The sequence below is a fragment of the Eubalaena glacialis genome, chromosome 8 (genome assembly GCF_028564815.1).
Source record: "Eubalaena glacialis isolate mEubGla1 chromosome 8, mEubGla1.1.hap2.+ XY, whole genome shotgun sequence".
Lineage (NCBI taxonomy): Eukaryota > Metazoa > Chordata > Mammalia > Artiodactyla > Balaenidae > Eubalaena > Eubalaena glacialis.
Window position 1 is genome coordinate 49937334 of NC_083723.1, and position 288358 is coordinate 50225691.

Sequence of the window (288358 nt, forward strand, 5' to 3'; positions counted from 1 at the left end):
TACTCTTGGGAGTGGGAGTTGAAAACAACATGATATTAACTGAGAGAATGATAAAATAAGGCATATAGGAAAGTACATCAGAAATAGGCAGTGGCAAGGACTTCCCTGGTGGTCCAGTGGTTAAGACTTCACCTTCCAATGCAGGGGACGTGGTTTCGATCCCTGGTCGGGAGCTAAGAGCCCACATGTCTTGGGGCCAAAAAACCAAAACATAAAACAGAAGCAAAATTGTAACAAATTCAATAAAGAGTTTAAAAATGGTCCACGTCAAAAAAAAATCTAAAAAAAAAAAAAATAGGCAGTGGTGAAAAGAGAAGATAATCCCCTGATCTCTTGGTGGAATGCCATATACTGGAAGAATATAATGGTAATACAACTGTCTTCTTCTCTTCATCATTTTTTGGGGATATGGAATAAGGAATATGCTTCCATGGAAAGGGATGTGGTAAGATATGGTATTATGTTAATTTCATTAAAAAGTTATGAGGACATAACAAGAGATGAAATGGGGAGGAGAATTATTTTCAGTATTCCACTCTAAGCACAAAGAAATATGGTGAGGGTGAGGGGCACAGTCACTAAATTGATGCCATTAAGTCTGGATGGAACATCACATCACATTCAAAGCTCCTTTTTATTTTGCACTCACATCTCAATTATCTGTAGAAGAACATGGAAAATTTAAAATTTTCCAACTGCCTATCTTTGGTCACTCATTTGCTTCTTTGAGTTGCCTGATAGTGTTTACTTGATGAAAGGTGAACTAAGCTGAGTTATGAATTTTAAGGACATTTACCATGCCATAAAAAAAAAAAAAATCATGGGAAAATTGTGAACAAATAGATTGGCTTCAAGAAATGGGTAACAAAAAGTAGTTCAGATATTAGGTGCTATTGTAATTAAAGGGAGAGAGAAATAGCATTCTGGGTTGTATGCCTTGACAGTCTTCGCCAAAACAGAGGAACTTTGAATTATTGTAAAGCAGACCTGAACAATTATATCTAGTTTCTGTTCTAGGTAGAAACTATTTCATAGAATTCCTTCTAGGGGCAGATCTTTACCTGGCCATAATTATCCCAGACCTCAAGTAAAGACAGATGTATGTATTCATATGGCAGGAAGAGAGAAGAGGAAAGAATGGAAAGGTGAAATCCTGTATGAAATTTTGTTTTGATTCAGTTTCAGTTTCTTTGCTCTAAAGGCCTTCTATTACTTGACATATTAAAAAAAATCTTTTAAAGTTCAAAGTGAGTTCCAATTTCTTCAGTGTGACTGTTTCTTCTAAGAGTGAAGAAATAATAGAATGCCAGCAATTTAGATTTTTCATCACAAATCCATTGTTTTTACTGGGAAGGTTTAAATCTCTCTCCAAGTAACTTGGCCTTTTGAATAAAAGTATTTTTAATCAAGTATTTTAAGAATCTGGTTGATAGATTATGAAGAGTTTTTTAAAACAGCTAAATGCTATTTTACATTTTTTGTGTTTATTCTTATTCTAAATTATGCATTATCTTAGCTGCTTCTGATGTTCCAGATTTTTCTACCAATACTGTCATCCTTGCTTTTTATCATATACTTCAAATTCAGCAAAAACACAAAAAGCAAGCTACGCAAATTATTATCTCAATTTTAAAGGATTTCCAACCCTTTATTTATGTATAGACTACCGTGGGAAAAATAGAGTGTCATGTACGACAGCATACAAAAAAGTGAATTGGAATGAATCCTTTAGCTGGTTCCTTGTTTAAACCTATTTTGTTATTTTTTTGTTTTTGTTTTTTCGGTTTAGCTGACACATACGAGTAGATAGGATCTAATATATTCATATATCTCATAAACCCACTTCATCAAAGGAGTGACTCCCTCTTCCAAAAAACTCTTGTCTCCTACCTGACTTTCCTTCCCAGAAATACTGTAGCTCAGTTGACAACTACAAACTTCAAATTGGGTCTCATCCAGGTCTTCACTCTTGTCCTTCAGGTAATAAGAACATAGGAAGATAAGACCATTAGCCAATAGAATGTCTAGGCATTTTCTTTTTGTTATGTATATCTTCCATACCTAGGGGAAAAAAAGATAAAATGGAGAAGTACTTGAACCTTGAAAATGAAAACAATTCTGTAGTACCCAAGAGGCTCATAGCTATTATCTGATGTAACTGTTTAAAAAAACTTTCACCTTATTATTTCTTGCAAATTGAATATTGCTATCATATAAACTGAGAAAAGTAAAAAATATTGCTAATTACAATTAAATTTCCACATGGAAAGTTTTTACATAAAATTCTGTGAATTCCTATCTTAATAATGTTAAAAACTACATATATTAACTTCATTTTACTGAACATTAGCAATAATTTGTACTTGATAAAATTTGTTATTGATAAAAATATAACAGGAGGACTAAATCATTGTAAACTGTCTTCAAATTTAAACAAGCAGAATGCACTTAGTAGAAATGATAGCCAGAAAATAAGATTGCAAATGACAGATGCTGTTAGTGGTAAAAGTTGATACATATTAAAAAATCAAATGCATCTAGTCTTCATTGTGAAATTTATGAAGGAAAAATTCAAATAAAATTCAAAATTCAAAGCAGAGAATGTAAATGATTTATCTTCACATTATGGAAGCTGATCAAAAATGATTTGAGTTAACTTCAAAAACTGTATCTCTAAATTGAATATTATGATTAAATTATTTGCATTCATCAACGTGAATTTTAAAATTTTAATCTGCAAGATTAAAAGGTCACTGTAAAACCTTATGACGAGTTGAAATGATGGGTTCAAAACAGTAGAATCAAAATATGTTATACTTCACTATCCATTCACAAATACTGAAGAATTCTGATTTGCCCAAAATTCTTCACACCCATCAAAAATTTAAACTCTCCTGATTGTTGTAATTGATAGAGGAAGTATATTTCCACATAGCTTTATTTATAGATGGCTATACAATTTCCTAGTTTTGAAATACTGTTGATAACTAAAGTGTTGTAATTCACTTAATTGAGGAAAAAGAGAAAGGAAACACTTTTTTACTTGTTTTTTTAATTTACTTATTTATTTATCTAATAATACTGTGTTGTACAAAAGGCTCAGGGTGGTCAAAATACAAAGACACTGAAATCGGGATCAAGAGGTGGAAAAAGGCAAATGTTGTAAGCTCTTCCACCAGTGGGCGGGGCATGTGACAAAAGGAGGAAGTGAGTCAGGTGGGCCTGAAGAGGCCACACTCTCCCTGGGAGACGTCTGCTTCAGGCAGCTGCCTGGAAGGAGTGCATGGCCCATGGTTGCGGGATCTGAGTCCCTCAAAGAGTGACAGAAATGCAGATTTCCTGACTCATAAATATCCGAAACAGAATTTTTTAGAAACTTCACGTTTGAATCTCTGAGGTTAGAAGTCAGGTGGTGGTTTTTCTTGGAGGGCTGAGGGAGTCCAGGAGGGGACACCATGGGGATTGCCAGGAACGCTCTGGATCTGGATCTGGGCTGGGGACGTGGGTGTGTGCAGTTTGTGAACATTTCATGGAGCCACATGCTTACAATCTGTGTCTCCTCTCAGATAAAAAGGTAAAAAGAGAAATAAACAGAAGCATTCTAAGATATGAACAAAGCAAACATAAAATTTCAAAGTGTTTTGAAATTATTGAGTCATTGCTAGTTTTATTGAAATATTAGACATTTGAATGTTTTATACTATAATTATACACAGGCCTGCAGGTCATGTTTATTAATGACTCTCATTTGAATGAGAGAAGAATCAAAGTAACTGAACAACATCCTGAACAACCACAGAAAACAACAATCTTAGTGCTGGATCCTTTTTTTGCTGATCTTAGTGTTTATCACTTCTTGTTGCTGTTCCCTGTGGTTCTTATGGATCATCTGCTAACAATTTAGCCTCACATGTTGACTGGCAACTCCTGACTATCCCTTTGTTGCTACTTAAACCTTATGGACTTTCAAATGAATTTGTCTTCTATGTCATCTTTATTGTCATTTTAATTTCTGTCAATGGATCCATTTCTGCCTTTACCTTCACATTTCACTTGATATTTACTTTCCTGGTTTCCTATCATATTTTAGGATATAGCAACCTTAGCAAAGCTTTATCATGGATACTCTGGACAATGTCCAAATTAAGTGTAGATTCTTGGCACCTCTATAAAATGACACATGATGGAAGATGTGACTGACAGTTTGTCCACCCCAATCATTGAGAACACTGACAATTTTCACATTTCATCAGGAGGCTGGAAAAAATATGGATAACATGAATGTTTTTATGGCATGCAGTTTGAAAAGGAATAAAGAGCATGTAAATAAATGAACAGCAACAACAAAGATAGAAACTTGAGCAATCTCTCTCTTTTGGTAATCTAAAAATTTTCTTTTTGATCAAAGGAGCCAAAGTAGAATCTAGCCAGGAAGGCAAATGCACACTTAACCTTGACAAAACCTGAGAGAAGCCTGGATAGAATTGAACATGGATGAATGCACACATGCGTGCGCGTGCGCACACACACACACACACACACAAAAATATCCAGAGTTAAGAGTGAACTTATTCATGCATTCATTCAACAGATATTTATTGAATGCCCAAAATGTGTCATCTGCCCTACTAGGCATGAAAAATTTGAAAAAGAAATATGAATAAAATAGATCCTAGAAAAAAGGGAATTCAGTGTCTAGAAATAAACACACCTCTCAACAAGCAATGTATGATGTACAGTAATAGAAAAATGTGTGTATTAACATGGGAACACTGTGGAGAGGCATGTAATTTAGCTTGACGGTACTAGAGGAGAAGCAGGGAAGTCCTCCTGTAAGAGTAGGCAAAAAAGCTAAACGTTAAACAATTCTTTCATTTATTCATTCACTTCTTCAGAAAATATTTTTTTGAGAACCTGCTATATGCCAGACACTGTTGTTGGTAATATGGCAATGAACTGAACATTCTACGGAATGACTTATATTTACAGTTTACATTCTATTGGATGAGAATCTAATGAGGCAAATAACAGGAGGTGAGTGCTAGGAGAAATCACCAGGTGATTTAATCTGGAGCTTAAAACGCAAGAAAGGAGCAATGAGAAATTAAGCCAGAGGGCGGGGAAGGATCATAACATGGAAAGCCTGTAGCTCATGTGACTGTTTGGTACTGCTAGGAAGTCAATTCACATATGGTTATGCATAGATCATAGTAAGATATTGATTAGCAAGTGTCATAGTCATAGTATTTTTTTGATTGGTCCCTTAGCAATTATATGGAGTATGACAGGAGTTATGGAAGAAGTGTATATAGAAGCCATATAACTTAGTATATTTCTGTATCTCCATATTGAATCTTCACAGGATGGCATCAAGTCATTTGTCTTTTAAACAATCTCTACAAATGAGGCAAAGTGTGAGAATCTCTGGTTGAGAAGACTAGAACTACATGTAACCATATTACATGGTGTTCTCCCCGGGTATCGTAGTACTTTAGCATGGCAGGATTGCGGAAATCCGATGTAGAGGCCTTTTACAGAATATGAAAAATGAGAGGGTCTTGTAGCACCCAGATTTTACTAAACAGTATGGTTTTCTTTCTGTGGCACCGTATTATTTTGTAACAATTATGTAGAAAAAGGGGACTTCCCTGGTGGCGCAGTGGTTAAGAATCTGCCTGCCAATGCAGGGGACACAGTTTCGCTCCCTGGTCAGGGAAGATCCCACATGCCACGGAGCAACTAAGCCCGGGTACCACAACTACTGAGCCTGCGCTCTAGAGCGTGCAAGCCACAACCACTGAGCCCACATGCCACAACTACTGAATCCCGCGTGCTCTAGGGCCCGTGCTCTGCAACAAGAGAAGCCACCACAATGAGAAGCCCATGCACCACAACGAAGAGTAGTCCCTGCTCACCACAACTAGAGAAAGCCCACGTGCAGAAATGAAGACCAAACGTAGCAAAAAAAAAAAAGAAAAGAAAATGTAGAAAGAGGAATAATGTAAATATTTAGATGCTGATCACTAGGCTAGATCCAAATATATTCTGATGTAGTGCTTATAATGCACTTGTCTTTCTAAAAGCTCTGAAGTGTTTTGGTGCAGGAGCACATCCTCTAATCTTGTCCCTGGATCAATTCCATCATAGTATGTTTAAAAGAGTTCAGGCCAGACAACATCTTTTCTAGAAACCCAATGATTTCCAGGGAATTATATTCAGACTTGTTTGAAGTGTATCACTTAATATAATACAGAAGACATCCTCCTAGAATGCTACTGGGAGAGGGCAATCATGACTAAGAAACTTGCCACAATGAGTTTAAATTTTGTCCAATAACTTTTTAAGTACAAAGAGTCTAACGATGAAGTGTCTAATACACAACAGTACTTCAAAGAGTTAGCACTCAATAAATATTGAACTATAAGAGTCCACAGTAAAATGGTTTGTAAAAAATAGAGAATCAACTTCACTGTCACCAAGATCTACTTCTTGAGGATCAAAGGTGCATTTAGTGCCACATACAAATATACATGAAGAGATATATTGCCAGATTCTATGATTTTAAGAAAAAAGGCATAAATATTGAAACAAAACAGAAAAATAAAGCAAATAATTATAAAACTAGGGATTGAATAACTGACTTCTCACCTAGTTAGTGGTTCTTGAGTTTTCCCATGGAATATGACCCTTTATTGGTGATATTGGTGTTCCGGATATTTCACAGATCAGGATCTATTTCACAGATCTTTAGATGATTGATAGGCTCTGGCATAGATAAGATAAATTGCAGATAATTCATACCTATATCTATCTATCTATCTATCTAATCTTCTCGATACCACTCTTAGTTCCCTGCTATCAAGAGCAAGATATTTGAGAAACACTGACAAATCTCCAATGGGAAAGTGATTATAATTTTCACTATTTAATTTTTACCAAGTATCACACATATAAACACAGGTTCTTTTACAGGTACAATCCATATGTATCACAGTTCTAAATATCAAGCTGTATCATAGTTAGTTCTAAATATCAACTTGAGGAAATGCCACAGTTTTTACTTGGTTAAAGGTCATCTGGAAGAAAATCAGGAAACTTGTAGAAGCTTATTTTATTAATGAATGTATTTTATACTCTGTCTTATGAAGTTTCAACACAAAGTTTATTCTTATTGTAATAGCTCAAAATTTCAACACTAAAATAGTCTAGCTATTCATTACCCTCTTTTATTGTGAAGCTTTGTAAATGCTTGTGAAATATCAGATAGATTTTACTGACTTGTCTGTCATTCTTTTGCTCAGTTTTTTCCATCTTCTTAAAAATTAAAAAAAACCAGTTATTAGCGTGTCTTTTAAGTTCCTACATACATAACCATCTATCTTTGCACATTGTTTTTCATTTAAATTCTAAACTTTTATAAATCAATTTATTGACATGAACTATTCACCTACTTCTCAGCATAATCACCATTAACAATCCCCATAACCTTGTTAAAATACTCACTATTTGAAATGCTATTTCATATAACTCATAATTTTCAAAGTTACAGTCTAGTTCATAGTGCCAGGGTCTGATTTTTTTCGGCCTTTCCCTGGGCTCTTCACAGATGGAAACATTAATACTCATAGTTCTTCTTATTTCCCATCTGTGCCCAGTTCTCAAAGTTGGTCTCGTTGGTTCAGAAGCAGTTCTTACTGATGCTGGAAGCCATTACGTTGCTCTAACCAAAATCCTGTGTTATCTAGATAGTTTCTCACCAAGACCTGGGAGCCTCAGGGATGATCAAACTGCTTAGATATTTGCTACCAACAAGAGTCATGCCCCAGGTCTCTGGTAATGGGGCTCTCAGGTGTGTCAAAGCTTTTTCTACCTCCAAAAATTTCAAGTAAAGTAGTCTGCTTTTGTACCTCAGAACCATCCTAGAACTAGAGACATATCTTGAAAACTTGTCCTTTGTTTTAGGGTGATCAGTTTCCTTGCCTATTGTCATTTCCTCTTATGAGAATATAGCACTGTTTTTCACTTCCAAACTCTTTAACGATTCAATTCCAGATACTTTATTTTCTCAGATTAGAAAAGTGAGTCAAATGACACTTTGGACATATTTCAAAGAGATGAGACTTTAAATAGAGGTTTGTAAATCAGATTTATATCCTATAGATTACTTGGTTCAGAGAGACTTATGGTAGTTCTGAATATAAAGGGTCCAGCTTTCATTGAAATAATATTCATAAATTTTGAGGGAAAAGGAAGAGTCAGATAATAAGAAGTAAAAGGATAGGTGTATGAGAAGAAGGAGAGGGGGAAAGGGGAGAAGGAAAAGAAGGAAAAAGAGGGAAATTAATACTCTTTAGTTCACTCTAAGAGTTTTTTTTATACTTAAGCTTTATATATTGTGTAATTAATATTAATATCCCTGAGACATTAGCTACTGTCTCTACTACTTTAAGGAAAAATAAAGTTTGGAGTTAGGATGCTGATTGACACTACTAATTTGTAGTGTCTATTTCACAGCTGATTTTGAGTATTAGACGGAGGGGCAAAAGTTCAGAACTTCATAGTCTATCACTTACTACATGTGTAAGCAGCTGGGAGCTGTTCACCATGAATGTGACTGAAAATAGAGGCAATTTAATACTTCCTTAAAGATTGCAATTTGTATTTTATGATTTTAAACCTATGGACTTTTGAAAAATATGCCACCTTTCTTTTATTTTATATAAATTTGTCTTTAATTATCTTGTAGTTTATGTTCTGATATATCATTTCTGTGAAATGCCACTTCTGATCTTGTTCTCAGACTGAAATGTCTTCATCTATCCAGTCATTTCTTATTTCATTTATTTTCCTGGGATGGTAGAAATGACAAGTCCTAGCCAACTTCTGTAGATTGATGGATAAGAAAATCAAGATGATTTGAGCCAGCACTAAAAATAACTCACTAAATCTCCAAAGTGTCAAAACACTATAGTAATTTCCTCTGGAAATTTGTTTACTTTAAGGCATACGTGTTTAACTTGGTGTTTTTTAAGAGAGTAGAGCCGCATTTAGAAGAACTGGCATAAAGGTTTATAGCTTCATTTATGCATTTAAATAAGCATCATTTAGGGTGAATGTAGTAACCTAAAAATTAATAATATAATTCAGCCACAGATATTTAGCCAATAAGTAATAGCACACATGTGAGGTTTGTTGAGTAGATCCAACCCAGTTCAGGTTGTTGGGGTTTTTTTTCCCTCTTTAATTTACTTTATTTTACATATATTTTTGTGGCTACAAACAGCAATTGTATTCTCAATGAGCACAGTGTGAAAAAATACCCAGAGTCCTCCACAGGATGTGAAATGCTTTGATTGCTGTGAATGTCTCTTCTCAATCGCTTTCAGACTTCTAGTATGAATGTCCCCCAAAGTTTCAGCTTCCCAAGTATATCAGTTAAGTTTTGTTCAGTAAGGTATCACTCCAACACTTGTGGCTTAAATCAACAAATCATTTTTTTTTGGTCTAATTCTATGAGTTCACTGGGAAGTTCTAATTCAGGCAGCTCAGCTGATCATTGGTTAGCAGCAGGTTGGCTGGGTCTATGATGCCTCAAACCATGTCTGGCAGCAAATTCAATAACAGCTGAGAGATGAGAATGACTTGGGTAGTGTTTCTCATCATCCAGAGGCTGCTTGCCTCATTCACAGAGGAGGTGGTTGTGGAGTTCCCAGGAGCAGCAAGATCAGGCATGCTACAACATATAAGCAGTTTTTCCTTCTTTGTGTCACATTTACATTAATCTAATCAAGTCACAAGGCTAGAGCTACAAGTCAATATGGGAGCGGAATATGCAAGGGCAAAATGAAGGGATGGATTATTGTCATTTTTGCACATTCATTTTTACACTCATTGGGAGATAAGAATGCTAGAGATATGGTCTATTTATGTATTTAATAATTTATTAAAATTAAAATATTCCTAACATATGCTAGGTTCCAGAGATACATTGGTAAATATAGAAGATATGTAGCATATAGCCTAGGGGGTATAGGTTTTATTATCTTCAATACCTTTGAGAAAAATACATCTTACATGCCAAATGACACTGTTATTCTCATCATTATTGCTAAACTCTTTATGCTAAAATGTCACTAACTAAAATGTCCACAGGAGCAAGATAGCATGAATTTATAAATCAAACAAGGTATATGACAAAGGGGATAAGGTGAAGATATTCTGAACTACTGGGTATGGGTTCTGCGTAAAGTGTTTCAAAAGCAAATTTTTAAAATATTGAGACTTCTGAGAAAAATGTGATGACCGAATAAGATTCACATGCCACTGCTTGTGACCTTTACTATATGGCTCCCTACATCCTCAAACCATCAGTTTTTTTGGCTTTAATGTAAACTAGCATTTTATATATGCCAGGTATCATGCTTGGCCTTGAGAAGGTGATATTAAGCTAGATAAAAGCTGTTTCTCAGGAACCTCAGGTTGACTTTGACTTCTGGTTTTGATACCATGGTCACTTCACCACTTTTTTCACTATTAGTCTTATTCCTTTGCCCCATGCTTTTTGTTATATCTTTCTCATTAATCCCTCATCCTAGGCATGGTTTTTCCCGTTCCAAAGTCCAACCTGACCAGCCTGTATGAATAAAGGCATAAAAACCAAGCCAACTGTTTCCCCTACAAATGAAGACTGTTTAATATGATCTTAACATCCAGTGGTTCCCTACTGATTATTCCTTATCACATTCCACACAATGACTTTTACAAATCAATCCATCAATATCATCATTACATCATCTACGTTACTGAAACATGTGAGAGATTAACCTGAATATGTCTCACTAGCTTGGTAGCTCAATTTTTTTTCTGTATTTTTACTCATTCTTTCTGTTTCTATCCTAGCTTTTAAAAAGATCATTTTTACTGGTAAAATTATCCCATTTGTGCAAATACCTTACCCCAAACTCTGCTGTTTTCTTGAGGACTCCAGTCCATCAAGAAGTGTGACATTCTTGCAGCCCTTCACTTTTTCCCAGTGCTTTATGTTTTTATCACCCTCCCTGAAGTGGTGCTCAAGTGAATACCCTCTACCAGCATGGCTAACCTCCAAATGATCTCTCTCATCTCTCTCTCCCTTATCCACAGCACTTTCCTTAGGCATCTGTTTAGCTCTATTTTTCATTATAACCTATATTTAATTCCATATATATTAGTTTCTGCTAAAACTTTTTCTTGAAATATTTTCTGGAATGTCAATGATACAGTAACTTCTTTTTTAAAATTGGAGTATAGTTGATTTACAATGTTGTGTTAGTTTCACGTGTAAAGCAAAGTGATTCAGATATATATACATACATTCATATATATACGTATATATATATTCTTTTTCAGATCTTTTCCCTTATAGGTTATTACAAAATATCGAATATAGTTCCTTGTGCTATACAGAAGGTCCTCATTGGTTATCTATTTTATGTATAGCAGTGTTTATCTGTTAATCTCAACTTCCTAATTCATCCCTCCCTGCACCCCCTTTTCTCCTTTGGTAACTATAAGTTTGTTTTCTATGTCTGTGGGTCTATTTCTGTTTTGTAAATCAGTTCATTTGTATCATTTTTTTTAGATTCCACATATAAGCAATATCATGATATGTGTCTTTCTCTGTCTGGCTTACTTCACATAATATAATAATCTCTAGGTCCATCCATGTTGCTGCAAAAGGCATGATTTCATTTTTTCCTATGGCTGAGTAATGTTCCATTGTGTGTGTGTGTGTGTGTGTGTGTGTATCACATCTTCTTTATCCATTCATCTCTTGATGGACACTTGGGTTGCTTCCATGTCTTCGCTACTGTAAATAGTGCTGCTATGAACATTGGGGTGCATGCATCTTTTTGAATTAGAATTTTCTCATTATATGTGTATGCCCAGGAGTGAGGCTGCAGGATCATATGGTAAGCCTATTTTTAGTTTTTTAAGGAACCTCCATACTTTTCTCCATAGTGGCTGTACCAATTTATATTCCAACTAACAGTGCAAGAGGGTTCCTTTTACTTCACACCGTCTCCACCATTTGATATTTGTGGACTTTTTGATGATGGCCATTCTGACCCATGTGAGGTGATATCTCATTGTAGTTTTGATTTGCATTTCTCTAATAATTAGTGATGTTGAGCATTTGTTCATGTGTCTGTTGGCCATCTGTATGTCTTCTTTGGAGAAAAGTCTGTTTAGAATGCTATAATAACTTCTAAGTACAAAAAGAGTTTCATAGAGTATATGATGAGATAATTGCAGAAATTATAAGCTCTCAAAAAGAAGTAGCCAGGTAGTTTAGGAGCATTTACAACTAGATAAACCATTGTTTAAAAGCACAAATATATTTCTTAGTTTTATTTCAGGAATGAAAGGGAAGTGAGAAATCCGAAGGTCCAAAAACTTCATTAGATATATGAGGAAATGAGGTTCTTTAAGAATTTTAATATTTGTATTGGCTGATATCCTTACCCTTCCCCCAACAAATACACCCCATAAAAATAAAGCTGAAATATATATGTGTATATATGCATACATATATATTTTTCTCTTTTAGGTTAATTTATGAAAATCATGTATTTAAGATTTATCTATTTATTTTTAATATACCTTATCTTAGAAAAAATGTAGATGCCACAGGCATATTGGATATGCCAAGATAGTAGAGTATTTATGGAATGTTGTTCTACACATTTTTTGTGCTCTAGTTTGTCATATACGAGATAAGAATTTTCTATTCTGTGTGTATTAGTGAGGATTCTTATATTTGGACAGAACATCAACTCAAATTGGCTTAAAAAAATAATTTATTGGTTTATTTAATTAGAAATTCAGAGAACAGTCTGGCTTTAACGATGTCTGTCTGGATCCAGATCCTGGAATAGAAGAAGCATCAATTCCTCAATTCCAGGACTTGCTTTCTTTTCCTGTGGCTTCCTTTCAGGCATGATCCCATTCTATTTATGTTGGCATAAATAGGCACAAGAAGCTCCAGGCTTATCTTTAACAATGTACCAAACTCAGGGAAAGAAAGAAGCAAAATTTTGGAGATCGACTCTGATTTGGTTTAGACTGGATTACACAGTTCCGTCTGACTTAATCACCAGGGCCAGAATAATGAAATATGCTGGTTAGCCACATGGTATGTTGCTCACGTTTGGAGATGAGGAGTGTTTCAAGCACCATTCAATCCAATGGAAGTGAAAATGAGAAAGAGAACCAGAGCCTTGTTACCAGAAAGGCCACAGAAATTGGTCAGGCAAACACACCAGGCTTCGTAAGAAATATTAAAAACATGATATATATTCAAAGTCACGGTTTACATTTATCTTGGTTTTAAATGCCATAAAAGAAAAATAAACATTAGAAGAATGAAATAAAGTATCACTGATAGTGCATTTCCTCTAATATGAGTAAAAATTATGTATGATGGGATTTGTATAGGTCTATGTTAAAAAAATAAATTCCAGTGAAATACAACTGTACACTTACTAATACTAGGTATTATTCAATCACTATATTTTTCTACTTTGTTACTTCCATTTTAATAGGCTAGTCACCATAATATTACTTAAGGGCATTGTATGATACTTAATAGGTTCTAAACAATATTTCCTATTTAATTACATGAATACTGTAATTCCCATCCTAACAATATATTTTCATTTAAGAAGCTGACAACTCTTTCATTAGGAAACAAAATTAATTAAATGAACCCTGATCTAATTATGTAAGTGTTCCTTTTGACACGAAAATTAAAGCTTCTATTTCAGAATATAGCTGAGTAATAAGACTCAAGAGGTCAAATATTAAAAATTTTGACATCTTACATATATTGTCTAATTATTTAACATCATTTAATATTGTGCATTCTGGAGTACGCAATCATTAAGTCTTTTGTGTTGGTATACTAAAACTAAAACAAGGTGAAATAATCTAGTGAGTTTTATTGTACTTAATAATTTCAGTAATTTTTAGTCCTAATAAAAATGTCTATGACTGCCATCCTCCTGCTGCCAGAAAATTCTCAGCCAGTCTTAATGTTAAGTAATAAGTAATTACCACCATTTTTTTTTTTTTTTTGGGTCGATTTTGTCGGCAGATGTCTTGCATTCAGTTAAAATATGTGATATTTAGAGAAATGTTCTCTTTCATTTTCTTCTACTTAAAGAAAAATTAGAATGTCTTCTTAAAACAGATCACATTGTGAATTTCATGATACTGAGAAACCATAGTTGTTTCTCTACTGAGGGCAGTAAAACCCTTTATTTTCACTACCTTCATATTTGTTCTGTATTTATTTTAAAACATTAGGTAGCACCCACACGATTTGAGTACTCAGCTACTCAAAATTTGTTAATGTCTCCAGCATTCTGTTATTGCTTTTGGTATTTGTATTATTTAAAAAAGAAGAAAGAGCATATAATGCTTGCATTCATCTAGCAAAGGTGAATCATGTTTATATATCAAAGAGAACAAATAAATCATATGCCAAAAGAACTACTTTGGAAATATGCACTGAAGAGTAGAATCTTTTTTAATGATCTCATGATATCCCTTCTAAAAAAAGCAATCTGATATGACTTTCATTATTCCTTCTGTCACGAAAGTAATAGGACACATGAGTATTTAGAATACTTGAGTGTTTAAACTACCACATGCAAACTATTTGTTTCTCCTTTAGAAATATGATATTATCTTTCCACATTATGAAAATGATGAATGCTATCTCTTCTCTTATGTGTATGTCTTAAATGCATATGTCTCCTCTGATACAGGTGTTCTTAAATCTCTTTTTTTCCCTGTAACAGATAAAATGAATTTGTTGACATAAATACTATATAAACTGTATTGAAAAACTATTTCTCCCAGGTATGATGTCAAGAACTTTACATAATTCTTGATTTCTGTTACAAAACTTCAAGATATGAATTACAATTTGTTTTACATATGAGGAAACCAAGCTTCACAGATGCCAAGCAACTTGTCTAAGTTAGTTGAATTACTAAATCCTGGAATTAGGTGATAAGCCAAGTTTCACTGGCTAAAATCTACTTTCTTTCATGTGCCATCTTTCCTTCTCTATAAAATAGATGCCTGTATTAAAAAAGAAGAAAGATGTCAAGTCAATAAAGTAAAAAAAGATCAAACTAAACTTAAAGCAAGCAGAAGTAAGGAAATAATAAAAATGATTAGAATGGGAATTAATGAAATAGAAATAGGGAAATATTGTAAATCAACAAAACCAAAGATTGATTTTTGAAAAGATTAATAAAACTGATAAACTTTTAGCTAGTCTTACCAAGCAAAGAGAGCAAGAGAGCAATACAGTGAGGGAGAGAAGACCCAAATTACTAAAATTAGGAATGTAAGAGGGAAACTCATTACTAATATTACAGAAACAAAGAGGAATGCTATGAAAATAAGGTAATATTATTAAAAGTGTACCAACAAATTAGATAACAGATGAAATGGATAAATTCTTAGTAAGTCACAAACTGTAAAAACTGACTTAATAAGAAAGGTAATCTAAGTAGATTTAACAAGTAAAGAAATTGAAGTGATAATTACAAAACTTCCAACAAAGAAAAGGTCAGGCATTGATAGCTTCATTAGTGAAATCTACCAAACATTTATAGAAGAATTAATAACAATCCTTCTCAGACTTTTCCAAAAAGTAGAGGAGGAGGGGACACTTCCCCATAGATTCTATGAGATCAATGTGTACTCTAATACCAAAACCAGACAAAACATCATAAGGAAAAACAAAACCAGAAACTACAGTCAGTACTTTTCAGACACAAAAATTCTCAACACAATACTAGCAAACCAAATCTAGCAACATATAAAAAGGATTATACAACATGACGAAGTGAAATTTCTCCCAGAAATGCAAAGTTGGATTAACATTTGAAAATCAATCAGTGTAATGCACCATATTAATAAGGGACAAAATTTTGCATAATTATCTAAATAGATTCAGAAACAAATTTTGACAAAATCTACACCTTTAAATGAAAAAAATAAAGAAAGCATTCAACAAAATAGGAATAGAAGTGAACTTCATTCTGATAAAAGAATGTATGAAAAATCCACAGCTAGCTATGGGGGAATGACTGAATATATTACCTCTAAGATCAGGAATGGGATAAAAATGTGCTCTCTCGTCACTTCAATACACAACTGGATTTTCTAGGCAGGGCAATTAGACAAGAAAAATTAAAATTAAAATGGTCCAGATTGGAAAGGAAGAAGCAAAACTGTTATAGAAATGCAATGAGATCTAGATATGATCTCATATATAGAAACTCCTTAAAAATCCATAAATATCTATTAGAAGTTACATATGAGTTCAGCAAAGTTGCAGGATAAATATCAATGTATTAAAAAACCAATTGTTTCTCTATATACTAGCATAAATAAAATTATGAAAACCATTTTATCTGCAAAAATGCCTAAGTGCAACTGCTAGGTAGCATGATAAGCAACTGTTTGGTTTTGTAAGAAACTACCTTACTCTTTCCAGTTGCATACAATTTTAGCAGATTTATTTTTTGAATATCTATTACAGGCTAGGCTTATTTCAGGCTACACTTCTAGGAGCTTGAAGAAAGGAAATGCACAAAACACACAACATTCCTTTCCTCATATAGTACTCATTCTCGTTGGAGGAGATAAACAATTAACAAAATAAACAAGTGAATAAAATATATCAGATCTTAAAAAATGCAATGCAGAAAAAAAGACAAGTGAGGAGGATAAGGGAGGCTGGAATTTGGGACCCTTTTTATAGTGAGGACAAGGAAGACCGTTGGGAGAAGACACCGGTGGAAACTCATCTCATGTATTATAAAGTTTTAAAGCTTCATATTTCCTGATGCTTCAATATGCCAATGAACATTCTGTGAGCACCCTGCCCAGGTAACCAGGTGCAGCACTGTGATAAGGCTGGTCCTGCCACAAGTTCCCCTTCTCACCCTCCCTGACTGTGACTTCATGATATTCACAGGCACCCATGAAATCCCCTCAAGCCTTTTCCTTGTATTAATATATTCCACCCTGCCCCCCAATAAAGGCACTTGCCCACAGGTCCTCATTCTCTCTTGGCTCCTTGGAACTCCCGCCATATGGCACCCTGCATGTGCCTCCCCTTCCAGGACCTGTGGGTATAAAAAATCTCTTTCACTCACATGGTGTTATTCCATGATCCTACCTGACAGATCTTCCTAAAATCCCATTTAAGTTATAAAAGTATTCCTTACAACACACCTGGGCTAGTTGAAGAAATCACATTCCAGATATTCCTTAACAAGTATGAAGTTAATTCCTCAGAAAGCATAGGAGCAGGGCCCTCCTGGCCACTAGGCACCGTAGGTAGAGTGTGGAGAGCCCACGATATTTTTTAAGGACCCATAAAATTTTTACTATTTAATTTCTTCTAAAATCAGAAAAAGTGAATGTATTGATAAAGAACATATAAGAATAGGAGAGGGGGGTGGGAGAGGGTTGGATTGGGAGTTTGGGATTAGCAGATGCAAACCAGTATATGAAGAACGGATAAACAACAAGGTCCTACTGTTTAGCACAGGGAACTATAGTCAATATCCTCTGATAAACCACAATGGAAAAGAATATGAAAAAGAATGTATATATATGTATAACTGAGTCACTTTGCTGTACAGCGGTAATTAACACAACATTGTAATTCAGCTATACTTCAATAAAAAATAAATTAAAAAAAGAACATATAACAATAAATCCAGCCTGGATTATATTCCTCTTTTTAAAGTCATATAATATAATTTTTAATTTTTTTTATGTAGGAAGGGGCCCATGAAAACAAATGTCCCTATGCCCAGAACCGGTAGGATGCATCCTGGAAAGAAGCTGAGTGCACGAGGTGAGTGAGGTAGAGAGAAATTCAAACAGTTGGGAGATTACTGGGAAAGAGCACAGAAGTCCTTAAGGCCATATTTACACTTGAGCTTTTACCCTGAGAGAGATGAGAAACAATTAGAGAATTCTGAACATAAATTAACATTTTAAAAGGATCGTTATTGCTGTGCTGTAGAGAGTAGATGGTAAAGGCAAGTGGATTATTGAAGATACTGGCAAAATCAAAGTGAAATCATTCTCTGGCAGAGGTGACATGAAGTAGTCAATTATTGAATGCATTTATTAGTGTCCAACATCCAGAAATAGCAAGACTAAAACCACCAGATCACTAAAATAGTAATTAGCAAGAGTTTATTGTGCACATATAACAGTTTGTGAACTGGGAGCTCTCAAACCAACGTGGGAATGAGGCTCAGAGGTATTGCTATAGGAGAGCTTATACAGTGAAAAAGTAGAGGCTGCTTATTCTGTACAATGATGGGTTATAGCATTAGAGCTTCCCTAGTGATAGTGGATTGTTTAAAAGTGGACACCACTTGCCAATTTGGGGGAACAGCTTAAGTTCCATTTATGATTTTCTGAGGCATTTGCAAGAAGTCACCAAAGTTTTGTTTGTTTTGTAAAATAAGCTAAATTAAGTTTTGCTTATGTGGCCTAATTGATTTTGTCTGTTTAGGGAATTTTCAAGTCTGGTCTCTATTTCGTACTTAACTTTAACTTAAGTTAGAATTAAAAGGATTTGCTAATTGTTTGAGACTGGGGGCCTAAGAGAATGAGCCTGCAAACGGATGTACTTAATTCTCCCCACCAAAAGGAAACTGGAGTCAACTACTGTCTGCCTGCTTTTAACTTCTCCAGTAAAAGGCCATAGCTTGCTCCAAAGATTTTTATTGTTAGCATCAGCTGCTTCTTCTATATTCAGACAAGTAAATGCAGAAATATAAACAAAAAGTGTGATAATGACTGAATAGTGACAATGACGGCAGAGTAGAAATTTTGGTGTTTTCTTTTCTCTAATCAGGAGACCTTTTGTATGTTAGGATCATTTACTCTTTAGTTACCCATGACGGTGTTAGAAGCAATTGCAGTGAATATCGGATGTTGTCAACATTAATGTCTATGCCAATGATTTTCAAACAGATAAACAGTGCCGTCACTGCAGAGGCAATGAGATTGCTGAGATGAGAAGTGCATGATGGGCATATCCCAGAGGGAGTAGCTAGGAGACAAGGTGGTGAGGGGGGAAAGGAGGGGGGTGCCATGTGGAACAGACCAGTAGAATGCCTGGTAGTATCTGAACATTTTACTGAGGATGGGTTGGCTCCATTATAAGTAATGGCCCACTATCAGCATTTTTAATTAGGTTTTACAGTGATTCTTTGCTCTGTTTCATTCTCTTGCCCTCTTGTAGGGGAAAAAAAAAGTATATGGTATTCAAGTCAGATTTCCAAGGGGAAGAAAAAGAAAAGCAAACTCTCTAAAATGGAGATTGAAGTCATAACTATGGCTTCATTAACAGAATACTCAACGAACTGAACCACAAACAATATTCGGTTTTCTGTAGATTAGAACACAAACTTCTGAAACTTAAAGTTTGCTTGAGAGTTGTGTGAGAGTTGTGGAAATGGGAATTTTTGCCAAGAGATTATGAATTTACATTGTTTTCTGGTTAATAATGGAAAGCCAAGTGGAAAAAAAATCCTCCAAGGGCTGACACTCTTAAGCCTAACCCAGTCAGCAGGTCAAGAAACTTCTATCATCTTCTTGTAAATTGATCTGTTCTAATTATAGCTCAAAGGAATTATCAGGGAAACTCCTGGAAACAGTAATTAGTCAAAAAAGATTGAGATGCCCCATCAAACATTTTAGTTTTAAGAAGATATGTTTCATATTTGCAGCCTCCTTTGAACAAGGAGCCCCAGGTGCCAGTGATATAATGAGGGCACTTTATAATACTGGGGCATGTGGTCTCCAAATGAGACAGACTCTAGCCTCTTCTGCCTTTTATACACATCATTTTGCCAGTTGCTGGAGTTTGCTTTAGTTTCTGGCTTCTCTGTTGACCTGATTAGCTTAACTGAGCATTTAAATTTTATTTATGCATTACTTGCTTCTGCCAATTTCCCAAAAGGATTTCAGGTGAGCTTAACTGGAAGGTCCTTCACAGAACCCTCGGCGTTGTTCCTGTTTGTAATTCACAAATCATTAACACCTCTGTATAGGATGGCCTTGTCAGGCCTCTCGAGTTTTGCAGTTTATACATGGTATTTGTATTATTTATCCTGGGATGTTCTCTCTGCATATCTATTTGCAGTTTTGATGTTTCATTTGGATTCTTGGATTTACATGTTCCGCATATCGACATTTATTTGTTTGAATGCTCTCACTTATCTGCTACCAGTGGGCGTGGCGCGGGGGGGAGGCGGAGTCAGCGGAGGCGGAGTCAGCAGAGGCGGAGTCAGCGGAGGCGGTGGAGCTGGGAGGCTGGGAGACTGGGGGTGGGAGGGGGGAAAGCACGAGAGTGAGTGAGTGTGTGGCTGTGTTTACCCGCACGAGGCAGCGAGACGCCGGGGCCTTCCTCAGAGGAGCAGGGTCTCGGCGCCCGCCAGCAGCTTCTCCCGGTCTTCGGACCCAGCGACGGCTCGGTTGTGAGGATGCGGGGAAGCGAGTGTCCGGCCCCACACTTGGAGGACACGGACCTGGACCCCGAGCTGATGCAGAAGTTCACCTGCCTGGCACCACTGACGAGGACGTGCTCATCTCCGGGTTCCACCAGTTGCTTGGCTTCCAGCTCAACCCGGCCGGCTATGCCTTTTCCTGCCCATGACCAGCTGGAACCTACAAGCAGCAATTGGCGACTATTATGACTTCGAGAGGCCAAACATCAGTGTGCCCTCTATGTCCTTTGTTGAAGATGTCACCATAGGAGAAGGGGAGTCGATACCTTCTGATACTCAGTTTATAAAAACATGGCGGATGCAGAATTCTGGGGCAGAGGCCTGGCCTCCAGGGGTTTGTTTTAAATACGTCAGAGTAGACCAATTTGGACTTGTGCACGTGGTGATGGTGAGACCGCTAGAGCCCCAAGAGATTGAAGATGTCAGCGTCCAGGTGTGCAGCCCGGGCAGAGCAGGAATGTATCAGGACAGTGGCGGATATGCGCGGCCACAGGACTCTACCATGGAGATGTCGTCGGGGTCCTTCTCGGTGTGGAGGTGGGTGGACTTTTAGGAGTAACGCAGCTGCTATCATCTTTTGAAACGGAGTCGACACACAGCCACATCGCAAGGCAGAAGGAAACTTCAATCCCTTTGCCTCTCCCCAAAAGAACCGACAATCAGGTGAAACAATTTAAAAGACCCTGGGGATTCCGGTTCGACTCCATCAGCAAAAACGCATGGGCTCCTGTTCCTGACCGCACCAAGCAAGATGGGAGTAGACCCTCGCAGAACTCTGTGAATCTGTCCCCCAGCCGTCACGCAAACAGCTTGTCCGTAAGGTAGGTGCCCTCGGAGAAGAGGAGAAAGGGCAGGTGGTGGGCCTTGGGATTTGTGATACCCCTTCATGGCAAACCTAGAAGCCTAGAATGTTCTTTAGGACTGCTTAGCTCTCCTGCCAATGCAACAGCACAAATACCTACCCCCGCACGTCCATGTCCTGTGGATATTGTTCCATACACGTTTGTAATTTACTACTGTCTCTCTGCTCTGGTTTGGGTGTTGAAAGAACCAACTTCTCTACCTTTAGCATTAACAACAACAAAAAAAGTCAAAATATCACCATTCTTCCAGTGTAAATGCATACTAAGTGTAGAGCAGCAACACAGCTTTGGAATTCGTTCCTACTGTGTTTTTTTTGGTTTTGGGTGGGGTGTTTTTCCTGAGGAAAAAGACAAGCTCAATTATTTATCCTAAATGTTGTTGAGCTTCCAGTTTATTTACCTTGTTTGTGTGAGTTTCCAGTTTATTTACCTTGTTTGTGTGTCTTGTTGATATTTTTCCAGTCTCTTATGGCCCATCAACCTCACTCACAACCCGGAGTGGCCCAAGTGATATTTTGACTTTTCATGTGTGAGGAATAAGTGAGAGAATTGTTGAGTTAATCATCATTTTAAATATTCTGATTGTTCCAAGACAGACTTCTAGGTGTTTGATTTCTTGATCTGTTTCTTTCCATGCTTGCTAATTAAACAGAGCCTTTCATGCTCTGCTAAGGTGATGATGGTTCCTGGTTGTTGGTTTTGGTTGGTTGAATAAAGCCCTGATGCTGAGAGCTAAAAAAAAAAAAAAAACAAAAGTTCTGAAAATGTATAATCTCTCTGGCCAAAATTATTTAGTACTTGAAATACCAATTTATCTTATTTGATTGGAAATGCTTTTGGAGAAAGCAGAAAGAAAAAGAGAAGTTTAGACCTTAGCACTCAAGGTAGCATCTGACAAAAGTTACCAACTCTACTGAGCTTTCCTTCTGTGAATTTAGACAGGTAAAAGCTGCTGAAACTCTATTTGTATTCTGTAGTGTAGATAGTCATTCTCAAACTTTAATGTAGTTTAGAATTTCTTGCACTGCTTGTTAAAACACAGATTGCTGGTCTCTACACCCGGTGTTTTTGATTCAGTATCAGGTTTGGGTTTGGGAATTTGTTTTTCTAACAAGTTCCCAGGTGAAGGTGATGTTGCTGGCTTGAGAACTGCTGATGTTGTAGGTTACGCCAAAGTTTAAGACAATAATTTTGCTCTTAGAAATTGTCTCTTTGTTGGAAAAAAAGGCATGAAGCCTAAATTTTGATCTCAGTATATTACTCCATGCAAGCTCTTTCCAAGGTACGTCTATTATTGGTGGCTGAAATTGTTTAACATTTAAATTCTAAATACAAAGCTGTTTACTTCTAAGACATGTATTGATCCTATGTACAGAGAGAAAAAAGGCTTATTAGGACAGAATTCTGTTTATTTCATTGTGCCTGCTGTAAGAAATAGAATCATTGATTTACTGACTTTTTTTTTTTTTTTTTTTTTTATGGCTGTGTTGGGTCTTCATTTCTGTGCGAGGGCTTTCTCTAGTTGTGGCAAGCGGGGGCCACTCTTCATCGCGGTGCGCAGGCCTCTCACCATCGTGGCCTCTCTTGTTGCGGAGCACAGGCTCCAGACGCGCAGGCTCAGTAATTGTGGCTCACGGGCCCAGACGCTCTGCGGCATGTGGGATCCTCCCACACCAGGCCTCGAACCCGTGTCTCCTGCATTAGCAAGCAGACTCTCAACCACTGCGCCACCAGGGAAGCCCTGATTTACTGACTTTTTATGAATAAGCAGTACCGGTTCAGAGTAGGTAAATTTAAAATATGGTGTAAAAAATAATATAAAACCAAATGTTTTAACTCCACACACCCGGAGGTAATAATTTTACATTTTAGCATTTAATATTGCAGATTGTGTATGTGTATATTTTATATATATTTATATATAATACTATATATAACATTTACATATTATTTTAATTCTGATTTATTTTACTTAATATTACATAGTAATTACATTTTCTTACCAAAATATTCTTAAATAATTTTTAAATAGTTACAGAGTAATCAATCATAATATATCAAAATCCCATCTCTAAACATTAGAGTTCGGCTCTTAATATTTACCTTGTAATGAGAATTTTATCACTCTTAATTACATACTTGTTGCCTACACCTGTGAAAATATCCACCTAATGCCTCATCTCTGTCTAACCAAAACCATTTAATCCAGATCCGTCCACAGCCTGTAAAACTCTCTGTGACTTAAAACATGTTTTTTCTGGTATGATCCTCTTATCACATGTGAGGTTTTAAATTCTTTCACTAGTTAGAGTCTCTCCTACTTAAAGTAAGATCTCTATGCACACAGAGCCATGGCAGTCCTTGAGTAAGTTTGTCATATTCCCACCTGTCCATAAGCATTCAGCACATTTCTGCTAACTTGCTCTATGACAACCTGGATATCATGTGTCTTTGGGAAAACATAGTCCCACTTAAATTTCTTCCTTCTAAATCTCCTGTTTAAGGACAGCTATGGTACCTACTACCGTAAGGCCAGGGATTTTTGACAACAGATCATGGCAGAGTCTTGTCAGAAACAACTCATTTAGCAAAACTTCTGGCATGTGGCATTTATTCAGCCAGATGATTTTATACTCATGAGAAATGAGAACTTTTCTGTACTTACAATTTGATTTTTTTTTTGCTTCATCTCATTTAACTCTTGGTAAAATCCTTGTGTGTCTCATCTGTACAAACAAAACATTATTTATAGCAAATCTCTTCCAGCTCAAAACTCAACATTACCACCAGCTCCCTCTTTTAATATCCACCAAATTAGACGATGATATTCTCTATTATCTGGCCCAGTCTCACTATAACAGCGACATTTCTTCTGGTGATTCTTGTCCTTAAGGACTTGAAATTGCCTTAAAAACTAACCTGAGAGCATCAGGATTTATCTCCCACCTTGATTCCCATCTAAGGTCTATGAAAAACAGTCCCTGAACGGTGCTTGACACATAGTAGAACAACCAATATTTGTTGAATGAGTAATTCGTTAACACTATTAAAATTTAGCAGATGTTTTACTTTTTTTTTTTTTTTACAGAAATTAACTTTCAGTTAACAGGGGGTCTGCTTGGTTTTCAGGCTGTTGTTTACTTATATTGATGTATTAATTTACAAATCATTTCCTTCCAAAAAGAATTTGAAGTACAGTATATAAAATATCTGTATAAGTCCATTAAACAATAAAAGTATAATGGATGATTAAAGAGTATATTATGTCCCTCTCAAATTTATTTAAAATCAAAAATAAGCTTAATTTGTCTTCCACATGCAAAATCCATAATGAATGGTGGGTGTCGGTGGTTAGAAAAAGGAGATTGACTTTAAATAAAAAATACCACTTAGTCATGATGATTATAACACATTTTAAATATGAGTCACTGTGTGCTTATGTTTAATATTTTAATAGCATTTATAGAATAAAAATTATGAAAAATTTAGATATATTGACATTTCTGGGTTTAGAATAGTAACAATTCTTATGTCATTAAATATGTACTGTTCTTGGCAATGGGCATGAAAATATTGCCTAGGCACATGAAGTTATACCATTTGGAGAGTATAATATTCATTTCAGCATGACAGTCTTAAATGCAGGGATTAAAATAATTTTTCTTTTTCAGAGTAATAAATTTATGATTCAACTGGCTTGCATCCACTTATTTTCCCCAGTACATGCAAAAGTGTTCAAATATTAGATCTGAAATAACTTGACTTTCTATTTAAATTTTCGTGAGTTAATGACAGCAGGAGATTAAAAAGGAGCAAATACCTTGGGCAAGTGCCACTGCTCTGTTGGAGTTTTGTTTTAATGGAAGTTCATTTTTTTCTACTGGAAGACTGTGTGAGATTTAGAGTTTAAATACGAACCGTATAATTCATGAGTTAGCTCATGAAGTAATTTGCTTTAACTGTGAGTCTCAGTTGTGTATTTCTTTTTTTTTTCTTTTTTTAATGACATTTATTCTTCTCTTTCTAACTTTGCAAGTAATATATGTTCATTGCAGACAATTAGAAATACATAAAAACATGAAGTAAAATTAATAATCACCCATAATCCCCATCCCCCAGAGATAACCATCATTAGCATTTTAATGTATTTCTTCCCAGTATCTACATATTTTTTTTTATACTGTATATCTTAATTTTATTTTTTTTAACATCTTTATTGGAGTATAATTGCTTTACAATGGTGTGTTAGTTTCTGCTTTATAACAAAGTGAATCAGCTATACACAGACATATATCCCCATATCCCCTCCCTCTTGTGTCTCCCTCCCACCCTCCTTATCCCACCCCTCTAGGTGGGCACAAAGCACTGAGCTGATCTCCCTGTGCTATGCGGCTGCTTCCCACTAGCTATCTATTTTACATTTGGTAGTGTATATATGTCCATGACACTCTTTCACTTCGTCCCAGCTTACCCTTCCCCCTCCCCGTGTCCTCAAGTCCATTCTCTATGTTTGCATCTTTATTCCTGTCCTGCCCCTAGGTTCTTCAGAACAATTTTTTTTTCTTTTCTTGGATTCCATATATATGTGTTAGCATACAGTATTTGTGACTTACTTCACTCTGTATGACACTCTCTTAAGTCCATCCACCTCACTACAAATAACTCAATTTCGTTTCTTTTTATGGCTAATTGATATATGATTGACATACAACACTTTGTTAGTTCCAGGTACGCAGCAGCATGATTCAGTATTTCTATACACTATAAAATGATCACCATGATATGCCTAGTTATCATCTGTCACCATACAAAGATACTACAGTTGTATATTTCTAAATCTGCAGAACATAAATGCCTACTTCATGGACTGGTGTAAAGATTAAATAAAATGTTACATGAAATGATTTTTCTAAATGCATAAAAGATTGTCGTAGTACTTTCCCCAAATTTTATTTGTCATCTTGTCTAGTATTCCCAAGGATGGGAATGGTACTAAAACTATTCCTAAAAAATTCAAAATATTTACAAACAAGCAGAGAAAATTAATGCAGAAATCTTGAAGAGGCAAAACAGCATGGAATTTTTGAGGAACACCTGTAAATTGGTAAAGCTAGAGGGAAGAGACAATGAAAAGAAGTAGTCTGAATGCAACTAGAAAGTTAGATACCTTCCACTCATACCCACTGATGACTAAATGTTTCCTACCCAGACACTGCTTTTACTGACCCCAGAAACTATGCTAATTTTCCCCCTACTCCTGGACTGCCATTGGGCCATCTCTCTGCTTGTGAACATGGTATTGGCTGCACCAGAATCCGTTCATTACCTAACTTTTCATTGAATCTCCACAGACAGAATTAACCTCTCCTAATCAACACATTCTGTATGTTTTATTTTTAGAGACCCATATCTATGGTCACCTTTTAGATGTAAACTTGTCTAGTACAAGAACTTAATTCCTAATCATCCTAATATTTTCAAAGCATCGATCAGATTGCAAGTAGCAGATACAAGAGATATTTATTAAGCTGACTCCTAAATTTTGTAAAGTACGTTTATTTAGCAAATTTTATTACTTTATATTTATCATATTTATTATGTTATTTAGCAAATTTTATTATTGCTGTATCATCCAGAGGCACATACAATTACTACTGTCATTTAAAATCAGTGGGAGTGGAGGGGGATTTTGCAAGGTATATTTGCTAATGTTCAGTACATACAGGAGTTTCACAAACTAAATTCACATTATGAATATTCACATTAGGTACAGAGCATAAGATCTAACTTGTGGACTGGGGTTACAATATTGTGGAGGAGCATTAGTAAGCTTACTTGCTTGCAGAAAAATATCACCTCCTTAACCTAACTTTTATCAGAAATAATGCTGACATTTTTGTCTTGATACTTTTGACTTCTCTCTTTCAGTGGGTTTTGAACTCAGAGAATGGATACTGCATTGTATATAATGACTCCCTTGAACTATAGCAAGGATAACTTCAGTCAATATAGTGGCAAGAAAAGAACAATTTATTATGTTTTTTTGCTTTAGATTTATACGTTTGCCTTTTAAAAAATTTTTGTTTTGTACTGGAGTATAGTAGAGTGTATTTTTTTTAATTAGAAGGATATTTATTTTTTCTTTTCCATTATAGTTTATTACAAGATATTTAATATAGTTCCCTGTGCTATACAGTAGGACCTTGTTGTTTATTTTATTTATTTAAAAAAATTTTTTTATATTGGAGTAGAGTTGATTAACAGTGTGTTAGTTTCAGGTGTACAGCAAAGTGATTCAGTTATACACATACATGTATCTATTGTTTTTCAAATTATTTTCACATTTAGGTTATTACAGAGTATTAAGCAGAGTTCCCTATGCTCTACAGTAGGTCCTTGTTGGTTATCTATTTTAAATAGAGCAGTGTGTACATGTCAATCCCAAACTCCCAGTCTCTCTCTCCTCCACCACCCTTCCCTGGTACTAGCCATAAGTTCTCTAAGTTTGTGAGTCTGTTTCTGTTTTGTAGACAAGTTCGTCTGTATCTTTTTTTTTTAGATTCCACATATAAGTGATATCATATGATATTTGTCTTTCTCTTTCTGACTTGCTTCACTTAGAATGATAATCTCCAGGCCCATTCATGTTGTTGCACATGGAATTATTTCATTTTTTTATGGCTGAGTAATATTCCATTGTATATGTGTACCACATCTTCTTAATCTGTCCTCCGTTGATGGACATTTAGGTTGCTTCCATGTCTTGGCTATTGTAAACAGCGCTGCAATGAACATTGGGGTGCATGTATCTTTTTGAACAATGGTTTTCTCCGGATATATGCCCAGGAGTGGGATTGCTGGATCATATGGTAGCTCTCTTTTTAGTTTCTTAAGGAACCTCCATACTGTTCGCCATAGTGGCTGTATCAATTTACATTCCCACCAACAGTGCAAGAGGGTTCCCTCTTCTCCACACCCTCTCCAGCATTTATTGTTCATAGACTTTTTGGTGATGGTCATTCTGACTGGTGTGAGGTGATATCTCATTGTAGTTTTGATTTTCATTTCTCCAGTAATTAGTGATGTTGAACATCTTTTCTTGTGCCTCTTGGCCATCTGTATATCTTCTTTAGAGAAATGTCTATTTAGATCTTCTGCTCATTTCTTGATTGGGTTGTTTGTTTTTTTGATATTGAGCTGCATAAGCTATTTGTATATTTTGGATATTAATCCCTTGTCGGTCTCATCGTTTGCAAATATTTTCTCCCATTCTGTGGGTTGTCTTTTCGTTTTGTTAATGGTTACCTTTGCTTTGCAAAAGCTTTTAAGTTTAATTAGGTCCCATTCATTACTCTAGGAGGTGAATCCAAAAAGATATTGCTGCGATTTATGTCAAAGAGTGTTCTGCCTATGTTTTCCTCTAAGAGTTTTATAGTATCCAGTCTTACATTTAGGTTTTAATCCATGTTGCATTTATTTTTGTGTATGGTGTTAGAGAATGTTCTAATTTCATTCTTTTACATGTAGCTGTCCAGTTTTCCCAGTACCAGCTATCAAAGAGACTGTCTTGTCTCCATTGTATATTCTTGCCTCCTTTGTTGTAGATTAATTGACCATAGGTGCGTGGGTTTATTTCTGGGCTTTCTATCCTGTTCCATTGATCTGTAGTGACTTGGACTCTAAATCCACAACAAGGGGCAGAGAAAACAGTACTCAAAATTGGATATTTTTAGAAGTATGGGGATCCTTTATATATGTCATCTGATGATATATTTACTAGTGGAACTAAGGGCTTCTTATTAGGGTATATTTGAACTTGTAGAGAGATGTTAAAGCTGCATGTTTATTAGCACCTATTAATATTTGTTATTGCTAATATATTAATAGAAGAGAGAAAGATTTTTTTTTAGTGAGCATATTTTCTATGACCGTACTGAATCCATTCTCTGACTTTTACTTTTTAATGCTGGGAGAAAAATTAGATACTTATATTTATAAGAAGTATACTGAGTCCTAATAGATTTGAGTTCACAATCCAGTTTAGCCATTGACTATCTAAAAATGGGCAAAGTAAGACAATATCTCAATTTTCTCATATGTTTATCTCAAATTCATTGTGTCTATCTCATAAAAAATAAAATATAATTTATGGAAGGCATATAAAGGCATTGTCTGTCACAGAAATGCTTCCTAAAATATTATTACTATGCTTGGAGTTGTGGAAATTACAAAGGATATGAATATTGGAATAATAAAGTTAAGTAGAGAAAAGAAATAAGTAACAGAGGATCGCATATGGCATGTTACCAATGTCCAAAACAAAGAATGCTAAGCAAGATGTTATGTAGACAATAAAGAATCTGATTCAACTATAAAAATTAAGGCAAGTGAATAAAGAACATAGTCAATTTGAAATTGTATTTATGTGTGGAGAGATGGCGGACAGAGTAGGATAGGAGCACATAGACTAAGTAAATCATTGCCAATGTGTTAGTCCTCAGAGGAGAGGGCTAAACTAGTGCCAATCTTTGTGATTCATTCTGTCTGTTTACCTGAGTTCCATGAAAACTACAAAAGAAATATGATTAAATTGCTGTGAGAGAAAAGGATATGAAAAGTGATTGGAAGGGGAATATATAAACATATTTTTGAAAATCTATTATTTCATAAAAGGATGAATTCAATATTATATCTAAGTTATTGGCCTTGAAAAACTCTTTTCAAAAGTCTATAACAAGAGAATTGCAGTTGATTGTACATGAATGAAAAATCTATAGGCCAGTTACCTAGATGTTCAGGATCTGACCTGCTTCAGGTTAATGATATTTTTGGAATTTGAATGCCTAGGTCTAAAAAGTTTGAAAAGGGCACAGTGTTCAGCTAAAGATACATTCTGATAAAATGAATATATTTGAACAATTGTAATTCATTGCTTTAAAACGGTTCTTATCTAACAAATCATATGAATGACTCTGACCTAAAATAGAATTCCTGCCAAGAACATGATTTTATTGAACTTCTCTATTACAACGTGTACTATTTTTTCCAAAGTATTTGACTTAGAACATTATAACATTATAGACAGATACTTTTTAGCTCAGTGAATTCTTCTTTGATTATTAAATAGTAAATATAATATATTTTAAAAATGGATGATCACTAAAATTATTTTGGAAGGTTTTCATTTTTTAGATGCCTACTGTCCAGGGTTTTTCATCCGTGGCACTGTTGACATTTGGGCCAGAAATTCTTTGTTGTGGAAGGCTATTTCACTTACTGAAAGATGTCTAGCTGCACCCCTGTCCTCAAACCACTAAATGACAGTAGCACATACCAGATGTGACAGCCAAAAATGTCTCCAGATACTGCCCAGTGTTCCCTTAAGGGCAAAATTGCTTCTGTCCCTGTTGAACACCACTGCTATAGTGATTAGACTCTCAGGTAAACATTTTCAACTGTATGGGAGAAGAAAGGCCAAATACAGATGGGATTTCAAATTTCAGAAAACAGGTAGTATAGAGTTGAAAGAACAATGTGATTGATGTTTTCTTAATTTCTGTAAACTAAGCTGCTTATGTGACCAATTTTAGGCCAGTCATGGCCTTAAAATGGGGAACGAGGGAGAAAAGGGTTGAAGTGGCATCTGATTTTAGAAATATAATCTGTGAATTATAAGGCATTAATTTGAATCATTCACCTCTCATTCTGGGTGACATACTCACCTTGAAGGAGGAACTGCTAAAACCTGAGATGAGACGGTCCCCTGGGAAGAAAAGATGTCCTTTGACTCTCACTACTGGCTGCTGTGGGGTCCTCCTCCTTTGCCCCAGCCAGAGAAAAATTCAGCAAAATTAATAACTTTTTTGAGTTGTTATGGCAGAGTTTTTTAGAAGTAATAAGTAAAGCTCAGATGAAAAAATTACTTCAGAAAAAGAAAAACAAACCTTGTAAGAATTTTAAAAATATCAGATGTAGGAGAAACTCAACTTTCAGAACATTTATTTCTTACAAAGATAAATATTGAGCACCTACAGTATGCCAGGAACTGAAAAATGTGGAATGCAGCAAAGAATAAATAAGAAAAACAATCTATTTGTAATGCATACATTTTCAATAGAGACATACCAAAAAATAACTAAATTGTATACAGTCAGCCTTCTGTAACCTCAGGTTCCTCAACCACAGATTCAACCAACCGGATTTTGCACTAAATTTGTGATTGGTGGTTTTGAGGAATCTGTGGACTTCCTGAGTATATGGTGGGACAACTATGGGACTTGAGCATCTGCAGATTTTGGAATTCCTGGTGGGTCCTGGAAGTGATACCCCACTGATACCTAGGGATAACTGTGGTACCTCAGAAGATGATACTTGCTATGTAGAGAAGTAAAAATAAGGAGTGATAGGGTAAGGGTTGACAGAGCTTTAATAAAATCACTCACTGAAGAGGTGGTCTCTACACAGACACTAAAAGGAAGTGAAGGACAACATCGGGCACCAGTTTGAGGAAACAGCAGGGGCAGAAGCTCCAAGTGGGAGTGTGCCTGGGACTATCCAGAGAACCACAAGGAAGGCAGAATTGCTGGAGTGGACAGTCTGTGAGTGAGGATAGTAGATGATTAGGTCAGAGAGGTAACCCTCTGGTGCTGTGAAGGTCATTGTAAGGATAGTGGGCTTTACTCTGAGTGAGGTGGGGAGAAATAGAAGATTCTGAACAGAGCTTAGGCATGATCTAATTTATATCTTGTAGGTTCATCCTGGCTTTTACCCTGTCGATTACAAATGGAAGATGTATCAAGGTTAGAAACAGGACAGCTCCTGATACTTAAGAGGTACAGCAATAAACAGGTGAAGCATTAAGGAGGCTTAAACCTGAGTTGTAGCAGTGGAGGTGACGAGAAATTTATGAATTCTGGCTATATTCTGAAAGCAAAATCATTTTATTTGCTGATAGATTGGATGGAGGAATGAGAGAAAGGACACTCCAAAGTTTTTGGCTTTAGTAACTAGTAGGTGGAGTTGACATTGTGGCATTAGGGAAGATTGCAGATGGGGCATATTGTAGGAGGGAGAGGTGGTGTCCACCTTTGAATCGTATTAGAGATGCTTACTAAACTTCCAAATGGGGTTTTCAAGGAGATTGTTCAAATGAGTCTGGATGTCAACATATAAACATTTAAGCCAGGGTCTGGATGGTATAGACATAAGAAAGCATGTATAGATGGAGGAGATTTTCGAGTATGGAGCCCTAGGACCCTCCACCATCAAAGGGAAGACAGTAAGGAGGACAGCCAGAGCATGTGGTCTCTTAGAAATCAAGTGAAGGCAGTGCCTCAATGTCATAGGAGTGGTACACTGTTTCAAATACAGGTAATAGTTCAAATAAGATAAAGAATGAGAATTCATCTTTAGATTTAGCATTTAGAAGTCTTTGGTGAGGACACATTAACAGAATCTATGTTTTGATGCCAGCAAAAGCCTGATAAAAGTAGGTTTATAAGAGAATCAGAAGAATTTGAATACAGTGAGCACATGTAATTAACTTGAGGATTTTGCTGTTAAGGAGAACAGAGGAATGGAGTAGTTACTGAAGGAGACATGAACTAATGGGAGTGCTTTGTCAAGACAGAAAAAAAGAGTGTGTTTCAATACTGATGGAAAAAACCTAGTGGACAGAGAAAAATTGATTATGTAGGAGAATTGTGGAATTTTGTTTGTAAGTAAATGTGGTGTGAAAGAGTGTGGACGTTCTCTTCTCATTGTTTCTATTTTACTGGTAAAAATAAAAATAATAATAATAATAATAAAGCAACTTTCTTAGTGCAGAATAAAATGTTGAATGCCCGAGGAGAGAGGAGGTAAGAATTAGTCATCTAGAAAAGGAGGAAAGTGACTGACCAGAGAAACGTAATATTACCAGCAGCATTAATAGTCGCATGAATATAATGTCACAATTCTGTATTATTCTCCAGCTACATTCAGTTTCAGGGAAACAGGCTTGGAGTAAGTGACACTTTGCATTAAAGCAAAACAAAAGGAATGGCATGGTTTTCTTGACAAAGCCAGGAAGGGCAAGGAAGTTAAGGGAATGTGCAAGGGAGGATTACAATAATTGACTATGAATTTTAAAATGAGGAAAGAAAGAAGTGAGAATATGTGGCTGTCTCTTGTCTACTGAGTTCAACTTTGGGGTCATATGTTCATTTTCTATTGACTACTTATATTTAATTGACTATGGATCAAATTTTCTTTCTTTGTATATGTATTTATTTTTATTGAACACTGGCCGTGACTGTGGACTCTGTTTTCTTCTTTTAGCATCTTGATTCTTATTCAGATGGCTGGCTAAACACTTTGAATTTGTGTAGCCGTAGATTTATACTTTTAATGTGAATCTGTGTAAAGCTTAAGGTATTCCCCGAGCTGCTCAGGACTCATTCATCAGAGTCTATCTTCCATAATACCTGATTAAATCTTTATTTTAAGCTTTGCTAAAATCTAGTAGAGTGCATTCTAGGAAATGCTTACTTCCATAGTAAGGATTTTCTCTTGTCTTAATTGGTTTTCAGAGGAGTTAAGGAGGTTATAATGAGGTTTCTCCAACCTGGCAGGACCAGAATTCATGTCCCCAAGACTGCTCTTTTCTCTAGTATCTCTGTTCTGTCCTTAACCCAGAGCAGCTACTATCAGGAAAGCCTTACAAAGTTTCCCCCTGTGCATTTAGAGCCCAGCCCTGAGCCACAGCTGTGGCCCCATTACAAATATTAATTATTAGAATCTAATTCTTGTTACTTGAGTGGGAGTAAGATTGTATTTTGTTGTGGTTTTTTATAAAAAATTCATTGATTAATCTGTTTTTATTTGGGTTTTTTCTTCTTTCTTACTGATTTTTGGTCCATAAATATTTTGCATTTCATGATAATTGTCGAAACGTGAATTAATTTTTTTCATTGTCTACTTGTATTCAAATATATGAGTTAGAGTACATGTTAGAATTAATGTTCATGGGTAAAGAAGAGAAATACTTTTATAAAAATAATTCTAGTCAATTAATAACCATCTGCTTTTATTTAGCTTCCTTTTAAGTAAACATACTCTTTTTATTAAAATATTTATCTACATTTAGAGTTTAACCCTTGTGTGTTAGTTCTAGTTACTTCCAAAAACTTTTATCATTAAGTCAGGGGAACAATAAAAATAAATGGTCTAAAAAGGCATTCACAGATTTTAAAGATTTATATTTAAATACTATAAAAATGCCAGTTAAAACCAACTCACCCATTATATAATTTTAGCCCTTGAAAAAATATGGATGGGCTATGTTTGAAGAGTGTATTTTTTTAAAACATGGCCTCAATCAAAAATTTATCTGCCTTTATAAAAAAAAATTTATCTCCCTTTATAATATATTAGTCTCTCTATGTCAAATAAAAAATAAGTATTGTCCTAAAACAAATCCTAATAAATCTGAATGATTGTTTTGTTTCCTTCACCAGATGATTGCACAATAACTCTTCTCATTATATTATATTGAAAGATGCAAGCTTAAAATGTAGTTTATTGTGAGCATGCACATTGATATCATCAATAATAAGCAGATAGTTCTGTAACACAGTGACTTGTGACTAATTTCCTATGCAATCAATCACGAACGTTTGAAATATAATCTCTAGACTTAGAAAAATAAAGAAAACATAATTTCTACTGATTTTCTTTCTCTCTGACTGTAACTTGTATTCATCCATCAAGTTTTTAGGTATCACAAAGCAGCTTCTGGCTAAGTTCGTGATTCCCACATCACTGCATTATGAATGTCTTCAGGCTTCCTCATCCATTCTGTACTGTTAGAATTAAGTTTTCATAACCCTCACTTTTATGACTAATTAAAGATTTATCTAGCAAATCAGGAACAAGATGGCATTTGTCTCTCTCCCTTTCTTTCTCTCACTTTTCCCCTTTTTCCCCTCTTCTTTCCTTTCTTATTATCCAATCTCCCACAAGGAAGTTGATTTTCCCTTTGTAGGAAGGTTAAGCTTTCCTGGATTCGTTAGTGTTCTTTAAAAAGCCCAAGCTTCGCAAGACTCTTGATATTCCAGGAGAATTAGATCTCTAGTCATCTGTCTAGCTAATTAATCTGAGAGAATAATAGAATAATATTAACCTGTAATAAGTGCTCTAAAGAAAAAAAAGAAAGAAGGAATGATAGAATTTATCTGTTCACAAGAAGGTCAAATGGTTACAGCCTGGGAATAAGCTCCTTCCTTAAGCCTCCAAGGTTCCAGGAAGACTGGAGGGGCCTAACCTTGCAGGTGTTTACATTTCAAGGTTCTTGGAAACCTCACTATGTCCTAAAAGACCAGACACTTGGGGCTATCTGTTTTTAAAGCAATTTTGATTGTACACTAAAAGTCTGGATTAAGGAGGATGTATTTTCAGTAACTGGCGGGCATGGCTGCCCCTTGATAAGCAGAAAAAATCGTATTTTCCTCATCTCTCACCTAACATGGTGTCCAACTACTCAGGTGAGACGATTAGCTTGGCTCCAGATTCTGTAGATTAATGTGGTTTCCCATTTCGTGGTGGTGAAAGCCAAAGTATCAACCATAAATCTTTTCCACTAAAATTAGAGATACATTGGAAAGTTACCAAGATTTTAGGGTAGCCAGATGCAATCCACAGTTAACTGTAGACAGAACAATCTCTGCTTCTGTCATCTTAGCTATAGAACCACTGCACTCTTCTTTTTTTTTTTTCTGTCAATGCTGAGAAGATTTTAGATTTGGGTAGAGAAGAGAATCAGGGACTATGCTCTACTTTCATTTAAGAAGCAGATGTGGCTCCCAAGCCTTGTTATTCGAATAGCTTTGCTTTAGTTCGGCTGTAAAGATACTGGAAGCCTAAAGGGCTGCAAATAAAAATGCCCATCAACCTGAAATCAATCATTAAGAGATCATCCTATGCAATTCATTTGTTCCTCCCATCACTAGTAAATGGAAATTGGGATATTAAAGTCACCCATTGGTAGAACTTTAAACTGTAAAAGGAAACTGCTACCAACTGTGGCAACATCAAACTATGTATGGGGTTAATAATGTATGTCAAAATAAAAGTTATGACAACAATCCCATAACAGATGGGGCAGTCAAGGGATGAGTTTGATAGCGTCAAGTGTGAGCTATCAAGTTGAAAGTATAAAGAGGTAGTGTCTTAAATGTAATTAGAATCTGATAAGAGAAGGATGCACATTGTTAGCTCAAGATTAGTCACTAAAAATACTTTTTCAAATCATAGTCAGGAATATAAGAGAGGAAATAAACGTGGTGCTCTAAAAGCTAATAATTCACTCTTTACATAGCAGGTTAGTCAGGACACACAAACATTAAGACCCCTATGCAAGATCAGACCCTGCTTCTTTTAAATGGGAGATTTTAGTTAAGTCAAATCACATTCTGTGTCTCACTTTAATAATCTGTAAAAGGATACATTAGGACTTTTCCCTTACAAACCTAACTTGGAGATGACCTTGAAGATGAATGAGAGAATGTGAGTGAAAGTTTTTCATGTGTGAAATACCAGTTGAGCTATTTTGGTGTTATATTTTTTATTACTTATGTTAATATTATTACTGCTAGTGTACTGTATAATTCTTTATTGACACATTATCCTCTAAAGTATGATGAGTTAGGAAGATTCTGTTCCCCTTTAATTAAGAATTTACTAGACTCCTTTTCAGTAGAAAAGAGAGGAAAATTAATCATGAAATATTCAATTAAGCCATCAGAGAGACTTTGGCCTGCAACCAAAAATATTGATATTTGGGCAATTGCTGCCATTGAAAGCAGAAAAAAAGAAGAGGAGAAGAAGGAGAAGAAATTTATCCACAAATAGTCATCAGGCTAAGATCGAACTCTGTAATTGAATGGAAGGTACTACAGGCCTGAGCCCTATGATAAACTTGCAGTTGAGCTTAAGGTATGGCATATAAATAATTATCTTCAAACTTATAAGAAAACTGTATTTTCAAATGGAAAAAATGAATTGATTGAATCAGCCTCAGTTGTAGAACATATTAAAATGTATTATAGTCTTTCATACTTACAGGATACATTCATGAAAATCTTGAAGCAAATTAACATTTTAAGAATGGAAACATGATATGACTTTTTAAAGCTCACCTTTGCAAAGTGAAGCACAGAGTTCCAGATGGTGAGCCGTGGTCCAACAAAAGACCACAAGCGAAACTGAAATAGAGAAGTTTTATTACTCACAGGTCCTGGAGGAAGTACATAGTACACCTCAGGGGGTCACACAGCGAGGTCAAGGCAGGGAAGAGAGTGGGCAGAGAGAGACAGGACCTGGGGCACATTCCTTTATTAGGTTCACAAGTGAAGTGCATTGGGGTTCCTGGGCTAAGGCTGCGTCGGTCAATTCAAACCTTTAAAAGAATGTGGTTTTGGTAATCTCGTGAGGGTCTTATCTAAGTGGTATATAAGGAGAAGACCCTGGGAAGTGGGGAAGGCTGTTTATTACAAGCGCTATTGGGAAAGTCATTTAAGAAACGTACATTTCTTGTGCCTCTGTGGGCTGTTTCCTAGGGTTTGGGCTTGCATGAGGGGGCTTGTGTCAGTTTAAGGTCCTCACAGTCTGCTTGATCAAACAAAATGGATGCCAAAGCAGCAGTACCATGGAGTAATTTAGCTGAACTCGAGCCAAAACAAAACCCAGGTTCAAACTTGATGACATGAGCAATTCTGGCTAATGGATTAGCAAAGATTTCATAAAGCAAAAGGATTTCTACAATAATTGATGTTAAAGTCAAATATGCTTTCTGATGAAGGAAATTTAAAACTTGCTATGTAACTTGCTAACAGTCAGGAATTTAACAATAGTGTTGGAGACTTCTCCAGTGAGGTAGGATAACAATGGTGAGGCAGGATAGCTTTTGGGAAACACTGTGAGACAAAAATACAACTGGCATGTTTTTTTGTGAGACACCGCTTAGCCTTCCAAGAGAGCATGTTAACACAAAATGCTGAAGACATATTTATGATCCAAGCTAACACTGAAACCAGAGAGCAATCTGGTAATTTTTTGACTCCTGGTTACCTACAAAGTCCTTCCAGAAAGCACTGAGTGTCTATGGTCTTGGTTGGCAAGTACGTGAACCAAAATGCTGTACTGTTCCACCAGGACCTGCCATTAACAATTGAAGTTACAGTGCAGAAGCAAAAGTATGTAAATCATTAACAGTGATAATCAAACAGATTATCCAGATGGATATTAAGGCAAGTACAATGATGTGTGCTGCAAGGGGTATATGTAAGTAATATCTCTACTCCTCCCTCAGTGTTGCTATAAACAACTTCTGTAAAAAATAAAGTCTAAATTTTAAAAATACATATTGAGTTGTTTCTCACTGGAATTGATTCAGTGATCCAGTGTAGAATATTTGTGATGCAAGATGAGCCCAAGGCACTTCAGACAATGTTTCCCTAAATATGATTTATTTCAACTGATTTTGTTATAAATATTATTTTGTCAGTATTTACATGTGTCCTTTTCTAACAAATATTTAGAGAGCTGGTTAAATATAAACTGTATGACTAAGCAACTGCTTTGACACCAACATTCTGGCATACACTGCAGATGGTGTCCAGACTAAACCAATATTTTAATAACTTATAATAAGTAAATTGCCTGAAACGCATGTACAAACAGAAGTGTCACATTACTGAGATCCAAAAATTAAGACTTAGTGCTCATTAAACTATTTACTGAAACTCTTTAATATTTATATCCATATTGTTAAAGCTCCAGGTCCAGAACAATTGTTGGAAAACCAAAGAGGTTTCATAATATGATTTGGCAACAGAGGGAAGCCTCTTGCACTGTTGATGGGAATGTAAACTGATACAGCCACTATGGAGAACAGTATGGAGGTTCCTTAAAAAACTAAAAATAGAACTGCCATATGACCCAGCAATCCCACTACTGGGCATATACCCAGAGAAAACCATAATTCAAAAAGACACATGCACCCCAATGTTCATTGCAACACTATTTACGATAGCCAGGTCATGGAAGCCACCTAAATGCCCATCGACAGACGAATGGATAAAGAAGATGTGGTACATATATACAATGGAATATTACTCAGCCATAAAAAGGAATGAAATTGGGTCATTTGTTGAGATGTGGATGGACCTAGAGACTGTCATACAGAGTGAAGTAAGTCAGAAAGAGAAAAATATCGTATATTAACGCATATATGTGGAATCTAGAAAAAAGTTACAGATGAACCTGTTTGCAAGGCAGAAATAGAGACAAAGATGTAGGCAACAAACATGTGGACACCAAGGTGGGAAAGCAGGGGGGGGCAGTGGTGGGATGAATTGGAAGATTGGGATTGACATGTATACACTGTTGTGTATAAAATGGATGACTAATAGCCTGCTGTATAAAAAAAATAAAATCCAAAAAAAATAATTTGGCAATGGCCGTAATTAATAGGCAAGCTGCTTCTTTATTGTCTACTCCTTAAAAAATATCAGTTTTTATAGAATGTAATCAATGGGAATACAAAGGTCATCCCAACAGCATCTTGAATAATGAGAAGGTCAAAGAAGCACAATCCTCAATCTTTAATATTTCAAATATAAAGCATTTAGGGAATTTGAACATTTGACTTCAGATGTTCTCTGTTCACGACAACATTATAAGTGAGGGGGGAAAGTGGAAGCACAGTAATGTGTTATCCTGACAAAGATTGTAACTACAGTGGAAAAGGGAACATTTTCTATGCCAGTTTATTCTGGATCTTTTAAAAATGTTCAGAAATAGAGCACAAATGAAAATTAGAACCCCAAATATTTTATTCAAAGTAAATTGTAATTAATATGTCAGACAAAAACAAATACCTTCGTATGCATTGACAGCAACTTTCAACTTTTTATTTTGAACTAATTTTAGATTTATAGAAGAGTCACAAAAATGTAGAGCTTTCCTGTATATCCATCATCCAGCTTCTCCTTATGGCAGCTTTTTACATAAAATAGAATCTTTATCATAACTGAAAAATTAATTTTGGTACAATAATATTAAAGTGTAGAAGTTTTTGGATATTACCAGCTTGTCCACATTACAGTTTGTTGTAATTTCCTCCTAGCTAACATTTTTTTTTTCAACATCTTTATTGGAGTATAATTGCTTTACAATGGTGTGTTAGTTTCTGCCTTATTACAAAGTGAATCAGCTATACATATACATATATCCCCGTATCTCTGCCCTCTTGCGTCTCCCTCCCACCCTCCCTATCCTACCCCTCAAGGTGGTCACAAAGCACCGAGCTGATCTCCCTGTGCTATGAGGGATGCTTCCCACTAGCTATCTATTTTACATTTGATAGTATATATGTGCATACCACTCCATATATATGTGTTAGCATACAGTATTTGTTTTTCTTTTTCTGACTTACTACACACTGTATGACAGACTCTAGGTCCATCCACCTCACTAAAAGTAACTCAGTTTTGTCTCATAATATTCCATTGTATATATGTGCCACATCTTCTTTATCCATTCATCTGTCAGTGGACACTTAGGTTGCTTCCCTGTCCTGGCTATTGTAAATAGAGCTGCAAAGAACATTGTGGTACATGACTCTTTTTGAATTATGGTTTTCTCAGGGTATATGACCAGTAGTGGGATTGCTGGGTCGTATGGTAGTTCTATTTTTAGTTTTTTAAGGAACCTCCATATTGTTCTCCATAGTGGCTGTATCAGTTTACATTCCCACCAACAGTGCAAGAGGGTTCCTTTTTCTCCACACCCTCTCTAGCATTTATTGTTTGTAGATTTTTTGATGATGGCTATTCTGACCAGTGTGAGGTGATACCTCATTGTAGTTTTGATTTGCATTTCTCTAATGATTAATGATGTTGAGCATTCTTTCATGTATTTGTTGGCAATCAGAATATCTTCTTTGGAGAAATGTCTATTTAGGTCTTCTGCCCATTTTTGGATTGGGTTGTTTGTTTTTTGATATTGAGCTGCATGAGCTGCTTGTAAATTTTGGAGATTAATCCTTTGTCAGTTGCTTCATTTGCAAATATTTTCTCCCATTCTGAGGGTTGTCTTTTCATCTTGTTTATGTTTTCCTTTGCTGTGCAAAAGCTTTTAAGTTTCATTGGGTCCCATTTGTTTATTTCTATTTTTATTTCCTTTTCTCTAGGAGGTGGGTCAGGAAGGATCTTGCTGTGATTTATGTCATAGAGTGTTCTGCCTATATTTTCCTCTAAGAGTTTTATAGTGTCTGGCCTTACATTTAGATCTTTAATCCATTTTTAGTTTATTTCTGTGTATGGTGTTAGGGAGTGTTCTAACGTCATTCTTTTACATGTAGCTGTCCAGTTTTCCCAGCACCACTTATTGAAGAGGCTGTCTTTTCTCCATTGTATATTCTTGCCTCCTTTATCAAAAATAAGGTGACCATATGTGCGTGGGTTTATCTCTGGGCTTTCTATCCTGTTCCATTGATCTGTATTTCTGTTTTTGTGCCAGTACCATACTGTGTTGATTACTTAGCCTTGTAGTATAGTCTGAAGTCAGGGAGTCTGTTTCCTGCAGCTCCGTTTTCCTTCCTCAAGATTTTTTTGGCTGTTTGGGGTCTTTTGTGTTTCCATAAAAATTGTGAACTTTTTTGTCTAGTTCTGTGAAAAATGCCGTTGTTAGTTTGGTAGGGATTGCATTGAATCTGTAGATTGCTTTGGGTAGTAGAGTCATTTTCACAATGTTGATTCTTCCAGTCCAAGAATATGGTATATCTCTCCATCTGTTTGTATCATCTTTACTTTCTTTCATCAGTGTCTTATAGTTTTCTGCATACAGGTCTTTTGTCTCCTTAGGTAGGTTTATTCCTAGGTATTTTATTCTTTCTGTTGCAGTGGTAAATGGGAGTGTTTCCTTAATTTCTCTTTCAGATTTTTCATCATTAGTGTATAGGAATGTAAGAGATTTCTGTGCATTAATTTTGTATCCTGCTACTTTACCAAATTCATTGATTAGCTCTAGTAGTTTTCTGGTAGCCTTTCTAGGATTCTCGATGTACAGTATCATGTCATCTGCAAACAGAGACAGCTTTACTTCTTCTTTTCTGATTTGTATTCCTTTTATTTCTTTTCCTTCTCTGATTGCTGTGGCTAAAACTTCCAAAATTATGTTGAATAATAGTGGTGAGAGTGGACAACCTTGTCTTGTTCCTGATCTTAGTGGAAATGGTTTCAGTTTTTCACCATTGAGAATGATGTTTGCTGTGGGTTTGTCATATACGGCCTTTATTATGTTGAGGTAAGTTCCCTCTATGCCTACTTTCTGGAGGGTTTTTATCATAAATGGGTGTTGAATTTTGTTGAAAGCTTTTTCTGCATCTGTTGAGACGACCATATGGTTTTTTCCTTCAATTTCTTAATATGGTTTATCACAGTGATTGATTTGCGTATATTGAAGAATCCTTGCATCCCTGGGATAAACCCCACTTGATCATGATGTATGATCCTTTTAATGTGCTGTTGGACTCTGTTTGCTAGTATTTTGTTGAGGATTTTTGCATCTATGTTCATCAGTGATATTGGTCTGTAGTTTTCTTTTTTGTGGCATCTTTGTCTGGTTTGGTATCAGGGTGATGGTGGCCTCGTAGGATGAGTTTGGGAGTGTTCCTCCCTCTGGTATATTTTGGAAGAGTTTGAGAAGGATAGGTGTTAGCTCTTCTCTAAATGTTTGATAGAATTTGCCTGGGAAGCCATCTGGTCCTGGGCTTTTGTGTGTTGGAAGATTTTTAATCACAGTTTCAATTTCAGTGCTTGTGATTGGTCTGTTCATATTTTCTATTTCTTCCTGGTTCAGTCTTGGAAGGTTGTGCTTTTCTAAGGATTTGTCCATTTCTTTCAGGTTGTCCATTTTATTGGCATATAGTTGCTTGTATTAATGTCTCATGATCCTTTGTATTTCTGCAGTGTCAGTTGTTACTTCTCCTTTTTCATTTCTAATACTATTGATTTGAGTCTTCTCCCTGTTTTTCTTGATGAGTCTGGCTAATGGTGTATCAATTTTGTTTATCTTCTCAAAGAACCAGCTTTATTTTTATTGATCTTTGCTATTGTTTCCTTCATTTCTCTTTCTTTTATTTCTGATCTGATTTTTATGATTTCTTTCCTTCTGCTAACTTTGGGATTTTTTGTTCTTCTTTCTCTAATTGCTTTAGGTATAAGGTTATGTTGTTTATTTGAGGTGTTTCTTGTTTCTTGAGGTAAGATTGTATTCCTATAGCCTTCCCTCTTAGAACTGCTGTTGCTGCATCCCATAGGTTTTGGGTCATCGTGTTTTCATTGTCATTTGTTTCTAGGTATTTTTTGATTTCCTTTGATTTCTTCAGTGATCTCTTGCTTATTTAGTAGTGTGTTGTTTAGCCTCCATGTGTTTGTATTTTTTACAGATTTTTTTGCAGTAATTGATATCTAGTCTCATAGCATTGTGGTAGGAAAAGATACTTGATATGATTTCAGTTTTCTTAAATTTACCAAGGCTTGATTTGTGACCCAAGATGTGATCTATCTTGGAGAATATTCCATGAGCACTTGAGAAGAAAGTGTATTCTGTTGTTTTTGGATGGAATGTCCTATAAATATGAATTAAGTCCATCTAGTTTAATGTATCATTTAAAGCTTGTGTTTCCTTATTTATTTTCCTTTTGGATGATCTGTCCATTGGTGAAAGTGGGGTGTTAAAGTCCATTTCTATGATTGTGTTACTGTCGATTTCCCCTTTTATGGCTGTTAGCATTTGCCTTATGTATTGAGGTGCTCCTATGTTGGGTGCATAAATATTTACAATTGTTATATCTTTTTCTTGGATTGCTCCCTTGATCATTATTTAGTGTCCTTCTTTGTCTCTTGTAATAGTCTTTATTTTAAAGTCTATTTTGTCTGATATGAGAATTGCTACTCCAGCTTTCTTTTGATTTCCATTTGCATGGAATATCTTTTTCTATACTCTCACTTTCAGTCTGTATGTGTCCCTAGGTCTGAAGTGGGTCTCTTTTGGACAGCATATATATGGGTCTTGTTTTTGTATCCATTCAGCCAGTTTTTGTCTTTTGGTTGGAACATTTAATCCATTTACATTTAAGGTTATTATCGATATGTATGTTCCTATTATCATTTTCTTATTTGTTTTGGGTTTGTTATTGTAAGTCTTTTCCTTCTCTTGTGTTTCCTGCCTTGAGAAGTTCCTTTGGCGTTCGTTGTAAAGCTAGTTTGGTGGTGCTGAATTCTCTTAGCTTTTGCTTGTCTGTAAAGTTTTTAATTTCTCCATTGAATCTGAATGAGATCCTTGCTGGGTAGAGTAATCTTGGTTGTAGGTTTTTCACTTTCATCACTTGAGTCCTGCCACTCCCTTCTAGCTTGCAGAGTTTCTGCTGAAAGATCAGCTGTTAACCTTATGGGGATTCCCTTGTGTGTTATTTGTTGCTTTTCCCTTGCTGCTTTTAATATTTTTTCTTTGTATTTAATGTGTGATAGTTTGAATAATATTTGTCTTGGCATGTTTCTCCTTGGATTTATCCTGTATGGGACTGTCTGCACTTCCTGGACTTGATTGACTATTTCCTTTTCCATATTAGGGAAGTTTTCAACTATAATCTCTTCAAATATTTTCTCAGTCCCTTTCTTTTTCTCTTCTTCTTCTGGGATCCCTATAATTCGAATGTTGGTGCATTTAACGTTGTCCCAGAGGTCTCTAAGACTGTCCTCAATTCTTTTCATTCTTTTTTCTTTATTCTGCTCTGCAGTAGTTATTCCCACTATTTTATCTTCCAGGTCACTTATCCGTTCTTCTGCCTCAGTTATTCTGCTATTGATTTCTTCTAGAGAATTTTTAATTTCATTTATTGTGTGTACATCATTGTTTGCTCTTTAGTTCTTCTAGGTCCTAGTTAAACGTTTCTTTTATTTTCTCCATTCTGTTTCCAAGATTTTGGATCATCTTTAGTATCATTACTCTGAATTCTTTTTCAGGTAGACTGTCTATTTCCTCTTCATTTGTTTGGTTTGGTATGTTTTTACCTTGCTCCTTCATCTGCTGTGTGTTTCTCTGTCTTCTCATTTTGCTTAACTTACTGTGTTTGGGGTCTCCTTTTCACAGGTTGCAGGTTTTTAGTTCCTGTTGTTTTTGGTGTCTGCGCCCAGTGGCTAATGTTGGTTCAGTGGGTTGTGTAGGCTTCCTGGTGGAGGGGACTAGTGCCTGTGTTCTGGTGGATGAGACTCTACCTTGTCTTTCTGGCGAGGAGGACCATGTCTGGTGGTGTGTTTTGGGGTGTCTGTGACCTTATTATGGTTTTAGGCAGTGTCTCTGGTAATGGGTGGGGTTGTGTTCCTGTCTTGCTAGTTGTTTGGCATAGGGTGTCCAACACTGTAGCTTGCTGGTCGTTGAGTGGAGCTGGGTCTTAACGTTGAGATGGAGATCTCTGGGAGAGATTTCGCTGCTTGATATTACGTGGAGCCGGGAGGTCTCTGGTCTACCAATGTCCTGAACTTGGCTCTCCCACCTCAGAGGCACAGACCTGACACCCAGCTGGTGCACCAAGACCTGTCAGCCAAATGGCTCAGAACAAAAGGGAGAAAAAAAGACAGAAAAAAAAATAAAGTTATTAAAACAAAAAATATTAACAATAAAAAATTAAAAAGTAATTAAAAAAAAAAAAGAAAGAATAGAGCAACCAAACCAAAAAACAAATCCACCAATGATAACAATTGCTAAAAACTATACTTAAAAAAAAAAAAAAAAAAAAAGGACAGACAGAACCCTAGGACAAATGGTAAAAGCAAAGCTAGACAGAGAATATCACACAAAGAAGCATACTCATACACACTCAGAAAAAGAGAAAAAGGAAAAAAATATATGTACACCTTAAAAAAAAAAGGAAGAGAGCAACCAAATCAATAAACACATCTACCAGTGATAGTAAACTGTAAATACTAAACTAAGGTAAACATAAAACCAGAAACAAATTAGAGACCAACAGCAAACCCCAAGTCTACAGTTGCTCCCAAAGTCCACCACCTCAATTTTGGGACGATTCATTCTCTATTCAGGTATTCCACAGATGCAGGGTACATCAAGTTGACTGTGGAGATTTAATCCACTGCTCCTGAGGCTGCTGGGAGAGATTTCCCTTTCTCTTCTCTGTTCACACAGCTCCTGGGGTTCAGCTTTGGATTTGGCCCCACCTCTGCGTGTAGGTCGTCTGAGGGCCTCTTTTGGGAGGTCTGAGGTCTTCTGCCAGTGTTCAGTAGGTGTTCTGTAGGAATTGTTCCACATGTAGATGTATTTCTGATGTATTTGTGGGGAGGAAGGTGATCTCCACATCTTACTCCTCTGCCATCTTGAAGGTCTCCTGCAATTCTTCCTCTCTTGTCCAGGCACCACAGATAGATATCTAGGAGAGCCGACTTTAGTAAGAATTCTCACCCTTTACTGTTTTCCTGGGATGCTGTCTAGGGATCCAGAGTGAGTGGGGTGTCCCAACGAGTCGTATCCTGGGTGCTTGTTGCTCCTGGGGGCTTTTGGTGCCCTCCTTCGGTTCCCTCTTCTGACACCAGGACTGTTAAAAGATAAACTGCCCCTCCTAGCTAACTCTTAATTTATAACTCTTTATTTGTTTTTTTTTTATTATTTTGACTCTTGAAGATAACTGGTGAGATGTTTTGTAGAATGTATCTCAACTTGTGTTTGAATTTTTCATGATTAAAATTACGGTTATGCATTATTGGGAAGGATACCAGAGAGGTGATATACTCTTCTCATTGTTTTAAATTAAGGGATATAATGATGTCAACATTCATTACTGGTAATATTAACCATGACTACTTGGATCTTCCAGCATTCTCTGATTGTCAAGTTACTATTTTTCCCTTTGTAATTACTAAATGTTTTGAGGGAGATCGTTTGAGATTATGCCAATATCCTGTTTCTGCTCAAAATCTCACCCACTAATCTAGTATTCATAGTACTGTTCTAATGTAATGTTCTGTATCCCTCATTCCTTCTACGTTTAATCATTGGAATCCGTCTATAAGGAAAAGTTATTACTTATCCCCCAGTTATTTTTCTTCAGCATTAATTTAAATTGGTATAGATTTATGGATATTTATTTTATTTTTAGATTATCCAGTACTGTTGTTACTTATTTTGTGGCTCAAGCCATTCCAACTTTGGGCATTGGGAACTATTCTTTTTCTTTTTCTCCAGTTTTATTGAGATGTAATTAACATCTGATATCTGTGCCCTTTCAATATACCTTTACCAACCCACTCACCACACACCCCAACACAAACTTATTTATTTTATAGCACTTTCTATCAGTACAAGAGGCTCCAGGCTCATCTTGTACTTCCCTTGCTCTAGTTCTGGATCTTTTTTTTTTTAATTGCAGTGTGATATTTAGAAACTGAGGTTTGGGAGCTAGTGTGCTCGTTGCTACTGCAGTGTCACTGCTTCTTACCTTTCTTGTGAATAGAGCTAGGAAATTCATGTATATGTACTAACTCACACATACATGCACACACACACACCTCTGTTTATTTGTTTGTACGTATATTTTAGTAATATATTCAGGAGTCTCTATTGACACCTCTACCTCAAATTCAACATCCCAGTGTTCATTCTACTTTTTGCCCTTTTCCTTATTTGTAACTTCTTTTTCCTACAGCGAGAAATCTGTTAGATTTCTTATAGAAATCGTACCTATACTGTATTTACTTATATTTTCCAACCTATTTTAAAAATAAAGTAGTTTCAAAATTTCCTCAACCATACCTGTTTGAAACAAATTTGCCAACTAGAATACAGAGTTTCTGTGCAGTTCATTTTGTCTTTGTCTTTACAATATCCAATCGAAACATTATTTTCCCATTATAGAGGTTAGCTTCTTTCTTTCCCATACTCTTCAGTTTAGTTTTTGACTTATTGGAAAACAGTTTGAATCATTTGTCACAGTTAATGTTCCATTTTCTCCCCCACATCCTATTGATATTTCAAAATTTAAAATAGAGTAAATCTCATTTTTTGTGGTGCATTTTTCTGTCAGTTTTGACAAATACAGAGAGTCGTGTAGTCATGAGCACAGTTTTGTGCGGAGGGGTGTATTGACTCTCAAGTCCCCTGTGCTACCTTTCTATGCATGACTCCTATCCTCCCAGTTCTTGGCAATCACTAATTTGTTCATTTCCTGAGCTCTGCCCTTTCTAGAGTGTCTTAGAAATGGAATCACATGACATGAATCTTTAGATAGCCTTTCAGTTAGAGAAATGCATTGAGGATTCATGTGCATGTCATTGCATGTCTCAACTGCTGGTCCCTTTTTGTTGTTCAAGTATCATTTCCTTGTATAACATGCCATGGTTTGTATACCAGTTGAGGGACATTTGAGTTGTTCCCAGTTTGGGGAAATTATGAATAAAGTTGCTGTTCGATTTAGTCATATTTGAATCTTTACACTCTTTAAATATTTATTTGTGTTGTGATGGTAAAACTGCATTCTAAAAGTCTTTTTATTTAAATGAAAGAGAACATTTCTAAGGAGGTTCTTTCACTTATTTTATTAATATATGGTTGTGAATTGGCTTCAGAGCTACTCTAATCAAAGATTTTAGACAAACTTTCTGTGTCACTTTAACATCTTTTATGTCAAGATAATTTAAGAAGCAAGTAAGGTTTGACCTTCTGTGGTTGTAAATATTTTAATTTTCTCAAGAAATATTGACCATGTTTTAAAAGATTATTGAAAATAATATTTATAATGATTTTATTATCTCTAACACTAAAGTTAGTTTTTAATTATGTAGCTACTGCATAAAAGTCCAAATTCTTTATACAGTTCCGTATTCGTATTTAAAGTAGTTCAGATTCCTTGTGTATATTTTGAATTAAATATTTCTGAAAGTTAAATTACTTTATAAAACCTATTTCATTCCAATTCCCCAAACTATTTTGGGAACAGGAGAGATGAGCTTTGTCTTCAAAAACTTAGTCACTGTCTATCCTTTTCCTCCTAAAATGCATTTGAGAAAATAAAAAAGATTTTTAAAAAGCTGGTTACTGTTTCACAATGGAGCTGTCTAATAACTTTAAAAATTATACTGATTGAATGGTTACAAGACCAAGAACTAAGGAAAGATAATTTTAATAATCCTTCCTTTATGTAGATACACTGGTGCTTTTTATTCCATAAATGAAATTTTTCATTCATTAACATTGTCATAAGTAAAATAAATGCCTTTGTGGAAACTAACATTTCTCAGCTTCAGTTAAACTTCAGCATTACTTGTGTGTTAAGGACATTCACAGAAAAGATAAATCAATCGTGTGTGTGTGTATACAGACACACGCACACATGTATATTTTTTACCGACTTCATAGTTCTTCGTATTGCTCTCATTCATTTTTATGTGGTAAAAATTGTATTAAATTTATGTGTTTTTTGGCATTTTCACTTTTAAAATGGGTAAATCTATTATAAGTTTTGGTTCTAGTTAATGTTATTTAAAAATCATTAATTATAGTGTGTTTATTTGTTAGATATAAACAAAAATAAGTAAAAGTTTTCAGATGATACCAAATGACCCATAGATTCTTTTAATTTTGTATGAAGTGAAATAATAGCACATTATCTAATGGAGACTTACTGAACACTGGAGAATATCTAATTTATGTCATTTTCAAAATTAAGCAAATTATTTAAAGATCTATTACTATTGAATTGTCTTTGAGTGTTGGGGGTAATATTACATGAATTCTATAAGTGTCCCAAAGATTTATAATACAATCATCTAAATTCTTATAAATGATAAAGTTAGATGTATTAAGCACAGTTTAGCCTAGGAATTTCCCCTTAAATATATGTATTTACATATACATATATGTATTGGCTTGGCCAAAAAGTTCGTTCGGGTTTTTCCATAAAGTGTTATGGAAAAACCCAAACGAACTTTTTGGCCAACTCAATATATAAATATTTCAGTTCAGCTAAAATTAAACAATGCTCAAAACCCCTATAATCTAAGAAATACAGTATATGTCTGTTTTTGAATAACTGACAACAAATAATGGGGATAAAGATAATTGCCCACTGACAAGAGATTAGAATAATCCATTTACTCTAAAACACTATTAAATCATGAGTTCATTTCATAATTATGAGTTCAATCATAATGGAAAGCTCACTTTACATTCAGCCAAGCTATCTCTCAGTGTTTTTTTTTTTCTTTTTAAATATATTATTGTCAATATTTAAACCAAACACTAATATTATTGGCATTCTTAAGATATTTAGTCTGTAATAATCTCCCCATGTAATTTATTATTGTGAATAATGAGTTCCAGAAATTATAATCAGCAGTCACATGCTGACATACCTGGATGGTGTGCTTAATTAATTTCATTGGATGCTCCGTGTGAATAACAAAAGTAACTCTACTTGATTGGAAACGCTATCAAATTTTGTAGTGTTCCCATTACTCCTTTCTTTATCTAATAATAGAGAAAAATGAAGATAGAAGATTAATTCTGCCACCTAAAACTAGTATTTTTATGTTAAATGGCTCTAAATATTATAAGATAAGGTAATAGAAATGATTTCCCCAATTTTTATAAACTCACTTGATGTTCTTCTAAAAATGGCATATATTGAGAATAAGTACTGTAAAGAAAATGCATAACAATTTCATTTACACTCTAGTCTCAGGGTTTTGTTTTTTTGCTATTCTTTTCTGCCTCTTTAATTGCACTGGTAGGTGGTCTCTGTCATTTCAATTGTTTTCATATAAAAAATACCAAATTACAGTTGTCAAATTGTTATAATTATAGAGTATTTGTGAAAGACCCTTGTCGGCAGCATCTTGGATCTTCTGTTCTTAGCCCAAATGATTTACAACTCAGAATGTCTCATTTTCGTCATCTTAAAAACTTTTTGCCAAATTTCTTAATAACTGACTGAAATGGTCTCAAATTTATGTGTTCTTTCTCTGCTGAGCTCTTTCAGCTTCATTATTAATTTAAAAACTATCTTTTCTTATTTCTAAGAACATTAAAAACATCTTGAGAATGCTAAAAAATCTGATTGTAGATTCTTATAATAGGTAAGAAAAACATACATTTTGGAACGAAGATTATAGTCTTAAGGTTTTTTTTTTAATTTCCTGAGTTTCACAGAATGAGCAAAGATGACTTTTATTTTTTTTACACTATCATATATTCCTCAAATTCAGTGATTATATGTTCCTATATTGGAAATTTTTACTGTATGGCTAGTGTCTTTCCTAAATAAGGACATAACATGGCATCCGTAACCTTTAAAAATCAACAAAAAACCTTACTCCTCAGTTCACTCAATCATTTGCTTTCATTACTGATTTACAAGTCTTTGTCATTTGGTTTTCAGTTGTAGGTTTATGATATTTTGATGCAATTCCAGTGTTCGTGACTTTTCTGTAACTTCTATTGCCAACACACTAAAATCCATGACCGTCCCCCTGCCCCCTTGGAGCGGTAGAGAAAGGTACTTACTGTCCTTGCCTAAGAAGTCGCTCTTCAGTAGAGAGGCAGCCATAGTGGCAGCCTCTGAGCAGTCATGCAGAATACGTAAAGATTTCCTTTAGGACCAGAATAAAACTTAGGATATGAATGATATTCATTTCAATATCTGAAATTACATAATGTTACTCTCCTTTTAATTAAAAAAAAAAAATCCTCATTTTTAAAATTAAAAAAAATTTTTTACATTGAAGGAGGAAACTTATTGGCACAGCTATTTTTTTTTTCTGGTTAAATTAACAGGATGAAGCAGTGATTTTTAAACAGTAGAAGCTTGTTTCTCCCAAACTAGTTTCACTGTAGGATTAGAGGTATGTGGCATCACGTTAGAGAGGTTTTGGGGGACAAAGGAGGATGGGCAGGTAGTACTGAGTAAAAGCCTATTGCTGGCTTGGAATATGAATATTTTTTTGTGGCTGACAAAATATACACCTTTTACTAGTTCACTTTGATTCTACCTTAAATCCTGCAAGCTCACTTCAGTCCCAGTGTCTGTTGAACAAGCAGTAACTATGTCAGAGTTTCAAGGCATGTCCCAAAGCTGGAAACTTGCTGAATTTCAAAACGAACTCATCATCTAGATCTGCCGAATTCCTCCAACTTGGTCTATTTTTCTTTATCCTTTTGCTTTATTTTCTCTCATCTCTTCTTCACTGAGTTTCTTGGGGGCAAGTATGAATTCCATCTATAATATACATCTTCTAAAGAGCTGAAAAGCACAACTCTCAGTGATGCATGTGTGCATGTATGGATAGTTTTCCAATTTGGAAGGTGATGTATGATATTCATAACTATAGGCTGTATTAATAAATTGTACAAGAATGTAACTTTCTTATTTTAAAAAATGAGTCTTTAGCCCACAAAAGTAGCAAAGACTTAGTATCAGTCAACTAAGTGACTAGATCCTTTTTCCTGAGATTACATCTATATTTTCAGATTAAAAAAATAAAGACATTAGGGGAAGGGACACTAAGACCAGGACCTGGCATCTGCTGAGACTTATGTAGTTTCATCCCCCCTTTGACCTGGGTCCAGTCAGGTTATTGTTGTCTTCCCTCCAGATACAAAGTCTTCTTTACCTCCCTTGTCTTCCTCTTTTCTCTTTTACTTTTTGTCTGTCTCTCCTTCTCCCTCTTCCCCGTTTTGTGTGCCACATACCACTTAAGTTCATAGGAATGAAAATGATTGAAGCAGAACTACCTTAAACAACATGAATGTACTTCACAAACATAATAGTGAACAAAGGAAGCCAGACACAAAAGACTGTATACTGTATGATTCCAATTATACACTTTTCCAAAATAGGCAAAAGTAACTTATGGTGTCGGAAGTCAAAATGGCGGTTAACTTGAGGAGAGGTTATTAACAGAAGAGAAAATGAGGGGTGCTTCTGAGATAATGGTCCCTGCTTGATTTGGATTCTGGTCACCTTGGTTTGTTTATTTTTTGAAATTCATTTAAATATACAGATGCATATTGACAATTCATACATACACATATATATACACAAGTCAAACTATCAAAATTATTTGTATCTTCTAACTAGCAGGTGGTGATTTTAATCAGAGGACTAAGTCCTCAACATTTTCTACAAAGCATTTAAATCCACAGGGAAGGAGTGGGGAGGCAGGCGTCTTACCCCATATTCCAGTCAGCAATCCAGGGCTTGTTTGCTACATAAGCAATGCACTCTTGCTACATTTAGATAGATTTACTAATACGTGAAACCTTGTATTCGATGCTCTTACCGTCTCTAATCTTTACCTCTAATATCTGTTTTTCTTAATATTCTCTTATCTAGTGTTGCTTAATAGTAGACACATGAGTTGAGAATGAACAAATTTCATCACATGCTGCTATGAATCTGCCTTTTTACATTCTCCATTCCACATCCTTTTCCTTTTTTGTTTCAGTGTTCCAAGTGAAAGTATATAGTCAAAATATAGATCCTTACAAGATTCCAAATTTAAAACATATCCAGCAACAGTAGTGTACCTAATCTGGCATTCATTATATTTCCTGATATCTGACAAGTCTTCTCAATTATTTTTAGTTTTTGGTGGTAATGATGGAAGGAAACTTGTCAGTAACAACCCAATAAAAAATAGAATAATTAATTCTCAATTTAATTTATGAGCAATCAGGACCACATTTGGGCTATATATTATTCGCTGGGGAAATTGAAGAAGACATTGTCTCAAAGGGCATTGTTAACAAGGCTATCCGATTCTTAACTCTTTAATTAAGAAATCAGAATGGTCTTTTCATATTGGCTTCCTTATAAAAGGAGTTGAAAGCCCTCGTTTTAATTATCAGGGAATTATGTGGCAAATCTCTTTCTCAGTAAGTTTTGGAAGAATTCACCGGAGGCTCAGGTTTTCTTTGGCAGAAGATTTAATAATGAATTCAATTTCTTCAAGAGATATCAGACTAGACAAATTTTTGATTCCTTCTTCTGGTCAGCTCAGTAAGGTGTATTTGTCATCCAAATGTTCAAATTTATCAGCAAACATTTTGCCAGCATTTTCTTATATCTCCTGCCACTGGACTCACTCTTCTGAGGAATCACCCCATCTCCACACTACTTTCTGTAGGACTCTCTATACTTAGCTGCTTTGGGCAACTGTTTTTGTATTATTATTACTTTTTTAATATGTGAGTTTTATCTTCTCTGAGATTAACTGAAAATGGGTTTGCCATTTGTCATTTCACTTTTGCACAACATGCAAGATAAGAAGGATAGTTCTGTCTGTAACCACTCTGTTCATGACAAAGGTTTTCCCTGTTTGTTTTGGGAATAAAATTAAGGAAAAAATGTTTCTTTACCCAAATCTCTTCAGTGTTTTTTCTCTAAAATAGTGCCCACACTTACTACAAATTCAGGTTATTTGTGAAAGTACCATTTCCCAGATTCAAGAATTTGCCTTGAACAAAGAAGTGAATATGTGTGAGGGATAGTATTAAATTTGGGGGAAACAAGAATGAGAGTAGGAAATAGCAGTAATAAAACAACAAACCTGAGAGTATTGAAAGTATGAGCTGGAGTATATTTTGAAATGGGAGGAAGAAAAGGAAAGTTAATGTGGCAAAGTTTTTGCTCAGAATGGCTGTGGCAGTGGATTTAATGCTTCATAAGATGCTTCTTCAGTCAACTCAGGAATTTAAGATGACTGTAGACCAGTTTCCCAAGAATACTAAATCCCTTTACAAGAAAATTTCTATTCTTTTAAAATAGACTGTTTATCCTAGATATAATAATATCTGATTACTTGGAGCTAGTATTCCTTCAGCTCTTTTTCCCTGTCTTTCTGTGCCATTTTGATGATTCTCCCTTTGTTTCCTTATCACCTCTGTTTCTTCCCAATTTCCAGGACAGAAGCTCTCATTTATTTTATTTTACTTTTTTTTTAAATTGAAGCGTAGTTAATTTATAATGTTGTGTTAGTTTCTGGTGTACAGCAAAGTGATTCAGATTATATGTATATATATTCATATTGTTTTCCATTATAGTTTATTACAAGGTATTGAATGTAGTTCCCTGTGCTATGCAGTAGGACCTGGTAGTTTATCTTTTTTATATATAGTAGTTTGTAGCTGCTAATCCCAAACTCCTAATTTATCCCTCCCCCTCTTTTCCCTTTGGTAACCGTAAGTTTGTTTTCTGTGTCTGTGCGTCTGTTTCTGTTTTGTAAATAAAAAATTCTCATTTATACTTCAGAGTTCATTTAAAATTATGTTACGTGTCATTGTACTATTCATATTTTTGCTATATTTCTAAGAAAAAATCATGAAAAGCTTAGTGTCCTGTGAATAAATCACAAGTATCACTGACAGGCGAGTGATTTATTTTGGGCTTTGAGCCCTGTTTTGCTATTTAGAATATAATACCAAGAAGACTGTCATTTATGTGAATGCTGGCACTGCTTTTACCTACGAGGTAGAGTGCTCATCAAGTAGAACTGATTCTTTTGGGGCGGCAAAAATACGCCTCTGAAAAGGTATATCAGCAAAGTACAGTTACAGTGCCAGCAGTTTTCATGCTCTGTACTAAGTACTGGATTGCTTTTTTATGCTGTATTTCCCTCCTGATGGTGTGGACGTTGATGGGATAAAGCTTGTTGTTTTAAAACACTACCAACATAAATTTTGTAAATTTTTCTAAAATGAGGTTTAACATGAAATCTACTACACTCTTTAGCACGATTACTATATTTACCAAATATAGTAATATGGTAAGATATTACTTATAATATGGTAAGATTTACCAAATGTACTGATTCATCAACAAAAGAGAAATATTGACTTCATTTCAAACAGAAAGGTTTATGTTTTATTTATTCAATTAAACTCTCATTATCTTTTTCTTTTCTCTGGAAAAAGAACAAGCCTAGAGGCATAAAAGAGGAAGCTAAGATTATAAATCCCAAAATATTAATCAAAGTACAAATTCTCAATACCATATTCACATCAGAAAATATGATTTCCCTGAAGTGTGCTGTCAAAATGCAAACATCAGAAGCTAGGTATTCCTTATATCTGCTTTGGATGTTATTTCAGGACATTCAGAGTAATCCCTTCTTATCTTTGGAACTCAAATAGAAACTCTTACATTTTTCCTTATCTATGCAAAGAAATGTTAAGGAAAGGTTATATTTTGAACATGTTTTAAATAAAAATATTTTTAAAAGAAAACCTAATGAAATTCAACCATTTATGTATTTATAACTGTCATCACAATGAAAAGACGGTAGTTAATTTTATCCTTGTGCATCTATGAATATATATTCTGATATAAATCCTTTTTTGAAGAAAATAGGCATGGATGGGGCCCATATTGGACTTTTATAATTATTTCTACCTACACATAATTAGGCAGATTATTTAAGATTCCTCATGGTTCCAAAAAGGAGTTGCACATAAAAGTTACTACTGGTGATTAACTTGATGTCTGGCAAAATCTCACATTATTGCCATCTCATCTATTTCCTATAATACTCTGACAAAGGACAATGTGAAAACCTAAAATAGCATTATAAACTAGGACTTAAAGGAAATGATACAATAGTACTAGAAGAGTTTTCCTAGTTTCAATGCCATCAATTGTGTTAAATAAATAAATGGAAGAGCCCTTTATCTCTGTGAAAATTGAGGTTTATACTAAGCAGAAAACTTGTCTCGTTTCCTCTGCCTTGTGTGTACTTAAATGACTGATTGTTCTTTTATGCAGCAAATTAGTTTTCCTTCCCATTAGAAACTCTCATGCTCCATATTTTTTTATAAGACATTTTTTAAAAAGAAGTTTTAGGTTTACAACAAAAAAAAAGTACAGAGATTTCCATATCCTCCCTGCCACCACACACGCATAGCCTCCCCCATTATCAACATTAGTCACTCACATGTTATTTTATGATATTTTATTTACCAAGGATAAACCTACATTGACATATCATGATCACCCAAAGTTCGTAGTTTACCTTATGGTTCACTCTTGGTGTTGTACATTCCATGCATTTGTACAAATATATTATCACGTATATACGTCATTATGATATACAGATTATTTTCACTGCTCTAAAAATCCTCTGTGCTTTGCCTATTCATCTTCCCTTCCCCCTTTCCCTCACAACCACTGATCTTTCCATTGTTGCCATAGTTTTGCCTTTTACAGAATGTCATGTGGTTGAAGTCATAAGGTATTTAGCCTTTTCAGATTAGCTTCTTGCATCTAGTAATATGCATTTAAGCTTTTTCTATGTCTTCTCATGGCTTAATAGCTTGTTTCTTTTCAGGGCTAAATAATATTCCATTGTCTGGATGTAACACAGTCCATCCATTTACCCATTGAAGCACATCCTTTTTTTTTTTTATTATCATTATTAAAGTATAGCATATGTATAATACAACCCCCCCACCCCTCCAAAAAATACAGCTCCAAGAATTTTTACAAAATGGGCTTATCCACGTAACCAAAACACAGATAAAAAATTGTAACATTAGGAAAACTGACTGTTCCCTTGTGAGAATACCTTCTGGTGACCGTTCTGATCATCACCCTCCCTCAAAAGTAAACCACTGTTCTGATTTCTACCGATATAAATCAGTTTCCTCTATTTTTTTTAACTTTATAGAAATGGAATCATACAGTATATATTAATTTGTACATACTTCTTTCACTCAACAAGGTATTTGTGAGATTTACCATTGTTATTGCATATAATTGTAGTTTGTTCATTCTCAGTGTTGGATATAGTATTCCATTATGAATCTATCACAATTTGTCCATTCTGCCATTGACAGAGATTTGGGTTGTTTCCAGTTTTGGCTATTATCTTCAGGTCCGTATATTTCAGAGATCACAACTAAAAGTTCTGTTGAGTAGATACTGCAGAGTAAAAGTGCTGGGTTACAGGGAATGTATATGTTCAATTTCGTAGATAGTGTGTACTTCCATAGTAATTGTACCAGTTTACGCTTCCAGTGACAGTGTATGAAAGTTCCAGTAGTGCACATTATTAATATTTTATTTTATTTTTTTATTGAAGTATAGTTAATTTACAATGTTGTGTTAATTTCTGCTGTACAGCAAAGTGATCCAGTTATAATATATATATATATATATTCTTTTAAAAATTATTTTCCTTTATGGTTTATCACCGGATATTGAATATAGTTCCCTGTGCTGTTCAGTGGGACCTTGTTGTTTATCCATTCTATATATAATGGTTTACATATGTTAACTCCAAACTCCCAGTCCATCCCTCTCCCACACCCCCCTTCCTCTATGGCAACCACAAGTCTTCTTTTTATCTGTGAGTCTGTTTCTGTTTCATAGATAGGTTCATTTGTATCATAGTTTAGATTCCACATGTACGTGTTATCATATCGTATTTATCTTTCTCTTTCTGACTTACTTCACTTATGATAATCTTTAGGTTCATCCATGTTGCTGCAAATGGCATTATTTTGTTCTTTTTTGTGGCTGAGTAGTAGTATTCCATTGTATATAGGTACCACGTCTTCTTTGTCCATTCATCTCTTACTTGACATTTAGGTTGTTTCCATGTCTTGGCTATTGTGAATAGTGCTGCTATGAGCATAGGGGTGCCTGTATCTGTTTTAGTTGTAGTTTTGTCCGAATATATGCCCAAGAGTGGGCTTACTAGATTATATGGCAACTCAATTTTTAGTTTTATTGAGGAACCTCCATACTGTTTTCCATGATACCCACTGAAGCACATCTTGATTGCTTCCAAGTTTTGGCAATTATGAACAAAGCCACTATAAACATCCATGTGCAGGTTTTTGTGTGGACACACGTTTTCAGTTCTTTTGGTTATATACCAAGGAGCATGATTGCTGGATCATATGGTAAGATTATGTTTAGTTTCGTAAGAAACCACTAAACTGTCTTCCAAAGTGGCTGTACCATTTAGCACTAGCAGTGAATGAGAGTTCCTAGTACCCCACATCTTTGCCATCATTTGGTGTTGTCAGTGTTGCAGATTTTGGCCATTCTAATAGGTGTGTAGTGGTATTTCATTGTTGTCTCCATTTATTCAAAGACTAAAATTCTTATAAAATAACAGGGTAGAGATTAGATGTTTGGGCTGATAGTGATGCATTTTTGAATCTTGACAGGTGAAATGCTCACTAAGAAGTAATACCAGAGGGAGTGGAATGATGGAGAGACCTGGTAGTTGAGCAATTTGGGGACAACAGTTAACACATTTAGTGCACTGCAAATGAATAGCACAATATTTAAGAATATTTGTTTATTTAGAAATCAAAAAAGCCTGAACTATAGTTGATTTTCTTTTACTTTTTAATTATATTGAAGTATAGTTGATTTACAATGCTGTGTTAATTACTGCTGTACAACAAAGTGATTCAGTTATACATATATACACATTCTTTTACATATTCTTTTCCATTATGGTTTATCACAGGATATTGAGTATAATTCCCTGAGGTGTACAGTAGGACCTTGTTATTTATTCATTCTATATATAATAGTTTGCATCTACTGATCCCAACCTCCCAATCCTTCCCTCCCCCGCTCCCTCTTTCCCTTGGCCACCATAAGTCTTCTCTATGTCTGTGAGTCTGTTTCTGTTTTGTAGGTGGGTTTGTTTGTGTTGTATTTTGGATTCCACATATAAGTGATATCATATGGTTATTTGTCTTTCTGGCTTACTTCTCTTAGTATGATAATCTCTAGGTTAACAATTTTCAAATTGTTGTGTATTTGGTCAAGTTATTTAATCTTTATATGCCTCACCTTCCTTATTTTTAAATCACAGTAATTAAATTCTTTCTCATGTGGTTGTTGCTTAGAAGAGGTACACAAAACATTTAGTCCAGTGTCATGTACGTGCTGAACATTCACTACATTGTGGCTTTTTTATTTACTTTTTTATTCTGTTTCAATCCAAGTACTTTAAATGTTACTAGTCACTGACATGTGGGCTATGAGCTGGGCATATTCATGTTCAGTTATGAGCTGAACAATCCAAGAAAGGAGTTCTACCAGGACCCATGTGGATATAAATAGACTTGAAGGATATGCAAGTTTGTGCTATACAAAATCCTGAATGTGGGGAGATACCCCCTATTTTGAGGAAACACTTTTCTAATGGAACCTATAGAAATACTACCAAAAAAGGTACAGGAAAATTCACACAGGATGTGTACATCTCTGATAATGTATTGAAAGAACAAGGGAAAAAGAACAAGGATGGCAGTATTCTCAAGGATGTAGGGATACATTGCCTCTCAAAATCTCAGCCCAAATCCATCAGAACAGAACAGGAAGAAAATAAATATTAAAAAAATTACAAAAAAGAAAAACGGAGTGAGATGAAAAGCTTCAGTGAGAGATAAGGAAATATAAAAATAAAATAGCAAAATATAAATCCACAAAATAATGTTGATACTAAGGACAATTAAAACTGTGAGGTGAAAGAAAAACCATAGAAATTCCTCTGAAAGCAAAATCATGAAAAGATAAAAGTCATAAGGGAGGAGATGACAAATTCTATTAATTCGTGCTTTCTTTAAACATATATTGAGTGTCTATTTCAGGAATAAAAGCACATCCATAAACAAATTTGTCACAAATGACTTTCATCCTGAAGTACTTTTATTAAAGTGGGAGAAACAGATAATAAACTATCCATAATAAATACCTCATATAGAATATAAAAAGAGCTTAGAAAGTAACATTTGAGCAAATTCCATTAAATCTAAAAAGAGAGGTAGCATATGACTATCTAAGCAAAGAACTTTCAAACATAGGATATAACAAAAAGACCTTGAGTTGGGAATATTTCTGATATGTTTAAAGAAAAGCACGATGCTTGTATCTAGCTTGAGAGGAGGAGGGAAAGAGTAAAAGAGCTGTGGTTGTTTTAAGACCTTGAAGGCCATTGCAAGGACTTTAACTTTCACCCTGTGTGACTGGAGTTTATGTGAAAGTTTAAAAAGGAGGAATGAAATGAAAGACATCTGGCTGTTGTGGCAAAAATAGGTTAGCGAGGTAAGATGACAAAAGGTAAGGGTGGAAGCAGTATTATAGGAAAGAGATGCTGATGGTTGGACCAGTGCAGTAGCTTTGGGAGAATGTAAGTGGTCAGAATCCAGAAATCGTTTTAAGTAAAACCAATACAATTACTTGACAAAATGTGCATGAAAAGTGAGAGGGAGAGAAATAGGAGTCAAACCACTGTCAACTGACATGGAGAAGATACTGTGTGGAGCAATTGGAAGGGGAGGATTGGTTCAGTTTTGGCCTTATTGATTTGTGGAAACTTGAAGACATCCTAGTAGAGGTATGGAGTTGGATATACAAGGTTGTAGCTCATATTTGGCTGTAGACGTATATTTGTACATCAAGAGTAAATAGGTGATATTATAAGCCATGAGGCTAGATGACCTCATCTAGGAGTGAGTATAGATAGAAAATGAAGGTCCATAAAAGGAAGTCGGATAGCAAAGGTGACTGGCAAAAAGTGATGAATTAGGGGTTGACAGTGTTATTTTTTTCCAGCATTTAAAAAATATTGTTCTAGCTTCTAGCTTCCATTGTGTCTAGTGAGATGTCAGTAGTAATTTGGGTCATTTGAATCATTGTTCACTGCATGTGATGTGTTATTTTTCTCTCATTTTCAATATTTTCAATTCATTTTGGTTTTCAGTGGTTGACTGTCATGTGCTTAGGTTTGGTTCCTTTTTATTCTCTTTGGTATTCACTGAGGTTTTGAACTTATAATTTTATGTCTCTCACTAAATTTTGGAATCTTTTGAGTGTGCTTTTCATTTAAAAAATTATTATTTGGTTCTTTTTAAAGAGTTTATATTTCTCTGCTGAAATTTTCTCTTTTTAAAATTTAAGCATATTTTTCTTAATGTCCTTGAGCATAGTTATAATAGTTCTTATCTAGTAATTTTTTTTATATGTTAAATCATTTTGGAAGGTATTCCCAGACATTTCAAAAGATATGCTATATAAAGTCTGGATTCTAAAAATTATCTTTTTTAATTGGTATGCAGCTAATCTGGCTAAAATCAAACTGTTAAAGCTCTGTTTTCAGTGTCTGGTAAGGCAAATTTCAAATCGGTGTTTTTTATCTTAGCCAGGGTAGTTGGAGTCTGCCCTGTTCACCCCTGGTTCAGAGGTTAGTTAAACATTTGGATAGAGTTCCTGTCCGGAAATTTTCACCTTATTCTCCAGTGTATGTGTTTGGCCCTGTTTTTTCAAGTACAAGACTTTAGGGTTTAACTATGTTATGTGGCCACACTAGAGTCTGCCCTTATGATAAAGTCTATAGAAACAGGAAACTCATAATGCCATTCACAGCCCCAGGTGTTGACTCCTTTCCAGTATCTGTTTGCTTTGTTCATTCTCCATGGACTCCATGGACTCCATTGCCTTTTGCTCTTATTTTTTAGCATGTAGATTTGTCATATGTTAGAAGTTTGGATTGATCAGAATTATTTGGCCACACTGAAAGTAAATGTTTAATTATTTTCCTTTCAAATCTTGTTTTTAACTGTGAAATGAAAGCCTTATGCCCCTAATGAGGGCATTAAGGCCTAATCAGAAATCTTGTCAATGACACAGTATACACTGCAGTTTTTATTAATAACACTTGGTGATAAAAGAGAGAAAAAAAGATTTGGCCTTCCAATGCAACATACCCCTCATTATCCATTTCGTCATCCACTTATTCATTCAACATATTTACATTTATAAGCCACACATTTATCTATGTACTTAGGATAGAACTGTTAAAAAATATAACATCTGTCCTTATGGAGTTTATGTTGTAGGAGAATGACAGAAAGATAAAACAGTAGGCAATCAGTAAGAAAATTGTCTAGCATGGTAGAAGGTGAAAAATGCCATGTAAAATAGGGGGGCCTAGAAACAAAAATATGAGGAATAGTGGTACTTCAGAGTTTGTAGTTGTAAATAAGGTGCTACTTCATTGAGAAGTGGGGTTTTGAGCACAATCATAAAGGAGACAAGTGAATTGCTACCCAAGTGGATATCTGGCTTCCAAGAAGGGGCCATGCTCTTTGTAAGAGAGGCCTCTAGAACCTGCAAGGAGCTCAGTGTATCTGGAACAGGAGGTGAGTAACAGGAATTGAAGACAAAGACATAACAGGGTGAGAAATTACGTAGGGCCTGTTTGCACACTGTATGGAAATTAGTTTTCAGAGTGAATGAAAAGAGGAGCCATTAGAAGGGTTCAAGCCTTGGGCTGACATTATCTTAGACAAATGATCAGACTGGCTGCTATATTAAAAATAGACTGTCGAAAGAAACTTAGTGTGAGGTTATCAAAGTAATCCAAGTTGTCCACATTGGGGATTCATACCAGGCCACTACACGGTAGAAGTGGGAAGAAAGTCCAAACTATGGATATATTTTAAAAGTAGACACGAAAGGATTTCATGATGGATCAATATGTGTGGGGTGTAAGAAAAATAGAGGGGTCAAGATGACTCCAAAATTATTGGCCTGAGCAGCTAAGATTATTAAAATAAGGAAGCTTATTAAGGGATGTGACGATGGAGTAGGTGTGAGGGGGGATGATCAAGAGTTCAGTTTTGACCAGGCTGAGTTTGAGAGGTCTTATTCGGCATCAAAGTGGAGAGGCTGAATAGCAGTAGATATGTGAATCTGGACTACAAATCTAGATATATGAATCATACAATGGTGTGAACTAGAGATATCAATTTGAGAGGTATGTACAAATATACAGTATTCCAAGCCATGAGAGTGGATGTCAAGGGAGTGAGAGTAGTCACAGTCTAGAGGAGACCCCCTGTGCTCTGGAGCTCTCCAACATTAACTCATGGCATCTTCAAGTTTTCTCTGCATAAATCTGTGACTCTATCAGACAAAACATGAAAAATCACTGATTTGCGTAAGATCCTCATTTTACTTATGAACAAACTGAAAGACAGAAGGGTAAGTTTATCAAATGATTTATCCAGTGTCAAAACTAATTGGTGATAGAGCCAAGACTAAAGGCCCCAGTTATCTGACTAATAATTAACAGACTACTTGTAAAACAAGAGGGAATAAGGCAGCAAGTGTTTCTTCAAAGACCCAAAGAATAGATGTCTCTGCTTATTAAATAATTAATTATAGAGTCCTGTGCTTAAATTAATTAAGCACAGACTTTGAAAGCCTTGCTAAAAGACACTTACATATAACTCAGTCTTAAGAAAATTCAAAACTATCCAATTGAGGGAGTGTGGAGTGTCTTGTGTGTATTCAATGTCTTTCATCACACTTCCTTTACCATTTCTTATCAGTAACAGAATAAAAGAGAAAATAAAATTATATTGTAATTTCAGAGAAAATAATATACACAAAGGAATAGTCAGTGATGGTCTATTTGAATTTTATAGGAATATTTGCTGAATTTCTGGTAGACTCTCATGCTTGAAGTCCTGAATTCTCCTTTTATATATTAGATGAAAACATTCTGCTATAAAATACTTTATTTTTGAATACAAAGGTAAAACTATCCAGATAAAATAGTATTTTACAATTATATGGAAACTTTTATATTAAAGAATATTTTCTTAACTTTGTAAATAACATGATTTCACATACTGCTGGATTTCAGCTGCTATTAGGACACTTGGCATTACCACCAGGCAATAATTCTCAGACTGTAAAAAAAAGGTAATACCACATCCTATTTAGTGAACTGGGATCCTAAATCCATGGAGCATATTTACTTTTAATCCTCAAGCAGTATGCACCCAATAAAATGTAAGCAATAATGTTATTTTCAGGAGTAGATATCTGTCTCTAGAAGAGTGAGTTTGAAAGTAGAAATGGACATTTTTCATTCTCAATTGGATGACTGTGTCATACTTTCTAAGTGCAAGACAGGTTTTCTCTGCCCTCCTTATTCATGCAATGTGCTTCAATTTATAGAGTTTCAAGATCAACATTAACCTACTAAGGAAATAATGCAGCAATGGATGACCAAATAGCCATGGTGAATGGTTGAATGGAATCATCCCCACTCATTTCACTAAGATTCTACTGGGAATTGTTATGACATCTCTGATCTACCAATATTTTCCATAATTTCAGCAATGAATTCTTCAGTATTGCTTGATTTTATTAGTGTTCCTGCATTGGATATATCAATTGGTGGGAACAAAGACAAGTTTAAGTGATATAGCCAAGGTAGAAAAGGAGAACTTTTACTTACTGTCTCCAATCTGCCTTCTTGAAGCTTACAGATTCCTCTACCCAGGGTCCATACCTGTGGTTGGAAATACAAGGTCACTGCATTTATTCTCTCCCCCACTAATCAACCTGAGTATTAAGTTATTGTATCTTTACTTAAGTTTGATCTATAATATATTTATCCTTCATGAGAACCCATTCTTTCAACATGTTCTCATTGTTTCACTCCACCTTTCCTAAGGTACCATTTCTATTCTGATTTTTAATATGGTTCATTACTTATGTATCCAAGTTTTTATGCAGCTGGCCCCTTTTTGGTTATCAGGTTTCACACTAAATTGCAAACAAAGGGATTGGAGAAAAACAGGGATTGTTTGTTAACACTTGTGTTCTGGGGGGGTCTCTATAGCATTAGGTAATTTTTAACAATTTAGTCATTTTTTGTTTTACATAGCACTTGATCAGTGCCCAATTTTAAAAAGTCAAGAATAATGTTTCTTCTACACTTCCAAGTGTGATTTGTAGACAGTAGGTGCTGTCAACCAAAGTGGGATTGAAGTACATGACATGACTAAGCTTCTTCCTTGAATACTTCTCATACAGTCCTTCTAGGATGAAAATATTATTTTCCAGATAAAATAAGTGAGGATAATAAAATATAAATAATTTGCTTTCCTTTTAAAAAGTATATAGCATAGGTAATATAAAGAAACAATGGAGTCTGGGTCTTTAACTCATATTTTGCCCTTTGCCCTTATTCCTTTTTTTTTTAAATGGTGTTGCCACTTGATTTTTTCGCCATAGATTATTCTGAATGTTTTCATTTAATCCTATCATTTATATTGTGAACATGTTTTTGAAACTTAGCATCGTGTGTGTGTGTGTACGTGTGTGTGTGAGAGACAGACAGACAATAGATTGGTCTCATGTACCTTTAATTTTTGTTAGTTTCTTTAATATTAATAAAAATTTAGATATCTCTTGGTTAAAAATCCTCATAATTGGTTAAGTGGGTGAAATTGCTTGTCCAGGGTAATTTTACTAAGATATTTACTGGCATATACAAAAGTTTCCTTTTTGTATTCTACTGTATGTTTCTTTATGTTTCCCTATGATGAGTTCATTTTTGAATATTAGAGTGATAAACTTAAATTACTCTGTGTTTGAAATCTAAAAGAAGAATGTGAATGAAAACCAATTTATTTTCTGTTCCAAAAAATAAGAGCAAATTCAGAATGGGAAAAGAAAATGTGGGAGAGAGCTAAAATATAAGAAAAATCAGCAGATCATAGTCATCTGAATGACAGAAAAACATGTTAAAAATATAAAGTAGATAAAGCTTTTACATTTACTGTTAGAGAAACTTTTAGTTTGTTACTTCTAACTTCTCTGAATTTCTCTGGGATTTTATTTCGCCACTATCATAACATTCATATATTTTAAATGTAGAGTTATATATATTTATTAAATTCCCTTAGCTGACCAAATTGCCTTCAAGTCAACTTGTATATCAAGTGGCTCACCACGTTATACAGGTGTTCTTTGTATAAAGTAGGAATTCCATATTGCCTGACATTGTTGTTAATAAATATTTTAGAAAATGAATGAGTGAATAAGTGAGTGAATTTATCCGTAGGCTAATAGTTCCTGCCAAGTGTCGTTAGAGGTAAGTGGTTAATACTGCTGATGGAGGCCATTACTGATTTATGATTGCCAACCTCAGCTGGGGCCCCAGAGACACTGGATGATTCTGTGTAAATTTCTACCACTCCCTTCAAATTCACTATCCAATTTACCAACCCTGTGTTACGTAGTGAATATTAAATTCAGTAAACCGGAACTTCCTTAACTTTCTTACTGTCCCATCACAGTCACAGTTCCAAGGTACTGTATTTCATTGTGTGTGTGCATATACTTCAATTTAGTTATGGTGTTGTTAATAGACAATTGCCCATTGTCCTTATGTTCATATCTCTCATAGGTATAACACAGTTGTAGTATGGACATTCTTGTATCTTCCCCAGTGTTCTTGGGCAAGAGTTTAACTAGGTCATACACCTAGCAGTTGGATTTCTGGGTCAGAGGATAGGCACAACTTCAACTTTATGAAATAATGCCAAATTGTTTTCCAAAATAGTTGAAACAATTTGCATTCCCGCCAATGGAATGTGAATGATCAAATTACTGTTTGTCTTTGCCAATACTTGATGGTGTCTGTAATAATTTGTGAATTTTACCAATCTGGTGGTGTGGAAATTACCTTATCTGCTTTAAGTATACAGTCCCCTGATTGCTAATGAAGGGCGACATTTTAAAAAAATCCTACCTATTGAGAATTCTGATTTCATCCTTTGTGGAGAGACTGTCCATAATTTTCTTGTGTCTTTTATTACTATGCAGACGTTCTTTATATAATCTTGATACTTAGCCTCTGTCAGTTTTAAATGTTGTAAATATATTTTTCCAATTTGTCTTTTGTGTATTCATTTACTTTAGGGTGCTTTTGATGAATAACATTCTTTATTTTAATGTAGTTCAGTGTTTAGTAATTATTCTCCATTATCAAATTATCTATAACTTGTCAAATGATGCCCTGCATTAATTTCTGCAGCTATAAATTACTCTTGATATTGGATAAGGCAATTAATTCCCACTTTTACACTTAATGACACTTCATGTAAGTTAGTGGCAGTTATTAATTCCACTTTGTCCATTTAATGATCACAAAATTTTCTTCTTATTCTGAATTAAAATTATTCCTTTTCCACTTGGATTTCTATTATTAATCCCCTTTAAGTTCCTTAGATTCCTAAAATTAAACTACCATAAACATGACATATCTTTCCATATTTTGTTTGCTGATATTTTGTTCCAGAGTTTTTCATCTATTGTGCCAGTGAGATTGAGCACCAGGTTTTGTCAAGGTTATGCTGGCTTCATAAAATGGGTTTCTTTCTCTCTCTCCCTTTCTCTCTCTCTCGCTCTCTCTTTCCTGTTATCTGAAAAAAAAAGAGGTTAGTTTATTTCTTAAATAGGTAGAAGAATTCAACAGGGAAATATCTGAGGCAAGTGTTTTCTTGGTAGGAAAGTCTCGGTTTTTAAAATAATTTATAGGTTTAGGTTTCTTTATAATTATCTTTTTGATCTTTTTCATTTATTCTATGTAAGTTTGAATGCATTTTATTTTACTAGAGATTTATCTATACGTTCAAATTAGATGACATAGTTATTTAAAATGGACTCATAAAATTTTTAATGTCTAGAGTCAAAAACAATATCTGTTATTTTATTCCTTATGTGGTTTATTCTTTCCTTTTCATTGTTCAGGCCTAATAACAGCTTATGAATTTTATTAATTTATTCAAAGAATCATCTTACAGCTCTGTTGATCCTATTTGTTGTGTATTTGTTTTCTATTTCCTGAATTTCTACTCTTATCTGTATTGTTTCTTTACTTCCACCTTCTTTAGCTTTAATTTGTTATTTTTTCCTAATTTCATGAGGTTGCTTAACCAATTTATTATTAACCTTTCTTCTTTTATAATATGTAGATTTTAAGCAGCAAGACCTGAAGCACATGTTTTCTTTGCAAGAAAATTGGCTTTTGTTTTTGTTTTTCAACCATAGGTTTTAGTTTCTTTATAGTACAACATCTTTTAGGCTATGTATTCCCATCTATGTATACTTTGGCTATATCCATCATATTTTGAGATATCTTACTTTTTTATTGAATGAAAGTTTCTTTGAATTTTATAGTGCTTTACAGTTTTCAAAAGTTTCACACACATGATTTCATATAATTCCATAAATCCCTTTTTTTCCCTACCCCTATGTTGTCCCTCCCCCCATTTCCTCTCTCCATTGGTAACCACTAGCTTGTTCTCTATATCTGTGAGTCTGTTTCTTTTTTGTTTTATTCACTAGTTTGTTGTATTTTTTAGATTCCACATATAAGTGATAGCATACAGTATTTGTCTTTCTCTGTATGACGTATTTCACTTAGCATAATGCCCTTCAAGTCCATCCATGTTGCTGCAAATGACAGATTTCATTCTTTTTCATGGCTGAGTAGTATTCCATTGTGTGTGTGTGTGTGTACACCACTTCCTTATCCATTCATCTGTTGATGGACACTTAGGTTACTTCCATACCTTGGGGCAATTGTAAATAATGCTTCTATGAACATTGGGGTGCAGGTATCTTTTTGCGTTAGTGTTTTTTAATTTTTTTTTTTTTTGAATATATACCCAGGAGTGGAATTGCTGGGTCACATGTTAGTTCTGTTTTTAGTATTTTGAGAAACCTCCATACTGTTCCATAGTGGCTGCACCAATTTACATTCCTACCAACAGTGTACGAGGGTTCCCTTTTCTCCACATCCTTGCCAACATTTGTATTTGTGTTCTTTTTGACGGTAGCCATTCTGACCGGTATGAGGTGATATTTCATTGTGGTTTTGATATGCATTTCCCTGATGATTAGTGATGTTGAGCATCTTTTCATGTGCCTGTTGACCGTCTGCTTTTCCTCTTTAGAAAAATGTATATTCAGTTCTTCTGTCCATTTTTTAAAATATCTTTTTCATCATTTTAAATTTCAAATTATTTTTTAAGTTCCAATGTGATTTCTCTCTGATATATAGGTTGTTTAGAAGGTTAATACTTACTTTCCCCGAATTTGGAGATTTTATAATTATCTTCTGGTTGCTGATTTCTAGGATACTTATAAAATGTATAGAGGATATACTATGTATTACATTTACAATTTGGTGAGATTTATTTTATCTCACAGCATGTTCTATTATAGTAAATTGTCCAGTATCACGTGAACAAGAAGTGTACTCTGCTGTTAGATGTGGTATTTTCTATATGGTTATTATGTCAAATTATTTTTCAAGTCTTCTATAAACTTGTTGATTGTTGTTGACTTATTTTCTTAGTTACTAAGTTCTATAAAAAAAAAACTTCTCCTATGATAGTGGAATTTTAAATTTCTCCTGTTATATCAATTTTTGCTTTCTTTATTATTAAGTGTAAAATCTAGTATTATTTTAGTCCCTTAATAGTGTAACATTTAGTTATTGTTAAATATTCCACATTGTCTCGGTAGTACTTCTTAAAGTCTACTTTGCTTGACATCTGTATAGCTAAAACAACTTTGTTTTTGAGAGTGTTTAGTTATATATCATTTTTCTTTCAAACATTTCGGGTCATTATATTTATGATGTGTCTTTTGTAAGCAGTGTATTTTTAAAACCAATCTGGTAGTTGACATATATGTTAAGTAATAAATCATATATCTGAATTAAATCTACCATTTTACTCTTTTTTTTCTAATTTTATAACCTATTCTATGTTCCCTTTCTCCATCTTCTTATCCTTTACTAGATTAATATTTTTTATTTTTACTTTTTCATTTTCCCATTTAACTCATTCATTATACATCCTTTTACTCTGGTTTTTTACTCTGGTGGTTACCCTAGAGATTACTGCATTTACTCTTGATTTATTAGATTATGAAATAAATTAACTCTCTTAACTTTTCACAGTGTAGGGATTTTTCACAGTATTTCAACTTCAATTAACCTCTCCCACCATATTTTTAATTGATGTTATATGTCTAATATTAGGTATATTTTAAAGTCCATGAGATATTTTTATTGTTTTACAAAGTCAATATTCACATACCCACATATTTATACTTTTTGTTGATAATCATTTCTTACTGCATATCTTTGGTTTTGCCTAAAGAATACTTTCTAGGATTATCTGTAAGGTATGCCTACTACTCATGACAATGTAATTTTGTCTTTATCTAAAAATGTCTTTATTTTGCATGGATTTAGGAAGGATATTTTTAGCAACAATATAATTTTAGGTATGGTATTTCATTTCAAACAATATTTTTTGTCTTCTCCACGGTTTCTTTTGAGAAGACAAATATTAGTCTTATTGCTGTTCCTTTAAGGGAGTTGCATTGTACAGCTGACCCTTGAACAACATGAGTTTGAATTGTATGAGTCCACTTAAACATGGATGTTTTTCGACAAGAACATACTATAGTAATACATGATTCATGGTTGGTTGAATTTGAGATGCAGAACTGTTAATAGGAAGCCCAACTGTAAATTATCTGTGGATTTTTGACTGCACAGTGGGTCAGTACCTCTAACCCTCATATTGTTCAAAGGTCAACTATATTTCTATTTTGTTTTCCTCATTGTTTCTCATATTTCCTTCTTGGATCTTCAGCAGATTTATTATGATGTATTAAATATGGTATTATTTATATTTATCCTGTTTGGCCTTCCCAGTCCTTCTTATATATTTAGCTTGATGGAAAAGTCAATCAAGTCAATCCACTTTTATCAATTTGGAAAAGTCTAGCCTATTATCTCTTCAAATATTTATTTTGTTCATTCCCTCTCTATCTTTCTTCAAGACCTCTTCTTACACATATGGTACCATTATCACTCCAATATATTTGTTATTTTTATCTTTTTTTTTCTCTCTATGTTTCAGTGTAGGTATTTTCTTAAATCTTGCTATGGACTAAATGTTTGTGTTCCCCAAAATTTACATGTTGAAGCCCCACTCTCCACTGTGATGATACTTGGAAGGTGGAGGCTTTGGGAAATAATGAGGACATGAGGGTGGAGCCCTCATAAGTGGGATGATCTCTCTCTCTCTGTCATGCGAGGATACAGCAGGAGGGTGGTCATCTGCAAACCAAGAAGAGGTCTCCCACCAGGAACTGAATCTGTCACTATCTTGATCTTGGAATTCTTAGCCTCCAGAACTGTGAGAAGTAAGGTTTGTTGTTTAAGTCACCCAGTATATGATATTTTTGTTATAGCAGACCAAACTCACTAATATAGGACTAATTTTCCAGTTTATTAATTTTTTCTTCAATCATGTCTGGTCAGCTATTAACCAAATCTACTGAATTTTCCCTTTTATTATTGCATAGGAAAATCATACAGTAATTATCTGTTTTTTTCCCTTCCTCCCTTCCTCCCTTCCTTCCTTTCTATTTTTTTTTAACATTTAACAGTTAGCTACTAATATTCTTACCACGTAGTTTATTTCATGAAAACTAGTCATAGTTATTTTAAAGTGTTTATTTGATCATTCTAAAATATTTTTCTCTTGTTAATCTGTTTCTTTTATCTCTTTTCTCTTGGTTATTCCTCATCTAAAATAAAATTTTAAAACAATTTAAGGTATTCATAGAGAATTCACTCTTAGTTTTGGATAACAGTTGATATAGGAGTATACCTTCTCCTCTAAGTGGAACCAGGGGTTGAGATGATTTGAAGTTCAGCTTGAATCTTTGTCTATTTTCAGTCTATCCTTACTCTTATGGTGAGAACTGTCTGGTATTCCAACCTGGGAATTTTTCCAGGGACTATCTTCCTTGGGTAATTGAAGTCCGATATTTGTTCTACATTTCTTAATGAGATTTCTGTTCTCAATCCACCATCAACCTTGTTGGAATTGGCAAATACCTCAAGAGAAAAAGCTGTGCTAGATGTTGGGATCACCTCTTTATAATTCCCTGCTCTTCAAGTCTTTGCTGTCCTGAAAGCTACATAAGGCTTCAACTAATCAAGTTTATCTATTGCTTAAATATTTTAGCCAGCTTTTAAACATTACTCTTTGTTTTTTGGGAGAATACTTCTGCAACAAGAAAGACATCCATATTTATCCTGGGTGTCTCCAGTGTTATTCCCTACCTTCTGCTAAATCTGAGCTTTGTCTCCTGGTACCCACTCTCCACCAGTGCATGGCAATTAATATTGCTTTTACCTGTTACTGCAAATGCTATCAAGCTGAAAGACACTTTAAGTAACAATTTATTTTTCACATTTTTGCTTAATTTTTGGCTTAAAAATGTTTCATATATCTTGGTTCATTGATGAATTTAACATTTTGCATTATATATTTTTTTCTAGTCTTTTTGTTCCCTGCGCCCCACTCAAAGGATCGTCAAGTTATACTTGGCATACAGCTGCAAACAGTGGAGATTTTAAGTATGGTAATTATTTTATAAATAGTATATTTTAAAAATAAATGATTACTTTGAAATATTAAAATAATAGCTACAATAGAGAAAAAATTGAGCTATATTATTCAAAGAATTTCTACTCATGGGAGATATTTCTGGGCTTAGATCAGGAAGTGACTTGTATAGAACCATGGAATTATAAAAGTGGTAAAGTGATCTGCCAATTCCGGACTTATATGCCCAATCCACTAGTATGAAGTTTTAATTTTAATAATTCACTTTCTTAATGTTATATTTGGTTTTGTTTCAAGTATGTGGTCATCTTTTTAGTATTGCTACCTATCAGTGTTTTCTTTTTTATGTTTTATTTCTTTAAGTATTTATTTTTATTCTGCCTCTAAAGATTCCAATATGTGAAGGTTGTATGGATCTAATTCTTCTCTTTTTATTTCTCCTGGGTTTCATTCTTGCTAAAGTATTTTTCTTTGATTTTACACTATTCAGTTGTGCTCTCAATCATTTGATTTTTTGGTCAATTGTAGTATTTTATGGTCTAGTTTGATTTTTCTTCCTCCACTGAGGATCTGAATTTGCTTCAGGCAGATAACTCATGCCACTAACATCCAAGAACCCTTTAAATTAAATTTTAGCCCCACTTGTTTTCATAGTACCCACTGAATATCGGAAGCTGAGCCTTTTGCAGGCAGGCCTTTAATCATGAATTCTCAAGTGAGATTTCTACACCCTTTCATAAGTATAAGGAAAAAGAGAAAAATGGATTTGTTATTTTTCATTGAAAATTTTCTGATATAAGGTAATAAAGTGACTTTTATGACATACTGGAATTGTAAAAGAGCGAGATAGGCAAAATTGTGTGAAACAAAGTTAAATGTCTTAAAGACCATATACTGATTATATACTAGGACTTTTCTACTTTTAGTATCTTGCTGTGAAAATGCTTATATGTACATGAGAAACACTTCATTGTTTATGGAACCAATAAAAATTCAGATTTCAGATACATGTTATACTTTGCTCTATAGTGTCCATTCCTATCAGAGATTCACGATACCGGGAAATAGACACCTCTGTTCAAACTTACTGTTTTTTGAAATTCTTTAAACATAAACATAGAGAGAGGGGTGTACCTAAGTGTAAATTTGTATGTATGAAACATACAGAAATATGGATAAATTTGTTGGAGGAAAGAGAACATACTTGAGGAGGAGATGAAGAAGTATTAAATTGATTTTAAATGTGAAAATTTATAAATGCAACAAAAATTGACGAACATTTAATTGAGAAATCTTTCAAATTTAGAATGTCATTTTGGTTAGTTTTCATTGATGTTTGCATTATCGAGGCTGTAATGTCCTTAAATTTAATTATGTCAAATGTGATGAAGTGCCTCCATATATAGGAAAAACAAATTTTATAATAATAGCAAACTCATTTAATATTCATCAAATTCACTGAAGAAGTATTATTTTTATTTTTCTAACAGCTTTTTGCCCTTAACTAGCAAGATATAATCATTCAGTAATTTAGAAATCTGTCAAGAAACCCAACAGGTTGCTTCAAAGTAAAAATCCTGGACGGCAAAGATAGAATCGGGGTCAGCATAAACTCACTGAAAATAGTTTTCTGTAACAAGGATTTTAATTCCCAGGCAGTTGTTACATAAGCTTTGGCCATTCACCCACTGGCTGCAGGTTTCCCCTTCCTTGTTTAGTAAAAACAGACATCAGTAGAGACTTGAAGAATGTCACTGAATAGCAAAATGCTACTATTTCTTGCTTGTAAGAAGTGTTGTACTGCAAATAGATAACTTCTTACAATTGCATGCCTGATAAGTTGAAAAAAAAAAAAGAAAACACACAGATGTAGAGAATGGACTTGAGGACAGGAAGGGAGAAGGGTAAGCTGGGAGGAAGTGAGAAAGTAGCATTGACATATATACACTACCAAATGTAAAATAGATAGCTAAGGGGAAGCAGCCGCATAGCACAGGGAGATCATCTCAGTGCTTTGTGACCACCTAGAGGGGTGAGATAGGGAGGGTGGGAGGGAGATGCAAGAGGGAGGAGATATGGGGATATATGTATACATATAGCTGATTCACGTTGTTTTACAGCAGAAACTAACACAACAATGTAAAGCAATTATACTCCAATAAAGATGTTAAAAAAAAAAAAAGAAAAAGAAAACTAACAAATTTATTTACTTCAGCAACTGCTTGAGAAAGGCTAGGATAAATTAAAATATTTAGGGTATAAACTTTTTTTTCACTTTCACTAAGTGTTAAAGTGAAAGATTCAAGGAAATATATAGACTCTTACCTACTCTGAGTAATCAGATTATAGATAGCTATAGATATTTATTACTTTCTGCCAGGAAAGTTATACTATTTTCATGATAAAAATCAAAGAAAATATATTTTTTTCTTATCTGAGTTAAGGATGAATTTTAAATGTGAAAACTTGGTTCAGCTCTTTAAAGGTAAACTAGCTGCTAAAAATATGCTTCTTTCCATGCATACTATGTAAGAAGGTAGAGAGAGCTTAAAGAATAAAAATAGAAACTGAATTTTCAACATGTTTTTATGCTAAATGTTTCCCAAAAATTTGTGAGAAAGAGCAGATGATAGTTATATTTACTTAAAGCACTACTAGAATTTTGTCTCTTATTGGAATACTTCTGGTTTTTTGAGAATTTAATTATATATTAAAATATGTATACTTCACATCAATTATTTTTAGGGAATATTAAAGGTAGAGTAAAATTAGAGCTTATTTTTATTTGCCAACATAGAAAAGTATTTTACTTATTGGTGTTTTAAAAACCCCAAAGTGTTATGTATGATTTTACTCTCTACAGAAGTAAAATTCCATTTTAAAAATTAATGATCATTATTTATGACATAATTATGTTGTTGCAGAACACACTGGGCAATATCAGTTTTATCTTAAAGTTGTACAGGAACATTGTTAATAAATACCCACTAATAATACTTGATGCAGAAAGAATTGTTAGGATAGGTAGTTGTAACACTCTGTAAACACAGAGAGTATGATTTACATGAATGAGCAATATCATAAATTAGCAGCAAATGTCATTAACATTTAATTTTTTAGGTAGTGACAATAAATGGCAACTGTAGTAGAATGTATATGAAGTTGTAATTTCAAATGAATATAAAGAGCAATGTTTAGTTATATAAACTACTATAAGAAAAAACAGATGTTGAAATTTAAAACGTATTAGCAATTAAATCACCCCCATTGAAGGAAATCACCAAAAAAAAAAAAAACTATAACATGTAACAAATTGAATTAAATACCTCAGAAAACATTTGGGGATATGGAAACACTTCAAGAAACTCAAATACTAACAGTAAATGTAGATTTTAAAAAGTAAGAATAAAATGTAACAAGATTGATCAAATTTAGGAAAGAAAGAGAAAGATAAGCTATCTTGGAAAATAAGACTAAGAGGTAAATTAAAGGAGAATAAAATTGATAATAATGCAGGAAAATAACCAAGAGAATGAATAAAAAATAAAGAAGTAATGATATTTGTCTTTCTCTGGCTGAATTACTTCACTTAGTATAATAAGCGCCAGGTCCATCCATGTTGCTGCAAATGGCATTATTTCATTTTTTTAATGGCTGAGTAATATTCCATTGTATATATGTACCACGTCTTCTTTATTCCTCTTCGATGGGCATTTATGTTGCTTCCATGTCTTGACTATTGTAAACAGCAGTGCAACGAACACTGGGGTGCATATATCCTTTCAAACCATGTTTTTCTTCAGATATATGCCCAAGCGTGGGATTGCTGGGTCATATGGTAGCTCTGTTTTTAGTTATTTAAGAAACCTCCATACTGTTCTCCATAGTGGCTGCACCAATTTACATCCCCACCAAAAGTGTGGGAGGGTTCCCTTTTCTGCACACCTCTCCAGCATTTATTGTTTGAAGACTTTCTGATGATGGCCATTCTGACTGGTGTGAGGTGATATCTCATTGTAGTTTTGATTTTCATTTTTCTAATAATTAGTGATGTTGAAAATCTTTTCATGTGCCTCTTGACCATCTGTATGGCCAAGGTATAAGTGAGTAATAACAAAGACCTGTGTAATTTGGCAGGGCAGAGCAAATTAAAAATAGCAGGGATTATGTTTCTGCCTTGGATAGATGTCACACAAAACCAAGCATCTTCACCAGTAAATAATAGGACCACTATAATGGTGCACTGCTTTAAGCATTGTATAATTAATGTATTTCTTAGCTGGAGACTATTGGGATATTTATTCATATCATACTCAATTTACATTATAACTTGTTTAGAGGTAAGATTTTTAAAAATATCTTCCCATCTAAAAACAATGCATATTTTTCTACTTTGCTGACTCTCTGTAGTATGTATGATTTATTTACTTAATATACAAAGATATGCACATATTTAATGTGTAAAATTTGATGAGTCTGGGTATATGCAAACACTTATGATTCTATCAGTACTGTCAAGGTAATAGGCATATCTAATACCTCCCAAAGTTTTTTCATGTCCCTTTGTTTTTTGTTCTGTTTTCCTTTCTGTTTTTTGTTTATATGTTAGAAGACTTTAATATTGTTAAACAGTCCATATTCCCCAAAGCAATCTAAAGTTTCAATACTATTTCCATCAAGATCCCATTGACATATTTTATAGAAATATCAAAAACTATCCTAAAATTTATGTGGAACCACAAAAGACCCAGGATAGCCATAGATCTTGAGAAAGAAGATCAAAGATGGAGGCATTACATGTCCTGATTTCAAAACATGTTATAAAGTTATAGTAACTAAAACAGCATTGTACTGTCATGACGACAGATATACACACCAAGGGAACAGAATAGGGAGTCCAGAAATAAACCTACACATATATAATCAAGTGATCTTTGATAAGGGTACCAAGAATATACAATGGGGAAAGAATAGTCTCTTCAACAAATGGTGTTGGGAAAACTGGACATCCACATGCAAAAAGAAAAAGAAAGAAATTGGATCCTTACCTTACATCATACACAAATATCAACTCAAAATGGGTTAAAAACTTATGTGTAAGACCTGAAACTATAAAACCCCTAGAAGAAAAATAGGAGGAAAGCTTCTTGATAATGATTTCTTAGATATGACACCAAAAGCACAGGCAACAGAAGCAAAAATAGAGAAGTGGGACTCCATCAAACTAAAAAGCTTCTGCACAGTAAAGGAAACAATTAACAAATGACCTACGGAATGGGAGAAAATATTTGCAAACTATTTATTTATCTGATAAGGGGTTAATATCCAAAATATATTTTAAAAAACTCCTACAACTCAGTAGCAAAGAATAAAACAAGTAACCAAATTAAAACAAAGGATTTGAACAGACAGTCCTCAAAAAAAGAGTTATTTAGTGGTATAAAGTTTCAGTTATGCTAGATTAATAAATTCTGGAGACATGTTGTACAACTTATTGCCTATAGCTAACAGTAAGGTACTGTGCACTTCAAAAAATTTTAAGGGAATAGATCTTATGTTAAGTGTTCTTACCACAACAAGAAAAGAAACAAGATACGAGGAAACTTTGGAAGGTTTTGGAACTCTGTAGTGTTTAGAATTTTTGTTATATGATATTCTTGTCTTGACCTTGGTTTATTAGAAATGCTTCTGGTGTTTCTTCACAAAAAAAGATATTGGCCTTTGGGCTAAGTATTTACAAATACTTTATTTTATTTTTATTTTTGTAAATATTTGTTTTTTTGGCTACGGTGGGTCTTAATTGAGGCTCGCAGGATCTTCTTCCTTGTGGTATGCGGGATCTTTTAGTTGCGGCATGTGGGATCCAGTTCCCTTACCAAGGATCGAACCTGGGCCCCCTGCAGTGGGAGCATGACATCTTAACCACTGGACCACCAGGGAAGTCCCTGTATTGTATTTTTTTTTTTAACATCTTTATTGGAGTATAATTGCTCTACAATGGTGTGTTAGTTTCTGCTTTATAACAAAGAGAATCAGCCATACATATATATATATCCCCATATCTCCTCCTTCTTGTGTCTCCCTCCCACCCTCCCTATCCCATCCCTCTAGGGGGTCACAAAGCACCAAGCTGATCTCCCTGTGCTATGCAGCTGCTTCCCACTAGCTATCTGTTTTACATTTGGTAGTATATATAAATCCATGCCACTCTCTAACTTCGTCCCAGCTTACCCTTCCGCCTCCCCGTGTCCTCAAGCCCATTCTCTACGTCTGCGTCTTTATACCTGCCCCTAGGTTCTTCAGAACCATTTTTTGTTTTTTGTTTTTTGTTTTTTTTAGATTCCATATATATGTGTTAGCATACAGTATTTGTTTTTCTGACTTACTTCACTCTGTATGAAAAACTCTGGGTCCATCCACCTCACTACAAATAACTCAATTTTGTCTCATTTTATGGCTGAGTAATATTCCATTGTATATATGGGCCACATCTTCTTTATCCATTCATCTGTCAATGGACACTTAGGGTGATTCCATGTCCTGGCTATTGTAAATAGAGCTGCAATGAACATTGTGGTACATGACTCTTTTTGAATTATGATTTTCTCAGGGTATATGCCCAGTAGTGGGATTGCTAGGTCGTATGGTAGTTCTATTATTAGTTTTTTGAGGAACCTCCATACTGTTCTCCTTAGTGGCTGTATCAATTTACATTCCCACCAACATTGCAAGAGGGTTCCCTTTTCGCCACACCCTCTCCAGCATTTATTGTTTGTAGATTTTTTGATGATGGCCATTCTGACTGGTGTGAGGTGATACCTCATTGTAGTTTTGATTTACATTTCTTAAATGATTAGTGATGTTGAGCATTCTTTCATGTGTTTGTTGGCAATCTGTATATCTTCTTTAGAGAAATGTCTATTACGGTCTTCTGCCCATTTTTGGATTGGGTTGTTTGTTTTGTTGATATTGAGCTGCATGAGCTGCTTGTAAATTTTGGAGATTAATCCTTTGTTAGTTGCTTCGTTTGCAAATATTTTCTCCCATTCTGAGGGTTGTCTTTTCGTCTTGTTTATGTTTTCGTTTGCTGTGCAAAAGCTTTTAAGTTTCATTAGGTCCCATTTGTTTATTTTTGTTTTTACTTCCATTTCTCTAGGAGGTGGGTCAAAAAGGACCTTGCTGTGATTTATGTCATAAAGTGTTCTGCCTATGTTTTCCTCTAAGAGTTTTATAGTGTCTTGCTTTACATTTAGGTCTTTAATCCATTTTGAGATTATATTTGTGTATGGTCTTAGCGAGTGTTCTAACTTCATTCTTTTACATGTAGCTGTCCAGTTTTCCCAGCACCACTTATTGAAGAGGCTGTCTTTTTCCATTGTATATTCTTGGCTCCTTTATTAAAAATAAGGTGGTCATATGTGCATGGGTTTATCTCTGGGCTTTCTATCCTGTTCCATTGATCTATATTTCTGTTTTATGCCAGTGCCATACTGTCTTGATTACTGTAGCTTTGTAGTATAGCCTGAAGTCAGGGAGCCTGATTCCTCCAGCTCTGTTTTTCTTTCTCAAGATTGCTTGGCTGTTCGGGGTCTTTTTTGTTTCCATAAAAATTGTGAAATTTTTTGTTCTAGTTCTGTGAAAAATGCCATTGGTAGTTTGATAGGGATTGCATTGAATCTGTAGATTGCTTTGGGTAGTATAGTCATTTTCACAATGTTGATTCTTCCAATCCAAGAAGGTGGTATATCTCTCCATCTGTTGGTATCATCTTTAATTTCTTTCAACAGGTCTTTTGTCTCCTTAGGTAGGTTTATACCTAGGTATTTTATTCTTTTTGTTGCAGTGTTAAATGGGAGTGTTTCCTTAATTTCTCTTTCAGATTTTTCATCATTAGTGTATAGGAATGCAAGAGATTTCTGTGCATTCATTTTGTATCCTGCTACTTTACCAAATTCATTGATTAGCTCTAGTAGTTTTCTGGTAGCATCTTTAGGATTCTCTATGTATAGTATCATGTCATCTGCAAACAGTGGCAGCTTTACTTCTTCTTTTCCAATTTGGATTCTTTATTTCTTTTTCTTCTCTGTTGGCTGTGGCTAAAACTTCCAAAACTCTGTTGAATAATAGTGGTGAGAGTGGGCAACCTTGTGTTGTTCTTGATCTTACAGGAAATGGTTTCAGTTTTTCACCATTGAGAAGGATGTTAGCTGTGGGTTTGTCTTATATGGCCTTTATTATGTTGAGGTGGGTTCCCTCTATGCCTACTTTCTGGAGGGTTTTTATCATAAATGGGTGTTGAATTTTGTTGAAAGCTTTTTCTGCATCTATTGAGATGATCATATGGGTTTTCTCCTTCAGTTTGTTAATATCGCTTATCACATTGATTGATTTGTGTACATTGAAGAATCCTTGCATTCCTGGGATAAACCCCACTTAATCATGGTGTATGATCCTTTTAATGTGCTGTTCGATTCTCTTTGCTAGTATTTTGTTGAGGATTTTTGCATCTATGTTCATCAGTGATATTGCCCTGAAGTTTTGGTTTTTTTGTGGCATCTTTGTCTGGTTTTGGTATCAGGGTGATGGTGGCCTTGTAGAATGAGTTTGGGAGTGTCCCTCCCTCTGCTATATTTTGGAAGATTTTGAGAAGGATAGGTGTTAGCTCTTCTCTAAATGTTTGATAGAATTCACCTGTGAAGCCATCTGGTCCTGGGCTTTTGTTTGTTGGAAGATTTTTAATCACAGTCTCAATATCAGTGCTTGTGATTGGTCTCTTTATATTTTCTGTTTCTTCCTGGTTCAGTCTTGGAAGGTTGTGCTTTTCTAAGAATTTGTCCATTTCTTCCAGGTTGTCCATTTTATTGGCATAGAGTTGCTTGTAGTAATCTCTCATGATCCTTTGTATTTCTGCAGTGTCAGTTGTTACTTCTCCTTTTTCCTTTCTAATTCTATTGACTTGAGTCTTCTCCCTTTTTTTCTTGATGAGTCTGCCTAATGGTTTATCAATTTTGTTTATCTTCTCAAAGAACCAGCTTTTAGTTTTACTGATCTTTGCCATTTTTACCTTCATTTCTTTTTCTTTATTTCTGATCTGATCTTTATGATTTCTTTCCTTCTGCTAACTTTGGGAGGTTTTTATTCTCCTTTCTCTAATTGCTTTAAGTGTAACGCTAGGTTGTTTATTTGAGGTGTTTCTTGTTTCTTGAGGTAGGATTGTATTGCTATAAACTTCCCTCTTAGAACTGCTTTTGCTGCATCCCATAGGTTTTGGGTCGTCGTGTTTTCATTGTCATTTGTTTCTAGGTATTTTTTGATTTCCTCTTTGATTTCTTCAGTGATCTCTTGCTTATTTAGTTGTTTAGTATACATGTGTTTGTGTTTTTTACACATGTTTTTCCTGTAGTTGCTATCTAGTCTCATAGTGTTGTGGTTGGAAAAGATACTTGATACGATTTCAATTTTGTTAAATTTACCGAGACTTGATTTGTGACCCAAGATATGATCTATCCTGGAGAATGTTCCATGAGCACTTGAGAAGAAAGTGTATTCTGTTGTTTTTTGATGGAATGTCCTATAAATATGAATTAAGTCCATCTTGTTTAATGTATCATTTAAAGTTTGTGTTTCCTTATTTATTTTCATTTTGGATGATCTGTCCATTGGTGAAAGTGGGGTGTTAAAGTCCCCTACTATGATTGTGTTACTGTCGATTTCCCCTTTTATGGCTGCTAGCATTTGCCTTATGTATTGAGGTGCTCCTATGTTGGGTGCATACATATTTAAAATTGTTATATCTTTTTCTTGGAATGATCCCTTGATCATTACTTAGTGTCCTTCTTTGTCTCTTGTAATAGTCTTTATTTTAAAGTCTATTTTGTCTGATATGAGAATTCCTACTCCAGCTTTCTTTTGATTTCCATTTGCATGGAATATCTTTTTCTGTCCTCTCAGTTTCAGTCTGTATGTGTCCCTAGGTCTGAAGTGGGTCTCTTGTAGACAGCATATATATGGGTCTTGTTTTTGTATTCATTCAGCCAGTCTTTGTCTTTTGGTTGGAGCATTTAATCCATTTACATTTAAGGTAATTATCGATATGTATGTTCCTATTATCATTTTCTTAATTGTTTTGGGTTTGTTATTGTAAGTCTTTTCCTTCTCTTGTGTTTCCTGCCTTGAGAAGTTCCTTTAGCATTTGTTGTAAATCTGGTTTGGTTGTGCTGAATTCTCTTAGCTTTTGCTTGTCTGTAAAGGGTTTAATTTCTCCATTGAATCTGAATGAGGTCCTTGCTGGGTAGACTAATCTTAGTTTTAGGTTTTTCCCTTTCATCACTTTAAATATGTCCTGTCACTCCCTTCTGGCTTGCAGAGTTTCTGCTGGAAGATCAGCTCTTAACCTTATGGGGATTCCCTTGTATGTTAATTGCTGGTTTTCTCTTGCTGCTTTTAATATTTTTTCTTTGTATTTAATTTTTGTTAGTGTTGTTAGTATGTGTCTTGGTGTGTTTCTCCTTGATTTATCCTGTATGGGACTCTCTGTGCTTCCTGGACTTGATTAAGTATTTCTTTTCCCATATTAGGGAAGTTTTCAACTATAATCTGTTCAAATATTTTCTCAATCCCTTTCTTTTTCTCTTCTTCTGGGACCCCTTTAATTCGAATGTTGGTGTGTTTAATGTTGTCCCAGCGGTCTCTGAGAGTGTCCTCAATTCTTTTCATTCTTTTTTCTTTATTCTGCTCTGCAGTATTTATTTCCACTATTTTATCTTCCAGGTCACTTATCCGTTCTTCTGCCTCAGTTATTCTGCTATTGATTTCTTCTAGAGAATTTTCAATTTCATTTTTTGTGTTGTTCATCATTGTTTGTTTGCTCTTTACTTCTTGTAGGTCCTTGTTAAATGTTTCTTGTATTTTCTCCATTCTATTTCCAAGTTTTTGGATCATCTTTACTGTCATTACTCTGAATTCTTTTTCAGGTAGACTGTGTATTTCCTCTTCAATTGTTTGGTCTGGTGGGGTTTTGCCTTGCTCCTTCATCTGCTGTGTGTTTCTCTGTCTTCTCATTTTGCTTCACTTACTGTATTTGGGGTCTCCTTTTCGCAGGCTGCACGTTCATAGTTTCCATTGTTTTTGGTGTCTGCCCCCATTGGCTAAGGTTGATTCAGTGGATTGTGTAGGCTTCCTGGTAGAGGGGACTGGTGACTCTGTTCTGGTGGATAAGGCTGGAACTTGTCTTTCTGGTGGGCAGGACCGTGTCTGGTGTTGTGTTTTGGGGTGTCTGTGACCTTATTATGACTTTAGGCAGCCTCTCTGCTAATGGGTGCGGTTGTGTTCCTGTCTTGCTAGTTGTGTGGCATGTGGTGTCCAACACTGTAGCTTGCTGGTCATTGAGTGGAGCTGAGTCTTAGCGTTGAGATAGAGATCTCTGGGACTCCTTTCACCGTTTGATATTACATGGAGCTGGGAGGTGTCTAGTGGACCAATGTGCTGAATTCGGCTCTCCCACCTCAGAGGCACAGGCCTGACACCCAGCCGGAGCACCAAGACCGTGTCAGCCACACGGTTCAGAAGAAAAGGGAGGGAAAAAAGAAAGAAAAAATAAAATAAAGGTATTAAAATAAAAAATAAAAATAATTATTAAAAATAAAAAAATTAAAAATAATAAAATAAATAAAGAAAGAAGAGAGCAAGCAAGCCAAAAAACAAATGCACCAATGGTAACAAGCGCTAAAAACTATACTAAGAAAAACAAAAAAAAAGGACAGACAGAACCCTAGGACAAATGGTAAAAGCAAAGCTATACAGACAAAATCACACAAAGAAGCATACACGTACACACTCACAAAAAGAGAAAAAGGAAAAATATGTATATATTTATACATTAAAGAAAGAAGAGGAGGAAGAGATCAACCAAATCAATAAACAAATCTACCAATGATAATAAACTCCAAATACTAAACTAAGATGAACATAAAACCAGAAACAAATTTGACGCAGAAAGCAAACCCCAAGTCTACAGTTGCTCCCAAAGTTCACCGCCTCAATTTTGGGATGGTTTGTTGTCTCTTCAGGTATTCCAGTGATGCAGGGTACATCAAGTTAATTGTGGAGATTTAATCTGCTGCTCCTGAGGCTGCTGGGAGGGATTTCCCTTTCTCTTCTTTGTTCGTACGGCTCCTGGGGTTCAGCTTTGGATTTGGACCCGCGTCTGCATTTAGGTCGCCTGAGAGCGTCTGTTCTTCGCTCAGACAGGACGGGGTTAAAGGAGCAGCTGCTTCGGGGGCTGTGGCTGACTCAGGCCGGGGGGAGGGAGGAGGGATGCAGGGCGAGCCTGCAGCGGCAGAGGCCGGCGTGACGTTGCACCAGCCTGAGGCACGCCGTGCGTTCTCCTGGGGAAGTTGTCCCTGGATCACGGGACCCTGGCAGTGGCGGGCTGCACAGGCTCCCGGGAGGGGCGGTGTGGAGAGTGACCTGTGCTTGCACACAGGCTTCTTGGTGGCTGCAGCAGCAGCCTTAGTGTCTCATGCCCGTCTCTGGTGTCCGCGCTGATAGCCGCGGCTTGCGCCCGTCTGTGGAGCTCATTTAGGCGGTGCTCTGCATCCCCTCTCCTCATGCACCCCTGAACAATGGTCTCTTGCCTCTTAGGCGGGTCCAGACTTTTTCCCAGACTCCCTCCTGGCTAGCTGTGGTGCACTAGCCCTCTTCAGGCTGCGTTCACGTAGCCAACCCCAGTCCTCTCCCTGGGATCGGACCTCCAAAGCCCGAGCCTCAGCTCCCAGCCCCCGCCCGCCCCGGCGGGTGAACAGACAAGCCTCTCAGGCTGGTGAGTGCTGGTTGGCACCTATCCTCTGTGCGGGCATCTCTCTGCTTTGCCCTCTGCACCCCTGTTGCTGCGCTTTCCTCCGTGGCTCCGAAGCTTCCCCCCTCCGCCACCCGCAGTCTCTGCCCGCGAAGGGGCTTCCTAGTGTGTGGAAACCTTTCCTCCTTCACAGCTCCCTCCCTGAGGTGCAGGTCCTGTCCCTGTTCGTTTGTCTCTGCTTTTTGTTTTTTCTTTTGCCCTACCCAGGTACGTGGGGAGTTTCTTGCCTTTTGGGAAGTCTGAGGTCTTCTGCCAGAGTTCAGTAGGTGTTCTGTAGGAGTTGTTCCACATGTAGATGTATTTCTGATGTATTTGTGGGGAGGAAGGTGATCTCCATGTCTTACTCCTCCACCATCTTGAAGGTCTCCCCCCTGTATTGTATTTTTAATTTTCCTTTTGTGCAAGGACCAAGAGGGTTCTCACAAATATAGCGTAGTCTTTGCGATAGAAATTGGGTGAGACCAGCAGCATAGACTTAAGGTAGGCCTGTGAGCTGCACTGACTGCTTACCATAGTTGTAGCAGAAATCAGAGATAGGTTAGAGGACATAACATGAGGTACATAAAGCATCTGGTACTGTGCTTTGTTTGCCATGCTCAGAACTTCTCATTTCACATTAAACCTACTCTGTCACTAACTCTTAAGATGATGGTTGGAACTCATCTCTTAAAAACTTGTTATCTAGGAGACTGTGAGGAATAGGCTAAGATCTTTTCCTGTACAGCTGCTTCTGGGAATATAATTGATATTCATCATCTCCCTCTTCTACTACCCATTCTATGTTTCCCTCACCCTCAGCTAACACTTCAGCTTATCTGTTGAGGTGACCCAAACTTTCATTTCTAAGAAGTGTAAGCCTTTGGTTTCCCTGCCCTTTACCAGGTTGCAGTTGAAACTTCACTCTTATCCCCAAATGTGAAATCAATAAGAGATGACTTAGTGAATCTTCCAAGTTTCAGAGTTATTCTACTTTCCCCATATATCATCAAATCTAAATCTTTATGACACCTAGTTTGATACCCCAAATAGCATAGATTTCCTTTGATGATTTATTGGCATGGGAGGTCCAAATTGAATAAGTGGCAGTTATATGGATGTTCATATGTTCATCATCTGAATTTCAGATTCATCAGAATCCTTTACTTGTAATCTGGTTAAGGTGCCACAGTCTAGAAAACAGGATCTCTAAGCCAAAATATCCTATAGTTGTAAGGACGGGAGACACAAAACCTATAATTGAGTCAGTGGAATGATGGTAGAAGAGGCCAATCCTATTTCTACCCTCAATTTCTATATCCATATTTGTAGCTGTTTGCAACTCAGCAATCTACATTGACCATTGTTTTATCTTAAAGGACAAAGCCCACAAATTAAATGCCAGTCCCATGCTGGCGTCTTACTTGATCCATTAATAACCCATTCCAATATTTTATGAAGCTGACTGTTTTAAGGCAATGCGGGATATGATACAGCCAATGGTTCTGAATATCCTACATCCTTTACGTAAAATCTTAGACACAAAAATGTTAGATACCAAATTCCATGCTTATAAATCAGGCATTCTGAACACCAGTGGATAGTGATGCTGCCTGAAGCGCTGTGAGTAGGAAAGGCTGTAATTTGTGTCTGTAATTAGTCTCACTTCCATGAAAGACAAATGGCTTTGCTCCCCAGGGTTGAAGAGGTCCAATATATTCTTCTTGACATCAAATAGCTATGTGGTCTCCAACTGTGATAGTATTATAGCAAGGACTCAGATCTGCTCTCCATTGATGGAGGATCAGACATTCAGTAGAGGCAGATGCTACCTCAGCTTCAAAAAAGAGAAAGTGCGTACTTTTGGTCTCAAGCTTGGCCCCAGTTGTTGGCACCATGGCTGCTCTATTCTTTATTCCATTAGGGTGGCTGAGGGCAGAATTTGTTTGACATTCTTTTATCAAGTCATCCTGTCCACTTGGTTTCTTAGTGTCTCCCCTACACTCTCTCATGAGTATTGACATGAGACAAAGTTTCACACCCAGTGCACACTCACATGAGTCCATATATGCATCTATTTTTCATACTTCTTGGTCTTTAATTTTCCTAATTCCACTCTTTCAGGCCCTTGATCAACTAGCCATGGCACCCTGTATATCCTTATTTCAGGCCAGTATTCCTCCACAGAAAGTATACATGCAAGAGTACTGCTGTCTTTAGCCTGGACACTTTTCTCTCATCATTCACTATTAGAGCCCTCTTGAATGGGACCTTAGCAGGACAGTAGTCAGTTTTTGGCTTACACTAACATATCATATTGAACTATTTCTAAACCAATCCTAAGATTTTTCTCATTTATCAGCTGGTCACAGGGAAACATTTATAAGGCTTCAGTGGGAGTTGAGGGAGATATTTCAGTGCAATAGAGGCAGATGAAGTATAGGCAAGGGCTATACTTAACACTTGGATTAAAGCCACTTAGTCATGATGTACTATTCTTTTTCTTTATTGCTGGATGCAATTAGCTAACATATTATGTTTTTATTATTAATTTATTTATTTTTGGCTGTGTTGGGTCGTCTTTGCTGCACACGTGCTTTAGTTGCAGTGAGCGGGGGCTACTCTTCGTTGCGGTGCACGGGCTTCTCGTTGCGGTGGCTTCTCTTGTTGTGGAGCACGGGCTCTAGGCACACGGGCTTCAGTAGTTGTGGCACGCGGGCTTAGTAGTTGCGGCTCGCGGGCTCTAGAGAGCAGGCTCAGTAGTTGTGGCACATGGGCTTAGTTGCTCCGCAGCATGTGGGATCTTCCCAGACCAGGGCTCGAACCATTGTCCCCTGCATTGGCAGGTGGATTCTTAACCACTTCACCACCAGGGAAGTCCTGAGATAACATACTATTGAATAATTTTAGCCTGTAGAATTATTTTTCTGTCAAGTTTTTGTCTACTTTTGTTATCAGGATAATGCAGCTTCATACAGTGAATTAAGGAGTGTTCTGTTATCTTTTATATTCTGAAGAGTTTGTGTAGAATTATTACTATTCTTTTTTTTCCTTAAATATTTGGCGGCAGTTATATGGCCTCAAGTTTTCTTTGTTGGAAAGGTTTTAACTGCAAATTCAGTTTCTTTAAAAGATAAAGGGCAATTTAGCCTCTTCATTTCTTCTTAGTGAGCTATAGTAGTTTTATCAAGTAATTTGGCCGTTTCATCCATTTATTGTCCTGGAATTGTACCATACCCTTAACTTTAAGGTCTGTGTTGATGTTCTCTTTCCTGATACTTATTATTTGTGCTTTCTATTTTTTTCTTAGTCAGGTTTATTATCAATGTTGTTGATATTTTCAAACACATAGGTTTTGTTTTATTTATTTTCTCTATTTTTCAGTTGTCAATTTTATTATTTTCTTCCTTACACTTGCTTTTAGATTTATTTTTCTTTAAAAATTTTTTTGAGTGGTAGATTATTGATAGATCTTAATTCTTCTCTTATACAAGTATTTAATGACACAAATATTCCTCTAAACACTGCTTTAGATGCATTCCCCAAATTTTAATATGTATTTAGTTCTTATTAAACTAAAATATTTTCCAATTTTCTTTTTGTTCCTCCTTGATTCATCATTATTTAGAAGTATTTTGTTTAATTTCCAAATATTGCGGGTAGTTTTTAGCTAACCTCTTTTTGTTTGCATTTAATTCCATTATTATCTCTAGAACATACATTGATTAATTCCAATTCATTTTTAAATGTGTGGTTTGTTATATGGAGCAGAATATGGTCTATCTTAGTGAATGTTCCATGTGCCCTTGATGTAAATATATACTCTGTTCCTGTTGGGCTCTATAAATGTCAGTTAGATCAAGCTGGCTGATAGTGATTTTCAGGTCTTCTGTATCATTATTGTTTTTCTAGAGCTCTGATGTTGTTATATACATTTAGGATTGTTATGGATTTTTGGCTGATTGATATCTTTATCATTACCTACTATTCTCCTTTATCCTAGGGGATCTTTCTGTGCTGAAATCCATTTAATCTTATGTTAATATAACTATTCCTACTTTCTCTTGATTACTGTTGGTTTAATATATACTTTTCCACTTTTTTACTTTTAATGTCTTTATATTTGGAATGTGTGTTGTGGGATATATATGTGTGTGTGAGATCGAATAGACAAATGTAGTTAGGTTTAACTTTTTTATTTCTTGATTTTTATCTGATGATTTCTGTATTTTAACAGTTTTTTTAGTCTATAACATTTATTGTAATTATAGATGTTCTTGGATTAAAATCTACCATCTTGCTAGCTGTTTTCTATTTGTTCCATCACGTCATTATTGAATTTTTCCCGCTGTTTTTCTGCGATCTTTTTAATGAACTAATTTTAGCACTTCATTTTAACTCCCATAATCTTCTTACTTAATATTTTTTTAGAAGTTTTTAGTGGTTTCCTTAGTATTTACTTCTTTATGAATGAGTCTACCTTCAAATAATATTATAACACCACTTCATTATAGTTTAAACAGTTTACAGTATACTCTCAATTCTTCCCTTACAACTTTTGTGATACTCTTGTTACACATTTTAGTTATACTTGTGCTATAAATATACACTAAAGCATGACTATTTTACTTTAGAGAGTCAATTATCTTTACATGCATAGAAAATTAAGAAAAAAAAGGAAATTTGTGGTTATCTCCATGTATTTCACTTCTAGCACTCTTTATTTCTTTATACAGGTCCAGGTTTCTATCCAATTTCTGACTGCCTAAAAGAACTTTCACTAATATTTTCTACAGTCCAAGTCTGCTGGTGAAAAATTCCTTCCATTATCATTTGTAAATGAAAAAATCTGCTGTAATCTTTCTCTTTATTTGCCTGTATGTAATGCATTTTGTTTCTGTGACTGTCTCGAAGATTTTCTCTTTCACTTGGGTTGTGAGCAGTTTATATATGATATGCCTAGATATGCTGAGGTTATTTGTTGTTTTGTTTGGTTTGTTTTTTAAATCCTGTTTGGAGTTATCTGAGTTTCTTGGTTCTGTGAGGTTCCTATTATTAATTTTGTAAAAGTTATCATCTGTTATTTCTTCAAATATTTATTTTGCCCTTTCTTCTTCTGAGATTTCAATTACATATATTAGACTGTTGTGAGTCCACTGACATCATTCTTTTTTCTGTTGCTGTATTTTTTTATTTCTAGCATTTCCATTTGATTATTTCTTATCATTTTCATCTCTCTGTTAAAATTACCTATCTGACCTTGAAAAGTCTACCTTTTCCACCAGAGCTCTTAACATATAAATCGTAGTTATTTTAAAATCTTACAATGCAGGTGGAATTTCTACAGGGTCATCTATAATCCCTTTCATATTTCTATAATAAATATTGCTCAGGGTCTGATATATATATATATGTGTGTGTGTGTGTGTGTATGTATATGTATATGCATATATATGTATATATATTTGCATTCTTAGAGAAAAATTAAAATGCATGCTCAAAATTAGTGTTGATTATTAATGGTTTCAACAAAATTAAAACAGCATATAAATATTATAATCACGAAGCAGTTAGGTACGAATAAAATCTCAGTTAGTCCTAATACTCTTTGATTTATGTAAAGGAAAGACAAATTATATGGGGAATTAATGAGGTGGCCACTGTATATCTACTTAATCTGGTTTTAAATTGACAACAGTATCATCTGTCAACTTTGGGAGAAAATAATAAAACATGCCAGCAAGCAGAATTGGTCTGAAATTTATTTATATAATTTTTGCCTACTGGTTATGGATTATAAGTAAAAAAATTAACTATAAAATATAAAAAGTCAAATATGTTTGATTTGATTATGAGCCTTGATTTAAACCATTTTTCTAGCGATGGATTCACCACAGATTTTACACTTTTCTGACTTGACTGGGGAAAATAAAATTGCTCCCAATGTTGGAATCAGAGTTCCTTCTGAAGGATACTACACTCATGGCAATCCTTTATCTCTATTACCAGAGAAAAACCCTGGCAGAGAGTATGTTTGCAATTCCATTTTTATCACTCAGAATACTAAATGTTATCTTTAAATATACAACCTTAGGCTTGGAAGATTATGTTTTATCTTTTATACAAAACATGAAAGATTAGGATGAAACTTTTTATTCTATAGCGTATTTCCTATCTAGTATATATGACCAGTGAAATTTGAAAGCAGTAGCACGTTAGTAATGTTCTGTTTTGAATTTTAAAATTAAATCTTCAGGTAGTTTTTTCATTTTTCTTAAAGGTCGTCTAGCAATATCCAGGGAGCTTAATACTCCAGAGCCAAATATTTGATTCTCATACAGTACTTTGCAGTTGACCATTAAGTATACCACTTATCGTTTCTAGTTCTGATCTTTTTCTCTGGGAGAAAGAAATAAATTTTATTATGGTAATTAAGTCTTTGCTAAGAATCTCTGGAAGGTAAGGCTTTACAAAGCATGTACATTTTGGCCTTTATATTAAATTGCTATAATCACTGATTTTTATTACTTTTAACTTTAATGGATTAAAATTAAATGTAGGCAAGAAAACATTAATATTGTCATTTCAAAATATGATTTGCCAAGTTATGTGGAGTCTCCTCCCCTACTAAGTCACAATCCCTTCAATGAACATGGAAAATTCTATTTTTACTACCGACGAAGCTCTAAATGTGAATGAGGACATTGCATTTACATACTATTAACAGTCTAAACATGAATGAGGGTGCTTGAATATCACCTCAAATTTCATTGTCTTGTCTGACTGAAGAGATTTTGAGTAAGGTTGATAAAATTAGAACATATGACAACTTGATCATCTTAGTATAAATTTTGTAACTAAGAGCATAATAGGACCTGATCCACTAGGAGCATCATAGGGCCTGGAGAATTTCCTGAGATGCTAAAAGATAAGGTAACTGAGAAAAGTATCCCAGAGTAAAAAGAATTATATGAGTCGAGGGCAAATGTATGAGACTTTTTCCTGCTACAAAAATTTTACAGCATTATCCCTGTTTCTAAATCCTGAACACTGGTCCTTTCAGCATAATTAGTAATTATCATCATAACGGTAATACTAGTTACAACTAGCACTTATTATCATATTTGGTATACACATCTTACTGACATGACCCCTCATCCCTCCCCCACATTTCTGAAAGACAAGAATTTCAATTTTGAAACTATTTTGTAGATAAGAAATAGAAGCCCGGAGGATAAGTAACTTGTTCAAGTTCACTCAGGATCTAAACACACTACTTTTTTTTACACCATCATGTTTTATTTTAAAATTGGAATAGAGGTAATGGGGATAAGTATGTCCTCTAGCTTAAACAATTAAAATTCCACTTCTGCACCATATTAAATTCATCATCATTTTCCCTGTTTTACAAACTAGCAATTTTGAAGGAGTCATTGACATTTATTCACCTCATTTCTTATTTGTACTGTTACCAAAATACTGTCATTTCTTCCTTTGAAACATCTGTTAAATGTGTCCTTTTCTATTTAATTCCATCACACTAATTCATATACCAATCTCAGAACACCATAATAGTCTCTCTTTGCCTCTAGCTTCAAATTCATACCCCTGCCAGCTAAATCCTTCTAAACTGTCACATTCATCAGATGCCCCCCATGATTGAATATTAACAAAATCTCCAAGATTCCTGATATAGTTTATGCCTTCATTATTGTGTCTCACACAAACTAATGAAATTATTCTCATGATCTCCAGTTTTTCTCCCTTTTACTATACCAGTCACCCTGTCTCCATAGTAACTTTATTGAAAGGCAAATTTGACCATGTTTTTCCCTTATACCAATGATTCAGTAACTTCCAAACATTAAAGGTTAAATCCAGACTGTTCTGCATGGTGAAGAAGTCCTGGATATCCTGTTGGCCCTTTCACAATTGTTCATTTTTTTTCTCAAAAGTCATTTGCCGTCTTCTGACATTGTATATTGATGATGACCTCTGTGCATTTTCTCATGGTGACTTCTTAACCAAGAATATTTTACACTACCCTTTTCCCACTTGCACTTCCTCCACATTCCCATCTCCTTTCCCTTGTACACACCTCATTTTTCAGGGCTCAAGTTAAGGCATATCTACTAAATGAAGCCTTTCCCCATGTCGCAGATTGGATTGACTAATTTTTTTTTTTTTTTGTAGTAAGGTAAAATTCATTGGACATTAAGTTAACCATTTTAATTGTACAATTCAGTGGCATTCAGTACATTCACAATGTTATGTATTCATCATTTATACCAACTTCAAGGGTATTTTCATTATCCCCTAAAAAAGCCATTAAACTTGAGCAGTTTGTTGCACTTGAGAATCTGTTGCCAAACCCAAGGTCATGAAGATTTACCCTTATGTTCTCTTCTAAGAATTTTGTAGTTTTACCTGTTACATGTAGATATATGATGCATTTTGAGTAATTTTGGGATATGGTGTGAGATAGGGATCCAACTTCATTCTTCTATATGTGTATATTCAGTTGTCGCATCACCATCTGTTAAAGAGACTAATTTTTTTTTCTCATTGAATGGTTTTGGCACCATTGTTTACTTGGACATAGATGTATGGGTTTATTTCTGGACTCTCAATTCTGTTCCATTGGTCTATATGTCTCTTCTATGCTAATGACACATTCTTCTGATCACTGTAGCTTTTAGTAAATTTTGAAATCTGGAAGTGTGAGTCCTCTCACTTTTTCTTCTTTTTCAAGATAGTTTTGTTTAAGAAGCTCTCTGTAATTCCATATAAATTTGAGGAGCAGCTTTTCTATCTCTGAAAAAAAATGACTTAAAATTTTAAGAGAGATTTATATCGCTGAATCTGTGGATATATTTGAGTACTGTTGCCATCTTAACTCTTCCATTCCATGAACACAGTTGTCTTTATTTGTGAAGGTCTTCAATTTCTTTTGGCAAAGTTTTGTAGTTTTTAGTGTATGAATCTTCACTAGGCTGGATAAATTTACTCCTAGGTATTTCATTCATTTAGATGTTATTGTGAATCAAGTTGTTTTATTAATTTCCTTTTTTGGATTGTTCATTGCTAGTGTACAGAAATATAACTGATATTTATGTATGGATGATGTGTCTTGCACTTTGCTGAGTTTGCTTATTAGCTGTAATAGTATTTTTTATAGATTCCTAGGTTTTTAAAAATAGCAGATTATGTTATCTGCAAATAGTTTTACTTTCTACTTTGGATGCATTTTATTTCTTTTTCTTGCCTAATGCTCTGGCTGGCTAGAACTACCAGTATAATCATGAATAGAAGTGGTGAAAGTGGGCATCCTTAAATTTTTTCTGATTTTAGTAAGGCTTTCAATTTTTCAATGTTGAGTGATATTATACATAAACTTTTCTTAAATGCCCTTAATGAGGTTGAGGAATTCCCTTCTATGCCTAATTTGTTTAGTGTTTTTATTATAAATGCATATTGGATATTTTCAAATGATTTTTCTGCATCGACTGGGATAATTATTTTAATGCCTAATTTTTTGTGACAAATGGACTGGGCTAAGCCATTCCCAGGTAGCTGATAAACATTATTTCTGGGTGTGTCTGTCAGAGTGTCTCTGAAAGAGATTAATATTTGAACCAGTGGACTGAGGAATATTGCCCTCACCAAGGTGGGTGAGCATTGTCCAATCTGTGAAGTCCTGAATAGAACAAAAAGGAGGAGGAAGGATGAATTTACACTCTCTGTTTGAGCTGAGACATCCAACTTCTCCTGCCCTCAGACATTGGCCCTCCTGATTCTTGGGCCTTCGGACTCAGACTGGGACTTACACCATTGGCTCCCCCTACTCCCCAGTTCTCAGGCCTTCGCACTCAGAATGAATTTTATCCCTACCTTTCCTGGTTTTCCAGCTTTCAGATGGCAGATCATGAGACTTCTCAATCTTCATAACCATGTGAGCCAATTCCTATAATAAATTTTCTTTTATATACATCAATATATATCCTATTGGTTCTGTTTCTTTGGAAGACTCTAAGATAATCATGTTTTATTGGTTTTCTTTTTTCCTTTTTTCTGGTAATGCAGTGTATTACAATGATTGACTTTTCTGTGTTGAACCACCCTTGCATTTCTGGGATATTTCTGGCAAATCTCACTTGCCATGATATATAATCATTTTAATATGCTGCTAGATTTTGGTTTGTTAACATTTTGTTGATGATTTTTGTAATTATATATATCAGTGATATTTGTCTATAGTTTTCTTGAGATAGCTTTGTCTGGCATTGATTTCTAGTTTTATTCCATTGTGGTCAGAGAAATACTTTATATGATTTCTATGCTTAAATTTATTGAGGATTCTTTTGTGGTCTAACATATGGTCTACCTGAGGATATTGAAGTCTCCAACTACTATTATAGAACTATTTCTTCCTTTAAGTCTGACAATTTTTACTTAATATGTTTTGTAACTCTCTTATTTGGTGCATATATGTATAAGTATTGTCTTCTTGATGAATTGACTCTTTTATCAATATATAATATCCTTATGTGTATGTTGTAAGAGTTTTGACTTAAAATCTGTTTTGTCTAATATCAGTGTGCCCACACAGTCCTCTTTTGATTATTATTTGCATGGAATAGCTTATTCCATCTTTTCATATTCAACCTGTCAACCTGTCTGTCAACCTGTATTTGGATTTAAGTATCTTGTAGATAGACATTTAGTCGGATTGTTTTCTTTTTAAAAAAATCCATTCTGCTGATATTTGCCTTTTAATAAGAGAGTTTCATTTATTTATATTTAAAGTAATTACTAATAAAGAACAACTTATGCCATTTTCCTATTTTTTTTCTATATCTTTTTTGTTTTTCAATTCCTCGGTTCTGGACTTCTAATGTCTATAATTTTAACTTTTTGTAGTGTACCATTTCAATTACTTTCTTATTTTATTTTACATATTTTTTAGCTATTTTCCTTGTGGTTACCTTGGGGACTATATTTGACCTCTTAAACTTACAACAATCTATTTTGAGTTATTACCTCTTTAGCTTCATAGTGTACACAAACTTTGCTCCTATATAGCTCCTTTCCTCCCCCTTCACGTTGCCAAAATTATTATACTTTATGCATGGTGTGCCCCTTAACATAGATTTGTAAATATTGTTTTGTACATTCATCCTTTAAATCACATGGCAAAAAAGGAGCTACAAACCAAAAATGCAGTAATACTGGCTTTTGAATTTACTTACGTAGTTACTTTTACTGGTGTTCTTTATTTCTTCATTTGCCTTCAAGTTACTATCTAGTGTCCTTTTACTTATTCCTGAAGGATTTTCTTTAACAGTTCTTATAAAGCAGGTCTACTGGAAACAAAGTCACTCAGCTTTTGTTTACCTGGGAATGCCTTAATTTTTTCTTTAAGTCTGGAGGGTAATTTTTGTAGATAGCTATTTCTTGGTTGACAGTTTTTTTTTTTTCTGCACTTCAAAAATGTCCCTCACTGCCTTCTAGCCTCCTTGGTTTCTGCTGAAAAATTGGCTGTTAATCTCTTTAACAACCAATTATAGGTGATTTGTCACATTGTTTTGCTGATTTCAGGATTGTCCTTTTGCAACTTTTTTTTCTGTAAACGTCTGTACTCTGTTGTGGGCAGTCTCTGAAGTCTGTTTTTTCAGCTTGTGGTCAGCTAGTGTCTTGACAGAGATTTCCTTTAACAGTTGGAGTCCAAACAAGACAGAAAACAAAAAAAGAGGAGAAAAAGAAAGAAATGAGAAAAAATTCTCTCAGTATTTGCAAATTAGCTCTGAGATGGGGCACTCCTTCAGTGCTTAGGAAGGCCATGTAAAACTCTGCCTTAGTCTCACTGCTTTCCCTGAGACTAAATTTCAGTCAGAGTTGAAAGATTAAGTATAGCTCAGTTCTCTCGGAGTGTGCATCCTTCTCTGGGCATAGGCCTGGATTTTTAAACTTCCTGGTATACATGGTGGCTTCAGTATTCTAATTTCCCAAAGACACACTCTCTCAAGCTTGTCCTCTGAGACGTTTGGCATGTTTGTTTTCCTCAACTGTAAACTTCTCAGGGTTGCATTGGTTCATTCATTTGCCTCACAGTGTTCTTGAGGAATGTCCCTTATGTGGCCACACTTCCATCCTGAGAAAGTTCCAAGGTAGGTAAAACAGTGTAGTTCCTAGACAGTTACAAACAAATGCATTTTTGTCTACAACCAGAGACCCGGGACCTACACTGGGAACATGGGCTACGCCTACTTTAAGACTGTCCCAAAGCTAGGGTGGAGGGTGGGACTAGAGCAAGTAAAAATGCTATAAAGCTTGCCAACAATTTTTAAATGGTCTTTTTCTTGATTTAGCATTTATTTGCTTTGTTGCCATAAACGTTTGACTATTTTTCAGACTTCAGACAAAGTTGGTTCTGACAGTTTTTGCTCAATTTTTTTAGTGTATCTGTTGAGCTACCTACTTCACCATTTTCACTGATGTCTACCTGGATTGACCACTTTTGATTGTGTCCCAACTTTTTCCCAAAATCATTTATCATTTTAACTTAAACATATTCTTAATTTCTTTACACATCAGTATTCCACTAATGGCCAATAACTTTCTTAAATGTAGGATCTGTCCTGAATCTAACAAAATGGCATATTGTGAGTGCTCATGGATGTTTAGTAAATGAACTAACAAGTGTGACATATAATTGACTATAGCAAACAAAAAGGCTCTATACATTTTATCATATGTAAATTTATCATTTAATCAGGTTATAAATATTGAAAATATTATCACACTCAGAGTTTGAAATCAGATAAATTTGGTGAATAAAGAAATTCTATCATGGATTATGAAGTCTAGTAAGGTTTAGTTCATATATCAAATTGTTGATACAGGTAAAAATTTGGCTCTAAATTTGTAGTGTTCGATTATAGCTCCAGTCATTAAGCCACGCTCTCTGTGAAGGTTAGTATGTTTTACTCCTAAAACACCAGTAACAGTCTTTCAAAAATACAAAGAATTAAAATTGAACAATACATTTTGTAAATATAATCTTATAATTTGATCAGTGTTGAGATTGCAGTTATTTTTCTTGAAAACATTGATTTGTTTTAAATGTTGAGATTTAACTTTCCCAGTTATAATAGATTTACTAGCAGCATCCATTTTTAAAATTTAGTTCGTTTTTCTTAAGTGAGTTTTATTTAAAAACAGATGCTTCTAGAAAATATTTTGGTTTTCAGAATCCAAATTTTTTCAGGCCTAGCAAAATTATTTTATGAAAATTGTCACACTTGTTTTGTTCAGTCTCAAATCAAATCACATGTTTATTTGCAAGACCTTATAGCAACAGTAACAAATCAAACGTATTTTCATTTCCTCAGGATATATTTATTTTATATGGTTTCATATGTTTACATTTATATAATATTTATACATTTAATCATCTCTACAAAGTTTCTTTTGTTATTTATTTTGAACTCTAGATAAATAGTACATTGTTTAACTTCAGATTTCATATAGACCTTGCAAAATTACCCAGAACCATTAACAAAATAAATCTATCAAAATTTGGGATGATATGAAGTTAGACGTCAGCTATTGATGGCTGATCCAAATCTGATTCACAGTTGTTCCTAGACTGTGTCTCATTAATGGTTCCATCTCAAAGCCTAGAATGTTAAATAGATCATCACCCTCTTGGTGCAGCCTAAATTCTATTCTGCTCATTTCCCACAGACTAGCACGGTGAGATTGCTGAGCACTATTTAGGCTCTCAGCCCCTTAGTGGCTGCTTTGACTTGGCTTATGACCTTCAGAGAGACTCTCTTTGTAAATCTGTTTTCTATATTGCCTTTTTCTCTTAAATCTTGTCCTTCTAGCCCTAGGTGACTTGATATCCCAGAAATTCAATTTCTATCTCCTCAGTCCTAAGAGACTGCAGAATCTTTGGTTAGCAGACACTTTTCTGAGCTTCTCAGTCACTCATTCTATGCTGTTTACAAATCAAAATACTGTTGAATATGAGTCTTACTTCTGAGTATATTCTCTCTTTCTAGAATCTTGGCTCTTTAAAGGCTACCAACCTTGGTAGCTCTCTAATGCTTTCAAACAGAATTTTTGTTTTGTTATATTCAGATTAGCTACTTCTTGTTGGAGGGAAGTGTTGTTTGTACAAGATACACCATCATTTACAAGGATATTTTTGTTTTGTTTTCCTTCTTGAATGTTTATGCCGAACTTATTGTAATCTTCCATTCAGAAATCGTTTTAAAAAATTCTGGGGTATAGAATTAGAGTAATATGTGTGTGTGTACATGTTAATTCTGGAATGTAATAAACGTAGAGTAAAAATGTTTCCTGTGACAGCATTGAGCAACAACAAAACTTCTTTTAATTAAAAATATATCTATAAGTTTACAACTAATCACTGTTTCTAGCAGTGAGTTTCCTCTTTTTTGTTTATTTCTTCTATTAAACCAGTTGTTTTCATAGTCAATTTAGAACCAAAACAGTTCAGATATAAATTTGTTTGATTTTCCTTTATATAGAATTCAAATTACCTCCTTCTTACTAATTAGGCATATAACTTAATGTTTGAATGTGGCTTACTAGTAAGTTAATGACCATACCTATGACATAGTTTATATACCATAAAATTCTTTCTGCTCTTTTTGATGAGCATCTATCTCAGAGTAACCATCTGATGAGGAAAGCAAATTACTTGTTCTCTTTAAATATCAATTTTTCCAGTGTCTCTCATAACGTGAATGCTTCTAATTCACAGTGTTGGGTGTATTTCTAGAATTTAAAAACTGATAATATTTATTATATATTGTGCCTTAGTGTGTTCATTATATATAATATATGTTTATTATATGTGTAATAATACTGTCTTAGCAAGACTTTATTATTTCAAACTCTAGTAACACCAATTGAAATCTGTTGTATTTTAGGCAAATTAATTGACTTCCGTGGACCTTAAAATCAGAACATAATAGCACCTTAGTATAAGTTATGGTGAAGGTTAAATAAGTAAATATGCATAAAGTATATACAAATTTCTTAGAAGAAAATCTGGTACACAGTAAGCACTGATACCTGTTAGTTATCATCATTATCATTATCATAGTATTATACAGGGTTTTTGATGCAAATCATGTAGACTTAATTGGATAATTCAGAAATATTTAAAAGCATCTTAGCTGCACACAATTTTTAACTTACAGGCCAAATGTAGAACTGGTCCCCATGTAAGATAGGATTCCAAAGTAGTAAAATTATTGACATTGTTGTCACCATCATAATCATATCCTAGATTCAAGAAACATTTTAGTTATATGTTGAAGTACATCTAAAAATAAATGGATACACATGCTTATTGCAGGGTGGAGAAGACCGGGAAAGCATATTGTTTTCCATATTGTTCAATGTTGACTAAATTTAATATTTAATTTCTCTGGGTAAGAAGCAGGCCTAGATAATTATATAAAACAGATAATATGTAATAGCAAATATATAACAATTTTCAAATAATGTCCAATACTGTAATCTAGGTCTTTATTATTGTATTTTGTGAGGTGATATTACCAGCATGATCTTTGATCTTTTTTCTTGTTTTTTTCTTCCTCAGGTAACAACAAACTCATCAATATCCATAGCTGACTACCACTAACAATTCTCTCTTCTTATTCATATTTACAGAAATTCTTAAACATTAATCATGGCTAGAACTTAACAGACTATAGAATAATAAGCTATGATATTCTGTAGATTTTTAATAATCCAAAAATTACTTGAACTATTAAAAGAGATACTTCATAGTGTAACTCTGTAGCATTGCTTCAATACGTTTCCTTCTAAATATGATACTGATTTCTCCTTGACTATGGTGCAGTCATGCCTTGTTTAGCTCTCTGTGCTATACAGTAGGTCCTTGTTGGTAATCTATTTTAGACATGGTAGTGTGTATATTTTAATCCCAAACTCCTAATTTATCCCTCCCCCCTTTTCCCCTTTGGTAACCATAAGTTTGTTTTCTGTGTTTGTGAATCTATTTCTGTTTTGTATATAAGTTCATTTGTATAAATTTTTTTTTTAGATTCCACATATAAGCAATATTATATGATATTTGTCTTTCTCTGTCTTACTTCATTTAGTGTGATGATCTCTAGGTTGGTCCATGTTGCTGCAAATGGCATTATTTTCCTCTTTTTTAATGGCTGAGTAATATTCCACTATGTGTATATATATATATATATATATATATGTATATATATATATATATATATATATATACACCACATCTTCATTATCTGTTTATCTGTCGATGGACATTTAAGTTGCTTCCATGTCTTGGTTATTGTAAATAGTGCTGCAGTGAACATTGGGGTGCATGTATCTATTTGAATTATGTTTTTCTCTGGACGTATGCCCAGGAGTGGGATTGCAGGATCATATGGTAGCTCTGTTTTTAGACAAACAATCTTAAAGGGTTGGTGGATCAACATGTCCATCCTCTGATTTTCTTTACTTCATATTTTGCCATATTTGCCCTATCACATTTTCTTAATGAGGTTATAGTCTCTGTCACATTAATATAAATTGCTTAATTAATTCCCCTCATATCATTAAAAACAATGAACTTCATTAATTCCACTGAGACTGAAAATAAATACAACATTAGAAAATCAAAACTCTTGTGAATCTCACTATAGGAATTGTTGGAATAAAATAGTCCAAGTAAATAATACTGGCCTACTTTGTGTAAAGTCTTCAATGTGTCCTTTCATAGTTGATAGGCATTTGTGTTATTTCATATTTTTAGCTATTATGAATAAAGTTTCTATAAGCAGTGTAGTACAGACTATTGTACAGACATGTAATTTTATTTCTCTAGGAAAAATACCTAGGAGTGAGATTGGGGATCATATGGAAAGTGAATGTTTAAGTGTATATGACAGTAACAAACTGTTTCATAAAGTCGCTAACTCGTTTTGGACTACCACCAAACATGTACGAGAATTCCAATTGGTATACCTTCTTGCCAACACTTGGGATTTTCGGACTTTGAAAATTTAGCCATTGGTCATTTTAATGGATGTGTAGTGGTATCTCTTTGGAATTTTAATTTGTCTTTCCCTGAGAAATAATTATGTTGAATGTGTATTTCATTTGTTCACTTCCTATCCATATATCTTTCTTGGTGAAGTATCTGTTCCAATTTTCTGTTGGGTTTTGTTGAACTTCTTAGGGAATGTTAAGAGCTTCCTGAAGTCTGGTGCTAATTTGACCCATCTACCTAGGAGAGATACATCTAAGGTTTTTCTAATTTGTCTGGTAAGAATGAGACCTTTCACAGCTTTGTATGAGTTCCAGGGATTGTTCAACCTACTACTTTCTTGTGTCATTTTTTTTACCCGGCCTCAGATAAATTCCTTTCATTCATGTGTAGATCTTTAATACCTAAAGGACTTTTATGGGTACAGAAAAATTTACAGTTTATAGTTTGGCTAATGCTCACTGTGTTAAGTTCATAAAATATTGTCTTCATTATTTAATTATAAATTTTACAACTAATAAACGTCAATAAATCTCATTAATCAAAAATTCTTAAACATCGATTTAAAGCATAATTAAATCTCTCAGAAATCATGATTATTGTATAATTAAACTCTTCTAAGTATTTAAAATACCAGATTAAAAATTAAACAAGTTACAAAAGTGTGGTTAAAGTTATTATATCTGCTACTGTCATCGCACACTGTTTTATTTCTTTATTATCCCGGTAGTCATGTAAATCTTACTGACATATAGGAGTACTTATGTTTATATATCCAGGCTGAAGAAATAAGAACATTTGTTTATGGATTCTGAGTTGGCAAGGCCAGAGTGATTTTCAATTTATGTCCATGGTAGGAAAAAAAGGATTGCTTGAGTTTTCCATATTAATTTGAATTTATGGTTTGTTAGACTATTCTTACTTAAATAACCAAGCAATGTCCATCTTTTGTAATGTCACTAAAACTTTTCAAGCCTGTGGCATTTACTCCAGTCTACTTCCTTCCCAACTTTACCAAGTCGTATACATGATATTTGACCCCAGTTTAATATTTATATCATTATTACTCTTTGTATCACAGGCTTCATCAAGCGGTTTTATCTCCCAGAAAGTGAGAGGCTGATTTTGTTTATTTCATGTCCATCTAGGTACACTTGGATAATTTCTTTATTTGCTATATTCCACATACCTGAACACAGGTTTATTTCCTATACTCCTCCATCCCACCCAACAGGTTGGTTTATTCACAGTTCCACATCTCTCTTTACCCAGCTAGGAGAAAATGTATTTATACTGTATAAGTGATGTATAATTAATAAAAGAAACCAAACACCTGCATATTATAGCATATATATAATATGCATATATGTATATAATTATAGCATAATTCTATCTTCATATGGTTGAACTTTATATCAAAACTCTTTTTGGTACTTTTTATTTTCATGATTTGATTATAAAACTATTCTCACAGCTTTTTGTACTCTCAACTTCTTTGAATAAAGTATAATTATTTTCAATATTTGATGTCAAATTATAACAGTTTGAACAGGGGGAGGCCCTATTGGCGGACGCTTTGTCCTTCCAAAATTATTTTAGAGATTTTTAAAAATTTTTTTGGCACTAAGTACATGTGCTAGGTGTACATCTCTTTTTCTTGCATCACAACATGTAATGAGCTACTCTCCAAGTAATGGACATTTCTTTTAGAAGAAAATATTATTTCAAACCAAATCTTGATGATAGGGATATATAATAGATTTATTTCATTTAGTAAGTATTTATTTAGCATATATTACACACACAGGGTTGTTTTATGCAAGACACAACCAAATAAGATCCTTTTCTCTTAATTTTATATTAAATTTAGCTCAAGTGGAATTATCTTATAATTTATTTTTATTACTATTATTGCTGTTGCTGCATTTATTATTAATAAATTTATCATAGTACTATGTTTATTTCCACTTATGGTGCATAATATATAAAGGATTTAGGGTTATTATGTGATCTTAATATTTGCATACTTTCATATTTCAAGAACGAATACATATTTTAGGGCTGAGGGTCATAATTTCAATTTGTTATTTTTTGTAAACTAGGACTTTATGCAATAGAAAAATGTATTATCACTAATGTGTAGGCAATTACTTAGCTTGCCATGACATGTTGCTTCAAATTTCAGGGTATCTCTGAAATAGCTGAAAGAATTAGAAACTATTGATATGCCTTCTGGTGCAGCAACTTGGCATGCTGATAGATTAGTATTCCCAACAAAACACCACTGTAATTACACTGTAATCACAAGGGTCAACGTACAGATCTTCTTTTTGATCGTGCTTCATATCTTTTCCTTGCTGAATCAATAATTTAATATGGAACCCTTATCTTCAGAGAGCGAAGCTCATCACCTTCCCAATTTATTGGTTTACCTATGCCTACATAGCAAGTAATAATAGAAAGATACAAAAAAAAAAAAAACGCACAAAGAGGCTATCAGAGATTTCTTTTTCTTTGTATTATTCCATATGTATTTATTTGTCTTGAGTTTTGTTGGGAGAAGGAGATGGGAGGAGATTGGCCATTGCATTGCTCCAAACTCGAAAATAGAAAACATTTGCTAATTGAGAGCAGTGTTTTTAGTAATCTAGTAAGAAGTATAGAAAAATAGTAATAATAAAGTCTTCTTTTCCTTCATCGTAGATAGCGGTAACTCAGCTATTTGCATTTAAACTGTATAAATATCCCAACATTTCTCATAAAAGGAAATCAGAAATGAAATCCTCACAATTGGTCAGATTTACTCTGATGGCAAACAGGTTATAAATGAAAGTTAGTCATACGTTGCTTAATTTCATTCTTAGAACACATAACATAATTAATATTTTTGACTCTTTAACAGGATCAGATTTGGGAATATTAAGATATTCTTGCTGAGACTGATTTGAGTAGCATGTGTGGCCAAATATACTGGGAACAGGCAAACCTGTACTGTGGTCCATCATTTTTTTCCCACTAACTAGAATATCATTTTAATCTCCCAGTGACTTAGTTTCCTTATTTATAAAAGGTGGTTGATGAATTAGGTAATATTTAATATTCTTTCATATTTGATCATTCTGTTTTTAAGTTTTCAAAGAACTTCTGGTGAAAGTAGGTCTGAAAGAGAAGAAAATGGAGAGGCTGATTTAGGATGGTGAGATGATGATATTCCAGCCACATGTCAAAAAAAAAAAATAGTCCTCAGTTTAAACTTGTCAATTCTATATTTTATTTGTTCTGCAATATGTAAGAAAATTGCACACTAAATGTATGTCAGGCCACAAAATATTCATCAATAAAGTAGAAGAAGAGGAAAATGTACATGTAATCAGTGTAGCTACCCAGATGACATCTTGTTACTATTAAGAATTATATTGCTCCTGTATTTTCCCTCTAATCATGCCTTTAATCATCCCAAGCCCAGATATATTTTTCTTCTTAAAGTATTCAAGCTCTAATTCCATGTCAAGTAAATACTCCTTGAAACCTAATATTCCAAATATGTAATTCCAAGTGTTTCTCACCCACCTATTTCCATAGTTATTTCCATCGATTAATCTATTAAATTCAAGGTCTTCAAATTTTGGACATCCCTCGCACTTATGATTCTATTACTGGGGAGTATTTTATTATCAAATTTGGCCTCCATCCATTGACAATAATCTTACTTGCTTACATCCAAACATTACATATTTACATTTAAACCGACATATGTGATGGAATAGAATACTGTGTGGCTGGAGTGTGGCGATGTTGGAGGGTCGTTTAGGATTCTCAACTTTCATTAGCATGAGAAAGGGAAATTCTGAAAGCAGCTAGAACTGAAATGACACCTGGTGGACGCAATGCATATGCGATCCAGATAAAATCTTCGTGAGCCCCCCCAACCAATCTCATGGCCTATGAAAATCCAAGTCTTCCCTGAAGATTTTTGCTTATTTCATCAGCACTTTCATTCTCCTGGCTTCCTCTGCTTCTCAGGTGGTGACTTCTTAAATTGTCACATTTGTTCTGTTCCATGCTGAGGCTCACGTGAATTTTAGTTGCTGTTTTTGTTCTCTCAATCAAAAAATATTCACATAAAACAATCATTTATTTAGTAGATGTACTTAATATTTGGCGGGAGTTTTGCATGGAATCATATCATGGATCACACAGGCTAAGCCATCTTTATGAAACCCACAGTTGTTGGTTCCTTGCTTCTTTTCTCTTCACAGTGTCCTTCTGTTATGCAGAGCAGTTTAATTCTTAACTGACTATACATCCTTATTTGCAGGCCCACATAATTGAGGTACACAGCAGGAAAAAATTATCCCCAAGCACCACCTTCTTACCTAGTGTATTCCCTAGTGTGCAATACACTAGGGAAGAGAGTGGTGCTTGTGCATAATTTTCTTCTTTCAGAGACAGTATGTAAAAGGGATTTATTATCATACAGAGCTGGATCCAAACCTGATTATACTGAGGGGAGAGAGGCTGTAGTTATGGACATTTGTGTATGATTTTTAGGAGCCCATCCAAGTAGAAATCCTTAGCGAGACCAATGTCAAAGAGGCTATTTCTAACTCCTGGTAATTAACGTACACTACAATGACTGAATGATTATACATTGGCTTCGTTTCCTAGCAGTTAGGCTTCCTATAAGCATGTTAACTGAGATTAAGACATTGGCACTGGATTCCATCATAAGATCTCAGAGAAACAGAACACATTAAGCTATAATCAAAAATTGATCAGTTACTCTAATCACAGTCTTAAGTATTCTTTCTCCTGAAGGTGGATACTTAACTGCCTGTTGTCACTGTAGTGTGTGGTGTGCAGAAGGGATTCGCTTCATTCTTTCGTCCTCTGTTCCGTCCTCAGGATACAGAATGACTGATGTGTCTGTGTTTCAGAAGGGGTCTTTCTCAGTTTGTGAGATTTTATACCCAATTCCCAATCTTTCTTGTAAGCATTCTGTCATGGCCCTTAGGAAAGAGGTAGCAATTGGATGCAGATTTACCCTGAATCTAGGACTCCCAGAGAAACTAAACTGTAATTCCAAGCTATACTTGGAAGTTGAAAAAAATTGTTAAAAGTTGGTCTGCTTTGTTCTCTCCAGTGTTTGGTGACTTCCCTCTCCATTTATTGCTGCCAAAGATGAAAGTTACGTGTTACATCTTTTCTGAAAGGCACTTGTCATATTTTGGATTTTTAGTAATTAGGTGGTCACTTTGCCTAAGATCTCTGATTGGTTTAACATTTTTGTTTTTGGATTATCTTAATTATTCTCACTTTTAGTGTTGGAGTGACATTTCCCTGCATATTTCTGTATTCTAATGGAAGCAGCAGTTTTAAGGCATGCTTTTTTAAACAGTAATCTCACTTTGCAAATTACAAATTTATCAATAGCAGGATATTTTACTAAAGCATTTAAGATAATACAATATTTTAATATAAAATAAGGTGATCTCATGATAATGAATAACTGATATTCCAATATCATAAGAAAGTAAAATTTTATAAGAATATTAATTACATGAAAACATTAAAGATGACTCCTTCTGAATGAAAGTCTCACATGTACTAAGTACAATATGGATGAAACTTGAAGACACTATGCTAAGCAAAATAAACCAGAAACAAAAGGAAAAATACTGTATGATTCCACTTGCATGAGGTACTTACCATAGTGAAATTCATGGGGACAAAAAATAGAAAAACCTCCCCTGGCAGTTGCCAGGGGAGAGTTATTGTTTAATGGGGACAGAGTTTCAATTTGGGAAGATAAAAAAATTATGGAAATGGATGGTGGTGCTGGCTACACAACAATGTAAGTTATATAATGCCACTGAAATGTACAGTGAAAATGATTAAAACACTAAATTTTATGTTTTGTATATTTGACCGTAATAAAAAAAGACAAAAATGTTATTTTCAAGTATGTATTACACCCACTGACAAGTTGTTTTTTCTAAAGCTGAGATTAGGAAAATACAGGAGGAAATGAGAGCATCTTATTTTGCTGGAATGTAATAAAGCGCTCAAGAAAAAGGAAGATGCAGTGTCAAAAAGACATAGAAGCCAGGCTAAAAACATTCCCAATGGCCAAAATTGGAACAATTTGAGTGACAGAGTAAATAGCAGCATTGGATTATAACCCAAATAATAAAATAAATATGCATGAATCCATACTGATATAAGTAAATGATTGAATAAAGGCATAAAATGGGAGGAAAGGGATAACGCCTCTTTGCAAAATTAGTAAATATAGAAAGAATAAAATAGAAAAACAACATTAGTAACCAACCACCACAGTAATAATTGCTGCAGGCAAGATCCACAGATCATGCTAATACTAGAGGGTGAAAGTTTAAGGAGAAAATATTTCCACAGTTTCAAAGCATATTTCTCAATATATTTTTTGATTACAGGTGGAAAAAAGATAACATTATATTGGAGAAACATGTTTGATGATGTAGAGTTTGTATTTTTTCCCTTTGCGATACATATGGATAGATGTCACGTCCCCCTTGATGTCATGACTGAGAAGGGCACATCACCCCTGTAGTGTTCTATCCCCAAATTCATGATGTCAGCTGTCTCATGAAAAAAGAAAACCCTCAAAACCCCACAAATTGATGGAATCTACAAAATTCTAAACTAGTAGTTTTAAAAATTGTTAAGATCTAGAATGACAAGACTGAGGATCTGTCATGGTTTGGAGGATGAACAGATCGATGACAGTTGAATTCAGTGTGATACTGAATTGTATCTCAGAATAGAAAAAGGATATTAGTGAAAACATGGTGAAATATGAATAAATTCTGTAGTTTAGTTAATAACTAATTTCTTAGTTTCAGTAATTGTGCCATAGATATATAAGATGTTAAATTAGGGCACATTATACCCCGTTTTGCAACTGTTCTGTTAGCTTAAAATTATTTCAAAGTAAAAGGTTTTTAAAATATAAAAATATCACCCATTTATTAGGACAGGACTTTGGGAGCAATCATTTCTCTCTTTTTTGGGGGGGGGGGTTATTTTCGATAATTGAAAGTAACAAAAGAGTATTTATTTACTTGGGTGTATATTCATCCATTAATTTATTTAAGGGTATTCTAATATTTAATTTTCACTGAATTACTTAGGTTTTACAACATATAAATACATATAAAATATTAATCATCTTAGTTTTAGAATTTTTAATTAGCATTTTAATGTAATATTTAACACAGTTTCTCATTTTGCAGTGTTAAATGCTATCATATATGAAATTCAATATACATTTTCTCCTTTCAATAAGGACTACCTGGAAAATTCATGTTAACATTGCTCTGTTAAAGTCTAATTCTTGTGTTAACTGCTGTTGGTGAGTAATTTCATTGTTAATAACTTACCAAAGCTTTATGAAGCTGATTGTTAAATTGTCATTATTTACCTTATTGTTCACAAAATGCTCAGAAAATTAAAAAAAACAGTATCTGAAGAACAGTAGGACAGTCTAAAAGGAATACTTTCTCTGCTCTGCTGTCTAGTGTTTAGTTACAACCATTTCTAAAATGAGAGAATATTTTCTAATTGTGAACTCAAAATTTACAATGAGAATATTAAAAGCAAAATGCTACCATTTATTCTCTAACCAAACAAAAACAGATCTAATGCAGACATAACATCTTCTTTCCATTCAAATCATTTCAAATCATTCCAGTCTTCTTCAAGGAAGCTTTCAGTCACTAATCTATCAAAGCATGAATTGTGTACAAAACACCAAAATAAATATATATATAAAAACACTTCTTTGGGAATATGGAACCATCTGTTTATATTGCATACTCTCAGTTGCTACAAGAGTTGATTTCTGACTTGAAAGATTCATTCCCAAGGGCTGTAAGGCTATCTATCACTTTGCTCGACAAAGCAGTAGAAAATCTGACAGTTGTCAGAAAGGATTTCTATGAGCTTCCTAAAAATAAAAGGAAAGGGCAAACTCTTTTGATCTTTGTCCAGGTGATCTCAGCTCTAGAAAGTGCCAGTAGAGTGATTAGAAATGATCATTTCATTTTGAAAGATACTGCTAATTGATACTGAAATGATAATAATTTAGTCTCCAGAGTTAGCCTTGAATCAAAAAAGTAGATGACTTTTAAATCTGGGACCGTCGGTGGAGATTATTCTACATTCTTTTTTCACTCTACACTGGTTTCTAATTCTGCAGTCTTTGTACCTTATAGTGCTACCCCTGCAACTCTTTATTACTCGTGTATCCCTTTGTGTGGAAATTTGACTTGTGCTGCCCTCCGTTCCTCCCTTCTTTCCATCCTTCTTCTACTCCTTCCTTCTGAGAAATATCTATAGAGTGTTTACTATGCACTGGGCTCTAGGCTAGAAGATCAGTACACCACTGTGAATAAAATAGTCACAGGTTTTAATCATACACAGATTGTGTGGCTTACTGCGTAGCAGATAAGAAAGACTGTAAACAACAAGTATAACACACATCGCTTGTATTCTACAATGCATCTCTTTAGCTAACCTCTGATATTAGCCTTAGGTAATATCAGTTGTGGTAGACAGTTCTGGTGAGACCAGACTTACCTGGTGCTGACGCTGTCCCAGTTCAAACACTGAGCATCTTATCACATTTCTTTCCCACTGCCTTCTCCAATACCACTATAACTATATTGGCAACTGTGCACGTGCTGACAGGAATGTTTGGGGAGTTGAGCCCCTGTAGGCAATCCTCAGCCAGTGGAAGGAAGCGGCAGATGGATAAATGCTCCAGCCTTTCATCTATTAGGAAGTCATTTCTGGGAGCCATTTTGAAAAATTCTCAAGGGTTGCTAGTAGAATTGAGCTTCTGTAGTTCACTAATGTGAAATATATAATGCACCCTGATAGAGAACTTTCTTTATTCCATAAATCATTCACTTTGTTCCATAATATCTCTATTCTGGGCTCAATCCCCCCCCCCCAAAAAATATCTGCACCCAAGTCCTTATCTCAAGTTCTCCTTTTGGAGGATCAAAAATTTAAAAACTATACATTCATTGAATAAATATATAACTATAAATCAGATTAGTTTTGATGACTAATGAAAAATGTGTTATGACAGAGAAATACTGGTGGATTTTTCGGTGGAGTGGGAAGGTTTGTGAGGAGTTAATTCTGTTGGCCTGGAATTGGCCTGAGCAGCTTTACTGAAATATCTATAGGGCACTGGCCCCTGCTTAAGGTATGAAATGCACTGGTTAATACAGTGGAACCTGTGATGAGTTTTGGGATGATTTGTTTCAGCTAGCTAGTGGTGTTTATTGAGATCAGTGAGGTTGATAATTTGTACTTTCGAGATTCCCGGAGGGCTCTGCCACAGCACTCTTTACATAACAAGAAATAGGCCTACGTTATTAACAAGGTATAAGAATCTCCAGCTGAGACTCCATTTCAGGCTTCTAGGTGTTATGAGCCCACCTTGGTGGTTTCTGATCAGAGAGATAAAGAATATAGTCTATTATGGCTATTATAAAGCAAGAAAAATTAAAGCTTGAGTCTGTGATGCAACCATTGATCAAGATGCATATTCTTATTTTAATGCTGTTGCTGTATTATATCTTTTTTCTAAAATAAATCATAAATTAGTGAGCATAGACATTTTGGGTCCCATAAGTCTTTTCTAGCAATCAAATCCTGTCTAACTCTCAGTGTTATACAGGAGTAAATCACATTTATCTATGGGGAAGCTGCATTATTTTTTGTTGTTACTGCTATTAAGAGCAAATTTTTCAATGTATTAACATTCAAAAAGAATCACTGTAAGTTTCCATATTAACAAATTTAAAGAGGTAAACCTTATGATTATCTCAATAGAAAAGGCATTTGGCAAAATTCAATCTTCATTCCTGAGAAAAACTTTCAGCAACCTAGGAATTGAAGGAAACTTTTTCAACCTGATGAAGAGCATCTTTGTAAAACCTACCACTGACATTATACTTAATGTTGAAAGATTTTGATCAAGAACAAGACCAGGATATCCACTCTTACTACTTATATTTAATATTGTAGTAGAGACATAACCAGTGCAATAAAGCAAGGGAAAAAAGCATCCAGATTGTTAAGGAATAAATAAAATTCTTATTTGACATGAGATGATGACATAATTTTCTGTGTAAAAAATTTAATGGAAACTAAAATAACATGCTAGAATTATTAATGGGTTTAGTACAGTTTTAGGATGCAAATAATTGACAAAAATTTACTGTTTTCATACACTTACAATGAATAATCAGAAACTTGAAGTAATGAAAGCAATTTATAATAGCATAAAATGTGAAATAATTAAGAATAAATATGACAAAAGATATGTCAGATTTGTACACTAAAATTTGCAAAACATTGTTGAAAGTTATTTAAAAAGTTCTCAGTAAATGGAGAGATATACTTTGTTTATGGGTTGAATATCAATATATTTAAGATGTAAATTTTCTCCAAATTGTAGACTAATGTAGTCCCAAAGTCCAAACAGGTTTCTTTTTTTCCTGTAGAAATTAACAAGGTGATTATAAAATTGGACTAGAAATGCAAAGGACCTAGGTTAACCAAAAATCTGATAAACAGTGTTAAACACAGCCAACTTTCAAGACTCACTATGAAGTTACAGTTATCAAGAAAGTGTGGAATTAGAGTCTGGGTAGATAAACTGATTAATAGAATGAGAAAGAAAATCCAGGATTAGACTTCTGTGTACATGGACAACTGATTTTAGGCAAGTGTGCAAAGTATTCTTAAGAGAGAATGAATAGTGTTTTCAGCAGATGTTATTGGGACTGTGAGATATCTGTGCTTGTAAAGAGGTGTACACAAATGTTCTTAGCAACTTTGTAACAGCCATAAAAAAGAAACAACCTAACTGTTAATAAGTGAACGGATAAAAAAATTGTGGTATATTCATATAATTGAATATTGCTCAGTGATTAAAAACATATACTAGAATACATATGTGAATTAATCTCATATTTATTGTGCTGAGTAAAAGAAATCAGGCATAGGAGAGTACATACTTAATAATTCCATTTACGTAAAACTAAGCTATTGTGACAAAAAGTATTTATTCTTTACATATAAGTCCATAATATACTATTATTTTGTTTTAGAATGTAAATTATCTTTTAAAGCTATTAAAATAAGTAAAAATATTTTATCTTTATTTTTAGCATTTCCAAAGCTCTGTGTTTCTTTGTCTAAATCCAGAGTTCTATTTGGTATCATATTCTTGTTTCCTATAAAGCTTCTTTAATATTTCTTTTAGTACAAGTCTGCAGGCAGTATATCTTTCCTCAGTTTTCATTTGTTTGAAAAATCTGTGTTTCCCTTTGTTTCTAAAAGATATTTTCTCTGGGTATAATATCTAGGTTAAATTTTTAAATTTTCTTTTTCTTTCATACTTGAAGGATGACACTCCAGTGTCTTCTGGCTTGTCTCTCATGATAATCTTTTGTATTTTATAACATTTTGCCTCTAGATAATGTACATTATTTTCTTTAATTGCTTTTAAAATTTCCTTTTTTATGTTGGGTTTTCATAAGTGTCTTTGATGTATCTGGATGTTTGTATTTGAATTTGTGTTCATGCATGTGTGTGCATGTTGGTTTTTATCTTGTTTTGGATTAATTCTGCTTCTTATATATTGTTTAATTTTTTAAAGTGTTCTTTGGAAAATTTCCTGACATTTTCTTTAAAAATGTACTCTCCTTTGTTCTTTTTCTTCTGCAATTCCAATTACATTTTAAATTGTATTTTTCTTAGTACCTTGTTCTATTGACTGTTGCAAAAGTTTTTTCCTTCTTCTTGCTCTTTTTTTGATGACGTGGGTTTTTTTGAGTGAATTCTAGAAAAACTAGGTAGTATACACACATGGAATACTGAGTCAGTCAAATAGGAGCTGACTTGTGTTTAGGTTTGGTAGTTACTGTGGTTGCTTTCAGGGCAACAAAGCCTCAATTTCTCTTAATCATTCCTTGTATATGGGAGAAATAAAAGTATGTTTCACAGCCCTTGTTACAAATCTAAGACTGGTTGTCTAAAGCTGAGAAATCTGTAGACGTGCATAGAATTTTGGGCCAACATTATTGTCCATTTCATACAAAACAAATTCTCATCAAAGTTAATAGTGTTTACTTCGTAGACTCTTCTCAAATATCTAATCATAATGATGCATGCATTTACTTGCCAGCTACTGCACTGAACCAGAGAGGATGGATTTATCTGTATAAGTGGGATAGGTATTAAGTTTGTACCCTGGCAAATAATATCAACAGGAAGTAAAAAATACACAGTGTTTGTATACCTCTGCAAGTGAAAATGGGGTGAAGTGAAAATAACTTATCAAGGTAAGAGTTTAACATGGAACATCATTTAACAAAACTAAACAACTAGGTAAGCTTCTTGTATGGGTCTTAACATTAGAATAAAGTAATTATTTTCCAAATGGCACTGAAGTTGCAAAAACATATTCAAGATTACATATGTTCTGTATGGACCTGAATGAATTGTATCCTTAAATTTGTCTATTTGAGGATATCATTTACTACTTCAGAGTACATAATAGCAATTGATGTGCTTTTTTAGGTTTTAGTATTTTCCTGTTACTATGGGGTCACTTTACTTGATCATCGGGGAATTTAAAATTATACCTTAAATGCAGCTTTTATTGTTGGTCATTCCACTCTATAGGAAAACCAAAAACTAAAAACTAAAATCAAACCAAAACAAAAAACTTTTCACTTTGTGTATCATTCACCAGTGGATGGGTATTTAGATTATTTTTAGTTTTACGCTACCATGAATAAACTTCAACAAATATTTTTATACAAGTCATTTTGTGGGGATATGTGTTCATTTCTCTTTGGGTATATACTCAAAAGTAAAATTTCTGTATCTCAGGGTAGATGTATATTTAATTTTAAAAGAAACTGGCAGTTATCCAAAAGTGGCTACACCACTTTAAATACCTACCCACAATTCATGAAAGTTCTAGTCACCCTACATCTTAACCAATATATTTAGTTCTAATTTTAGTCATTGCAGTGGGTACAAACATTTCATTGTAGTTTTAATTAGCATTTTTCTGATGTATAATAATGTTGGCACTTTTTTGCATGTTTAGTTGATATATATCTTCTTTTGAAAGCTTATGTTCATATTTTTGTATATTTTTTATTATGTTTGTCTTATGGAATTTAAAAATTTTTATTGTATTTTTAATCTGAAATATGTATGTTTATATTCTAATATATCGATTTTTTAAAAATAGGCTTTTTAATAGAAATCTTTTTTAAATTGAAATACAGTTGAACTACAGTGTTTCAGGTGTACAGCAAAGTGAAATAGACTATTTTTTAGAACAATTTTAGATTTACAGAAATGTTAAGAAGATAGTACAGATAGTTGCCATGTAACCTACACACAGTATCTCCTATGATTAACATCTTACATTAGTATGGTACATTTTGTATAATAATGAATTAATATTGATACATTATTATTAACTAAAATCCATCATTTATTTAGATTCCCTTAGTTTTTATGTAATGTCCTTTTTCTGTTCCAGGATTCCATACAGGATACCACATTACATTTAGCTGTCCTGTCTTCTTAGGCTCTTCTTGGTTGTGACAATTTTTCATACTTCCCTAGTTTTTGATGGTCTTGACAGTATTGAGGAGTACTGGTTAGGTATTTTATGGGATGCTCCTCTATTGGATTTTTAAAAATTATTTTCTTATAATTAGACTGTGGTTACTTCTGTGGTTACACTGAAGTAAAATACCATTTTCCTCAGTATATGAAAGGTAAATACTAACAACATGATTTATCATTACTGATGTTGACCTTGATCACCTGGCTGGGGTAGTGTTTGTCAAGCTTCTCCACTGTAAAATTACTGTTTTTTTTTTTTTTTTCTACCTTTCCTGCTGTAGTCAAATTGTTCCAGTGTTGGCATTTAGGAACCCTTTCAGTTGGCCACTCTTTCTCTATGGCTTATGGGATATGTTTTAATGCTTTTTACTTGCTTGTTAATTTTTGTTTTCTTTCTATTCTTCTTAGAACTTCCTTACTTTCTGCTCCAGGCTCATCTAGTATATTTCTCCAAAGAATCTTGGAGGTTTTACTGGAGAATGTTATTTGAAAATACGATCTGGGTACCACTTTGTTTGTTACTACTGGGGTGTGGTTTCATTTAGGTCATCTCATCTGACAGTGCAAGGACATATGTGTGGGTACCAACCAGTATATAGGCACATACTTATAAATATTTCTATATGTAATCATCTGTATCTATATGAAGTGAAGTATGAGTACATACTGATGTCTCCAACTCATCTGGTACCACATAGATCAGTCTCATCTCATCCCCTTGCTTATCTATAAACTCCAATGTCAAAATGAAGAGAACTGGCTCCCACAGTCCACCACCTATTTATTTAATTTAATTCCAGTATATGTATATAGTGTCACAGTTATTAACCCATATCCAGATGCCCCATGGAAATATTTTATAAACTAAAATACATACAACTCCTTTTGTCTTTAATCTTGCAGATTCTATTCATTCATTCATTTCCAAATTGGTTTATGTTGGCACCACTTCACCCTAATTTAAGTGAAGGTGTTTCATACATTTTTAATACTGTTGAAGTCTCATCATTGTATGGATTCCTTACTAGGGTCTCCCAACCTCCAAAATGATTTTTTAAATTTTGCATAAATTCAAGTTTACTTGTTGTGTTTTAAAGTTTATGGGTTTTGACAAGTGCGTAATGGCATGTAGCCACCATTACACTATCGTACAAAATAGTTTCACCATGCTAAAATTCCTCTCTGCTTCACTTATACAACCCTCACAACTCACCCCAACCCCAGCTCCTGGCAACCACTGATCTCTTTTGTCTCTGTATACTTGCCTTTTCCAGAATGTCATGTAATTGGAACAGTATGGTATGTAGACTTTTCAGACTGGATTTTTTTAACTTAGCAATATGCATTAAAGTTCCTCCAGATCTTTCATGGATTGATAGGTCGTTTATATTTTATTGCTAAATAATATTCCATTATATGGATTTCTACAATTAGGTTATCCATTTATCTATTGAAGGACATCTTATTTCTAGTTTTGAAGAAATTATGGCTAAAGCTGCTATAAATACTTGCGTGCAGGTTTTTGTATGGACAAAAGTTTTCAAACCAGTTGGATAAATAAATACCTAGGAATGTGATTTTTGGATTACACGGTGAGATTATGTTTGGCTTTGTAAGAAACTGCCAAACTGTCCTCCAGAGTGGCTGTACCTTCTCACCAGAAATGAATGAGAGTTTGTATTGGTCTGAATTCTCATCAGCATGTGGTTTTGTCAAGTTTTGTTATTTTAGCCATTGTTGTTGTTGTTTAATTAGTGTTGTTATTTTAGCAATTCTAATTGGTGAGTAGTGGTTTCTAATTTTTTAAATATTTGTATTTCCTAATAATACATGATGTGGGACATCAGATATGTGTTCTGCAAATATTTTCTCCAAGTTGTGGCTTGTTGTTCTCTTGGCAGTGTCTGTTATGGACATCCATTTGTTCTAACACTATTTGTTGAAGAGATTACTCTTTCTCCACGGAATTGCCTCTGCTGCTTCTTTGTTAAAAAGAAATGAGATGGAGGTATTTGTAGTGAGGTGGATGGAGTTAGAGTCTGTCATACAGAGTGAAGTAAGTCAGGAAGAGAAGAACAAATACCATATGCTAACACATATATATGGAATCTAAGGAAAAAAAAAAAAAAAGGTCATGAAGAACCTAGTGGCAAGATGGGAATAAAGACACAGACCTACTAGAGAATGGACTTGAGGATATGGGGAGGGGGAAGGGTAAGATGTGACAGGGTGAGAGAGTGGCATGGACATATATACACTACCAAACGTAAAATAGATAGCTAGTGGGAAGCAGCCGTATAGCACAGGGAGATCAGCTCGGTGCTTTGTGACCACCTAGAGGGGTGGGATAGGGAGGGTGGGAGGGAGGGAGACGCAAGAGGGAAGAGATATGGGGACATATGTATATGTATAACTGATTCACTTTGTTATAAAGCTGAAACTAACACACCATTGTAAAGCAATTATACTCCAATAAAGATGTTTAAAAAAAAAAAATCAGTTGTCTCTATTTCTGTGGGTCTGTTTTTGGGCTCTCTCTTCTGTTCCATTGTTCTATGTGTCTATTCTTTCACAATACCGCACTGTCTTGTTTACTGTAGCTTTATAGTGAATCTTGAGTTTGTAGTGCCAGTTCTGTTGATCCACACGGATATTCTTTCACTAATATCACACTGTCTTAATTACAGCATCCTTCTAATAATTCTTGAAATCAGGTAATGTGAGTCTTCCAACTTTGTTGTTCTTCTTCAGTATCATGTTAGCTATTCTTCATCTTTTAGCTTTCCATATAAACTTTAGAATCCGTTTATCAATATTTTAAAAATTCCTCACTGGGATTTAGATTGGGATTGAATTGAATCCATATGTTAAACTTGGAAGAATTGACATCTTAATTATAATGAGTCTTCCATTCCATGAACAGAGACTCTGTCCTCATTCATCATTAGTTTTTCTTGAGAGTCTTTTTTTAGATGTATATGTTATTTAGAAGTATCCTGCTTAAATTTTAAATATATAAGGATTATCCTGCTTCATTTCCATTATTTACCTCTAGTTTATTTAGTTGATATCTATCATTTTAAATATGTTAAAGTTTGTGTTTTGACCCAGAGTGTGCATATTTTGGCCAACGGTTCATTGTTCTTGAGAAGAATGTGTATTCTGCTGTCGTTGGATAGAGTATTCCATAAATGTCAATTAGATCAAGTTATTTAACAATAGGCAAGCAACTTAACTTTCCAGGATTCACATTTTTTCTTTTAAATTCTGTAAAAGGCTTTGTAGTTTGAAAGTTTAGCAAATCTGTTTTGTATTTAGTGGCCTCTAATATATGTTTCTGCTACATGGTGGTAGAAGAGAGATGGGATAGGATTAAAAAAAATAGAACATGTTCATTTCAATATACTGCATCCTGGTAATTTTAATTGTAATATGCAGCATGGGGGCGCACACACACACACATACACACACACACACACACACACACACACGCAAGCAAATGGAAAAAACAGTAACAAAAACAAGATCTCTTTCATGACCTAGGTGGAGAGAAAAGTTAAAGGAACCCCAGTCCTATGTAGGTGATATAGCCATACTTAGTAGAAAATTACAGAGAACCCTCGTCATTCCCTAGAAAGTTAAAGATTAGCAGTTCAGGGTAAGTCAGAATCCTCTAACGCTAAAAAGGTTAACCTAAGAAACATTCTTGGGCATCACAGAAAATTTCTTTAAAGCAAAAGAATATAATCGGAAATCATCTGAAGACCCTATTGGTCTTTTTGTAATCACACAACTGAAGTTATCCTAAGAATCTACCAACATTTCTTGAGCTATTATAAATTCCCTTTCATAAATTTCCCTCCTATTATAATGTTCATTTGAATATATATTAAATTGTTGAATACCAGTCTCTCATTTCTGCTCTGAATGTCATTTGAAATATCCTTAAGTATCCGAAGGCCAGTAATGTTAAAATGAATATTTTCAACTGATAGTGTCTCTATTTGTGGCAGACACTTAAAAGGAGGCTGCATAATTTTCAGACTTTATATACGCCATTTAAAAGCACTTTCTCTTTCTGTATTCTATTCTGTCTCAAAGCCATACAAAGTCATTTTCCATTTTTAGCACTTACATTCTATTTACTCTTGAAAATGACCTTTTAATGCTCCTTAGTTTTCAACTAATGTAAACTTACTGTATTCTGAAATGAACAAATAATGAAGGTTGCTTATACTTGGGACTCTTTTTGATATATATTGTTAAAAATCATATATAATCTTAATCGAATCCAAGAAATTCAACTCCACTAGTACCATATTTTGTTATGTGTCTTAGTTTTCTTGTTTTAGCTTGGAACACACAGAAATGAGGTTGCAAAAGACGACATGAAGTCTTTCAAGACCTCTCATTCCTTTCACATAGCACTTAGCATTGATTCATAATATCTTAGATCTGATCAGGGCATAAGACAAACTGTAATCTCAATAAATATGCTTGTTTTTACAATAGAGACACTAATGATCATTGATATAAAGTACATTTTCAGGAATTAGCCAACTATTCATAGCAGAGCCTAGGCTTTAGTTAAATTTCTTTTCTTTTTTCCCATATCAGTACATAGTTTTCCATTTTGTTAGGTCTGGGCTTGTTTATTTGATTTTACCTTTTGGGCAGTGGGGATGCACGTCCTGCCTTTCCTTGAAAGTACAGCATTTAACTCTGCCACAGATAGTAAGAGATTAATAAGTGGCTATTGTGGTTGTGGCCTTTTATCACTTTAATTTACCCTTAAGACATTCCTGTGGGTTATGAAAAGCTGTTACAGTTTTCAAAATTTATAGATTATCACATTGATACACAAAGGTTTTTAGGACTGATATCAAAGTCTTTGTGGAATCGGGTCCAAAATTCAGTTCGTTGACTTCTAATAATCATGCATTTTCCATGGAAACACAATGTCTTGTCAATTATATAACATTTGATTTTTTTTCTCTTTTACTTTGGAAATGTCCACCATATTGGTAACTAGGAAAGGGAATAGCCACATCCCCAGAGTACAGTACTATAATAGGAAAAGGGGAAAAAAAAAGATTTAGAAAGTAAAAGTAGAGTATTTGGAATGTCAAAAATAATAGCTATCATTCATACAGGAATTATGAAGTTGTTTAGCATGTTGCAGTTTTTTCGGAAGTCTAAATTAAGCTATTAAAAAAATAAGAATTAACTACCTTTTTGATCCTCTCTATTAATGCATTGATCTTTTAACATTTATTAAGCCTCTTAATCAGAATTCTTTTCATGTGAGATTAAATATTTTCCTGACATCTGGCTTCTAAATCGAATTGCCTGCTTTTCTCCATGAAATACCTTACTATTACAAAAGGTAACCTTATAAAAAATAATAAAGAATGGTGACCTGGCACATTTAGAAGAACCAAAAATATAATAGTCCTTTTAGATTTAAAACATAGTTTTAAACTATAATGTAGTATTAGCAGCAAGTGTAGCAGAAGTGGCATTAGTGAGCATAGTTCCAGAAGTAGTAGTTTATATAGTGAGATTGGAACAAATGCCTAGAAGCCTGTGTCCTACTCCGCTCTCAATAATTGTTACTGTACTCTTGGCTAGGTCTTTTATAAAATTTTTAGTCCTTTTTTGTGTTGTTTCCTTTTTTCTTATATGAGATGACTGACTCGGCCTCTACATGCCTTTCCTACTCTAATATGCTGAATCTACCATCTAAACATCTGCATTTTGGTTAGAGGTGTTATCTAATTCAATTCTTTACAAATAGAGGGTTAATAAGCTTTAACAGGGAAGCTGGGCTATATGACAGAAATGTGATCTAGACTGGTATCTCCCCCATTGATGGTACTGAACCAAATAAGAGACAATAAGCCAACGAAAGCATATTGGAAAAACATTGAGTTGTGTAAACTTGAAATTTATGTAGAAGACAAAGCATTTCCAACAGAAACACTTTGGATTTGTGAAGACATTCGATTATAGGAATTCAACAAATGTTTAATGAATGAAAGGAGAAAAGTGAGTGTCAATTTGAAACAATGAATATAATTTGATTCTGAAGGTTGGGTTAATTGAATTTCCTCGGGCTGTGAAAAAGAATCTGAATCCAGGAAATCAGAGGTCCAGTTCAAATTTAACTCACATTTAGTTCTTAGGCCTTTTACTGCCTCAAGTCACTTTCTTCCGGAAGCTATTTTTCAAAAGTGAAAGATGAAGAGAGCTATTCTGAATGTGGAGTGAACTTAGGCCTGGAATCATGGAAAATAAAAGAATATTGTAAAATGGATTACCTATAACCATGTGACTCCAGTCGTATCTGGGGGGAGGAGAGTGTACAACAGATGCGTAGTTTAACATGTGAAATACAAAATATATAGACACACCTCCTTATGACAGCACAATTCAGCAGAACACACAAGTATACGTGAAGTGCCAAAGAAGCAACTCTACAGAACGGTAACTGAGTCTAGGAAAGCTAAGGGAAATTAGAGAGATCAAATATATTTCTTCTTAGGTAATTTTGAAACTCTCTCAATTGTCTTTATTGTTCATTTTCACAGGTTTTTGCTATAAATCTTAATGTCATAAGTATTGATGACAATATCATTTGAACTACTAGTTTTCTTTATTTGTTTTTGTTAGATAACTGGGGTTTTTCAAGCTAAAGTTGTCAAAAATGAGATATCAACAACAGGTAGTCAAAGAACATGAATATGAACATGACAGAGAATTTCTAAAAACTTTTTATGCATTTACTTGACTTCATGAGTTGCATGTATATTAAAACCTAAAATACATGCTGGAAAACAATGATTAACTTAGAATTTATAATGTGAGCATATACATTTTCGGAGAACTCAGTGATTGCAGTTGCAGAATGATGAATGTATAGAGTAATTGTGTGCTTTTGTTCACAAGTGAAAAAATATTTCTTGTGAGAAGCATACAAATAGTCTCCACTCGTGAAAATAGACGAATTTGTTTTAAAAATATCATATTCTCCATTTGTTCCTTTCTTGCTTGCTTTCTCAGAAGGTTATTTAAGAAAAAAACGCATATGGAATAAAAATCTGGAGAATCAATCAGCAATTTTAGTTGTAAAGAGCATATTCAAAGTATATTGCATAGCTTAAAGAATATCTAGGTGAGCTGAAAACAAACTTGGAGTCCTCACACTTGGAAACAGTGACACAAAACAGAGACAGCTGAAGGAAAGGCTGCTGCCCTCAGTGGGCACAGGCTCTGCAGACAGTGAGCAGTGGATACAAACGTCATCCCGACACCTTTGATATGTCCACTTCTGGAAGCTGGATTTGCCATGGGGCCTGATTTCTTGTCACTAACTTATGACTGAAAGAAATTGGTGCCAGATGCTAGGTGACTTATCTGTGCCCTCACTGTACTGAATTATAAGGCTTTGAAAAGTGAAGGGGACATACTAGCATGTTCAAAGGCAAATACCTACTCCACTGGCAACAGCAGGCCATTTGGTAATCTCCTTGCCTTAAAATGGGACAAATTAATGTTATGCAAGTTAGTGATTCACACATCTTTACGATCTGCAAGCTGTAAGCTTGTTGAGCTATCGTGTCCAAGATCCTGCGGTTGGAGAGAGGGTTGGAACTGAGGCTGCTGTTGCTAGGTAGGTAAAAATATGTTGGGGAACACTCCCAGTTTCTAATTCTGCACATAAAGAGCTTGGAAGTCACCACTCCATGCTAACAATAAGTAAAAAGCCAAACAGACTAAAGACTTAATAACTTTTTGGATTGCTAAGGGAGGTGAGAGCACAGAGAAAACCACTGCCCCCAAGATTGGAGAAACAGACAGGTGAATACAGGGAGTCACAAGGGGAAACTGCCATGGGAATCAGCGCTGGGGTAGGAAAACCTAAACTGGAGTTGATGACTTTCTGGAGGCTTAGTGCAGGCAACTCTTGAGAGCGAAAAATTCCAGAGGGACCCAGTCATTGGAAGGTACCCACCATGTTGTAAGATTCACCTCCAGGAGTTTGACCAGATTCCCACAGTTAATATCAGAGAAAAACCCTTCATGTAAGGGGAGGAGGAAGGGAACCATTTTGTAATAAATCAGAACACAGTGTTCTTCTTAACAAGATGGGCCCTCAGGAAAAGCTAGTTAGTTAACCAGAGCCTAAGATGCTGGCATATTATCAGAGCCTAACTGACCTTGGGGAAGGGAAATGCCCAACCTCAGTCAGCTCTAACCATCCTGTCACATCTAAGAGGAGAGAAAATAACTGAGCAACATTTGTGAAGTGAACAGTCCAGAGCTGTGGGTTCACAAAAATATTGAGACCTAATCATAATACTATATGAACTTTTCCCCTCTATACACACCTCACCACCATGTTAATAAAAGCCTATTTATAGAAGTTCCTTTTATCTGGTACATCATGACCAGCTATCAAGAGTAAGTTACAGGGCATACCCAAAGATTAAAAAAAAAAAAAAAATTGAAGACAGAGTAAGCATCAGAACCAGATATGACTAGGATGTTGGAATTATCAGACCAAGAATGTAAAATAACTAGAATTTATATGCTAAGGGCTCTAATGGGTAAAGTAGAAAGCTTATAAGAAGAGATGGACAATGTAAGCACAGAGATGGAAATCCTAAGAACCAAAAAGAAATGCTAAAGATAAAAAACACTTGGGGTTATTAGTAGACTGGACCCAGCTGAGGAAAGACTCTCTGAGCTAGAGGGTATAACAATAGAATCCTGGAAAATGGAAAAGCAGAGAGAACAAAGACTGGAAAAAAACAGAATAGAATATCTAAGAACTGTATCTTACAACTACAAAGGTGTAACATTTGTGTAATAAGTATACCAGAAGGAGGAGATAAAAAAAAGAAATATTTGAAACAATAATGACTGAGAATTTCCCCAAATTAATGTTAGACACCAAACCACAGATCTAGGAAGTTCAGAGAAACCAAGCAGGATTAATGCCAGAAAAGCGTCACGTAGGAATACCATTTTCAAGCTACAGAAAATCAGAGATAAAGAAAAAAATCTTGAAAGAAGCTACAGGGGGGAAAAGAAGGTATCTATATAGGAACGAAGATAAGAATTGCATCTGACTTCTCCCCAGAAACCATCCAACACGAAGATAATAGAGTGAAATATTTAAAGTGCTGAGAGGAAAAAAACCCACTAACATAGTATTCTGTACCCTGAAAAATTATTCTTCAAGGATGAAGGAAAAATTTAAGACTTTCCTGGACAAACAAAAATTGAGGGAATTTATTGTCAGACTTGCCTTGTAAGAAATGTTGAAATAAGTTCTTTAGAAAGAAGGAAAATAATACAGGACAGAAATACATAAAGATCTACATAAAGAACGGAAGAACATGGAAGGAAGAATAAAGTAAAAACTTTTATTATTTTTATTCTTAATTGATCTAACAGATAATAGTTTGTTCAAAAAATAATAGCAACAATGTATTCAATTATGTATGTTTATGTATATACTTGGGGATATTTATATATCTACGTACCTATCCTTATGTATATGTTATATTAATGTAATGAAGGAAAGCATTGGTAACAGGGATGGGAGGAAGAAATGAGGACTATTCTGTTATTCTAAAGCACTCACACTGCCTGTGAAATGATCTGGTGGTATTTGAAAGTCGGCTTGGATTAGTTGCAAGTGTATATTGCAAACTCTAGGACAACCACCAAAATAAGTAAAAAAGAAAAAAAAAAAGTAATTAGTACAACTGGTATGTTAAGAAGGAGAGAAAATGGAACCATAAAATTCTCAGTTAAATCCACAAAAGGCAGAAAAAATGTGGAAGACAAGAGTAGGAAGAAAGAACAAGGGCAACAAATAGAAAAAAAGTTACAAATATGGTAGATGTTAATCCAGCTATATCAATAATCACTTTGAATGTCACTGGTCTAATGTGCCAATTAAATGACAGAGATTTTGAGAGTGGGTTAAAAATGTGACCCAAATATATGTTGTTCATGAGAAATGCACTTTAAATAAAAAGATACATATAGATTAAAAGTAAATGGATGGAGAAAATTATACTGTGTTAATACTAATCAAAAGAAAGCAGGAGTAGCTATATTAATTCCAAGCAGCCAACTTCAAAGCAAAGAAAGTTATCAGAGGTGAAGAAGGCATTTCATAATGTTAAAGGGGTCAATTCTCCGTGAAGACGTAACAATTCTTAATGTGTATGCACCTAACAACACAGTGTCAAACTATGTAAGGCACAAACTGGTACATCTGCACGGAGGAATAAATGAAACCACTATCACAGTTAAAGATTTCAACACATCTCTCTCAGAAATGGACAGATTCAGCAATAAGGATATAGGTGAACTCAACAACGCCATCAATCAATTGGATATTATTAACATCAGTAGACTACTTAACCTAAAAATAGGAGTATACACATTCTTCTCAAGCTCACATGAATATTCACCAATATAGACCACATTCTGGGCCATAAACACACCTTAACAAAATGTCAATATTAGAAATGATATAGTGTCTGCTCTCAGATCACAATGGAATTAAATTGTAAATCAATAATAGAAAACTGCAGAATCCCCAAGTAGGTGGAGAGTAAACAACACACTTCTAAATAACACATGGGTCAAAGAAGAAATCTCAAGAGAAATAAAAAATATTTTTAACTAAATGAGGGCAAACACTACTTAAATAATTGGTAGGATGCAGCAAAACCAGGGCTTAGAAAGAAATTTACAGCATTGAATGCATATTAAAAACAGCTCTATAATCAATCATCTAAGTTTCCACCTTAGTAAACTATAAACATTAGGGCAAACTAAATACGAAGTGAGCAGAAATTTAAAAGAATAAGAATTAGAGCAAAAATAAATGAAGTTGAAAACAGGAAATTAATAGAGAAAATCAAAACCAAAAGCTGTTTCTTTGAAAAGATCAATAATACCAGTAAGCCTCTAGCCAGGCTAACTAAGAAAAAAGAAAAAAAGAAAAAAAAGAGAAAGGACCAAAGTTCTAATATCAGTAATTAAAGCAAAAAATCACTATTCTAATATCAGTAATTAAAGCGAAAACATCACTATAGATCCCATGGAAATTAATAGGATTCCAAAGGAACACTATGGACAACTGTATGCTCACTAGTTTGATCACCTAGCTGAAATGGAGCAATTCCTTGAAAGACACAATCCTCCAGACACGAAAAAGATCAGTGGTTGTTGGGGGAGAAGGGAAAAGAGAAGAATCTGCAAAGCCCAGAGGATTATTTGGACAATGAAAATGCTCTGTATTATGTTATAATGATGGATATATGTGATCATATATTTGTCCAAATCCGTAGAATGCACACCACCAAGAGTAAGACCTAAGGTACATATGCTTCGCAGTTTGAATGGTTACAATGTGTCATTGTAAGTTCATTCTTGGTAAGAAATATACCATATACCGTTTTGGTGAGTGATATTGATAATTGTGGCAGCTACACGTGTGGGTGCAAAGTGTACGTTGGAAATCTCTCAAGTTTTTTGTAAATCTAAAACTGGCCTAAGAAAGTTTTTAATTAATTGGCTAATTACCTAATTAATTTCTCATTGAACACCCACACGCACAGAAATCTGTAGGGATGTGAACTTAAGAAAAATTAAGACTATCTCACATCTAGTCACCCAAACCTCATTCTTCATTGTATGTACTTATCACACCATTAATTCTTTTGGTTAGGAACAAATAAGATAAAATATTAAGAAAATGTGATTCAGATTCTCCTGCTTTTTATATGGATAACTTATTATAATATATTTTAGCAAATAATAGTACTTTATAATAATTTACTGTGTGCTAGGCACTGTTTTACATATTTTATACCTAATAACTCAATCATCACAAATTATGAAATATTTACTGAAATCTTTGATGCTGTTTTATAGATAGGGGAAATAAAGTATTGAGAGTTGAAGTAAATTTCCCAAGACAACACAGCTAGTAAGCAGAGGAACTGAGCTTGAACCTATGCAGGCTGGGTATAGAGTCTGTGTTCCTCAGTGCTGTTCTATTTTGCCTAAATTCGACCCTACAGTAGGAATCAGGGATTCAAAGGGAAGGCAGTTGGGAGCTTCTGAATTTAGAAATGGCTATACTGTCAACAGTGTTTAATGATTAAAGCAACTATAAATCCATGTTTGCCTGGGACTCTCCTGGGTTTTTAAGTCCCCCTTTTATTCTGAAAATTCCCTTGTTTGGGAAATAAATAACAAGTTCATCTTATAAATAACGCATTTGTGCTATTAGAATACAGGCTTACATTTCAGAGTTAACAATAAACAGGATATGAAGTGTTGAAATTAAGGCTACCACAGACCCTCTTATTCTTTGGAGGTTAGCTATTATACTTGCACATAAAGTCAAAGTTTGATAAATATATGAAATATTTGGGAGCACCCATACAAGTAGAGATTATTAATTGATATTATTGATGGAATTGATGCATGCTAAATTTTTCTTCCATATATTTACACAATAGGGAAAGAATTCACCGACCTACTTTCCTGTTTTTAATTTAGTGATGCATTTTAGTGAATGAAAGTTGTGGTTTTTAATCTTACCTCACATTTGATAAATTATGAGAGATACACAAAACTAGAATATAGATGAAGCTTCCAGTTTGTTTTAGGAAAAATATATTGTATGAATTTAAAATATTTTAAAATTTACCATCGTTATTCTCCAAAATTCCAAACTGTATGGCCTTTTATTTAAGGTATGACTAGAAAACTTCCAACACCCTTTGTAAAAGGAAACATTATGACAATACATAAGTAGATTATAGCTGCAATAAGTTTATTATTTTATCAACTGAACAACCTTGCCAACCCTCTTCTCCCCCCACAAAACTTAGAAAAACCTCTGGGGAGTAATTTATAGATCGTGAATTAAACAATAAATCCTTCTCATTTATGTAACATGGTGATTATAATAAATTATATATTTATAATTTGACCCATCAATGTATTTAGGTACCTCTATAAGAGATCAACAAACATTTAATATAAAATATTTTAAACCTGTTTATATAAAACCAGTAAGCTATTGAAATAAAAAAACACACATAGAAGTAAAGAACAAGATTTTCATAAAGGAACAATAACACAATTTAGACAAGTTTACTCTAAAAAATAAAGCATGAATGTATATAATTTGCATTGGGTAATTGGTGCCATCACTCAGGGCTGGCTGACAATAAGTTTATATATGTATGTATTTCATAAATCTCATGTTGTTTTTCATTTTTCAATCTCCATTTTCTCATTTGAGTGATGATTTTTATGTTTGTTATATAAGGTTATGAGTGATGTTAATGAGAGCACCTGTCAGAAACACGGAAAGCATCAACCTTGTCATTACTAGGGCATAGGTTAAAGTTGCTTTTTAGCAAAATACATGAGGGGAATCAGAAGTGATTTGGTATTCTGAAGTAGAAAATTAGCTGCTTAAATGCATTTTATAGTTTTCAATTTTCAATAGTATTTTGTTGAAACATTGTCAACAGAAAATTCCCATTTGTTTAGGCTTCTCTAGTTCATAGACACTTTACCTCTAAACATTTTGTTTCTTCCTAAAGATATTTCATTGGTACTTTATATCCAAAAGGGTAAGGATTTTCTTCTTAGATAAATGAATAATTGAAGTGAACATTTCAAAAAACATCAGCTTTCTATATTTTCGTTTGATGAAAGCCTCCTTTTCAAGATAAAACAAATAGTAAGTGTAGCCACTTTAAGCAATATTCCTATGTTAATGCGTGCAGTGTGTTTCCCATTCAAAGCCTGAAAGTGCCTCAATCAATCTTATTTATCACCTGGTTATTGAAAACAGAGCATGATTTCTTCCACCTTTCTGCTTTACTTTGCAGTGCTACTACAGTCAGACCAGATCAGGAGTAGAAAGAGTATATAGGTAAGTGGAAAACAGGGATTGCAAATACAAGGATGAGCAGGGTTTGGAACTAATCAAGAACCTTGGCAGCTGGTCATATGCACCCCAAAGGAACAAGAATTAGCTAGTATGTATGACTAGCATTCCTGGGATTGGATTGGGATGGTGCTTGCTTTTAGGGTGGCAGGGATGGGAAGCCCAGAGCATAAGAGTGGTTAAATAAGAATTCATAGACCTGGCGGCACTTTCTCAGACATGGGAGTTTAACACCTTGGCGAAGACTCAGGGTATGGGACAAGTTCACTGCTGGAGTGTCTCTTAGAAACCTGGGGAAAAGAATTGTCCACACTGAGCAACGTGGAAATGCCTGAGTTTGCTTGGCACACAGTACAAGGAGGAGTCAGAATGGCTCAGAAAAGTGATTTTGCAGGTAGGAATATATTATTATGTGAGACCAGACCACCCACCAGGGGATTATATTCTGCAAGAATGCCCAGAGGACACATCCATTCACCAAAGCCATCAGGAACACGTTGGTGAAAGGGATGCTGGCACTCTTCTGTTCAGTGGTGGCTTTCTTCCGTAGGCCAGAACTGATGGTAAGACAGTGATCACAGAGCTTGATATTATAGCAGTAGAGAAGCTGGGACCCCAAAGCAATAGAGAAGAGGTGGGAGTTTTTAACCTCCAGAAGCCAGGGGACCAAAATTGCTGTAGTGACTTGCATGTCAGAAAGATAAGCAAGGGTCTTGATCCACAGGGAGTTAAGGAGAAGGTTAATAGAACACAGTGTCTCTAAAAACAAATCAGGGAATTCCCTTTTCCTTTCCTTGGGAGTATATTTATTCTGTTGCAATATAAGTCTTTTCAAGATTATAGATACATATAATCTTATATATACAAACATGTCAGTGTTCTCTACCAAACTGAGAGAAGCCTAAGGTGTAAAGCAAAAATCACCATAGTCCATTCTTCTCTTTGTTGTTCAGTGTGTGTTACTTCACCATTTGTGAGCACCCAAATTTATTTATTCATTCATTCATTTATTCATTGACTCCGTTGATGTTTCTTGAAGGTCTATTAGCATGCTAGGTTTACTGGAGATACAACAGGGAACAAAGCAAAATTTCTGCCCGCTTGGCTCTTTCGTTCTGTGAAAAAGAGGAACAGTAGAGAAATTATTGTGTAAAGTATTAGGTTGCTTTGGAGAAAAATAAAGCTGTGTTAGTGGGATGAGGTGCCCAGAGTTGGTAGTGGAGTGTAGCTTTATTGTACTCTTTTCTCTCTCCCCACTAAACTACAGAATAATTTTCACCCTAGGCTGCAGAAATTTTTAAAAATTTATAAGAGATAGTAGTAGTCACAATTTGTATTAATTATGGAATACAAGATCCCATCATTGTTTGGTAGAGGAAGCATTTGAAGAAATCAGATAAAAGAAGTTACTTCTCTGTGGACCAGCACTGGGTCCTCTGCCTTTATACTACCCTAAAGTCCTTGCACCAATATCTTGCACCCTTTTAGTTAAATTATAAGGCTCGTAAGAAAAGAATTGATTTAAACTTCTGTTTGATCTTTGTAATAAATGTGTTCTGAGCATCCAGCTGAAAACAATGATTTCTCCAAAGATGTAGATTTGAATATTCATAGACACACAAAAAAGTCAACCAGACATTCGAGTTCTAGTCTCAGGTTTTGATTTCCATGAAGTGTTTAAACATTGACAGAGTAAATTACTGTCATCAGCAGTAAAAGCTGATGCTACAGCCTTTTTTACTCTTACCGTAGCAAGGCAGTGATGGCTGCCACTTCAGTGATAATAAGCTAATAATCTCACACACTGTTAAATTCTATCACACTAATAGCCTAATTTAGTCAAAGCCAATGCCACACTGATCTTACTGGGGTTTCCAGTTCAGAGAAGATAGAAATTGTCTCCAAAATAGAGATAATCAGTGACCCTTCTCTCTCTCTCTTCTCTCTCTCTCCTCTCTCTCTCCTCTCTCTCTCGCTCTCTTTTTTCAACACCAGAGAACGTGTAATGCTTTCCCCTTGCTATTTGAAAGGTAGTTATCCTGCCCCCTAACAAATACCTCAGTCTTCATTGGCATTTGCTGCTGCTCTGAAGAAGGGATTTGGCAACAATTTGAAAAATGACAGTGGCGTGATTAGGAAGACCTGATGTTCCGTGGCATTTTTTGTCATTCTGCCTTTTCCCAATAGCTGGGTAGGAACACTAATGTGACAGCAAGCTACCTAACCTTATGTGACCTGGGATTAATTAGCTTGCCTGGGCCTTGTGGAATTATCTGTAACATGAGCCGAATAGAACAGAAATGACAAAACCATGATGATAATATAAATTACAGAACATTCAATTTTGACAGAATTTTCATTTTGACAGATACATTTCAAACTGTAATTTCATTGTTACTTCGAAAAACAAGATTTTAATCTTGAAAAAGTGATTATATATTGCAATTAGATTAGGGATTTTGTTAATGATATGAGAGATAAATAACATGTTGGTAAGTGTTGCTCTTAAATCACTGGTGAAGTGACCATGTAACAATGATGACAAAGTTAAAGTTGCTTGAAAGTCATATTTCCAGTTGGATCAAATGCACTCTGCAGCAGGCATCTGCAGTCAAATCTATGCTAGGTGATGGGAAAGTAAAAGAAAATGCCTCAGTGAAAAGGTCCTTTAACTAGATGCTGATAATTGTGACCAGATTGCTTGTGCTCTAGTCTAATATCAGTATAGTTCTCAGTCATGTATTTATTCAAAAATGATAAGGCACCGAAACAAAAAGAGGCTAAATTTGAGTGCTCAGCATAAGAAAAATGGCTGTGTTTAAATAGCTTTGGACTTAAAGAAGTCTGATTAGGGGCAAGAATAAGACTACTGGTGAGTAAGTAATGGAAGAGGAGAAGTATGGCTTTCATGTTCCTTTTGGCTGGCCCTGTACTGAGAGAGCAGATTTTCAGCCAGTATCTCTACTGTCATCCTAGTGATGGGTGCTTTGGGCTCCATCTCTCTGGTTATCTCCAGATGCTTGGCTCCAAAAAGGGTATTTATGGCATCAACAAGTAGGGCAAGAATAAATGGGATAAATAAAACTCTGTCACCAGAATCAGTACATTGGGGACAACAAACCAGAACATGGAACAACATTCCTCCAACTTGTAAACCATTCATCGTCTTCATCTGATTGCTTTTGTCTCATGCATATTAAACACACCTGGAATTCCAGTGAGTGAGTGGCTATGAGGTCAGCCAAATTATTGATTAGATTGTCATTGTTGTGTGAGCTACAGTTGTTGTTGTTTTCTTTCTCTGAAAAAAGGTCTAGAAAATATCAGTTATGCACAGATCCTTTACACTAGTTTTGATTTTGGTAGTTTGCTCTGAGTAATTAAAATCTTGGAAAACATTTCTTCATGGTACCATGGAATGGGGAAGCGATTTTCGTAGGCTTCCCTATCTCTCAGAGTTAAATTGACCCTAAAGCATTTTTGCAAGAAATCATAATACCAAATATTCAAAAAGAACCAAAATACAGACAGTGAAACAAAGAGATGCTGGCATATATTTATTTCTTCTGAAGCCTAAAATTAACGATAAGTAGCGTAATGATACATAAAAACAACATGGAAATATTCCAAGTATTCCAGCCGTGTTCAACACCCACTTCTTCTTGCCTAAACAAGTACATCGTTCTGGCAGTGCTTTTCTCTTCCCTGCATATTTTTTTTAATTTAATTTATTTATTTTTATGGCCGTGTTGGGTCTTCGTTTCTGTGCAAGGGCTTTCTCTAGTTGTGGCAAGTGGGGGCCACTCTTCATCGCGGTGCGCAGGCCTCTCACTATCGCGGCCTCTTTTGTTGCGGAGCACAGGCTCCAGGCGCGCAGGCTCAGTAGTTGTGGCTCACGGGCCCAGCTGCTCCGCGGCATGTGGGATCTTCCCAGACCAGGGCTCGAACCCGTGTCCCCTGCATTGGCAGGCAGATTCTCAACCACTGCGCCACCAGGGAAGCCCCCATTCCCTGCATATTTTATTTTTCCTTCTCTACGGGCTCATTACCATCAGCAGACTTCTCTATTTCAAAACCGTTTGACTTGACCTTTGCCTCAAGTTTCTGCCCATTCCTCTGTTGCCCTTTATAGCAAAACTCACTGAGAGTATTATCCAGAGTTGATTACAGTGCCTCTCCAAGTTCCCTTTAACCCACTCTAATCAGGTTTTACCCTAACATGACACTCTAGCTCTTTTGTCAAAGTAGCCAGTCACCTCCATGTTATTAAATTCAGTATCAATTCTCAGTCATAATCTTAATTAATGAGGAGTTTCTGGAATATTCAGAAGCTGTTCCTGGGTGTCAAGAGACCACTGCTCTACTACCATTGTGCTTGCTATGTTCTCTGTTCTTCATCCTTTATTAAAACTCGTAAGTGTGGCACTTTGTGAAGGCTACTGTGCCTTATGAGCTTGATTATCTACCAGAATCCAAGATCCCTGCTACTACCTGATTATTTGTAGATATTACAAGTTGGCATCATGAATAGGATTGACTTTCAGACCTACATCTAAGTATGGTGCAGGCACTTTGAAGTAAGGCAAAGGAGAGAAAAAGAAGACGTGAGAAGATTTTAATCCCAGGGCAGTTGCTGACCCACTCTCAGTATGAAGCAGCCAAACCTCTGTGGCAGAGGTTTGTTTGCTAGTTTGTTTGTTATTTATGAATGAGAAGTTTTGACTCCTGTGGAAGGCAAATTGAGAGGAAAAGAGTGAGAAGGACTATTACTTAGTTGCTTACACTAAAGTAAGTAAAATTGCTAAAAACATAAGAGAAAGTAAAGAGTCAATCATCTTAGGTAAAACAAAAGTAAAAAGAAAGAAGGGTGTTTCTGTACACCAGAAGTTCTGCTGGGTGTTTGGAAAACACAGTGTTGTTACGATTCTGTTCATGTGTGGCCATTAGTCACTACACCATACTCCCAGGCACAGAATGTAGTAGAGAGGTAACCATGGAAGCTTATGAGTAGAGTGCAAAGGAGTGTGGCAGTTCCCTTAAAAATACTAGCAACTGCCTGATGAATCTTCACTATCTTAGGTTCTTTAGTTAAATGAACAGGAGACTAATAATTTCATAGTAGATGTAATCAAACAAAACTAACCCATTTGGAAGGAGTGAAGGTATGACTAGATCACGTTTATGCCAAAAAAGATTACTGTTTGACTTTCTTACATTCTTTAAATGATGGAATATTCCCGAAACCCTTGAGATGTAATATGTACAAGCAAGCTAAGACTGGTTTTACGATGAGCCAATGAAAATGATAAGTCTCTGTTCCAAATAACTATTCATCTTGTGATAAAGGCAGTTCCTTTTGCTTGGGCCCCCTTATTTCAACGTCAAGGTCAGAGAGTGATAGATAGAAAATGATCCACCACTGACCACATCTGCCATGCATTTGCTTTAATAATGAGAAAAAGGTTTGAGCTATTCACAAGAAGAAAACTGATGACCAGAAAAATAGGTATGAGAACAAGAACAACAAGAAGAATGGTTTAGTTGAGTCAACTGTTCAGGTGATAGATAAAGAATAAGATAAAAATCAGAATGAGGATATTGACAGTGCAGCTCTCAAATACTATTGATACATAATTACCAGCTCAAGGGTGGGAAGGTACCCTGGCTCAGGTGGCTGTATCAATTCAAAGTACTGTAAATCCCCTACTTATCCTAAAGTGGATACATCTAAATCTAATGATGTTCAAGAGGAATTGAAAAAGGATCATTGGTCATACCAAAAAGAAACTTTTTTTTGTTAACAGCTTTATTGAGATTCCTATACTCAATTAATTCAAACCCCTTTGTAATTAATAGTAAGCAAATTTCAGGATTAGTGCCTTAATTCTGCTCTATTTTGTATTGTATTAATAAACTCCCCACCATCAATCTTTCATTTAGTTATATACTTTTATTTATAACTTTCATTTAGTTATATACTTTTACATCCCTTTGATTTTAGAATTTTGAAAATATTTTTGCCTTAAATAAATCTTTTATAGATTTACTATATGGCAGGTTTTATTTTCTCTCTTAATCCACTCTGATAGTCTCTTCCTTTAAGAAGATGATTTTACTATACCTACATTTTATATCCTAGCATGAACATTTCCTTCCAGATTTTCAGCTGTGTAATTCATTATAAATATCTCTTCCAAACTCCAAAATATCTTTTCCAAACTCCAAACTTTTTTTCAGTTTCGTTATTCTTCCATCCTTCTGAACATAACCAGGAAATTAGCATGCTCTGTCTACCTACAGAAAAACATATGTATTCTTTTTCTGACTGTCTAGAGTTCCACCATTTTAAAGTCTAAAGTTATTTTACATTAAATACCATTTACCAATGGTTTCTGTTTTGTTTTTAATTGCAATTCTCAATCATCTTTAAGACAAGAAAGATTCTTTTAAATTTTAATCCATTGCGTCTCAGTATTCAGATTCAATAAAGCAAAAATCTTAGAAATCAACAAATTTATATCTTAAATATTGGCTGCATCTGGCTTCCTGATTTTGTGTCCTAAGTGACATTTAAGATACAAATCAACAAAGCTTTCGTTTTTAATGTATATGTGGAAGACAACTTTTCATCACATTTTTGAAAGTTAGAGAATTCATTAGTAGACAGACCTGAGCTACACTGATGATATTACTGATGATTATATTATTTATATTTTGAGGTTTTTCTTTTCTCTTTTGTTTGCTTCTGTTGGTAGGCCCTCAAGCACGGGGATCCTGTCTTCAGATGTATCCAGACTACTAACAAGCCCATTGAAGGCATTCTTTTTTTCTGTGTGTTTTAACTCCAGCATTTTTCTTTCCCCCTTAGGATTTCCATCTCTCTACTTACATTGTTCTTCAGAAGTAGGCGCATTTGTTCTTGCATGCTGCCTACTTTATCCATTAGAGCCCTTAGCATATTATTCATAGTTGTTTTAAATTCCTCATCTGATCATTCCAACATTCCTGCCATGCCTGGTTCTGATGCTTGCTCTGTCTATTCAAATTGTGTTTTTTTGCCTTTCAGTATGCCCTGTAATTTTTTTCTCCATAGCTGGATATAATGTGTCTGGTGAAAGGAAAAGCTGTAAATGGGCCTTTAGTATTATGGTGGTGAGGTATAGGGGGCAAGGGAAGCATTCTGTACTCCTATGATTAGGTCTCAGAACCTTTTAGTCATTTAGTCTTTTAGTTAGCCTATGCGTCTAGACTGCAAACTTGACAAGTATTTCTCTGTTTTTACCCTCCCCTCTCAGGTGGGGCAGGATGGCTAGAGTGGGCTGTAGTCAGGTATTTCCCTTCTCCTACATGGAAAGTAAGAGCTGGCTGGAGTTGGGTATTTCCCCTCCCTCAGGTCAGCTGGCTTTGATAATATCCCAACAGGTTAGGCTCTGGTTAATTAGTTGCCCTTGAGGGCAGGCCTTGCAGCCCTGTGCTCTGGTTATTGTTTTCCTTTTCTTCCTTTTTTACTCCTTTCCTTTTGTTTTAATGTTCTATCATAGTTTTTATTATTGTGGAAATTTCCAAACAGTCACTAAAGTAGAAGGAATAGTATAATGAGCTCCAAGGTACTGAGCAATCATCTTCAGTAATTAGCAATATTTGCCAATTTCAAAATGGTTCCTTTGCCCCTCCCCTGCTGGAAATGCGAGGGGGTTTTTCTCCATCTACTGTGGGAACCTTATTGAGTTCCTGGAGGTATTTTTTGTGAGGATCTTGCTATGACTGGCTGTCTCTGGAATTTTAAACTCCCAGAGTTGTCTGCACAGAGCCTCCAGCAATTCGTCTCTTACGGTTCAGGTTTTCCTATCCTGGGCGGATGTGGTGATTTCTGCAGGTCTCTGCTCAGGTAAGCCATGACTCTCTGTATTCACCAGTCTCTCTCCATTCTTGGGGGGCAGCAGTTTGCCTGTGTCCTCTCCTCTCTTACAGACCCAAAAAAGATTATTGATTTTTCCGTGGTTTTTTTTTTTTTGTCATTAGGACAGAGTGAGGACTTTCAAACTCCTCACTTGCAGTAGTGAAGCTAGAACATTTTTAAATTAACAGACTGTTTTGGAATACTTTGGGATTTACAGAAAAATTAAGCAGAAACTACAGTGTTTCTATATACCCTCTTCCCCCACATATAGTTTCCCCTATTTGGTTTCCCCTGTTGTTCACATCTTGCATTCGTTTGACACATTTGTTAAAATTGATGAATCATTATTAACATGTTATTGTTTCCTAAAGTTTACATTAGGGTTCACTCTTTGTGTGTTATAGAACTGTAAGTTTAGACAAATGTAGAATATTATGTGTATACCATTACAGTATTATATAGAATAGTTTCACTGCCTTAAAACACTCTGTGCTCCAGCTATTCATCTCTTATGCCCTGCCCATCCCTGATCCCCAGCAACCACTGATTTTTTTTTTTAACTGTATTCACAGATATGTCTTTTGCAGAATGTCATTTACTTGGAATCATACAGTATGTAATCTTTTCAGATGGGCTTATCTTGCTTAGTATTAAGCATTTAGGGTTCCTTCATTTTTTTTGTTTTTGTTTTTGTTTTTTTTCATGGTTTGATACTTCATTTATTTTCATTGCTGAATAATATTCCATTTGCTGGTTATACCACAGTTTTTAAATCCATTTACCTATTTAAGGACATCTTGGTCACTTCCAATTTTTAACAATTATGAGTAAAGCTGTATAACATTCTTGTGCTGGTTTCTGTGCAAATATAAGTTTTCAGCTCATTTGGGTAAATATTTAAAAGTGCAGTTGGTGCATCATATGATAAGACTATGTTTAGATTTGAGATAAACTGCCAAACTGTCTTCCACGTTGAAGTGGCTGTACAATTTTGCATTCCTGCCAGCAATGAATGAGAGTTCCTGTTGCTCCACATTCTCGTCAGCATTTGTTGTTGTCAGTGTTTTGGGTTTTAGTCATTATAAATGTGCAGTGATATCTCATTGTTGTTTTAATTTGCAGTTACCTGATGACATATGATGTTGAGCAGCTTCTTATATGCTTTATTTGCCATGTGTATTATTTCTTCCTCTTTGTTTTGTGTACCTTTTATGTACTTTCTCTTCTTACTGCATTTGGGAGGGCTTCCAGGGCAAGTTTAATAGTAGAGAAATTGCCTTGTTCTTGATGTTAAAGGGAAAGTATCTAGTTTCTCACTTTAAGTATGATATTGGCTACAAGGCTCATTGCAGATTTTTTTTTTTTTAATCAAGTTGAGGAAGTTCCCCTCTATTTCTGCTTTGATAAGAGGTTTTGTGTTGTTTTCTTTTATTATAGTGGGTATTAGATTTTTTTCAAATAACTTTTTGGCATCTATTCATATGATCATATGATTTTTCTTATTTAGCCTGTTGATGGGATGGATTACATATCCCTGGAATAAATCCCACTTGTTTATGGTATATAATTATCTATATGCATGACTGAATTTTATTTATTAACATTTTGTTGAAGGTTTTTGCATCTGTTTTCATGAAGAATATTGGTTTATAGGTTTTTTTTTTGTCATGTTATTTTTTTGTCATGTCTAGTTTTCGTATTTGGGTAATGAAGGCTTCATAGAATGAGTTAGGAAGTGATTTCTCTGCTACTGTTTTTTGGAACAAATCATAGAGAACTGGTGTCATTTTTCCTCAAATATTTGGTAGAACTCACTAGTGAAATCCTCAGGAACTGGTTCTTTCTGTTTTGAAAGGTTATTATTGACTTATTTTTTTAGTAACTAAAGACCTGTTCAGGTTACCTTTATCTCCTTGTGTGAGTTTCTTTAGATTATGCCTTTAATGGAATGTTTTATTTCATCTAAATTATCAAATTAATGGGCATAGAGCTGTTTATAATATTCCCTTATTGACCTTTTAATGGCCATGAGATCAGTAGTGATGGGCACTCTCTAACTTCTGATATTTGTAATTTGTGTCTTCTTTTGTAGTTTTTTTTCTTTGGTAGCCTGACTAGAGGCTTATAAATTTTATTGTTACAGGGACTGAAAAAATGGTGATTCATGTTTTGCTTTGGCAAATAAAACTATCAGCTGGGTTAAAGTAGATACAGAACGTATACCTAGTGAATTTACTTTGGGAGAAGAAGTTTTGAGACAGACTGTTACTACTGCAAGTCATTTGTTATTAATTTCATATTATTAATGACTACAAGAAGCTTAATTCAGAAAAGGTGTGTAACTGTTTGCAATCAGGGTGTGATTGGAAGAAACAAAATAGATGTTCTAGAACTTTCAGCATGGAGTGTTGTGACTATTTCTTTTATAAAAACATAATAGATAAGGTTGAAAAGTGAAATGAGTAACATTTTGGCCACTTAAGATATCTTCTTGGGACAGAGAAAACATTAAAGGAGGCATGTTTATAAAATTCATTGCTAGGATATCTGAATGGATTAATGTAGTTTCCAGGGAGTATTTTCATTTGGATATCCCAATTCAAATTTTCTGTAAACTAGTCAAACCCAACAGAACCAAGAAAAATTGAACCAACTGTCTGAGGTACAACAATCCAGCAGACGTCACATCAGTAGTTAAAAATAAATGCTATTTTTGTAAGCCACTGAGAATTTGTGGTTGGTTTTGCTGCAGAAAAGAAGTTGTGTAGTCTAGGATGGGAGAAAGGGAAGCATTAGAACTGTTATCTCTCTACAAATATTTTAACTTCCCAATATTTTATGTGTTTTATGTAGCTCTTATTCAAAAAATGCTTTAATGCTTGTGGCATCTGGTCCTTATAATAATGTTGAATTAGACCAATTGTATAGTGTCTGTCCTCGAAGTTTTACAGTCTAGAAAACTGAGGTTTGTAGAGATAATTTTCTAGTACCTTGGAAAGATGAAGAAAGAACTTAAGTCTTTTGATATTACTGCTAGTATATTTCATCACACGAACTTGTTTGAACATTTTTAGGCATCTACTATGTGAATTTTCCCTAGTTCATACTTATTAGTCATTTAAATGCCAATGCAATAAATCAAAAAAAGAAAAAAACACTCTTCAAAGAGATACAGGCATTATTAACATATTCTTTGTTTTGAGAAGGCAGTAAACCATTCAGGAATCAGGCTCTCTGTGGTCATAAAAAGCACATAGATAATCTTGATTCTTACAAGCCAGCTGCATCTGGCTTCCCAAATTGTGTCATAAGTGACATTTAAGACATAAAGTACTAGCATTTCCATCTGCAAAAAATTGGCAGTTTTTTTTTTTAATATATTATTTAATTTTGGCTGCGTTGGGTCTTCATTGCTGCGCATGGGCTTTCTCTAGTTGTGGCGAGCGCGGGCTACTCTTCGTTGCGGTGCGTGGGCTTCTTATTGCTGTGGCTTCTCTTGTTGCGGAGCATGGGCTCTAGGCGTGCGGGCTTCAGTAGTTGCAGCACATGGGCTCAGTAGTTGTGGCTCACAGGCTCTAGAGCACAGGCTCAGTAGTTGTAGTGCACGGGCTTAGTTGCTCCGTGGCATGTGGGATCTTCCCAGACCAGGGCTCGAACCCGTGTCCCCTGCATTGGCAGATGGATTCTTAACCACTGCACCACCAGGGAAGTCCTTAATTGGCAAATAGATGGACATAATTTTCACTTTTCTTGCCCAAATCAATTTTTGTACATTTTGTTAAAATGGTACTAATCTGTATAAAGGCCAATCTTAAATTGTGTTCGTCTCTGTGCATGGTCACTTTTCTTCTGATTAAGAAATGAAAATGGGGGCTTCCCTGGTGGCGCAGTGGTTGAGAATCTGCCTGCCAATGCAGGGGACGCGGGTTTGAGCCCTGGTCTGGGAAGATCCCACATGCCGCGGAGCAATTAAGCCCGTGAGCCACAATTACTGAGCCTGCGCGTCTGGCGCCTATGCTCCGCAACAAGAGAGGCGGCGATAGTGAGAGGCCCGTGCACCGCGATGAAGAGTGGCCCCCACTTGCCGCAACTAGAGAGAGCCCTCGCACAGAAACGAAGACCCAACACAGCCATAAATAAATAAATAAATAAATAAAAATTGTATAACTTAAAAAAAAAAAAAGAAAATCAATAGCCTTTGTATTCTGTATTGATGTCTTCAGAGATTGTCATTATATATAACATATGTAGTATGTGTATATCAGTTAGACAAAAATAAAAACACAGTTGTTGACCTCAGAGTTCTTAAATTATAGAATGCTATTTAGTAAAAGTTTGATATATGGACAGCTACTATTATTAATAAAACTTTTAAAGGAAATTATAAAATTCACTAATTCTATGAACAGGAAATAATTTTTCCACTGCTTTATATTCATGAAATTTAATTTCATCATTAACCAAAAAGTTCCAAGCTGTCAATGAAGAAATGTCTTCAGCCTAATTAATGTCACATTTTGGAAATGTGTAGTCTGTGCAGTGAATACTGATATTTCTGGTTAAGAGTAACAAAATTCAGACTTGGTAAGAATTTAAGAGGCAATATATTACCTATTTGTCTCATGAAATGTATATTCTTAGTCCAAACTTGTACATAAATCTTCAGAGCTGCCCCATTGCTATTTAAATCCATTTACAAATTACTTTATCATTGCTCCACTCTAAGAGGAGGTGGTTTGTCTATCATTCTGTATTCCAAAACGTAATGATCAGGAATGATCATGCTTTCACCAGCAGGGTTAGACATCTGTATAGATAGATATTCAAGTCAATAACTTTATTCCAAATTGTGCTTCTATAAACAAGTTTTCACATTGAAGGTTAATATTATCTTTTGAACTGTAAAAAGTATACACAACTCTGCTGAATAATTTTTTTCTTAGCTACTACAGAGTTCTTCAGGGTTTTTCTAAACCACTATGATCTCCAAATCCTCCTCGCATATTGGCTTTTGCTATTTGGTCCATATTTTTATATTTGATTCTAAAAAAAAACAAAAACATGTCCTATTGTACCTAACATTTAGGAATGACTAATTTTCTCTTACATTTTATTTTTACTAAATTCAAAACTCCTATATTGATCTAGGAACTGTGCTCAGCTCTGATGACTAGGCCAGTAAGGCCCTATAAGAGTTTCCCTTGGGAGTGGAGGAAGGAATAGAGAGAGAGAGCAGTCATGAAAACAAGTAATTAATTGTTTATTGTAGTAATGGTGTTACAGAGTTAGGTAACATTTGCTTTATGTGGAAAAGGATGGTGCCACTAACTCTATGTAAGAAAGTATATTTATGTGCTACCAATAACCATCTGATTGTCCCATATAAAGCTGTAATCTATAAATCTATGTAACACCTCCTAACTTTCATTGCAAGTTAAATTGTTTCCTTATTTTCTTTCTTCAAGCATTAAACAATTCTAGCTATATCATTTGATTTCTTAAGCAATTTTACTAAGAAGAGTACAGTATACATTATTTAATAAATGGGTTAACAACTATTTTAGTCATTTTGGCTTGAGCCAAGAATCTGAAATCACCTAACTTTAGCTATTTTGAAAGTTCTGAGTTACAGATGAAGTAGAAACCACCACATATGCACCAAAGTTTCCATGAAGAGCCAAAGAGCCTTAAATTATTTTTTCTTACATTGTTTGTTGTTGTTTTTGTTACTCAATCTTCTTAATATCTTTTTAAAAAATTAGCCTGGTTCCTACTTTTTGGGCTTTTTGAGCTATTAAAAATCTTATTTTATGAGGTGTAATGTATACATAGTGAATTGCACAGATTTTAGGAGTACAGTTTGGTCAGTTTTGACAGTGGATTCACTCAATGAAATCCACATAACTTAAAAAAATAGAACATTGCCATTACTCAGGAAAGTTTCCTCATGCCCTTTTCCAGTTAATTCTTTCCTACCCCAAGAAGCAGTCTAATCTGATTGCTATCACCATGGGTTAGTATTTATTTATTTATTTCTTGATTTACCTAGAACTTCACATAAAGGGAATCATAGGGTGTATACTGTTTTGTAATTGGATTTTTTTCTCAACTTAATGTTTTTATATTTATCCATGTGTTTGCATATATCACTAGTTTGCAATTTTTGATGAATATTTTTTTTTAATTATATGACTATCACAAAGTTTTTCCATTGTCCTGTTGATGGACACTTGGACTGTTCCCAGTTCTCACTATTATGAACTAACTTTGTATAAATACTGCTACACAAGGCTTTTTGGAGACATATATTTTCATTTTACTGGAGTAAAATTGATGAGTCGTAGGGTAAAGGTACTTATCACATTCTAAGACACTACCTAACAGTTTTCCAAAGTAGTTGCAAATCTTAAATTCCCCAAAACCATATGTGAGACTTCAGTTCCTCCACAGCCTCTGTAACATTTGGTGTTGTCAGTCTTTTTCATCTTAGCCACTATAATGATTGTGTTAGTGTTAACTCTTGTTAATTTGTATTTCCCCAGTGACTAATAATGTTGAGCAAATTTTGTGCTTATTGATCATCTATATATGTTCATTTGTGAAGTTTCTGTTAAGGCTTTACCCATGTTATATTAGATTGTTTATTTTTATTACTGAGTTTGAAGAGTTCTTGTATACTCTGGAATTAAGTTCCTATTTAATATATATGGATATTATGAATATTTTCTCCCTATTGTGATATGCCTATTTATTTACTTAATGCTGGATTTCGATGTCCAGTAATTTTTAATTTTGATAAAGTAAAATTAATCAGTTTCTTTTGAAACTTTTTTTTCCCTGTGGCATTTCTATGGAATCTTTATCCCAAATTTGCAAGGCTAATTTCTATGTTTTTTTTTAATAGGAGTTTTCTAGTTATGGTTTATATTTAGCACTATGATTCATTTCAAATTAACTTTTGTGTATGGTATGAAGTAGAGGTCAAAGCTTTTGTTTTCTTTTTTAGTTTTTAAACTAGATATGTAATCGTCCCAGTACTATTTACTAAGGGATTATTCTTTCCTTAGTGAATTGCTTTGGCAATTTCATTAAAGATTAACTGTTTATGTGTTGGTACATGGCTTGACACTTGTTGAATGTTAATCTATTTGTCTATTCTTTCTCTGAAACCACAGTATCTTTATTACGATAGCTATAAATCAAGTATGGAAGTCAGATCCTTTTAGATATCCAATTTTGTTCTTATTTTCAAGATCACTTGATTCTTGTAGGTTATTTGGATTTCCAAAAAAATTTTAGCAACGTGTTTTGAAAATCTATTCAGAGACCTACTAATAGAGTTTTGAATCTATCAAGTATTGACAAGCAAGAGTCCAAAGTCAAATTTGACCACGGTTTTTGTAAGTTTTTATCAGAACAAGACTATGCTCATTCATTGAGATAACTGGTTTTATGCCACAACATGCTATGGTATGTTGAATAATTGTGACAGAGACTGTATGGCTTGTAAAGCCTAAAATATTTATTATTCCTCTTTAGAATAAAAAAGTTATTGGCCTTTTTTCTACATTAATTTTGGAAAGAATATATATTTCTTAAATATTGTGTTGAAGTCCAAGAATATTTTGGTTTTTTATTGGGTTAGATACTCATTAATTTCTTTCTTTAAAGTTTGTTTTCAGTGTAGAATTCTTGAATGACTTTTGTTAAATTTAACCATATATGTATATATAATTTGTTTTTGATTCTATAACATATGTGTTAAATTTTATTTTCCAATTATTCATATCTCATATTTAGAAGTTCATATTAATTTTATACTTTATGTATTTGTGATATTGCTAAATTCACTTATTAGAGCTAGGTTTTCTGTTTGTGGGCTTTCTTTTTTTTTAGGCTTCTTAAAATTTCTGAGTACATAATTAAGTCATCTAAAAATAAAGGTACTTTTACTTCTTTCCTTTCAATCTATGCATCTTTTATTTCTTATTCTTACTTCATTGCGTTCCTATGGCCTTCAGTACAATATTGAATCACCCTGGTAAAACTAGAACACCTTGCCTCCTTCCTGATCATGGGAGAAGGTGGTCGATATTTTACCATTAAGTATGATATTAGCTGTAGGACTTTTTATTTTAATTTTGTTTTTTAGATTTAATTTATCAGGCTGAAAAAATACACTGCTATTCCTACTTTACTGAGAAGTTTTATTATGAATGGATGTTGAATTTTCTCAAATGTCTTTTCTGTATCTTTTGCAGTTATCATATAATGTTCTTCCTTTTATGTTAAGTAAATTAGTTATATAGGATGATTTTTTTAAAGACAACTCTGACTTACTCTGGGTTTAATTTGTTTTTCATCTAGCTTCTTAGTGTCAAAGTTCGTATCATTGATTGTATGCCTTTTTCCTTCTCTATTATTGCATGTAATACTATAAATCTAAACACATTAGCTGTAAGACAAATTTTAACAAGTTGTGTTTTCATCATTTAATTAAAATATTTTCTTAGTTTTGTTGAGACGTTTTCTTTGACTCATGATCTACTAGACGTGTATTGTATAATCTTCAAGCACGTGTAGCTTCTCTGGATGTATCATACTTACTGATTTATAATTTAATATTATCATAGTTCAAAAACATACTCTGTACAAATTCCATCCTAACAAAATTTTTGTAACTTGTTTTATGGCCCAGCGTATGGTTTATGTCATTGAATGTTTCATTACGTTTGAGGAGAATGTGTTTTTGCCAGTATTGGGTGTGACATTATATAAATATCAATTAAGTTGAATTGTTTGGCAGAGTTGTTCAAATCTTCTATACACTGAATGATTTTTTTTTTTTGCCTAATTCCTCTATCAACTACTGAAAGAGGGATATTAAAGAGTCCCACTACTAATTTATGAAGAGTTTTTTTGAAAAGGGATTGTTAGTTTTATCATATATTTACTCTTCCAGGCATTCTCCATTAGAGTCCTCAGAATCCGTTTTCTCTATGGAATTATTTCTCTTCAGTCTAAAAAAATTATTTTAACATTATATTCTTGCATTTCATAATATTTGATTGAATGTCAGAAAGGTTGCGTAAAGGAAAATAAGACTGACATAAATGAAAGTATTTCCCATAAAAAGTCAGGCCATTTCATTTGCCAAGTCATAGTGTAGGATTGGGGGATAGAGGACCACTGCCTGATGCTGTGTGAGGCTCAGATCACCTGGTAGCTTTCTCCTTTTCCCCACCGTACACCCTCCGACTTCTTCAGGCCCCCTGCTGCTCCTTGGCAGCAAGTGACTCTCACTTCTGTTTCAACTCCAGGAGAGACAGTCATCTCCTTTGTTAATTTTCAGCTGATTTCTTCTTACCAGCATCTAGGGCTGTTTCTTTGTCCTCTCACTACTCTGTTAAAGACCGAATCCACCACTGAGCTCATCTAATAGGGGCTGGTCACTTTTTTGGATTTTAGATCATTAGGTTTGCATTCCAATATTAGCTTTCTAATGGCTTAAAATAACTATGATTTTGAGTATTATTTGTCTTGTACTCATTTGGGGTTTAAGTGGCATTCTCTAGTGATTTTTTTTTTTTTTTTTTTTTTAACCAGCCTGGTACTATCTCAAAATGGCATTTTGAGTATAAGGTCTTAAATTAGCTTTGCTTATCTATCAATTAGAATACTTATGAAAATATAGGAAAAAATGAAATCTGCACTTGAAACTACAGTGAAAATCAATGGATCAGTACTTCTGCTAATAGCCACTGTGGGGACGACTAATTACTTCCTGAGGATTATAGTTTTCTCGAGTAAATTGTTGGAAGTGCGAGAAGAAATAGGAACAGGCTACGTAAAATGTAAACTGCAAATTATACATTTATGTTTTAGAAACTCATAAAATATGAAACTCAATAAAAATATAACTCAGTAGAAACTAATAAAAATATAGACAAGAAGAATTGGGCTACAACATATAAACAAGCACTCCTGCTTTAGGAGTGAAAATGAGAATGAATCAGCATGTTGGAAGTCACTGAATGGACAATCCTTGTACCTTGTGAAATATGTATTAATCTAATTATCATCATGATATGCACATAAGAAAAAAATCTTTAAAACAAATCAACAAGCACATAAAACAAAGAACGTGGGTCTACAACTGCATGACCAATGGAAAGGTATGTCACTCTGAAAATTGGGAGCCAGGTCTACATTGCAAAAGTAATTTGCTACAATGAATCAAAGATAACTTAGAAAATGAATTTAAGTTCATAATAAAACACAGATAAATGAATTCATGAAATTCAAGCAGAAACTCACAAAGAGCGAACAGAGAGATCAGAAGAAAAAATATAACATAAAAGGAAATTGATTAAATAAAGCAAAATTTAAAAAATAGGGATAAAATGACTATTAAAATCTTTATTGGGAACAGTTTGAAGCAAAATTTTAGCTTTAAAAAGTCAAATCACATAGATGCTGACCATTGAAAAGAAAGAGAGTGAGAAAATAAAATGGTTGACATGGAGGTAATAAAATGAAGATTCACTTTCAGGATGAGTGTTTTCTCAGTGATAGAAGATAAAACTGGAACAGACAAAAAAAAGAATGTAAACCGTAATTTAAGAAATAATTTGGTCAATTGAAATACCTGCATCTAAGATTTTAGATTATTTTTAAGTTTTTATAATGAAGTCATACTTTTAGAAAAATTTTAGAAATACAGAAAAAGAAGTAAGAATTATTCTTTCTCATCATGAAGAAATAATCTGGCTTTCAAGTACCAAAGTTTACAAAATTGTCATCATACCAAACTTAAAGTATTTCATTTTTAAATAAAAATTATTGTAAAATTACAAGCTCCATAATAAAGACACTGTTTTGTTCACTTTTCAGAACCTAAAACAGTAACGTTTATATAGTAGATGTTCTGTACATTTGTGATATTCACAAAACAGTGATAAATAGTCACTGTTTACAGTATTGTCCTATATACAATAAAGAAGTAAACAACATCTCTAGTCACACTGCAGCAATAATCGATGTAATGTTTGATGTATATATCTTCCCAGACTTTTTTATTTTAAAAGTGTGTGTGTATATTTTAAATGAGATATTGTATATACACTAAAATGCATATTGAATATGGTTTCAATACATTCTTCAATCCTTTCTTAGTAAGCACAATTTTTCAGAGATTCTTAAAACCCAGGCTAATTTTCAGAGAAGATATGTCCCTCTCCTAACTGTGGTAGAGGCAGGGCCAAAGAATTGGAGGAGCTGAGCAGAGACCATCGAATGGGTTTATCCATCTTTTTCTGATTTTTTACAGGCTTTAAAAAGGCCTCTAATGTTTTATTAAGGTCAAGCTGAAATTTTTTTCTAAAGGAAAACATAAATGTGAGGGTATTTACAGCAACTGTGAGTTATATATTAAATAACTTATTTCCATTAAAAATGTTTTACTTTCTCTTTAGCACATCAGGTATTAGAAGAGAAATTCACTTTCTTAGCTAACAATATATACCTTGCGTATCTCAGAGAATTGTGTAAGAATATGGTAAAATGCCTTATTTGAGAATACATTAAAGTTTAATTCATTTTAAATAATGAGTATTTCTTCAAAGAAAGGATCTTTTAAAAGATCCTCCATAGAAAATGGCTTATGCAGCCATATCAGAAACAAACCTATTTTAATGCTCTCCTAGTGAAATGATCTGTGCAGCAGGCATGCAGTGTGCTCTACTAAATACTCTTTATGCTAAAGAATGATTCTTGAGCTCCAGATCCACATCATATCTAAAACAGCCGATGATAACACTGTGACTGATTGGATCTGATCTGAATTATAGTTTTATGATTCAGTGCATTGCGCATTTCTGACAGGTGTGCTACAAACTGCATTGCAGTCTGAGGCTGAGAGAGAGATTAAATTCTTGATTTACCTATCTGCAATTTACAGTCATAGGATTCATATCTTAACTATCCTTAAATAAAAATAGCCATAGCGATGGTACTAAAAAGTGTTTCCTACTTAAGTGTAAATCAGAGGAGACAGTAAAATGAAGTGGTAATCACTTCAAGTCTTCTTTTTACTTACCTTACCCGGAGAGAGAATGTGTGAAGATGAATTACATAAAATACTGGAATGTTTTTATACGTAGTTTATCTAAAAGTGTAATTGCTTCATCGTGTGTGGCTAAATAAACTGTAATTCATGCAATGAAATATAATCAACATCTGTGTATATCAGGATACCTACATCTCTATAATAGAATATTGAGTGAGAGTATCAAGTTGGAAAAGTATCACATTTCATTAATACAAATTCGTAGAACACACAGAACAATACATACTATTTTTATGAATAAGAAAATTAGAGTAAAAGTATACAGTACTTGCATGAGAATTATCAGCACCAGTTTCAAGACTATTTATATCTGAGTTGGGAAAGAAGACTTGACCTTTGTCAATAAAACATAAAGATGGGAAACAAGTCCTCAAGGTACTCAGGGAAGTTGTGGAGAAAGAGGTACTATATTGATATTTCACATTTAAATCTAGTAACAGTAGAGAGTAACATGTATCTTCCATTTGTCAGCAAAGAATGATTTTTAGTGCTATTTTTGAGTATATGTACAATCCAAAATTTTTTCAAAAGGTGCAACAGGGCAGAGAATACTTTATCTAAATGATGTCGGTACCAGAGAAATGGACTTCATTTTGTTTTTTTCATAAGGTAGTATCCAGAGCAACTCTCTTATGTATTTTCAGCCTATATTTGCAGCATTATATTTTTGATAGAAATATTCCTATAGACCCACACTTTTGTGGCCAAATGATCTTGTCATTTACAAAAAATACTATAATAGTTATGTTTATTTGAAATTATTTGAAATGATTATTATCAGCATGTTAGCAGTACTTTCAGAAAGTACTGAAAAAAAATCTGATTGAACTCAATAGCACTTGCCCTGACTTTTTTTTTTTAAGTTGATTTACAATGTTGTGTTAGTTTCAGGTGTACAGCATAGTGATTCAGATATATATATTCTTTTTAGATTCTTTCCATTGTAGGTTATTACAAGAGATTGAGTGTAGTTGCCTGTGCTATACAGTAAGTCCTTGTTGTTTATCTACTTTATATATAGTAGTGTGTTTATTTTAATCCCAAACTCCTAATTTATCCCTCTCCCCACCTTTCCCCTTTGGTAATCATAAGTTTTTTTCCTCTGTCTGTGAGGCTATTTCTGTTTTGTAAGTTAGTTCATTTGTATCATTTTTTTAAGATTCCACATATAAGCGATATCATATGATATTTGTCTTTCTCTGTCTTTCTCTTTCTCTCTCTTTCTCTGTCTAACTTCACTTAGTATGATAATCTGTAGGTCCACTTGCCCTGACTTTTAAAGCCAGTATGTTCTCTGAGGCAGTATCTCTATTCCTCAAAAGGCAAGCAGATAAATCTCAGGTTAGGAAAACCTAAAAAGCTCTTTCCTACATTATTATTGCTATTATTTCTTAGGGGGGTGGCGGGGGGAGTGAGTTGTGCATATTCTTAAAATAAAACGTGCAAAGATATCTGCTGTTAAACATGATGATCATATACCTTACCAGGAGGTAAAAAATAAAAGTTCATCTATACAAAATACTTGTTCATTGACATGTCGCATGTCTGAAATTTCACCATTAAACATATTTTTCATTTGGGTTAAATATTGTATTTTCCAAGACTCTTCTTAAAATAGAATTGATTTACTCTGTTACCCAGGCTCCCCCAACATAGTAACGTAGTAGTAATTAATGAAAATTATCATGAATTAACTCATTTTTAATCTAGTATATTGAGCAGGTGCTTGATTAATGGGTGAATAGGTTGATACATTTTGTAAAAAAATTAGTGTCTTATAGATATGCCATGGTGATGGTGACAGAACAGATATTGTTATACTGATAAGAAAAAAGGCTTGTACAGAAATAAGTGTCTATCAAAAGACACAATTTATACCCAAGCTTTGTTTTTACAAACAAGGTAAGTACTTAGAGGATGTTCCTTGTTTTTCATATAACTCACAAACATGTGAGCACACATACACACATGCTTACCTGTGTGTGTGTGTATATTTGTTTTGACTTTTCTTAAAATCATCAAAAATTTTCCTACTTAAGTGTATGAAATGTAGGACTGTGAAATTCAATGGGGGATCTACCATTGTATATATTTATCAGTTAAGACATATAGAGTGTTTTTTTACATCAGAACTCTATGTTAACTTTAAGTCACTATAAAATTATTAATCAACAATAAGGAAAACGACTTTAAAAAGATGGGACTTATGTACAGATTATTCTCATGTTAGTTCATGCATGAACATTTCCAATATTGATTTTCAATGATTCTTTTTGAGGAACTGTCTCTTTTTTGTTTTTTAGTACCTGTCTTTTACATCTACCTTTCTTTTCTTTTCCAGTTTTCTTAATTATAGCCTGTGTGTGCACGTGTGTGTGTATGTGTGAGTGTATGTGAGTATCCTATTGTCTCTCTCCCACCACCCCTAAAATGCAAACTCCATGTTAGAAATTTCTTCATTTATTTTCCTGTGCTGCAGCCACAGGGCCTAAAAATATTCCTGGTATATGGGAGGCACTAAAAATATATATATATTGAATAAATAAAAAGTGAATACAAATGGCTTATCCGCATTTGCACTCCATACATATCTCAAATGTATCCTGATTGACTTGCAAGATAAGAAATGTATGATTTATATAGAATTAAACATGTGTCTAACTTGTATCTCTTTAGAAAGAAAATATTTACAGGAAAGCCAGTATAATATTTGTATATTATACTGGGAAATAATGCAGTTTGACTAAACTGTTTTACAAGATACATATTTTTAATCAATCTAAAACATCAGGTAAAAACCCCCTGTAATTTTAGAAATTTTTCTTAACATTAGTACATTAACATCATTGAACACATATATTGAGGTCTCTTGAGCACACACACACACACACACACACACACACACACACACAAACAACTAGGTGATCTAGCCATTCTCAAAAGAAGTTTGTGTGTGAATATAAATAAAATCAGGGTTCTTGCAGATTTATGTTTAACATTATGAAGTAGGAATCTTGTCACTTATGGCATACAGTACAGAACATTTTGTAGAAAAATTAATATGAAAAGGTTTACTTAAAATCAACACTCAAAAATTGAGACCCTTTGGGACAGACAGATAATGATGTGAAAGCAGTTTTAAGACATAATACTTAAGGTTTTCAAAGTCTGTCCATCACTGCTGATGATAAAATTGTAGGCAATTTCAATCTTTCCTCCAAAAAACTAAAGTCAGCATCTCACTGGAATATCTTTTTTAAAAATAAATTAGGCAGTACTCTGTAATCCTTATTCCTGTGTTTAAGAATCATATGAAAGGGTGCTGATAAGAAGAAACCTTGGAGCAGGAGGCTGACTAAACAAAATCAGTGAGCTCTATATTAGTCCCAAAAGGAAAACAACCCTATGAAGTGACACAGTATTGCTGACTCAAGGAATCCTTCACCTTTCAGAGCTGTCCTTAATTTCCTAAATATGATTGTGAGTTAGTGGTTGGCTAACAATAACAAAAGAATTCTAGGTTATATAGCATATTCAGAAGCACATAGATAATGTTTGCAAAATTTTTCCATAAAGTTGTGATGTCACATTTATAAGTTTTATTCATACTCAGCTTTTTTTTTTTTACCATGTAATAGAATGCATTTATCACCATCTAAGACAGCTATCATTGAATCTATGAAGGATGGTGAACATGGTTGTACATGGCTCCCCCTTCTTCCAAGGCTCAATCTCTACACAGCAATAACCAAAAATGAGTATGTTCTCTAGCAGTTCCCCAGGCCCCATGCTGGGATCAAATCCATCCTATTTATCTCATTAGGGTTATTTTCTGGTTAACTGTCTAGTTATCCTAATACATATCCTCTAAGTTTAGACAAGAGACAAAAATAACTCATTAAGATACTGAATGTATCATCTCTGTAGTGCAAACTTATAAATGTAGCATATATGAACTCCTGTCACATCTCTACTCGTTTAACTTACCCAACAACTCTGTGATGTACACGTTGTAAAAAGTGAAGATCAGAAAGGTTAAGCCACCTGCTGAAAGTCACACAGCTTGTAAAGGCTAAAGCCAAAATTCAAAACTAGGTTGTTCCACTCAAAATCTCAGTGTTAACCAAATGTTATATTACAAGTTCTGTTTTGGTAGTTAGGAATTATTTTTTTTTAGCAGAATATATAATGTAGTAGCCTTAAAGAGAAGATGAATTGTTTTTCTTTTTACTGATAGTTTTATTAATTTTAAGAATAATTATACATTGGCTATTTGAGGGGTTTTATATATAATCAGTAAAGGGTTCGTATCAATTAAAATGTCCCTGGAAGACTTCAAACAAAAAGTATGAACCTACAAGAACCAAAGAAAATGGGAAGATGAGGCTAACCACATGATTTAAGATGATGGAGACATATCATTAATGGAACAAGAAAACTGAATCCAGGGTCAGAAATAAGGAAATTCAAGAAACAGTCAATTTCAAAAAGTACACACAAGAGTCTTCAAAACTTATGACATCAGGCACTTCTACAAGGGAAGTTGGGGATAGCTGACAGAGGATACTTTTTATAAATTCTAATTCACATTTAAATGTGGGTGTGTATGCACGCACACGAGAGAGAGAGAGAGAGAGAGAGAGAGAGAGAGAGAGAGACCTGAATACAGCCAATTTATGGAATACAAATAAGGTCACATGTGATGGGTAAATAGAGGAATGATATCACTAGAAGATGGACTGTACGTTGATCTATTTGGGAATTTTCCCAGCATTTGATTATTTTGTGCCAGCAAGCACCAGCAGTTGAATGCAATGTTGCAGCGTCAGCCGAAAGCACCAAGCCACAAAAGTAGCTCACGTACATGATGAATGTCCACTCCACGTTCTTCTTTTTTGACCCAGTGCTATTGGGTGATCTTCTTTAATTTTCCCAGAACTCAACAGCTTCAACTCTTCCTTACCTCCCCTTCTATTGAGCTATCTTTATTTTATTTTATTTTTTTAGGAAGAGCATATACTTATTATAGTGCTCCATTTATTGATCATCTGCTGTGTCTTTAACTGTACTAGTATTTTTCCTTAGGAATTGTTGTTAGTATTCTGGCTATAAGTTTCATTAACACTGGGTATACTGTTCCTATTTTTTTCATAGCTTTTTAATTTAGCAGCATGGGAAAATTTTTAGTAACAAATATATTACTTTATACATGTGATAAAATGTCGAAACTGCTGTGGACAGATTTTCAAGATAAATGTATTCTTTTTAAAAAGAAGTATAATTGTATGCATAGTGTGATTTCTTTTTTGTACAAAAGAGAGAAAATGAAACTGTATATAGATTTGCTTTTGTATCACAGAATATGTTTAAGAGACTTCCAGGTTGATAGGACAACAGCAGCTATCTAGGTCTGCATCTCCCAATATTTCCTCCTAAAACAAAATAGAGCAAGAAGAAGAAAAGAAAAAAAATATGCACCAAAACCATGTCTTCAGTGTAAGCTGGAAATAGAGAATGCTCAAACTTTAAAATTAAATAAAATGTGGGAAAGGTAAGTGCAGAAGTCAGTAGATTCCAGTGTACACTATACCCTGCTGCAAAGGCTTTGTGTTGAAAAGAGCAGGCAGAAAGAATGAAAGAGTGAGAAAGAGAGAGGGGGAGTTGGGGGGGAGAGGAGAGGAGAGAGAGAGAAGTGCTGGAAAGAGAAAAGAGAAGAGCTAGCCTTAGGCCTGAAGTTATTCTAAAACTACTGCCATTAAGGGTAGGACAATTGTGAAAATACTTTCTAAAATAAAGTATCCTGAATTTTCACAGCATGCCTTACAAAGAAAACTTAAAGTTCTTACTATTTGAAGTGGCTGTCTTTGAAACACATAGCATCTGAGAAAGAAAAAAGAATAAAAGGAAAAAAAGAGGTACCCCTTGGGGAAAAATAATGGAATATAACTAATATTTTAAACTATAATCCCAGATGTCTTTTTAAAAATAAGTTAAGACTTGAATCCACAAATTGAAAGGGCAAACAGGAGAAAATTAACTGAGGATGATTAGCTCTTAGAAGTACCCTAATAAAAATATTAAATTTTGAAGATATTAAAAATTATTCAATTTCTTTAGACAAAAAGATCAAATAAGTTACAAGGCAAAAAGAATTAGAACAATGTTCAGTTATTTAAAAGCAACATTCAGAGCAAGGCCACAATAGAGCAGGACATGCAAAAAATCAATAAAAGAAAGTGTGAACCAAGGATTTTGTATCAAGTTAAGCATTCCTTAAATATAAAGGTGATAAAAAACGTTTTAAACATATATGAATTTAGGGAATTCTCTACTAGTGAGACCTCCTTAGGAAAACTAGAATGAGCTTCATTAAAACATGAGATGGCAGGGGAAAATTCAGCAACAGGACTGATACTGAGCATTTTAATATATGCAATTTAAATTTAATGCTAAAACAATAGTGGGGATGAGGGTGAACTACTAATGTACAAATTCTATATGTGGTGACAAAGTACATTTTTTTAAATGGGAGGAAAAAAGTTAAAAAAAGAAATTTGAATGAGATCATTGGTTTTCTTTTTTTATTGACATGTAACATTGTATTAGTTTAAAGTACACCTATTGATACTTCTATAGACAATAGATAGGGAATAAAAGATAGCTTAAAAGCTGACAAACCATGTAGTAAAAGTTTATGAAAAGTAGGAATTAAGGGCATAAAAACGATGTAAGTACAGAGGTAATATTTGATAGATAGTACCGACTAGTTTTCTAAAGTGGTTATTGCAGTTTACTCTCCCACAAGCAGTGTGTGAGTTCCGTTTGCTCTGTGTTCTCTTCAAAACATACAATTTTCTTCCTTTTTGTGTTAGCCATTCTGATTTTTAAAGAAGTCAGTTAAAAAAAAGATAGATTATGACAAAGAAATGACAGTTAATTGACAGCAGACTTCACAGCAGTTACTCTGGAAACAGGAAAACAGTAGAAATGATACGTCTTCCAAAAAATCTCCAGGCTTCTGCCCTTGCCTTCTTGTAGTCTGTCATCAGCACAACAAGTTGAATGATTTTTACCAAAACATTAAGTCAGATCATGTAATTCCTCACCTCAAAACTATCCATTAGCTTTGCATCTCACTCTAAGTAAAAAAACAAAGTTTTAATATAGTATAGTAAGACCTTAATGAATTGGTCCTCTCTTAGGCTTCTTTCCACCTGCTTTTGGCCCCAACTGCCTAGAGTTTCTTCGCCTTCGTTGATCCCACACCCAGCATGCTCCCAACTCACGTTCTTTGCACAGGCTGTTCCTTGGCCTGGAAAACTCTTCCCCCAGATGTCCACCTGGCTTCCTTGTAAACTGCTTAAATAGCAAACGTCCTACCACTCCCTATCTTCTTTCCTGAATTATTTTACTCCTTAGAATTTATCCCCATCTAACATAATATATGCATAATTTTTATCGGTTTTTTAATCCACTGCTGTATAAGCACAGCTGAAAATAACTATCATATAAGAAAATCTTGAATAAATTAATAAATTAATATAATATTGAAAGTCAGTTTTTAAACTTACAGTTAACTCCTTTGAAGAAAAATTGTCTTATTTCCTCTACTACTTTAAGTATATCTCTTTCACTTTGTCAAATTTTTAATATTATGGGCTGAGTTGTGCTTTTTCTTTGTATTTACGCTACCTTGCATTCCTATTGATTCTTGATATTGTTGTTTGATAAGTTTCACAAATTTTGAAAAATCTTCAGCTTGTATTTCTTAAGACATTCTTTCACTTTCTCTCTTCTGGAACTATTAAGTACACACATTCTGAATCTTCCATATCCCATATATTTCTTTCATACTTTTCTATAATTTTTATCTTTATATTTTCTTTGTATTTCTACCTGTGTATTTTCTGATTATCAGTTTTCAGATTCCCTAATTCTCTCTCCTGTTATGTCTTGAACACCTAATTGTAGTTACAGTATTTTTAATTTCGAGGAATTGTTTCCTTCCTTTTTTTATACATGGGTTTTAATTCTCCATCTTTTTATCTATTTTATTAAAATTGTTAGTTGTAATGTAAGTCCATTTTTGAAAACTGTAGTATCTTGATCACTTGTGGGTTTATTGCTTTGTCTCACTTGTGGGTTTATTGCTTTGTCTATTTGGTCTTATTTCCTTTTATTTATGATATATTTTATTGAATGCAATGTGCATGAACGATGGCAAAGGCTCTAGATGCTATTTTGTTTCTCCCCACTAGATTTCATTTTCTTCCTATAGGCAGATGGAATGTAGGCACATCATGTTATTCTAGCTCAGATTTGTCTATTTTTTCCACTTTTACTCCATTTACCTCTTTTCAGGGTCTCAACTAAAAGCCTAAGTTTTAACCATAGCCCCTCATTCTTGTCAGGCTTGTCGTGTCAATTTTTTGTCTTCCAGCACTGTGAATTCTCTAGAAACTCTAATTAGTGTTATAGCCTTTAGTATCTGTTTTTAACATTCTTAACATCTCACCCCAGGCATGTATTGTTTAGGAGTTGGTAAATATCTCAAGATGAAGTGATATGCAGGATTCGGGTTTCATTTAATTTGATTTCCCTCAGTGATGCTCCTTAAGTCTTGGCTGTCTTTGTTTTTCTCTGATAAATTTAAATACCTTTTAAAAAACTTTATCTCATTTTAGCCCCTACCAGGAGTATTAATCTAATACTACACCATTCTAGCTAAATGTAAAAATTTCTCTGGAAATACACATACATTTTACATTAAAATCTGCAGCTATTTCAAAGGTGAGCAAGTGGTGCTGACTGAGGTCTGAGAAATGAGAAAATAAATTTCTTCTTCCATTTTCAGAGGAGTAAGTAGTAGTGATAGACTCTAACACCTCTCTTTCTCTGTGAGTCATGCTTTTAATTTTAATATTTTAGAGAATCTACTGATACTCAATAATTATCATGACAATTGAAAGTTTTCATGTTACACCACAGTAGTTTACAGAAATAAATAAGCATATAATTAAAAAATATATATGGATATATATCAATAGGTAGATAAGTTTTTATTGTGAAAGCATTAGAATTCTCCTAAAAACAAAACAAAACACAAACAACAAATAATAATTCTCTGTAGTAAGCAAAAGAAAACAGGAAGCAAGACTGGCTACATAATTTGTCTGACATCATTTGACCCAGTGCAAAATGGAAACGCAGGACCCTTTTTTAAAAATTAAGAAATTCAAGACACCAATAGCAGAACATTAAGTAGATTCTTAAGAATAACAAGTATTCCTTCTTTATTTCTAAAGTTTATAAATAGGCTAGAGTAAAAGCAACTCTAAAAATTCCCCTCATTGTAAAGTTCTAAGTAATTTCTCTGATGAGTTGGATGATGCCCAAAATAATATGTATGCAGTAATATATAATCCACTGGGGAAGAAGTCCACATAATGAGAATGTATGTAAGAAGTGTTATTTTTTAAAAGGATATATGTGGGCCGTGTAGGAAAATAACTTACACCTTTCTCATCACAGAAAAAATGCAAAAACATGCACTTTATATATTAACTATAATGTATATCTTCTTGAGAGCTGCCTTTTTTTAAATGCTTGAATCCATTGTTTTTATTCTACTCTGTTATTCTGAGCCCAAATGTCCACAAACATTATAACTTCCTTTTCACATCATGACACTTTTTCTTGGTAAAAACTAATTTACATGTGTAATCAGACAATGGAGTCTTACAATGCTTCCAATTGGAAACAGATTTTGCAAAAATAAGTTTCAACCATTGCTTAATAATAAACAATAGTTGATGACGTAAAAAATTTCTCATACCTCATGCTCTTTCATGCTTTTGAAATGGCTTGTCCTGTTCCCCTGACCTGGAATGCTTTTATCATCCTGATTTAACTGGCAAACCTTTGGTTTTATTTCAGGACTCAGTTTAGACAGAAAGTGTTGTTGGAACTTGCTGGCTGAGTTCTGACTGATTTCCTGTGCTCCCTTAGCACGTTATACAGACTTAGACCATAGATGGGCCATGAGATATGGAATATCATGTATTATTGTCAGTCTGGCTGCTTTTTTTATGGAAGTGCCTTGCTTTATTAATCTTTGTTATCCCAGCATGTAGTAGGTATTCAATAAATAACTGACCAAACAGAAGTGAACTAAACTAATTGTGTTTATAATTATACTCCTCAAATGTTTCTTGAGCGCCTAACATTTTTTCAGACAATGGACAGATACCAGTGAGCAAGCCAGATTTGATAACTGCCCTTACGGAACTCAAAATACTGAAAAGAAAGATTAAAAATGAAAGAGAAATAATACTGTGATCATAGCTCTGAGGAGAGTATAGAGTGTTATGGGCATGTAACATGACCTTAGGACACCAAAATTACTTAGCATAAAATTAAGTTGCTAAACTGATGTATTCAGCATTTGCATTACAAATTATCAGATAGATTTTGCAGACAACTAATCTTGTTAAGTCTGTTTTCCCTTTGTTCTTACATAATGATGTCATTCCCCCATTTCCTAACTTCAAACTTTTTGATTACCTTTGTATTCATATGAACCCCAAGGTAGAGAGATACAGGACTGCATATTTAAAAGCGTGACTTAACTATCTAGGCTTTACACATTCCCATTCCAACTAACATCCCCTTATTAACACTCCCCGGCCTCCCTTTTATGATCCTAGCCCACGCCTTCCATTTATAGGCACCAAATCAGCATGGGATTAATATTACCTCCTTTCAAACAGAAAGAAAAAATAGATTTCTATGAAAATCTTAAGATATACCTGTGTAGTTGTCAGAAATCTATGACAACTTTTAACTTTATATTACTAAGACATGCCTTCCCATTATAAATGTTTATTACATTTGTTTATTCTTCGATAATATTAAAATATGTACTAATACATAGGTGTGAGAAATATGAAATCCTAGGTCAAATAAAAAGTGCAACATAATATTTTAGTGTTAAAGCTCCTGTTTTAGGATATAGGTAAAATTATAATGACAGTACATCAAAAACTTCTGTTCACTTAGAAGCTTTGTTATGGAATGTTGTTGTTCTAAAGTTGTATCAGGTAGTATCATGTAAAATTACAAGCAAAATGGAGTCCAAGATCATCTAGTCAGTCCGATGATCTTCATATGTGCTTAGATATATCTTCATCTATATAATATTTTCATACATATAACTGAATTATTTGCTCTTCAAATCTGGCTTTTCTTAATATACAGACTGTGTCTTAGTTTATATCACTAGTGCATAATTTATAGTAAAATATGTACTCTATCACTGTGTTCATTTGTAAAATGAGCATTCTTGATTTTGGCTACCAATGACTAAAAGCTATGTATGATTTTAAAGAGTGAGTAGGGTCTTGGAGTACATACTACGTGAGAAATAATGCTTTTGCTTCCCTCTACCTGCTATTCATTGTTGTATTATATTTCTCAAGCATGGGTTTCTTTCCATGAGTGATTTTAGTAATTTAATCTCAGTTATTTTGGAGAAATTGCTGTTCAGGAAACTGGAAAATTAACTTCTGTTTTAAAGCCATTTGCTGGAGATCTAGGGGAAAAGTTTCCCATCTTCAGGTGGAAAATCTTTAGAAACATTCTGTGCATTTTCAGTCTATAAGTACAAATCTGTTAACTAGTTATAAATTAGAGAAGCAGAATTCCTCCAAAATCAAGGAAGAAAATTCTTAGCCTTAGATAAGATAGCCCATATATGGGATTGTCTACCATCTGTGGAACTTATGCTACTTACGAGTGTTGGAATAGTTAACTAATCAGAGTTCTGGTCTTCAGAGAAACTTGGGTGAGATAACCTTAAAGTCCTCAAACTATTATAAATTTATTTTAAATGTGAGCTTTGGGGTTGGTAATTTTTCAGTGGTTACCGTGATCAACTATTCATTGCTTTTTGCTGGCATTCTTGAAAGACTGATAACTCAGAAGTACAATTTTGTCTCTCCGACCAATTGGGAGAGAGAGAAAACTACTGCATGTACATACCCTGGCCTTTGATCCTAGAAAACTTAGGAATAAATTAGTTTAGAAAAATGATTGTATTCTAGACGAGCTAAGAGTCTTCTTTCCTAAGAGCAGAGGAATAATATAGCAAATTAATTTTGGATACATTATTTCTAAAGCCTACATGGCCAAGGGTATTACATGACACATCTGTGTTTAAGGTTTAAATTTCTTTGCAAAAGTCTTTTTTTTTAAAAGATAAATTTATTTATCAAAAACAAAACTTGTGAACAGGCATTTAAAATGTTTAACATTGGACTGATAAAATAGTAAAATTAACCTGTGAAATTTTGAAGATAGAAAGGTCTAATGTAGTCTAAATAAGATCTGAAACACCTTTATGAAACTTATTTTGCTCAATCATTGTGGTTTTAAAGAAGTTATGTGTATATTACTATGACTCAAACTGCGGGGACAATTTTAAATACTTAAAAAAAAAATAAAGTGCATTCTAAACTGTGCTATCAAATATAGTAGCCACTATCCACATGTGACTATTTAAATTTTAACTGGCTAAAATGAGATACCATTTAAAATTTAGTTCCTCCGTCTAATTAGCCACATGTCAAGTGCTCAAAAGCCACATGTGGCTAGCTACTACTATATTGGACAATGTAAAATTATAGAATATTACCAACATAATGGAAAGTTCTATTGGACAGGGCTGGTCTAATAACTTATGTAAGCAACCACCATAATAAAGTTAACCACATAAATCTTGAAAAACTTCTGTAAATATGAAGTTTTTGTTGTTGTAAGTTTGCTTCTAATCCAAGTAATATTTCAGATACCACAAAATACAAATCAGATTTGAACTCTGCATATACAATGTGAAATTTAATCTTGCCTAGGATATAAATTTACTTTTCTATATTAACTCTATTACCAGTAGTTTGTAAAATTATTTGCGAAAGTGAATGGTGAAGCCCAAGACTAATTTAGATGAATTAATCTGAAGTTAAAAATCTGGAAGATTTTTTTGGCTTGAATTATCTACTTTTTAAGACCATTGTAAGCATAGCCTAAACATATAAAGATATGCATAGAAATACTGTAGTTTTATTAAACTAAAGGCAACTAATAGCAAATTATTTATTTGGAGAATAGAGTAAAAATTAAATCTTTTATCTTTATAAAACTAATTATACTATACTTCACTAAAATACTCTAAAAGTTGAATTTAATTTTCAAAAGATATATCATATGAAAATATGTATCTGTTGTACCAATTGATCACATAAAACCATCTTAAACTATCTCAAAAGTCACAAAAATAACAAGACTTGTCAGCTTTCACACAAATTACATCGTTTGACCTACTTATTACTTTCTATTGAATTTCTTCTTTGCCTTGTTAAAAATCAGAAGTTAATTAATGTCAGTTATTTAAGACACAGCCATGGGCCACAATCAAATGGCCATAACTAAAGATTGAACTCTCACAAGGAAAAAATTTGCTCTTTGAACAATAACAAGGAACACTCGAAAACGAATGTAACTGAGGACTGTTCAACAGGTTGAAAGCTGAAAGATGGCATTGTAACTGACAAAATTGTTTCTTAAACACAAATAATCAAAAACAATGAAATTATACAATATTTCCTATGGCTGAAACATTCAAGAACTTTAAAATAAAGTGCTTAAGTTAAAAATAAAATCCTAGTAAACAATAAGGATTTACTGTATAGCACAGGTAATATCTTGTGATAACCTATAATGGAAAAGAATCTGAAAAAGAATATATATATGTATAACTGAATCACTTTTCTGTACACTAGAATCTGACACAACACTGTAAATCAACTTTACTTCAATAAAAAAAAAAAAATCCTAGTGGGGGGTAAGCTGGAAGTCTTCATGGAGGAACTGGCATTCAGTGTGAGGATTTAGATATGATAGTAGGTAGGGGAGGCTGGGCTGGAGAGCTGATGGGGATGGTGGGGAGGAGCAGTGCATTGCACCCTGAGTATAAAAAAAATAAAATTCTATTTATGAGCAAAATGGAATTATTTTTTAATTCCCCAATACTGCCAATAACCTTTAAGATCACTTTTCTAATTGAATTTCTGATAAAATTTTTTTTCATTTATTCTTTGTAAGATTTAAACTTGTATGCATTTCAATTAATAGAATTAATCATAAAAACAGAGTAAACATTAAAATCTTTATGTAGATGTTTCAGAAACCAAAAAAAAAAAAAGTAGTGTTGAAATCTGGTCAGATTCTTTATGTTCATAGTAATATGTTCTTAAATTTAAATTACTTCAGTGGAACCTAAAAGTCTCCTAATATGATTTTCTATGTTGACTCCTAGCAAACTTTCATGATAAAATATTATCAGAAGTTAATTAGAAGAATTCTCTTCTTATCAGAAGTAAATCAAAAGAACGTAGGTCTCATCTCTGGAAAGCTTACGTCGAACAATATGATGTTAATCCTATGAATCCCCTACTGATGCATGTATAAGAAAGCCAGCATGGATGTTTTGGTTATATGTAAACCATACCACCCTTCTCAGTCAGTGTAGCTTAACCTAAGCTCTGTACTGCCGATTCACTTGACATGTTGAGTGTCTACTACCTGCAAGTTCCTATGCTCGGTATTATGAGTTGCCTATCCAACTATGGTTCTCTACATCACTACCTATATCTGTATCACTGACACTCATTTTTATCTGTCATTAAGAGCAAAAAGTGCTATTCTCGTTCTACATTAAAACATCAATGAAAATGATCTTTAGGCGTTTACTACCATTCCCTTATTCAGAGGTTGTTATTGGAATACTGCCCATTACTTTACTCATGAGATGAAACATTACACGTCTTCCTAATGCAATTCTGCCTCCCTTGTGGGCAAAAAAAGAACGTAGGCTGTTTCTGTAGATGTGAATGCAGAACTACAATGCCACTACAACAGGCTAATTTTGGAATTAATAACTTGAGAAACTTAGAGGATGGTACAGTAGTGTTAAAAAAAAAAAAAAAAAAAAAAGATGACTGACATTCAAATACTTCAGTCAGCTAAGCCAGTACCTCTTGGCTCTGTCTAAGGAGTCCTTGCTGGAGGGGGCTGTGATTTGGATGTGGACTTCGTGAGGTCATATCTAAGACTGTGAATACAGCTGTTGATAGCGGTCACACACAATTCCCAGTCATATCCAGTTTCTGAAAGATCACACGTCTCATAGATGTCTTGGAGACACTCTCAGAGAGCGTTAATCTTACCGGTGTTAAGGGGGCACATGCCACATCCCAGGTTGCTGTAGGCTTTACTTTTTATCAGGACTTCCTCTGTGAACAGGCTGCAGATAAGGTATCTGGCTGATAGCTCTGGGCAAGACTTCTGTTTTGCTATATTCAGAACTGATTTTGGCATCCGTATACTTCTACATGGATTTCCAAAATATTCCAGTGTTTCATACGAGACCATTGAATTATCAGTGGAAGTTTGTTTAATTCCTTCAGGGAGAGCACTGCTGTTCTGCTGAGAATTCCTATTTTTTCTTGTTTCTGAGACAGCTGCTTGCTGAGATAACTGGGAACTACTTTCACTGCCATCACCCTATACCTGCTATTCATCATCGTCTTATATTTCCCCAGCTTATTTAGAAACAGCACAGTAATTTTCCGTCTTAGAAAACATCATTTGTTCTGTCATTATTTCTTCTTACATCTCTTTCTTCCATTCCAGGTTTACTTTTTGTCTTAATATAAACCATGCATAATACTTTCTACCACAGTCTACCAGTAGTAAACTTTTTCATTCATTCTTTTGTCTGGAAATACTTCTTTTTATCCTTGTCTTGAATGATACCTTAGTGGCATATGAATAACTAAGTGTTAATTTTTATAGATGAGCAAATGAAAAATGTTTTTCAGTGTCTGTCCGCTATTGTAAATATGAATCCTGCCATTGGCATAAATTTTTGTAATGTCATTTTTATAATGTCTTTTCTCTCTTTTTTAAGAAACCTCTTTGCTTTGATTTTCTACAGTTTATTTTATATACATATGAGGAGATATGTATGTGTGGACACACATATAGATAGATATAGAAAGCGGTATAGACAGTCGTCTATATCTGTCTATCAGTAGAGGGAATAATTCATTGTGCTTCCTTAACATGAGGATTAATATTTTTCAGAAATTCTGGAGAATTATCAGCTATTATCTCTCCTAATATCACCTCTCTCAACCTTCTTATTATTTATTTCTATTATATTTATATTATACCTTTTCATTTTGTTTTTGATATCTCTTAACCTCTTTTTTCCTGTTTTCTATTTTCTTTTAGAAATGGTAATTGTGATAGAGATATTAGCTAGTGCTACAGCGGTAATCAAATTGCAATATATAAGTGTATCAAGTGTACACCTTGAATAAGTGTATCAAGTGTACACTTGTATAAGTGTACACCTTAAACTTACACAATGTTATATGTCAATTATATGTCAATGAATCTGGAGGAAAAATCCCTATGGACTGTGTTCAGGTCAATTTATTCACAGCTATTATTTAGCTATTGAAATTTTTCTTCAGTTTTATCCTTTTTAAATTTTCTGCTGAATTTTTAACCTATAATAGCTGTATTTTCATTTATATAAATCCTAATGGTTATATTACCAATCTACTTGCCAATTTCCCTGGTGTGTAACTTTTTAATTTTATTGTTTTCTTTTATAGGTTGTTTTCAGGTTTTTCTATTTCTTAATTTCCTGGGTTCTTCCCTTCTGGGTGTGTCTTCTGACTCTATCTCTTTGTTGTTGTTGTTTTGTGGGGTTTTTTTGGATGTGAATTAATCTTCAGTGATGATTGCTTAATTTGTAGAAATCCTGTGAGGCCTGAATTTCAGAAACACCTCTCTGCATAGCAGGTTGCTTTGATCATATTAATCTCTTGCCTTGGAGTATAAGTTCAGACTGAATTTTGGTAGCATAAGTTTGAAGTTTGATTTCTTTCACAGATGATCATTTGTTTTGGTTTTTCTTCTACATCCCCCTTCTAGAGAACCTTGGCCCTGAGAGGAGATGAGCATTCCTCATGACTCCTTGGTCACTGGGTGGAGAAGTTCTTGTCTCCTGTCACTTAGAGGCAGCCTCATGACAATCTGTGTAGGAGTCTCACTTGTGGTTCCCTGCCATATACAGAGGCAAAGCTTTATGATTTTCTTGTATTTTATCTAGCATTCGGGATCTTGTAGTAGAAAATAGTCTTATTAATTCTATTCACCATGTTGTCAGATTGTTCTCCAGAGTAGCTTACAAATTATTTAAACTTTCTAAATCTATTTCCCCAGAGGTAAAGAAGACTTTCGTTCTAGATTTAGCTAACTTTGTCTTTAAATGGCTAGATTGCAAATATTTTAGGCTTTGTGGGTCATACAGTCTCTGTTACAACTAGTCAACTCTGCCATTATATCAATAACATGAAAGCAGCCATAAATAATATATAACTAACTAAGGCTGTTTTCCAATAAAACTTCACTTATAAAAACAGCCAGTGGGCTGGATTTTGGTGCCCCTGATTGGATCACAGATTCTTATTCTGATTCCATAGACAGAATTCAGGAATGTCCATGGTACTCTCTGAAAATGTCTATAAAAACCTATAAATACTATAAATATACAAGAGTTTTTGTAAATGTGTATAAGTCTGAATATATGCAAATATGTGTGTGTGAGAAGGGGGAGAGAGCGTGTGCATGTGGATGTGGGTGAGAGTATGTTTGATGTGAGAGTATGCATCTACACCTGTAATTTTTTCTCTGGGGAAAGTCTACATTTTTCTTCAAATGTTTGAAAGATCCAAGGCTCTAAAAACATTAATAAAATCACAGAAATATCCCTGATTTAGAATTTAGAATAGAAATTCTAAAACCCTAGAATTCCCTGACACCGTTTTCTCTTAACACGTACCCGTTCCAGCATAAAAATAATTCATTGCACTTTAAATAACTTGAACATGATATTCTGGGTCCTTTTTCACCTTAATGTGAGCATGGGCATGGAAGGGAGAGCAGGTGGGAGATATGTGAGAGGGAGTTTGATAAAGCATGATGCTAACATTCTTTTTGGATGATTCTAAAACTGCGCCATGATATTTAAAGAACTTAAGGTCAACTTACTGAACTCTCTCAACTTACTTCCTTTCTCACTAGTTTTAACTGCTAATTTTAACCTCCTATCAGCAAAACTGTTCATCTCCTGATGCAGAAACCAAACCACCATCTGCACGCACTCTATTATTTCCATCACTAATTGTTGGCTCCAAAAATATAAAAATAGTGCAACTACAGATTTACCTTCTGAATGGAATACAGGCTTTTCTTTTTTCTTCCTTTGTTTTTTGATCAGCTGAACTAAGATAGATCTACTAGTAAATGCAGGTGTTCATTTCGGGCTTTTAGCCAAAGTTTCTGCTTAAGGTGGCTGAATTGGAGTAGGTCATCACTGGCAGGTGTTTTTTTGCTTTATCTGTTTCTTACAAAATGAAGGTAAATTATAATACGGTGTAATGTTCTCATAATTTCTTTCTGAGCCTCTGTAATAATTTAGTTCTCTTTTCTATGTATTCTTAGTTAATCATTAACAATCATAAGCAGTACCTTATGATTGTGTCTATTTATGAATCTAGTTGGAACTATTAAACTAACATTTGAGTGCAGTATAACAATAGGTATCAATAAGTTTAAAAATCCACCTTGGTGAACAGTCTGACAGTCAAAAATGAATTACATATACAATTTGAATATTATTTTTTGGAAAAAAATGAAACTAAGATATTCTGAGGTTAGATTTCAGGATCATATTTTAGAGTTTTATAACAACTAAAACATATTGTTTATATATAATAGTCCTCAAAAATATTCTTCTCACAAATTGAAAAAAAATAGACCTAAATTTGGAATTCTTGCTCATCTAATTTTACCCAGTATACTTCTGGAATAATTTCAGCCAGGTTGTTTGGATACTTTTTATTTTGTATGTATATAAATATATAAGAAACATATCTATATAAACATCTGTATAAATACATAGATAAATGTATGTATACATATGTGTGTGTGTGTGTGTGTGTGTGTGTGTGTGTATGGCAATAACTAAATGCAACCAGAGTGAAGAAATTACAAATAATTACCAGCTGGGGATGATGATGTAGTTTTATTTTCAAGGGAAGAAAAATAAAAATTTGACTTGGTTCTGAATGAATCTGGATTCCATGAATAGTAAAGATTGTGCATTAATCTAAGGCTTGAATGTATAGAATTCCAGACATAGTACTAAGTGTGACACAGAGTACATTGTGAAATAAAATATGGCTGCTTTAAAAGTCCCAGTTTCATTAACAACATTTTTTTGTTTTAAATAACATTTCATGGGAAGAAGTCCTGCTCATTCGAAGGGTTGAAGACATTATTAGTCACAGGACAGTTTGTAAGTAAAGAGGAAAGATGCTTATAAAAACTGTATAATAACTTTTAGATCATTTTCATATGAATAATGAAGAGGGTATAAATTGCAACTAAGTTTTCTGTAGGAAAAAAGTTATGAACCTTTAAGCATCTGCGTAGATTTCTATTTGGAAGGTAAAGCATTGACTGAAGCTATTAATCCTTGTTAAGTGTCTTGCATTTCAGATTAACGCCGAATGTGTTACATTTTTCAGTGTGTTGATATCACCCAGTAAAGATGATCTCATCATTAGCTTTAAATTTATAAGTCCCAACAGAAGCATACTACATTTATGTTTTCCCATTATAGCTGCATATATTTTTGTAGATTTTGGAAAGTGGGGAAGGTAGTGTCCAAGAGCTGTAAAAAAGGAAGCAGGAAGTGCCTGTCACTATTTAAATACATTTGAAAACATTTCCTGTTAGTTAACCATAAAGGAATTTAGATTAAGGATATCCATGAGTCTGTAAGTCAGACAAAGACAAATATGGTATGATTTTACTTACATGTGGAATCTAAAAAAACAAAACAAATTAACAAACATAACAAAACAGAAGCAGGGTCTAGATGTAGAGCACAACATCTGGTTGCTAGAGGGGAGAGGTTGGGGGGAGGAAAGAAATAGGTGAGGAAGATTAAGAGGCACAAACTTCCAGTTATAAAATAAATGAGTCACAGGTATAAAATCTACAGTGTGGGGAATATAGTCAATAACTATGTAACACCTTTGATGGTGACAGATGGTAACTAGACTTACCGTGGTGATTGTTTTGAAATGTATAGAAATATCAAATCACTATGCTGTGTAACAGGAGCTAACATAGTGTTATAAGGCAATTATATGTCAAAAACAAACAGACTCACAGAAAAAGAGATCAGATTTGTGGCTACCAGATGTGGGGGAATGGGGAGAGGGAGAACTGGATGTGATAGTCAAAAAGTACAAACTTCCAGCTCTAAGATAAGTACTAGGGATGTAATGTACAACATGATAAATATAATTAACACTGCTTATGTTATATATATAAAAGTAGTTAAGAATTCTCATCACAAGGAAAAAATATTTTCATTCTACTTTAATTTTGTGTCTCTATATATGAGATGATGGATGTTCACTAAACTTATTGTGGAAATCATTTCATGATGCGTGCAATTCAAATCATTATGCTGTACGCCTTAAGCTTATCCAGTACTGTATGTCAGTTATATCTCAATAAAACGGGAAGAAAAAAAATTTTTTTTAATGAAACAAAAGAAAAGGAAGGAAGGAAGAAAGGAAGGAAAGAGTGGGTCTTGCAAGGAAGGCAGTAAGGGATTGGAAGGCTTGAAATCAGCTGAACTCTTCAACTTAACCCCAACCATTCTTGTTCATTCATCTACTTATTAATTCATCTTGACTGATGTTTGTTACTTATGCAACACTAGATTCTCTTTCAGAACTGAAGATTAATAAGTGAATAGAGAAGACAAAAATCTCTACTCTTTTGGAGCTTATATTCTAGTGGAAGAATCCAAACAAATAAAGAAGTAATACAGTACATGCATAATATGTCACATGGTCATGAGTGTTGTAGGGAAAATGTAAACCAAAGAAGGAGGTTAAGTAGTGTATGCAAGGAGGGCCAGGGGAGATGAGAGAGGAGCTATGTGGGTCTTAGTGCAAAGGCAGTGAGGAATGATCTGGGAATTTGGGTTTCTTTGTAATGACCTAGAGGAACAGGGGTAAGGAGCATACTAATATTAGACCAGTGGGGTGGTCTAAAGACTAATAATCATTTTCAAGACACGAGGATCACTTTTGGGGAACACTTGCTTCTCTTTTTATTCTCTCAACTTTTCCCCGTGACGTGTGTGAGCTAATTTTTTTCCTTCTGTTCAACTCTGCTTTAGTAGAATTTTCATGTTAATTCTTGGCCAGCACAGGCCCCATTGTACTACTTATCGGGTGTGCTACTTTCAGTTTCTGACCTTTTTATGTGACATACTGCTGTAAAGACTGTAGAAAGGTTTGAGATTTTACTGTACTTTCAAGCTAACAATTTCACCTGCCACAATTTTATAGATGCTGGCAGAAGATACAAGACTCCTGGCCAGACAAAGGACTTTATTACTCATGGCACAGCAGGCCACAGGATGTGGTTAGGATGGCTTAGGAAACTACCAATTTTGTAAGAGCGCTGCTGGCAAGCCTGCCTTACCTGTTCCCCAGAAGGAGATAGTGTCTTTAATAACCTGGCATCTGCCTTCTGCCCTGGAAGGAGATACTACCTTCCTCTTCCAAGGACCTTTGCTATACAAAATTCCTTGAAAAGATAGTTCAGAACAAAAGCTGGTCAGTGGCTCTTTATAAGATGTGTCGAAGCACAAAAGACCAGTGGAGGATTGTCTCCCAACAGCTTCATCATTGCTCTCTCTCCAACTTAACAAGTGCCAAGATTTCTTGCTACTATTAAGATTTGCAACCCTGACTCACTTCTCACTTAGCCAGAATGTCTTAATTCCTGAGTCTGCCTCCCTAACTCTATGGATCTTCCAAATCTAATATTCCATGTATGTTATTCTTATAATAAAATTTAATTCAAATTGTATTAAAATATAACATGATCTGCATCTTAGAAAAATTGAAGTAGCTGAAGTTTGATTTTAATATCCTAAACTTCTCATGTAATCCTTCTTGATAATATCTGTTTTATTATCTATTTTCTTGCCTTTAGGAAGGGATGTGAAAAATAATTCTGTGGTATTAATAATAGATTGAATTAATTAACCAATCAAGGATATTTGTGTTTTAACAAGTGTCTAGTCAAAACTAAAGGAATTATCATTATTTGTATAAGTAGTAAAGATTAATAGAAAACTTGTTTTGAATCAGAAAGAGTCTTTTGTGACATACCTATGGGTCTCTAATTCAGAAAAGGACTCCATCCTATGAGTATAGTATGTAGCCTTAGCTGCATGAAGCAGACCTAGGTGTATCAGATCTGCTTTATCCAGAGCAGCAGTGCTTTTTTCTTTTATATATGGGTCCCCACCAAAGATTTCATTGAATTAATAGCTTTTCAGCTAACGAAAGGAAAACATCATGAACAACAACAAAACATCTTAAGGTCACTGGTCTAATTTATTTGTGATTTGAAGCTGACCATACCTTGAGTTCTTTCCTCTTCTCTCCTGTTATCTGTTAAACATCTTTAATTGAGGAGGCAGTTATTTGGAACAGATAATTTCTACCTATGTTTCCAGTGTTAACCACAAGAAGTGAGTTTTTAAATCCAAATCTACCTCAGTAAAATCTGGAAAAAGTACATTAGTTCATGATGATTTAGTGATTCTGTATTCTAGAGAACAAATGTTTGATAAATAGGGTGGGTAAATGCATTTTTAAATATTCAGATTACCTGAGCATCATTTCATTTTACTTAAGGGGCATTTACTGCTAATTTCTACATAGAAAAGACACAGTTTCTCTCTATTATATTTGGTGTGACAGAATTCAGTGTCCGTGAGTACTGGAAACTTGTGACAATCTAAGAATGTGACTTTTGAGTTGTAGAAGAGAGTCAAGTATCATAGGCATAATTGGTGGGAATTTGCATTATGACTTTCCACAAAAATTGGAACTTCTTTCTGTGACTGTATTCCCTGATAACCCAATTACTTCAACTCAGCAGGACTTCTTTCTGTCTTAGTGACTCAATCATTAAAACTGCATGACAGAAAGAAACTTGATTATAATATCCAGTAGAGAAGGAATTAATATTCCTTCATAGATATATAGATAGATATATATAGTCTTTTCCTTAGGATATTATTTTTCTTTTCTTAAAAAAAGTGCATTAAAAAATTAACAGGCCTTTTTTCCCACCAAGTAACTGTGTTGTTAAAGTTCAAAGCCAATTTTATTTTGATTACTATTCTTAAGGAGAAATGACTTTTAACAACCACTTAAACAGTGTCAGTGTTTTTGATGTTTGTAAAAATTCAGGCTAAAGTATTCACAGTCTACAGTAAATTCTTCTCAGTCAGGCTCACGCCACTGTCCCTCACCTTCTGGGCATATTTGCCTTTAGTCTGCATGATCATTTGCTAAATACATTGTGATAATCTGTCTACTTTGGTTGACAGCATTGAATCCTGTCTAGGCCTACGCTGCATCCCTCTAGGAGTTTCATAAATAAATCACTGTCACTTCTTTTATTGCCTATTAAACCTAGGAAATCAATATGCTTATACCTGTGTGTGGGCTTCCAGGAAGATTTCTCATAAAAACTGTCAAATAAGTACTGTTTGATAACTGAACTAGTTCCAATTTCAAGCATGTGAAGTTGCCATTCTGGAACACACTGTAGAAGCAAAATGTTAATACAAATTTAATCTAGATATTTAAAAGCACCATATGTATTCGTAGGAATTCTCTTATGGTAAGTCCTATCTGCCCTAAAAAGTAAATAACATTCTATCTTTTGTCTCATTGAGTTTTCTGACAACTTGTCCTGCATGTCTCTACAATTGCCCCTCAAACCATTGTAACAAATTTTTTTATTTGCTTATTACTTGCTTATCTTTTTATTTTTGTGTTTATTTCATCTTTATTATACAGTATTGGAATAATCAACTTTGTAATTCCTGAATCAATTTTGGCAATTTTTATCCTTATCTAACTTGTATATTTTATGTCTATACTTTCAAATTTACTAGTACAAAGTTTATATATGAAAATATGTTAATTTTTAAAATACCTCCTCAATTTACATAATAGTTTATTTGGGTTTATTATTTTTTATTATCAATTTGCCAAAGATTAAATCATTTAACTTTTTTTACAGTTAGTATACTTGATTGCATTTTAATGGTTTATTGATATGTTTTTGTTTTTATTTTCTAAATTTTGAACTGAAGGACCATGAATCTCAAAACTGTGAAATGCAGCCAGACTTAGAAGGTGATTTATAACTCTAAATTCATATATTGGAATAAAGGAAATACTGGAAATAAATGAATCAAATATTTACTTCTTAGGGAAAAAAAACAACTAAACCCAAAAAGTAAAATTAAAAAAATTAAAGATATGGATGGCAATTAATGACATTGAAAACAAAAGTACAAAGAATGGACAAGTCAATTAAAAAGTCCATTTTGCAAAATAACTAAAAATATTGATGAGAAAAATGGCAAAAAAATCAAGAGTTTAAAAGATGTAATTAGTATCAAAACCCCACATAGACTTAAAAAATTATAAGAAAATCTTATGAATAACTTTATGCCAATAACTGTAAAAAGTATGCCATTGTAAAATTTCTCAAAAAATACATCTTATCAAAACTGAACCAAGAAAATTTGAAATGTAATATCACTACAACTATCAAAGAAATGTTATCTAAAATTCCAAATCCTCTCTCAAAGGAAACTCTGGACTAAGACAGTTTTACTGAATAAATAATGAAAAAATAGCACCAAACTTATGTAGACTATTACAGAGAATAATGTTTTGATGAAGCTAGCATAAACTTGATACCTAAGAATCATTCAACCCTGTCAAGATATAAATACTCCCCAAATTATTCTGTATAGTCAACGTAATCACAATCAGTGTTCCAAACTTTACTGTATATTTTATGTAGAACTTGACAAATGATTTTAAGTTTATATGAATTTTCAAAGACATTTGGGAAATAGAAGATAAGAAGATAATGAAGGACTTGCTTTACTGGATATTAAAATTTTGATAAAAATCCAGTCATTAGTAACACAAATTTTTGGTCCAGAAAAAGAGAAATAGACTGGTGGAATTCAAAAGAGAGTTCAGAAACAGGCACAGGACTTGATTTAGGAAAATTTGGCATTACAAAGCATTGGGAAAGAATGGTCCTTTTCAGTAAATTGTGCTACATCAATTGGATTACCTTATGGAAGAAAATGAAACTTGATGTCTACCTTATATCAATACAGCATTAAATTACAATGTATTGTAGATAAATATGTAAAATGCAAAATTATTAAATTTCAGAAGTTAATTTAGGAGAATATCTTTATGGTCTTTCAGTAGGCAAAGATTTATTAGATAGGACATTAAAAATTAAAAATAAGCACTGAACATGATGGTAAAAACTGATAAACTGATCTATGTGCAAGAGATGTGTTCCAAACTATTCATAACTGCATTGTGTTTATTAATCTAAAATTAGAAACAACCCCAATTCCCCTTAACAGTAGGATGGATAAATAGTTTTATTTATAGAATCATTCAACACTGTAAAGATGTAAATGAAATAGGACAGATCATTAAAAATCAAGAAACTGTAGTATGCCTGAAAGTAACACAATGTTGTAAATCAACTATACGTCATTAAAAAAAAATCAAGAAACTGAAGCTACATGCAACGACACAAATGAATCTCACAAGCATGTTTGAAAGAAAGAAGCCAGAAACAGAAGTATACACCTCAAATGACTTCATTTATATGAAATAAAATGAGAAACTAAGCAATGGTGCATAGGGATTTTAAAGCTATAAATAAATGCAAAAAAATAATTGTTATAAATGTCACAATAGCAGTAACATTAAATAGGAAGATCATGATTGAAAGTTTGAGAGGGACTGTGATGTGCTAGACATATTCTATTTCTTGACTTAATTGCCTTGGTTAACCACATGTTTACTTTGTGTTATATCATTAAGCTGTAAAATTCTGTGTTCTCCTTGTATTTATTATATCCAACACATAATGGGTTAAAAGAGAGAGGAGGAACAGTGAGAAGAGAGAGAGGACAGAAAAGGAGGAGGGGAGACGTACTATGTTCTACTAGTGTAACATGATGGTATTCCCACATAACTCTCCCAAAATATATGTGATATATTAATTTTGGTGTATTTAAATTTGAGTTTCCAGGTTCTACCTTAACCGTAGTTTATCTTTAGCACTATTCAGAAAACTCCAAAATCAGGCTGATTAATGTTATCTTTCAATAACTTACATATTTAAAGAGCGAACTACAAAACTGATAGTTTAGGCTGGCTAATAGCATTTTTCATTTCATAGATATCCACATTCTCTTGTTGTTTCCCAAGAGAGTCTTGAAGATATGAATTAAAATATGTTACCTAGAAGCACTGTGTAATCTTTATTAAGCATAATTTTAAAAAAAGAAAAATTCTTATCTCTCTAATCTGTCCCTCTCTCTGGACACAAATGAACAAATGAATCTGATGACTAATTGGTACTATTTTAAGTCATATTTTTTTTTACATTTTTAATTGAAGTAAAGCTGATGTACAGTATTATATGTTACAGATGTACAATATGATTCACAATTTTTAAAGGTTATATTCCATTTATAGTTATTATAAAACATTGGCTATATTCCGTGTTGTAAAATATATCCTTGTAGTTTATTTGAACATAGTATTTTGTACCTCTTAATCTCCCATCTCTATATTGCCCCTATCCCCTTCACTCTCCTCACTTGTAACCACTAGTTTGTTCTCTATATCTGTCAGTCTACCTCTTTTTTGTTATGCTCACTAGTTTTTTGTATTTTTTAGATTGCACATATAAACGTTATCATACGTTATTTGTCTTTCTCAGTCTCACTTATTTCACTTAGTATAATGCCCTCCAAGTCCATCCATGTTGTTGCTAATGGCAAAATTTCATTCTTTTTTATGGCTGAGTAATATTCCATTGTATGTATATCCCACGTCTTCTCTATCCATTCATCTGTTGATGGACACACAGGTTGCTTCCATCTCTTGGCAATTGTAAATAATGTTGCTGTGGTCATTGGGGGGCATGCATCTTTTTGAATAAGTGTTTTTGTGTTTTTCCACTATGTACCCAGGAGTGGAATTGCTGGGTCATATGGTAGTTTTATTTTTGTTTTTTTGAGAAACCTCCATACTGTTTTCCTCAGTGGCTGCACCAATTTACATCCCTACCAATAGTGTACAAGGGTTCCCTTTGCTCAACACCCTTGCCAACATTTGTTATTTATGTTCATTTTGATGATAGCCATTCTGACAGGTATGAGGTGATATCTCATTGTGGTTTTGATTTGCATTTCTCTGATGATTAGTGATCTTGGGCATCTTTTCATGTTCTTGTTGGCCATGTGCATTTCCTCTTTGGAAAAATGTCTGTTTAGTGTTTGTGCCTATTTTTTAATCGGGTTGTTTGTTTTTTTGATGTTGAATTGTATGAGCTATTTAAATATGTTGGATATTAACCCCTTATCAGTCATATCATTTGCAAATATTTTTTCCCATTCAGTAGGTTGTCTTTTCATTTTGTCAATAGTTTCCTTTGCTGTGCAAAAGCATTTAAGCTTAATTAGGTCACATTTGTTTATTTTTGCTTTTATTTGCTTTAGGAGGCAAATCCAAAAAAATACTGTTGTGGTTTATGTCAAAGAGTGTTCTGCCTGTGTCTTCCTCTAGGAGTTTTATGATATTGGTCTTACACTTAGGTCTTTAATCCATTTTGAGTTTATTTTTGTATATGGTGTTAGAGAATTTCTAATTTTATTCTTTTACATGTAGGTGTCCAGTTTTCCCTGCACCACTTATTAAAGATACTGTCTTTTCTCTATTGTATATTCTTGCCTCCTTTGTTGTAGATTAATTGACCAAAGTGTGTGGGTTTATTTCTGGGCTCTCTGTTCTGTTCCATTGATTGATGTGTCTGTTTTTGTGCCAGTACCATACTGTTTTGATTACTGTAGCTTTGTAGTAGTCTGAAGCCAGGGAGTGTGATTCCTCCAGCTCTGTTCTCCTTTCTCAAAACTGTTTTGGTTATTTGGGGTATCTTGTGTTTCCATACGAATTTTAAAATTATTCTAGGTTTGTGAAAAATGTCATTGGTATTTTGGTAAGGATTCCATTGAATCTGTAGATTGCCTTGGGTAGTATGGTCATTTTAACTATATTAATTAATCCAATCCAAGGACACAGTATATCTTTCCATCTGTTTGTGTCATCTTCAATTTCTTTCATTAGCATCTGATAGTTTTCCAAGTACAGGTCTTTTACCTCCTTAGGTAGGTGTATTCCTAAGTATTTTATTCTTTTTATGTGATGGTAGATGGGATTGTTCCCTTAATTTCTCTTTCTGATCTTTTGTTTTTAGTGTATAGAAATGCAACAGATTTCTGTATATTAATTTTGAACAGACCAATTACCAGTCATGAAATTGAATCAGTAATTTAAAAACTCCCAACAAATGAAAGGAGTGGATGGCTTCACAGGTGAATTCTATGAAACATTTAGAGAAGAGTTTATACCTATCCTTTTCATACTATTCCAAAAAATTGCAGAGGAAGGAATACTTCCAAACTCATCTATGTGGCCACCATCAACCTGATACCAAAACAGACAATGATATCACAAAAAAAGAAAATTACAGGCCAATATGACTGATGGACTTTGATGCAAAAATCCTCGACAAAATATTAGCAAACCAAATCCAACAATACATTAAAAGGATCATACACCCTGATCAAGTGGGATTTATCCCAGGGATGCAAAGATGTTTTAGTATCTGCAAATTAATCAATGTGATACACCATATTAACAAGTTGAAGAATAAAAATCATATGACGATCTCGATAGATGCAGAAAAAGCTTTTGACAAAATTCAACATTCATTCATGTTAAAAACTGTCCAGAAAGTTGGCATAGAGGGAACCTAACTCAACATAGTAAAGGCCGTATATGACAAACTCACACCTAACATCATACTCATTGGTGAAAAGCTAAAAGTATTACCTCTAAGATCAGGAACAAGACAAGGATGTCCACTCTTTTTTATTCAACATAGTATTGGAAGTCTTAGCCACATCAGTAAGACAAGAAAAAGAAATAAAAGGAATCTAAATTGAAAAGGAAGAAGTAAAACTGTCACTGTTTGTAAATGACATGATACTATACATAGAAAATTCTAAGGAAGCCACCGTAAAACTACTAGAGCTAATGAATGAATTTGGTTAAGTTGCAGGGTATAAGATTAATTAAGTCATAATATTTTCATTCATGGTACCATTATATTATTGATTCAAAAATAGTTATATGAAATTTGATAGCTCAATAACTATTTGATAATATCTAATTCCATTGATTTTTAAACCTGTTTTAGATTAAAAGTCTTTCCTTGAAGGAAATAACACTCAAATAGAAGCTCATTTTATAGTAAAATGGATTTAAAAAAATAATGCTGTCCTCATTTTCATTTTGGAGGGCATGGGTAGTAGTCACAAACTCAGCCTTGCCTTCCATGATTTGGAAGACTACAGTTTGAAAGTAATTCCATTAGTGTATTCTATACGTTAGTAGACATATAGAATTTCCCAACATTGAAGTAAAAATTCAATATAGTCTTAGAATCAGTATAGATAATAATTCACTTGGAAGTAAAGATTATAGTAGTGGGTGAAACAGTCAGTTTTCTGATGATGGCAAATGGTTTATTTCAGTTTTGTATGCTTTGGATTTGTCAGATGAGCCTCAGGGCTTTTCAACTGTTTTTAAAAACTAATGTCAAATTAGCAGCTTCATTCAAAACTAAAAAAAGTGACTTTTTAAACTGGAAAAGCTGAGCTAATTAAAATTTAATAACAGGAGAAAAGATCTTCCGTAGGAGGTGAAGTTTAATAGTCACTTACTTGATTTAGGTGCATCCAAAGCAAGCAAAACATACTAATTTGTATTCCGTTCTCATGAATCCTGGCAGCACAAAGCAAATTCTGGCAAAGAGTTTCTAAGATCATAAAAATCTTGCATTTCATTGAAAACTATTTTTGTTCGGATTTTTAAAAGCTGGCTTTGCTTTTATTATTTATGTTTTCTTTATGCATTTGAGTGTCACAAGCTGTTTTGTACTAAAGAAAGTTTGGTCAGCATTCTTGGCAGGCTCCAGATCTAGATTTAAAGACTCTTTACTATGCTACTATTTCCACTCTCCCAGTCCTGTTTTCTCACCCAGTTTAAAGCAATACTTTACCCAGCACCATTGGAAAGGTAATGAAATATGAACAATATGAAATCTAACTATAATTTTATTTTAAACTAGCACTTTATAACACATTTAAAGATGCTAAAAATATTTCTCATATTCTTTCTATATGCTGGTCCTGATCATGTTATTATATCTTTCAGAATAGTATATTGAAAATAATTTGACAAAAACAAGGAAGCCCTTTGATGTTTTGTGTGTTTATACTGATTGAAGGGTAAATAAAGAGGCTCCATTTTTCTCTCATGTTTTGTTCATTTTTTTCAGTTGTCGTATTTTCTTCTCCTACTAGTTACTATATTTTCAAACGTACAATAATCTGTTTAACTAGTCACAAATACTCAGATTGACTTTATCATGATGTTTCATTCTTTGAGTGTATATGATCATTTGTTTTAATAACCCATTACTTGATAGAGTAACGGTACCATTTGTACAACAGACATGTTCCTGTGATGGGTGCAAGTTCCTGTACCCCAAGTATTCTAGTTTCATATACATACTTATTTCACTATTGCATAAGAATCATTAAAAAATTTTCAATCTTGAAAAATAACAATAGTCATGTAATTTACTTTTTTCCATTTTATAGTGTACTAAAAACAAGTTTGCCACTTTCCGTATAAGATAATTAGTAATATCTTTCCAAACTTTACCTGCTCTTAAAGCTCAAACATTGTAGAAATGATTCCTCAACATATTGAAAGTATTATAACTATAATGGTATATTTATTCCAAAGCAAATTATCTTCTTTTTCTTATATTTCCCGGTGTAGTTATTTTAAAACACATAACTAATATCATATTCTGAAATTCCAAAAGGTGTAAGGTTCTGCATCTAAAGATGAGATTTCATAATGGGAGTAACCTTTAAAACAAATTACTAGAAAGATCAGCAAACAAAAATCTGCAGTTAAATTGTATAACACTGTGGGACTGTGGCATCAAGTGAAGATAAGCCAATAAACAAGAATCCTCCACTTAGAGTTACATTCACTCAGCAGATGATTATACTAGAGATGTAGATATTAAGGTCTGTGGATGCTAATTTATGGCCTTTAAAAAATGTACTTAAATGCATGCATCACACTTTTTTTTATAGTGAGAATTATGTGCAGCAACATAAAAAGGAAACAACCTTGTTTCATTTATAAAAGAATTCTTCTGCAGATTGAGGCAGTTACCATCTGTGGAATGAAGTTTAAGCTTTGTATCACCTACATAAATTCTTTTTACTTTTCTTTTATCTGTTTCAGTCTGCTTCTCTGACATGTACGGGCCAGCAAAAAGGCTCCCTGTTGGCTAATTTAACACCTGCAGATTGGGCTCATTATAAGCATAAAACCTGAATAACTGAGATAGTTAAAATTCCTTATGCAGGTTTGGAAGATTCTGCCAGCTCTAAAATGTCTGTGGCAGGCGGGAACTCACTGAATGAATTTTGAATGGAACAAGTGCAATAGGTGATTGTCCCCATGTGATGATTCCAAGAGGTTATGCTCCCTGATAATTTACTGCTCTATTTCTGGAATTGAGGACATTTCACATGTAAAGGATTCCTCTGTTACTCAGCTTTAATGTCCCTATCTCAGTGCATATTCATTAAACAATCTTCATGGGCCCTTAGGAAAATCTGGGTGGATGGGAGTTCACAAGGTATAATCAGAAGTAAAATGAACTCAATATTCTGGGAAGTTGGTTATCTAATAGGTGTCATAAAATACATATGCTAAACCACCATTAAAAAGTTATATGTAAGCAGGTACGTCCTAATATAGTACAAGTGCCTAAGCATACGCAAGTTACAGGGATATACAAAGTGAAATAGAATTAAATAAGATTTCTCAGAGAAATCATCTCTTTAGCCTAGAGTTTGAAGAAAATGATGAGTGCAGATTTGTGAGGGCGAGTTGGCTACCTTCCAGTCAGCATCGATTTAATGAGGTAAAAGTCCTCATTAAATGGCCTCATAGCATCATTTATTTTGCCTTCTTTAAAATCACTTATCGTATTTGAGTTCTTTATTTTGTTTATTAAATTATTAAGCTGTAATCTCCACGAAGGCAGAGACCGTAATGTTTTTGTTCATAATTGTATTCCCAGAAATTAACATTGCCTCTATCAAAGTAGCTAACCATAGGCATTTGTTTACTTAATTAACAGAGGTGGAAAACAAGTAAGTCATAAACAGGGTTCAGTATATTAGTAGAAAATAGCCCTTCACATTGCAGATATATTGCTGTTTTCTCCTAAATTTGGACTCAAAAATGAAACAGTTTTCTCCTATTTAGATATAGTGATGCTTCCTTTTCCCTGAGGAATTTGAGGTAGACCTGCTTACAGGCTCTTTGTGTTGGTACAAATTGTTGTCATATAAGTGAACTCAAAGAAACATCAATGAGCACATCGCTAAGATTTAAAATAAATCAATCAGAAATTATTTTGCTAGCACATATTATTCCCAGTGAACCACCAAGAACATACAAAAAGTCCAGTTATAACAGATAAACCCTGCAAACAAATTGGGTTTCAAAAAAGCAGGTGACCAGCAAAAGCAAGCAAGACTGCTTGCATGACTGCTTGAGTCATCTTTTCTAATCAAAGAATAGAGAAAATAATATTCATACTATTCCTAAAAACTTAAACTATTGGTGTTAGATTCAAATACAAATCTTCAATAAATGAGAAGTGTTAATAGAATATATTTTTGCCTTTTTAAGATATGTGTGTTACTACACTGGTTAATAGAGAGTCAATTCTTTTGCTTCCTGGGACTAGGGATTTTACATTCAATGTGATATAGCAGAGGTGAGCACAGGGTCATCTCTGGACATGAATGGTCACTTGGGTACTTGTGGAAGTGCTGACATTTGAACTAAATCTTAGGAAGGAGTAAGAGTTAGAGTCAGGCGTGGGTGAGTCATCCAGATAAAAGAAATATTATGAGTAAAAATATGTGTAAGCCGGGCATTGACATGATTAGGTTTGAATTATAGATGGTTTCCTTTGACAGCAATAGAGAAGATTAAAGGGGGAGGGAGAGATATTAGGGTGACTTTTTATAAAGTGAATATACCATTGTAAATAGCACTGATATCAAGAAATGGAATGTTGTCCACACCTCAGAATTACGTGTCATATTCCCTTCCAAACACTACCCTGTGACAGGAAAACCACAGTTCTGACTTCTAAAACATTTGTCCTTTTTGCATCTGTATAAATGGAATAACACGTAATGTACTTTTTATCTTTGTCATTTTTCATTCCACGTTAAATTTATGGAATTTGGCCATAGAGTTGCATGATTTAGGTATTTCTCCTCATTGCTGTAGAGTTGTATGACTGTAACACCATTTATTTTTCCATTCTATTGTTGATAGGTATTCAGTTAGTTTCTAGGATTTTGACTATTTCAAATAGTGCTACTGCCATGAACATTCTGGTACATATTTTTGAGTGAACTTTTGTGTATATTTCTTTTAGGTATAAACCTAGGAGTAGAATTCCTGGAGCATGGGAAATGTGTGTATGTACAATTTTAATGGAGGTTGCAAAACAGATTTTCAAAGGAGTTACACCAATTTACACTTCCTCCAGCAAAGTAAGAGAGTTACCATTCTCCAAAACTTAATATTATTGTCATTGTCATTATTTATCTTCACCATTCTGGTAGATGTATGGTGGGATATCATGGTGTTTTAAGTTTCATTTACCAAACGATCAGAAAAATTTGTCAGATTTTCTATTGTGTATTTCTATATAGTCTCTCTACCTCCTGTTTATTACTATTTTTTTAGAAATGTTATTGGGAATACATTACTCCATTGACTTTTCACTCTCTTAATAGTTTACCTTATAAACAAAAGTTCTTATTTTTACTATAATCCTTTAATGGGTAACACTTTTTGCATCCGGTACTTAGTCAATCTTGGTCTTCTCTAGTATCACAGATAGCTAAATCTTTCTCTGCAAATCGTATTTCATGTATATATGCAATATATTTAAAATATATTCTGACACCACTCTGAGTTCACTGTATCATCTTAATGCGCCTTGGCACACAGTTTAGAACTACAGGATATTGAGATTTTATGTTTTTGTTTTCTTTTTTCCTGTCAGCTTTAGTGTTATTTTTGAGGATTTTGCCCAATTCAACCCAACTATCAAATTTATTAGCAAATATACTGATAATTATTTCATATTTTCTCCTCTTTAAATCTGTCATGATTTTTCCATATTCAATCACGATGGTTACAATTTGTGTTATTTTTCTTGAAAAAATTTTCTAGGGGTTATCAGTATATTATTTAAAAAACAGACTTTTGGCTTAGTTGAAATTTCCTATTATATATTTGTTTTTAGTTTAATTTTTAATTAAAAAATGCACAGCCTTTTAAAATTAGGACACACAAATTTTAAAATTATAATTGCCTTAAGAAATAATAAATAAGTTTATTCACTCTTGTATTTCTTTCAGTATATTTTTATTTCTGAAATATGTTTTTTATTAACGCTTTTCTGATTACTAGCATCTCATTTCTGAGATTTTCATTTTAAAATAGTAAATTATAAGTTTTATCTGCTTTATGAGTATGTGTCTAAGCCATACTTTCATTGTGTGTAAGGATGTTATTCTCTTTATTCCTTTTTTTCTTACAAATTTACATGGCATTTGACCTCAGTATTTTCAGTTGCTCATTTTTATATGAAATTATATGTCCTAAAACATTAAGAATGAGACAGAGTTCAGGATAATTTTTCTAAGTTAACCAAGTGTAGGAATAAAGATATTTATAATAGCTTTTTTTGATATCTCTGGACTGATAATTGTAGACCCTTTTTACCTTTTCATAATGCTAATTTGTCTTCCTCTCTTTCCTTCTCTGTCTCTGTGTATGTTTTTCTCTCTATCTCTATTTCTATCTCTATGTCTGTCTCTTGTCCTATATCAGTCTTGTTACAAGATGTTGTTACAATTGTGTTGATTGGTTAAAAAAACAAACTTTGGCATTAATTTACTGTTTGTTTTCTATGTCATTGATTTTTTTTCTTAGTTATTTTCCTTTTTCTACATCCTTTGCATTTAATTTGCTTGTTCTTTTCTAGCTTTGTAAGATGAACATTTAGGTAACTGATTTTAGGCCTTTACTCCTTTCTATGATAAGAACTTAAAGCTATATATTTCTCTCTGAGCATAATTTTAGTTGTCTTCTACAAATATTGACATAATATGTTTTATGATTTATTTAAAATATTTTCTATATGATTTATTTAAAATATTTTCACCTATGATATCTTTTTTATCCATGTGTTATTAAAAAGAGAGTTGTTTATATTTCCAAATATAAGCTTTGTTAGGTATCTAATTTTCTTGATTCCTCATTTCCTCCTGTTGTGGCCAGAGAACATAGTCTGTAAGTGTTCTCTCTTTTGAAATTTTATGACACTTGTTTTATGCATGGCTCAGTGTCTATATTGGTAACTCGGTAAATTGGTGCACTTGAGAAGAATTTATATCTGTAGGCATTGGATGTAGGGTCTATAAACATCATTTGGGATAAGGTAATTGATAGTAATATTCAGATCTTCCATATCTCCATTGATACACTCTGTCAACCACTGTTGGTCTATCAGTTACTGAGAGTAGTGTTAAAGATTACAGTCATGGTTATGGATTTGCTCTGTAGTTTTGCCAGACCATTCTTCATGTATTTTGCTGTGCCATTATTTCCATGATTGGGGGAATGCATATTTATACACATTATGTTTTCCTGATATATTGAGCCTGTAATCATTATGAAATGTCACTTTTGACCTCTGGTAATATTCCTGGTCTTGATATCTATTTGCTCCTATATTTAGATAATTACTTTAGTCACTCCATCTTTATTATAATTCAGTACATAATTTTCCTTTCTTTAATTTCAATGTTTTTGTGTCTTTAACATATATCTTTAGTAAATGCATATACTTGAGTTTAGATCTTCCATCTAGTCTGAAAATCTCAGTCTTTTAACTGTTTTGTTGACTTATAATTATTTAAATTGTTGATTTTTGATTTTTGATTTATATTAATGGACTACATTTTTAAAGCAGTTTTTAGCTTTACAGAAAAATGAGGTGAAAGTACAGAGAGTTCCCGTATACTCCCTCACCTCTCCACACATGCTATTTCCTCTATTATTAGTGTCTAGTATTAATGTGGTACATTTGTTACAATTGATGAGCCAATATTGTTACATTATTGTTAACTAAAGTCTTTATACTAGGGTTCACTCTTTGTGTTGTACATTCTATAAGTTTTGATGAATGTATAACTACATGTATCCACTGCTACAGTATTACACAGAATAGTTTCACTAAAAGTGCCTCTTCTCTATTTATTCCTCCATCCCTCCCCCCCAAGCCCCTGGCAACCACTGATCTTTTAACTGTCTTTCCCATTAGGTTTTGTTCTTGTTTTCATTATGTTTCCATTGTTTTGTCTTCTTGAGAATGTTATATAATTGGAATCCTACTGTGTGCATCCTGTTCAGATTGGATTCTTTCACTTAGCATATGTATTTAATGTTTTCCCATGTCTTTTCATGGCTTGAAGCTCATTCCTTTTTAGCACTGGACAATGTTCCATTACCTGAATGTATCCATTCACCTAATGTTTATCCATTCACCTAATGAAGGACATCTTGGTCGCTTCAAATTTTGGCAATTATGAATAAATCTGCTATAGACATTGAAGTGCAAGTGTTTATGTAAACATAAGTTTTCAGCTTATGTTTTTAATTTATGGTAAATACCATAAATTGCAACTGTTGCATTGTATGTTTAGTTTTGTAGGAGACTGTCAAGCTGTATTCCAAAGTGGAAGACTTCCAACATTCACAATGAATATGAATTCCTGTTGTTCCACATCCTCACCAGCATTTGGTGTTTTGGATTTTAGCCATTCCGAAAGGAAGGTGTATGTGGTTTTTTGTTCTCATTTGCAATTCTCTGGAAACATCTGATTTTGAGCATTTTATCATGTGCCTATTTGCCATCTGTATATCTTTTTTGGTGAGTCTATTCAGATATTTTACCCATATTTTAGTTAGGTCGTTTATTTTCTTCTGGTTGAGTTTTAAAAATTCTTTATATATTTTAGATATCTGTCCTGTATTATATGTGTGTTTTACAAATATTTTCTCCCAGTCTGTGTCTGTCTTTTCATTCACATGATAGTGTATTGCACAGAGCAGATATTTTAAAATTTAATAAAGTTCAACTTTTTTTTCATGGATTATGCATTTCATATTGTAACAAAAATTTATCACCAAACCCAAGATCACCTAGATTTTCTTCTGTGTTATCTTTTAGGAGTTTTACAGCTTAGTTTTATATATTTATAGGTCTCTGATCCATTTTGAGTTGATTTTCTTGAAATCTGTAAGATCTGTGTTTAGATTCTTTGTTTCTTTCTTTTTTTTGCCTGTGGGTGTCCAATTGTTCCAGCACCATTTGGTGAAAGACTATGTTTGCTCCATTGTAATTGCCCTTGTTCCTTTGTCAAAGGTCGTTGACTATATTTATGTGAATCTATTTCTGGGCTCTGTTTTCTGTTCCCTTGATTTGTTTGTCTATTCTTTCACACTGTTTTGATTACTGTAGCTTTATAGTAAGTCTTGAAATCAGTTAGTCTCAGTCTTCCAACTTTCTTCTTCTCCTTCAGTACTGTGCTGGCTATTCTGGATCTTTTGATTCTCCATATAAACTTTAGAATTATTTTGTCAATATCCATAAAGTAACTTGTTGGGATTTAGATTCAGAATGCATTGAATCTATAGATCAAGTTGGGAAGAACTGATGTGTTGGCAGTATTAAGCCTTTCTATATATGAACGTATCTCTTGATTTCTTTAGTCCTTTTTTGATTACATTCACCAGAGTTTTATAGTCTTTCTACTATAGATCTTGTACATGTTTTGTTAGATTTATGCTAAGTATTTTATTTTTGGGGTGCTAATGTAAATGGTATTTGTGTTTTTAATTTCAAATTCTACTTGTTCAGTGTTGGTAGTCCTTTTTCTAAAATTGTTATCTATGAAATGGATATTTTCTATAACCAATCTGTCTTTGATTTCATCAATACTTTTTTCAAATCTGTTGTTAAGTTCATATACTGAATTTTTAGGAATATATTAAAATTTTCAATTTTAGAATTTCCATTTGGTTCTTTTTCAAAGTTTTTTCTTGAGATTATATATATGCATTTCCTTACATATTTTAATATACTTATAATAGTTTATTTAAATTCCTTTTCTACTAGGTATGATGTCTTGATCACCTCAAGTTATTCTTCTATTGACTTTTTTATGAGTATGTATCAAATTTTCCTGTTTCTTTATAAATCTATATTGGTTATTTTTAATTTGAAATTTTGTACAATATATTCAGAAACCCTATTATGTCTCTAAAGAATGATTTTCTTCTGGCAGACAGTTAATCCCCAGACTGGATTTGCCTGCAGACAACAGGAGCTGAAATTTCTGCTGAGATTTTTCAGTTTCCAAAGCTTTTTCTTTGTTAGCACCCCTCTGGCCTTCCCTGTGGTTGTATAGTTTAGTGGTCAGCAAAGGGTTTGGATAGATTTTATATGCTGATTCTGTCACTCCCCTCCCTTGATTCCCTCCTTCCCATGTTTTCTTCTAACTGTCTAGATTTTCACCCAGCCTCAAGCTGTGCTGTGACATATCAAGCCAGTAAGGCGGTGGCTTTCTGCCTCCCAACAGCACATGTGTTAGAGATTGTCATGAATGAAGACTCACAAATTTGTTGTTTTCACAAGTGTAGCTTCAATTATAGACTCCTCTTTAGTATTAGTCTTCTTTTGCTTACTTTCCATTGCCTTTAAGTTGATTTTCCCCCGGACTTTCGGTCGGAACTTTAATCTGAATTAACTACTTTATGTTGATAGTGAAGGAATTCAGGACATGCCATCCTGACAGATGCTGCTTTGGTATAGTATTTTGAGCTGAGGGCTCTCTCTGAACCCCTTCATCTGCCTAAAGAGAGCTTCTCCAAAAGGAACTCAATCATCATAAATCCCTTACATGGGAGTTTCATCAACCGGGAAAGATTGACTCAATACAGAAAGAAAACCAGAAGTCGACATCACACCTCGACAAACTTTTTACGTTTTGGTATTTTATCCGTACATGGCAATATGCAGCTCTTACCAAAACAAGACATTAAGTTTTGAACATTTTTAAAATTTTATTTATTTATTTAGGCATAAAATTGCTTTAAAATGTTGTGTTAGTTTCTGCTGTACAACAAAGTGAATCAGCTATACGTATACATATATCCCCTCCCTCTCGGACCTCCCTCCCACCCCTCCCATCCCACCCATCTAGGTCATCACAGAGCACTGAGCTGAGCTCCCTGTGCAATACAGCAGGTTCCTACTAGCTGTCTGTTTTACACATGGTATTGTATTTATGTCAAACCTAATCTCCCAAGTTGTCCCACCCTCCCCTTCCCCACCATGTCCACATGTCCATTCTCTACATCTGTGTCTCTATTGCTGCCCTACAAATAGGTTCATCTATACCATTTTCTATATTGCACATATATGCGTTAATATATGATATTTGTTTTTCTCTTTCTGGCTTACTTCACTCTGTATGACAGACTCTAGGTTCATCCACATCTCTACAAATGACCCAATTTCGTTCCTTTTTATGGCTGAATAATATTCCATTGTATATATGTGCCACATCTTCTTTATCCATTCATCTGTCGATGGACACTTAGGTTGCTTCCATGTCCTGGCTATTGTAAATAGTGCTGCAGTGAACATTGTGGTACATGACTCTTTTTGAATTATGGTTTTCTCAGGGTATATGCCCAGTAATGGGATTGCTGGGTCATATGGTAGTTCTATTTTTAGTTTTTTAAGGAACCTCCATGCTGTTCTCCATAGTGGCTGTATCAATTTACATTCCCACCAACAATGTAAGAGGGTTCCCTTTTCTCCGCACCCTCTCGAGCATTTATTGTTTCTAGATTTTTTGATAATGGTCATTCTAACTGGCGTGAGGTGATACATCATTGTAGTTTTGATTTGCATTTCTCTAATAATTAGTGATGTTGAGCATCTTTTCATGTGCCTCTTGGCCATCTGTATGTCTTCCTTGGTGAAATGTCTATTTAGGTTTTTTTAAATAAGATTCAGTGTATACTTGCTCTACTATCCAGTAATTTTATTCCTAGTTATTGACTCAGCCTGAATCATCTATGTTCTAGGAAACAGATGGTAAGAGGGAGGGAATTCTTTCAGGAAGTCTCAGGGGAGATATTAAGCTCAGGCACCCAAAGAGGCTAGACATCAAGGGGGAGTGTTCCACGCTCCAGGAACAGTAAGGCAATGCTAGGGAGGAAGAGCTGAAAGGAGGTGGTCACAGCGTGTCCTGGCAGCCTGGAGAGTGCTGTGGTGAAAGGTCAGACAGCAGAGGTGATCAGGGTGATTGCAAGTTTGATTACTTTGAGCAAATAAGTTTGTTGATTAGGCAAATAAATTAATACATTAAGAATAATTGGATTTACAATTATCTTACCTACTGAGAAATGATTTACAACAAGGAGGAGGAAAATGCTAGTTAGAACCTTGAGATTTTCATTTGGAATTGGAAGTATGGGTATGAACGCTTTTTTAAAAATTAGACTATCTATTCCTAATTATTCATGGATTCAGTATTTGAGAATTCATGTACTTGCTAAAATTTATCTCTAACCCCACAATAAATACAGTACCCCCATGGTCATTTGTGGATATGGACAGAACAGTGAACAGTTTGAGTTGAGTGACTTGCGTGTTCCCAGCTGAGGATGACCAAGGCGATGCTCTGCCTTCTGTTTCAACTATCATACTGTAAACACGCTTCCTCTTCTTGGTCTATTTAGTTCCATGGTGTTCATATTTTTGTGCTTTTTCTGGGTGCTTTTGCTGTTTCCAGTCATAGTGCTGAAGTTTGTCTGGTTTTCGTAAGGGCAAGAAGGCTATGATGTGCCTTATGGAGAAAATATGTGTGTTAAATATGCTTCCTTCAGGCATGAATTGTTGTGCTGTTGGTCATGAGTTCAGTGCCAATGAATCAATGATATATATTGTGTATGATGTTTTTAAACAGAAACACACATAAAACAACGAGGTTATATATTGACCAATTGGTGAAAATGTGACCAGAGACTCAAAGGAACCTAACCCTACATTCTCAGGGGCAGTTGTTCAGTATTCCCTAATTTGTAATTTGCAGTGACTTGATAGCACATAACTACTACTGTGAATAATGAGAATCAACTTTGTATGTGAGTGCCTGTGAATTATATTCACAGATGGGCATAGACTTATTGATATCCACTTAGCAATGTTCTTGGCTTCCAAATGGCATCTGCATTAAAGCATAAGAATTTTTGTCCAAGAATACCTTATACTAAGAAGTAAAGATATGTTCAAAGAATGACAAAGACGTCAAAAGTATACGTGAGCCTACTTGATGGTTCTCTCATTAAACAAATCTAGGACAATTTGAACATCAAAATCAATGACAGTATCAGATGATACCCCATTTAATAAAACAGGAACCTATGAGTCCATACTGATGTAAATATTTTAAATAAGGGAGGAAAAAACTCATATTTAATAAAATAACTAAAAACAAGGAGGGAATGATAGTCATAATTTGGAAAATTATAATCGGGGCTGAGGTTTTGCTGAGGAACAGTATGCTGGTGTAATATTGAAATCTCAATGATGACTTCACCCTAAAGAAACCTGAGTCTGGTTATGAGGCAACATCCTCCAGACCCAGAAAGGACTCATCCTCACAGCATGAAAAGCCTGCAAACTTTCAAGACTATTAGGACATAACAGAAAGAGATATATGTGTGTGGGTTTTTCTCTGGGCTTTCTATCCTGTTCCATTGATCTATATTTCTGTTTTTGTGCCAGTACCATACGGTCTTGATTACTGTAGCTTTGTAGTATAGTCTGAAATCAGGGAGCCTGATTCCTCCAGCTCCATTTTTCTTTCTCAAGATTGCTTTAGCTATTAGAGGTCTTTTGTGTTTCCATACAAATTGTGAAATTTTTTGTTCTAGTTCTGTGAAAGATGCCATTGGTAGTTTGATAGGGATTGCATTGAATCTGTAGATTGCTTTGGGTAGTATAGTCATTTTCACAATGTTGATTCTTCCAATCCAAGAACATGGTATATCTCTCCGTCGGTTTGTATCATTTTTAATTTCTTTCATCAGTGTCTTATAGTTTTCTGCATACAGGTCATTTGTCTCCTTAGGTAGGTTTATTCCTAGGTATTTTATTCTTTTTGTTACAATGATAAATGGGAGTGTTTCCTTAATTTCTCTTTCAGATTTTTCATCATCAGTGTATAGGAATGCAAGAGATTTCTGTGCATTCATTTTGTATCCTGTTACTTTACCAAATTCATTGATTAGCTCTAGTAGTTTTATGGTAGCATCTTTAGGATTTTCTATGTATAGTATCATGTCATCTGCAAACAGTGACAGCTTTACTTCTTCTTTTCCTATTTGGATTCCTTTTATTTCTTTTTCTTCTCTGATTGCTGTGGCTAAAACTTTCAAAACTATGTTGAATAATAGTGGTGAGAGTGGGCAACCTTGTCTTGTTCCTGATCTTTGTGGAAATGGTTTCATATTTTAAGGAGGCAAGAATATACAATGCAGAAAAGACAGCCTCTTTAATAAGTGGTGCTGGGAAAACTGGACAGCTACATGGAAAAGAATGAAATTATAACACTCCTTAACACCATACACAAAAATAAACTCAAAATGGATTAAAGACCTAAATGTAAGGCCAGACACTATAAAACTCTTAGAGGAAAACATAGGCAGAACACTCTATGACATAAATCACAGCAAGATCCTTTTTGACCCACCTCCTAGAGAAATGGAAATAAAAACACAAATAAACAAATGGGACCTAATGAAACTTAAAAGCTTTTGCACAGCAAAGGAAACCATAAACAAGATGAAAAGACAACCCTCAGGATGGGAGAAAATATTTGCAAATGAAGCAACTGACAAAGGATTAACCTCCAAAATTTACATGCAGCTCAATATCAAAAAGCAAACAACCGAATCCAAAAATGGGCAGAAGACTTAAATAGACATTTCTCCAAAGAAGATATACAGATTGCCAACAAACACATGAAAGAATGCTCAACATCACTAATCATTAGAGAAATACAGATCAAAACTGCAATGAGGTATCACCTCACACCACTCAGAATGGCCATCATCAAAAAATCTACAAACAATAATTGCTGGAGAGGGTGTGGAGGAAAGAGAACCCTCTTGCACTGTTGGTGGGAATGTAAATTGATACAGCCACTATGGAGAACAGTATGGAGGTTCCTTAAAAAACTAAAAATAAAACTACCATATGACCGAGCAATTCCACTACTGGGCATATACCCTGAGAAAACCATAATTCAAAAAGAGTCATGTACCACAATGTTCATTGCAGCTCTATTTACAATAGCCAGGACCTGGAAGCAACCTAAGTGTCCATCGACAGATGAATGGATAAAGAAGATGTGGCACATATATACAATGGAATATTACTCAGCCATGAAATGAAACGAAATTGAGTTAAATGTAGCGAGGTGGATGGACCTAGAGACTGTCATACATAGTGAAGTAAGTCAGAAAGAGAAAAACAAATACCATATGCTAACACATATATATGGAATCTAAAAGAAAATGGTTCTTAAGAACCTAGGGGCAGGACAGGAATAAAGACGCAGATATAGAGAATGGACTTGAGGACACGGGGAAGGGAAAGGGTAAGCTGGGACGAAGTGAGAGAGTGGCATGGACTTATATATATTACCAAATGTAAAACAGATACCTAGTGGGAATCAGCTGCATAGCACAGGGAAATCAGCTCAGTGCTTTGTTACCACCTAGAGGGGTGGGATAGGGAGGGTGGGAGGGAGATGCAAGAGGGAGGAGATATGGTGATATATATATATATATGTATAGTTGATTCACTTTGTTATAAAGCAGAAACTAACACACCATTGTAAAGCAATTATACTCCAATAAAGATGTTAAAAAAAAAAGAGAGAGAAAGAGAGAGATTAAACAACTATTCCAGATTGAATATTTATGAGACATGAAAGTTAGAAGCAATACTACCTTCTGTACAAGTATCTAGACTAGAAGTTAAAAGGTTAGATTGATGTGATCATTGGCAAAATCAAAATAGAGTCTGTGGATTGGAACATAGTGATAGTATGAGTGATGACTTTGTAAACAGAAGGGTTGTATGGTGGTAATGTAGGAGAGTATTGTTTTTACAAGATACACTCTGGAATGTATTAAGAGTGATAGGGGATCATAACAGAAAACGACTATTTCACTCTATTTTCCTTCTTTCCTTCCTGCCTTCCTGCCTGCCTGCCATCTAATATGTAAGAGAGAACAATATTTCTCAATCTTTTTATCCAGAGGAAATCCTTGAAATAATTTTTAGGTTTCCTATATAGAAAAAGAATTCCATGGCTCTTTGTAATTGAATGAGATTGATTAGTTGTAGATATAATATTACAGTAATCATTTTCAGTGCTATTTTAAGTTGAGAAATATTTTCCTGTGGCTGTGCTTGTTTTGGCCAATTCATTAATCTACTCGTTTTGTGTGTTTCCTCATCCCTGTAAATTATAGCCCCTTTAATGTAAGTCAGTGAGGTAGGTAAAGGAAGTTTTAGTTTTTAGTTTTTTTCATTAAAAAATCATTTTGTATCCAAGTAAGTCTTATATTCTTATCATAAATTTCTGCTATACAAGTTCCTAATGAAGTAGATATATAATACACAATTTGTTTAAGGGCAATTTTAAGCTTCCTCCTTTTTAAAACTTAAGGCAACTTTTCCTAGAGAGAGAAAAAAAGAAAAGGCAGTTAGGTGTAGCTTACCCCTCTTGACTTTAACTTTGTTTCTTTGTACAAATTTTAAAAACTCATAAGGCAAACTTAATAAGTTTTTGTTAAATTATGGCTTAAGGTAAATATGGGCTTTAATTATTTTTAAGGTAGGCTAAATATGTTTAATTTAAATAAAAGTTGTAATTTGATTTCCATTAATGTTATTGGCAGTAGCGAATTTACTCAACCATAATCCTAATTAACATGAATACAAGTTAGTTTGAAACACAAATTTATTTAAGACTTTGACAAAACATTCTTTTCTTGAGTGATATCATAGGGGCTAATAAATAGGCATATAATTTATTCAAAATTGACATATAAAGACATTGATTTCTTCAACTCCTTTTATAGGCCTCTGATTAAAAAGTATTATTTTTGATACTAAAAATAAAGAATAAAACTTCTGAGATGTGTATCTGTGCCTAGGTTTTGCTGCACAAAATAGTTCTCAGTCAAAATTGAGATACATACAAAGGGATTTATTTTCAATTGAAATTAAATGAATTTAATCTTGCCCAAGATACTTGTTATACAAAGCACCTTGCTCACACATATAGGAAGCTAAAAACAGTAGCAAAATATTCCCTGATTTCTTATGAATGGCAGGATATTCTTTCACAGAAATTGTGAAGAGATTTATTGCTTGCTTAGGACAGAGTAGTAAGTCTCAACTTGAGTATCATCACAGTACAGCTCTCTGACTTTGTCTTCTCCCAAAGTTCAGTTCTCTGGCTGACGAGAAGTTTCAGAAAAAGAATCACACCCATTCAGTCTAGGAAGAGAAGGTAAATGCTGTTAATTTTGTTCTTCAGCTCTTCTTGTCTTTGGGTAGGACTTAAGACTTGTCGGTTTCCTTCCTTGTCCAAAAGGCTAACCAGCAGTGGAAATTTTTCAAGATTTCGTGGGGTTTGTTTGTTTTTTGCAACATGATTTTCCCAAAGATTTGGTTTCCCTTTAAATCCAAGTATCTTGTCACCTGAAGTCAAAACATTTTCTCCAAGGCCTTGCAGAGACTTATTCAACTGGTTTATGTGTTGAAAACTATCACTTAAGCAGACTAGGTTTTGAACTCATTCTTCATCTTAAAAACACTAAGCAAAATCTCGAAAATTTTTTAAGAAAAAAATTCTTGAAAGAATTTCTTCAATTCATCTTTCAGCTAAAGCATCCTGTCAAAAAGTCTTCGTCTGATAAACCATCAGATTTCTTTACTTAGCAGAGGATTTATGTTCTTTTTTTTCACACAGTTTTTAAATATGCTAGATGAACTGGTCTTTGACAATAAAGTTATCCATTTTTGTAGTGTTATCCAGAATTTTTTTTCATTTTTATCATCAAGAATTGTGGATCTAGCAATTCCATTTCTGGGTATTTATCTGAAGAAAATGAAAACAGTACTCAAAAAGATATATGTACCTCCATGCTCATTACAGTATTATTTACAATAGCCAAGATATGAAAACAACCTAAATGTTCATCTATGAATGAATGGATAAAGAAAATGTGGTGTATATATGTACAATGGAATATTATTCAGCCATAAAAAAGAAGGAAATCTTGTCATTTGGAACAACATGAATGGACTTCCAGGGGATTATATGCTAAGTGAAATAACTCAGACAAAAGAAAGACAAATACCATATGATCTCATTTATATGTAGAATCTAAATTTTAAAAAATCTCATAGATATAGAAAACAGATGAGTACTTGCCAGAATCTGGGGGAAAAATAAGTTAAGGGGGTCAAATAGTACAAATTTCCAGTAATAAAATAAATAAGTAATGGGGATGTAATGCACAGCATGATGACTATAATTAATAATACTATATTGCATATTTGAAAGTTGCTAAGAAAGTAGGTCTTAAAAGTTCTCATTACAAGAGAAAAGAAATAAAAAAGAATTGTTGGCACCTGTATCTCTCTGTGAAGATGCAGTTCTGTATTGTAATGTTAGGATTTTCCTTCCTTATTTTTTTTTTAACAGTTGAAACTTCTGAAACAAACTATTGATGGGGCACCATAAATACAGACGCCAATATAGTCCCTCTAAGACAGACCTTTCTTTCTAGGTATAAAGACAAAAATGCGAAGTATATCTATACTTTTGTTTGTCTCAGCAGTCCTTTGCAACAGAACAAAAGTTCTCTTTAATTTCACCATCATTTACAAATCTTGAAAATGCTACGACATGATACTTACTGCTAAAATCTGTTTACTCATCATCTGAACAGAGAAACTGCTGGTTTTCAGTTATAGTACAAAACCTTTTCAGCATCATATTGAATTTTCCTGCTGTTTGAGAATGTTATCTTTGAAATTTTATACGCTGCAACTTGTCCTAGAATTTTACTCCCTATAATTTTACATGCTGGTATTATTAGATTCTCTCCAGTGGCATCAGTTTTCCTTTCCTGGGCATTAATTACTTTTACTGAGTAACGTGCTTCCTGATAATTTTTATTAAATGTGACTTTTAAAAATAAAACCTTTATTTTTGTTTGTTTTGAGATTCCAATGGCACTTTAAAATAATCAGTACTTTTTTTTGTTAAGTAACATTTTTAGTTAAGTTCTCTTCCAGTATTTGATGGATCTATTGCTTTATTTGTAAATTATTTGTTGCAGACCTCCTAAAAAAGAAATAGGACAACTTAGATCACATACCCATGTAAAAAATGTTGCAAGTAGCTTTCATTACACAAGCAAACTTTTGTGTTTTTTGTTGCAACAGTGTATAAACATGCTTTAGAAGTTTATAATTTTTCATCCTAATCTTATCAGAACATAGGTTTAAGCTTAAGCTCTTCTTCTATATCAAAAATCATATTTAAAAGTCACTATTTTGGATTGGCAAAGCAATGTAAACACATATATTCATAAAATATAAAACAGAAGGACATGATACGTTACAAAAGAGAAAAAAATACAAAATTCACAATTCAACCCATATCTGACCTACATAATCCATGTTTTGCAGTGTTTAAAAAAACCCAGCAAATATGATGGTATGGAGAATGGCAAGTGAGTTGTGGTGTATGAAATGCCTATACATATAGAATAACAGTCTCTCCTATGTTATATTACCTTGTAAAAGTTGTCCCTACCCTCAAGTTGGTCTGCATGAATTAAGCAGAAACTGAGGAAGATAATTAGAGAGGAAAAGCTAGCAGAGCTGCTTGGTCCACGTCCATTACTGTAAACTTTAACATCACATGGTGCTCCAAGTTTAAAAAAAAAACACCTAAGTTTTTTTTTCCACTACCACTATCTCTCATAAAACTTATAGTGACGTTTCATAACACCTTAGATTTCTACAAAACTCCATTTGAAAACCTACTAATGTATATATGTGGGGGGTATGTGTGTGTATTTAAAACTATATGTACCTAAATATTACTAATTTACTATATATCATTATATTACTATACATACATATATTGCCATATGTGTATATGTACATTATTATACATGTATATACATACAGAGAAGGAGAAAAACCTGTGGGTTAGATAATAGCATTACATCATTGAAAAATTTTGTGATTTTTTATAATTGTACATTGGTTAGATAATTATGTAAGAGGATGTCTAGAATGAAGAAGGCAATGGAGCATGGTGTTTCCCACTTACTTTCCAATGGTTTGAGAGAGAGAAAGATGCTAAATCCAATGGACAAAATGTAATCAGTTGAGGACTCTGGAGAAAAGTATATGGACATACCTTACATTACTTTTGCAACTTTTCTAAGTTTTTATTTATATAAAAATGAAAGTCATATAGAATGTACCACAGCAAAATTAACTCTGTGGTGTTGGATGGTAAAGATGTGTCAGTGCAGCTTCATCATTTGTAACAAGTGTACCCTTCTGGTGGGGGATGTTGGTCATGGAGAAGCCTATGCATGTGTGGTGGCAGGCGTTATATGGGAAAGCTCTGTACCTCCTGCTCCATATTGCTGCAAATCTAAAACTACTCTAAAAATGTAAGACCATAAAAATATAAAGCCAATGCATCAAAAAATGGAAAAAAATTAAAAGTCACAAGAAATGAAAAGTCTGCATGTACAGCACATGAAAACAACTAATATTTCTTTTATTTTTGTAGCATTCCTAGGTATAACCATATTAGTTCCTAAATTAAGAATGCTATTAAAAAGATGTAAGAAGTTCTTGTAAATTTTCATACTGATCTTCAAAACTAGGTATTTTTGAGTTAATCAGTTAAGGGTCACCTCCAGTATTAAAATGTAGAATTAACTGGTCCCTCTCTTATTCCCCTTAATACTCAGAATATAAATTTATCACAGCCTCGTAGCATTTTATAACACTTACATTTAACATGTCTGAAGTCAGACATTGCCTTTATATGTTGTTGTGAAGCACTGAGTCTAATTCACAGTAGGGACATAACATTTATTTAATTAATCAAAGTATGCATTAATACATTTGTGCTTTAAAAAATCATTTCATAACTGAGAAGTAATTAAAAATTGGTTTATTTGTCATCTACTAAAATTTTGACTGGAGATGATTTAAACTTTCATTAGTGAATTAAATTGTGATAAAACAGTAATTTTCATATTCATATAAAGTGAATTTTTATAGAATAGAAGGAAATATAATTAGAAGTTAGAAAACAAGTTTGGGGGTTATCACTGATATCTTGTGAGTTGAAATAGCCATCTCTTCTGATACCCACGATTCCTTTATTACTAATATGAGGAGATAGAGCTAAATAAACATAAAGTCTCCTCTCAGTTCTAAAATATTTTATTCTAAAGATTCTCACAAGAATCTAAAGCACTAGACATCCAAAATATGCAAAACACACACAAACACATTTATTCACTCACTCATGTGTTCACACAATCATACCATAATTTTGGAAGTAAAGAATACCTAATGCATTTCGGTGCCAGTCATATCCAGGTAATAACTATGCTGTTTGACATTTCTCTAAGAACTCCAAGTATATTTAGATAAAGAAAAATAAATTTAGACCATTGTAATATCAAATCTGAATAGTCATGAGCTATACATTTTTTCTGTACCAAGTTTTGTATTAATTTTCCAAATGATAGGGTTGAAAATTCTGTTTCAAGAAGATAAATTGACATATATTTTTTTTCCTTTTTCTGAATACACAATTAAAATGAAAGTAAATGAAATAGAAGGGTATAATATCACAATAAAAGAAAGAACAAATGGGGTACCACCAGGAGACAAATGTTTCAACATGATGTAAGTCCTAGAGAGCTGATCAATGAGGGGTAACCAAAGATTGAGGGCAGAGGAAGGTGTAACCAAGTTCTTATAGAGAAGGATCAAGCCAAAAATAAGACATACTTCCATGGATAACCTTGGAGATGATCAGTATTAAATTCCAGGGGGCTTCCCTGGTGGCACAATGGTTGAGAATCCACCTGCCAATGCAGGGGACACGGGTTCGATCCCTCGTCCGGGAAGATCCCACGTGATGCAGAGCAACTACGCCCATGAGCCACAACTACTGAGCCTGCGTGGCACAACTACTGAAGCCCGTGCGCCTAGAGCCCGTGCGCCTAGAGCCCGTGCTTCAGAACAAGAGAAGCCACCAGAATGAGAAGCTCATGCACCGCAATGAAGCGTAGCCCCCGCTCACCACAACTAGGGAAACCCTGCACGCAGCAACGAAGACCCAACACAGCCAAAAATAAAAAAATAAAATAAATAAATTTATTTTTTTTAAAAAATGCCAGGAATAAGTCAGGTTAGATGTGAGTCAGGGAAGAAAACAAATATTAATGAAACTGTGTCTGGAATAGTAAACCTCTCCCCTCCAACACTGATGCAAAGCCTTTTACACAGAAAACTGACTTCTGCCACCCAGGAAAAGAGAAATAAAGTGAATGGCACCAGGGGAAAAAGAGAGTTCTTCCCATATAGGCACTTAGGCAACCCCTGTTATAAAAGCCAGCCCCATCCTCCAGTCACACCCTGGAGCATTGAATCCCCATCAACACACTGCACCAAAGTACACAGTGTTCCTGGGTCATTCTTTCATTGTCTCATTGTTGAATATCTCATACATTTGAGGAAAGCCTAAAACATGGCATAGAGAGAACAAGATATATAAACAAATAAGATCTTCCTCAAGTGAATATCTTTAGAGAAATTTGAGAAGACATTATAGACAAAGAAAGGGTGATGCTATTCAAAAGAGAAGAAATGAGTTACAGAGACAGAGAAGTATTGGAAAATGAAAGTATGGTTGCTGAAAATCAGTAAAAAAGGGCAAATGGACAATATGTCAAGGAAGTAGAAATGAGTAACAGATGGAAAATATAAGGGGAAAGATGATAAAGGACATAGAAAATCAGTGTAAGGTGTCCAACATATGTGTAATAGGGGTTCTAGAAAGGGCAAAATGAAGAAATGTGCCTTCATTTTGAAGGAGCATCCCAAAGCCCAGGAAAACAAATGGAAATATAAATCCTGATTTTCTGATAAAGAACAGTGAAATTGCAGAAAACTGAAAATAAAGAAATTTAGAAGTTTTTTCTTTGTCAAGAGGAATGGGAGTGAGGCGGTATAAGAGGTTGAGGAAACAGTTATCTGCAAAAGAATGAGAATTGAATAAGCATTGTCATCATTAACACTAGATTGTAGGTGACAGTAGAGTGTTTGCTAAATTCTAAGAGGCCATTTTAAACCAGATGTTCTATACTCAATATCTTCAATTAAGTTTGAGCCAGAATAATACTATTTTCAGACATGAGAGGAATCAGAGAACTTCCTTCCACACATTTTATCTTTGGAAGTTGCTTATATGCTTAACAATGTAAGGAAATAAACCATAAAAGAGAAGGTCACAAAGGAAGTGACATCAGAGTTCCAATTGCTTTAAGCAGGAGACCTAAAGATGGTCATCAGTCCGTACTGAAGAAGGATTGCAGTTTTCAGGAGAGAGGTGGGTGTTTGGTAAATAAAAAGGAGTACTCAGTAGATCTCATATCTTTTTTGAGTTTTTAGAACAATTTAAGGCAGGCAGTGCAAGTTAAGAGGAGGGTGGGAAAGACATCATGGGGAAAAAAGCTATACAGGAAATAAAAATTATAGAACACTTTCTGAATTGGCAGAGAAAACAGTTTACATTCTCACATCAAGGTAAACATTGTGTCCTAATTTAACTAAAAATAATGACATAATTAAAATTGGAAGATGAGTGAGGGAGTTGAGGGTATTTTGAGAAATAAATCTCTACCATAGTAGAGAAAGTCAATGAACCAAAATTAATACTATAAGCATTCAGTTTTTAAATATAGAATTAAAAGGGGCATGGGACAGGGAATTTGCTTTTTGTTAAGAGTCCTACTGCTTTTTTTAAGCACTTGTAAGATTATTTTGAACCAATTTTTAAACCAATTTTTCTCATACAGTGATAAGTTTTTAAACCAATTTTTCTCATACAGGGATCATTAACATAATCAATTTACGTTTTCTCATTTCATAACAAATTTGTTGATACTCCTAACTACAGTGTCAAAAACAGTGGCAAATATCATTTATAATTATAATAACAATAAATAAAACACATAGAATGGCTCCCTGGATCACATCTTGCTATATTCTTTTCAAAACTCAAATGATGTTGTTTTGGTATATTAAAGTCTTCTTTTCCTGCCTGGTTCTTTAGGATAGAAATGCCAGCTGTTGTGATGTTTTGATTTGGTTTTTTAAAAACTCATTATATAACACTTTATCTCATTCCAACTTTAGGAGGCACTAACAGCCCTCAAGGTACAGAGCCATAGCATTTCCTTCTGGAACATTCAAAATTTCCTTGAAAAATGAAGGCAATTGCTTGTTTAAAAATTTTTCAGGAAATAATGCAATGAAAACAATGGTATTTCATTTGCATCAGCCTCACAAACTTTCTAGAATCATCCTAGAGTGTGTTAGTCAAACTCAGGCATCTGCTGATATTCTAAGAGCAAATTTAACAACTAAATTCTCAAAATCATAGACTGAAGTCCGCCTGAATTAGTTTTGAAGTCCACTCATAACTTAGGATATCTTGAGCAAGTACTTACTCTGTCCATTTCTGGTTTCCTTGTGTGAGCAACAGTATTAATCATTTCTATCTTCTGTGTATGTTGTGAAGTTACATGTAAATGGTTTTGCGCTCTTCCTGGCACAGTTTAAGTCTGTAATTCATGGCAGGGCAGTGCTGTGGTTGCTTCCCCTGATGGTTCTGATAAACTTTATCATCATTGCAAATCCCAATTTTTTCAACAGAGCTTTTTGTTTTTCATGAGTGTTAGTTGACAGATCGGATATCACTAATTCTCCCTTCAAGCTAAAAATATGCATGGCTGCAGAAATGTCAACAGTAGCCAGATAGTTATGCTGAAAGAGATGACATGATGAGAAATTGAAGGTATGGCCACCGAGGAATATAACTACATTCCTTATGGCACTTATAAAATGACTTTATAGGTAATTCCAAATGAGCTGCTTCTCTGAGGAGATGTCAACCCATGAGAACAAGTGTCAGGTAGCTGATGACTTCGAAAGACAATATATATTTGATGCTATAAGTTTTGGTATGTCTTAGAAAATATTTATTTTGTACTCATCTTTCGGATGTCATAGGACAGAGATATTATGTACTGAAGAGAAAATTTATAGTAATAGCAGAAATATAAATTTACTCATACTACTCCTTACACATGCATAAGAAATTTAGCATTTATGTTCTCTATAAAGATCCAGATTTACAACTTTACACCTTGCTGGACTTTAAATGGAGAAATAAAATACAGCTTTATATGATGTCACAGTCTCTACAAATATAAAAATCTGTATTAATGATTTAGTCACTTTTTTTAAAATTTATTTATTTATTTTTTGCTGCACTGGATCTTTGTTGCTTGCTGCGCACGGGCTTTCTCTAGTTGCGTCGAGCGGGGGCTACTGTTCATTGCGGTGTGCAGGCTTCTCATTGTGGTGGCTTCTCTTGCTGTGGAGCACCGGCTCTAGGCACGCGGGCTTCAGTAGCTGCAGCACGCAGGCTCAGTAGTTGTGACTCACGGGCTCTAGGGCGCAGGCTCAGTAGTTGTGGCGCATGGGCTTAGTTGCTCCGTGGCATGTGGGATCTTCCCGAACCAGGGCTCAAATCCGTGTCCCCTGCACTGGCAGGCAGATTCTTAACCACTGCGCCACCAGGGAAGCCCTGATTTAGTCACTTTTAGATTAATGTTCTGCCTTTCAAATGCCCTCATCCTGTTCTGAAATTCATCAAGGTGACCTCATAACATACCAGTTTCTTCAGTGTTCTCATAGTGACAGGGGTAAGAAGGCCTTGATTCTTGTTTTGTTTTTCATTTCCCCTTCCATCTATGCTGTGATATAGCTGGTGTAGTCCAGATCCTATGCGGGTGACCACTGAGATGTGACTTCCCAGCTGGTCTTTGGTGGGCAATATTCTGGATGCCATGGTACAAACTATCCGTCCCTACTCATCACATCCTTCTTCTGATCTGTTTCAGCCTGTCTACAATTCTTGTAACCTTTCCATTTCTACACTGAAACTTCTGGATCTTATTCTATCCTCCACACAGATTTTTACAGGGATTCAGGACACAGACGTTAGGCTCACTGTTGAGCTCCACCTGGCATTGCTCCATTTTTGTTTTGCTAAATGTTAGATATTCAACCCATGAAACTGTATTTCCTAGAACTTATTGAATTAAATTCCCTAAGGGAAGGTGCCATGTTTATCAATCTTTATTTCTATCATGAATTCCTCAAATCCTAATAATCTGTATGGTATCTGTCAGCAACAATTAATAATAATTAACTGAATCAATCAAACAAGCATGAATCAAACAAGCATGAATCAATTAATGTAGTGGGCAGACTAATTAATGAGGAATGGAAACAGACATAGGATGGGAAATCACAGTAAAGGTAAAGAATAGGTTCAATAAATACATGATATTTTTGGGTGCCAAATGTGAGCTCATTGAGATGGATTATTTCCAAGTGTGATGGAAATCATAGCCTATCTCTAGTAAAAGATGAACTAAGTGATATAAAAATGACCTTGAAAGATGTAGAAGTGATTGAGGAAGTCTGATCTCAGGTAGCAGAAGGGTCATTGCTGCTGATATTGAAGTTGTAAAAACTTTAGTGAGGTGGCAATGGAAGCCCGTCAGCTTGCTGATGAAGTCCTCAAGGAGAGGGGTTGAATTTTGAGTGTCTGTCACTGACACCGCATGTGAAGATGCTGGAGTTAAGGTTTAGCGAAGATTTTCAAAAAGTGATTGCTGGTTGGTGGTGGCAGAAGTGTGATCTATAATTAACATGGAAGTCTACCAAGTATTTTAATGACTGGAAAAGTTAGAAAACAGAGCACTCTCCAGCAAAGGCAGCTGAAAGAGAAAGTAAAATTTCAGTTAAAGCAAAGAAGTTGAATTATTGTTTACAGAAATATTTGACAATGTTAGAAAATATATTTTAATAGTATACTGTTACCTTGATGAGCATCGGAAAAGCCCAGTAGCATCTATGAAGATGGGAGTAGGGAGATGAGCAGCTTAATGGAATAGTGGTACAAATATTGAGTAACGTGTTAGGGAGGTAGAGTTTTCCTATTGTAAATAAGATGAAGGAAGCAGAAGTACAGGAAGAAATTAATAGTGGCATGAAGTTGATAGTGGCTTGGGAAGGTGTACAAATGATAAATAGAAGTTGAATTAGTGAGAATATTGGAGGCTTGACCAAACCCAGACTATAAAGGTCTCAGGTTTTATGTGGCAGAATTGCTCATAAATCTTGTGATAAGCAACTATCTCAAATAAGTCATGGAAAATGTCATATATTAAAGCTTTGTTTAGGAATAATCATGTATATTGGGATTAGTGCTGCCATGTTCATTAATTTGCTTTTGTAAATGAAGGGGTAATGTATTAAATGGAAAAGCTATCTATTTTTCTAAAACTATACACTTAATTTTTTAGACCCAAAATATATGCTAGTACTCTATGAACAATTTTATTTCTTGTTCTTTGATTAAACCATGAAAATATGTAACAAATACAAGTAAATTCAACAAATACAAGTAAATGTTATTTAACAAATACAAGTAAATTCAAAATGGAGTCACATGGTGACCTTTAACAACCCTTAAAAACTTAAACACTGGTAAAATGACAATACACAATACCATCAAAGTCACGAAATAGAGCAGCAGTCCCCAACCTTTTTGGCACCAAGGACTGGTTTCGTGGAAGACAGTTTTTCCACGGACCAGGGGTGGGAGGTGGGGGGATGGTTTCAGAGTGATTCAAGCGCATTACATTTATTGTGCCCTTTATTTCTATTATTATTACATTGTAATATATAATGAAATAATTATACAACTCACCATAATGCAGAATCACTGGGAACCCTGAGCTTGTTTTCACTTGCCACTCACCGATAGGGTTTTTGGTTTTTTTTTTAAGAAATTTTTTTGAGAATCGTAGATTTTTGAAATTTATTTATTTATTTTTATTTTTGGCTGTGTTGGGTCTTCACTGCTGCGCGCGGGCCTTATCTAGTTGCGGCGAGAGGGGGCTACTCTTAATTGCGGTGCGCGGGCTTCTCATTGCAGTGGCTCCTCTTGTTGCAGAGCACGGGCTCTAGGCACATGGGCTTCAGTAGTTGTGGCTCGCGGGCTCTAGAGCGCAGGCTCAGTAGTTGTGGCGCACGGGCTTAGTTGCTCCGCGGCATGTGGGATCTTCCCGGACCAGGGCTCGAACCCGTGACCCCTGCATTGGCAGGCGGATTCTTAGCCACTGCGCCACCAGAGAAGCCCTGATAGGGTTTTGATATGTCTGCAAGCAATGGATTTATTATGGTCTCTGTGCAGTCAAACCTCTCTGCTAATGATAATCTGTATTTGCAGCCACTCCCCAGCACTAGCATCACTGCCTCAGCTCTACCTTAGATCATTAGGCATTAGATTCTCATAAGGAGTGCGCAACCTAGATCCCTTGCATGCGCAGTTCACAGTAGGGTTTGCGCTCCTGTGAGAATCTAATGCTGCCACTGATCTGACAGGTGGCGGCTCAGGCAGTAATGCGAGCGATGGGGAGTGGCTGTAAATACAGATGAAGCTTCGCTCAAACACCCGCCTCTCACCTCCTGCTGTGCAGCCCATTTCCTGTGGGGCTGTGGGAACCCCTCAGATAGAGGATGAACACAAAAGATTGTCTGGCAGATCCATTTTTCAAATGATTTTTCTATACTCTGAGGCACTAAAATGAACTTTTGGTTTCCAAAAGTTGTAAACTAAACCCCATCTTACTTAGAAGTTATTTTTTTTAAGATTTTGTAGAAAAACTTTATTTTCCATCTCTTTACTTTTAGTTCAGATGGGGTGATTCTTCTCTGCCCTGTCCTTCATTCGAGTTCTCCTAATACCTTCCAAATTTATTATTTGTATATACTTTCTATTTAGAAATGCTCCAAGAGATTCCTTTTTGAGTTCCACAGGTTCCCTAGGCACTGAGTAAGGATGTCATTTCCTACCCCACCCTTCCCCCCCATTTTACAGATGAAAAGAGCGTTGTATAATGAGTTTACATGGTATGTTCATGTGAATTAATGGAGCCAAACTAAGAAACTAAGCTTTCTATTCCAAGTTAAGATATTATATATAAACTTTTTATTACACTTCATTTCCTCCCTCTCATATCCAAAATCTGGCATCATCTTCAAACTGCAATTTCTTTGTACCTCAGATGTAAAATCCCTTTTTTCTCATGCCAACTTGTCACTGACTTTCTCAGTGTGGCTGTAATTGACATCTTTTTTCTGTGTGTACATTGTTAGTATATAAAATAAAATTATTTCTCAGCCTTAATAATTAGCTCATCCTAGAATTACAAAATCAAATGCAAATTATAGATTATGCTCAGAAACTAAAGATTTTTCCCAATTCAAGGAGTGACCATGAGTTTGCTTTGCATACTATCTTGCAATAGAATAAAATATTGTCACTTAACACACAAACCCTAATACAGCAGAATATGAGATAGTTCCTCAAGAGAGACTTCATTATATTCCCTCCTTTTTTTTTTTTTAGTTCCATTAAATTGCAGTCAATTTTGTCAGTACTTCATTGGCAAAGAGAGAATCTAAATATATCAGGATCAGTTGTTTATCTTTCTCTAGAAGATGAGCGGAGAGAAGGCAACATGGCATACTAACTTAACTAAGTCAAGACATACAGATTTTAATTCCCATTCTGGCATCCCCTTCCTTGAGACCTTGCGAGATAATATGAGCCTCAGTTTCCACAACAGTGAAAGAGTATGGTTTTAACTGCACCACCTATCTTAGCAGTGTTAAAGGGAGTCAAAGGAGAACACCAATTTGATAGATCTTTTAAAAATATAGAGCACTTTAGAAATGCAGTGTATCCATAAAATGGCCACATGTCTGCTCTCTTTTTCTACTTCAGCTCTCACTGTTCCACGGGAAAAAAACAAACAAAAACCCTATAAAACCCCAAACTCCATTTATTTCAAATCTTTAAATTCTCCACTAGCCTCTGAGCTATCTTACGTGCCATAATATTTAACCCAGAGACTTTTCCGTTCAGTCTTTATGTCACAATCAATGGAACATTACTTTCTGGAAGGCTTCCTGCCTATCCCCCTTCACCTATCTCACATTCGCTTAGTTCCCATTTCTCTATCCTCTGTGGTGTCCTCTATATTTCTCCATTCAGAGCACTTAAATCTGTGTGATGTAATTATATATTCACTTTTCTATATTCCTCAATAGATTGAAAGTTCTGAGAGTTGGAAAAATTGTCTATCTTATTCATCATTGTTTTCTCAGAATTTACTGCACAACATAGGGAACCGTATTCAATATCTTGTAATAACGTATAATGGAAACTAGTACTAAAAATATATATATATAACTGAGTCACTTTGCAGTACACCTGAAACTAACACAATATAGTAAATCAGCTATACTTCAATTAAAAAGAAAATAGTAGTGTCCCTATAGCATAAGTTCAATTGGAGATAGAATTAGTACCTTATATAAAACATACTGATGATCTTTACGACCACTTTTTCACTTTTTCTATTTTCTGAGCCACCATGGTGTTCTTCCTACTGGGTGTATTCATTTTTAAACATGTTTTGGTTGTGCTATTATCTGCTGTCCTCTAAATTATCAAATGTATACAGCCCCTTGCTGCTTTATTCCCTTGAGTTTGTTTGGGAGTACAAAGTCTCCTGGCCTAGGATAGTTTTTACCTTGTGCCAAGTACTTCATCTGGATGTCCTGCTCTATTATCTGCCAGTCACTCTAAGGTCCCACATTCAACATTTCTGTTCTCAGACACGTGGTGTTTTTTTATGAAAAAGCAAGAGGCAAGGCACAGCAATTATCATTATTCAAATTTTAGATCAGCTTCTTTCCATGGATATTGAAGAGCTCTCTGTTTACTAATGTTTTTATAAAGGATTGTGGAGTTAACTATGTTATGGTGTCAAGGGAGGAATAAGGTTTACCTCATAATACAGGACTGGTTATCTGTGTACCAGCTGGCTTCCCTTCCTAACGCTTATGTGTGTTATTTGGCAGTGCATGGAAGTGAAAGACATTCACTATTCACGTCTGTGAGTTTCCATTTTTGTCAGATTCATTTACTCAGTTCTACACTTTTATCTACTCAGCTTTCATGATTTGATAGGAAATCAGGTGTCTTTTTCTTCAGTCTTTTAATAAATAAAGGGTGATAGTGGTATTTTAAAATGTCAAAGTAAATTGAGAATCCAGAAATATAAATAAAATCTCTACATAGATAAGCAAATCAGTTTTCACATACCATACAGTTTTGAATGAAAATGATTGAGAAGTCAAGTATATTTTCCTACTTCCTCTTTCTAGTTTCTTCCCTTTAACATACAGACATACACACACACACATGCTCTGCTGCTTTTATTCCTCAGCATCCTGACTACATACTCCTGATGTTTCAAATTCTCTCTATGCACAGCAGATAAAAACTGCATTGAGATTGATAACATTATAAATCCTCAAAGTGTTTAGTGAAAAATAATGTGGGCACAGCTTTGGGCAGGAATAGAATTTTAACATTCAGTGATGTTAGGTAATCTCCTCACAAACACTACATGCAAGGACAAACCATCCTGTCATCAAACTTTACACTTAACATATGAAATTAATCAATGTGGTTGTCTGTCAGCTATCATTTTTTTTGTTTTTGCTTGTGGGGAATTTTATTTTTGCTGCTATAAACATCTATGCACATGCTAGGACTATGTTTTTTTTGAAAAAGGCAACCCTAGGCCTACACAGCATGCATCCTATGGGATGGTTATCACGCAACCTTTAGGAAGACATACCTAAGACCTTAGTGTGCAGGGTTTCCGATGGTCCATTATACTCCGCTTTGGTGAGGCAGAACTATCTTTCTGCAACATCAACTATACTTCCTATACTATCACCACCTGGAGGAGAAGAAAGAGAAAGTAAGCACTTCTATAATTTCATTCTCTTACTTAATATATGCCCTATCTCCACAAAAATCATGAAACATCGAGGTGTAAGGATGTCTAAAGATTAGGAAAGCTATATTCTTATTCCTGTTTTACAGCTGAATCTGCTTTGACAGCTTTAGCTAATTGGCTAGTTGATTCATCAGTGATTTCGGCAAAGCAGGACTCATGAAATTCATTCATTTATTTATTCATTCATTTAATATTTATTCCATCCTGTGCTCTGAAGATGTAACAGAGAAATAAAAAGCAAAAATTCCAACTCTCATGAATTTTACCTTCTACTGGGAAAAGACAAAACAAAAATGATTAAGTAAAAAGATATGATGTTAGATATAAGTAAGTGTCAGAGATGAGAACAAAGCAAGAAATAAGGAAAGGAATTGCTGAAGAGAATGTTGAGGCTCAATTTTAAATAAGATAATTAGGAAACGTCTGATCAGAGGAAGCGTTTGTGAACAAAGCCTAAGGGAGAAGAGTTCAGGTGTTATTGATGGAAGAGCTTTCTAGGCAAAACAAACAAAAACCTGTAGATAGAAAAGCTTGTAGGTGTACATTGCCCAGTGTGTTTGAAGAGCAAAGATCCAGTGGCACTATAACAGAATGAATAAGGGGAATGATAATAATAGGACATGAGATCACAGAGCTAACTGAGTTGGAGGAGAAAAGTATAGATCCTGCAAAACATTGTAGGATGCTGTAATGATTTTTGTTTTCTCTCTCAGTGGTATGGAAAGCCATTAAAGGGGTTTGAAGCATAGAAACAGCATTATATGATTGGCATTTTAAAAGATATATGTCTATATATCTATATATTGATGTTGATATAGATATGGATAATTTTCCCCCAGAAGCTCTGTGGGGAATACACATTTGAGTCAAGGGAAAAAAATTAGGAGGCCATTGCAATTATCTAGACTAGAAATAGTGTTGGCTAAGATCATGTCATTCTGGTGGATGTAGTAAATTATTACTTGAATTTTAAATATATTTTGAAAGTAGAGCTGACAGGATTTGCTGTGAAATTTAATGTTGGTTAGTAAAGAAGAAGAAGGGTCAAAGATGACAAGAGTTTTAGCCTAAACATCTAAAGAGTGGTGTGGTTGTAATCAAGATGGTGGAGATTTCAAGAGAAACAGGCTTTGGGGGACATGATAATTCTGTTTTGGAAATGTTAAATTTGAAATGCCTTTTGAATATTTAGGTAGAGATTTTGAGTAGGTGGTATTGTATGAGTCTGGAATTCGGGGATTTAGGGGAGAGGTCCAGGCCAGAGAATACTTTTTTTTTTTAATCTTTATTGGAGTATAGCTGATTTACAATGTTGTGTTAGTTTCAGGTGTATAGCAAAGTGAATCAGTTATGCATATACATATATCCACTCTTTTTTAGATTGTTTTCCCATGTAGGTCATTACAGAGTATTGAGTAGAGTTCCCTGTGCTGTACAGTAGGTCTTTATTAGTTATCTATTTTAAATATAGTAGTGTGTATATGTCAATCCCAGTCTCCCAATTTATCCCTCCCCCACCTTACCCACTGGTTACCATAAGTTTGTCTTCTACATCTGTAACTCTATTTCTGTTTTGTAGATAAGTTCATTTGTACCCTTTTTGTAGATTAGGCTGGAGAATACTTTTATAGTTCATTGACATTTAGATAATATTCAAAGCCATGATTATCAAGGAGTGGATTTAAATATGGGAAAATAATCCAAAAGTTGTGTCCAGAGGTTCTACAATGTTGAGATATTGGGAAGCTAAAAGGCGTAACCATTGATATAAAAGGGGAACCACTAGGAGAGTGTAGTGCCATGGAATACAACTGAAGAGTAGTTTTTAGAAAGTGGCTACACCTGAAACTAATATAATGTTAGCTGTCAATTATATCTCGATAAAAAAGAAAGTGGGAGTGATTAATGTGTAAAATACTGCTGATAAATAAATGATGATGAAAACTGAGAATTGCTATTGGATTTAGCAATGTAGAGACTATAGGTGATTTTGATAGGAATAGTTGTGGGGTAAAAGTCTCATTGGAACATCTTCATTGAGAATAGGAGAAGAGGAACTGTAGATAGTAAGTATAAACAGTTACTCTGAGAAGATTTTCTGTTAAATGGAGCAGAGAAAGAGTGATACTTAGGGAGAAATGGGGCCAGTGTGTTTGTACGTGATTCAAGATAGTATCAGAGAGGGGTTGTCTTCTATGGGAATGGTACCATATCAAAATCATCTCAGTCCATCTTTGACCTGTTTTGACTTTTACATTTTATTTTAATCATCCACTAGCCTTTCAAACCACCAACTCTGTTACAGTCTTCTTGAATTAGGAGGTTTATTCAGTAATCTTTCTACCTATAGTACCAAACCATCAATAAAATTCTGGGTTCCAAACCCCACTTCCATTGGAGTATGGTGGAGTTTTAATATAAATACAAATGCCTTTCTAAATAGGGAAAGGACAGTCATTTTTTTTCTAAATGGAGAGATATAAACTTCATTTTCCTACATCTCAAAAAATAAACCCTAACATTAAAACAAGATAGGGTTATGTTTCTCTTTTAATTAATAGTTTTGCTTCCACTGTTACCTTTTGGATATAGGGTGGAAGTGTTTCGCTATTGAGGTTGCTATTGAAAATGTGAACCCTTAATTATTTTAAATAAGTAATTTATACTTCTCATTTTAATATACCACAAAAGAAATGTTTTGAGATAATGGTTCCTCAATAAATATATTTAAATGAACTTCTGGGGTACATTAATGACTAAAAATTAGCAATAGGTTTATAGAAATTTGGAATGGACTTGGGGATGTGTACTGTATTTGTCAACTATTGTCACAAACAGTGCTGCATAACTAGCCACTTATTAATGTATGTACCCAGCATCCATGAGGTGGAGAAATAAAGCACACTCTTATTAGGCAGGTCTGCAAAGTCACTTGGCAGACAAAAATAGGGAGGTGTGAAAAATTGTAAACAGTAATGCAGTCTACTTCCTTTCCCTCCCTCTATTGCTATTTGCTATATTTTTCTGACTGATAGCAATGAACAGTTCAGAATATATCCTAAGTAGTAGACATTAAATATAAAATGATGGTACAGAAAGTAAACTAATATAATTTTATTAAATAGAGAATAACATTGTGATTGAGGCCAGAGTTTTTAAAAACAGGCAGATATGAATTCATATGTCAAATTCTTCACTCAGTTAACCTTGTGTCCTTGAACAAATGTATCTTCTCTCTTTTTCCATTGAATTCATGATGGTTTGGATTTTACATTTTTATGTACATTTCTTTTTTTTTTTGGTCTGTTGCTCCTGGTCAACTAAAAGGTACACAAAGACATAGATGGTATCAATTTTGATCATCATTGTATAACTACACTTTAGCACATAATAGGAACTCAGTAAGAACAAGTTTAAGGAAAAAAGGAAGAAAAGAAATGAGTAAACAGTAGACCGATGAAAGGAGAAAGAGAACTCTAGGTGGAGGGGAAAACAGAAGAGTAGGCTCTGGTGAGAAGGAATGTGATAAAGAGACCTGAAAGCAGTCTGTCTATCCAAGGGAATTGGCTGAAAGGAAAATAGCAGAAAACATGGTTTAGAAATAATCAGTATCTGCGGTACAAGGACTCAAAAGCCATTTTTAATAGTTTTTTGTTTTTTTGGGTTTTTTTAACATCTTTATTGGAGTATAATTGCTTTACAATGGTGTGTTAGTTTCTGCTTTATAACAAAGTGAATCAGCTACACATACACATATGTTCCCATATCTCTTCCCTCTTGCATCTCCCTCAATAGTTTAAAGAGCAGTGGGGTTCTATTGATATATTTTAAGAAGGGAAGTTATATGATCAGATTTCCCTTTAAAAAAAATAGTCCTCTGGTTTCCACCAAAGAGGTTCTGGGAAGATGTGGTGTTGAACATACATTTACTCATCCAGCTGCACACGCATTCCTCCGTCACCTCTCCTGAGCCAAGCATCTCGGGGAGCAGAAAAGACCTGGGACTGTATGCACGTTCTAGGAGAGAGCCACTGCTGGACTTCCTCCCAGAGGCCCACTGAGAGCCAAGAGAGTGCTGTTCAAGGGAGGTTGCCTGGCCTAGGTGTGAGCGTGTCCCCTCTTCCCGGTTCTCTGGAAGATGAGGAAGAGCCAGCTGCCTGGGCTGGGTCCTGCTTCTGCTGCTGAGTCTGGGGGAGCCCTAGGAACTGGTTGAGTGGAGAGCTTCCTCCAGTTGCCTCCACTGCCCAGCCAGCCCTCAGGGGCGAAGTCTTTGTCTTTCTTGTGGAAAAGGATGCACATTACATCACACCAACACACATCCTGAGACTGAAAAATGTTGTTTTCCAGACTAATGAGTACACATTCATAAATGGTAAGACAGTGCCTCTTGTGCCAGAAAATCAAGTAGAAATAATATTTCAAAGTATCAAGCAAAAATGAAATAATATAAAAAGCATGAAGGAAAATATAAGACTTGGAAAGAAGATTCAGAATATCTAATATGATAATATTAGGACTTTCAGAAAGAGAAAAGAACTGGATAAGGACAATAATTAGACAAATAAAAGAAGACAATTTCCTTGAGCTAAAGAAAACTGAATATGCAGATTGAAAGGGCAAGAATGTAAATCTCAAGAGAAGTTTGACTGTCTCCACTACATCCCCAGGGCAAGGAAAGTGCCTGGCACACAGTAGGTGCTAAATGGATTTTTGATATGTGAATTAATAAACCTGAAATTTGCTTCTGGCTGAAATTTATAAAATGCTTTTATGGTATAGTGATAAAATGACATATAATTTACTCAAGGGAAAGGGGATCAAGATGGAGAAAAAAATTGCAATTATAGTCAAATAGGAAAGATAGATGAAACCTTGGGTTTTTCTTCAATATGCCTGAATATTTTACTTTTAATAGAAAAGGTGATTAAAATTTTATTGATCACTCATACAGGCCATTGGTATCAATCAGTCATGATGATGCCATAACAAACTACCAAGGGCCAAAAGTGATTCAAATGTATATTTAGGCTAAATATAAAGTTTAAACAAAAGCCTTTGTAACACTGAAATACTTGGCATATAATTATATGAATAAAAGTGTATTATTTTTCAGCAAAAAAGATTATTTAATATTGTAGATTTAAAATTTCTTTTTGTAACCCACAAATACTTGTTAAATTATAAGTAATGGGCTTTACATCGTTATATAGCCATTGGATGCTGTGAGAATGGACAGGTTATCATGGAAAAAAAGATGCATCTCTGTGGTTTTGCCTTTAGTGGAGTATCAGACATCCCTGCTGAATGAGTAAAACAGCATGGTATAAGGAGTAGAATATTGAATTTTATGATCTCTGGGTTCCTTTCTATTTCAAAAATTTTATGATTTTCTATTGCTGACTGCTACATATAAGGATTGTAGCTGTTTCTCAGATTCTTAGGAAATTTGATAGTGTAGCTTCTCCCTAAAAGCTATTAATTTCATTGTTTGGGATTTTAATAATGTTCAGACTGGTCAAAATACTGTAAATCACTTTTTACATCTCTCAAAAATGAACTATTTTTAGAAAATAAATTCCCCCAATACATATTGCAAACTGTATAGAGAAGTATTGGTTTCCCCTTCTCTGAATTTGTTTGCCAATAAGTCCAAATAATTTCATATGACTCCCATTCTTCTTCGGTATATAGGAAAGTATAAAAAGGAAATAACAGCAAATTTCAGAGGTCTCTCAGGCCTGTGAACATCTCCTTTATGGCTTTTATGGGATAGACTCTCTCATGTCATATTTTTAACATGGTTCTAATAGTAAATGTTTATTGACTTGTTTACTCCAGCCAATTTTCTCTATATCACCCATCATGTTGTATGATGTTAATTCATTACAAATGATGAAATATCCCATTGGAAGTATGAGTGTGCAGTACTGCCAAACTCAGGAAGGCAACAAAAGCATTTTTATTGGTACCATGTGCACATCTGATGAAAGGTTGCTAAATTGGTCTATAAAAAAACCTGGAAGACAATTTATCAGATTGCTTGGAACATAGACTGATCTTTGAGGTTTGCTTTGTAAAAAAACACACAGTGCAATGTCATTAAACAGAATGATTACATGGAGAATAAAACAAATTTTCCTTGTTTCTGGTCATATTCTACTGTGACTAAATAGGAAGGGAAAAATAATACCATTGGCAAAAGTGAAAATGTTTAACACAAGTACAGAAGCATGAAGATACAAGACACCATGTGTACCTTTGCAAAATGCTAATGCAGTTTATTTTGCTGATTAAATACTAGTTTTTTTGGGTAGAACACGTTTGTTGAGAAGTATATTATTTTAATAGGCAAAATGGCATTGAGTGCTTTTCTCCCACTAATAAGTTTAACATTTCCATCTAGTTTAATTTTCTAGTTAAATGATAAAGAGCCACCCAGATATACCCATTTCCGCGTCTAATGCCCTTGCAATGTAATCTCCCACAGAGCTTGTTTCATCAAAGCAAAGTGAATCTTTAAGCTCTATAGCCACATGTGGGAAGAGCTGATATTTTAATGTTTTATTTACTTTTATTTATGTCCCTTTCATGGAAACACCATACCGGTAAACCAAAAATCCTGAGGTTTTTTTTTTTTTTAACTCAAACCAATATATCCCTTCCTAAAATCAACTCTTGGACTACTTTTCTCCAAATGTTTCTAGGGAATTCCAGTTATTGCCGTTCCTTTCCTATTTTCTTTTTTAATTTTCCACTTTAAGTCCCTGGACAAGTGCTAGAGCCCTGGGGAAATTTGAAATTAGGCTTTACTTGTGTTTATGTCCCTCTCCTCTCTTTTCTTACCAAATTATTTTTTTAAGATAGACATATGTGAAGATTTCTGCACTCCCCTGCCCACCCCACCAGCCTTGATTGGATACCCCCCTCCACCTCCTTTTTGGGCAGCAGAAAAACTACAGTCACTCCACTTATATATATTCCGTTTCAAATTAGACTGCTCTCTGTCTAATCTAAACTAAGAAACTAGTATTTGCATTTGAGAGAATGTGAAATGACTAAGGTACCTCTCTGTGCCTTCCTCAAATGGATATTCACTTTAATAATATTCTTCTCTTAAAAACTTGGATAGGTCTGATTGGAGCAGACAGTTAGAAGCAGGCAGGACTTTCTGCCATAATTTAAATTACTGTATGGATGCATCCACCATCTGTGTCTCATCATGATGAGGGAATTTCTGATTTTTTTTGTCTGCTAGTCAAAAGGCAAAGGAAAAGACAAGTCAACAAGAGTGGAAGAGAGTTTGGGTGAAAGTAGAGAGTGGTGGTGTGAGCCTTATCAAAACAAACTCTTGTCTGAAACTCAAAAGCATTGTTTCTTGGAGCCATAGTAAGGATCTGCCATGACACTACGTACTACATTTCTCAGATCATGATGTGTTCTCATGAATTTTTGACTAACAAGTTTTTCTCCAAGCAAAAATATTTCAGTAATATTGGCATTCATTAAGGTAAAAATCCACAATGTTATCAGTGAATGAGGGGATTTATTCAAGCATTCCACAAAACTTTTGAGTTCCTATTATATTTATGGATGAGTAAAACAGTAAGTATTGTGTGTATATGCACAGTACATTTGCTTATGATTTAGGATGCAGACATTTTTAATGATGTACAGTATTCTATTTATTATTATGAACACATTGTATTAATAACTATCACTTGTAATAAAATGGGTTTTATTCCTGAAATTTATTTTATTTTATTCACATAAAAGAAATGTATTCATCTAATAAACAAAAATTTTGTGCTGGGAGATTAATGAAAAAAGAGCCACCCCTCATTCCACCTTTCTTGGTCCTCAGACACTATCTACAAAGTCAATTCGTAAGTCTTTCAGATCACTTTGTCTGATTTTTTTTCTCCTTGGCAGTCACCATCCTGCCTTAAAATAATAGGCTTACACTACTAATTTTTCACTTGTCAATTGGAATGTCTCTTCTTTTGTTTTTCAGGTTGGAGCCATTGTTTCCTAAAACCCATTTCTTCTTAGATACCATCCCTTATTACTTCTGAGTTTATCTTTTGAATTTGCTAGAGCACAACTTCAAGCAACATCCTAAGAAAAGGGTACGAAAGAGGTAAATTTTCTGAATCTTTTTCTGTTTAAAAATGTCTTTATTCTACTACCTAAATGGTTAACAGTTTGACAACTTATGGAAGTATATGCTGAATAATTTTTAACAGGGTTCTAACATAATTGATATTATTCATTTTGAGTACTGTTTATGTATGAATGTGTTTCTTTCTCTCTCTGTTTTTACATTCATTGATTTATTCCAATCCTTCTGTGTGGATCTTTTTATATATACTATATTAGATTCTCAATCAAGCCGTTTCATTTTTGTTCTCACTTTCTTTTTTATGTCTACTTTCTGCAATATTTAGGTAACTTTTAAAGCCTTCTATTTGATTTCAGTTAAAAACAATAATTTTGTCAGTCATGTTTTTAGATCCAAAGTGTTCAGAAAAAAAATCTACTCTAGGTCTTTGTTGTTGAAATTCAGAGGCAAAATCTTTTTTTAGGGGATCTGGAGCCTTACCATTGAACAAGATTAAAAAGTAGTAGTACAAATGTAAAATAGATAGCTAGTGGGAAGCAGCCGCATAGCACAGGGAGATCAGCTCAATGCTTTGTGACCACCTAGAGGGGTGGGATAGGGAGGGTGGGAGGGAGACGCAAGAGGGAGGGGATATGGGGATATATGTATACGTACAGCTGATTCACTTTGTTATACAGCAGAAACTAACACACCATTGTAAAGCAATTATCCTCCAATAAAGATGTTAAAAAAAATAAAATAAAAAAATAAAAGTAGTAGTAGTAGTTACAGTCATCATTAACATCATCATCATCCCAGTGTTGGTGATTATAGAATGCTGTTGATTATAATAATACAAACTTCCTAGAGGGTACTTGTTTAGTAAATACCAAGAGCTTTAACAATATAAACATCAGCTAACCATAGATCACATATGTTTACTTCTAGAAATTTATAATTAGGAAAGTATAAGAATAACACCAAGAATACCACCAAAAGTATATTCAAGAGTAAGATAACTAATGGTAAAAATTGGGGAAATATATCAGTTAGTTATACTTAGCTGCAAGTAACAGATGATCCAGTGCAAAGATCCTGAATTAATAGAATGACTTAATATTTCAAATTCAGTATATTAAAATAGGGAGGTCCAGCATCAATCTAGTGGCTCAATAATATAATTAAGAGTTCAGATTTAACTCTCATATTCTTGGCCTATTGGCTCTTGTCTGCAAATAAACACTGGAAAGAATTATGGTGTCACAGTGATTGGTTAGAATAATCAAGATTTAGATAAATCTCTGAAAATGTAATCAACATGTATATTTTTATTATATAAGTTTCAGCTGTACAGCATTATAATTTGACATCTGTATACACTACAAAGTGATCAACACCACAAGTCTAGTTACCCTCTATCACCATACAGTCGATCCCCTTCATCCATTTTGCCAGCCACCAACCCCGTTCCCTTGCAGTAACCACTAATCTGTTCTCTGTATCTATGAAGATGTTTTGTTTTTATTTATCTAGATTCACATATGAGTGAAATCATATGATATTTGTCTTTCTCTGACTTATTTCACTTAACACAGTACCTTCAAGGTCTACCCATGTTGTCACAAATGGTCAGATTTTATTCTCTTTTTTATAGCTGAGTAGTATTCCACTGCGTGCGTGTGTGTGTGTGTGTGTGTGTGTGTGTTTGTGTACACCACATCTTCTTTATCCATTCATCTGTTGATAGATACCTAGGTTGCTTCCATATCTTTGCTATTGTAAATAATGTTGCAATGAACATAGGGGTGCATATATCTTTTCAAATTAGTGTTTTTAGATCTAGGTCATATGGTAATTTTGTTCTTTATTTTTTTAGGAATCTCCATACTGTTTTCCACAGTGGCTGCACCAGTTTATATTCCTACCAACAGTGTATGAAGGTTCCCTTTTCTTTCCATGCTGTCCAGTACTTGTTATTTCTTGTCTTTTCATTAATGGCCATTCTGACAGGTGTGAGGTGGTATCTTATTATGGTTTTGAATTGCATTTCCCTGATAATTAGTGATGTTGAACATCTTTTCATGTGCCTGTTGGCCATCTGTATGTCATCTTTGGAAAAATGTCTATTCAGATCCTCTGCCCATTTTTAAATCAGATTTTTTTTTTTAAAGTTATATGTGTTCTTTATATATTTTGGATATTTTAACCCCTTATCACATATATGATTTGCACATATCTTCTTCCATCCAGTAGGCTGCCTTTTGATGATGATTTCGTTCACCGTGCAGAAACTGCTTAATTTGATGTAGTCCCATGTGTTTATTTTTGCTTTTGTTTCCCATGCCTCTGGAGTCACATCTACAAAAGCATCGCTAAGACCTATGTCAGTGAATTTACTGTCTGTGTTTACTTCTAGGAGTTTTACAGTATCCAGTCGTACATTTAGGTCTTTAATCCATTTTGAATTTACTTTTGATATGGTGTTAGAGAATTTTCTAATTTCATTCTTTTACATGTAGCTGTCCAGTTTTCTCAGCACCACTTATTGAAGAGATTGTCTTTTCTCCGTTGTATATTCTTGCCTCCTTTGTAGTAGATTAATTGACCATAAGTGTATCGGTTTATTTCTGGGCTTTCTAGCCTGTTCCATTGTATGTGTCTGTTTTTGTGCCAGTACAATACTATCTGATGACTGTAGCATTGTAGTATAGTCTGAAGTCAGGGAGCATGATTCTGCCAGCTCTGTTCTTCTTTCTCAAGATTGCTTTGGCTATTCAGGGTTTTCTGTGGTTTCATTCAGACTTTAGAACTATTTGTTCTAGTTCTGTGAAATATGACACTGGAAGTTTGATGGGGTTTCATTGAATCTTTAGATTGCTTTGCGTAGTATTGACATTTTAACAGTACTTATTCCTTTAGTCAACGAGCATGGAATATCTTTCTTTCACCTCCTTGGTTACATTTATTCCTAGGTATTTTATTCTTTTTGATGCTGTTGTAAATGGGATTATTTTCTTAATTTCTCCGATAGCTCATTATTAGTGTATAGAAATGCCACTGATTTCTGTGTTTTGATTTTATATCCTGCAGCTTTATTGAATTGAATACTGAATTCTATTTATTAGTTTTAACAGTTTTCTGGTGGAATCTTTAAGATCTCTATATAGTGTTATGTCATCTATTGTACCAATTGTGACAGATTTTTTTCTTCCTTTCTAATTTGGATGCGTTTTATTTCTTTTTCTTACCTGATTTCTGTGGCTAGGACTTCCAGTACTCTGTTGAATAAAAGTGGCAATAGTAGGCATCCTTGTCTTGTTTCTGATCTTAGAGGAGAATCTCTCAGCTTTTCACCATTGAGTATGATATTAGCTGTGAGTTTGCCATATATGGCTTTTATTATGTTGAGGTATATTCCATCTATACCCACTAAGTTGAGAGTTTTTATCATAAATGCATGTTGAATTTTATCAAAAGCTTTTTCTGCATCTATTGAGATGATCGTATTGTTTTTATTCTTCAGTTTGTTACTGTGGTGTATCACACTTACTGATTTGCAAATACTGAAAAATTCTTGCATCTCTGGGATAAATCCCACTTCATTGTGGTGTATGATCCTCTTAATGTGTTGCTGGATTCAAGATTGCTAGTATTTGGTTGAGGACTATTTCATCTATATTCATCACTGATATTGGCCTGTAATTTTCTGTTTTTGTGGTATCTTTGTCTGGTTTTGGTATCAGGGTGATGGTGGCCACATAGAATACGTTTGGAAGTGTTCCTTCCTCTGCAATTTTTTTGACTAGTTTTAGAAGGATAGGTGTTCACTCTTCCTTAAATGTTTGGTAGAATTTGCCTGTGAAGCCATCTGGTCCTAGACTTTGGTTTGTTGGGAGTTTTTTAATCACAGATTTAACTTCAGTACTTGTAATTGGTCTGTTCATATTTTCTATTTCTTCCTGGTTCAGTCTTGGAAGGTTGTACATTTCTAAGCATTTGTCCATTTCTTCTAGGTTGTCCATTTTATTGGCATTTAGTTGCTTGTAGTAGTCTCTGATAGTCCTTTGCATTTCTGTGGTGTTGATTCTAACTTCCCCTATTTCATTTCTAATTTTATTGATTTGGGCCCACTCCCTTTTTTTCTTGATGAGCCTAGCTGAAGGTTTATCAGTTTTATTTACCTTTTCAAAGACCCAGCTTTTAGTTTCACTGATCTTTTCTATGGTTTTTTAGTCTCCATTTCATTTATTTCTGCTCTGATCTTTATGATTTCTTTCCTTCTACTATTTTGGGATTTGTTTATTCTTCTTCCTCTAGTTGCTTTAGGGATGTTGAATTTTGTCAAATTTTTTTTTAATTCATCTGTTGAAATGATTATATGGTTTTTATCTTCCATTTTGTTCATTTGATATATCACATTGATTTATTTGCACACGTTGAACCATTTTGTTGTTGAATGCCACTTGATCATGGTGTACAATCGTTTTAATGTATTGCTGGATTCAAAAAGGAGTCAATATTATGTTGGCGATTAGCATGGTGTTCAGGCCTGTAACTGGAACTGATTAAGTAAAGTTTTGACATTCCATATGACAGTACAGGAATGAACCTGAGAAATATCTAAAGCCAGGACCCACTGAGCAGTGCTCTTAGGTAATTGACTTTCACTTCATTCAGTCTCAAAGAGAATATTCAATAATTGTTTTGGTTTGGCTTGTGCACAGCACCTGGTAAAACAGACAGACATATAATTCAACTCTCTAGAGTAGTTAAGACAGAGAGTTAGGCAGGAGTTATTGGGGAATAGTGACAAGCTCTGGAGTAGAAAATATTAAAGGCAAGCTTCTAAAATTTGGCCAAATATGCAAAACTTGCATAAGTGGAATCACTTATCCTTCACATACCACTTACACCTCGAATACCTGAGGTGCAATATTTTGGGGAACTAGAAATTGATCTCCGGAAAAATTCCTATTTTATATAGTGATCTCTATGCTTCCGTAACTTTTGTCACAAATGAAAATTTTCATCCCCTGTGTCCTTCAGTGTCTTTCTATCAATGATAGAATCATCCTTCCTGATAATCATGTAGGCAGTGTATTGTGCAACTCTAGCAATTGTAAGAGAATTGGGAAATACTTAGAATAAGCTTTTAAGGATAGAAATCTCTATTAAGGCATTTTGTTTATAAAATGAACAGTGTTACCTTCTAAATTAATTGGGAGTAGATGAGGAAGTAAGAATAGGATTCAATCTGACTTAGAACTTCAGTTCAGATAAACAGTAATCAGTGAGTAAATCTCAGCTGTGCATGTTTAGGTCTATGTAACTTCAGTGGGTGTTTCTGAAATTTATGTAATTTTGAGAAACTCTTTTGAAAATTCTACAGAATAAAAGAGAAACACAGTAGAGGCAATATCGATATTGAAAGAAGTTTCAACTTTGTTTTTTCATATACGGATGTGATGATTAATAATAATAATAAACCATTGATATGAATCTACTTAATCTCATTAATAGCCTTACTGACCCTTTTGATGTTAAAAAGATAAACTCATGAGAGTGTTAAGGATTCATTATTTAAAATGCAAGTGGCGGGCTTCCCTGGTGGCGCAGTGGTTGAGACTCTGCCTGCCAATGCAGGGGACACGGGTTCGAGCCCTGGTCTGGGAAGATCCCACATGCCGCGGAGTGACTAGGCCCGTGTGCCACAACTGCTGAGCCTGCGCGTCTGGAGCCTGTGCTCCGCAACAAGAGAGGCCGCGATAGTGAGAGGCCCGCGCACCGTGATGAAGAGTGGCCGTCGCTTGCCGCAACTAGAGAAAGCCCTCGCACAGAAAGGAAGACCCAACACAGCCATAAATAAATAAGTAAGTAAGTAAGTAAGTAAGTAAGTAAGTAAGTAAATAAATATGCAAGTGGCAGAAGTGGTGCTGAGATAGCAAACTGGATCAAGAAGAGAATAAATCTCAAAGGAAGGTTATATAACTCAATATTAATAGGTAAAGTACAATCAATATCAAGGACTAACCATGGGTAACTTCAAATAGTCTGATTTTAGTACACCACATATTAAATTTAAAGAATTTTCATGAGAGAAAGTTCTCCATTATCCATCCCTGGAGTTTAAAATGCTGTAATTTTTAAGCAAAGGGAAAGACATAAGCTTGATCCACCTGCCAATATCTAATATTATACCATTATTATAGCGTTATTCTTCTTTCTTTTCCCTTTCTCTCCAAACCCAATAATTTGATCAGGTTTCACAAGACATTTAAATTGCTGAGAACACAGGCTATACTCAGACTCAACTGTCAGGTGTAGGTCATATAATTGAGGTCCTTTCTCCCTTTAGAAAAAAGATCTATAAGATGTCCAAATACCCTGTTTATTAAAATTATTATTATACAGATTAATGGCTAAGTGCAAGGCCAAGAGAGGCCATTGACTTGGATTTGACTCCTAGATAAAATATTTACTAATTATGTTGTTCTGGTCATGTCATTGAAAATGTCTATGCATCAGTTTCTTTCTCTATCAACTTATATTCATGGAATCATTTTGAGGAATATATTAAAGAAGGTATGTAAAGAGTTACATAAAGTTTTATGACAACCTTAGCATATGGATCTAGTATAGATCACTCTCTAGGCAAAAATTCATAAGAACTATTCATAAAATATGACTAAAAATTCATTATATATATAACTTTTTCAAATGGCCAAAGGATAGCTCTGTCTCAAAATTAAAAAAGGAAAGAATCTCAGAGTAGAGAGCTCAAATTGATGTTGGTGACCTTTGCAAGCATCAAAGATACTAACCAAACTGAGGCCTTGGTTTTTGTCTGGAATATAGAGAAAAGTGATCTGGCCTTGAGTGCAGGTAGGCTGGAATATATATGCAAGGCCACTTATAAAGCCAGGGCACTTTTCATGATGTATAGCCTTTGAAAAGGATACATTCACTTTGATGTATACAGTGAAGTTTTTCTTTATGCTATGCTATGGGTGAGAAAAATAAAAAGATCTGTGAAAACTTGAAACCCCAATCCTTGACCAACCATGAGAAGGAGTCAGAATTCTGGAGAAAAAAAACTTTATTTAAAGACCAAAATGAGTATCTAGAAGTAAAAAGTACAGTGATTTTAAAAATAACAGTAAATAACATGAGAATATTAAAAACAACTGAAGAAAATTAAAGAACTGTTAGACATAAGGATATATGCATTCATAAGGCACAGAAAGATAAACATACAGGAAGTAGGAAGGAGAAAGAAAGAGACGTAGAGAATTCCAACACATTTATAATGGTATTTTTCAGATGGAAGAGTAGACAGAGTATGGGACAGATAATAGCAAAAGAGAATGGACTTGAACTTTATCGATTTGAAGAGCCAAAATAAAGAAAAAACCCAAATGCATAATTGAAGAATCCTAAGACGTAAACAGATAAAACATCAAGAAATATAATAATGAAAACCAAAAGGAATGAAACTTAGATGCAGTAGAGCAATAATAAAAGTTCAAGAGTCAGTGTAACTATATCCTTGATTTTCTAAGAGTAAAAAAAATTATCAATCTTGTTTTCTGTATTTAGCTCAGGAACACATTAAGCATGAGAGCAAAATGAAAACATTTTTCGGTACTAAGAGCTAATCGTACTTAAAATCTGACATCAACAAAATGAATAATGGCTCTGATAAAAAATAAAAGATGTATCGATAAGAAACAAGAGAAAATAATAAATAAGGAAATTCTGCTTCTGACCAAGATGGAATAACAGGAGCCAGATTTATGCTCACAAGTTGAACTATCAAAAAGGAAACAAAATTATGAAAAAAAAATGGTTTTCAAGACAGTGGACATCACAAAATAAAGGAAAAGCATCCCTTAGGAATGAAAATAAAAAAGATGAGCCCAGGACAGCCCAAGCTTACTGCAGTAATATAGTTTTAAGGCTGGAGCATAAGGAGGACAAGTCCAGGTATGGTCCTGTACATCCTTGCACTAGTAACATGAAGTAGAGACTCCCAGGGGATCAAAGCAGTGAGAGTTCACAGCATAGAGGAAAGAGTTCCACAGAGACAGAATTCTGGAGATAGGTAGAAGGTTCCCTCGAATATTCAGCTGAGTACTTACCAATCATGCATCTGAGGAAACTAATCAAGGCCAGAAAAATAAAAAAACACTTGAAGGAATTAGAAGTAATAGTGATTGATGTTTACACAGAGCTGGTAATAGTGTCACTTCCCATCAGTGATACTGGAAAACCTCAGGATTCATAGAAGTTTGGGTAAAGTGTTTTTGAGCATATATTCTTTTTTGTTTGTTTAGTTTATTTATTTTATTTTATTATTTATTTTTGGCTGCGTTGAGTCTTTGTTGCTGCGCACAGGCTTTCTCTAGTTGCTGCAAGCGGGGGCTACTCTTCATTGCGGTGCGCAGGCTTCTCATTGTGGTGGCTTCTCTTGTTGCAGAGCACGGGCTCTAGGCGTGCAGGCTTCAGTAGTTGTGGTGCGTGGGCTCAGTAGTTGTGGCACCCGGGCTCTAGAGTGCAGGCTCAGTACTTGTGGTGCACTGGCTTAGTTGCTCCATGGCATGTGGGATCTTCCTGGACCAGGGATCGAACCCATGTCCCTGCATTGGCAGACGGATTCTTAACCACTGCGCCACCAGGAAAGTCCCTTGAGCATATATTCTGAAGTTAAAATAATTTGTTCAGTGTCTTCACTGCTAATTTACAATACTACATCAGTTATGGGTCATTTTTTGTTTGAGTGATATATCCCCTCACCAAAGTTTATATTTTCCTGCTTCCTTTCTTGCTTGGTTCTCAACACATTCTATGAGGCTAGCATTACCTTTATATAAAAGATACACACACATAAATATAGCATAAAAATTATTTTATAGACTACTTGTGATACATTATAGATTGAAGTATCTGTTCATTAGCCCTTCCTACACTTGGAGAAATGATTAAGATATGTTAAACATTAATGTTTTTGATCTAAATTCTGATAACCAGAATAAATCTGTAGTTTTCTTTGACTACTAATCTGTAGTCAAAGAGGTTATCTCAAGTTGTCTCTCTAGTGAGTTTGCTTTGTTCACTGTGCCATGCAGTTGCATTGCTAATAGCACTCTTTCAAAATACTTCAACAAGTCTATTGATTTTGAAGGGCCCAAAGATTTTGCCTAGATATGTATGGAAGGAGTGTTCCTGGACACTTACATATGTTAGTACGTACACAGAGAAATAAGGCTTCCAGTAGTGTTGACCTGCATAAAATAAACACTAGAGTTTGAGGGAAGATTCTTATTTTTCCTATTACACAGTTTTTTAAATCATGAATTACTCTCAGTGTTAAATGACAAAATCAAAAAGTAAACACTGTTTCAGAGAAAATACTGTTTTTAATACAGAAAGAACAGAGATTAGCATACATAGTAGTTTGAAGACATAAATTATCTCCTCATTCTAGCAAATTCAAAGAAAGAAAAACTGTATGTAGGCTGTATCAATAACTGTTTCATATCATACATTTATGCACAGAAAACAACAAGAAAACCATAACTAGGTAACCAAAGGTGCTGGTTGTACCCAAACAGCATCCCCATTATGAACCAAATGCACTTAGACTGTGCACAGAGATAATTGTTAAAGTTTCTCCCTTCTCTGTTTACTCTCATTTTTGCAAACTGAAAGTTCTTCTGTTTGATTTTCTTATGAGATCCTTTACCTTGATAGAACTGAAATACTTGTATTGAACCACTTGGTAAAAGCTGAGGGAGCAGCGGGGAATAGGAAGCTTTGGAGTCCACTGGGGCGGCGGAGAACAGAGGCAGGAGTCATAGCGCCATTTTCATTCCCACTCCACCACCGTGTAGTCTCGAGATTCATTCCCGTGTCTATCATGAAGCCTTCATGCAAAAGCTCTTCAGGCTCTCATTCACAGGCCCCTGAAGACAGCGTTTGCACACGGATGAATGAGGTTCTGCAGCAGCTCAGAGTCAGTGTCTGAATTCCAGTGTATTCACTCTGTAGCATTGTAAGGAATCCAAGAACAAAATTCCTATGTTCTTTCTAGTCAGGAGGCAGGAGGCAGAGCTTTTGCATGCAGGCTGTGTTTTGGAGCAGAACTAGAGACTGGAAAATACAGAAGCAAAGAACTGCATCCATCCTTGACCTAGTGTTGTGGTTCTTCCCTGTACCTTGCTTGCACTGAACTCACAGAAGGGAAGGAAAAGGAAACTCGCTGTGGCTTTTCCCATCTCAAAAGTGTTGTGACACCTCAACCTTTTAGTGTTTTGCTTTCTTTTTTTTTTTTTTTTTTTTAATGTCCTATTGTAAGTGTTTGGTTTACACTCTACAAGTAACACTAGTAGCTGTTTTGGATTACGTAGGTGCTCTTCCCCATCTCATCTCCTACACACCAGGGTGAACATACGGAGTGTCCTCCTCCTGCTTTGTGTTAACATCTACAGATGTTAATCGATTTTGAAAAAGGATCATGGTTTCTGCTCTACTTTATAATCAAGACGAGTGTTTATTAAAATACTGTTTTGGAATGTTGGCTGTAATGTAACAACAATTTTCATAATAAAAGATATTCATGTTTAAAAAAAAAATGAAGCCTTGCACCAAATCAGAAATTTTCAAACCCATAGAGATTCTTTGAGCTTTACTGGAAAAACCTCCAATGCTGTGATTTTGGGGGGATGAGGGAAAGATAAGAGCAGTGGGACCCCTATTTTAATAGAGCAGCTTTGCTTTTAGCTATTTTCTATTTGGACTTTGCTATGATTTAAAATTTTTAAAAAGGTGTAAGAACTACTAATCCAAGTGAACTCTAAGGTCTTTTATATCCCTATAATGCTATAAGGTTTTAATCCATGACTGCCTAAGTAAACAGCCAAACTAGAAGAATTAAATGATTTTTTTCCTTCTTAACTATTTCACATCAGTTTTAATATTCTTGCCACCTCATACACCCAGGTCACCCAAGTGATCTGAACAAAGTATAAATATTCTGCTAGCCCTGAAAAATTCCTTTAATTCTGGCTTGTAATTACAATGTACTATTTTTAATTTAAGATCGTCTGTGTTCTTCCAAGCATTGCATCAGTATATTTTCACTATTGAAGATGTGAAATATTATAGATTGACCTTTTCAAACTTTGATGTAATATTGGAATGATTCAGGCTACAGCAATATAATTTACTTTCATCCATTCTTTGCTCAAGGAAATAAAACACAAATAGGATTTAGTTTGATTCTGTCCTGTTTCTCTCCTTCCGGCTCTTTTGTGATGCATCTTCAAGCAAATATCAATTTATTGATAATTGATCTGGAACATGTATCTCATCTTTCTGCCAACAACTGGGCATAGCTGTCCTCCACTTACGATCACTACTGATTTTCCCATTTTGTCCTGAGGAGAAAAATACTCTTCTCTCTAAATCACTAGTGTAGGACTGATATTAGACTATGGTATTTAACAGCATTTGCTCAGAGGTTGAGAGGTGGAGAGAACCCTTATTTCTGGCCATGCAGCCTCTTCTGCCTATCTCAGTAGCTGACAGGACACCTACCAAATCTGGCTAATTCAGTTGTGCAAAATTCCATGAAAAAGATCAGTCTAGGCTAAGTTATAATTTGCAGAATTTTAAGCAGATAAATTTGAAAAACTAGATGAAATAGATAATAGCTAATTTTTAAACTTTTTTTCCTCAGGAAGTGAACACATGTAGAGTACTTTTTTTTCCCCTAAAATACTCCTCATGAAAATCCATCCCAATAGACACAGCAAGTTCAAACAAAACAATGCCATAGAAAAACTAGGAAAAAAAAAAAGAGAATCCCACAGAAGACACCATGGGGTTTCACAGGGGAACTAAACCAATGATTTAAGAAACAGAGCATCCCAAACTACATGAAATTGTAGAGCATCAAAAAAGTTTTTGAAATTTGTTTATTTGGCATCAATGCAACATAGATACCAAAACCTGACAAAAAAAATTACACCAAGAACAGAAACTGCAAACCAAACTTACTTACGAGTAGTCATAAAAAAATTTATAATATATTGAAAGAGTATCCTATCATGACCAAGTTAATTATTTCCAGGAGAGCAAAGGTAGTTTGATGTTAGGAAATCAATTAATAAAATCCTAAATATAGTTCGATTCAAGCAGACTGATCATATGAACATCTCCACTGAGAATAAATGGCATTTGAAAAAAAATAACTATTCATGTTAAAACCCTAAACGTAAGAGGAATTCTTGGATATTTCTTCAACATGATAAAAATTCAGCTCAAATAAGTCTAAATCTGGAAAATTGAAAAGTATCAATGGGAAAAGTAATACAAGCATTAAGAGAACTTAGTAAAATAGCAGATCATACAGTTAACACTCAAAAATCTAAAACTTTCCTATCAACAAATAAACATCAGGTAAAATACATAATGGATGAGAATATACACATATGTCAGCAATAAGATAAAAATACATAGGCATGAAATTACCAAGAAACATCCAAGTCTTAAATACGGAAAACTCTATAGAGTCCTGAGAGATTTAGAAATAGATTTGAAAAAAAATAGGAAATTATATCATGTTCTTAGATAGAAAGTCTTAACATCATAAAGATGTTATATATTAATTCATAAAATGTAATGCAATCCCAGTACAAATACTTTTCCAGAGCTAGACAAGTTGATTATAATATGTACTTGGAAGAACAAAAATCAAAATACTCAGGAATACCTGACAAAGAGATATGTGTGGGGGGTGGGGGGGGTAGAAGTGAGGAACTGATGGTGTTCTAGTGTACAGGTATTAAAACATACTCTAAGCTTATCGTTAAAAGGTTTGATACTGGCATATTAATAGGCACACAGAAAAATGGAATGAATAGTAAAACTAGAAGGACAACAAATTGCACGTAAAATTTTTACCATATGATAATGTTCCGTTTGAAATTGTTGGAAGAAATGAATGTCTGTAACAACTGCTGTAGGGTATCTGAGTAGTTATTTTAAAAAAAAGAGATAAAGCAGATATATTCACCATACTTTATGAGAGTATCTGAGATTCTGGATAAAAGGCCTGGGCAGAAGTAAAGAAACCAGCAGAACTGTTGGCAATTCCATTCTTTGTCCTTGACCCAAATCATTGTGAACATTTACTCACTAAAATCAATGTATAAGATGTTTATTGCCGCACAAATATAGAGAAACTGGAAATAAGCCAAGTGTTCATTAATAATAGAATGGATAATTCTATTTTGGTATGTTTATACAAAGGAATTCTATACTATAGTGATATAATAAAGAACATCACTACATGCGACAGAGTGAGTAAATTTTACAAACATAAATGTTGAAGAAACGAAAGAGAGTGAATACATTTAAAGTTAAAAACCAGGCATAACTAGAAGCCACAGTTATGGTACTTTTCGGGAGACGTTGTGACACTTTCCAGTATATTGGCAATGTTCTATTTCTGGATCTGGAGGCTTTAAATGGAAGTGTTCACTTTGTAAAACTTGATTGTTTTGCTGATGATTTGTTCACTTTTCTGTATGTCTGGTATCCTTTAGTAATTTTAAAAAGGTGGCTAATTCTCAACCTCCATTAATAAAGAATTCTAGATTTCTTAATGAAAAATCCTATATGTTTACAACTACAATAAATTAGTAATACTAAGTATTCCACAGCTAAAATTATTGCAGGAAATATGGGCAAGCCCACATTTTTCCTTCCTCCCTAGAGAGGAAAAAGTAGAATGATTCATAAAATACCTTGCAGTAAGTTTGAGATATACAGAATCTGGGCATCTATCTACCACATATTTAGTGACACTATTTGCTTTCAGGCAAAATATCTAAAAGGAAAATGTCTTTTGAGTGCAGAATTAGCATATAAGATCACATGTACATATTGTAAAATGTGTCATAAGAATGAAAAATAGAAGAATAATGACTCACTTATGAGGAGTTGAATTAGCTTCATTATTGTGAAAAACACCTATCATTCTACTTAGATGAGATTTTGAAATTGCGTTGATGTTGTAATGCATTGAGACTTTTAGAGATGTTGGGACTGGGTGAATGTATTTTGCATAACGGATGGATATGAATCTTTGAGGGCCAGAGGGTGGATTGTAGTATACTGAACAGTGGCCTCCAAAGTTTTCCTAGTCTCAATCCCCAGAATATGTGAATATGTTACCTTATATGGCAGAAGGGACTTTGCAGATATGAATAAGTTAAGGATTAAAAAAAAAAAAAACCTATCATTCGAATGTTGGAATTATAACATATAGGTGATTTTGACATACACTAGTTTTATAAAAAGATACCTAGATCCTTATGCCTTTAGTGTTTATTTCTTATAACTCCTGAAAGACTTCAGTTCTAGTATTATCTGTTTTCCAATACTGTAAATACTAAAAAAAAAGAAAAAAAAAGTAAAGAAATCTGCTGATGTCTTTTGCTTGAGCATTGGCAATGTCTTCAATCCTAGGAAATTTAACCTGTGTCTGCCTCTATTCACTGTATGCCTGTAGCAAATGACTTAGAGGTATTTGGCTCAGTTTCATAGTATTCTATTGACACAGATTTCATTTTAACAGTCATATATCTTCACCAAGTAAGGCTATGGTGAAACTCAAGCCTTCAAGGTAAATAGATTTCTATAGGAAAAAATAACAAGAGGTTGAAAAAGTTCAAGGAATCAAATGAATAGGGCATGACTCTTGGTCAACATGTAAAATGTGAACATCAAATTTAATGTCAGTTATGCAGGAATAAGATGGATTTCCAGGGCAAATATGATTTATTCATTCCATGCTGAAACATTATGTGAAAGGAAACAGCATCCATCATTGTAAGAAAGTGCTGTTTTCAAGCTACCTGATAGCCACGAAATCATATTTGGGCCCAATCAAAGCCCAAATAAAGACTTTAAAAACTGACAGCTTGCCTTTTATCCCTCGTCAATAAATAAAACTTCCAACTTTACATGTTGCAGCTTAGGACCATAGCCCAGGCCGCTGCTTTCTCAGAACTCTGAAAGAAAAACCACAACAATAAAAATGTTTTCTTTCTCAGTGGCTTGTTAACTCATATGCAGTGTTTGTTAAGAATGTAGTGTCTTTGAAAACCTTTCTTTTTGCCTAACGGGAAAGAAAATAAATAAAAATCTCAACTGATTTTTGTCCCAAAGCAAAATAAGATTATCCCAATTGGTATTTTTATTCAAAATTTAATATTAAAATCAAACAGCTCCTGGCAAAGACAGTGATGATCAAAGGCAATGATTATGAAAACCAAGGATTTGTTTAAGAAGAAAAAGGAAACTACTTTGCCTTGTCATTAGAAGTGGAAATGATACCCACGTATCAGTCTCCATATTGATTGATGTGGCAGAGACCAAATGCTCTGGTTGGCAAATGCTTAGCAGAAATCAGAGAATACTGTACAAGGACAAAAATAAAGGACAGTGAATATAAGCAAGGTGCTCTATTATAAAATGTACTCATATCTTTCTATTCACATATAAATCCTACTGACTACAAATTTGTGTATGAGGTTGCAATTGGGATTAAGATGTACAAACTTCCAGTTGTGAAATAAGTAAGTTATGGGATGTAATGTACAGCATTGGGAATATAATCAATAATATTTCTATAACTTTATATGGTGACAGATGGCTGCTAGACTTATCATGGTAATCAATTCATAATGTATATATCGAAATAAATGTCGAATCACTATGTTGTACACCTGAGACTAAGAATATTTCGTGTCAACTACTTCAATAAAATATTAAAAGGAAAATAATTTCTCCACAGCAAAGAAACCATCCACAAACTGAAAAGACAACCTAGAGAATGGGAAAAAAATATTTGCAAACCAAATATCTGATAAAGAGTTAATTTTTAAAATATATAAAGAACTCATATAATCAATAGCAAAAAAATAACCCAATTAAAAAATGGGCAAAGGATTTGAATAGACATTTCTCCAAAGAAGATATAGGAAAGGCTAACAGATACATGACTAGATGGTCAACATCACTAGTCATTAAGGAAATGCAAATTAAAACCATAGTGAGATATCACCTCATGCTTGTTAGAATGGCCATCATCAAAAAGACAAAAGGTAACAAATGCTGGTGTGGACGTGGACAGAAGGGAACCCTTGTGCACTTATAAGTTGGTACAACCACTATGGAAAACAGTATGGAGGTTCCTCAAACAATTAAAAATAGAACTACCATATGATCCAGAAATTCTACTTCTGGCAATGTATCCAAAGGAAATGAAAACACTAACTCAAAAAGATATATGGACCCCCATGTTCATAGCAGCATTATTTATAATAGCCAAGACATGAAAACAACCTAGGTGTCCACTGATGGATGAATGGATAAAGAAGTTGTGATACACATACACACGTATACATATGTACAATGGATATTAGTCAGTTATAAAAAATGAGGATATCCTACCATTTGCAGCAACATGGGTGGACCTTGATGGCTCTATGCGAAGTAAAATAAGTCAGAGAAAGACAGATACTTTATGAGCTCACTTATATGTGGAGCCTGGAGAAAAAAAAAAGAACTCATAGAAAAAGAGATCAGACTTGTGGGAACCAGAGACAAAGGGTGGGGACAGGAGTGAGTAAAGGGAAGGTAGTAGAAGTAAAGATACAAAAATCATAGGGAGACAGATCATGCCAAGTCATCTAGGCATTTGAAGGACTTTTGATTTTACTCAGAGTTGTCTAGAAAGACATTGGGACTTTTGAACTAAGGGATGATATTATTTGACTTCTGTTTTAAAGGATTCACACTAGTTACTAGTTGGTGGTAGACCAAAGAGAAGAACAAGATCAGAAGATAATTGGGTAATTAATTAGATAAATAATTTAACCAAAATGATGATGTTTTGGACCTAAGCATTGATATTGGAAATAGCAAGGAAAGGTCAGATGATGGATATACTTTGAAGATAGAGCTGACAAGATTATCTGATGGGGTGTTTATGGGGTGAGTGATTATGAGAAGAATCAATGATGATTCCAAAGTTTTTAACTTTAGTGACTTAAATGATAAGGTTGTTTTTGCCTGTAATTTGGAAGGAAGAGGTAGAGTAAGTTTGAGGAGAAAGATGAGGGTTTTTACAATGTTGAATGTATTCATTCAAGTCATCTATTGAACCCCCAAGAGATTCTGAGTAGACAAGTCAAGCAAGCAAGCGTATGAATGATTCAGACCAAAAAGAGGGTAGCCTGATATAGTTTCTTTGGGATAATGGAACAGCGCTGTATCCTTATTGTGGTGGTTATATGGATTTATACATGTGATAAAATCTTACACCACTATGCACTCCCCCAAAATGAGTGCATATAAAAACTGATGAAACCCAAATAAGATCTGTGGTTAAGTTAATGGTTTTGTTCTAATGGGAATTCCTGATTTTGATCATTGTATTATTTGGATGGATAGTATTATTGGGGAATCTGGTCAAAGAGTACAGGTGAACTCCCTCTGCTATTTTTTCAACTTCTACCTGAGTCTACAGTAATTTCAAACAAAAGGTCTGAAAATGTAAAATAAAATGGGGATGGACTACTGAGTATGAGTTTTAGCAGCATACCACATGTACAAGTGCTCTTTTAATGGAGTAGCTCTTTCACTGCCTCCATGGCAAAGATTTCTATTGGTACAGGAAAGAACACCCTGCTTGAGCCAATTTATGAGAAACTTTGAAGAGGGAGATTGGAAACAACTAAGTATACAGAAGAAATTTCAGGAATTTTGCTGAGCAGAGAAACTGAGTGTTAACTGGTTAAGAATTAAGGATCAAGAGACTATTTTTTTTAGGTTGGATAAATTATACAGCTTTATATTGTCATTGCAATGATCCAGTAGAAAGTTTAGAAGGTTGAACTTAGATTCAGGAGGGAGAGCACAGTTGTTGGAACTGTGTCTTTAAGGAGAGAGGAGATGGTATCTGATGCTCAAGTGTTGGCTTTGGCTTCAGATCAGATCACAGGCAGATATATCCATAGCTAGCTAGCTATCTGTCTGTCTCTGTCTATCTATCTATATTTTCTTTAGGCGAGTGAGACAGTTGAAAAAGTGAGAATATCTTGTAGCATTGAGAGATAGCATTCAGTTCCCATTTGCAACTAGTGATCGTGAATATTACATAGGGTATGTTGTCTTAGTTTTGATTTCTTTTAGTCATATTCACTGGTGCAAATTTACTATGGCTGAGATTTTGCTCAAGTATCTAACAAAGTAGGAAGGAGTGGGCAGGGTAGTTTGGGATATTTTCTGGAAAGTGAATCTAATGATTATTGCTGGAATCTAAGCTAGGTAAGAAGGAAATTACAGACTTTAGAGCAGTTTTACACACTACAGCTTGGTCACACTGTTTGCACTTAAATTATCTCTGATACTGCTTAGTATATTCTTTGTAAATCCATTTTGGAATCAGATTAGGATCCTGCCTATAAAATCCACATTGATTTTCATATGTTTATATATGTCATTGTGCCTCTGAAGCCAAGTAAATACAGGCACTTTTTGTAAGAGAGAAATTGGTAGACTAAATTTTTTAATGCCCCAATGTGTAATAACAAGAGAGGTTAAAATGGTACATTTCCTCCTAAAAGAAATCATCACTTGTATTCAGATCTTCTTTGAAAAAAATAAAATACTTTATTATATATGTAAACTTGCAGGCTTATAGACCACAATTTTCATTGCCTGCATGGCAAATGAAAATTACTAATGGTACAAAAATAAAATTATACTTTGGGGAAATTCCTTGGTGGTCCAGTGGTTAGGACTTGGTGATTTCACTGCCGAAGTCCAGGTTCAATCCCTGGTCAGGGAACTAAGATCCCGCAAGCCGCACAGCATGTCCAAAAACAAAAACAAGGAAAGTTGCATTTTGGTGTCAATGCATATTTTTTTTTTTTTGGAGTTTCATTTTTTTTTAACATCTTTATGGGAGTATAATTGCTTTACATAGTTGTGTTAGTTTCTGCTGTATAACAAAGTGAATCAGCTACATGTATACATATATCCCCATATACCCTCTCTCTTGTGTCTCCTTCCGACCCTCCCTACCCCACCCCTCTAGGTGTCACAAAGCACCAAGCTGATCACCCTGTGCTATGCAGCTGCTTCCCACTAGCTAGCTATTTTACATTTGGTAGTGTATGTATGTCAATGCTACTCTCTCACTTCATCCCAGCTTACCTTTCCCCCACCCTGTGTCCTCAAGTTCATTCTCTACGTCTGCGTCTTTATTCCTCTCCTGCCCCTAGGTTCATCAGAACATTTTTTTTTTTTGATTCCATATATATGTGTTAGCATACAGTATTTGTGACTTACTTCACTCTGTATGACAGACTCTAGGTCCATCCACCTCACTACAAATAACTCAATTTCGTTTCTTTTTATGGTTGAGTAATATTCCATTGTATATACGTGCCACATCTTCTTTATCCATTCATCTGTTGATGAACACTTAAGTTGCTTCCATGTCCTGGCTATTGTAAATAGTGCTGCAGTGAACATTGTGGTACATGCTTCTTTTTGAATTATGGTTTTCTCAGGGTATATGCCCAGTAGTGAGATTCCTGGGTCATATGGTAGTTCTGTTTCTAGTTTTCTAAGGAACCTCCATACTGTTCTCCATACTGGCTGTATCAATTTACATTCCCACCAACGGTGCAAGAGGGTTCCCTTTTCTCCACACCCTAGCCAGCATTTATTGTTTGTAGATTTTTTCATGATGGCCATTCTGACTGTAAGGTGATACCTCATTGTAGTTTTGATATATGCATTTCTCTAATGATTAGTGATGTTGAACATCCTTTCATGTGTTTGTTGGCAGTCTGTATATCTTCTTTGGAGAAACGTCTATTTAGGTCTTCTGCCCATTTTTGGACTGGGTTGTTTTTTTTTTGATATTGAGCTACATGAGCTGCTTGTATATGTTGGAGATTAATCCTTTGTCAGTTGCTTCGTTTGCAAATATTTTCTTCCATTCTGAGGGTTGTCTTTTCATCTTGTTTATGGTTTCCTTTGCCGTGAAAAGCTTTTAAGTTTCATTAGGTCCCATTTGTTTACTTTTGGTAAACAAAATATAGGTCTTTAATCCATTTTGAGTTTATTTTTGTGTATGGTGTTAGGGAGTGTTCTAATATCATTCTTTTACATGTAGCTGTCCGGTTTTCCCAGCACCACTTATTGAAGAGGCTGTCTTTTCTCCATTGTATATTCTTGGCTCCTTTATCAAAGATAAGGTGACCATGTGTGCATGGGTTTATCTCTGGGCTTTCTATCCTGTTCCATTGATCTATGTTTCTGTTTTTGTGCCAGTACCATATGGTCTTGATTACTGTAGCTTTGTAGTATAGTCTGAAGTCAGGGAGCCTGATTCCTCCAGCTCCGTTTTTCTTTCTCAAGATTGCTTTGGCTATTCGGGGTCTTTTGTGTTTCTGTACAAATTGTGAAATTTTTTGTTCTAGTTCTGTGAAAAATGCCATTGGTAATTTGATAGGGATTGCATTGAATCTGTAGATTGCTTTGGGTAGTAGAGTCATTTTCGCAATGTTGATTCTTCCAATCCAGGAACATGGTATATCTCTCCATCTGTGTGTATCATCTTTAATTTCTTTCATCAGTGTCTCATAGTTTTCTGCATGCAGGTCTTTTGTTTCCTTAGGTAGGTTTATTCCTAGGTATTTTATTCTTTTTCTTGCAGTAGTAAATGAGAGTGTTTCCTTAATTTCTCTTTCAGATTTTTCATCATTAGTGTATAGGAATGCAAGAGATTTCTGTGTATTAATTTTGTATCTTGCTACTTTACCAAATTCATTGATTAGCTCCAATAGTTTTCTGGTAGCATCTTTAGGATTCTCTATGTATAGTATCATGTCATCTACAAACAGTGACAGTTTTACTTCTTCTTTTCCAATTTGGATTCCTTTTATTTCTTTTTCTTCTCTGATTGCTGTGGCTAACACTTCCAAAACTATGTTGAGTAATAGCGGTGAGAGTGGGCAACCTTGTCTTGTTCCTGATCTTAGAGGAAATGGTTTCAGTTTTTCACCATTGAGAACCATGTTGGCTGTGGGTTGCTCATATATGGCCTTTATTATGTTGAGGTAGATTCCCTCTATGCCTACTTTCTGAAGAGTTTTTATATAAATGGGTGTTGGATTTTGTCGAAAGGTTTTTCTGCATCTATTGAGATGATCATATGGATTTTATCCTTCAATTTGTTATTACAGTGTATCACATTGATTGTTTTTTGTATACTGAAGAACCCTTGCATTTCTGCAATAAGCCCCACTTGATCATGGTGTATGAACCTTTTAATGTGCTGTTGGATTCTGTTTGCTAGTATTTTGTTGAGGATTTTTGCATCTATGTTCATCAGTGATATTGGCCTGTAGTTTTCTTTTTTTGTGACATCTTTGTCTGGTTTTGGTATCATGGTGATGGTGGCCTCATAAAATGAGTTTGGGAGTGTCCCTCCCTCTGCTATATTTTGGAAGATTTTGAGAAGGATAGGTGTTAGCTCTTCTCTAAATGTTTGATAGAATTCGCCTGTGAAACCATCTGGTCCTGGGCTTTTGTTTGTTGGAAGATTTTTAATCACAGTCTCAATTTCAGTGCTTGTGATTGGTCTGTTCATATTTTCTATTTCTTCCTGATTCAGTAGGTTGTGCTTTTCTAAGAATTTGTCCATTTCTTCCAGGTTGTCCATTTTATTGGCATATAGTTGCTTGTAGTAATCTCTCATGATCCTCTGTATTTCTGCAGTGTCAGTTGTTACTTCTTTTTCATTTCTAATTCTGTTGATTTGAGTCTTTTTTTCTTGATGAGTCTGGCTAATGGTTTATCAATTTTGTTTATCTTCTCAAAGAACCAGGTTTTAGTTTTATTGATATTTGCTATTTTTTCCTTCATTTTTCTTTTATTTCTGACCTGATCTTTATGATTTCGTTCCTTCTGCTAACTTTGGGGATTTTTTGTTCTTTCTCTCATTGCTTTAGTGTAAGTTTAGGTTGTTTATTTGAGATTTTTCTTGTTTCTTCCGGTAGGATTGTATTGCTATAAACTTCCCTCTTTGAACTGCTGTTGCTGCATCCCGTAGGTTTTGGGTCATCATGTTTTCATTGTCATTTGTTTCTAGGTATTTTTTGATTTCCTCTTTAATTTCGTCAATAATCTCGTGGTTATTTAGTAGCATATTGTTTAGCCTCCATGTGTTTGTATTTTTTACAGTGTTTTTCCCCTAATTGATAATCTAATCTCATAGCATTGTGGTCGAAAAGTTACTTAATATGATTTCAATTTTCTTAAATTTACCAAGGCTTGATTTGTGACCCAAGATATGATCTATCCTGGAGAACGTTCCATGAGCACTTGAGAAGAAAGTGTATTCTGTTGTTTTTGGATGGAATGTCCTATAAATATCAATTAAGTCAATCTTGTTTAATGTGTCATTTAAAGCTTGCGTTTCCTTATTTATTTTCATTTCAGATGATCTGTCCATTGGTGAAGTGAGGTGTTAAAGTCCCCTACTATTACTGTGTTACTGTCAATTTCCCCTCTTATGGCTGTTAGCATTTGCTTTATGTATTGAGGTGCTCCTATGTTTGGTGTGTAAATATTTACAATTTATTATATTTTCCTGTTGGATTGATCCCTTGATCATTATGTAGTGTCCTTTTATGTCTCTTGTAATAGTCTTTATTTTAAAGTCTATTTTGTGTGATATGAGAATTGCTACTCCAGCTTTCTTTTGATTTCCATTTGCATGGAATATCTTTTTCCATCCCCTCACTTTCAGTCTGTATGTGTCCCTAGATCTGAAGTGGTTGTCCTGTAGACAGCATATATACGGGTCCTGTTTTTTAATCCATTCAGCCAGTCTATGTCTTTTGGTTGGAGCATTTAATCCACTTACATTTAAGGTAATTATTGATACGTATGTTCCTATTACCATTTTCTTAATTTTTGGGGTTTGTTTTTGTAGGTCTTTTCCTTCTCTTGTGTTTCCTGCTTAGAGAATTTCCTTTAGCATTTGTTGTAAAACTGGTTTGGTGGTGCTGAATTCTCTTCACTTTTGCTTGTCTGTAAAGGTTTTAATTTCTCCATCAAATCTGAATGAGATTCTTGCTGGGCAGAGTAATCTTGCTTGTAGGTTTTTCCCTTTAATCACTTTAAATATATCCTGCCACTCCCTTCTGGCTTGCAGAGTTTCTGCTGAAAGATCAGCTGTTAACCTTATGGGCAATCCCATGTATATTATTTGTTGCTTTTCCCTTGCTGCTTTTAATATTTTTTCTTTGTATTTAATTTTTGGTAGTTTGATTAATATGTGTCTTGGCATGTTTCTCCTTAGATTTATCCTGTATGGGACTCTCTGCGCTTCCTGGGCTTGATTGACTGTTTCCTTTCCCATGTTAGGGAAGTTTTCAAATATAATCTCTTCAAATATTTTTCAGATCCTTTCTTTTTCTCTTCTTCTTCTGGGACCCCTATAATTCGAATGTTAGTGTGTTTAGTGTTGTCCCCAAGGTCTCTGAGACTGTCTTCAATTCTTTTCGTTCTTCTTCTTTATTCTGCTCTGTGCTAGTTATTTACAGTATTTTATCTTCCAGGTCACTTATCCGTTCTTCTGCCCCAGTTATTTTGCTGTTGATTCCTTCTAGAGAGTTTTTAATTTCATTTATTGTGTTGTTCATGATTGTTTGTTTGCTGTTTAGTTCTTCTAGGTCCTTGTTAAACCTATCTTGTATTTTCTCCATTCTATTTCCAAGATTTTGGATCATCCTTACTAACACTACTCTGAATTCTTTTTCAGGTAGACTGCCTATTTCCTCTTCATTTTTTGGTCTAGTGGGTTTTTGCCTTACTCCTTCATCTGCTGCATATTTCTCTGTCTTCTCATTTTTTTTAAGTTACTGTGTTTGGGGTCTCCTTTTCACAGGCTGTAGGTTCATACTTCCCGTTGTTTTTGGTGTCTGCCCCCAGTGGGTGAGGTTGGTTCAGTGGCTTGTGGAGGGGACTGGTGCCTGTGTTCTGGTGGGTGGGGCTGAATCTTGTCTTTCTGGTGGGCAGGGCCACATCATGGTGTTTTTGGGTGTCCATGAACTTAGTATGATTTTAGGCAGCCTCTCTGCTAATGGGTGCGGTTGTGTTCCTGTCTTGCTAGTTGTTTGGCATGGGGCGTCCAGCACTGGAGTTTGCTGGCCATTGGGCAGAGCTGGGTCTTAGCGTTGAGACGGAGATCTCTGGGAGAGCCCTCGCCGATTGATGTTACCTGGGGCCGGGAGGTCTCTGGTGTCCAATATCCTGAACTCGGCTCTCCCACCTCAAAGGCTCAGGCCTGATACCGGGCCGGAGCACCAAGACCCTGTCAGCCACACAGCCAGGTACATGGGTATTTTCTTGCCTTTTGGGAAGTCTGAGGTCTTCTGCCAGCATTTAGTGGGTGTTCTGTAGGAGTTGTTCCACATGTAGATGTATTTTTGATGTATTTATGGGGAGAAAGGTGATCTCCACATCTTTTCCTCTGCCATCTTGAAGGTTCCCCCTTTCTTTCCTTTGTGCTTGGTCCAGTTTCACTTGCTCACAGGGTGCTGCATTTGAAGGCCTTGTACTTGTCGCTTCAGACCAGAACTCCTCGTGCCAAATGGCTGCACCCAAACCTTCAGCCCCCTCAATGCATAGCTTGCAAAAAAAAAAAAAAACACCCACTAATTTTTAAACCCATAAGAGCACTGATAAAAATATATATTCACTACTTACAATATATAAGTATTTTTTTCTTATTGGAAATATGTCCTCAACCTTTTTTGGCCTAACTTATAATAACTTTTTATTTAATACATTTTAAGTGATTTTAAAAAAACTTTTTAAAATCAGTCAGTAGGAGTTTATTGTGGCTACTATGTGGTCCAGCACCATGCGTATCATCTAGAAAGAAAATAGAAAGAGCTAATTGCAATTAACAGTTATTAATTGAACATTTATTAGTAAGTTCTGTGGTATGTTATTAGTGCCTAACATTGGAGAAAATAATTAGATCATGTACATTAATGTCTTCCTTTTTAATTAGAGTTTATTTTATGGAGCTAAAGATATTTGTCTCGCTTAATGATCAAGCAAAGCAATAGGGTAAAAAATCACCTTTGCAGTTTCTTTGTGCAGTGTCTCTGTGTTATATCTTTACTTTCTACTGGGTAAATGCTGCCTCAGAATTTGCTACCTGGTCATAAAGAGTCTAAACATAGGCATAAAATTTGTGCTTGTATATCCTCATGCTGACAAATTCCACATATAAGCTGTTGAATTTTGGAGATGATATGGTAATTGCTACCTCACCAGAGACTAAATAGAAACCCTTATCTGAAAAGTACAGTAAATCATATTTTGATATAAGTAACTCTTAATATAGTCAGGTCTCTAATTTCTGCCTGCCAGTATGCCTACATGCAGAGAAAATTTTTATCTAGGTCAGTATAAATTATTAGTAGTAGGCAATAAAATTCCAACTCAACAACTACCACCACACAACAAAACAAAAATAGTAAAGAAACCAAAAATAAAAAGAAGAAATAAGAAAAAAATAGCTTATACCTCAAAATTCAAGCTTAGATAAACTAAGATTTTTTTTTTTAAGAAAATCTCCCTAACTTGTGTGCACCAAGAAATGGAGACCAATTAAAAATATATGGTTTCGCTAATTATACTTTCAATAAAAGAAACATGATTATGCAAATGGATATCCTGAATTTAAAACCAAGCACTTCATGCCGTACTACATTCCTGGGAACACTGACCATGGATTCTGAGAATGCCAAAAAAATAATTTGGCATCTCCACAGTCTGAGGCTGAGACTCAGAATTGCCACTCAGACAGAGCTGTGTGATCTTGGCTGGTCACTTCATTTTCTCTAAACCTGATTTTACCCAGTTACAGGGCGTGGTAATAAATAATGAAATGTGCTAACTCCTTCAGAAGACTGCATATTCGGATCAGTGGACAATTACCATAATCATAGTAGCTTACACTTAACATACTGTTTCTGATGTGTTAACGTATTTAATCCTCACAACAATCTTATGAAGCAGGTAGTGTTATGAGGTTCAGTTTTCAGATGAGAAAATTGAGTTTCTGGAAGGTAAAGTAACTTGCCTAAGATATTCAAATATCAAGTAGCAGAGTTGGGTTTAGACCTGTGGTTATCTGGCTTCAGAACTGTAGAAATTAATTTATAAAATATGAAGATTTATGCAAAGCCCCATTATTTTCTTATTGAATAAGTTCATAGCAATTGTGATGTTGACCAGAATGATATCAACCACCAAAAATCCATTCCTTGCATTAGTTAAAGAACACTAGAGACATATGAGAGGATTACAGAAAGATGCTACAGCCGCCCTTCAATACTCTCGTGGCAGTAATCAAATGACAGGAAAAAGAAAATCTGTGTTCTAGGTCGTCTGATTCCTTGAACAATTTTGCAAACATTGAAAATTTGACAAAACCAAAACTCAAATTGCCCCAGAAATTTTTATCCATTTATTCTTTAAAGTATCTATTTTTAGGAAACTAAAATCTCCACTTGTCTAATTCAACTTGTCAAAATGTTTCTAAGGGCTATGTGCTATTGTAGAATATTTATGATGATTCTTTGAGAAAATAAAGTGTTTTGACTAGAGGAAAAAACTGAAATAACATGAGTTGCTTTAAATACCATTTTACAGAAGGTCTATTTGTTTGCAACTTGATCTCACATATCAAGTTAGTTACATTTCATTCCTTAGCTGTTTATGCTATTAACAATGACCATAATTTATTGAATACTAATCACGTGCTAGGACCCATATTAAGAGTAACTGTAATATTCTCAAGCCTCTGGCTTGGATTATTCTCTGGTTCCCAAGCCTTGCAGCTGACCTTTACTTCCTTAATTAGCTAAGACTCTTTCAGCTATACGTGTGAAGAATCTAATGAAAATTGGTGTTAGCTAAATAGAAAATTTAATGGTTCCTATAAATGAAAAGGCCAGTGGTATATCAAATCAGGTCAGCTGGCTCTTGGGACTCTGAGCATCTCTGAGAAACTAATCTTACCTTTTTCCCTCTCATCTCTTTATTCTGCTTTCTTATGTATTATTTTTGTTCATCATTTATTGCATAGTCTCTCTTCCAGTAGCTTCTGGCTTACATTCTAACAGCTTTTCAACCATCACAGGAAAGATTGTTTCTATTTTTAGTAGTTTTAGCAGAGGTCTGTATGGTTGTTTCTTTTTTGACCTGGTTTGAGAGAGAACGTTTTACCTCATTCTGTGACTTGCAGGTGAGACTGACCACTACATGACACAGGCGTGGACAAAAAAAAGCCCTTCATGTCCCGATTCACAGTAATGGTTCACTTACAAGATCATCTCCCAAGCCAGGTCAATGAGAAACAATCTGGGGTCATTACTGAAACTACAGGAGAACAGAATAAATACTTACTGACAAGTTCAAAAGCTGTTAGAATATCACTTGGTATGTATGAAACACTTGGGCTATACATACACTAAAAAAAGTCATTATTCATCTGAAATTCAAATTTAACTGCATGTTCTGTATTTTATTTGTTAAATATGGCAACCTTACTCAAGACATTATTTGCCTATATGATAAATTAATATTTTCAAATATGTTAATATGCATGTCCTAAAGGGGCACTCATAAATAAAATGATAATAAACTAATGAGCCAAACAATACATGGCAAGAGTGGCATTTTCTGTGTGCCAGGAATTATTCAGAACTCTTTTCATGCAGTAGCTCATGTAATCTTGTAAAAACCCTATGAAGTAAATAATTTTATCATCTTTATTTTACAGAGAAAGAAATTTGGGCACAGAGAAGTTAAATAACTTGTTGAATATGAAACAACCAACAAGGATGGAGACAGTATTCAGCCAAGGTATGTGGCTTCAGAGAGTTCTTACAGGTAATCCCTTTAATCCTTTTGATAGTGTCATCTCTATTGCATTCCGGGGCGATTAACAAAGCTACTCCGGTGAACACCAAACTTCATATACATACATATACATATATTCATTCTTTTTCAGATTCTTTTCTCATATAAGTTATCACAGAATATTGAGTAGAGTTCCCTGTGCTATACAGTAGGTCCTTGTTGGTTATCTACCTTATATATTGTAGTGTGTGTATGCTAATCCCAAGCTCCCCCATGTTTCCCCTTTGGTAACTGTAAGTTTCTTTTCGATATCTGTAAGTCTGTTTCTGTTTTGTAAATTAGTACATGTGTCTCATTTTTTAAAATTAGATTCCACATATGAGTGATATCATATGACATTTGTCTTTCTCTGTGTGACTTACTTCCCTTACTATGATAATTTCCAAGTCCATCCATGTTGCAGCAAATGGCATTATTTCATTCTTTTTTATGGTGGAGTAGTATTCCATTGTATGTATGTACCACATCTTCTTTATCCATTCCACTGTCGATGGACATTTAGGTTGCTTCCATGACCTGGCTGTTATAAATAGTGCTGCAGTGAACAATGGGGTGCATGTATCTTTTCGAATTATGGTTTTCTCTGGATATATGCCCGGGAGTGGGATTGCTGGATCACATGGTCATTCTATCCTTAGTTTTTTAAGGAACCTCTTTACTGTTCTCCATAGTGGTTGTACCAATTTACATTCCCACTAACAGTGTAGAAGGGTTCCCTTTTCTCCACACCCTCTCTAGCATTTATTGTTTGCAGACATTTTAATGATGGCCATTCTGACCAGTGTGAGGTGATACCTCATTGTAGTTTTGATTTGCATTTCATTAATAATTAGCGATGTTGAGCATCTTTTCATGTGCTTTTTGGCCATCTGTATGTCGTCTTTGGATAAATGTCTGTTTAGATTTTCTGCCCATTTTTGGATTTGGTTGTTTGGGTTTTTTTTTTTGATATTGAGCGGCATGAGCTGTTTGTTTTGGAAATTAATCCCTTGTTGGTTGCATCATTTGCAAATATTTTCTCCCATTCTGTGGATTGTCTTTTCATTTTGTTTATGGTTTCCTTTGCTGTGCAGAAGCTTCTAAGTTTAATTAGGTCCCATTTGTTTATTTTTGTTTTTATTTTCATTACTCTAGGAGGTGGATCCAAAACGATTTTGCTGCAATTTATGTCAAAGAGTGTTCTGCCTATGTTTTCCTCTAAGAGTTTTATGGTGTCCAGTCTTGCATTTAGGTCTTTGATCCATTTTGAGTTTATTTTTGTGTATGGTGTTAGGGAGTCTTCTAATATCATTCTTTTACATGTAGCTGTCCAGTTTTCCCAGCACCACTTATTGAAGAGGCTGTCTTTTCTCCATTGTTTATTCTTGCCTCCTTTATCAAAGATAAGGTGACTGTAGGTGTGCGGGTTTATTTCTGGACTTTCTATATTGTTCCATTGATCTATATATATGTTTTTGTGCCAGTTACCATACTGTTTGGTTACTGTAGTTTTGTAATATAATTTGAAGTCAAGGAGCCTGATTCCTCCAGATCCGTTTTTCTGTCTCAGTATTGCTTTATGTGTTTGGAATCTTTTGTGTTTCCATACAAATTTAAATTTTTTTTGTTTTAGTTCTATGACAAATGCCATTGGTAATTTGATAGGGATTGCATTGAATCTGTAGATTGCGTTGGGTAGTGTAGTCATTTTGACAATATTGATTCTCCCAATCTAAAACCATGGCATATCTTTCCATCTGTTTGTGTCATCTTTGATTTCTTTCATCAGTGTCTTATAGTTTTCAGAGCACAGGTCTTTTGTCTCCTTAGGTAGGTTTATACCTAGGTATTTTATTCTCTTTGATGCGGTGGTAAATGAGATTGTTTTCTTAATTTCTCTTTCTGATCTTTCATTGTTAGTGTATAGGAATGGAAGGGATTTCTCTGTGTTAATTTTGTAATTTTGTATTTAGATTTCTCTGTATTAAATTTACCAAATTCATTGATGAATTCTAGTAATTTTCTGGTAGCATCTTTAGGATATTCTCAGTATAGTATCTTGTCATCTGCAAACAGTGACAGTTTTACTTCTTCTTTTCCAGTTTGGATTTCTTTTATTTCTTTTCCTTGTCTGATTGCTGTGGCTAAAACTTTCAAAACTATGTTGAGTAATAGTGGTGAGCATGGGCAACCTTGTCTTGTTTCTAATCTTAGAGGAAATGCTTTCAGCTTTTCACCATTGAGAATGATGTTAGCTGTGGGTTTGTAATATATGGCCTTTATTTTGTTCACTTAAGTTCCCTCTATGCCCTCTTTCTGGAGAGTTTTTTTAATCATAAATGGGTGTTGAATTTTGTCAAAAGCTTTTTCTGCATCTACTGAGACAATCATATGGTTTTTATTCTTCTGTTTGTTAATGTGGTGTATCACACTGATTGATTTGTGGGTATTGAAGAATCCTTGCATCCCTGGGATAAATCCCACTTCATCATGCTATATGATCGTTTTAATGTATTGTTGGATTTGATTTGCTAGTATTTTGTTGAAGATTTCTGCATCTATGTTCATCAGTGATATTGACCTGTAATTTTATTTTTTTATGGTATCTTTGTCTGGTTTTGGTATCAGGGTGATGGTGGCCTCATAGAATGAGCTTGGGAGTGTTCCTTCTTCTGCAACTCTTTTGGAAGACTTTGAGGATGGGTGTTAGCTCTTCTCTAAATGTTTAATAGAATTCGCCTGTGAAGCCATCTGGTCCTGGACTTTTGTTTGTTGGAAGTTTTTTAATGACTGTTTCAATTTCAGTACGTGCGATTGGTCTGTTAATACTTTCTGTTTCTTCCTGGTTCAGTCTTGGAAGGTTATACCTTTCTAAGAATTTGTCCATTTCTTTTAGGTTGTCCATTTTATTGGCATAGAGTTGCTTGTAGTAGTCTCTTATGATCCTTTGTATTTCTGTGGTGTCAGTTGTAACTTCTCCTTTTTCATTTCTTATTTTACTGATTTGAGTCCTCTCCCTTTTTTTCTTGATGAGTTTGGCTAAAGGTTTATCAATTTTGTTTATCTTCTCAAAGAACCACATTTTATTTTTATTGATCTTTGCTGTCGTTTTCTTCATCTCTATTTCATTTATTTCTACTCCGATCTTTATCATTTCTTTCCTTCTACAAACTTTGTTTTTTGTTTGTTCTCCTTTTTCTAGTTGTATTAGGTGTAAGGTTAGTTGTTTATTTGAGATGTTTCTTGTTTCCTGAAGTAAGACTGTATTCCAATAAACTTTCCTTGTAGAACTGCTTTTGCTGCGTCCCATAGGTTTTGGATTGTCATGTTTTCATTGTCATTTGTCTCTAGGTATTTTTTGATTTCTTCAGTGATCTATTGGTTGTTTACTAGCATATTGTTTAGGCTCCACGTTTGTGTGTTTTACAGTTTTTTTCTCCCTGTAATTGATTTCTAATCTCATAGCATTGTGGTTGGAAAAGATGTTTGATATGATTTCAGTTTTCTTAAATTTACCGAGACTTGTTTTTTGGCCAAAAATGTGATCTATCTTGAAGAATGTTCCATGTGGACGTGAGAAGAAAGTGTTTTCTACTGCTTATGGATAGAATGTTCTGTAATTATCAATTAAGTCCATCTGTTCTAATGTGTCATTTAAGGCATGCATTTCCTTATTGATTTTCTGTCTGGATGATCTGTCCATTGAGGAAAGTGGAGTGTTAAAGTCCCCACTATTATTGTGTTACTGTCAATTTCTCCTTTTATGGCTGTTAGCATTTGCCTTATATATTGAGGTCCTCCCATGTTGGGTGCATATATATTTACAATTGTTACATCTTCTTCTTGGATTGACTCCCTATTCATTATGTAGTGTCCTTCTTTGTCGCTTGTAACAGTCTTTATTTTAAAGTCTACCAAGTGCAGTATTATCAATAAATTAACGAGACCCATTTGCCCTATTAACACAAAATCCAATATCTCTCCCATTCCCAAGTAATGTCCTAAAAAAGGAAATCTAACTTCACCTGTAGAGAACTTGTCTTACCAAGTGCCACAACACTTGTTTCTTGTTGCTGCCCTGTAACTTTAGAAGATCGTTCCTTAATACTGGGTTAGATCATGTTTTATAGTATTATATAGCCACTTATTGTGGCCCTGCATTCATGCACGGAACTCAGTGCTTCTGCAAGAGAAGAATTCAGATGAGCCATTGGTTCTCCATGCCTGGGGTCTCAAACTTCAAAGTCTTAATCTAAATATTTTTCTGCACCCTGGGGAAAACCATGATCTCCAGAACCACTCTCCACTGTATGGACCAGAATAGCCATAAGCCTTCTAATTCACTCAGGAAGGAAGAGAAGAAAACTTAAATTATAATCTAGCAATCCTTTTTGGTTGGTCATCCTAATACATAAATTAGACTTTCTACCCATCACTCTCCAAAATCTAAATGTTCTATAAATATTGCAGGTGAGAACATGTGTAAGTAAACTTCATTATAACAACTCAGTTCCAATTCTGTTCTCTCAGAAGAACATATTTTACAAAAGCTGCTGCTGCAGCTCAGTGGTCAACAGAATTACAGTTAGAAGTTTTAAACTAGATTCATTTTTAAATTTTCTAACGAAAGGTTGAGATTTTTTTGACTGCTTAAATACTGCTAAAATATGCATAACCTCCTGGCTGATTTCCTACATGTCTACTAAAAGGGAAGTCATTTTATTATTGAAAGTATCTGATTAAAACATGGTGGTCTAGGTGGTCTTTTATGGTCAATTTAGATGCCAAATCCATATATGTATATGTATATCTATATCTATATATCTATGTAAAACCAAAGGTACCTTTTTAATCCATTCTGAAAAAAGTATCAGTACTATTTAGCAAAAGAATTTGGTGAAGAAAAATTAACTTACTGAAATGCATTATATATCTTCAATTTCCCAACTCTCTTCTTAAAATACCAATGTTACAATACCTTCCCAACACAAAGAGTCACCATAATTTTATGAAAAATACATTTTTTTAACAAACATGTTTACCTGGTAAACAGAAGGTATTTATGCTTGGCAAGATAGGCAGAGTTTTCAAATACATTTGCAGCCAGCCACTTGCCACTGGTCCTGCCAGAGGAGCAAGTGAGACAGACACAGTGCTGTGCCTCATTGTCATTCATTCTCTTCCTTCCTTAGCACCTCAGCTAGCTCCTGGGTAAGGTAGGACTTGTCTCAGGATGGAACAGCTTGGCTTTTTCTTTACAAAAACGCCAGGGTAGGGAGCTGAGTTGATACAGAAATAAATGGAAGAAAACCCTATAAGGATGTAGTTTCTTAAAGTGCATCTTAGACCCCTGCATTATGTTCACCAGTCTTCTTTGTTAGAAATATTCATTCTTTGGTACTACATTGGATCAATTATTCCAGATCTCTCTGAATGGAGCAGAGGAATTGATAACTTAAAGATTTAAGGCAATCCTCTAAAAATAAAGTATTTATATACCTTTTGTATGACACTGATCTACAGGGTGTTGAAAACCATAGTATCAACTTGGCACATTATTCTGAAGAGTAATGTTTATAAACATATGTAGTCAGATAGGTGTGGGTTCAAATCTTGACTTTGTCACTGAGAGCTGTCCATTACTTAACCTCTTTGAACATCAGTTCCCTGAATTGAGACAACTGAATGAGAACAAGTAAAGCACTTAACACAGTGTCTGGCACATACTGAGTACTCAATAAATATAAACCACTATTATTATGAAAAAATATCAAATAAACATATTACTAAGTAGAATTCATAATAAGCATGGATTTCTGTTCCAAAATAAGAGATTTTAAAGAAACGTTTCATTTTAATCTGGTACTTTCTTACTATGCTTCAATCTACTCTGCCCATATTCACCCTTCCTTGGAAGGTTTAGGAAGGTCTGGTCTGTGGGAATAATGACTTTTTCTATTTTTTTCTTTAAAGCATTGCTATTAACTAGTCCATCCTTTCTTTGAAGGATGCTATTAGTGCTTGCTATTATCTAGTCCTTTCTTTGAAGTTGTGCTATTGTAAAGGCCCAGGACTCACCATGCCTTAGAAAATGACTAATGCTAACTAAAATACACTTCAGACTAAGTTAGACACCAGAATGACAGATCATTAATTTTAAAGAGAAAAAAATAAATGTCAAAAGGATTGGGAATATACTCATATTGGCATGCTCAGCATATTCTTTCTCTTAGTCAAGCTATAGAGAAGCCAAATATATTAAAAGGCAGTATTTTTATTTAAAAAGAAAAATTGTATTCACAAAAAATAAAATAAATACCTGAAGCAAAGTCTGTTCTATAATCGGAATACGTTTGAATCAGGAGGACATTGTCCTAAAAAGGACATTGACTCAGAACAAAAGGAATTCCGTAAACCAAATGTTAATGGCAATAGGTTATGGTATAATTTTGCTGCAGGTTCTGGAATCCTAAAATTTTCTATAGCCATTTCCACTCAGGATTTAGCTTTGTCATCGACACTGGCAACTTTGAAATCCATTAGTTAAGATGTCCTTTCCTGTGGACAACAGATACAAGATCACCTCAAAGGTGTCCTCTTTATTGGTGTTTTCCTTCCCTTTTATTTTTCTTTGAAAACTGCAAGACATATTTTTTATAACTTTAACAAAGTTATTTTTAGTTAGATTAATACATTAAGCTGGGAAGACTGTGACCTGTTTATGAGTCTTGCTCTGTCTTAAAAAATGCTGTACATTTGTCTGTCTGTCTATCCAACCTTCCATCCTAGTTTGGTTCACTAAAAAGACCTAGAAATAATAACAGCCCAGTAGGGATAGGTACCTGTGTCCCCAAAACTGTGAACTCTGAAATGCTGTAGCAACTAGTGCATCTTAAATTATTGGCTGACTCCAAGACTGGTATATGAAATGTTCAAGGTGAGTCGGTGATATTGCATCACAGCAAAGAAACAATAAATGTCTGATAGTGATATATCAAAAAGACTTTGGGACTAAAAGGAAGGAACTCCCACAAAGATGGGAAAATTTGTGCAACAAATGTAAAATCAGGTTCTATTTATTAATATACATGAAATATATATTTTAAAACATTGAGTTAATAAGGATACTTGAAGAGAAGATATAGTGAAAGAAAAAAAGAACAATAATAAATAACACAAACAAAAAACTTTACTGGTCACCACCTAGGTATGTAGAGCATCACTTCTTTACCCTGAAGTTGGTAATTAATGGAAAATTTAATATCTTCCCTACTAATCTCATATTAATGAAATTTTACTGTAACCGAGTAGCCCTAGCTAATGATGAAAATGTTTTTATAGAAAAATTTAGATAATAAATGCGGAAGAAATACCAACATTAGGACATTGCCATTTTGTAATTTGTAATTAAATAGTTGTTTCAGGCAGAGGAGTAAACAATTAGATGAAAGATTGATGGGGAACTTTACAAAGGATGAGTAATGCTATTGCCACCAGAATCCATGATCAATCTTATCACTATTAAAAGTAGGACAGCCAGATATCCAGATATTTTTGTACCTCTTAAAAACATTATTCCCAAAGTTGAATCTGAGTCTTCTAGATAATACTTCCAAGTTAAAAAAAAATAAAAATTGTTCCTCCATCAATTTAAATGGCATCCAAAGGAAGGAGACAGACAAATCAAGAATGCAATTCATAACACTGGACAACTTACTTGGTTTTGCATTGTCAAGGGTGCAAAACAAGAAAAAGGAGGGCTCGGAGAGAAGAGATCATTCTAGAGTAACAGACCTCAGAAACATAACAACCAAGTCAATATATGTAACTTGAGCACCAATTTGAACAAACTGATTTTAAATAAATGTTTTGAGACACTTAAGAAACTATCAGTAAGAAATGGTATTAAATGTAAAGGAATTATTGCTAAATTTCTTAGATAGGTGTGATAATGGAATTGTGCTAAAAAAAAGAGATGTATACATCATTTTATAGTGCCTTCCATATTCCTGATAACATACCTTCCCCTGAAGGCAGCTTCATCTGAAATTATTACAGCTACTCCAGTTTTATTTTGATTAATGTTGGCATGGTATTTCTTTCTTTAGGGAGATCTAAATTTCTGATGTATATAATTTTCCTTTGGCCTGAAAAGAATCTTTTAATATTTTTGTAGGTAAGGACTGTTTGCAACGAATTTCCTCAGATTTACTTTGTCTGATGATGTCTTTATTTCTCCTTGACTTTAGAATGGTAATTGTACTAGATACAGAATGCTAGTTTGGTGGGTTTTTTCTTTTTTTTTCCAACACTTTAAATGTTTTAATGCACTGTCTTCCTTTTTGCATGATTTCTGACAAACAGCTGTATCTTAGCTTCTTATCTTTCTTCCATTTTAGAAAAGGTACTCTGCCACAGTCCTCACCCCCTACCCCTAAGAAATAGGCTTCTTTCAAAATTTTCTCTCAGTCACAGGTTTTCTACAGTTTGAATATGATAGTGTATTAGTCTGCTTGGACTACCATAACAAAATACCATAGACTGGGTGCCTTAAAAAACAGACTTTTTTCCCCTCATAGTTCTGGAGGCTAGTGGTCCAAGATTAAGGTGCCAGCAAAGTAGGTTTCATTCTGAGGCTTCTTCTCTTGGCTTATAGGCAGCAACCTTCTAGTTGTGTCCTCTCATAGTGGAGAGAGATGAAGAACAACCTCTCTGCTGTGTCTTCTTATAAGGCTACTAACCCTCATTTAACCATAATTACCTCCCAAAGGCCCCATTTCCAAATACCATCGCATTGAGGATTAAGACTTAAACATATGAAGTTTGAAGGACACATTCAGTCCAGAACAATAGTCTGTGATTTGTTTCTGAAGTTTATTCTCTGTTGTGTTCTCTGAGCTTCTCACACCTGTGGTTTGGTACTTGTCTTTAATGTTGGAAAGTTCTCAGCCATTACTACTTCAAATATTCATCTCCTCCATTCTCTTTTTTTAAAAGTTACAACTTTTAAAATTGTCCGATGTTCTTGGATGTTCCAGTCTACATTTTTTTTCTATTTGAGTTTCAGTTTTAGAAGTTTTTATTGATCTATCTTCAAGTGCATTGTTTATTCTCTTGGAAGTTTCTTCTGAGAATTCTGTCAAAGGCATTGTTCATTAATTAAGTTATTCATTTGAATTCTTCCTTCTTTTTAATATAAATATTTATAGCTATAAATCTTCTCTGAGTACCACTTTAGCTGTATCCTATAAATTTTGGAATTTTGGATTTTATTTTTCATTAATCTCAAAGAGATGTGTAATTTAGTTTTTCCTCGTCCCATTGGTTATTTAGGAATGTGTTGTTTAATTTGCACATATTTGCAAATATCCTAAATTTCCTTCTGTTATAGATTTCTAATTTAATTTCATTCTGATTGGAAAACATACTTTGTATAATTTCACTTTAAGTTTGTCAAGGCTGGTTTTTACATAGTTTATGGTCCTTGAGAATGTCCCACATTTATTTAAGAAGAATACATGTTCTTCTCCTGTTGGATGGCATGTTCTGTAGATGTCTTTTAGGTCTAGCTGATTTACAGTGTTGTTCAAGTTTTCTGTTTTCTTATTATCTTCTGCCATACTGTTATATATGTCCACTATTGAAAGTAAAGTATTGAAGTCCCAAATAATATGTTCATTTGTCTATTTTTCCTTCAATTCTATCAGTTTTTATGCAGTTGGGAACTGTGATGCTATGCACATATTTGTTTATAATTGTCATATATGCCTGGTGGATTGACCTTTTTAACATTAAAAATATCTCTGTTATTCTCTAGTAATATTTTTTGTCTTAAAGTCTTTTTTTTCCTGTTACTAGTATAGTCATTCGAGCTTAGTTTTGATTGCTGTTTATATGATTTATTTTTCCATCCTTTACTTTCATTCTATTTGTATTGAATATCTTTGAATCTGAATTGTGTCTCCTGTAGAGAGTATACAACAGGATATCAGTTTTTTTTGAAATGCAATCTGAAATCTTTGCCTTTCGATTGTATTTTAATTCGTTTATATTTGGTATGACTATTAGTATGTTTGCATTTATATCTCCCTCTTGGTTTTTTGTTTTCTATGTGCATCATGATTTTTTGTTTCTCTGTTGCCCCTCTTTTGTCTTCCTTTGTATTAAGTGGATATTTTTAGCATAACATTTTAATTCTTCTAATAAATTCTAATCATGATTTTTGAGGTTTAAAAATCTGCATCAGTGATTGTAAGAAAGTGAGAGAGGAAAATAACTATAACCCTCAGTGAAGATGAATCTCTGTCCCTAGGATTTGTGATATTTCCTTCTGGAGAACAGTCAGTTTCAAGCCCTAAATGAATCACTGTTATTTTCAAGGAATGATACTGATGGGAGTGTGCTCTCTAATGGGATAAGGGGGAAAGGGAGTTGAGAACCATTGTTCTATATTAAGCAGGGTTACACTTTATAAGTCACTAGGAAATATAAAGAACCACAGCATAATGTAGGGCTTCACCTGGATGAAAATATATTACAAAACTGAGAGTTGTATCAGCAGCAATTCAGCCCAATATAAAAGGAGTATATGTATAATATACTATATATATATAGATATAGATATAGATATATACAGTTTATGCTTGAATGACACAAGTTTGAACTACAAGGATCCACTTATATGTGGATTTTTTTCAATAAATATGTATTACAGTACTACATGATCCATGGTTGGTTGAATCCTAGGATGCAGAACCCAGGGATGCAGAGGGCCAAGTTATGGGTGGATTTTCAACTCTGTGTGTCAGCACCCGTAACCCTTGTGTTGCTCAAGGGTCAACTGTACATACATACATACATATATTTATGTATGTATACACATATGTATACATATAAACATTTATATGATGTATATTTTGTATATATGTAATTATTACATAATAAGTAATGTTGAAATGCTTAATCCAGTTAGTTGCAAAAAAAAACCCTCATGGTTTTATATTCATCAGGATATAGGATACTTTAGGTGGATCTTGAATACAGGATGATAAATCAGTTTTTCCAGAAAAGCCACACACTCAGTTTACCTGTTTAACTAATTGTTGTTGAGGATTGGATAAAACGGAGATGTTCTGCCTAAGAGTTAAACCTGTTAAAGTAAATATCCAGGGTACTAATTTGGGACATTTCCATATTTGCTCTGAAAAATTTCCCCAGCCTTTTCCACAAAAAGCCTAACAAAGCTTATTGAGGTACTTGCTTGAGAAACCATAGCAAAAGGTACCTCTTGTTTTTGTACCTCTAAGTTCTTTACTGATTACCTAGATCATCTCAGACCGCAAGTGGGAGTGGATGGTTGTACTCATGCCAGGAGAATCCCTCTGCCTGACTTCTTGTCTTACTGAATAAATACTCCCTCAAGTTCAGATTTGCAGAAATTTTATTAAATAGCATTCTTTTCCAAATTTATCTTGAATGTTTTTTTTTACTTAATTTTGGAGCAGTTATAAGTCTCGGAGCTGACCATGTATAGACAATGAAGTAAGTCTGAATTCCTTGAATTTCTAGTTCTCAGACATTCATAAACTTTTTGAAAGCAAAAGCATTATTGCCCATTACCACCAATGGAATATTCCCTATTAGTCTTGCCCACAGTGCCTTTCTGAAGAGCAGACTGAGATTCCCCACTGAGTTTTGAGCTTTGAATTCTGTAAACGTGCAATGCAGTTGTCCATTTGCATCCAAAAAGACATCCAAAATGACTGTAAAATTAGATTAGACATTTACTTGTAGCATAAGCATTTCCCATTTCTAAATGAATAGACATTGGCTATAATCTTAAAATATCAATTTTTAACTTTTAAATGGAGAGAACACTAAATATTGGAAAGCAATATTTATGTGTTAGATAAGGTCATTCTCTAAAGATGTCTTAATAATGAAAATAAACTTTGTATTATGTTTTCAAATAAACATAACTCTCACTGTCCACAGGCAATATTTTGATAAAACAGTAGGCTTTTCCATAGCAGAAAGAATAAGCTTTCTTTTTTTTAACTCAAAAATTGTCAGGTTGTAACCCGAAAATGCCAAAAAAATTTTTTTAGTGCCATCACTGAGAAAAGTAATTCTTCTTACTTGGTAATTGGCTTTAGTCAATATGTCTCAAAATACCATGATAACAGATCAAGAGTTTCAGTTTCTCAAGTTTATCAATTTTAGTACATGTAGTTCAATTGCTGACTTGACAGTTTTTTTAAAGCTCCAGTGAAAAACTTGGAAAAGAAGTTAACAATAAAATATTTTTTAAGACAAAGCAGTTAAAGATATTTTAACTCTGAATGTGCTTTGCTTAGAGTGAAGCATGATAAGAAGCAGTGGTAGGTGATAAAGAAATAGCAAAGATAACCACCCAGTAAAAAAAAAAAAATGTGTATCATCTCAAGATAAAAACCTATGAATTCTGATTCTTTCTTTCTAAAATATCTACCACTTAATTCTTACAAATGGGTTCAAGTTATAGAACATACAAGAATCAGCTTTAATTTTTGTTTAATAATTATCCCTTCTGCTATATTCTATTAACCAAAAGAAATCACAGGGTTACCCATGTTTTAAGGGTTAGGAAAATAGACTCTTACTGATGCAAGAAGTTGCAAAGACATATTGCAAAGGCATGGATACACGAAGAGCTAAAGAATTAGGGCTAAATATGCATTGTAAAGGAATGAAAACCACAATCACAATCTAAATTTATAATTCTGGTGATACTTTCATATATATTATATAACATATTAAATAATAATAATATAATATAGTTAGTATAGTGTATTCCTTAGCAAATACCTGGCATCTCAACTATATATTTTAGTGATTGTTGAAGTTCATTTATGATTTACTTTCTAACAAGCTCTTATAGGGCTAATGTGCTATTCTGTTCACTAAATGAAAATCTATATCCTTTCAGCCTTTCCCAGCTAGGATCACAGGAGAGAATTAAGCCCTAAGGCCTTAAGGCAGCTATTTGGTGTAATAAATTAACTTTTTTCCTATGTATCTAGAATGGTACTAGCTAAGTAGTATGCTCTGGAAACTTGAGAACAAAAATATAATAGGTAAATAAATACAGTTTATTAAAATTATATGCTCTACTTTTTTGTAAAATTAATTTGATTTTAACAAATAAATTTTAATATTTAAAACTATTTAGAGTTCTCGCTTTCATCGAACATCTAGTGATCAATGTAATGAATCAGTATCTTGCTCTATTCATGTTACATAGATTGTTTAATATAGCCAAATATTTGGCTATATTAGTATAGTATAGATTGTTTAATATAGCCAAATATTTCCCAGGTATCATATGCATATGTGAATACCGCGCTAAATTATGAGGACCTTTATAACCATAAATTCAAACATCAAGGGCAAAAATACAGTGGATGTTTGGCACTACTCAGTAATGACACTATTTGTGCAGAAATCTGTTTCATTTTTGCTATATGAAAGGATTTTGTACATTAAAAATAACAACAAAATGTATTTGCATTTCTCACTTGGGCGCTTTCTGTTTAAATGTTCTCTGTACCCCATAGCAACGTCTGTCTTCCAGTGCCAGCAGCATCTCCACCCAGAGTCACAGCATTTGGATGCCATCACATTTCCTGTTGAGGAGACAGGACAGAAGATGTAGAGAGGTTCATTAGTCTCAGATTACCAGATTTAGCAAATAAAATTCTCAGTTTCTCAGTTAAATTTAAGTTTCAGATAAATAACACATTATTATATGAGTATGTCCCAAATATTTCAAGGAATATCATTGTTCATATGGAATTCAAACTTAAGTGTGTGTCCTGTATTTTACGTGGCAATCCTACATTAACCATGAAAGGTGATGTTTAAGGTTATGGGTTAAGAACTACCTATTGAGCACAAAACCCTATTGACAGATTCACCAGTGTATTTTTTAACAAGTGTATTTTTTGTTGGTTTGCAATGATCCAGGTCCTCAAAGTTGCCAAATTGCAGGGCCCATAGCAGGGCACTTCTGCTGTGGTCAAATGCTGATGCTTTGCCTGAGTCCTTTCTCTTTTTCTACTCTGCCATTTTCAAACTTTTGGCTAGCTCCCTTTTTCATTCTATAACACACCATTGTCTAGAGACAGAAAAGGACCATTTTCCCCCACACGCTTATGTAAAAGCAAAGAAGCCTCTTGAAGAATCCCTCTTGTTCTTCACGGGCCCAAAACCTGAACGCCTTCCCATGCCAAAACCAGTCTTTGACGAGAAATCTGAACATCATTGCTAGTGTAGAACAGTGATGATCCTAGTTCTTTAGGGAAAGAGTGAACAAGTGAAAACTGGACGTACAGTTTGCTACACAATCCTATGTAAGCCAATTCTTCTACTTTCCAAGGTAACAATTTCCTCTCTTTCTTTCTCTCCATTCATTCCTTCAACATACAATTGTGAGGATTTCTATGTGCCAGGCCTTCTTGGTGCTGCAGATATTCCAGCATATAAACTCTACCCAACTTTCATAGCCCTTTCTTCCCTTTCCTGAATCAGCTGATGACTCCATTTAATAACTAAATAAGAAGATAGACATAATCAAATGGAAAGGATTCATTTTCTCAAAACAGAATCTACCTGTGTAGGTTTTGCTTAGATCCTGCTGCCTGTCTTCTGTAATAGTAGAGGAAATATTGCTTTATTTAAAGAACAACTCCCCAACATATGCTCCAGATATGCATCATCAATCTCTCCCTCTCTACCAATTTGTTCCATCAGTACATAAGCATGTTATAATATATCATACCTCCATCTTGAAAACATATTCTCCCTTAACAGATGCATGTTTTTTCAGCAACCACTCAATTTCTGTATTCCCCTTCTAAGCAAAGCTCCTCAACAATATTGTATATACGTTCTTCCAGTGCTTCGTTTCACATTCACTCTTTTACCTATTTCAGTATGGCTTGTGAAACTCTCTATTCCATTGAAACGTCACCTGTCAACATGATTAACAGCCTTCCTTTGGACAGTTCCAGGGGACATTTTCCTGCCCTCACCTTACGCCACCTCTCGTGTGCTACACTTGACCACTGAATTCTTCCAAAAATACCCACTCCCTTCGTTTCCATGATGTCTCACTCTTCTTGTTTTTTCCTATTTTTATTTTTCATTCTTTCTCAGTCTGTATATGTTATCTCCTTCTCAGAGGGATCCTTTAGGATTTGCTGCTGGCCTCTATTTTCTTCCCTGCTATACCCTCTCCTATGGTGTTCTTACAAATTTACATGGCTTTAAATACCATATATAGGATGATAATTCCCAAATATATATCTCATTGAACTATAGCCTTTATACATCTCATTGATTACCTGATTTTTCCATTGAAATGTCTCATAAGCATGACAAATTTAACAAAACAGTATCTTGATTCTCTTTCCTCTTTTCTTAAAAGGTTAATCAATCAGTTAATAATCCTGTTTCTCCGCTAATCTTTTTCATCTCAGTGAATTCCTAGGCATGCCACCCAGTTATTTTAATCTGAATTCCTGCTCATTACCACCCATATTCACACAAACACATATATGTAACTTGTCAGTGGCAAATTCTGCTACCTTAACTTAAAAATACATCATAAATGTTTCTCTTTAACTCCACTCCCACCAGCTTAGTCATGCTCATTTTCCATTTAGAATACGGCAATGGCCTCCTAAGAGATTTCTCTTTTCCCTCTTTCCCCCTTAAATTCGTTTTACATAGGATGATCAAATTGATCTTGAATAATGCGGTCACGTAATATACCTCTGCTACCTAAAATTCTCCAGTGGCATCCATTTTTACTTAGGATAACGTCCAAACTTTTTCCCATCCCTTCAACCTTACCTTATGCTTCTTCCCTTTGTTTAGTACGTTCCTACTTACAGGCTTTCTGACAATTGATAAAACACATCAAGTCCTTGGTTTACAGGTTTCGAAGAACGATTGACTTTGAGTTTTATGTAGGGAGCTTATAGTTTGGCATATAAAACTAAACTATCCATGCATTCAATAAATTTTTGATTCATGTACCCTTCCTTGGTGCAGTGAAACAGCATAGCATTTGTGAATCAGCCAAGTTCCTAACCTTTGGAAGTGCAACTCGCTTTTCACATTAGAATCATGGTCTTAAGTATCAACTCAGGCTCAGATTGACCTCAATTTCTGCAACCAAACATGACCTGAAACAGAAAGATTTAACCACCTCACATTCGTGTGCTCAGCCCCATCATTTCTGTTCACTCAAACATGATGCTGTTTCATTTCTGACTATTCGCTTAAAATTTTACTTTGGCAGTTTTACTTAGGCATATCACAGGCACTGAAATATTTATTTTTTAAGTGATAACAGTTTTTACCCTTAATGAGCTCTCATTTTCAAATTCCTCATCCCTACCCCTCAGCTCTGTGCCTTTTATTCCAAGCTCCCATCCGTATCTGTCCACCCCATTCAAATACCCAATCTTATCACTGTTCTTCAGCTTTGAATACTGTTTCACTCTGCCTTTTCTGGAATCTGACCGATAAGTAGATATTTCCCATGTGTGTGGTTCTATGTTGCTTTTATATTCTATGTTGTTGTCATTCCCTCTCCCAGAAACAAGGGCATTACCCCTAAAAGAGACTTTGTAATTTTTGACTCAGCTCCAAAACAGCAAACAATAACTTGATAAATTGCCTGATTCAGTTTGTTAGTGTTATGCCCTTTATTCCTTCAGCTTTGCCTTTGAACTCCTTCTCTTCTTATCATTCTAGTATTTTCCAGAGTAGTAAACAGAAGATGCCTTTTTTCATAACTCCTTACCTAGTCCAAAAATGCAACAGAGTAGTGATTATTGGTCGAATGGTTATGCCAGTTTCAATTTTTTATACAAAATGTTGAGTCACAAGAAATTCAAGAGAAATTGAATAGGTTGGAAATTACACATATCTAACAAATTAAAGGGTCTATATTCTCTAAGTTTCTCCTAAAGAAACTCTATCTGAGGACGTAACTAGTGTCAATAATTTGCCAAGGCTTGGGTTCCATCTTTCAAAACACTATAAATAATCCAGTTTTAGGTGACGGAGCCAATATTTTAAAGTGGATGCATTTACCAGATCTACGAATTAAGACATTCTCTTGAAACTGTAAATTCAAATGAAGAGTGTACCCAATCGATGGGTATCTATTTGCCACTCTAAAGTCTCTTCTAGAAATCAACAAAACAAGGTGGTGTTTTAGAAAGAAAACGGGGATAGATTGGTTCTAATCTGGGATTCAACATGTTCATGTTTATGACGGTATTAGTCTCCTATGGCTGCACTAACAAAGTACCACAAACTTGGTGGCTTAGAACAACACACAGTCTCTTACAGATCTGAGGTTCAAAATCAGTTTCACTGGGTCAAAACCAAGGTGTCAGCAGGACTGCACTCCTCTGGTGACTCCAGGGGATAATCTGCTTCCTTACAGGAATCAGGACCTGGATATTTTGGGGTCTACCCAAAGATTTCTCAGCCTACCACAATGACCTTGTGCAACCTTTGAATCTCAGTTTCTTCTATAAAATGGGGCTAATCAGGATATTTCTGAGAACTGAAGAAAATGAAAAACATTAAACTTGTCATATCACAGGCAGTTACAGCTCCTAATTTACATTTGTTATTAGCTTTACAGTTTAATGTAAAACCTCTTCTTGACACTTTCTGTAACCACAATTTTTCAAGAGAAAGTGTTGTTTAAAAAAAGAAGTAATTTTCCACGTTTGTATGTGGCTACCTCTTATTGCTGTTTGAAGTATGCTATTACTTCTTTGACTTTTTCCAGTTTGGTATTTGGAGTTATTAGAGGTTTTAGCATTTTAAAGAAAGGTAATCGAATCACTGATTGGCCACACATAATAACACAAAGGCAAATGCCAGCATATCTCTTAATGTTCCAAAAATTCATTTTGAGTGGATTGATGAGAATTATCTGGACTTTGTCATTGGAATTGCAGACATCCCTCTTCTCTCTTAAACTTATCGGCCACGTCATCTCTTCCATTACAGGTAGAGTTAGACTTAGTGAAAATAATACTGACAGTCTGAGTAGGTTAAAGGGGAATGCATCTCTTTTAAACCAGTTTAAATTATATATCTCAAGGTCTCTGAAAGTTCTTAAGACAGCTAAAGCTCTTTCAGAATATCGGAAGTGGCAAAAGCTGTCAAATTGGTGCAAGCATTTGAGAGAGAAGTTGCTTCTTAGTAAGAGGGAGACACTGATTGAGACATCTCAGCTTAATCTTATCAGCGACCTAGACCAGAGTTTGGAACAATAAATTTATATCACACATATAGCTAAGGAAATTATCCTCTACTTTTGACCATAAACAGTATCAGCTATCTCACACTGGTGTTTATTTAAGTCATCTTATTATAATACCATATTTTAAAAGAGCCTGGAATATTGGAATTTGAAGATTTTTTTCCATAAAACAAATTTTCATATAAACCGTGTTGATGCTTGAGTAGAAGTCTAGACTGTATCTTTATATTGCCAAATCTCTGGGCATGATACTTATTTATTGTGAAATATACCCCAGGATATTTAATTTCCAGATTTTACATGGTTGGCTACTTTTCATTATTCGAGTCCTGACTCAGATATCACCTGCTAAGAAAATTACTTCACGAACATCTATTCTAAATTAGTATTTCCTACTCAGTAACTCTCTATAACATCACCCTATTTTACTTTCTGCATAACATTTGTCTCTCTCTGAAATTACCTGTTCACTATTGTCTGTCTTCCCACAGCATGTAAGTTCCATTGAAAACAGAGACCTCTATACCTTAAGTGCCTAATAGAGAACCAGGTCCTCTAGGCACTCGAGTTGTTGAGTAAATGAAAGACCCAAAACAATCTGATGGAGGTAAAAATTGTTTTTGGATCTTGGCATTTTATGATTACACACTGTCTGATGTATTTGTATCTCTAGGATTTGCAAACTCTAATGACTTTCAACACTCAAGAGAGTCACTGGAGCCTGGCAGATTCAGAGAGCATTAGAGATCATTGTTCTCAAAGACCCTGGAATGCAATTCAAGTACTGATTCCAAAGGAGAGTCATAGGGTCTATCTTATCTAGAAACATGACCTAACTAACAAGAGCCCTTCCTAGAGAAATGTTTTTAATTTTTGTATTGACACAAGATGGAAGGGAAAGACTATTTTTTCCTTTCACAGTCTTCTGTGATAGAAAGGGCATCAATTGACTCAGACATATGCTGGAGGATAATTGACTTGCAAGGGATTTTCATACATTATTTGAGATGCTCTGTTGTACCTCCTTCTAAAGAATACTGTGAGAAGTTCCTAACTGTTTATTTCTAGAATTTAAACTAGTGGCAAGATTACATTTGGTGTCCTTTCCTAAATGATTATTTTATTCCGTGCAGTACCAGACCATCATGTGAAGTGGAGGCTTGACCTAAAAGAGGATGCCTGTTAGAAATCAAGATTTCTGTTACTGTACCAAACTTGTGTCCGTTTGCCCGTGTGCAGTAAAGCCAATCTGCTGACACCAGGTTTTGGTGAAGGAAAGGTTTATTGCAGGAGCCACGCAAGGACTCCTGGGACGCTAAGGCGTAAAAAACCCAAACTCCCCGATGGGTTTCAGGGAAGAATTTTTAAAGGCCAGGTGAGGAAGGAGAGTTGCAGGATATGTGATCAACTAGTGCACAATTTGCTGATTGGTTGAGGTGAGGTAACAGGGGAGTGTCACAGGGATTAACATTACCAATCCTCAGGGTCTAGCCAGTCTGGGGCCTATGTGCTCATGGTTATCAAGTAGTTAACTTCTTCCGTTTGGTGGGGGTTTTAGCATCTCTAAAGCAACTCAGGAAATGTGCATCAGATACTGTTATCTAGGTAATTCAGGAAGGAACTAAAGATTCTGTCACTGCCACATGGCTGATTTACTGTTTAAATTGTTAACAGTTGTCCTGGCCCAAATGTTACTTTTGCACTACCTTTTAATCATTAATTCTTGATGCAGGCTTCTGTGACTCAAGGGAGGCCTGAGAGACTACGGCTTTTCTACAAAAAAGAGGCAGGTGGAGGACAGGGGGATGGGATCTATCCCAGGAAGGCCCCATAGTGTCCTGCTAGGTTGCATTTCCACTCACAAATTTATACATATATGGATTGAGTGTTTCTAGAAACAACAACAACAAAAGACTATTCTAGTAGTTGTACTCATCCATATTTAGGATTGAATTTATTGTTCTGTTAATTTGACCTGTTGTTCCAATGGTTTACTAGAGAAATAGGTAGAGAAAGCTACCAAATTGGTGCAAAATTGTGAAATGCATTTTTGCCTGCTGGTATCCAACAATCACACTTTTCCTGATAAAAGAGAACTACCTGTCTTCCACTCTCAGTACATATAGTTTTGGAGAGGATAAGTTCACTAAGCTCCAGAAGTAGGCCTTGATTTATATAAAATATTCACCAAATTTCACTCCCTACCCTCAAGTTAGTACACAGATGAAAAGAGAAATTACATCATTTAGATCCTGAATCAAGGTTCATTTGAAACCAGTCCCATCCCTGGATTTTTCCAGTTATGTCAGTCAGTAAACACCTTCTTAGCTTAAGCCATTGGGTGGGTAGGTTCATTTTTACATGCAACTTAACCATTACCAATTAATAGTCCATGTGTGTTCCATGTAATACGACTTACTCTCCCAGGAAGATTATGTTTAGGACCAAAGGCAAGGCAATATACAAGTTTAAAATAAATATATTGGCATTGACATGTACACACTGCTATATTTAAAATGCCTTTCCATGAAAGTAATTAATTAATAAAATAAATATATCTCAGGAGCTTAGAAGATTCCTGGTTAAGTAAAAACTAAGTACAAATTTCCTTGTTTATGTCTGAGATTAAACACAGGGTCCCTCACTCCCACAAAAAGTTACAGGTACTTAAAATTATTTAAATATGAGAAAAACAAATGTATATACATTAGATAGATGGATAGATAGATATGACAGGAGGAAAGGGAAAATAGTGAAAGGAATTAGTTTAAAAAAAACCTCACTAAAAATAAGACAAAGCTGTTACAGAAACATACATGGCTAATAACAAAGATCAGATACCTTGTACATCTAAAGCCACAGATTTGTGTTTTATTAAAGTTTTTAAAAGTCAAGTGATCATTTGAAGAGATATTTAGAAAGTCATGAGATAAGAACCCTCTGCCTTGACTGGCTAGGTGAGGCCAACATATTTTGAGGCCAGGAAGGCCAGTCAATGAATGAAGGGAAGACCTGCTGATCCTTGATTGCAGCCAGGCCCAAATAACAAATGGCCTACACCTCCTGGTACAGTCACATCTATCTTCCCCTCAATACTGCAAGCTCCTCGCAGCAGAGTCTAACCACAATCATCTTCATAGCCTCAGTACCTCACTCAGTTGACACAGAGTGGTCACAGAAGATAGAGAATAAAATATAGTAGCCTGAATTAATGAGTATATGAATGAATGAATGGATTGTTTACTTCCTACCAAATTTAAAAGATTGTCAATTTGAGCTGACTTGTATCTTGAGAATTTCAGGTCACCAAAATAATAAATGCCCTTCAGATAGACTTTTGCAAAATTCAGAGTAAACTGCAGAGGTGCATGTTCCATTTCTTTGTAAAAATACACTGTCATCTGGAGCATGCTCATTTCTGATAATTCTGCTGTTTGCACATCATCCCAGAAAAAAGAGTGGAACTGCCTATTAAAATAGCTGTATAATCTGCATCTGACATTCCTGAAATATGCTAAATAAATAATGAAAAAAAATCCTGCAGGAACAAAAAATCACCTAACCAAGGTAGAAATCAAGTATCTTCAAAAATGTTTAAATATTTATACTATTCATTATCTTCTCATGCAACTTACTGCTGTGCTTTTTTTTTTTTCTTTCCATTTGGAAAATTTATAAACTGTGTATTTTCTAAAAGATAAAATGTATATTTAGAAGCAAGTTTTTTTACTAAGAAGCTAGCCCTTTTACTACTCTCCTTTGGGAAAGAAAGAAACTGAAAGAGAGTATTACTGAAATATATTAAAATGTTATCCCATGATTGTGAATGGTTTTAAGACACAAGAAGAAAGTTTTTTGGAATTCTGAAGGCAAGAATAAATTGAGCACAGCAGAATTCAGAGTGTCCTTTGAACTCCAAGCTTTTTATTCTTACGATATAGCCAAGGTAGCATGTAAAGGTTTCAAAAGAGTAATTTTCCTTAAAATGAAAAAGCAAAATCTTTTGTACCTGCCTATAAACAACTCAAGACTCTGCTCTAGTGTAGCCCTAATTCGCTTAGATTCTTCAAACAATTCTCTCAGCCTCGACTTTTAAAAGGGTAGCATAAAAGTTAAGATTAATAGAGCAATATTTCACAAATCTTAATTTTAGTAAAAAGTGTTTATTTGTATGGCTCCTTAGGAAGAGCTTTCTTATACTTTACCTAATTTGAATTTCTAAATAGCCTCTGTGAGAGTCACAAGAATAGTCCCCTTTGACCACCTACAGGCATATGACTCCTTCACTCTTTTATCGTTTGTAAGTATAAGATTCCTTGAACCTTTCAGAGAAGACTCTACAACACAAACTACCCTCCATATGTGACTATGCAAATCATGAGGAATACCAACTCTTACGGTATCCACTGTGAAGAGAACATGGCATTATTCAAAACATTCCATAAGATATATCTACAGGAACAGGGGTATTGTTCAAACAAAACATGAATACCTTATCAGGTATTTCTCCTAAGAGTATTAAAATTTTATTTTATTTTAATACTGCAAATGATTTAAAAGCCAAACTCTTTAAGGAGTCTCTTTCTGCCGTAGTTTAGGATATACACACATGCACACACAGAGGAAGAATTGACTTCAACCTGACTGGTTGAGAAAACAAAGTAACTATAGCTACTCATGCACTCACATACTCAACAACTAGTTAAACACCTAACTCTTGTGCTTAGTGTAAAAAAAATCATCAAGGTTTTATATTAATTCAAGTTTTTTTTAAAGCATACAAGACCTTGCTTAGACCAAAATAAAATGTACCTCAGTATTTTTTTTAATTAAGCTAATTGTATTTACTTTTGTGTTTTTAAATCAAAGTACAATAAACTGCATCTGTTTTAAGTGTACAAACCATTGTGTTTGGACAGATAAATAAGTATGTGGAGACAAAGTCACAGTCAAGATACGGAATATTTCTATCATCCTCAACAGTGTTTCCTCATCATTCAGCAGTCTGTCCCCTCCCTAGGCTCCCAAATCCAGACAACCACTGGTCTGCTTTCCATCAGTATAGATTAGGTTGTATTTTCTAGACTTTTATATAAATGGAATTATACAATAAGTAGATTTTATATTTGACTTTCTTAAAAATAGTGATTTTGAGATTTATCCTTGCTGCTACATGTATTAGTAGTTTGTTACTTTTTAATTACTAAGTAGTATTTTGTTGAGTGAATGTACCATAAATTTTAGCTCATTTTCCTGTTGATAAAAATTTAGATTATTTTTAGTTTGGGGTTACTATCAATAAAACTGCTATATACATTCACAAACAAATATTTTTGTGCATGTATATTTTTATTTCTCCTAAGTAAATATTGTGGAATTGCTGGGGCATATGGTTGGTGCATGTTTATTAACTTTAGAAGAAGCTACCAAAACTGTCAGTGTATAGTAAATCTTAAAATCAAATTTTGTAGGCCCTCTAACTGTTAATAACTCTTTTGGTTTTTATAGGTTTTCAAAAAATAACAATTAACTTTCTTAGAAGCATACTAGGATATTTTTTGGTATTCTGTTGAATCTATAGATCAATTTGGTGAGAATTGATCACTTAAAATAGTTAATTCTTCCAACCCATGAACACGCTGTTTTCAACATTATCTAGTCTTCTTCAATATTCCTCAGAAATAACTAGCTTTATTATAAAGATTTTGCATTTTTTATTAAATTAACTCCCAAAATCTTATGTTTCATGCCATTATGAAAGAAAATTTTGTTTGTTATATGCTTGTTATATGTTGCCAGATTCAATTTGCTAATTTTTTTTTAGTGTTTGGGGGTCTATGTTCATAAGCAATCTTAACCCATCGTTTTACTTTTTTGTAATATCTTTACAGGTTTGGTATCAGGGTAATTCTGGCTTCATTTGAAAGAGTTTATGAGTAATTGATATCATTCCTTCTTCAAATGGTTCATAGACTTAATCAGTAAAAATATCTGGTCCTGGTACTTTTCTTCTGGGAAAATTTTTGAGTAAAATTTCAAAATTTTAAACAGACAAAAAGCTATTTATATTTTTCATTTATTTGTGTCAATTTTGTTAAGTTGTAGATTTTCTGTTAAGTTGTCCCTTTCATCACTGTTATTCTATTTGGACATAAAATTGTTCATAACATCATATTATTTTAATGGTTATGGAATCTATAGTGAAAACCTTTAATTCCTCATATGAGGAATTTGTACATTTTTTCTTTCCTTTTGTGTTCACTCTTCCTAGAGTTTTATCAGATTCATTGACCTTTTTAATAAACATGCTTATGACTTTATTAATTTTCTATCTTGTCTTTGTGCCATTTAACTAGTTCCTGCTCTTATCATCATTATTTACTTTTTACTTGAAAAAAATACTTTTTACTTTTTGCTCTTTTTCTAGCTCCTTTAGATGGAAACTTCAGCAATGATTTAATTTCTTTACCATTGTGTCATATAATCATTTAAAATTTCATATTTCTCTAGGCATTGCTTTTAACTCCCATAAATATCGATATATTATGTATTCCTCATCGTTCATTTTGAAATATTTTCCACTTTCTCTTGTGATTTCTTCTTTGACCCATGAGTTGTTTAAATTTTTCTTATTTAATTTAGAAATACTTATGGTTTTCCTGGGTATCTTAGGGTTTTTTAATCTATAATATGATTCTGTTATGGGCATACAGTATATCCTGTTTGATTCAAGTCTGTTTTTAATTCCTTGATGCTTGTTTTTTTGGCCCAGCATATTGACAAATGTTCTGTGTGCACTTGAAAATAACACAGTTGTAGGATATAGATATTTAAAAAAACAATTAGATCACTGTAGCTGACAGTACAAATATAGGTGATTGGAAAAAATACTAACTTACCATTTTACATCAGTTGATGAGAGAACTGTTTTAAATATATCCTACTGTAGTTGTGTTTCCCTTTCCTAATACCAATTTTTGCTTCATATATCTTGAGGTTCTATTATTATTCATATACACAGTATGGATTGTCATGTGTTCCTTATGAACTGACTCTTTTGTCATTATACAGTGTACAATTTTATTTCAAAAAATACTCCTTGATATTATAAATGAACTGTACTTAAATTAAAAATTTAAGTTAAAAAGAATAAAATGAGTCATAGACTCAACAACAACAACATACTCTTAAATACTTCATCTAATATTAATAGAACATTCTAGACTATTCAAGCTACTGTTTGTACTGTTGATCCTCTGTATCTCTGGGTTCCACATCCTGGGATATGGAGGGCCAGCTGTGTTATGCCATTTTACATAAGGGACTTAAGCATCCTCAGATTATGGTATCTGTGAGGGTCCTGGACCATCCCCCTGAGAATGCTGCGGGATGACTGTATATTATTTATTTTTCATCCATTTACTTTGAACCCGCCAGTGTCTTTATAGTGTTTTTTCACCATACCATGTAACTGGGCCCTGCTTTCTTCATTCTTACATTCTCTGCCTTCTTTGTGGAGTGTTTAGTCAATTGAAATGTTTTTTAAATTGAGGTATAATTGATATGCAATGTAAGTTCCAGGTGTACAACATAGTAATTCACAATTTTTAAAGGTTGCATTCCATACATAGTTATTAAAAAATAGGCTATATTCCTTGTGTTGTACTATATATCCTTATTTATTTATTTTACACATAGTAGTTTGTACTTCTAAATCCCTTACCCCTATCCTGCCCCTTACCCTACTGGCAACCACTAGTTTGTTTTCTATGTTTGTAAGGCTGTTCTTTTTGTTATATTAAATAGCATTATTTTTTAGATTCCACATATATGTGATATATTACAGGATTTGTCTTTGTCTGTTGAATTTCACTTAGCATAATATCATTCAAGTGCATCCATGTTGTTAAAAATGGCAAGATTTCATTCTTGTTTATGGCTGAGTAGTATTCCATTGTGTATATATCCCACATCTTCTTTATCCATTCATCTGTCAGTGGACACTCAGGTTACTTCCATGCCTTGGCAATTGTAAATAATATTGCTGTGAACATTGGGGTGTATGTATCTTTTTGAATTAGTGTTTTTGTTTTTTTCAGATATATAACCAGGAGTGCAATCACTGTGTCATATAATAGTTCTATTTTTAGGTTTTTGAGAAACCAGCATACTGTTTTCCACAGTGGCTGCACCAATTTACGTTCTCACCAACAATGTAGGTGAGTTTCCTTTTCTCCACATCCTCGCCAACATTTGTCATCCGTGGTCTTTTTGATGATAGCCATTCTGACAGGTGTGAGGTGATATCTCATTGTGCTTTGGATTTGCATTTCTCTGATGATTAATGATGTTGAGCATCTTTTCATGTGCCTGTTAGCCATGTGTTTGTCTTCTTTGGAAAAATGTATATTCAGGTCATCTGCCCATTATTTAATCAGGTTGTTTGTTTTTTGATGTTGAGTTGTATGAGCTGTTTATATATGTTGGATATTAACCCCTTATTCGCCATATTATTTGCAAATATTTTCTCCCATTCAGTAAGTTGTCTTTTCATTTTGTCAGTGGTTTCCTTTGCTGTGCAAAAGCTTTTAAGATTAATTAGGTCCAATTTGTTTATTTTTACTTTTATTTCCTTTGCTTTAGAAACAGATGGAAAAATATTGCTATGATTTATGTCAAAGAGTGTTCCACCCATGTTTTCATCTAGGACTTTTTGGTTTCCAGTCTTTAGGTCTTTAATTCATTTGGAATTTATTTTTGTATATGATGTTAGAGACTGTTGTTTACATGTACCTCTCCAGTTTTCTCAGCACCACTTATTGAAGAGACTGTCTTTTCTCTGTTGTATTTTCTTGCCTCCTTTTTCATAGATTAATTGACCATAAGTGCATGAGTTTATTTCTGGGCTCCCTATCCTGTTCATTGATGTATGTGTCTGTTTTTGTGCCAGTACCATACTGTTTTGAGTACTATAGCTTTGTAGTATATTCTGAAGTCAGGGAGCATGATTCCCTCAGCTCTGTTCTCAAGATTGTTTTGGCTATTCAAGGTCTTTTGTGTTTCCATACAAAGTTTAAAATTATTTGTTCTAGTTCTGTGAAAAATGTCATTGGTATTTTGATAGGGATTGCACTGAATCTGTAGATTGCCTTGGGTATATAGTCATTTTAACAATATTGATTCTTCCAATCCAAGAACATGGTGTATCTTTCCATCTGTTTGAGTTGTCATCAATTTCTTTTGTCAGCTTTTTATAGTTTTCCAAGCAAGTCTTTTACCTCCTTAGATAGATTTATTCCTGAGTATTTTATTCTTTTTGATGCTATGGTAAGTGGGATTGTTTCCTTACTTTCTTTTTCTGATTGTTTGTTGCACGTGTATAAAAATGCAACAGATTTCTGCATATTAATTTTGTATCCAGCAGCTCTAATGAATTTCTTGATGAGCTCTTGTAGTTTTCTGGTGGCATCTTTAGGATTTTCTATGTACAGTATCACGTCATCTGCAAACAGTGACAGTTTTAGTTTTTCCTTACCCGTTTGGATTCCTTTTATTTCTTTTTCTTGCCTGAGTGCTGTGACTAGCACTTCCAAGACTATGTTGAATAAGTGGCGAGAGTGGGCCTCCTTGTCTTGTTCCTAATCTTGAAGGAAATGCTTTCATCTTTTCACTTTTGAGTATGAATTTAGCTGTGGGCTTGTCATATACAGCCTTTAATATGTTGAGGTATGTTTCCTCTATGCCCACTTTCTGGGGATTTCGGTGCAAACACTAATTTGAATAAAATGCCATGGAAAACAATGAAGGCTCATTTCGTTTTCAAGAAAAAAAATAAAATATATGCATTTATTAATAATTATAATTATGTTTATCATGATGTGGGAACTTCAGTGGAATTGATTTCATTGGGACTGTTTATCATAACCATTTATGTTAAGCTATTTTAATTTTCATAATTTAGGAATTAGTAGAAGGAATGAATTCCCTTTTATCCTGGATTCTTTGTCTACCAGTTAAAAGTGAAATTAATGCTCTAATATGATATTTACATTATTAAAACCAAATATATACTTATATTCATTGAATATCAATATATAAAAATAAAACAACGTTGCCAAGCTTCAGTAAGGACTACAATTATTAGCACTCTTGCCTTCTGCAGCAGTGCTGAGTACTGGCTGGCTGCACATACTTCTCCATTGCTGAATGACTTCCCACTGCCTTTAATTTGAATGTTGTTCTGACAGCTTTAGTCAACCATAAAATGTTACCAGCAGAAAACAGACTAAAATATTCAGATGGTTTGTCTAAGTATTCAATATTGTCATAAATATTAAGCTTTGTTTTTAAAGTTCACTCTTCCCCTACATCAACCCCAATTATACTTTTCAAATAAAATTGAGCTACACAATAAAAAGCTTGGTAGAACATGATTAATTAACATCCATTTCCTCCAACAATGGAATCTTCCTCTTAAGAAAGGGAAAGCATGTGGGAAATATTCCTGGTTGACAAATTAGGCCAGGGAATATCTCTCACTAAATAAAAAGGTATATAAATTTAGCACTCAGTATTCAAATGGAAAATATATACCTGTTGGTATATTGCCTACCCCAATTGAAATACTTACACAAAAGCAATTGTAGTAAAAGATCAGGCAAGAATTCCATTATGCTTCGTTTTCATGAAGTCAGGCAGTTAAGTGTGCTTGACAAAGGTAGGTATATTTGTGTGGGCTCTATCTCCACATACCAGGTAGCTAACTGTCATGAGCAGCTTAAAGAAATCTGACACACCGAAACCACTATGCCCCAGTGAAGAGTTTTGGGATCCTTTCCTTTAGCAACTGAATATTGAGAGGCTTCATTCACTGGTAGCAATGCACACCAGAAACATTGTCACACTCGCAGCTCTGCAGAGAATAGCATTCTGAAAGTCTGCTTTTCTGCTAATAGCTCTGATTGTCCTTGGTGTTGGGTATGCAAACAGACAAGCAGAGGCATACAGAGCCAGGAAGTGTTCAGAGTCAGACCCCACAGGCAGACCTGAATCAGAAACAAGGATACTTAATGCTTCAGTGATCTGAGGGAGGACAACAGCCATGCGTCTATTTTTACCAAACCGGAGCTTATACAAACAAAACTCCTTCAGATGAATGAGCTTCAGTAAACCTAAACCACTCCATTCATTTTTGTGTCACAGGCAATGAACACAGTGCCTGGATCAATAAAATTTTACTCTTATTGAGACTTCGCATCACCATTAGTACCTTATTTAATTTACAAAATGTTCATAATATCTGAATTACTTTCAGATATATATAGAAAATGGCCTTATAGCTCTATCTTTTATGTTGATTTGTTTGCTTAATATAGAGCATTTCACTTTATTTGACTGGGTAAAAGTAACTGCAAGGTTATGAAAAAAGAAATTCATAATACTTGAACTGGTGCTTTCACTATGTCAATGAAAGAAAGGCTGACAAAAAATGAGGGGCTGTTTTTCAGTGGTAGAAATTTTGATGATGAATGTTGACTAAATCAGGGGCTCTTTTTTTAACCCTCAACTTAGTTTATCATTAACAACAGTCCAGTTTATAGGTTTATGTCTTACATTTCATCAGCTACATAAGTAGGAGAGATATATATGAATACAAGTGAAAGACATTAAGAAATTCATTTTATTCCTTTGTTTTAAACTTCCCTCCAAACATATTTTAAACCAGAATTTCTAATAAGATTACATCAATTGTACTTCTCCCCCATTCCCAATCAGTTCTCTCAATTTTAAACTCTAATCTTGTAGAAAAAAGAAAATCACAAAAGATTGAAAGTCACCTAAAATATTACCTCAAAAATATTCCCTATAAAAATGTTGGTAGAGTAATTTATAGTATACATTTAATAAATCAATGGATGCATAGAAAATAGTGCAGTGCACATAAAATATGCATTATAGATCTCAGATGTTGCTATCCTGTATTTTCTGTTTGGTAATCAATATTTTTCATTTAAAAATATGTCCCGATTATTACCTCATGTCACTAAGTAGCTTACAAAATCATCAATAGCCATTCGTTATATTGGTATACCTAATTTCCTATAACCAGTCAACTAAATGGAAGTTATATGGAACATTAAAGGGTTAAAAGAACACTTTAAGAAAAAAAAAAAAAAAAAAAAAGGAGCAAACCCTACCAGAATGATGATAATTGTGATAAACAATACAGGAATTGAGAGTTGATCTAGATCCAGATTTTTGTTTCCTATTTTGGATCATGAGTTGCTAGAAATTTCCTATTTTGGTCAGGTTGCTTTGAATGACTTCTCTCAATGTTGATTGTAAATTTCTAAATAACACTCTCATCTGTGTTTACAATATCTGCTTCCCTATTAACCTAAAGTAATTTAAAGAAGAAGCAATTCATTGCTGTTTTGTACCACCAAAAAAAGGCAGCATATTGTAGTATATAGAAAGTTTTACCTTAGCTCTCAAATTCATCATCTTTTGCTGAATATGAGACAGTATTAAAAGGAAGAATTGAACCCTACTTTATTGTATACCCTCAGCCACTTTATTAATGTAAGACCAATAGTAAGTCTTATATTTTTTCATTATTTATAAAAAAAATTAGATAGATGGTAAATGGTTAAAATAGTGTTCTCCATTTGATTTAAACTGCAATTTTTATTGGATTAACTTTTCCAGTAATAATTTTGGCTTATTTAATTTTATTTTTTCACTATAAATTAATTTTCTTAAAGGTTTTTTAAATATTTGGGTGTTAGATGTGCTCATACCTGCAATAATCATGTTTTTATCTTCACCTCTCATCAGTGGATCTCAAGATGCAGCAGCTATTTCTGACATTTGCCATCTCTACCTGACCCACATTTAAGATGCGATTTATATGCACCCCAACACTTTTGGATCTTTTATATTCTTTGGCTTTCAGGTCCCAGTATACAGTCATGAAAACTGGAAGAAAAATCATGGGAGAAGTGAAATTGGTCTCTAACCACTTAACCTTTCCTGGAGAAGTGAATCTATATGAGGACACTGATATAATAAGTTATCATGGTATTACTCCTGAGAGACTAATTTCTAATGGTGTTCTTTTGAAAGGAATGCAAAATAACTAAATTTAAATTTGAGTGCTAGCTAAAAATAAATTGAATGTTTTGTGTCTCAGCACTTAAAATGTCCCTCATGGGCTTTAAACCACTATCCACTATTATTGAGGGATGACTTCAAATTTATAAGCCAGACACTTTTGTCATTAAAAAAACCTTTACTATAAAAATACTGTGAAGTTGCATCTAAACCGAAATATTATGGTGGGAATATAAAACCTCTTTTTTTGCCATCAAAGTTGTCTCTAGTCTCAATCTTGACTCTTTTCCTAAAACCAAAGACCACTCGCTTGATCATTATGGCTGATTTTCTTCATCCTACAATCCAGAGACAGTTTGATCAGCACTACAATATCTAACATCATAGACTCTTTCTTACACAAACTATTCCTTAATATCTTCTAAGCCTAGCTCTGGATTAAATCTATCATCCATTCCTTGTACAACACTCCTCTCTGCTCCTGCTCCTATTTTCCAAAGAAATTGTGGAGAAATACAAAATTCTAACTAAATTTGTGATATTTTTTTCCTTCCAGCCATAGCAGATTAGTTTGATCTTTCCCCAAACCTTGAAAATCTGGACAATATGCAAAATAAAAAATGTATTTTTAATAGTATTGAAGTAGGAAAGACTTGAATGGTCATGATCCTACTGACATGAAATGCCCTAAAATGTGAGTAATACATGCAATGCTGCATTTCCTCTGAAAAGGTCAGTGCTTTAACCATAGCAATACAGACATATTAAATCAAATAATTCTTTATTATGAGGAGTGGTCCTGTGCATGACAAAAAGTTTTACAACATCGTTAGTCTCCACCCACTAGATGCAAGTAACACTGTGACAGTTGTGACAACCAAATATGTCTCTAGACACTGCCCGATGTCCCTGGATAGAGAAGACAGTATTTCCCCCAGTTGAGAACCACTGCTATAGAGCATTCAGTGAATCAAGAGAAGCATTTGTGAACCCTGGACAGAACATTTGGTAGTTTTTAAGGGCTGGGGCACAAACTTTGCTATTCAGGGCATTCAAAATGAGCTCTCAGGTTAAACTCCTAACAGCTACCACCTAGCAGTACGAGTGAGCCAGAAATAGTTAAGTCCTGATTTTGGCTCCAACTTTGAATCAGCACACTTCATGTTTGTATTAAAATTATCTACCTTGGCCCTAATTGCCTAGAAGAGGCAAAGTTAATCCTCTCTGAAAGAAAAGATCAGACAGGTCCTCAAACTATGTGAACAAGTTTTTATATGCATATTTGACATTCAGTTTCATTTTCATTAAAGTTATAAAAAAAATAATTGACCAAAATCAAGAGGAAAAACAAGTCAGTTGGAATTAATTCATGGAATGTATAGACATTGACTTAACAGATAAAGTTAAAATAACAGGTATAAGAAATTAAATTACAAGATAGATAATTACAGGACAGAACTGATGATGTGAAATAATAGAATGGAATTTATACTCTAGATCTAAAATCTGAAATTAAGAATGTAGTATATGGATTTAAAAGCAGATTAGACACTGTGGAAGAAAGTGTTATTGAACTGGAAGATAGGTCAAACAAATAGGAAACCAAGGCCCAGAGAGATAAAAAGATGAAAAATTCAGAAAAGAGTAAATGACATACAGTTATAACAAAACTTAATTCATGTGTGGTTGGAGGATGATAAGCAGAGGAGAGATATTGCCACAGAAGCAAGATTTAAAGATCTCATGACTTAGAATTTTCTAAATTTGATGAAAACATCAACCCACACATTTTAATTTTTTTTAATTCTGATGAACATACATAGGAAGAAAAATATACCTAGGTACATCATAGACCATTGCTGAAAACCAAAGACAAAAGGAAACTTTAAAAGTAATTAAGAAAAAGAGACATTTAAAAAAATGGAGTAATAAAACAGGCAACAAACTTTCCAACTTAAACTGGAGGCTAGAATGTAATTGAGTGATATTTTCTGCCAACCTCGAACTCTCTATACAGTGAAAATATCCTTCAAAACTAAAGACCAAAAACTTCAAGCAATGAAAAAAATAAAGAATTTATCATCAGTGTAACTACACTAAAGATAATACTTAATGAAGGGTGTTCATTAAGCAAAAGAAAAGTGATCCTAGATAAAAGTATAAAAATTCAGGTAGAAACAGAGAGCAAAAATGGCTAAATACAGATAAATATAATTACATACAGAATGATAATAATCAACTTCGTGGGGTTTAAAATGTATTGGAAATTAAAATACATGGCATACATACAACAGTGTCAAAATTCAACAGTGTTTTAAAAAGGCAAGAGAGAAATATAAATGTAGTGAGTGGTACAGCTTCTTTAGGAAATGTAAAAGTTTTCATTCATATTACATGCCATGTTTTATTCTATAGAGGTACCACTAAAAAATAGTAGCAGAATGTATTGCTAACAAGTTATTAGAGCAGGAGAATGGGAAAATAGTAGTTAATCAAACATAAGGCAAGTAAAGAGAAAATGTAAATATACATTGAAAAGACAAATGAGAAATAGTAAGATGGTAGATTTATTGTTAAATATATCAATACTCACATTAAGTTTAAGCTGACCTTGTTATTAATTTATTAAAAGATATTTTTCTGGTGCCTGTTATGTAAAATATGCTACTGGATAATTGCCTACTGCAGATATGTATAAATTCTTCAGATAAGCTATGACATAGGCATTGCAATATACTTTTAATAATCCTCTAAAGAGATCTCAGTATGCACACAGGTGTGTATCTCTCTCCATTCCAAACTAAAATATTCTTGAAATGTTTACCGAAAATACTTTAAATAACATAAATGGCAGCAGTGTTTTATATAACCTGGCATAAAATGACATGATCCTTGCCTAAAATTATGTTTTACTTCCATCACTGCTTCTTTCCCAAAATGTTCTGAGAGCTTTATTCTCTTTCCCTCTCAAGTTCATTCATATATGCTCCAGTTCTCAACTCTATTAACAGGATATATCCAGCATATTTCGTCTTTCTCTGTATTTTAAAGTTATTAAATATCCTTATATGGAAAAATAATACCAATGTTCAGGACCCTCCTCAAACCAGTTAAATCAAAATCTCCAGTGCTGGTGCTAACTTTGGTATTTTTAATGCTTATCAGCTAAGAGGTGGCATAAGGGAGCATTCTGTACTATTAGAAATATGTATTTTCAATGGGATAATGATTTCATGGGTCAAATCTTTTGTAAATATTTACTAATATGTATACTCACGTGAATATTCATTTTATGTAAGTTACAATGCAGTAAAACTTTTTGAAAAATCAAAACTTCCCCAGATGATTCTAATGCACAACTATATTTAAGAACTGCTAAAGCAAAGAGGAAAAAAAGAATATAGTCAAAAAAGACTTGGGTGGTGAATGTAGATAAGAATTGGAAAAGATATAAAATATATAAGATGTATTCCCTAATATAGCATTAGTTGAATTAGGAAATGATTAAATATGGAATTACTTGGAAAAAAGAAACATGTCAGGTAATTAAGAAGTAACATAGATTGGAATAAGAAACTGGAATGGACAACATAATTGGTGCTTAGAAACTTGGGTAGAGGTGACTGCCCTTGAAGTAAGAATAATGAGTTTAGTTCCCACTGAGTTTCAAGGATCTTAAAAATATACAAATAAATATGCCCTGAAGATAGAGAGTTAAGTATAGCATTTGAGAGTCAGTGGTTAAGTTTGAAGATATAGATTTGGAAGTTTTCAAGTTTCAATTGGATAATGTATCCCTAATTGTTGGTGTAGCAAGAGATTAGCAAATGTTTTAGGACAAACCCTGGAGTACTAACAAGATCAATGGCCTGGAAAAGAAGAGGATTGAACCAAAAAGAATATGAGCAACGTGAAAAGAGAAGAGAATCAGGATCTCAGATGCACGGAGCTAAAGATAAAAGTAGTTTTAGAGGAAGAAACTGCCTGTGTCAAGATATGTGATGTTGAGAGATCCAAAAGGGAAAAAAATTAGAAAAGGTCACTGAAGTTTTCCAGAAGAATAGCACATTAAAAGTAAGTAGTTTTGTGATATGAAAATGGAAGAGGACAAAATGCAAAGGATTTTTAAAGAAGTCATAAGATAATGAATCTATTGTATGTGGGGAAATCAATTAAAGAAATTAGGTATTATGCATTTTAGGAAAGAAATAAAATTCATAAAGATGGGAAATGATAATAAGTACAGAAGAGTTGAAGACCAGTGAACTCTTACAGAAATCCTAGAATTATGTGCTAAATACATTTTGCATCGAATATATAATAAAGCCAATAGTAATTGCTTAATATATATTAACGAATAATTATTATGAATGCTGGACATGAATAGAAAAACCTTATACATACATTTCTGTTATAGAGTGGATATTTGGTTTGTGCAGCAGAGAACATGAAAACCCTTTCAAGAGGATTATCAAAATTTTATTACTATGCACAAAAATTTTTGTTTAGGAAAACAAATTTAAGAAAGAACTTTGGGCAAAGCTGCTAGTATTTTGCAAATAGAGCTTCATTCATTTTTATAAGCTCTCATCAGTAGAAGTACATTGGTCTTGCTTCATAGTCCTATCTCTACTTCCTTCTGAGTAGTCAATTCTATACATAGAATCATATTGCTGGGAGGTTTGATGAACTGCCTTTGAAACTACCAGTCATAAAAGAATTGCAAGTCTCAGTAACTTTCAAGTGAAGAAGATTTGAAAAGTGGCACAATGTCACAGTTAGAACCTTTATCAAAAAAAAAAAAAAAATTTCCCAACTTGGTGAATGATGACAAATTAACGTTCAAACCCCTCCTTGCAAAAACTAGTTTTTAATTTGGTTTCATGAGATTAAGGTGTCATTAAATATTTCTCTTGTAAGTTTAGATAGGTCATATCTCGTTTATCCTACATCCATAAAATTCTAATTTCCCATGTCCAGAAATTAGTAGGTATTTGGGCCTGTTTGGTAGAAGGAAATGTGTGTGTGTGTGTGTGTGTGTGTGTGTGTGTGTGTGTGTGTGTTTTCAAGTCAGTTCAGAAAATTTTTTTTTTAGGTATTGTCATTTCTTAACTGAAGCAACTCACTAGTCTGGTTTATGTCCTCAGTGATGCATTGACATCAAAGAAAACTAAAATTTAAAGGGGTGATGTCAATTCCCATTTGAAACACAGAATTACACTCCAACTCAGTAGTGCACTATGGTCAACCAAGATCTCCAAGTATTCTTCAAATCCAAGAGAGAAAACAGATGGAAATTTACGTCCCAGTTTCTCACAAAAAGTTAACACAGCAATATTGTTATTGTTGGTCTTCATGTTTTTTCTTGGATGGTTGGTTGGTTGGCTTGTTTGTTTTTTTCAGCTTCATTGAGATATAATTGATATATGATATTGTGTACGTTTAAGGTGTACAATGCATTCATTTGATACCCTTATATATTGCAAAATGATTATCACCATAGCATTAGCTAACACCTCCATCATGTCACATAATTACCATTTTTTTGTGCTGAAAACATTTAAGATCTACTCTTTTAACGATTTTCAAATATGTATTACAGTATTATTTACTATAATCACCATGATGTCATTAGATCCCTAGAACTTATAACTGGAAGTTTGAAACCTTTGACCAACATCTCCCTACTTCTTGAAACCCCCAGCCTTTGAAAACCACCATTCTATTCTGTTTCTAGAAGCTTGGCTTTTTTAGACTCCACATATTAAGTGATATCATACAGTATTTGTCTTTCTCTGTCTGATTATCTCACTTAGCATAATGCCCTCAAGGGCATTATTTCCATCCATGTATTGGCAAGGACAGAATTTCCTTCTTTCTCATGACTGGATGATATTCTGTATGTGTGTGTGCGTGTGTGTGTGTATATTACATCTTCTTTATCCATTTATCAGTTGAGGGACACTTAGGTGGTTTCCAAATCTTGGCTATTGGGAATAATGCTGCAATTAACATGGAGTGCAGATATCTCTTCAAGATGCTAGTTTCAGTTCTTTGGGATATATACTCACAAGTGGGATCACTAGATCACATAGTAGTTGTATTTTTAATTTTTGAGGAAACTTCATATTGTTTTCATAGTGGCTATACCAATTTACATTCCCAGAACCAGGTGTAAGGGTTGTCTTTTCTCCACAGCATTGCTAACAATTATTATTTCTTGTCTTTTTGATAATAGGCATTCTAACAGGTATGATGTGTTATCCCCTGTGGTTGATTTGCATTTCTCTGATGATTAATAATATTGAGCACATTTTGTGTACCTATTGGCCGTGTGTGTCTTCTTTGGAAAAATGTCTATTCAGGTCCTCTGCCCATTTTTTAATCAGACTGCTTTGTTCTTTTCTTATTGAGTTGTATGGGTAATTAATATATTTTTGATATTAACCTCTTATCAGATATATGATTTACAAATATTTTCTCCCATTCTGTAGGTTACCTTTTTATTTTATTGATTATTATTTTGCTGTGCTGAATCCTTTTAGTTTGATTTTGCCCCTCTTATTAATTTTTGCTTCTGTTGCTTGTGCTTTTGGTATCACATTCAAAACATCCTTGCCAAGACCCATGTTGAGCAGCATCTTTCCTATGTTTCATTCTAGGAGTTTTACAGTTTCAAGTCTTATGTTTAAGTCTTTAATCCACTTTGAGTCAACATTTGTGAGTGGTATAAGATAGTATTCCAACTGAATTATTCTGCATATGATTATTCAGTTTTCCCAACACTATTTGTTGATGAGACTATGCTTTTCCCTTTGAGTATTCTTGACTCATTTTCAAATATTAGTTGACTGTGTATGCAAGGGTTTATTTCTGCTCTCTCAGTTCCTTTCCATAGGTCTGTGTGTCTCTTTTTTTGGTCATTACCATACTGCTTTGATTACAATACCTTTGAAATACAGTTTTAAATCAGGAAATGTGCTGCCTCCAGCTTTGTTTTTTCACAGAATTGCTTTGGCTATTTAGGGTCTTTTGTAGTTCCATACCAATTATAGGATTGTTTTTTCTGTTTCTGTGAAAAACGTCACTGAAATTTTGATAGGGATTGTACTGAATCTGTAGGTGGCTATGGACATTGTAACATTAATTCTTTTGATCCATGAACACAGGATATCTTTCCATTTGTTTCTGTCTTCTTCAATTCCTTTCCTCAGAGTCTTACAGTCTTCAGGATACAGATCTTTCACCACTTTAGTTAAATTTATTCCTATTTTATCGTTTTTGATGCTATTGTGAATGGGATCATTTTCTGTATTTCTTCATCAGATATTTCGTTGTTAGTAAACTAAAGCACAACTGATTTCGCATGTCAACTTTGCATCCTGCAACATCACTGGATTCTTTGATTAGTTCTAATAGATTTTTGGTGGATTCTTTAGAATTTTTTTTAATATAAGTATAGTTGATGTACAATTTTTAAAGGTTATACTCCAATAGAGTTATTATAAAATATTGGCTATATTCCCTGTACTGTACAGTATATCTTTGTAGCTTATTTTATACCTAATAGTGTTAGGGAATTAAAAGTTCCAAGCTATCTTGCCCCTTGCCTTCCCTCTCCCCACTGGTAACCACTATTTTGTTCTCTTTATCTGTGAGTCTGTTTCTGTTTTGTTATATTCTTTCTTTTATTTTTTTAGAATCCGCATACAAGTGATACCATACAGTATTTGTCTTTCTCTGTCTGATTTATTTCACTTAGCATAATGCCCCTCCAAGTCCATCCATGTTGCTACAAATGGTAAAATTTCATTCTTTTTTATGGCTGAGTAGTATTCCATTTGTGTGTGTGTGTGTGTGTGTGTGTGTGTGTGTGTATGTGTATCCCACATGTTCTTTATCCATTCGTCTGTCGATGGACACTTAGGTTGCTTCCATTTCTTGGAAATTGTAAATAATGCTGCTATAAACATTGGGGTGCATGTATCTTTTTGAATTAGTGTTTCTTCTGTTTTTTGTGGATATATACCCAAGAGAGGAATTGATGGGTCAAATGGTAGTTATATCTTTAGTTTTTTGAGAAAACTCCATGCTGTTTTCCACAGTGGCTGCACCAATTTATATTCCCACCAT

The 288358-nt window shown here is 34.3% G+C and overlaps 1 pseudogene; it reads left to right on the forward strand.

Moving 5' to 3' along the window:
- Positions 1–17901: 17901 nt before the first annotated feature.
- Positions 17902–220672, forward strand: LOC133096600 (protein ILRUN-like; annotated as a pseudogene).
- The last annotated feature ends 67686 nt before the right edge of the window (positions 220673–288358 follow it).